The 288358-nt window shown below is 40.3% G+C and overlaps 3 protein-coding genes, 3 non-coding genes and 1 pseudogene across 9 annotated transcripts; 3 read left to right on the forward strand and 4 right to left on the reverse strand.

The window, feature by feature from the left end:
• Window positions 1-4292: 4292 nt before the first annotated feature.
• On the forward strand, window positions 4293-50744 carry GCFC2 (GC-rich sequence DNA-binding factor 2). 2 transcript variants are annotated; one of them, XM_003810309.6, is made up of 17 exons: window positions 4293-4703; window positions 8608-8736; window positions 12849-13073; window positions 13984-14081; window positions 18944-19059; window positions 20832-21018; window positions 23146-23269; window positions 24547-24628; window positions 25184-25296; window positions 26049-26248; window positions 27298-27448; window positions 34967-35088; window positions 41771-41847; window positions 43148-43214; window positions 44877-45023; window positions 49105-49229; window positions 50378-50744. In XM_003810309.6, the coding sequence occupies exons 1-17, from the start codon at window positions 4439-4441 to the stop codon at window positions 50493-50495; spliced, it is 2346 nt and encodes a 781-aa protein (XP_003810357.3). In that variant the 5' UTR covers window positions 4293-4438; the 3' UTR covers window positions 50496-50744. The 2 variants fall into 2 exon arrangements, with proteins under 2 accessions (XP_003810357.3, XP_054963728.1); XM_055107753.2 differs by having other exon boundaries at window positions 4378-4837.
• Window positions 50745-59435: 8691 nt separating this feature from the next.
• MRPL19 (mitochondrial ribosomal protein L19) lies at window positions 59436-72048 on the reverse strand. Its single transcript, XM_003810311.6, has 6 exons — window positions 68235-72048; window positions 67926-68043; window positions 62911-63029; window positions 62510-62644; window positions 60252-60433; window positions 59436-60104 (listed from the first exon to the last, which is right to left on the reverse strand). The coding sequence occupies exons 1-6, from the start codon at window positions 68335-68337 to the stop codon at window positions 59883-59885; spliced, it is 879 nt and encodes a 292-aa protein (XP_003810359.2). The 5' UTR covers window positions 68338-72048; the 3' UTR covers window positions 59436-59882.
• LOC117979187 (transcription elongation factor SPT4-A-like) lies at window positions 63538-64270 on the forward strand (annotated as a pseudogene).
• EVA1A (eva-1 homolog A, regulator of programmed cell death) lies at window positions 67955-222505 on the forward strand. 3 transcript variants are annotated; one of them, XM_008962662.4, is made up of 5 exons: window positions 67955-68167; window positions 83570-83714; window positions 192278-192400; window positions 196588-196740; window positions 221211-222505. In XM_008962662.4, the coding sequence occupies exons 2-5, from the start codon at window positions 83660-83662 to the stop codon at window positions 221582-221584; spliced, it is 705 nt and encodes a 234-aa protein (XP_008960910.1). In that variant the 5' UTR covers window positions 67955-68167; window positions 83570-83659; the 3' UTR covers window positions 221585-222505. The 3 variants fall into 3 exon arrangements, with proteins under 3 accessions (XP_008960910.1, XP_063450658.1, XP_034809326.1); XM_063594588.1 differs by lacking the exons at window positions 67955-68167; window positions 83570-83714 and adding exons at window positions 152743-153536; window positions 153882-154121; XM_034953435.3 differs by lacking the exons at window positions 67955-68167; window positions 83570-83714; window positions 192278-192400 and adding an exon at window positions 152743-154121.
• Window positions 79908-80011, reverse strand: LOC112439006 (small nucleolar RNA U13). The gene has a single exon (XR_003027314.1). It is a non-coding gene; the product is annotated as a small nucleolar RNA U13 (small nucleolar RNA).
• LOC112439030 (small nucleolar RNA U3) lies at window positions 86982-87197 on the reverse strand. Its single transcript, XR_003027327.2, has one exon. It is a non-coding gene; the product is annotated as a small nucleolar RNA U3 (small nucleolar RNA).
• Window positions 222506-225111: 2606 nt separating the features above from the next.
• LOC112439019 (small nucleolar RNA U109) lies at window positions 225112-225246 on the reverse strand. The gene has a single exon (XR_003027322.1). It is a non-coding gene; the product is annotated as a small nucleolar RNA U109 (small nucleolar RNA).
• Window positions 225247-288358: the final 63112 nt, after the last annotated feature.

The following is a 288358-nucleotide window of genomic DNA, read 5'->3' on the forward strand; positions in this document are numbered from 1 at the left end:
ATCTTTATTTCATCCTCTCCCACCAAGGCAACACCCAGAGAAAATAATTTTTTCTCACTTCTTTCCCTTAGAACAAATATTTGATTTCTGTTTTAAATAGCAGAGTTTTTTCTATCTCCATCATATATCACCTATCTCTTAACATGTTTGCATTTAACAAGTTAGAGTGACTTGTTTTCCAGTTTTATTTTCGTGTGTGAACACAGATGTTTCAGAATTGCCTCATCCAACCATTTAGTTCATTGTGTTCATGTCAGTTGTGCACTAAACACTATACTAGGTATAGGATATCAAAATGAGTAAAAGAAGGGCTCTGTCTGGGGAGGCAGTGTCTTTTAAAATGGGAAAGTAAACAATGAGTCCACATTAGCAGATGGCTCTGAACTCAGCTGAGAACAGTAAACTCTGCCTAGCGTTTTCACATTTTGGTTTAACATCGTTTGTGAGTTAGTGACTTTTGAAGGGAAAGAACAGCCTTCTAGAACACCAACGTCACACTTAGATTGTCCTTAAATAAACTGCTCCCTTTTAAGCAACACTGGGAGTGAATTCTGTCCTGCTGACCCCCTTTCCAATTGCAACAAACACCTAAAATGACTTTGGAAGCTGGCAGAGAACCCTTTTTGAGGAGGTGCAGACAGATATCCCCTTATGGTGAACAACTTCTACACTTAAATAACCTTACTCACTTTGAATAGATTCTTATTAGTTTTCCTTTTGGGGGGCTATTTAGGTTTCTAAATTTTGAGGTACCTAATATTTACATGCTGTTACAATCTGATATGAAGTTCATCAATGATTAAGTTATTTGGACGATTTTTTAAGACTTCTTTTTCTTTTTTTTTTTTTTTTTAGGAGATGGAGTCTCACTCTGTCACCAGGCTGGAGTGCAGTGGTGCAGTCTCGGCTCACTGCAACCTCCGCCTCCTGGGTTCAAGTGATTCTTCTGCTTCAGCCTCCCAAGTAGCTGGGATTACAGGCATGCGCCACCATGCCCGGCTAATTTTTGTATTTTTAGTAGAGATGGGGTTTCACCATGTTGGTCATGCTGGTCTTGAACTCCTGACCTCGTGATCCGCCCACCTCGGCCTCCCAAAATGCTGGGATTACTGGCATGAGCCACTGCGCCCAGCCTTCTTAAGGGTGATTAATACTTAGTATCTGCTCTAGGACCTTGCTATTTAGAGTGATCCTCAGACAAGTATCCTTGCCTTCACCTGGGAGCTTGCTAGAAATGAAGACTCTTGGTTCCTACACAGAGCAGCTCAATCAGTATCTATATGTCCACACTATTTCCATGTGCTTTGAAGAACATTAGATTTGATGAGCATTAGTCTAGCGCTTAGCATGGTGCCTGTGCTAGTAGGTGTATAATAAACACTGACTGAATTGTACGATATATTAATATGTTTCCTTAAGAGTGCATAACGGAACACTGAATTTCTCTCCAATTACAATCACGATCATCTTCCTCATTCTCCTCACTGTTTCAAAATGCTAGTCTTAGCTGGGCATTGGGGTATGCGCGTGTAGTCCCAGATCCTCAGGAGGCTAAGGTGGGAGGATCACTGAGCCCAGTAGGTCAAGGCTGAAGTGAGCTGTATTTGCACCATCGCACTGGGTGGCAGAGCAACACTCTGTCCATAAAATTAACTAAGCTAAAAATTATAGTCTCCTGTTTGGTTTAGCACTAACTACTTTATAGTGTAATTTGGAAAGATGTCCTCCTCTGCTAAGGGAGTATAGAGCAGTATCCACGGCAGAACTTGGGAATTCTGCATGGAAAGATGGCATCTGAAAAGCACTGGACCGAACGCAACCCACGTCTCCATCTCCAGTCTTTAAAGTTTATTCTAACCACAAGGAGCACTTGGTCCATGATAGAAAGCTGTTCTTTCAGATGCCACAAGTATCTTTATTCTCCAGAAATATCCTTTTCACACCATTTGCCAATTTTCCAAAAAAAAAAAAGTAGTTCTCTAATTTTACCTGGATTTAAAAAGAGAAGCCTCTCTTTATAATAAGACATTAATAACTTGTGAATAACTGATAATACTGTATCATATAATTTCCCAAATTTACATCAAGGAGTTTCAGTTTATTGAGAAAAGCCAAGAAAAAAAGACAAAGCCAAGAAAAAAGAATTCTGGGGCTAGATCAATCAGAGAAACTTTGCCTCTTCTCGATTCCTTTGGTGACATATAGTCAGTGATACAATGGTAAATGTTTAATGACTGGATATCTGGGAGAAACACCTGGACTTCTAAGGTCTTCCAATTTATATGGTATAAGTAGTCCCTTTATGGCTGATTTCAAGGTGCCAATATTGTGTCCGGAATTGGTGGGTTCTTGGTCTCACTGACTTCACGAATGAAGCTGCGGACCCTCGCGGTGAGTGTTACAGCTCTTAAGGTGGCGCGTCTGGAGTCTGTCCCTTCTGATGTTCAGATGTGTTTGGAGTTTTTTCCTTCTGGTGGGTTCATGGTCTCGCTGGGCTCAGGAGTGAAGCTGCAGATCTTCGCGGTGAGCGTTACAGCTCATAAAAGCCGCGTGGACCCAAAGAGTCAGCAGTAGCAAGATTTATTGCAAAGAGCAAAAGAACAAAGCTTCCACAGTGTGGAAGAGGACCCCAGCGGGTTGCCACTGCTGGCTGAGGCAGCCTGCTTTTATTCTCTTATCTGGCCCCACCCACATCCTGCTGATTGGTAGAGCCCAGCGGCCTGTTTTGACAGGGCCGTGATTGGTGCGTTTACAATCCCTGAGCTAGATACAAAAGTTCTCCACCTCCCCATCAGATTAGTTAGATACAGAGTTTCCACACACAGGTTCTCCACGGCCTCCCCAGAGCAGCTAGATACAGAGTGTCTATTGGTGCACTCACAAACCTTGAGCTAAACACAGGGTGCTGATTGGTGTGTTTACAAACCTTGAGCTAGATACAGAGTGCCGATTGGTGTTTTTACAATCCCTGAGCTAGACATAAAGGTTCTGCAAGGCCCCACCAGAGCAGCTAGATACAGAGTGTCGATTGGTGCACTCACAAACCTTGAGCTAGATACAGAGTGCTGATTGGTGTTTTTACAATCCCTGAGCTAGACATAAAGGTTCTCCAAGGCCCCACCAGAGCAGCTAGATACAGAGTGTCGATTGGTGCACTCACAAACCTTGAGCTAAACACAGGGTGCTGATTGGTGTATTTACAATCCCTGAGCTAGACATAAAGACTCTCTATGTCCCCATCAGACTCAAGACCCCAGCTGGCTTCACCTAGTGGATCCTGCACCGGGGCTGCAGGTGGAGCTGCCTGGCAGTCCGTGCCGTGCGCTCGCACTCCTCAGCCGTTGGGTGGTTGATGGGACTGGGCGCCGTGGAGCAGGGGGTGGTGCTCGTCGGGGATGCTCGGGCGGCACAGGAGCCCATGGAGTGGATGGGAGGCTCAGGCATGGCGGGCTGCAGGTCCCGAGCCCTGCCCCGCGGGAAGGCAGCTAAGGCCCGGCGAGAAATCGAGCACAGCACCGGTGGGCCGGCACTGCTAGGGGACCCAGTACACCCTCTGTAGCCACTGGCCCGGGTGCCAAGTCCCTCACTGCCCGGGGCTGGCAGGGCCGGCCGGCTGCTCCGAGTGCAGGCCCGCCAAGCCCATGCCCACCCGGAACTCCAGCTGGCCCACTGTCACCTCTCAATATGACGCCACTAAATATGGAGTTGATAACATGTGTGCAGTAGCTCAACATTATATAGTATTTCTACCATACAGATACAGTAGTAGACAGAGCTTGATGAATATAGAACAAATTTGCCTCAGACAACAGCTTTTTGTTTTTAGATAGTTTCTTTAAGGGTGAAAACATTTAACCAGGCTCTCTTGAAGCCCTGCTGCCTGGGGGAAGTCATTTGATTTTTGCTAGTCTGTATGCATTGTTTATGTACAGACTTTATGGTTTTGTTCTCAAAGGCATCTCCTCCTACCCCGAGCCTCACACTACTGGGGTTTCGTTTGTTTTAAATCTTGGTTTGAGGGGGCACTCTCTCCAGAAAGTAAAAGACAACGGATCTGGCTCCAGTCCAGGACGGAAAGCATAACGCTTGATTTCTGGATGGGGTTTGCACAAGGACAGCACGTGAGTTCTGCTCTCCGTGGGACTCAGACCGGATAGGCCGTGAAAATCTCTAAGGTGTCAGTCCACGCAACCTAACCTGGCAAAGGGAATGCTTTGCAAACTCTCCAGACTCAGGCCCCAGAACAGAACTCGGCCTACCAGATCCAGGGAGGCAAAGCACGCAGGCGCAGACAGAGTAGCGGGCAGCAGAAGGCAGGCGGGACCGGCGCGCGCACTCGGCGGCCAGGCGAGGCGGGAGCGCGCCCTGGGGGGCGGGCACTGAAGCTGCTGCTTGCGGTTCAGCGGGTCCTAGGGCGCCGGGCGCTCGGGCCTCGGCCATGGCTCACAGGCCGAAAAGGACTTTTCGGCAGCGCGCGGCCGATTCCAGCGACAGCGATGGCGCCGAGGAGTCGCCTGCTGAGCCTGGGGCGCCGAGGGAACTTCCGGTCCCGGGTTCTGCGGAGGAAGGGCCGCCCTCTGGAGGAGGCCGCGCGCAGGTGGCGGGACGGCCCCACCGGGTTCGGGGCCCTAGTGGCCGGGGCCGGGTCTGGGCGAGCTCCCGGCGCGCCACGAAAGCGGCTCCCCGCGCGGACGAAGGCTCAGGTGTCCAGGGAGACGCGGGGAAGCGGGGAGGTGACGGCACAGGGCGGGAAGGGGCCGCGGGGTCTCTGGATCCTTCTCTGGGGGTTCTATAACTTGCTGCCGACCACAAGCCATGCTGAGTCTAAGTCCAGAAGGTAGTGAGCGAGAAAACAGCTCGAGCACTTGCCCGCTATCTGCATCTACCTTTTGGACTCCTTGGGGGAGATAAAACAATCGTGTACAGTTGGGAGGCTCTTCGTTTTCACCATCAGATGACTCCACCAGTTATAACTAACACAGTTATCAAAGTTTATGAAGAACCTAAGCTGTCACAACAGAGTTCAATAATTTATAATACTATTAAGGAGGAAGAAGTTATATGTACCTTTTAGACACTTGACCAACTTATCTTTCTTGAAAACAGCCAGAATAGTACAAGAGTCTAGGTTTTGGGACATTCCCCTTTGCTTATTTTCTTTTTTCACCAGTTATTTGCAAAAACTAATAGTAATATATACAACACAAAGAAGCATGATAGAGATTCATGACACTGTAGATTGTACCAGTAATGGTGTTAGATATAGTGTCGTCATTTTGAAGTACCTTTGAGTTCTTAAATACAGGTGTAAGGCAGCATAAAATCGTTTAAATAAAATGTGCTGCTCTGAGTTGGAATTGTAGCTTAATGAGGAATACGGTTTTTGGTTAGTCTTGAGATCTAAAATCTTCCTATTATTTTTTATTCTCATTAAAGTGATTTTTATTAATTTATTGAGAAGTAAAAATTGTATATACTTACGGTGTACAACGTGATGTTTGAAATGTGTCTACGGTGACTAAATGGAGCTAATTAACATTTGCTTTACCTTAGGTACTTACTTTTTTTTGTGGTGAGAACACTTACTATCTACTCTTACTAATTTTCAAGTATGCAATGCATTGTTATTAATTTTAGTCACCGTGTTGTAGAATAGAATTCCTCTTGTTTAATTAAAATGTGTGCCCTTTGACCAGTATCTCCCCAACTACCCTCAACCTCAGTCCCTTCTAACCACTACTCGACTCTGCTTCTGTGATTTCTGATTTCCACTTTTTTAGATTACACATGTGAGATCATGTGGTGTTTGTCTCTCTGTGCCTGTCTTATTTCATGTAACATAATGTCCTCCAGGTTTATGATCTTCGTGATTTCTTGGTCTTTCTTGTGACCTTCTATTTGTCTAAAGTTTTCATGACCTTTTATATTTGTTTTCTGGTTAAACTTTGTAGATGAAAGTTGAAGTCAGGAGTTCCTTTTCTCTTGCCTTCTAGAATACTGGTTCTCAAACTCTTTGGGATTTGGACCTCTTTTAGACTCTTAGAAATGATTAAGGATTCCAAAGAGCTTTTGTTTCAGTAGGTTATACCTATCAATATTTATCACACTAAAAATAAAATTTATTAATTCACTTAAAATCTATTACATGTAAGGATAAGTAAGATTTTTGTGAAAAGTATTACCCCAAAAAAGGAAGAATAGCATTGTTTTCAATTTACAGATCTCTTTAATGTCTGGCAAAATATTAATAGAAGACAGATGAATTGTCATAGGTGTTTCTGCTTTTAATCTGTTGTGCTATTTTGTTTTGGTTGAAGTACTTGAAGAAAATACAGCCTCTGACAGATACATGGTTAAGACGAGTACTTAATAGCCTTTTTAGATCATTGAGGGTGTTGTGCTTTAATATAACACAGCTCAACAAGTAATAAACTAATCCTTCTTAAAAGTTAGTTGCGGGCCGGGCGCAGTGGCTCACACCTGTAATCCCAGCACTTTGGGAGGCCGAGGCAGGCGTATCAAGAGATCAGGAGTTCGAGCCCAGCCTGGCCAACGTGGTGAAACCCCATCTCTACTAAAAATACAAAAATTAGCCAGGCATGGTGGTGGGTGCCTGTAATCCCAGCTACTCAGGAGGCTGAGGCAGAGAATCACTTGAACCTGGGAGGCAGAGGTTGCAGTGAGCTGAGATTGTGCCACTACACTCTAGCCTGGGTGACAGAGTGAGACTCTTATCTCAAAAAAAAAAAAAAAAAAAAGTTGCCAAATGGAATCTTAAACCATATGATTAAATTTGGGGTGCTCTTACCTTAAAACTCTGTTCTGTTTTGTACTTTGGATCTTTTACTCATGAACGATTGGTAACATCTTGCATTATTTGGAAGGTATTCATTAGCTGAGTTTGCAGATCTTGCAAATGTTGGAGCATTTTATTGTACAATACCAAAAAAATCATAGTATTACCACTGATTAATCAGTCTGTAAGTACTGGAAAGCTGTTAGGTTCACAGTAGAGAATATAAGTTTTCCAAAATCTCAATTTTCACTTGAAATCTCTCATTTTATTGATAGGCACAACTGGGCTCATGTTTTGAGAAAATGTTTGTCAGATAGCCATGTCTGAATAATCAGTTTGTTAGTCATTCTTTCAAGTAAAATGGTGATGCTTCTTAAAAACAATGTCTAGTTCAGCTTGCAACTCAGTCACACAAATGCTTTTCCTTAAGGCAGCCATTGCATTTCAAGATGCAGCAAAAGTGCCTTATGAATACTTTGATTTTGTCACAAAGAATATTAAACATGTGTACTCAACGGTCAAAATTTAATAAAATAACAATTTTTTAATTACTTCATGAAGAGCAACTGGCTTTTTTCTGCCATGTGAGGTAAGGTAAAATACCATAACTGCTACTACAAATTGATTCATTCATGCCAAGAGCCTAGCAGTTTTACCCATCACTGCCTTTACTTCATTATATAAATGTCAACATGGTAAAAAGAACAAATAACATGTTATTATTGTGATGAAAGTAGTTTTAATTTCACAGACTCTCTGAAAGAGTCTCAAGGACGTCCAGGGATTGATAAACCATGCTTTAAGACCATGCTTTGGTGTTAATCCACTTTGGAAACAGGTATGGGTTGTCATAAATGACAATATCTAAGAAAGATGTGAGCTGCAGCTATATTTTTTTTTAGTGTTTTAAATTTTGATTTTACTCCAGCCTTTTTTGAACTGTATGTAGGTCTTCTAACTAAGGTAGAAAATTAAAATTAATGAGTACTATGTAATCTTATGTTTTAAGGTTACTCATAAAGATTGCAAATTTATTGTGGATTAAGAAATCCTTTCTTGTCAGTAATGTCAAGAATTCCTTTATTTTGTTCATTCAATTTTCACAACACCCCTGTGGGTTTTATCTTGGTGTTATCTTTGTTTAACAGATTAATTGAATTTAACAGACTATTTACCTTCCCAAATCATGCATTGAAAAGATGGACCCATGGTTTAATATTGACCAAAGTGCTCGTTACAATATTTCTTGCCACCAGCCGTTGAAATATGGCATACTATAAAGACAGCCTAAATTCTGAAGTTGGCTGGGATTAGGTTGACAGCCCTACTTCTCCACTGCCCGAGTTGGTGTTCTTTATCCTCTCAATCCTTAGTGAACTCATCAGAAATAGCATTTACTTTATAGAATTACAGGTATTAAATAAGTCATGTAAAACAGGTTTCAGTGTGCCTAGTACATAGTATACATTAAATATTTTTCTTTTCTACTTATTCACAATCATTATTTTTCTAAATATTACTTCAATTTTTGTCGCTTTTTTTTTCTCTAATGCCTCCTTCCCTTTTCTCATTGCATACTTTTGGAAATATATTATTAGATGCCTAGATAATACAAATAGGGTCTTTGTACACTTAGTAGATCATTCAGTTGCTTAAGAAAGAAAGTTGGAGGAAGATCAATATGTCTACTTTAATATATGGACTAGGATTAAAACACCGTATTATACATATGCCATGTGTTGTTCAGAATTTCAATTATTAATTCCATTATTTTGACTCTTTTTCGTTGTATTTTTAAAATGTCCTGTTAGAATCCAGAACCCTTGATGTGTCCACAGATGAAGAGGATGAAATACATCACTCCTCAGAAAGTAAGGATGATCAGGGTTTGTCTTCTGACAGCTCTAGCTCTCTTGGAGAAAAAGAACTTTCATCAACAGGTTAGTAATTTGTATGATTTTGGTTAAGAATTTTATTTTTAATATAGTGTTTTTGATATAGTTATTAATGACATAACAAACTCTAGTGACATATGGGGCAAGTAGGTCATTAATGATGATTGGCAGAGTGCCAAAATTGCTCATTTTTATTACATTTTAACATGCACAGGTCAGACAGCTTATAAGTAGTAGGGCTAGGATTCAAACCCAGTTTGTTCTGGAGCCTGTATTCTTCTTAATCACTGTGCTATACTGGGTGATTGACATTGATACTTGAAGGATGGTAAGAATTTGTCAGGGAGGATGTTTCAGGTATAGGATGTAGCATATCTGAAACTCTAGGGAAGGTATGTAATATGTGCAGGAAGCTAAAAATAGCTCTGGCTGAAAGTATTTGGTTGCGAGTTTAAGGAAAAGAAAACAGGAAGGACAAGTTGGAGTCAGATTATACAGGGCTTAGGGAACCACTGAAAATTTTATACAGATGACATGAATGTTTTTGTGTCTTAGAAAGATCAGTCTAGTTCAGGGGTTGGCAAATCTGGCCCACCACCTGTTTTTGTAAACAAAGTTTTATTAAAAGACAATCACAGTCTTTCAGTTACTTAATATTTGTGGGTGCTTTTGCACTGCAGCAGCATAGTTGAGAAGTTGCCACAAAGACCCTATGGCCCACAAAGTCAAAAATATTTATCTGGCATCTTACAGAGGTTTATAACTTGTTTTGTGCCGTGGACTCCTTTTTCAGTCTAGTGAAGCCTAAGATCCCTTCTGAGAAAATAAAGTAAAATACATAGCTTTGTAAAGGAAACAAATTATATTGAAATAAAATTATTAAAATATATTTTATGACGCTTGTAATACAGTAATAAGTGCTTCTGTGCTTCTTTTTTTTTTTTTTTTTTTTTTTTGAGATGGAGTCTCACTCTGTTGCCCAGGCTGGAGTGTAGTGACGCGATCTGGGTTCACTGCAAGCTCCACCTCCCAGATTCACGTCATTCTCCTGCCTTAGCCTCTTGAGTAGCTAGGACTACAAGCCACCACACCTGGCTAATTTTTTGTATTTTTAGTAGAGATGGGGTTTCACCGTGTTAGCCAGGATGGTCTCGATCTCCTGACCTCTTGATCTGCCCACCTTGGACTCTCAAAGTGCTGGGATTACAGACATGAGCCACCACACCCGGCCATAAGTGCTTCTTTATTAACCTATTAAATAACAACAACCAGTAGCTCTGTAACCTTGTAATTTTGTTTCTTCTCCATGTCCACAAGGTACAGAAATACTAAGCGATTAAGCTAATATTAAGAACTGAAATCTAGTAAACAGTTGAAGCCTTGTCTAGATTCTAGATACAGTGCTATTCAGTAAAATTTTCTGTGGTTTGGAAAAATTTTCTATCTTCACCGTCCATATGGTAGCCACTAGTCACAAGTGGCTGTTGAGCTCTTGAAATGTGGCTATAGTGAGACCGAGAAATTGAATTTTTAGTTATATTTGAATACTCACATAGGGCTAGTGGCTACTGTACCAAACAATGCTACTATAAAAGATGGTGGATTAGACCAGGTGCCATGGCTCATGCCTGCAGTTTGGGAGGCCGAGGTGGATGGATCACCTGAGGTCTGGAGTTTGAGACCAACCTGGCCAAAATGGTGAAACCCTGGCTTTACTAAAAATGTAAAAATCAGCCAGGCATGGTGGCATGCGCCTGTAATTCAGGGGGCTGAGGCAAAAGAATTGCTTGAACCTGGGAGGCAGAGGTTGCAGTGAGCAGAGATCATGCCAGTGCACTCCAGCCTGGGCAACAGAGCAAGACTCCATCTCAAAACCAAACAAACAAAAAAAGATGGTGGATTAAACAGGATAAGGCAGTGGTTGTAAAGTGTTGGCAGCACTGCCCCCATCTAAGGAGAGAGGGCAGCGTTTGAAAATGTATGGGATTATTTAAATGATTATAGTAGTTGAGTTGTTGCTGGCACATAGTGCCCTAGAGGCAAGGGATGATAAGTGTCTTAACAGGAGTGCAGAACAGTTCAGCACAGTGAATTGCCCCTCCCCCATGCTCATTGAGAAACGCTGATTAAAAATTGAAAACTTGTCCTGTGAGGAACACCTGAAAGTTCAAAGGACTTATTGGCTGGAGAAGAAAAGATGGAGGAATGTGTTAATTTTAAGGGCTGGCATGTGGAAGAAGAGCATTTATTTGTGTTCTGATGAATAACTGCCTCAAAATAGTCCCTCTAGCAGAGATTACTTATTACTAATAGAAGATGATAATTTACCTCTCAACCCTAGATGATTGCATATCACATAGGATGATATATGTGAAGAATTATTCATAAGTTATAAATTTGTAAAAACATGATGTATTTATTATTGAACAATATGCTGACATTATTGATTCCTCCCATGTCTGCCCAGCATCTGCTGTGTGAGAACCCTTGAACGAGGTATTGAATATGCAGAAACAGGACAGATGCAATACTCTTCTCTTCCTTGATCTTTTACTTCTTTATTTTCACTTGAGCAGTTACCTTTATGTAGCACTAATATCTTACTAGTGTGTCCCATTGCTTGTGACTTACTAATTAAACCCTACCAAGTCACCTGCAAGAAAATCACTTCCAAAATAAGTATTTCTGTGTCCACATTCATACACTTGAGTATTTGAACCTAAATGTCTTATCTTAATCCTGCCTGCACATTAAAATCCTCTAGGGAGCTATAAAAACATACTTCTGCTCAGCTCTGCCTCAGATCAACATCTGAATCACCGGTATAGAGGCCTGGGTATGTCAAGCTTCTCAGGTGACTCTGATGTGTAGCCAGGGTCAAGAATTGCTACTATAACCTGCTGTGATGGTTTTGAATCTTAAATGCTTTGGGAGGAGGAAGAGACACTTGACCTTCATCATGTCCCTGACAGTAGTCTATAAATAATTACTAATCTATAAAAAAGCAAATCACTTCATTTTATATTACTTGTTCTTGATGAATATTTATTGACTTCTAGTGATTTCTTTATTGCTTCATGATTCACTCAAGGACTTTTAATTTTCCCTAGGGCCGATGTCAAGCATATTGGTCTGTGATTTCTAAAATCTTTCTCTTTTTTTGTTTGTTTCAAACATGGGAGCTTTTGTGCATCTCCAAGTACATGGCATTTTTCTGTTTATTTCTCAAAGAATTTGGGTCAACTTGTGGGAAAGTTTAGAAAATTTCACTTCAGCCTCAGTAGCTTGACATCTTTTTAGTAGTTTGAAATGCCTAAAATGGTGAAAATTTCTCTCGCTGTTTCTTTAATGTAGTATTTTTCTTAAAAAACCGTTTTTTCCAGAATGAAGATAAATTTCACCTTAGATCATGCATGAAGAAACTCGTTTTAAATTGGAAGAGTTTATGCTAATGATGTTTATGCTGTACAAAATAAAGAAAAAAATAAGACTCTCTTAAGAGTTGTTGTCATTTAAAATTTTTCACCTGGTAAATGAGCCTGATTATTTTCTTTACACTTCTTAATGTCTCATGTTTATTCACGTGGGGCTCACTACAGAACCGCAGAGGCTAATTTGGCTTTGCTCTGTTACTGTTTGTAGTATGTTTCTGATTTCTTGTAAGTGTGGGTAGGAGGGAAGGAGGGAAGGAGCGAAGGAGGACATCATAGTGTAGTATCTCTCTTAGTTGGTAAGTCAGGCTGGTCTGTCATTGATCCTTCTAACTTCTGTAGCTCTCACTGATTGGGGAACACCACACTCAGCCCTCTCCACATCCCTACGCTGACGATCTCAGAGCTTCCAGAAATGAGAAATAGCGACCCCTCAACAAAGTGAGCAGTACCTGATGAGTAAGAGAGTTAAAAGATAAAGTGAAGCAGTTTCAGTATATTTTCTGATACTTCTAGATTTGGTTGATTTTTCTAAGTTGTATTTAATCTCTATTAAGTTTTCTTCCTTTGCTGATACAGATTTTGAGCCATTTATTAAAGTCTCATTCATATATCAAAATAGCAAATAATTTAGGAAAATGGTGCTTTTTTCTTTTTCTTAAATGTGAGGAATATTTACTTACATTGGTCTTTGGTTTTTAGTGTCCTCGTCTTTGTTTCCTTCAGTTAAGATCCCAGATGCAGCTTTTATTCAGGCAGCCCGCAGAAAACGTGAATTGGCCAGGGCCCAAGATGACTATATTTCTTTGGATGTACAACATACCTCCTCCATCTCTGGTATGAAGAGAGAGAGCGAAGATGACCCTGAGAGTGAGCCTGATGACCATGAAAAGAGAATACCATTTACTCTAAGACCTCAAACACTTAGACAAAGGATGGCTGAGGAATCAAGTATGTATTTACCAATATATGAAGATTAGGATATTTTTTATTAGAATATAATATGAGAGAATCTCCATAAAAAATGTAATATGCTGTCTCACATTTTATAGTGTTGATAATGGTTTTTAACATCGATTTGGTCCATGATATTGTGACCTCTAAAAGATGTATCTGTATCAAAATGTTATTATCAAGGAGTATGTGTAATAATGTTTATTAATGCCTGACCTCCCACCTTGATGTTTTTGGACAGGTTAAAAAAAATGTGCAGTATCTTACTTTCAAAGCATTGAAAACGATCGTTTTTACCTGTATAAATATATTTTTTTTAACATGGAAGCATCTATAGAGATTTTAGATGTCATGTATTAAAATCTTCCCTGCTGTAATAAAAAATTTCCTCTACCAATAATACTAAGCCTTAAAGGACTGTTTTCATATTTCTCATTTATGATATATGCATTTGACCAAGGTTTTTGTAACTTTAAATAATTTTTTTTCAGGAAAGGACTTAGTTCCTTACAATTTATTTTTAAGTGTTTGGATTCTCAGATAGTAATTGAGAGATCTTTGATAAGAAAAACCAAACATTTCATTCTTTCTCAGTTTTTTACAATATAGGGCTATAGTGTTTTGAGTGGGACAGTTTAGTGATAGGAGTGCAGGTTATGGAGTCAGATCCCAGGATCCAGCTTCCAGCTTCAACATAGTTCTAAGACAGTTACTTAACCTCCCAATATTTGCATTTCCTCATTTGTGAAATGAGGGCAGTAATAGTGCCTTCTTCCCAGAGTTATTGTGAAGAATAAATAACACGTCAAGTGGTGCTAAGCCTTTGTATAATCTCAAAAAATGTTGGCTTGCTGCAATTAAAATGGAAAAATACTAAACGTTTACATGTGAGCTTTTTTTCCGCTAGTAAGCAGAAATGAAGAAACAAGTGAAGAAAGTCAGGAAGATGAAAAGCAAGATACTTGGGAACAACAGCAAATGAGGAAAGCAGTTAAAATCATAGAGGTAATCATTTTTTATACCATGTGTATTAGATTCCTGTGGCTGCTATAACAAATTACCACAAACTTGGTGACTCAAAAGAACACACATTTATTCTCTCACAGCGTGGAGGCCAAAATCTGAAGTCAAGGTATTGGCAGCACCTTGCTTCTTCCAAAGGCCCTCGGGGGTTGTGGGGAGCGGTAATTCTTCCTTGCCTTTTGCAACTTCTGGTCATTCCAGGTGTTTCTTGGCTTGTGACTACGTAACTCCTCTCTCTGCCTCTGTCTTCACGTGGCTTTTTCCATGTCTCTACTGTGTGTTTTTCTCGTAAGGATGCTTGTCACTGGGTTTAGGGCCTACTCAGATAATCCAAGATCCTTCACTTAATTACACCCACTAAGACTCTTTTTCCAAATAAGGTCATGTTTGCACTTTCCAGGGATTATGTCATGGATGTATCTTTTGGGAGGCCTCCATTCAACCCACTACACTGTGCATATTATCTTATTTTCCACGAGATTATAAATACCTTCCACTTGAGGGTACTATTTTTTTAATCTTTAATTTTATAGTAATTGACAGTTTGTATTGTACAGGTGCTTAAAAGTAAAGTTTAGCCCTCAAGCTTTACTTTTAAACGCCTGTTCTGTATAATACAAATATATCCAATTTTCTCTTTGGAGACTGTTTTTTTCACTTCACAATACAACAGAGACATCTCACCGCAATGGTATATCTACTTTGACTACACCTTAATGATTTCATAGCAACCTAGTGAATAGAGGTATTATCATTTATATATTAAATCTCATATGTGATTTCTCATATAATTTTTTATTGTAGTGAACCCTGTGGTAAATATTATACACAAATATGTTATACCTATATTATGATATGTAACTGTTACATTTCTGCATACACAAATAATAGTTTTGTGTTTTATTTAATTTTTTAAAAGATGTAAACAAAGTAAATATCCAACAATAGGGGTCTTGGTACAATACAGTAGGGTGGGATGAAGCGCTAAAAATGGTATCAGAAACCAAAGCTCGGGAGGCTGAGTCAGGTGGATCACTTGAGTCCAAAGAAGACTAGCCTGGGCAACATAGCCAAACCCTGCCGCTACAAAAAATACAAAAATTAGCCAGTCATGGTGGCACACACCTGTAGTCCTAGCTGCTTGGGGGGCTGAAGTGGGAGGATTGCTTGAGCCCAGGAGGTCAAGGCTGCAGTGAGCCAAGATCACGCCACTGCACTTCAGCGTGGGTGACAGAGTGAGACCCTGTCTCATTTAAGAAAAAAAAAAACAACAACGTTAAAGCCCAGATTTGGCCAGGCATAGTGGCTCACACCTGTTACTCCAGCACTTCGGAAGGCCAAGGTGGAAGGATCACTTCAGCCCAGTAGTTTGAGACCAACCTAAACAACACAGTGAGACCTGAGCTCTACTAAAAACAAATAAAACTAGCCAGGCATGGTGGCGCATGCCTATAGTCCCAGCCACTTGGGAGGCTGAGCTGGGAGGATCACTTGAGCCCAGGAGTTCTGGGTGCAGTGAGCTATGATCACACCACTGCACTCCAGTCTGGGCAACAGAGTGAGACCCTGTCACTAAAAATGAATGAATGAATGAATGAATGAATGAATGTAAAGTTTAAACAAGTAGTGAGCTTTGAAACATAACAAATGTACTGTACTTGGGGTTAAAAGTCCTAGATTTGGGCTGTGGGTCTGCTGCTAGAATATAAGTTCTATGAGGTCAAGAATTGCAATCATAGTATACATCAGAGGTTCCCAAACTTTCTCATTCATGGAGCCGTTAGTGTCTTGGTAATTTTATCATGATACTTGTAAGCCAAAAGAAGTACCAAACAGTTCTATTTATTAAATAGTCCAAAGAATTTTATACAATTTATGTCCTAAGAACTAACCATTTGGAAAAAATAATACAGATAAATTGAAGGCAAAACATTTTTATCTTTTTTTAAACAACCAAAATTCCTTACTAATGAGATGTGTGTTCCTGTTAGGCATTGCATGGCTTTTCAAACCTTGGAATCAGATTGGACACTGTCACTCTCATTTCCATACTGATGTTCACACAATACTTGTTTTTATCATAGCATCCTCCCAAAACCCAGCTCCACAAATATGACTTCATCAAAAGGAATGGAACACATTCTTTTTTTTTTTTTTGAGATAGAGTTTCTCTTTGTCGCCTAGGCTGGAGTACAGTGGCATGATCTCGGCTCACTGCAACCTCCACTTCCCAGGTTCAAGCAATTCTCGTGCCTCAGCTTCCTGAGTAGCTGGGACTACACGTACATACCACCACGCCTGACTGATTTTTTGTATTTTAGTAGAGATGGGGTTTCATCATGTTGCCTAGGCTGGTCTCAAACTCCTGAGCTCAGGCAGTCTGCCCACCTCAACCTCCCAAAGTGCTAGGATTACAAGCATGAGCCACTGTGTCTGGCCATATGGAACACATTCTAATGTAACTGTGAACTAAGAGCTAGTAGTCCAACAGATGTTGAGTATTACGGTTTTTCCCTAAAAAATTTAAAATGTCTCACTACACCCCTTTAAATTTGCTAGGATGCCTTTGCACACAGTTTAGGAACCACAATATGCATGCAATTTTGAATTCTGATTTCCTTGCTTGACATATTATAAATTATCTTCTCTTGTTTTTATATCGTTATAACAACTGATTTTAATAGCTACATAATATTCACTGGAGTCACTGAATCATAATCTTAACCATTCTTCATTTTGGACATTTTAGGTTATTTGCGATCTGATTTTTTTAAATTAAGAAATAGTGAATATTTAATTATTTTCCTCCTCTCCTTTCTTTTGTTCAGTTGTGTGTTTGTGAACTATTCCTTTGTAATAATTGCCAAGAGCTGTATTACTAATCGAGATGAACATTTTTATGGCTCTTAGTATATTTTTCTCTATTGCCATTTAAAGAAAACTTAGCTCAATCTGTAATGTCGCCAATATCATGGGAATATTTTACCATAATCTTGCCCTCTTCAGGTCCAAGTATAGTTGGTGAAAATGGAATCTCACACTTATTTGATTTTCATTTTTATTGCTAATGTGAGTACATTTACTGATTCCTTTATTGAAAATCTACCATTTCACTGTGTTAGTTTCCTGTGGCTCCTGTAACAAATTACCGCAGACTTGGTGGCTTAAAACAATAGAAGTTTATTCGCTCTGAGGTCTGGAGGCCAGAAGTCCAAAATCATAATGTCAGTAGAGCAACCCCCCTTTCCAGAAACTCTATAGGAGAATCCATTCCTTGACTCTTCTAGTTTCTGGTGGCTGTTGGCATGCCTTGGCTTGCGGCCACATCTCTCTTTGTTGCATCTTCACATCTGCTTCTTCTCTTGTGTCCCCAAATTCCCTATCTCTTAGGATGGTACATGTAATTGTATTCAGACCCCATCGGGATAATCCAGGATATGCACCACATCTCAAAGTCTTAATTACATCTTTTGCCATATAATGAACATGAACATGAATGTGAACATGTTTTCGTGGGGTCACCATTAGCCTGCTATGGCCACTTACAACGATGTACAACCTTTGCAGGAAGGGAGACAACTAAACAAAACAATTATAGTGAAATCCTACAGGTTCTGTGACAGAACTCTGTGCAGGGTCCTGAGGTGGCACAAAGGAGCAAGTGGGTGATCAGTTTTATAGGAGGGAAGGTAAGTGAGGAAGTTTGAGAAAGCATTTACGGAAGTGGTGATATTTGAATGGGTCATTGACTGCAAAATATCAAGAGTGTTTGGAGATTTTGTAGATATGCGTAGAGCTGGATGGGAGGCTTGGTGAGAACTGAAATGACTAAAGATGATGCTTCATGGAAAATATAAAAAGAATAGCTAAGCCAGTGAAATTGGCTAAATATCTGGTCAGTTTTCTTCATGTGTCTTTGTGTAAAATAGAGGTTCTTCAGGATCTTTTGAACATTCCAAGCACGGAGGAGCTGTGATTAGACAGAGGACACTAATGTGAAACATACCATGTTATAAGATATATGTTAGGAGTGCATTTCTTTACAAGGAACAGAAAACCCAAATAAGAATGTCTTGGCTGGGCGCGGTGGCTCATGCCTGTAATCCCAATACTTTGGGAGGCCACGGCAGGCAGATGACGAGGTCAGGAGATTGAGACCATCCTGGCTAACACAGTGAAACCCCATGTCTACTAAAAACACAAAAAAATTTACCAGGCATGGTGGCAGGCGCCTGTAGTCCCAGCTACTCGGGAGGCTGAGGCAGGAGAATGGCCTGAACCCAGGAGGCGGAGCTTGCAGTGAGCCGAGATTGTGCCACTGGACTCTAGCCTGGGCGACAGAACGAGACTCCATCTCAAAAAAAAAAAAAAAAGAATGTCTTAAAGAAAAGTAAAAACTTTACCTACAAACCCTCCAGCACACTTCCATTTACTTTTCATTGACTAGAATGGAGTTGCAGTTAAATAGGTACTTCTATCATGGAAATAGGTGTTAGGTCAGCCAGACAGGTCTGTCTACTCCACAAATTAATATTCATGAAGGATTGTTGTTTCTTAAAAAACTGGGTGACTTTCTGAGAGTACATTAGACCATAACCAAAATTAGCTTCAAAACTAAACTTTTTTAAAAATGTAATTTTTAGAATTTGCTTCTTAAATATGAATTTAAACTTCTAAATTTTAAAACTGAATTTAAAAACATTTTGTTGGGACCATGAAAAATTACAAAGACATGGAATTTTTTAGCTTGAAGAGACCTTGGATCATCCAGTCCCTTTACATGCTATTGATGTTTCAAAGGTAAATGAAATGGTTTTGTAAAAATCTATTTTTACTTTTTTTAGGAAAGAGACATAGATCTTTCCTGTGGCAGTGGATCTTCAAAAGTGAAGAAATTTGATACTTCCATTTCATTTCCACCAGTAAATTTAGAAATTATAAAGAAGCAATTAAATACTAGGTGAGCAGTACTCATTTTGAAATTTACATTTGTCCTAGATATTTAATACTAAAGATATAACACTATATTCTTTTAGATTATTAAGTACTGATATTAAACAGACTTATGGGGGGAAAAGGATCTCCTGTGTTATCATACTAACACAATTTATTTCATTTTTTATACAGTAGTGCCCCCCATATCTGCATTTTTGCCTTCTATGGTTTCAGTTATCGGTGGTGAAACCATGGTCCAAAAATATTGAATGGAAAATTCCAGAAATAAACAATTCATGTGTTTTAAATTGCATGCTGTTCTAAGTAGTGTGATGACATCTCGAGCTGCCCTGCTTCATCCTGCCCAGGATGAGAATCATCCTTTTGTCCAGCATCTCTTTGCTCTGTAAGCCAGCAGCCTGTTAGTCACATAGTAACCATCTCAGTTATCAGATCAACTATTGCAGTATCACAGTGCTTGTGTTCAGGTAACCCTTATTTTACGTAATAATTGCCCCAGAGTGCAGGTGTACTGTATGTAATATATAAATTAAACTTTATCATAGTTACCTATGTATAGGGAAAAAACAGCACATATAGGCTTTGGTATTATTTGCATTCACTGGGGGTCTTGGAACCTATCCCCATGATTAAGGGGTGACTACGATATGTCTTTTTAGTCTTTATAACATATTTTACGTGGTTAAAATCAGTAAATACAAAATTCTACTTTTCTATTTAATATGATTATAAGCATTTTTCTATATTACCAAAAAGCCTTTAATTTTTTTAAAAAAACTATCATGTTTGTCCATATAGTTGTTATATCATAATTTACTTAAATACTTCTCTGTTGGACATTTTGATCTAGAACAGGAGTCAGCAAGTCGTCTTTTTGTGTAAAAGGCTGGATAGTAAATATTTTAGGCTTTAAGGGCTAGATAATTGCTGTTGTAACTGCTCAACTCTATGTTACAGCATGAAAACAGCCATAGACAATATGTAAACATATAAGCATGTATGTGTTCCAATATAACTTTATTTATAAAAACAAAGGATGGACTGGTAGTTTGCCAGCCCCCTAGAATACAAAGATAACCTTGCATGAGGGATAAAAAAGAGGCAGCAGATCATTGATTTATCGTAGCATTTTATTTTATCTGGATAACTTTATTATATTTTATTTTTTATTAACTAGGTTTTTTATTTTAAAAAGACCATACACTCTCATTGTTAAAAAATAAAATAACCAGTGGAAAGGATATACAGAACAAAGTAAATTACCACCCTCCCTAGAGGAAACCATTGCTACCAGTTTCTTATGTTTTCTTCCAGAAGTGGTCTATATGTATATCTTTATAAGCACATGTATACTTATATATTCCCATTTTTATACAAAAAAGGACATTATATACCCTGCTCTGTACCTAGTTTTTTCCACATAATATTTACTTACAAGTTCACTGCTATAGTCAAAAATATTCTACTTAACTAAAACATTTTATTAATAATGCCTACTATACATTATTATCTTGATTAATTTCTTAATTCTCACTCTCCTTTATATAAAGCAAAGAAAGATTCTGAAAGACAAATGCAAGAAAACTTGAAGAGAATATTTGGCCTAAGCAAGTGCTAAAGGGTTTCCTTTTATTGTGGTGTTCTTTGCTTATCTAATCTATAAACCCAGATTTATATGATTGTCAGTTTCCTTGGTGGTCTTTGAAAATATTTACATTAGATTGCTACTTTTAAAAGAGTATGAAAAATAAACTAATTTTTATTTTATTTATTTAGATTAATATTACTACAGGAAACTCACCGCTCACACCTGAGGGAGTATGAAAAATATGTACAAGATGTCAAAAGCTCCAAGAGTACCATCCAGAACCTAGAGAGTTCATCAAATCAAGCTCTAAATTGTAAATTCTATAAAAGCATGAAAATTTATGTGGAAAATTTAATTGACTGCCTTAATGAAAAGGTATATATCAATATTTATTTATATCATTTCCTTTTTTGGAGAAAACCCCTTGTGCAATTAAGAAAAGTCTAAATCTCACAATTAGATACTTTTCTCTAGTATTTTTCCTACACATTTTTAAAATAAGATGATAGTAAGCATTCTCTTAATGTTGGATATTCAAGTTTTTTGCAACTATTTTATTATAAGTAACATTGTATAAAATTTTGTATATAAATTTTTGTTACAATTTCATCTGTTTAAGGAAAATTCCTTGAAAATGAAGTCAAATAAAATGAATTATTAAGTCTAAATATTTTTAAGGCTTATGAAACATTACAAAATTGACCTCCAGAAAGATTGTGCCAGTTTTATTAGTTTACTAGATTAGGAATAAATGGATTTTGTTTTTACATATCATATTTTGATCTCAAGCAAACTCTTTGGTTTTCTTCTTGTGAATTATTTGTTTCTTGTCTTTGCCCTTTTATCTTTGTGGTTCTTAGTGGAAATTTTTTTCTTTTTCTTTTCTAGTTTTGTTAGAGTATGAACAATTCTTTATAGCTTAAAATTTTTTAATGCTTTATCCTACTTAATATGAACTTACCAGTTTTGTCTTTTGAATTTGTTTGTAATGGTTTTTCTTTCAACATTCAGATGTTTTGAAATTTTTGTTTTTAGTTTTTGTTTTATGCATACTAAGTTTTTACATTGGGGCAGGCCTTCAGTTGTCTGTTTTTAAAAACAGATTAACCATTTCAATAAATTATTCTCTACTTTCCACATTTTTGTTATTTTTATTTTATTTCTTTTTTTGGTGAGGGGGACAGAGTCTCGCTCTGTCACCCAGGCTGGACTGTAGTAGCACGATCTCAGCTCAATGCAACCTCCGCCTCCTAGGTTCAAGCGATTCTCGTGCCTCAGCCTCTCAAGTAGCTGGGACTACAGGCGTGCACCACCACACTCAGCTAATGTTTTGTATTTTTAGTAGAGACGGGGTTTCGCCATGTTGCCCAAGCTGGTCTGGAACTCCCGAGCTCAGGCAATCCACCTGTCTCAGCCTCCCAAAGTGCTAGGGTTATAGGCCTGAGCCACTGCACTCAGCCCACATTATTTTTTGTTTATAATTAAAACAATGGGATGCTTTGTCCCAATTGTTGTTTTAAGTTGGCTATCTTCTACTATCACTTGGTAGTTACTTTCTGAAGTATTTATTACAATGTAATTTTCTTTTTTCATTTGCCCTTGAAAAATTACACTGTTAAAATTTTGTCAGCCTGTGCATTAATGTATTCATAGCAGCAGCTGTGGAGTATCAATGGAGTAGGAGGAATTGTTGCTCCCCAAAATATGAGTTTCAATTTCAACTAGTCTCATTTCTGTATCACATCACAACTTACTTACCTGACTCTGGTTAGTTTTTCTCCATTCCCCGATTTTTCAAATTTCACCAGCTTTGAGTACCCCCACCTACTTTCCACACCCTCAGCCTGGAAAACATCTGTACCCTTCATTTTTTCCTATTCTTCTGTCTCAAAAAAAAATCTTCTATCTCAAACTTTAATGCATGTTCCTGACTCCATCCCATTTGGTTTCTTTTTTTTTTTTCTTTTGAGACAGAGCCTCACTCTGTTGCCCAGGCTGGAGTGCAGTGGCGTGATCTCAGCTCACTGTAACCTCCACCTCCAGAGTTCAAGCGATTCTCCTGCCTCAGTCTCCTGAGTAGCTGGGATTGAAGGCAGGTGCCACTGCGCCTGGCTAATTTTTGTACTGTTAGTAGAGAAGGGGTTTCGCTATGTTGGCCAGGCTGGCCTTGAACTCCTGACCTCAGGTGATCTGCCCACCTCCCAAAGTGCTGGGATAACAGGCATGAGCTACCACATCTGGCCCCCATTTAGTTTATCTATCTCTGATAATTGTAACAGTTCCAGTAGACTAAGTCAATTTTCTGATTTTTTAATATTAAAAGTTTTGGCAGCTAGGTCTGTTGCACACAATGTTTTATACTTGAGATGTGATAGTATTGGGAATGTTTCTTTGAGAATTAAGCATATAAATATGCTTATGTATCTTCTAAATATTACTTTTGTATATATATATATTTCATTATTGATGACCTGCAAAATGTTACTTATATGTGTATTTCAGATTATCAGCATCCAAGAAATAGAATCATCCATGCATGCACTCCTTTTAAAACAAGCTATGACCTTTATGAAACGCAGGCAAGATGAATTAAAACATGAATCAACGTATTTACAACAGTTATCACGTTAGTGTTTTTCGTGTTCCATACAATTTATTATTCATTAAGCTAAATTATGTGAAGAATAAAAATATTTTTATTATTATAAACATGTTTTTCATGTATTTTCCCACAAACCCTTTACCCACCAACTTCCAAAAATTCAAAACATTTAGAAATAGGACTTAAGAATGTTTTAAATTAAGTTCAAGACTCAAAAATAAACATGACTTCCAATTATTTACTATTTCAGACAGAATATGTACATAGCCATTTAGAGAATGTTTTGAGACAAGTTCACATAATTCTGTAGACTCTGTCAGAAGTCTAACTTCATAGTTTCAGAGCCCTTTTACAGATTGGTTCTGGTGAGTTTCAATACAGATTTTAAGATCTCATTATATAAAATACAGATGCCTCCTTTTTTTTTTTTTCGCATTGATTTTGTACTTTCAGAGATATCTTCCTTTGATTAAGGTGCTATCAGGAGATAGTGAAAGACCATAACCAAGTAGCTAGTAAACGCAAAGGCAAAGTGACTTTCAGTGAAACACACAACCCTTAGTGGATCATAAATAATGGTATTACATATTAAAATAAGAAATAATATAAATAGAATACAGTAATCCCTCTAATCTGCAGTTTTGCTTTCCACAGTTTCAGTAACAATGGTCCAAAAATGAATAAGTACAGTACAATAAGATATTTTGAGAGAGAGATACCCAGCATTCGTATAACTTACAATATATTATTTTCATTGTTCTACTTTATTGCTATTGTTAGTCTCTTACAGTGCCTAATTTATAAATTAAACTTTATCATAGGTGTGTATATAGAGGAAAAAACAAATAGGGTTTGGTGCTATATGCAGTTTCAGGCATCGACTGGGGTTCTTAGAATGTATCCCCTGCAGATTAGGGGGGATTCCTGTATTGGCAAAGCCAGTATTTCTTGCATTTGGCTATGGAAAAAAACTGGTAGAAACTACTAGAAAAGAATATGAGAAAACGAAACTTTGTGGTAGAACTTTGTTGCTGTTCTCAACAACAGCCAAAGTACATTTTTAGGCTAACATTTTCACCAGCCAGAATACATTTTTAGGCTAATGAACCTCATGCCTGTTAATATTGCAATAAAGAGTTAACATTGAAATGTCATTGCATAATTAATTGCAAAATTTAAGCATATTTATGTATTTACATATGCATATGTTTATACATCCATGATATTACCTTTATTTTCAAAGCATTTTACTTTTTTCTTTTGAGAATTTGTAGTATGAAGTCAATTTTATTTATTAACAGGCAAAGATGAGACATCCACAAGTGGAAACTTCGCAGTAGATGAAAAAACTCAGTGGATTTTAGAAGAGATTGAATCTCGAAGGTACCTATATAAAGTGAAGATTTAAAGAAAGCATCATTGAGCAAGTACTTTTCACTACTGAAATATAATTAACCACATGATGTCATTAACTATACCTGCTATACATTATTAATTTGTGAGAATAATAGAAAAGCAAAATTTAGTAAAACCATCCTTGACTGCTTTAAAGACACATTGGTGTATTTCGATCAGTTAAAAGGAATGGGTAAATGACATTTATCAGGCTGGGAATTCCTTGTAACTAGAAACCGGTCCTAATTATAATTACCCCCTCTTTGGAATCTGGTTAGCCCATGGGAATGTCCTAAATGGGAATGTCTTATAAGAGAAAACAAAACAAAACAAAAAATGCAGAACCACCAACTCAAACTAATGAAACTAAAAATGTCAAAAATATTAATAAAACTGTGCGCTGATAGGATAGTATATTTCTGGCCATTTAAAATAAATGATAAAATTACTTATTTTCAGCAAGAGGTTAAAAAAAATTTAGGCATTTATTTTCAGCAAGAACTATTTACTTTTTGTTTATTTTTGGTTTGTTGCAAAATATAGGACAAAAAGAAGACAAGCAAGGGTGCTTTCTGGGAATTGTAACCATCAGGAAGGAACATCTAGTGATGATGAACTGCCTTCAGCAGAGATGATTGACTTCCAAAAAAGCCAAGGTCAGTTACCAAGTTTCTAATATATCATGGTTTGAGTTTTGAAATGGTGAGAAACACTTTGCTGGGATTGCCCTTAATAAGTACATAAGCTATATAAAACAGTTGGGTGAATTCAGGAAAAATGAAACACATTTTTCCTCTGTAAGACTCTTTTCTCTGAAAAAATGGAGTAAAATGAAGGAAGGAACATTGTGAGTATTCTTACATCTTCATAGTTTTTTCTCTTAGACGTTCTCCAATTAATAATGAACATCTTCATTTCATTTATTTACCACACATACTTTCTATATTGTCATTTTTAACTTAAAACATTTGAATTTGGTGAAACTTTTTAGCATGATGAGAAGATAAGATGCATATAGTTGAAAAATTCTAGGCTCTGGATTTAAATAAATTTGGGTTCTAAGGGAGATTTTTTTCTGTGTAATCTTAGACAAATTTTTTGACCTCCCTAAATTTGATGTTGTTTTATCTGTAAATAAGTAGACTATACCTACCTATATGGTATGGAAGATAGCTACGATGGTAAAATGAGATTAATGTATTTCTGCGTATAGCAGGGGTATATATGGTAACTTTTATTAGTGTTGATATTATTACTTTGTTGATAAAGTGATTTAATAAAAATTTATATTAATATAAAAGGACAAATTTTAGTTCAATTGATTACAGTCCGTCATGACTGTGTTTTTAAGGAAACATACTTAAAGTTCACAACTTAAAATGCATAAAGAGACTTATTTTGTTTACAGGTGACATTTTACAGAAACAGAAGAAAGTTTTTGAAGATGTGCAAGATGATTTTTGTAACATCCAGAATATTTTGTTGAAATTTCAGCAATGGCGAGAAAAGTTTCCTGACTCCTATTATGAAGCTTTCATTAGTTTATGCATACCAAAGCTTTTAAATCCCCTAATACGAGTTCAGTTGATTGATTGGAATCCTCTTAAGGTATTTATGCTTAACATATGAAAAATTATCCTGATTACATTAGTTGCTTAAATTCCCTTACTATTATGTTAGCCATTAAATACCTTACCCTTAGAGTCGGAGCTGAAATTTAGAGCTTTGGAACAATAGTCAGAAAATGTGTGCTTTCAGCTACATTCTTCTTTTCTTGGCTCTCACTTGATTTTTAGGCTGAGCATCATTAACATCAGTAAAGCAAACACATTTTTTTTTTAGCTTCTTGTACATTAAATTTAAAATCCTCCCAGAAAGTATAAGGTACTGTTGGGTTTGGAGAAAGTAGATATAAAAGCCTTGTTTCAAGAATTCTTAAGTTGGAGATGACATACTGGGAAGAGTTGCTTAGGGTTGCGTTGAGAAGGTGGAATGCAAGCCTTTGAAGAGTTTATGGGATAAACAGGATGAATCAGAAAGGGAATGGTGTTTCATAAAGGTGTAAAGGGAGAAATATTAGTTCAGGAGCTAGAAATTGCACAGATATTTAGATCCTAAGTTAAGGAATATAAACTCTGTTCACTGAATTTGACTGACTAAAAGAAAAAAAAAGAAGTATGAACTCAGCAACTGCCTACTGTGTAATAGGACCTTTAACTAAATCACATACAAATTACATATTTATGCTTAGTGAATTGAAGGGGCCAGAAATAAACTTTGCTTGAAGTGGATGAATTTTTTTAATAAACAAATTCCATGGCTGTTTCAAGTGCCTAACAAATGTGTATTTTGCTCCTAGCAGAGTACTTGCCATGTGGTAGGGTCTAAAGGCTCCGGCACACACTAGGTAGTTGTTGAGTGTTTGTTGTGTGATTGAATGCATGAAATGCAGCTTCTTGTTATGTTACTTAGACACCATGTCTCAGTCATGCTGTCCTGCAATCCTGCCTAGCCTTGGTGGTCTAGTGTTAAAATAGGGAATTAATCTCTTCTGATCCTTAGAAAAGCTCTGGTGATTATTGAAAAAAATAATAACTATTTAAAAATACACTAATGTTGAAAGATTTCTTTATAACTTTTGTAATTTTCTTTGTAAGTTGGAATCCACAGGTTTAAAAGAGATGCCATGGTTCAAATCTGTAGAAGAATTTATGGATAACAGTGTAGAAGATTCAAAGAAGGAAAGTAGTTCAGATAAAAAAGTCTTGTCTGCGATCATCAACAAAACAATTATTCCCCGACTTACAGGTACTGCTTCGTAACCTTGGTAAAATTAAATTATTTTCTGACAGAGTATATAAGGTTGTTAATTTCTGTTATATTCACAAAGTTTTTTCATAAGTTTTTAATCTCAAGGAAATGTTATATGTAGTAAAAATCAACAGCTGTCAAATGTAAGGTGGTTAAAAACTTTGTGTTTGTACAGGTGGTTGGCTACCAAACTGCTAATACTCAGATTGATCACTAATCCTCATCTGACGTATCATCAGCAGTTCCAACAGTTGACCCTTCTTTCTTCCTAGAAACACTGTCTTTACTTGGCTACCAAAATACCACACTCTTAGTTTCCTGCCCACCTCTCTGGTCTTTGCTGTCTGCTTGTCACCTCTTTGACTTCCAAGTGCTACAGTATCTCTGGATTCAGGTCACTTACTTTCTCTGTTCTATTTACTTCAGTCACTTAGTATTTAAAGTCAGTTTAGTGTTTGTGGCATTCCCGCTGCTTTTATGGCACTTCAGTCATTTTTTAGCACACTTCCATCCATACTACATGTGTCCTTTTTTCCCCTTAACTTCTCTAATTGTGTTTCTTATCCTTTTCTTTAAAACCATTGCTTCATCTGGGTGTGGTGGTTCATGCCTGTAATCCTGGCACTTTAGGAGGCCAAGGCAGGTAGATCACCTGAGGTCAGGAGTTCAAGACCAGCCTGGCCAACATGGCGAAACCTCGTCTCTACTAAAAATACGAAAAACTAGCTGGGTGTGGTAGCAGGCACCTGTAATCCCAGCTACTCAGGAGGCTGAGGCAGGAGAATTGCTTAAACCCGGGAGGCGAAGGTTGCGGTGAGCCGAGATCGTGCCATTGTACTCCAGCCTGGGTGACAAGAGTGAAACTCCGTCTCAAAAAAAAAAAAAAAAATTGCTTCATTTCACTCACATTTGCCACTAGCAGCTATGAGCACTTAACATTAATGCTTGTGCTTCAGACCTTAGCATGAAGTCTTTTGTCTTACCTGTGTACTTGATAAGGATCCATTTCACTATGTCACTGAGAAAGAAATTTGACAGCAAAGACTGCAAAACTCTTATTTAATTTTTGTGTGTGTTTGTTTTTGAGACAGGGTCTTCCTCTGTCACCCAGACTGGAGTACAGTGGTGTGAACATTGCTCAAGTCAGTCTTGAATTCCTGGGGTCAAGTGATCCTCCTGCCTCAGCCTCCCAATTAGCTAGGACTCCAGGCGCGTGCCACCATACCCAGCTAATTTTTAAAAGATTTTTTTAGAGACAGGGTCTTGCTCTGTTGCCCAGGCTAGTCTCAAACTCCTGGCCTCAAGAGACCCTTCCCCTAAGCTTCCCAAAGCACTGGGATTATAGGCATGAGTCACCATGACCAGCCTAGAAGTTGGAAGCCATTAGCCTTATAATTGCTTCTTAGGCAACTTGATTATAAGATTTTGGCTGGGTGCAGTTGCTCATGCCTGTAATCCCAGCACTTTGCAAGGCCGAGGCGGGAGGATCGCTTGAGCACAGGAGTTCCAGACCAGCCTTGGCAACGTGGTGAAACCCCATCTCTATTTATAAATTTAAAATTAAAAAAAAATAAAAAATAAAAACTTTCAAGATTTTATTTCAATGAAACTTATGGTGCATTTGTGGGGTGTGTTAGGAAGTTACTATTTTTAACTAGCTCTACTAATGATAGAATGCATGTGCCTAGTTTAAGCACTCTGCTGAAAAAATCTAAATACTAATGATGAAACAGTCCCACAAATAAGTAGCTTTGTGAGAAATTAACACTGACTGAGTCCAAATAGTGATTGAATTCTACATATATTTCAAAGATAGCACTAACAGAATGTGCTAATGGATTGGTTGTGCAGCAAGAGAGAAAGAGAGGAATCAAGAATGGGTCCATTGAGGAATTGGCCTGAGCAACTGTAAGGACAGAGGTGCCATTTCCTGAAATGAAAAAGTCTGACAGGAGTAAGCTTAATGTGGGGAGCTGTATTAGCATAGCAGCTCAGTTTGGGACATGTTGAGTTTGAGTACCTGTAATCTAAGTGGAAATGTCAAGTCAGTTGTTGAATACGTGAGTCTTAAAGGGGGAGGTCCAGTCAGAAGGTATAAGTTTGGAATTTATCCACATGACATTTATTGATGGCATTTAATGTATAAAATTGACTTTGAATACCAAGCGAGTGAATATAAACAGAAAAGACAAGGTAAGTGACCTGAATCCTGAGATACTATAGCACTGGGAAGTCAAAGACATGACAAGCAGAAAGCAAAGACCAGAGAGGTGGGCAGGAAACTAAGAGTGTGGTATTTTGGAAGCCAAGTAAAGACAGTGTTTCTAGGAAGAAAGAAGGGTCAACTGTTGGAATTGTTGATGATAAGTCAGATGAGGATTAGAATCAATCATTGGAGTTTGCTATGTGAATGTCATCTGTGATTTGCTAAGAGCGCATTAGGTAGGCTGATAAGAGATAAGGCCTAATTAAAGGGAAATCAAGAACAAGTGAGAAGAGAGAAACTGGAGATAGAAGTTTAGATAGTACTTTGAGGAATTTTGTTGTAAAAGATAGGAGGGAAATGGAACAATACTAGAGGAGGAAGTAGGGCTAAGGGGGATTTTTTGTTTGTTTGTTTATTATTATACTTTAAGTTCTGGGGTACATGTACAGAACGTGCAGGTTTGTTACATAGGTGTACACGTGCCATAGTGTTTGCTGCACTCATCAACTTGTCATCTACATTAGGTATTTCTCCTAATGCTATCCCACCCCAGTCCCCTGACCCCCAAAAGGCCCCGGTGTGTGATGTTCCCCTCCCTGTCCATGTGTTCTCATTGTTCAGCTCCCACTTATGAGTGAGAACATGCAGTGTTTGGTTTTGTGTTCTTGTGTTAGTTTGCTGAGAATGATGGTTTCCAGCTTCATCCATGTCCGTGTCCCTGCAAAGGACATAAACTCATCCTGTTTTATGGCTGCATAGTATTCCGTGGTATATATGTGCCACATTTTCTTAATCCAGTCTATCATTGATGGGCATTTGGGTTGGTTCCAAGTCTTTACTATTGTGAATAGTGCTGCAATAAACATACATGTGCATGTGTCTTTATAGCAGCATGATTTATAATCCTTTGGGTATATACCCAGTAATGGCATGGCTGGGTTAAATGGTATTTCTAGTTCTAGATCCTTGAGCAATCGCCACACTGTCTTCCACAATGGTTGAACTAGTTTACAGTCCCACCAACAGTGTAAAAGTGTTCCTATTTCTCCACATCCTCTCTTTTAATTGTGATGTTAGGATGTCGATTTTAGATCTTTCCTGCTTTCTGTTGTGGGCATTTAGTGCTATAAATTTCCCTCTACACATTGCTTTAAATGTGTCCCAGGGATTCTGGTACGTTGTGTGTTTGTTCTCATGGTTTCAAAGAACATCTTTACTTCTGCCTCCATTTCTTTATTTACCCAATAGTCATTCAGGAGCAGGCTGTTAAGTTTCCATATAGTTGTGCGGTTTTGAGTGAGTTTCTTAATCTTGAGTTCTAATTTGATTGTACTGTGGTCTAAGAGACTGTTTGTTATGATTTCCGTTCTTTTGCATTTGCTGAGGAGTGTTTTACTTCCAATTATGTGGTCAGTTTTAGAATAAGTGTGATGTGGTGCTAAGAAAAATGTATATTCTGTCTATTTGGGGTGGAGAGTTCTATAGATGTCTATTAGGTCTGCTTGGTCCAGAGCTGAGTTCAATTCCTGGATATCTTTGTTAATTTTCTGTTTCATTGATCTGTCTGTTATTGACAGTGGGATGTTAAAGGCTCCCACTATTATTGTGTGGGAGTCTAAGTCTCTTTGTAGGTCTCTAAGAACTTGCTTTATGAATCTGATCTGAGTGCTGCTGTATTGGGTGCGTATTTATTTAGGATGGTTAGCTCTTACTGTTGCACTGATCCCTTCACCATTATATAATACCCTTCTTTGTCTCTTTTGATCTTTGTTGGTTTAAAGTCTGTTTTATCAGAGACTAGGACTGCAACTCCTTTTTTTTCTTTTTTCTTTTTTCTTTTTTTTTTTTTTTGCTTTCCATTTACTTGTTAAATATTCCTCCATCCCTTTATTTTGAGCCAGTGTGTGTCTCTTTACATGAGATGGGTCTCCTGAATACAGTACACTGATGGGTCTTGACACTTTATTCAATTTGCCAGTCTGTGTCTTTTAATTGGGGCTTTTAGCCCATTTACTTTTAAAGTTAATATTGTTATGTGTGAATTTGATCCTGTCATTATGATGCTAGCTGGTCATTTTGCTCATTAGTTGTCGCAGTTTCTTCATAGCATTGATGGTCTTTACAATTCGGTATGTTTTTGCAGCGTCTGGTACCAGTTGTACCTTTCCATGTTTAGCGCTTCCTTCAGGAGCTCTTGTAAGGCAGGCCTGGTGGTGACAAAATCTCTCAGCATTTGCTTGTCTGTAAAGGATTTTATTTTTCCTTTGCTTATGAAGCTTAGTTTGGCTGGATATGAAATTCTGGATTGAAAATTCATTTCTTTAAGAATGTTGAATATTGGCCACCAGTCTCTTGCAGCTTGTAGGGTTTTTGCAGAGAGATCTGCTGTTAGTCTGATGGGCTTCCATTTGTGGGAAACCCGACCTTTCTTTCTGGCTGCCCTTAAATTTTTTTTCCTTCATTTCAACCTTGGTGAATCTGACAATTATGTGTCTTGGGGTTGCTCTTCTCGAGGAGTATCTTTGTGGTGTTCTCTGTATTTCCTGAATTTGAATGTTGGCCTGCCTTGCTACGTTGGGGAAGTTCTTCCGGATAATGTCCTGAAGAGTGTTTTCCAACTTGGTTCCATTCTCCCCATCACTTTCAGGTACACCAATCAAACATAGATTTGGTCTTTTCACATAGTCCCATATTTCTTGGAGGCTTTGTTTGTTTCTTTTCACTTTTCTCTCTAAACTTGTCTTCTCGCTTTATTTCATTGAGGTGATCTTCAATCTCTGATATCCTTTCTTCCACTTGATCGATTCAGCTATTGATACCTGTGTATGCTTCACGACATTCTCATGCAGTGTTTTTCAGCTTCATCAGGTCATTTGTATTCTTCTCTAAACTGGTTATTTTAGTTAGCAATACCTCTAACCTTTTTTCAAGGTTCTTAGCTTCCTTCCATTGGGTTAGAACATGCTCCTTTAGCTCAGAGGAGTTTGTTATTACCCACCTTCTGAAGCCTACTTCTGTCACTTCGTCAAACTCATTCTCCATCCGGTTTTGTTCCCTTGCTGGTGATGAGTTGTGATTCTTTGAAGAAGAACGGGCATTCTGGTTTTTGGAATTTTCAGCCTTTTTGCACTGGTTTCTCCCCATCTTTATGGATTTATCTACCTTTGGTCTTTGATGTTGGTGACCTTCGGATGGGGTCTCTTAGTGTACATCCTTTTTGTTGATGCTGATACTATTCCTTTCTGTTTGTTAGTTTTGCTTTTAACAGTCAGGCCCCTCAGCTGTAGGTCTGCTGGAGTTTGCTGGAGGTCCACTCCAGACCCTGTTTGCCTGGGTATCACCAGCGGAGGCTGCAGAACAGCAAAGATTGCTGCTTTTCCTTCCTCTGGAAGCTTCATCTCAGAGGGTCATCCGCCAGATGCCAGCCAGAGCTCTCCTCTGTGAGGTGTCTGTCAGCCCCTACTGGGAGGTGTCTCCCAGACAGGATACACAGGGGTCAGGGACCCACTTGAGGAGGCAGTCTGTCCCTTAGCAGAGCTCGAACACTGTGCTGAGAGAACCACTGCTGTCTTCAGAACTGTCAGGCAAGGACATTTAAGTCTGCTGAAGCTGCGCCCACAGCCACCCCTTTCCCCAGGTGCTCTGTCCATGGAAGATGGGGGTTTTATCTCTAAGTCCCTGACTGGGGCTGCTGGCTTTTTTCAGAGATGCTCTGCCCAGAGAAGAGGAGTCTAGAGAGGCAGTCTGGCCGCAGCGGCCTTGCTGAGCTGCGGTGGGCTCTGCCCAGGTCGAACTTCCCGGTGGCTTTGTTTACACTGTGAGGCATAAACCGGCTACTGAAGCCTCAGCAGTGGCGGACACCCCTCCGCCTACCAAGCTGGAGCATCTCAGGTTGGGCTCAGACTGCTGTGCTGGCAGCGAGAATTTCAAGTCAGTGGATCTTAGCTTGCTGGGCTCCGTGGGGGTGGGACCCACCAAGCCAGACTACTTGGCTCCCTGTCTTCAGCCCCTTTTCCAGGGTGGTGAATGGTTCTGTTTCTCTGGCGTTCCAGGTGCCGCTGGGGTATGAAAAAATAAAAATTTTTAAAAAAGCCTGCAGCTAGTTTGGTGTCTGCCCAAACAGCCACCCAGTTTTGTGCATGAAACCCACAGCCCTGGTGGGGTAGGCATTGGAGGGAATCTCCTGGTCTGCAGGTTGTGGAGACCGTGGGAAAAACACAGTATCTGGGCTGGAGTGCACTGTTCCTCCTGGCACAGTTTCTCATGGCATCCCTTAGGTAAGGGAGAGAATTCCCCAACCCCTTGCGCTTCCCAGGTGAGGCAGCACCCAACCTTGCTTCAGCTCACCCTCTGTGGGCTGCACACACTGTCCAACCAGTCCCAGTGAGATGAACTGGGTACCTCAGTTGGAAATGTAGAAATCACCTACCTTCTACGTCCATCTCGCTGGGAGCTGTAGACTGGAGCTGTTCCTATTCGGCCATCTTGGCAGCCTCCTTACACTGAGGGGGATTATTTTTAATACAAGATAAATAGTTGTTTGTAGGGTGATGGAAAAAATCTAGTACAAGTGATGTCAATACCAAAGTGGAAGGACAGTGTTCTGGGAACAGGATCTTAGACTAAGCCAAAAGGCTTGGGATCTCATCCACAAAATAAACAGTTTGCCTGAAGTGGTAGGAGTGTGGGTGCCTCATCCACAGGAATAGGAGACAAGTTAGAGCATATGGGCACAGATGTAGGTAGGTGTGTAGATGCTGTGGTAGGAGCTTCGTAGTGCTGCTTTTCTGATTGCTTCTATTTTCTTAGCAAATTAGGAAGTAATTAGCTGAAAGAGAATGCAAGGGAGTAGAAAAAATAAAGTAGGAAATAATCATCTAGAAGGAAAAAGTCCATCAACTGAGAGAGAGATAACGGAGAGGGGAGAAGGTACGAAGTAATCATCTAGGTGAGAGGGAGAGTGAATGGACCTGAGAGACAGAGAGAGAGAGAGGCTCACTCAAGTTGTATAGTGATCAAGTTAATGTGTTTGTTTTTCCAGCCACTTTTTATCTGCATGGTTGCAGGCAGAGACTCAGTGACAAGGTGAACTTAACTATAGAGCTGTAGTTTAGCCAGAGGAGTTTAACAAAGCCCAAGAAGAACAAGGAAATTGAGGATGTATGCAAATATTTAATGGTAATAATTGGCCATGGAACTTCAACTGAATAAGGAGGGAAGTAGTGTTTGTTAAAGGTCTTGATTATTTGTATATGAAAAGCAAAACAATCTAGTAAATACATTGTGCACCACTGAAATATTTGTTTCAGACTTTGTAGAATTCCTTTGGGATCCTTTGTCAACCTCACAGACAACAAGTTTAATAACACATTGCAGAGTGATTCTTGAAGAACATTCCACTTGTGAAAATGAAGTTAGTAAAAGCAAACAGGTAATAATTTCTAGAGTTGCGAACTCCATGATCTATCTCTAAATCATTATAATTTTCTTACAGATCTTGGTTTATAAAAGATGCAGAAGTGATTATCAGAAAACTGGGGGAAAACATATTTACTTTTGATTTATAGAAACGACTTTTTCTCAGACTGCACTGAGATGAAAAAAAAATTTTAAAAACTGGACTTGGCTATTTTTTATCTTTATAATAATCAGATGAAAGAATATACCTTGATACTTCTGAACACTGTGATAGGAGTGGTAATCATTTTAAATTATAGACATACATGTAAGGACCCAGATTATGACTTTCATTCCTATTAGCTTACTTTTCTCTGTTCAGTGATCTGATTTGTGTTCTCATGGCCCAGGCAGCCATCTTTCAGGATTATGAATATACACTGGCCCTGCAGAGATGAACCAGTATAAATTCATTAGTGAAAATTCATTTCTTCTAAAGGAAGACAACAATACTCATTACCTTTGTTCTTTTGGCAAAAATCCAGTGGCATTGTGGCTTTGCTTGAACAATGGTTTCAAAATTAGACTGACACTTATTGTATTAACTAGTTATTTGTAGTCTGCCAAATAATAGTAGTCTCTTTAAGGATTCAAAGTTCAGTAAAACAGATCTTGATCTTACAATGATCTAGAATTGAATTCAGTGAACATAAGACATATTGAGGAACTTTTTAGAGTGATGTTGCTGAGAATCTTCTCACTCTTTCATTGTAGCATTTTTTTTTATTGTTTGTTGATGAGATTGTAGATTCATGCAGTTTTATGAGTAAACCAATTTTAGGCTGAGCTTTAGGAAATTAAGGAGAAATTGACAGACTGGAGAATGCCCGGAGTAGAATGAGGTGGTTGAAAAGCAAGGAGGCATATCATGTTCATATTATGAGCACCATTAAGTTTTAGCCCTTGGAACTGTGATTACAGAGGAGGATAGCTGTAAGAAATGAGAGGGAGAAAAGGGATACCAGCCTAATTCTGCCTTCAAGAAGCATGTAATCTCAGAGAAAATAAGATGCACATAAACTGTAACTTAAAACTGGAAGTGAAAAGGAGAAGTAGGGAAGATAATAAACACTTATTTAATTCCAATTGTGTACTAGGCACTCTGTAAGGTCTTGTACCTGTCATCTTAATCCCAGCAGCCCTATTTAAAAAATGGGTGATCGCCAGGTATGGCAGATCACGCCGGTATATCTGAGTGCTTTGGGAGGCTGAGACAGGAGGATCTCTTCAGGCCAAGAGTTCAAGACCAGCCTGGGCATCATAGCAAGATCCATCTCTACCAAAAAAATAAAAATTAGCTGGGCTCCCCCTTGAGCCCAGGAGTTGAAGCTGCATTGAGCCTTGATTGTGCCACCACACTGCAGCCTGGGCAACAGCAAAACCCTGTCTCTTAAAAGGATGATAGCCTCATTTTATAGATGAAGAAAATGAATCTTTAAAACTAGTTGTCACAGTGCTACTATGAATGAGCACTAGGATTTGAACTTGGATAGTCTGCCTCTAAAGCCCAAGTTTGCCTCACTGACCATGTTGCCTCCCCTTGAGCAGCATAGATAAAGTACTATGTCTTCAGGAGAGAGACAAGAGAGAGAGGTTACCTTCAGCAGTGGGGATAAGGAAATAATTTATCTTAGGGGTGGCATTTGAACTGTGGCTTCAGGGAAAGAATAGGATTTCAACATGTGGCAACAGAGAGAGAGGCATTTTCTGCTTACCTCCAATAGGATAAAAACTCAAGTAAAATAGATGGAAACTGTTGCAGGAATTAGAGATATTTAATTTGAAAGAAGATGTACAGAGAGATGCTGTTTGTATTCAAAGAAGGTATAGATTTATTCTGTGCTGTTATGCAGCATAGAACCAAGATTAGTAGTTAAAAGCTACAAAGAAGCAGATATATAATCCTGCATTTGCTTTCCATATAGTATTGTTTAGTTATAACCTAAATGTAAATCATTATGCTTTACCATTTGTTAAATACTTTCACATTGTCTCATTTGATCCTCATAACCCTGTGAAATGTATTTATTTTAATTGCATTTTTACAGATGAAGCTGGGGCCCAGAAGGGTTAAGTCATTTTTGAAATACTTGAATACTAAGTGGTAGACCTGGCTCTTTGTGATCACTGAAGCCCTTCAGCAGTATTATGGATTCACTCATGAAGTCTTTTTTTTTTTTTTGAGGCGGAGTCTTGCTCTGTCACCCAGGCTGGAGTGCAGTGGTGTGATCTTGGCTCACTGCAACCTCCGCCTCCCAGGTTCAAGCAATTCTCCTGCCTCAGCCTCCCGAGTAGCTGGGACTACAGGCACCTGCCACCATGCCTGGCTAATTTTGTGTGTTTTTAGTAGAGACGGGGTTTCACTGTATTAGCCAGGATGGTATTGATCTCCTGACCTTGTGATCCACCCACCTCGGCCTCCCAAAGTGCTGGGATTACAGGCACACTCAAGCAGTTTTTATAATGGATGTTTTTATTCTGAAACCGCTCTGCTGTGAATGTAGAAAATGGGTTGTTTTCATAAGCAGGAGAATAGATTACATCAGGGTTTTCAGTCTCAGCACTACATTGGCATTTGGAACAGATAATTTTTTGTTGTGAGGGTTTGTCCTTGCACTATACTATGCTTAGCAGCATCCCTGGCTTGTGCCCACTAGGTGGCAGTAGCACTCCCCGGTCTTCACAACCAAAAATGTCTTTACACATTGTCAGGTATTCCCTAGGGATGGCAAAATGGCACTTGGTAGAGAATCACTTACACTATATAATGTTCCATGTTGCTAAGACAGTTCACCAGTGGGATCACTCCATTTCTTCAGTGATGAAAGAGAATGAGGTTCAAGAATGAAAATTGAGTCAGACAACATAGTTTCTGTTTTCAAAGTTAGAAGGAAATGCTGTAAGCTAATGCCTGGTAATAATAGTTTTGATTCTGACTAAAAATCTAAAGTAAATTATTATAGAGGAAGATTATGAATACTTAAAGAGCAGTAATTACTATAATCTGTCATTGATAGGATTCCCAAATACAAATGATACTTAACATTGTTTATTGAAGCAAATTGTTATTATGATTGTTCTTAGGGATTAAATGGGGAAATATAAGCGTAAGTAAACCTAAAAAATAATGGCCAGTAGGGCATTGGCTACCTATGGAGAGTCTGTTAGTATTAGATATCTTCTCAGCTTTGCCCTGTTCAATATTTTTATTGAACTGGATAAGGAGTTAAAATACATACTAATGAAATTTGTCAGTGACAAAAAGCTAGGAATTCTGTAAGACTTGTGGATGGTAGAATTAGAATCCAAGAAGATTTCAAAAGATTGTAGAAAATGGACTGATTCAAGAAATTGTGAAAAAATAAATGCATGTCCCACCCATGCGTTTAAAAATTCAACTATATAAGTAAAAGATGGGAGAGACACAGTTTTGAAGCAGCATCAGTAAGACAGATTATAATCAATAAACCCAGCGTGAGTCAGCAGTGTCACTTGAGTAACAGAAAACAGGTACATGGGAGTTTCTCCTAGTATGTGTGTGCTATTTTGAGTAAGAATGGCATATTTGGTGATAATACCCACAGATTAGACCTTCCTGGGAATATTGCATTTAATTTTCGGTGTAAGCATATTAAGTGGAGAGTGTCTTAAGATAGTATGGGAAAGAGAAGATGTAAAAAAAAAAAAAAAGTATGATATTCATCTTAAAATCTAGAAAATTGTCATGTGGAAGTGGGGCTAGTTCTATTCTATATGATCCCAAGAAGTAAACCAAGACCAAGGAGTGGAAGCTGTGGGAGGGAAAAGTTTGTTAACTCTCATTGTTAACTGAAATCTAATAGTCCAAAGTTATGGGCAGCCTCAGGAGATAATGATCCCCTATCAGCAAATGGTTTTAGACATGGCTGGTGGACCATTTAGTAGAAATGTGAAAATAAGTCTAAACATCACTTGGGAGTTCAGATAGATTTTCAGACTCATTTTTTGTTTTTTCTTTTTTATCAACAGAATCTATTTCAAATAAATCTTACGCAATCCGATACGCAAACACACATACAGAAGTAAAACTGCTCCTACTGTTGTGAGCACCTGCCTTTATTCTTCCCCGACCACCCCCAACATTTGTCCAGGCCATCCTGGGATTACCTCCATGGATATAGAGAACAGCATAAAAACCATTGGCATCACACAAGTGCCTCTTTAAAGCTGTTTCAAAGTGTATATATATATATATATATATATATATATATATATACACACAAAGGGTTGTATGTGAGTCTGAAAGTGTGATTCAGAATGCTTGTTAAAACTGTTTGGAGAACCTTATTTTCCACCAAACAAATGATGTTATTTAATACTTAGAAAAGTTAATATCTCACGGTCTTAAAATATGTGAATTTATGGGAGGTTTCTTTTCTTTTTTTTTTTTTTTTTTTTTTTTTTTTGACAGAACCTTACTCTGTCACCCAGGCTGGAGTGCAGTGGTGCAATCTCAGCTCACTGCAACCTCCACCTCCTGTGTTCAAGCGATTCTTGTGCCTCAGCCTGCCAAGCAGCTGGGATTACAAGCATGTGCCACCATGTGTGGCTAATTTTTTCTATTTTTAGTAGAGACAGGGTTTCACCATGTTGGCCAGGCTGGTCTCAAACTCCTGGCCTCAAGTGACCCACCCACCTCAGCCTCCCAAAGTGCTAGGATTACAGGCATGAGCCACCGCAACCGGCCAGTGAATTTATGTTTTGTTTTAAACAATTTATTTGGAAATATTAATACTTTGAAAGAAAACTTTCATGAATAAGAGTAGTATTTCCATATTCCCTTTACCAAGATTTACTTGTCATTAATATTTTGCCCCATTGGCTTTATCATTAGCCCTTCCATTTTAAATATATACATACAATATTTTTTCTCCTGAGTACTGAGAACAGGGTGCATATTTGTTAAGACAAGGATATTATGTTATATAACCAGAGTAGTTAGCAATTTCAGTAAATTTATCAACACTTAATCTACCATCCATATTCCACTTTTGCCAGTTGATTCAATAATGTCCTTTATAACATTTTCAATAGAACTATTTTAAGAAACAAAATTTAAACAATGTGGGAACATTTGTCAAGGCCAGCATCCAAAATCATTAAAATTAAATGAAAAAAGTCAAAGCAGCTTTTTTTGTATCATGAACACCTAACTCAGTAAGTTACATAAACTCAGATGCTATTTTTTGGAGATATTGTCTAGAAAATGCTTTTTTTTCTTTGAACAGAATTCAGAATGTTTAAAGAATGGAGTAAAATACAACTGAGTTTTAATTTTTAACATTAAATAAATGTTGATATATGGCCACTTGAGGAATATGTTATAGATAATTAAGTGGAAAGAGAAACGACTTCAGGTCATGCTTTTTATGAAAAATATATTTGAATTCTACATTTATGGATAATTCAGTTAGTATATAGTATGTGACAGTTGAATTTGTGCTGTATACATTGTCATTGACTTAAAAAATAACTTTTACTCTAATGTGTAGTATGCCATTTTTATTTTTCAAATATGAATAAGAATATCATTATATAAATATTGCCAATATATGAAAAAAATAAACACTCATTGTCTTTCATCCTAGTACAAGGACTAATACCATCGTAGGATATTTTCATCCTGGCTTTTTTTTCAAAGTTATAATCCTAATAGGCATGTAAGTTAGTATACTACTTCTGCTTAATGTTATCTCATTGCATATTTATAGTTGTCTGTTACTGTAGTCATCATAAACTTCAGCTAAAGTTTATGATAGATTCACTGGAGCGATGTAACATCTCCTTAAAATTCCCTGTGATTGAATAGTTTGGTCATTTCCAATTTTTTTATATACAAACAAAATGGATTTCCCTAAGTGGATTTTCCAACAAAGGACCCACAGCTGGAGTATATAAAAGACTTGTACAAATCAGTAATAAAAAGACAGAACCTAATACAAAAAAATAGCAATGTTGGCAAGCAGCTTAATTAGGTACTTTGCAAAACGGCTTGCCAAGTGGCAAATAGGAATATGAAAAGATGCCCAACAGCACATTACTCAATGATAATTAAATGAGAATTAAAACAACAAAATGAAATATGACTGCATACCCACTATAATTGCAAACATTAAAAAACAAGAAAATGCCAATTATCGTAAGTATGTAGTGAAACAGGATTTATTTTATACTGCAGGAATGATGTAAATGGGATGCCACTATTCTAGAAACCGTTTGGTTTTTTGTACGTAGTTGAACGTATGGACATGAACTATACTCCAGCCATTCCATTTCTGTTTATATACCCATTAGAAATGTATGACCATGCATACTAAATGACATGTACAAGAATTTTTATGGCAGCATTATTTATAATAGCCACCAAACCAGAAATCACCTAAGTGTTCCATCAATAGTATTCATGCAACAAAATACTATATAGCAATGAAATTGATCCAACTACACCCATATATAGCAACATGGATAAATAAGGTTTTTTTTGTACCCAATTGATAGTTATTTTAACAGCTGGTTATGTGAGTGTGGATAAATTTGTACTGCAGTTAAAATTACTTTTTTTTGGTAAATACATTTCTATCTTCTATCACTGATGCTTTTCAAATTTGTAATAATAGGATTTACTTAAATCCATTGTTTCAAGAATGAAAAAGGCAGTAGAAGATGATGTTTTTATTCCTCTGTATCCAAAGAGGTAAGCGCTGTTAATTTCTAGATTGTTTGAAATAGCTGATCATAGAATACAGATTTGTTTAAGAATGCAATGCAAAAGAAACTATAGTGTTTTATTTTTTGTTCTGTTTTGTTTTTTGTTTTTTGTGTTTCTTTTTTTTTTTCTTTTGAGACTGAGTCTCACTCTGTCGCCCAGGCTGGAGTGCAGTGGCACGATCTCGGCTCACTGCAAGCTCCGCCTCCCAGGTTCACGCCATTCTCCTGCCTCAGCCTCCCATGGCTGGGATTACAGGCGCCCGCCACCATGCCCGGCTAATTTTTTGTATATTTAGTAGAGATGGGGTTTCACCATGTTAGCCAGGATGGTCTCGATCTCCTGACCTTGTGATTCGCCCGCCTTGGCCTCCCAAAGTGCTGGGATTACAGGCGTGAGCCACCGCGCCCGGCCAACTATAGTGTTTTCAAAACGTGTACACATATTCTATGAGGATGCAAATTGAGATTTCAACAAATATTTCTCAGTGACTTACATAAAGCCGTGCTTTATCTTGGCGCTTAGATGAATTTTGTTTGGTTGGTTTTGGTTTTGGTTTTACATATATCCTAGGAACATAGCAGGTGATATAGAGTGGTAAAGAGCACACGTCCACTGTTAGTAGGTATTTTTATGCACTTGTTTTCTCATCTATAAAATAAGGATAAAATTAGTGCCTACCTCAGAGGATATTAGGGAGATGGAGAGAATGCTCAGAACACAACAGGGCCTAGCACAGAGGAAGCACAATGCTGAGGAACGAGAAACTGCACCTGTAAATTCTGCAGTCACTTTAAATTATAAAACAAGGAGTATTTGATGTATGATCATAACTTTGCTAAGAAGGCATCAGTTATAATTATGCATGAACTGTAGCAATCCAGTGAGTAGTGACAGGATGGAGGAGCTTTATGGAGGGGGAAGAAAGGAACCTCAAAGCTTTCTGATTCATTTTGAATCATGAGATGTCTACATGTAAAAATTCTGCCCTGGTAAACTTTGTTTATAATGTTTTAGATAATGCATTCACATGGTTCAGATGTATGAATGTGATATATTAGTTATTTGTTTATAAATATATATTTTATAAACATATTTATAAATATATAAATATATATTTTATAAATAAATATATATTTTATTTATAAAATAAAATAAACAATCTCTATTTATATTCCATTAAGGCTTAGTTTGGTTGGCTTAAAAGAAAGTCTGATCTTAAACTCTGGTTCTGAAAGACTAATAGTTCTTTGCATTTTCTCTTTCTCTTTCTTTTGTTTCTAATTAGTGCTGTAGAAAACAAAACATCACCTCATTCAAAGTTCCAAGAAAGACAGTTCTGGTCAGGCCTAAAGGTGAGCAAAAACTGCAAAAATGAAAAGGCAATTTTTGTAAAAATCCTGTTTACTATAGAACAAAGAACAACAAACTTCTTTTATAAGAATTAGATAGTATTTTAGGCTTTGTGGTCACATGGTCTCTGTCGAATTACTCAACTCTGCCGCTGTAGCACAAAAACAGTCATAGTACATAAACAAATGAACATGGCTGTTGGAATAAAACTTATGAACACTGAAATTTGAATGTCATATAATTTCCTCATGGTACAAAATATTTTGTTTAAAGACAGTTTTAAAACGTCCTTGAAAAGTGTTAAAACCATTCTTAGCTCACGGACCCTATAAAAACAGGCAACAGGATGGATTTAACCCACAAGCTATATAGTTGGCTAACCCCTGGCCTTAAAATTATTGCTAAGTCAGTGGCAGTAGGGATGGGAAGGAGAAGAAGGTTCAAACAATGTTTGGGAGGAAGCATTAAAAGGAGTCGATAACTGATCGAGGGAAGATAAGATCTATTTTGTACATAATGAAGATATATGTGGGACAAATAGAGATACAGAGGTCTAGGAGGTGGTTGGATACATAAGTCTGAATTTCAGGAGACAGATCTGAGCTGGAGATTTGGGAGTCCACTACCTGTAGGTAATATTTGGAGCCATGGTCATGAATGGCAAGCTGCGTAAGGAGACTGGATGAAGCATGAGAAGTAGGCCAAGGACAGAACCTCGGGAAATACTAACAGAAGAGGAGAACATGGAGGCTTCAGGAAATCTGTAGAATCTATTATGAGCCTTAGGATGATCACAAGAGAATGGCCTCAAGGAAGCTAAATGAAAGATTTTCAACAATGAAGAAAAGAGTGTTAAATGCCACCAAAGAGTATTAAGAGAAAGACTGAAACACTGTTTATTGGATTTGACAATTAGAAGGATATAGGTGACCTCACCAAGAGTAGTTTTAATAGTGTGAATTAATATTTGTCATGTGGTTGAATCAGGGAAAAGGCTTTCTGGGAAGAGGGAACAACATCAACAATGAGATAAAATGTGAAAAAGCATTACATTTTAGTAAAACAGCATGTAGTTCAGCACTCAGAGTAATGAATATAGTACTGCAAAAAAAGAAACACCTTAAAATTCACAGAAAGATCTGAATTTAGAGGGAAAGAACAACCAATATTTTATTAGAATTTATTATGGTTACTTAATCCAAGTTATCTTCAAACTCACAGGTGATTATAAATCTTTATGTATCAGAGGAATGAAGCTCTCAGCGTTGATTGCCTTCTCAAGGTCACATGTTGGTAATGGCGGCCCTAGTTTTGACAGTAGTTCTTTATGAATCACGTGGTCCTGTGGTCTTATACTTGATGGCCCCCGGCTTTGAGAGAAAATGGATTGGGAAGGAAGATTATTGATCTGGAAAGGCTCTAGTGAAGTTATTTGAGATAGATTTGGGGATGGTTATCCTAGAAAATGAAAATAAGATGAGCAAATACATGGAGTTTGGAAAGAATCAAGTATTTATTCAGAGATATTGTATTCTAAAATTGACAGTTCCAACAGGGCTAATTGTAGTGAGAATTTTAGTTTGACCAACTCTTCATGTTTGTTAGAGACTATTACAGTTTCTCTTTGGAGAAAAGGTTCATATTTACTTGATATTTTATTTTAGCTCTTCCGCAATATTCTTCTTTGGAATGGACTCCTTACAGATGACACCTTGCAAGAACTAGGACTAGGGAAGCTGCTAAATCGTTACCTTATTATAGCACTTCTCAATGCCACACCTGGGCCAGATGTGGTTAAGAAGTGCAACCAGGTAAGTTGTGAAGGAAGACTGATTCTAATTTTATCATTTCTAAAAAATTTAGCTATTAAAATCTATTATTTAGCAAAATAATTAAATGTGTGGTACTCATATAAATATAGACAAATGGGCCAGGCACAGTGGTTCATGCCTGTAATCCCAGCACTTTGGGAGGCTGAGGCAGGTGGATTGCGTGAGGTCAGGAGTTTGAGACCAGCCTCACCAACATGGTGAAACTCCGTCTCTACTAAAAATACAAAAATTAGCCAGGTGCGGTGGCTAACACCTGTAATCCCAGCTACCTGGGTGGCTGAGGCAGAAGAATCACCTGAACCCAGGAGGCAGAGGTTGCAGTGAGCCGCCATTGCACTCCAGCCTGGGTGACAAGAGCAAAACTCCATCTCAAAAAAAAAAAATTGACAAATGAATTTAACAAAGCTAAAATGCAGAGCAGCTCTTCTGTATTTAAGAAAGAGTATACTGGTTTGAAATATCCCCAGTAGGGAAAGGAAAAATTACTTAATAAATGATGCTAGATGGCTGGCTGTTTACAAAAAGAATGTTAAGTCCTCACCTCTCACTATACACCAAAAAAATTTCAGGTAAAATTTTAAAAAATGTAAAAATGAAACTATAAAATATACTAAGATGGTAAATGACTATATTTGAGAGTGAGGGATTTCCTTCTAAACTTAAAGGCAAAAGAAGAAATTATGAGAAACAGTAATAGATTTGAAAAAATATAAAACTTTAGTGGATCAAAAAGGTATTGGGATTAATTGATTATTATTAAAACCGGGGAATGTGTTCATTGGGCTCATTATACTATTCTTTCTACTGCTGTTTGTGTTTGAAATTTTGTATAATAGAAAGTTAGAAAAGTTAAGAATCTAGGAAATAAAAAGTTGTTAACATGTAACAAGTGTTAATATTCACATTAAATAAAAAAGCTCTTTACAATTTAGTAAATAATTCAAATGTTCTGACTAAAAATGGCCAAAACACGTGCAACAGTAAAGTCACCTAAAAGGATATGTAAAACTAACCTTAAAATATGTGAAAATAATTAATAGTACTAATAATCAGAGAAATGGAAATTATTTATAGGAAGGATATTTACTTGACCAGTTGTGTTGGCAAACATTTTTTGGCGTTGTTGTTTTACTTACGATTTCCAGTGTTATAAACACAGGAAAACAACAGTTCCATCATTGCAGGGGCACCATTCACTGTATGCAGTGCAGTGGTTCTGGAAAACAGTCTCCCGCACTGGGGGAAGGAGGGATACAGCTCTTTTGGAGAATATTTTGGCATGATGGATACAAAACTTTTAAAGCTTATATTCTTTGACTTAGCCAAAGTAAGTTAAGTCAAAAATTAGAGATGCACATATAGATTTTAAGTACAAAGAATATTGTTATAGCATTATTTATAATAGAAAATAGTTGGAAACACCTACATATCCCTAAAAACATGATGGTCTTCTCATAAGATAAAAATGTGAAAGGAAAATAAATCTCAGAACCTGTGTCAGATACTTTTGGGTTCACAAAAGTTATGTTTTTGAAGAATTTTTAAGAATATGGGAAAATAATTATTTTATAATTAAAAACACATACACACTAAACTGTTCCCAGATAGAATAGGGTCCATCTGCTTGTTCTTGCAGCCCAATAACAAGATGCAGACAGACTGGGAAAGAAAGGAGCTTATTTTTGCAACCAGTTACAGGGAAAAGGTTGTAGTAACTCACCAGACCAACTGAAAGTTACAATTTGGTTTTTTGTTTTGTTTTGTTTTGTTTTGTTTTCTTTAGCACTTATATGCATTCTAAGCTCCATGCTACATGGGAGAGTGCATCTACAAGTGAGAGTGTTTCATTCAGTCTGTACAATCTAGCGTCTGGGGTCTGGAAAGCTTTCTCTAAAGTCTTGGAAAGTTTTTTAATCTTAAGTGGGCCCTGGTACAAAGAGTATGTGTAAGAATGCTTTCATTATTTGATCAGACTTTAGGGTCTGGGAAAACTCAGGCAGGGTCTTAATGGGTTTGTTTTCGCATTCCAGTTCTTGTACTCAGGCACCAGTTTCTCTAGTTCTTTAATGTTTAACTTACACATTCATCAAAATTATAGAAAAGGGTTAGTGGAAATTGATTCATCTGGTTGCTAATGGAAACCTAGTCTGCCATAAAACTATATATCAATTACTAGCCAACCATGATTGTTCTGGCTGTAGTTTTTATATCATACAGTTTTAAGCATTATATATTAAAAATTTAAATCATCATCCATGTAATGTTGTTCAGGTTTAGTTTAGTCCCCTTTGACCATAGGGTCTATTATGAAGTGGAGAAGAGGAAATATATTTACACAGCATTCTTTCCACAGCATATGGTTAGAAAACCAGGCCAAGAAAATCGACTTTTAGTGCTGGGATCATTAACGCAAAAGCTACATGGTTAAATGAGAATTTTACTGAGACTTGTAATACAAAACAAGGGGAAAACAAGTGCAAATGACATTCAATAGTAAAGGGTGGTTTTAAAACTTTTAAAAAGAGTTTACATAACAAAACTTGTAGGATCTTCTGCCTTAGGCAGTCAGTGTTTCGGTATTTTTCCTGAATAGTTGAAACAGGTGATTAAGGAGTAGAATTCTTTTTCCTCAACCATGTTTTAAATGCTGACCAATCTTAGAAAGAGCGCATTCCAGAACCTTTATTTAATATACTGTATAATATATAGGGTGCATTTTAATTTTTTCCCCAACTCTCTGCTTTCTATATTGATCTTGATGTTACCAAATGTAGCATAATCTGTATGATTATCTAGGAATTTCCTTGAATAGTGTGATATTGTGACAGGCCAGGTTTCCATTAGCAAACAGAACGATCAGTTTCCAAGAACCCGTTACTATAACGTCAATGAAAGTGTAAGCTAAACATTAAAAAACTGGAGAAACTGGTGCCTGAGTACAAAACTGGAATGCAAAAACCAACCCATTAAGAACCTGCCTGGGTTTTCTCAGCCCCTAAAATCTGATGGAATAATAAAAGCATTCTTACACATACACCTCATTCTGTCTTAAGATTAAGAAACTTTCCAAGACTCTCGAGAAAGCTTTCCAGACCCTAGTCCCTAGCTAAAGATGAGATAGAGATTGAATGCAACACTCCCACTTGCAGTTACAATCCCACACGTAGCACGGAGCTTTAAATATATACAAGCACTAGAAAAAAGCTTAGAACTTTGAGTTGGTCTGGTGAGTTACTCTGACCTCCCTTCTTTCCCAATTGTCTGCATCTCGTTTTCGGACCTCAAGAACAGGCAGCCATACTTTGTTCTCTCCGGGAACAATATCAAGTTTTTTTCCTTTCTCCCCTTTTCCTTCCCTTCTTTACCCTTGTTTCTGCTATGAGGAAGTTTTTTTTTTTTACTTTTTAAATTTTTTCTAACATTTTTCTGTTTTTACCAAAACTTTTCTCAAAATCTTGTATTACTCTTAGGATGACAATGATAAAATGTAATTTCCATTTCCAAAAGAAAAATTGAATGCACCTACATTGATTCATTCTGCTGCTTTACAATTAAGGCAATGTATTACATTGATAGAAGATTAAAAACATAATTAATTTATCTTTCATTCTTTGTATCTTAGAATCACCCATCTGTTTCCTTAACTCCATATAGATCATATGCTAGGCCACCCAATTTCTTTATAAAATAATAGTGAATGTATGTATTTTAGAGTTGTATTGACCAAATATTTTGTGTCTAGACATTTTTGGTTTTTAGTTGTAAATTATGTTTTGTACAGATTTAATGACTCACAAATACAAGAATATAGAAAGAATTACTAGTACTACCAGGGAGTGTTCATAGATAGTAGTGTATTTTAAGTTCTTAGCATTAAAGAATGAATTTCCAAAATATATGTAGCCTTGGACACAAAGGGAAATTTTTAGAAATTTTTATTTAACCATAAACTATAAAATGGGGAGAATGATACTCAGCTTACAGTATCACTATGAGATTATATTAGCAAGATTTCTTAGATAACTGTCATTGTAAACCAGCCATGTGTTTTGATTAACAGGTAGCAGCATGTCTACCAGAAAAATGGTTTGAAAATTCTGCCATGAGGACATCTATTCCACAGCTAGAAAACTTCATTCAGTTTTTATTGCAGTCTGCACATAAATTATCTAGAAGTGAATTCAGGTAATGCATATTTTATTTTCACTTCTATAAACAGAGTTCATGGATTCTGTATGCTCTCAACAATTTTTAGAAAGATTTGTATTTTTACTGTACTTTTAAAAATTTGTTAAAACTTTGTAGAGTTAGTAGATATTTTTATGGTTACCTTTGGGATGGCTTATGCATATTCATATTTTAAAATGTAAATCTTCCCCAAATTAAGCAAATTCAAAAAACTATAGCACAGGGGAATATAGAATTAAAACTATAAATCAAAAACATTTTATTAAGCACTTTTTAAATGTGTTTTTAATTTTCCTGTCCATTTTTAGAGACTCAACAGTTGTTAAGTACAGGTTTCCAGCTTGGTATTTATCCAGCAGTAGCTAGCTCTCTGTTCTGAATGTTTCGTTCACAGCACCAGCTGTTTGGGGGCTTAAATACAGTGGTATTCCTGTTAACTCCTCCCTCTCCAAAAAAAATATTTAAGCCCAGATTTGGCCGGGCATGGTGGCTCACGCCTGTAATGTTAGCACTTTGGGAGGCTGAGGCAGCAGGATCACTTGAGCCCAGGAGTTTGAGAACAGCCTGGGAAACATAGCAAGACCCTGTCTCTAGAACAAAAAATTTAAAAACTAGCTAGGCATGGTGGCATGCGCCTGAGTCCCAGCTACTGAGGATGCAGAGGTGGGAAGATTGCTTGAGCCTGAGAGGTTGAGGCTGCAGTGAGCTATGATTGTGCCACTGTACTCCAGTCTGGCCAGCAGAGCAAGACCAAGTCCCTTTAAAAAAAAAAAAAAATCAGATTTGTATTATTTGCTAATGTCATGATGTGTGAATATACTCCCACCATTGCTTCCACCACAATGTCTCATACAAGCTAATAGCAACGCAGCACTACTGAAATTTCTGATAGACTTACTATATGCTTTTCTACCTTTTACAGTAATTCACATTGAAACTTGCCAGAATACATCCACTAATGATCTGTATTTGAACTTTATAATTAAGTGGAGATGGCAGCATCTCTCTGTGTTTTATGCTACTTTAGATATTGGCTTAAGGTAAAGCTTTTGTTTTAGATTAACAACTGATGATCAGGTTCTGAATTGACCGCTGTTCCCTCATACGTTGCATTTTTAAAGGGAGAAATTTGTTTTGTTTTTCAGGGATGAAGTCGAAGAAATAATTCTTATTTTGGTGAAAATAAAAGCTTTGAATCAAGCAGAATCCTTCATAGGAGAGCATCACCTAGACCATCTTAAATCACTAATTAAAGAAGATTGAATAAACTTTATTGGAAAATGCTAAAATTTTAATATAGTTACACTCAGTTCCTTTGTTTGAGAAGAAGCTGGTGCCTCTCTCTTCTTTATTCCCTGTAATAGAAGGTAGGATTTGAAAAAAAGCAAGACTCCACCTCTGTATTCCCCCCGTGCTTTACCTTCTGGCATCATGAAAAGCTGCCATGATTCTGTGGTATTCTAAGGAATTAAATGCACTGGAGCTTTAAGAGCTCAACGTGTTTCCCTTTGATTCTTTTGGCTGGTCTTTCAATTTTCTTAAGAGGGGAACTGGAGAAACCTTGCTAAAGGTTTTAGCTTAAGTGAGCATGCTAATAAGTCTTCTGTCCTGAACCACAATAATATCTTTTAGTTCTCTTTAACTACCTTTATTTAAAAATAAGTCAATATGAAAATCTCAGTTGGAGTGAATTATTTGCTAAGTATTAAATGATTAAGGCATGTGCCGATTGTCAAATTATCCTTTAGAAATCTGTACCAATTTAATGTACCAACATAAGCATAAGTGAGTGCCAATGAATCCCTACCAGCAGTAGTTATTATCCTTTTTAAAAATGCATTGAAAATTTGAAAGGTAAAAATCTTATTTTAATAGCTTATTTTGTGTTGGCTATTAGAGAGTAAACATATTGGTTTTGGCCATTTGTAATTATTTCTGAAATATCCATCTTTTTCTTATGGACTTTAAGACCTTTATATTTTTAAAGATATTGATTTTTTGCCCATGCTTGTGGCAGAAGTTTTCCTTATTTGCCATTTTTCTTTTATTTTTTTTTTTAATTGTATTTTTTGAGACAGGGTCTGGCTCTGTCACCCAGGCTGGAGAGTAGTGGCACAATCTCGGCTCACTGCAACCTCTGCCTTCTGGGCTCAAGCAATCCTCCCACTTCAACCTCCCAAGTAGCTGGGACTATAGGCATGCACCACCATGCCCAGCTGATTTTTGTATTTTTTTGTAGAGATGGGGTTTCGTGACATTGCCCAGGCTGGTCTCGAACTCTTGAGCTCAAGCAGTCTACCCACCTTGACCTCCCAAAGTGCTGGGATTACAGGCTTGACCAACCATGTTTGGCCTTTCTTTTAAATTTGTTGATGTTTTTTGAAGCATTAAGTCATTACTTATTAGCAAGTTACTATTTTGTTTTTTTGTCATTGGTGGTAGGACTAAGAAGGAAACAGATATTTTAAATACTCACAACATGTGATTCATTTTCTGATAAAATATTTGTCTAATAAGACAGAGGCAAGATAATTTAATCAAAAGAAATTAAGAAAATTTTCCAAAAATGTTAGTTTACTAGTAATTTTTCTAAGTCTACTTATTAAATAACTTAAGGGAAACTGTAAATATATTTTGCAAATTGTTGTCCAAAAGATAATTGGAAAAAATTGAATATATTGTAGGATTTGAATATACAGCCTACTTTTATGTCACCTCTACCTTCAAAACTACATATAATTTATTTTAGGAGTTGGATTTGTTATGTCTGTTGCAGTGAGGACTTGTGATTCACTGGTATGAAGAATTTTTTGATGTTTATATTAGTAACAAAATTATACAAGAATAGAATCTCATCTAGAAAATGCAAACCATTGTTGAAAAGCAGTTAGCATTTCCACACAACCGCTGTCCCCAGAGGTAACTGCTGTTTTCATTTTAATGTTATCCTTTTAGACCTTTTCTCTATTTACAAAAATGTTATGTGTTTCTATGTGTACATAGTTTTGGGTTTTTTTTTTTTTTACATAAGTGGCAGACACTTTATTGCACATGAAATTTGTAATTTTTTTCTATTTAAGTACACATTTGGAAATTATCCTCTGACTTTTGGATTTTTAACTAAATATGTTGGACGTGTTCCTTTATATTTTTAAGTTCAGCACAGAAACTTTCCTACCTTTTTGTGGAAGTTAAAATATTAAAACTGCTTTCAAAACTACAAATTGACTTAAACTGCTATAGTAATTTTCAATTAAATTTCATTATACCTGGAGTTTGAACGTTAAGGTTTTTATCATATACTGTAATTCAAAAATTTACCTAAATCTCAATGTAAAATTCTTTTTTTTCTTATTACTATGAAATGGATGGAAGAAGGAGGGGGAACACAACTAGCAAGAACAAAACATTGGGTTGGCAATTGATATCACATCTTAATTCTTTCCCTGAATTTCTTTCAGCTTTTTGTTCACATAAAGAATGTGAAATTTTTACAGGATCAGACAGATGACTTTAAAGAAATTTTTTTCATGACAGAAAAATCACCTCAATTGATTTTTCCATTTCTTAGGTCCTTGAATAAATGATACTTAGGTATACCTGAGAAATGCCATATATGATACAAATCCTGCAAAAGACATCATGAGAAAATACCAGCAGTATCTATCATGAATGTAGAAATAAAAGTCCTTAAAATAATTAGCAAATCAAATCCAGCAATGTATAAAAAAGATAATAGGGTTTATTCCTGGAAAGTAAGGTTGTTTTAACATTAGTCAACCAGTGTAATCACTCACGAACAGAATAAAGGAGAAAATCCACATCTCGATGACTGCAGAACCAATCATCTCAATTATTACCGAAAAAGTGTTTGTTTGACAAAATTCAGCACCCCCTCATACTACAAAAACCTTTCAGCAAAGTAGGAATATAAATTCCTCAATCTGATAAAAGGCATCTGTGAGAAAAATCTATACCTAACATCATATATAATGGTGAAATATTAAAGCAAGGATGTCTGCTCTCACCATTTCTGTTCAACATTGTTCTAGAAGACATAGTCATACAATCAGTCAAGATAAAAGAAGGCATAAACATTGAAACACAAGAGTTAAGATAGTCATTAGTTGGCCAGACATCCCAACACTTTGTGAGACTGAGCTGGGAGGATCGTTTGAGGCCAGGAGTTCAAGATCAGCCTTGGCAACAAGCTTGTTGTAAACATTAAGAGAAATGAAATGTCTTGTACAGCATCGGCACATAGGAGCCTTCTAATGAGGAGCCTATCCCTGAAAAAGTGAAAGATATATCATTTTTCTAATCCTTCGAATAGGATAAACTAAGTTTTTGATCTCTCTGAGTTATTCAAAAGGCTCAGGGATTTATTTCCCATCACAACACTACAAGGTAGTTTAGAAAATATACATACTTGAGCAACATGGTGGAGTAGGCACATTGAAAAACAAGCAGGGGCTGGGTGTGGTGGTTCACGCGTGTAATTGCAGCACTTTGGGAAGCTGAAATGAGAGGATGGCTTGAGGCCAGAAGTTCAAGACCAGCCTGGTCAGTATAGTGAGACCCCAATCTCTAAAAAATATATATATATTTTTTAAAGCAGGAACAGGCATAGCCAATTTTATCAGAACTCTGAAAAACAGTAAAAAGTTTATAGCAATGAAGCAAATGCTGAGTCAAGAACAGGCAACTTTAAAATGGCAAGAAAGCTTTGTGACATTTCTGCTTGCCCTTCCCCCACAAGCTCCCTGGTTTTGCAGCAGTCTTGAAATCAGCAACTGCATTCTGTGTTGGACCCTGATCCCCATTTCTAGAGGAAGCTGAGCAGAACTTACAAATTCTTGTTTAAGTCTCTGGTAGCCTGTCTGGGGCTACTTAAAGGATTGACAGAGCACTCATCGTAAGCAGTAGGCAATGTTTGAAAAAAGTGTAAGGTGAACTAACAACCTGCAAACACCTGGGTCGAAAGACTATGGTCAAGATATCCAAAAAATCATCTATGTTCTGTGAGAAAAAGCTGCAAAGGAGTTTCTTTGGGAAATTAGAATATTCAACAGCACATACAGGGAGATTTAGAAAACTACGTGCATACACAGCAAGAAGCATGCTCAGACAAGATCTGCAAAGACCCTACGCTTTTGGGCCTGATTGCTAGGCTCAGTACAAGCCTGGCTAAGTATTAATGGAAAAGCCCAGCACAGAACCAATCTGCAAAGACTGGAAAGACTGGGAGAGAGATTTTTCTGCTAGTTTTAACTCCTTTCAAGGAAATCTATGTCAAACTATTAAACACAAACTAAGGAACAGAGACTTCAGTGATGACACACAGAAGGAATACAGTCTTTGCAAAAATAGTTTGGAAATGACTGCACATGTAGCAGTAGACTGCTACAATCTTCAATAATAAAAATAAAACTAACTCTCAGGAAGGGGGGAATATCTGATTTTCAGGGCCACCACATTATAATGTTCAAACATACAGTTTTCAACAACAAAAAGACAGCATACAAAGACACAGGAAAGTATGGCTCATTGAAAACAAAATAATCAAAACCATCCCTGAAGAAACACAGACAGTGGACTTACTATGCAAAGACTTTAAACAATTGTCTTAAATAAGCCCAAAGAGCTAAAGGAAAACATGGACAAAGAACTAAAGGAAGAAAGAGACATATGAACAAAATGAGAATATCAATAAAGACACAGACGTTATAAAAAGGAACCAAAGATAAATCTTGGAGCTGAAAAGTACAGTAACTGAAATAAATTCACTAGAGGAGTTCAACAGTTGATCTGAACAGGGAGAAGAATCAGCAAACTTGAAAAAAATAAAAAGAAGGGCAACTGCAATAATCAAGTCTGAGGAACAAAAGAGAACACAGCCTAAGAAACTGGTGAGACAGCATCAAACAGACCAACATATACATTAAGAATATTTCAGAAGGAAAAGAAAGAAGCAGTGAAAAAAATTGAAGAAATAATAGCCAAATATGTCCAAAATTTGATAAAAGACATAAATCCATGACTCCAAGAAACTCAACAAACTCTAAGTGGGATAAACTCAGAGACCCACACTGAGCTGCGTTATAATCAAACTGTCAAAAGACAAAAGCTGAGCAAATCTGAAAAGCAATAAGACAGAACTGACTCATCAAGAATGAGGAATCCTCAAATTTTATAACATCTAATATCTCATGAGAAACCATGAAGTCAGAAGGTAGTGGGATGACATATTTAAAGTGCTGAAAGAAAAATACTGTTACCACAAATTCATGTATCTGGCAAAATTATCCATCAAAAATAAGGGAGAAATCAAGACATTCTCAGATAAAACAAAAGCTGAGGGAGTTTATTACAATTAGACTTGCCCTGCAAGAAATGCGTAAGGGAATCCTTTGGGCTGAAATGGAAGGGCACTAGACAGTAACTCAAATCTATATAATGAAATAAGGATCCAAAATAAGATAAATATATTGACAAATATAAAAGTCAGTATTACTATCATACTGTTTTCTAACTCCACTTTTTATTTCCTAAATGATTTAAAAGACAAACTCATACAAATAACTATAAATTATTTATTAGGCAATTTGTGCCATCAATAACATAAGGGGGGCAGGGGCAGAGCTTTACAGGAGTAGAGATTTTGTATGCTATTGAAGGTAAATTGGTATCAGTTTAAATTAGATTGTTTTAAGTGTAGGATGTTAACTATAATCCCCATAGCAACCACAAATAAAACATCTAACAAATATACACAAAGGGGAGTGGAAAGAGAATCAGACTAGTTCACTACAAAAAAACAGAAAAGAAGGCCATAAAGAGGAAATGAGGGGCCAAAAAATATATGACATATAGAAGAAGTGTTAAATGGTAGAAGAAAGTCCTTCCTTAATTACTTTAAACGCAAATGGATTAAATTTTCCAATCAAAAGGCAGAAATTGGCAGAATGGACAGAAAAAACAAAACAAAACAAAACAAGATAGTGATATGCTGTCTACAAGAGACTATAGCTCCAAAGACACAAATACATGGAACACATAGAAAAAGATACTCTGTGCAAAAATTTTTTTAAAAAAAGAGAACCTTAACACATTATAAACCACCTTGACCTAAGAGACATATAGAAAACTACAGTCAACAACAGCATGATAAACATTTTGCTCAAGTGTATGAGGAACATTCTCCATGACAGACCATCTATCAGGCCACACACCATTTCTCAAAAACATTAAAATCATACTAAGTATCTTCTCTAATCACAATGGAATGAACTTGGAAATCAATAACAAAAAAACAGTGGGAAATTCATAAACATGTAGAAATTAACACACTCAACCAGGGGATCGAAGAAGAAATCACAAGAGAAATAAAACATGACATTATCTAGCAATTCTACTCAAGATGTATACCCAAAAGAACTTAGAAACAGGCAATCAAATATATACTTGTTATGTCAATGTTTACTGCAGCATTATTCACAATAGCCAAAAGGTAGACATATCCCAGTGTTCATCAGAAGATGGATGAACAAAATGTATATACATACAATGGAATATTATTTAGTCATAAAAACAAATGAAATTCTGACACATGCCACAACATGGATGAATCTTAAGGACTGCTTGAGGCCAGAAACTCAAGACCAGCATGGGAAACATAGCAAGACCACATCTCTACAAAAAACAAAATCAGCCAGGCGCAGTTAATGTGTGCCTATAGTCTTAGCTACTCAAGGAGGATTGCTTGAGCCCAGGATTTTGAGGCTGCAATGAGCTATGATCACACCACTGCACTCCTACCTGAGTGATAGAATGAGACCTTGTCTCAAAGATAAAAAGAAAGATTTGAGGTTACCTGGGGTTGGGAGAGATACAGGAATGAGGTTATTGCTCAACAGTTACAGAGTTTCAGTTTGGGGTGATGAGAAAATTTTGGAAATAGTAGTAATAATTTCACAACATTGTGATGTAATTAATGCCTCTGACTTGTAAATTTAAAATGTTTACAATGGCAAATTATGTTTTATATATATATATCCTACCACAATAAAAAAAAAAGCTTTAGATTATGCACATTTAATTTTATTTCTGGGGGAAGATTTGCTTTACTTCTGGGGAAAAATTCACAAGAATTTTAAAGATATTCCTACAGAGTAAAAAGCATGATTGTTTACATGTTTTTGAGCACCTGTACTTACCAGCTGATCATACATTTGCAGAGCTTTAGGTCCTAAAATACACCCATCTACCATTCTACCAAGATTGAAGTGTGTTTATCAAGACAGAAAAAGAACAGGTTTTAATAGCTATCTTCTAACAAGATAAAGAGAAGAAAAATATAAGATATAGGCTCTTGTTAACCTTTTATTTTGAGAGGTTCTTTTGAGAGGTTATCTCAGCAAATAATCTAAACAAGTGAAGGATAGGATATCTATTACTTGTTGACAGTAGTTAGATGACTATATAATCATTAGTGAAAAAGATCAAGGAAGTAGCTGAAAGCTGCTGTCTGACAGACCCCTAGACAATCTCCTTCCTGGACAGACCCCTCCAGGAAGGAGATTGGAAGCCTCTATTCTAGGGAATCTGACAAAACCAAAATATTCATGTGGAGGAGGGGACTCCCAAAAAAGCCCATTCAGATAATCCTAAAGACAGCCCCTTCCCACAACCCAAAGTCTTTCCAAGCTTTTTAGTCCCTCTTTCAACCATAAGAAGACAGCCAAAGATTATCAGATATCCTGGAAAAGTCTGAAATATAGACAACAAAAAATAAATACAGAAAGAAATTTGGAGGAAATAGATGCGCAAACAATTTTAAATGAAAAAAAATACACTATATTGAATACCCCTTATCTGTGAACAAATCCATAGATAAAGGCTTTTTGGTTGTAAGAAAAGGAACTTCTACAAATCAAGAAGGGGTCTTAAGATTTTAAAATACAATAGCAAAGAGTTGGAAGATTGAGCTAAAGAGCTAAAAAACAGAGACTGGGGTCAAGGGAGGGAGGTAAGAAAATAGATACCCAGTGCTGGATATCCAACATCCAAATAATAGTTGGGAGAACAAAGCAGCAGAGAATAAATCATCAACCAATGCTAAGTGTTTCCCAGAACTGACAGAAATGAGTTACTATCTGGAAGGGTTCACCTAAAACCCAATACAATGGATAAATATAGACCCACACCAAGACACATCATCATGAAATTTATGATGGGGAAATCAAAATGGCATTGGATTTCTCAATACAACAATAGAAACAAAGAAAATGGAGCAACAATATTTTTAAAGTCCTGAAGGAAAATTACCTCCTACCTAAACGTATAAAGTATCAATCAAACATGAGACATGCAAGGTCTCAAAAATTTTACCTCCCCACAAACTTCCTCTAGAAGCTACCAAAGGATGTGCTGCAGCAAAACAAGTTAGTACTCAATAAAATGGAAAACATGGAATCCAGAAAACAGCTGAGCACAGGAAAGAAGTTAGTCCCGAGACAGCTAGGAACCAGAGGGCAGATCTGAAGGTAACTCAATGGATAGGCTGAGAGTTGCCTTCAAGATTTAGGATAGTACTGTATTTTTTAACCTGAGGAACAGTATATCCAGGTGAGTATGGACCAAATTACATGTTTTTCTTTAGCATGTGTGATTATACCCCAGCTTTCCAATCCATGCTGCATGGATCAGCAACAACACTCATATCATACCAAAGGTATTGTTTTAACCTAATCCTAAGATACAGAGTTTGATTCATCATGCTGTGAGCATCAAAAAACAGTTTACTTCCTCTAACCACATTTCTGCAACATCCAGCTACCCAGTATAATCCTGCCAGATACCTTGTGGTGAGCCTTCTGTTTAGCAGAACTCACTGATAACCTTAGCCATGAATTTGCTCAAAATTGGCCTCTGTAAACTCTCAGAGGAAGCTGAAGCCAGACTATGACCCAAAGACTGTAACGTTTCCCTTGAAGCCTTCATGCAATAATAGTAATACTGCCCCTTTATACTTGCTAACAGGTTTTTTTTTTTCAGGTTTTTCAAAATTAAATATATTGTTGAAGAATATATGTGTTGGCAGTAAACTAAAAGAAATGCAAGGGAATGATTAACAAGTCAAGATGATATTTACATTTAAAAAGGAGAGAGATACAATTGCAGATTTACTGGAGTCTTCTGAGATCTTATTAAATGTTTTATTTCTTAACATTCTTAGATATTAATAAATGTTCTATTTCTTAACCTGATAGTGGGTACATGAATGTTTATTATTCTGTAAATCATATTGTGCTTATGAATTGTTTCACAATTAAAAAAAAAAATTCATCCCACCTATTCCCTTTGCTCAGGTTCCATGCTCATTAAAGACCATTCTGGTGATGCTCTGACTTCTATTGTAGCTTTGCCTCCAATAAGCAAATGCACATTGGTCCATTTGGCATGTGTAATTCTCTTTTTAGAGTAATAAACTGGTGTACAAGTTTTATTTCAGAAAAAAAGTATTAATAAAACAATGAATGCTTAGTTCACTTAATTACTATGTTCTTATAAATGAAATTAAATTGGTCTCAAAATATATCCTCTTAGAGCCAGTGTATCTTCTGCAACTAACCAAATTCATTCTCAGAATCAAGACCTTTTCGACGCTTCAATTTCCTTCCATATTGCAGCTTCAATTTTTGAAGTATCATATTCCCTCATCATATCAAATTCAAGCCATGGCTGATTCCACTTCTGAGCTTCTTTCATTTGCTGTTCAGTTAAACAAAGATCAAATCTGATTCCTTTAATATTAAAATTTGGACGTTCCCAGCGTTTAGACCAGGGCTTAGGCTTCATTTTTACTTTCAGCTAAGGAAGATTTAAAAAAAAAAAAAAAAAAAAGGCAATAATTAGGCTGATAGGCATGAGCAAAAATTCTTCTGAAGTTTTCATTAAGATGATTCTTTCTTTCTTATTTTATACTTGAACTTCTAGTTTCAAATGTATAACCCATACCTCATTAACAGGAACTTTTTGGTTAGGCTCTTGTACTACTGGCTTCATATTCACATCAAAAGTGCTATATTCAGGAAGGGCATCTCGTAAGTATAGCAAGCTATCATCCAGCCGTTTCTCTAATTTGACCACCTGAATCTCCTGGACCCGAGGATTATAAAGTTCAAAGCAAATCTCGACACCTAAATAGAACAGAAAACATATTCTTACAATCTAAGTCCACATTCCTATACATGTTTCATACTGCAGTAAAAGCATTTCATAAAGGAATTAACACAAAGTTTTGCATGTAGAAAATGTGCCGTTAATTTGAAATTTTTAAGATTACTGAAAGAAATAGAAATAAGCTAAAATCCATTTAAATATAAAGTGAGAAAGTCTGAATTGGAATGATAGTCTAAAAAAGAAAAAAATGGCTTCTAGAAATATGTTGAGTCACATATCTCTTCAATTCTCATAGTAGTAACTGCAGAGAAAGTCTGAATTCTTCCCTATGTCACGTTTTTTATCTCCCAATTACTTGAAGAAAAATCAATCTTCCATGTTAAGAGTAATAAGATTAATGGTACAAAAGAAGTAAAATATTAAGTTCCAACTTTGGTTAGAAGCTCCTTTGATTAAGGATTAGTGGATTAAAGGGATGGAGAGAACTAGTTTTGCCTTTTGCCCTTCCACCTTTCACCATGTGAGGGCACAGTGCTTGGCCCTTCCAGAGCACACAGCAACAAGGCACCATCTTGGATGCAGGGAAGGAGGCCTCACCAAATACAAAACCTGCCAGCACCTTGAACTTAGATTTCCCAGCTTCCCGAACTGTGAGAAATAAATTTCTGTTCTTTCTAAATTACCCAGCCTGTAGCATTTTGTTACAACAGCACGAACAGAATAAGCCACCAGAAATGTAAACCAGAGAGACTGCACAAATGCAAGCAGATGATGGAGACATGGATGAGGGTGATAGCAATGTAGAGGGAAGAACAGACAAAATTGTGATATATTTTTTGGAGACTGTGCCAAGAAAACTTGATTGACTGCATGTGTGAAAGTAAGTGGGTAGGCAGAGTGGTATCATTTATGGAAATAGAAAAGACTGTGAATGGAACACCTTGCAAGGGGAAATAAAGAGTTCTGCTTTCAACTTATGCTGGTAAGACATCCAAATAGAGTGTTGATCAGATAGTTGCAGATAGTTGCAAATCTGGAACTTAAAAAGGGTCAGTCCTGGAGTTATAAATTTGGAAGTTATCATTATACAGATGGTATACAAAGCCACCGAACAAGAAGGAAACACTAATGCAGGAAGCAGTGATGGGGAAGGTTGAGGCAGGTTACAACAGTCAGACATACTACAGAGAATGGCAAGAGGGAGCTAATCCTTTTTGAGTATTCTGTGTCCAGTACTTCAAATACAGTATCTCACAGTTGATTGGCTAGAACCATGTAGAGTAGAAACTATTACTATCTTAATGCTTAAAGAAAATCAAATGACTCACTCCTATGCTCATTTACTTCTATTACAAGGCCTCTCCAAGTATTTGACCAGATTGAAGGCACAAATCAATTAAGTCCTGCTGAATTCCTGCACGCACAGCCCACTGTCATTACAGAATAAGCAAGACAGCAACTGCTTTCACATTTTCAATTTCTTTGAAAATAAGAATACTTTGTTGTCGGAACTTCATGAAGCATACAACTTGATAAACGTAATTGTTCCTGCCATTTTAATTAATAATCTTGCTAGAGTTTTACTCCTTGTTCCTCTGCCTATTAGGCATAGTATATAAACACAATTTTGCCTTTTTAAAATTCCTCCCAAGTCATATAAGACAGTGATAATTTTGTTTTGTGTCATAACATAAAGTAAAATGTGGGTATTCATTTTAGGAGCAAGTAATTCATGAAGACATTAAAGGTTTGTCTTAAAGTTTTACTCATGGGTTATTTGCTCCTAAAACAGATATCCCCATACTGCTTTATAGTAATTTATTCCCCCCTTTGATGTTGCCATGGTTTGCAAAGTCTGCTTCTAATGACTGTTGTTCCAATAACATAAGAAGCCTTCAAGAGAAAGAAGTCCATCAACCATATTTAATCATTAACTTCAAATCTCAATCCATTCTAAAGCCACAGGCTCCACATCTTCCCTCAGAGTCTCCTTTTACTTTCAAATTTCAGATTTCTTATCCCAGGATGCAGAAACAAAAAGGAATCCTGAGATAACATTTTCTAGACAATGAAAATGATGAAATAAAACTTACCTTGTCCTTCGATAACATTCCTAAGGATGAAAGTAGCTCCAAGTCCTCTTCCTGATCTCTGAATGCAAATCCCCAGAAACTGGCTGATTTTTCCACTGGCATATGGGTCAGCTGTAGTAACACGAAGAATACTTCCTACAAATTCAAAAGAGAAGTGAACTTTTTTTTCAGCACACCCAGCTGAGAAGTAAACTTTATATAAGATGCAGAAACAAACAAATAGCATTTCTAGATAACTTAACTTCCTAAATGTCTTAATGTAGGAATAAATACTTCATATGAGCATAACCCAGATATGTAAAAAACAATCTTCTTTTGCTTTTTAAGAAAACTAACCATCCAATCACAAAGAAACTAGCCATCCTAATTACTAATAATAAAAACATACAGCTCTTACTGACCAACATAGAACTCTGGAATGTGGAGTACTTTTCTCCTTTCTAACATATCTTTTCTTTCTATTTGAAATTTCAGAGGATCTGTTCTTCCCCTTCGAGGAATGAATTCAGGACTCAAGAACCTGTAAAAAATACAAATAAATAATTAAACTCAAAAGGCTGCTAGAAGAAAAATTGTTGCCTTTCAAAGAAATTAAATATGTTATTGATGTATTTTATTCTTCATTGTCTAAATAAAAGTCAATCTTATTTCTAAAATTGTTAATGCTCATGAAAATAGCTAACAATTCCTGAGTACTCACCTGGTATTTTGTTAAAAGCTTTATGAAACATCTATAGCATAAATTAATCCTTCTAGCAACCATGTGGGTTTGGTGTCATCTCCTTTTTACAGAGCAAGAAACTGAAGCTTGAAAAAGGTAAATAACTAATCCATTGCTACATTAGCTATAAATCTGTCAAATCAAGATTTAAATGTAGGTATGTTGGTCAGTCTCCAAAGCCTATAACCATTACTACAGGCCTCACACTGAGCTATACATGCTATAATAAATTATGTCAGAAAAGACATCAACATATAAATCACTAATTATAAATTGACTTTTAAAATGATCTTCCTGATCAGAGAAGATGGCCCTGGAGATGGTGCTGAAGGACCTGGGGCATCTGCAGGCTTGTTGGCTGTGTTTGCTGGTCAAGACTATAGACCAGTTTGAATATGAAGGTTCTGACAACTGTAACACCTATCTACAGACGAAGAGTAACCGAGATGGTATATGACTGCACTAGCTCTTCCTTTGATGGAATCATTGCAATGATGAGTCCAGAGGACAGCTAGGTCTCCAAGTGGCAGCGAGTCAGTAACTTTAAGCCAGGTACATATGCGGTGTCATTCACTGGTCACCTGCCCCAAGGAATCGTGTAGGAGCTGAAAAGTCGAGGAGAGACCTACAAATCCAGAGACACAGCTGCAGCACATCATGTCCCTGAACCATTTTCTCTTCCTTGGATGACAGGTGCGGGTGGGAGGGATTTGGGTTGGTGGATTAACAGATCGAACTGAAGAGAAAGTAGGATGCTGATTTTCCTATCCATGGCCCAGGGCTGCACCTTGCCCATGGCAAGGACTCTAGGTCAAATGCCAATAAATATGAACCTCTAGAAAGTTCTTAAGGCCATGATACATTCCTTGCCTCCCTCTCCCTTTCTCTTAGGCACAGTAAGAGCTTATTTATGCTGTAAGAATCTTCCTAGAACAGCAGAGGCCCTTCTACTCCCTACTGACTGTCTCTGAGCCTTCTGTACTGCAGCCTTTCTAGTGTGCTTCCTTGCTTCCAATCGGAGGGTGCTGTCCAGAGGCTAGGTAATCCCATCAACTTGGTAGTCCTGGGGTCTCGTGGTTGTATCTTTCTGCCCTCTAGACCTGGCACAGCAGTATCCCTTGAAGAAATCCTGAGGTTTCATAGTGCTCTTTGCTCCTTGACCATGTTTAATAATTCTTGCTTCTCCCCCTCCTCGTCTCTTTTCTTCTGTTTACCGCTCTTCCTATACCTTAGGCCAGTCTCACATCCTTGCATTTCACATTCTCCTAACTGGAGACCCTTGGGCCTTAGGCGACTGCTGGGTCCTAGTCTGCCTTGTTTGTGCCTCTGTAGGAGGTAAGTCCTTCCTTTTCTCTTCTGGCCTAGTAGGGGACCTTGGGTAATGTCCCATTTTGGCCAAGGTGAGGTATTCGTTTTAGAATAAAAAATTCACCATAAATTCTCATTTACTTAAATTTCCACAGAAATCCTGTTAGTGTCCCCATTTTGATTTCCCTAAGTTGCTGGTTCTCCCTCTGTAAAAAGAGAATGATTAGACCCTGCCTGTTTACCTCAGGATTGTTGTGATTGTAGAAATGAAGTTATGTGAAAATTGTGTAAGTCTTACAAAGGTGAAATCCTTTTGCTTAAAAAATAATAATCTTCCTTTTTTCTTCTGTAACTGATTTTAAGCTCATTATGAAATATTTAATCTACATAAAAAGTATAAATGACAGTACAATGAATATTCATGTCTCTACCACCCACCTCAAGAAATAAATTATCAATATTGTGGAAGCCCCTGTGTATTTAGGACAGTTCATTACTATCCTAAATTTGGTGATTATTCCCATGAATTTCTTTCTCTTCCTCAATTTTCTACTTTGAAAATTTTAAAGCCTACCAAAAAATAGTAATACAATGAACACCTGTAGATCTTTCATCCACTTTTACCAACTGCTAAAATTTTGCTATATTTGCTTTATATATACATATCATTTTTTTCTGAACCATTTGAAAATGTCAGCCAGGTGTGGTAGCTTATGTCTGTTATCCCAACACTTGGGAGGCCGAGGAGGGTAGATCGTTTGAGCCCAGAAGTTCCAGACCAGCCTAGGCAACATAGTGAGACCTCATTCTATAACAAAAAAATTTTAAAAATAGCCAGGCATGGTGGCGGGCACCTGTAGTCCCAGCCACTTGGGAGACTGAGTAGGGAGGGGCCCAGGAGTAGGAGTTGCAGAGCCAAGATCATGCCACTGCACTCCAGCCTGGATGACAAAGCAAGGCTCTGTCTCAAAAAAATGGAACAGCAAGGCATTTCATTCCTCAATAATTTAGAAGGCTTATGCTAAGAATAAGGACTTGCTCCTATATTATCACGATACCCTTCTGACACCTATAAAAGTCAGCATTAATTTGATAACATAATCTAATACAGAGGTATCCAATCATCTGGCTTCCCTGGGACACACTGGAGGAATTATCTTGAGACACACATAAAAGACACCAACAATAGCTGGTAAGCTTAAAAAAAAAAGGCACAAAAAAAATCTCATAATGTTTTAAGAAAGTTTACAAATTTGTGTTGGGCCACATTTAAAGCTGTCCTGGGCTGTGGGTTGGACAAGCTTCGTCTAATATAGAGTTCATACTCAAATGTATGTCATTATCCTGGGAAGGTATTTTACATCTATTCGTTGCCCAATTCAAAATACAATCAAGCTTCACACATATTTGGTCATTAGTCTCTCAGACTAGGACTTTTCTCCAAATTTGTATTTTTATAACATCAACTTTTTTGAACAGTCAAGGCCTACTATCTCATCTCTGGATTCTGGATTGTTTCCACATGCCTAGACTAAGGTTAAATAATTTTAGTAAGAATATTACAGGGAGATGATGTGAACAACTTATTCTGTCACATCAGGAGACACATAATATCAACTGGTACCAATACTGGTAAAGTTAGGTTTGACTGTTTGGCAAAGTTTCAGAAGGCCCCCCCTTACATTTCTTTTTACTTTTCATATGCATGTATGTCTGGGCAACATATATTGTTTCGTATAATTTTGTTTTTGTTTTTTTCTGAGACGGAGTCTTGCTCTATCGCCCAGGCTGGAGTGCAGTGGCACGATCTCGGCTCACTGCAACCTCGGCATCCTGGGTTCAAGCAATTCTTCTGCCTCAGCCTCTCAAGTAGCTGGGATTATAGGCACATACCACCACACCTGGCTAATTTTTTTTTTTTTTGTACTTTTAGTAGAAATGGGGGTTTTGCCATGTTGGCCAGGCTGGTCTCGAACTCCTGACTTCGTGATCTGCCCTCCTCGGCCTCCCAAAGTGCTGGGATAACAGGCGCACCCGGCCTATAGTTTTAAAACTTCATAAAAATAGCATCCTACTACATTAATGATTCTACACAGATTTGTGAAAATCTTCCATGTTTAAAAGTGAGCTCTAATTCACTCATTTTTCACTGCTATACAATATTCTGTCATATGAATGCATTTGCCTGTTCACCTACTGATGGATATCTAGGCTGCCTCTAAATTTTGTTACAAAAAATACTGTTACATTCATTCTCGTGCTTGTCTCCTTGTACATACATGTTAGGAGTTTAAGTTGTGTGCTTTCTGAGTGAGAAGGTATACACAACTTAAACTTAGTAAATTCTGTCAAATTGTTCTCTAGAGCATATAATTTACATTCCTATTTAAGTGAATTCTATTAAATGCCACCGTTTAAAAGAGATATTCCATTTCTACCTTCAAAAGCAAGTTTTATAAAGAAATATTTTCTGAATCTCTTAGTTCTCTAACTCCAAGTTTACTTCTATTTAAATCCGTGGAATATTTTAAATGTTAAAAAAAAAAAAAAAGAAAAAAAAAAAAGCCAGGCGTGGTACCAGTAGTTCCAGCTACTCTGGAGCCTGAGGCGGGAGGATCACCTGAGCCCAGAAATTTGAGGCTGCAGTGAGCTAAAATCACCACTGCACTCCAGCCTGGGAGACTGAGAGAGACTCTGTCTAAAAAAAATTTTAAAAATAAAAAAATTAAAAATCCCAGAAGTAATCCAGTCAACAATCTACAGCCCTTTCAAAAAGCCTATAATCATATCAGGTTTTTCCTCTGAAAACTGGCTTTTTAAAAAGGTTGCTACATAGCTCTCTTTTCAGACCTTAAGTCCTTTAAATTTACATGTACCTCCAAGATTACCACCATTCATATAAGTTTTTATTCACACTGTTTTGATGAGTAAGTTTCAGACACAATTTAGTGGCCAGTTTTACTGTGCTTTGTCTGCCAAAACTTCCAACCTAAACCATAGCAAATTTTTTAAGTTGGCCAATCGATTCCTATCCAGGGTTAAGGGTCTTTTGAGAGAAAAGAAGAGCTCTTGGACGTAAACAGGTATAAACAGGACATACCTCAGAGAAAAACTCTGGTACAGGACAAATACCACAGAGAGAAGAGTTTAAAATATGGGGAATCCCTACTTGAAGTTCTGACTCAATAAAACTGCAAAGAAGTTCAATGCTGTCTTGGGGAGAAGTGAGAAAGAAAGAACAGTGTGGTGCGCTGGCTCTTGAATCCTACACACCTGCTCGTGCAGGGGGAGGTGCAGCCCCCACCTTAGAGCCGGGACCTCGAACGCGAACGCGCTCACGCGCGCACCGACCCCAGTTGCCGGCCTAGCGCCAGGGCAGTGCCTCACCTGCGTTCCGGTTCCACGGGGCGGTGCTTGTCCACGATGACCGGTTTCGGCGGCGGTTGGAACGCACCGGGCTCGGAAGGCCCAGTGCTCTGCTGCCGGACACGCCCCGCGTGGACCCCTGCGGGAGCGGACGACGGAGGTCAGGACTCTCGTGCCAACCCTGAGATCCCGCAGAGCCCCGCAATCTCCCCCAACCCGGCGTCCCACGGGGGACCAACGCTGGGGTTGCCTCTGATCTCCAGGTTCGCCTCCCCCATCCTGACCCTGGGCCCCTAACGCGCCCCAGCTCGCAAGTCCCGCTCCACTTACTGCAGGCGATAGAGGCCGGCGGGGGGAGCAGAGTCCTGGCGGCTTGGAAACTCCGGCCTAGGCCCATTGCAGCCCAGTGCCCCGCTGCAATGCAGGCCGCCATGCCAGCTAGCTCACGTCAAGACTACAGCTCCCAGTAATCAGTGCGACGAGGTTGTTGCTGTCTGCCACCATATGGCGGCTGCTATGGGACAAAATGGATAAGTCTCTCCTCGCTCCTTTCCTGATGTCTTAGGAAAAGTGCACGTTTCTCTAGTTCCCCGTAATGCGCCAAGTTACACCCCTCCACAGGGGTGTTCTCCCGGCCTAGAAAGCTTTTTCCTCCCCCTATGAATCCACTCTTATCTTCTCAGACAAGCTTTCGCTATGCGAAAATCCCATTTTAGGCCGTCTTTCCCACTAGGTGCCTTCGATTGGCAGCTCTGATCTCATTTGCAATTCTTTCTTGTGTAATTATTAGAGTAGTATTTAAATCTACCGTTATACTATAATGAGGCAAGGGAAGGGATAAAGTCTTCTTTTTGCTCACCATTTTATCCCAGCACCTAGCACCTACCTGGGCCCTCACTAACTTCTTTTGTTTTGTTGAGACAAGGTCTTCCTCTGTTACCCAGGCTGGAGTGCAGTGGCGCGATCATGGCTCTGCAGCCTCCAACTCCTGATCTCAGGAGATCCTCTCACCTCAGCCTCCCGAGTAGCCAAGACTACAGTCTCGCACCATCACGCCCAGCTAATTTTTCTAATTCTTTGTTGAATGCACAGAAAAGAGAATAGAATAGTTCCGGACAGAACTGCTGGCCCATAGTCCTTGAGACTACAGAAAGCATTAACCCTTTGAGGAACCCAAATGAATTTGGGCTGGGCAACTGTGGGTATGGATAGGTGGGAGAAGTAAAGCTGGAAAGGGTAAATTGTAAGTCTTGTTAAGAAATTTGGAAAATGACTGGGCGTGGCCAGGCATGCCTGTAATCCCAGCACTGTGGGAGGCCGAGACAGGAGGGTCCCTTGAGCTCATGAGTTGGAAACCAGCCTGGGCAATATAGTGAGACCGTATCTCTAAGAAACAAACACACAGCCGGGCGCAGTGGCTCACGCCTTTAACCCCAGCATTTTGGGAGGCCGAGGCGGGCGGATCGCCTGAGGTCAGGAGTTTGAGACTAGCCTGGCCAACATGGTGAAACCCCGTTTCTACCAAAACTAAAAAAAATTATCCGGGTGTGGTGGCAGGCTCCTGTAATCCCAGCTACTTGGGAGGCTAAGGCAGGAGAATCGCTTAAATCTGGGAGACAGAGGTTGCAGTGAGCCGAGATCGCGCCATTGCAACAAGAGCGAAACTCCGTCTCAAAAAAAAACAGAAAAAGAAACACACACAAAAAAAGAAATTTGGAATTTGTTATTTCAGCAGTGGTTATATAATATAAGGATTGAACACTTAGAGTAATGTGATAATTTAACTATATAATAGTCATTCCAGTTGCATTAATGTCCCAAAGCTACCTCAAATTCAGCCTATCCATACTGAGTTCATCTTTTTCAGCTCCAGACTTCCTTCCCAGTATTGGCTATCTCAAGGAATGGCTTCAGCATCCACTCTCTTGCCTAAGCCAAAAATCTCAGTGCCATTCTTGATTCCTCCCTGTCTCCCCCTGGATGAAGTTCCAAAAACTATGCCTGACACCGTCAAATATCTCAGGAATCCATATACTTTCTCATCCTCCCATCCATATTTCCAATCTAGGTCAACATTTTTTCTCTCTTCAGGATCCCTGGAGATCCCTGCAACAGCCTTCTCATTAGTCTTCTTGCCTCTGGTTACCTCCAGTCCTTCATGAAGCAACCAAAAAAAGATGGCTCAGAAATGCATACCCTGTTCTTTCCTTTCCCCAGTTTAAAGCCTTACTGTTTACTTTTGACAGAAGTCAAATGCTCAAAAAAGCAACCAACCTCTGCAGCTTGGCCCCTATACTCTGACTTGCCATCCTGAAGAACATGAGCTGTTACATCAGCCTGAGGAACAGGGCCATGTTTTGAGCACAGAATTCAAGATGCTGTGAAGAAAGACAGGGCCTTCTATTTTAACTCTAGCTTCTTTGATTAGAACAAGAATTTATTCTATAAATGACAAGGAATCTCACAACCAAAATTTCAGATGAGCAATATTTTGGCTCTTCTACCTACCCAAAAAAGTAGACTTCAAGCCCTTAAGAGTAAAAGGGAAGAGAGGCAAAGATAATCATGACTGGCAGTGGTGAAGATTTTTCTGTATTAACCATGCCCAGAACACGTGGCCTTCACTCTTGCTGGGATTGGTCCTACAGGTAGGGGCAGAGAAATAAAAGACAGACCTTCACAGGAGGACAGCAGGATTTACTAGACATTGCCAAGCCACTCCTGCTGCCCTCTCCTCTTCTACAGATGAAGGAATAGTTGTGTAGAGTTTTACAAAATTGGAAGAATGAACCTAAAGAATCTTATCTAATTTTCTCCCATATTCTTGCTCATCCAACATCTGTCAGGCCATTTTGACCTTATCTTAATTTGGAGAACAAGCTGGAGTTTAAATTATTCCAACTTAAGTTGTTATTAAACAACTTCATAGAGCAAAATCAAACAGCACAGAGCTGGCTCAACTATTTTATGAGCTGATTACAGGAATAGAACTTTAATTATTTACTTCTGTGTTTTACACCCTTGGAAAGGAGATCATGAACATCATTACATAATGTTCAGCCAAGGGAAGAAAGTATTCCAGGCAAACTGGCTGCTTCAGGTTATTGTGACATCAGGATCCTTGTCGGTTTTGCTTGTTATTATATCCTCTATATTTAGTAGAGTATCTGGCACCCAATAAATATTTCTAAGTAAAATTAGATAGATCACTCTGATTGTACTTTAGAAAATGGCTGGGAAGCAGGAAATTATTGAAATATTCCAAAAGAGAGATGGTGCTAACCTGGAACAGAAAAAAAAAATAGTTCTTAAAGTGTGAGCCCTTGACTAGCAACATCAGCACAACCAGGGAACATGTTAAAATTACAAATTCTCAGGTCCCACCCCCAGACTTACTGAATTTAAAACTTTGGGCACAGAACCCAGTGATCTGTGCTTTAGCAAATCCTCCAGGTGATTCTGATAGTTGTTCCAATTTGGGAACAATTGAGGTAGAGGCAATAGAGATAGAAAGTGGTATTTTTTTTTCTGTCTCTCCATCTATTTGTGAGGTAGAGTCAGTAAAAAAAATTTCTGAAATGTACTAACTGGAGTCTTTGAGAGAGGTTCCCATCTCTGCCTTTTCTTCTTCATGGGTAATAGGATAGAGGTATGCCTACCTCATTAGGTTGGTATAAGGATTAAATTGTGATAATGCATAAAGTTTGCAGATAAATGTATAGATCATAATAAAATTCTTTTTTTCCAACTTTACTGAGACATGATTGAAAGATAAAAATTTGTATATATTTAAGGTGTACAACATGATGATTTGATATATGTATGCAATGTGAAATGATTACCACAGTTGAGCTAATTAACATATCCTTCACCTAATTAAAAAAAAAAAAGCTTTTTGTAAAACTTATTTTAAAGATGCCAGCAAGAGGAAACTATAATCTGATTCATGTATTAACACATCCAAAAAAAGAATCTCCTATTCCTAGAAAACCATAAAGATGCTACCAAAAGACGCCTAGACGTGATAAACAACTTCAGTAAAGTTTCAGGATACATTTTAATATGCAAAAATCAGTAGTATGTCTATTCACCAACAGTGTTCAAGCTGAGAACCAAGTCAAGAATGCAGTCCCATTTACAATAGCCACCAAAAACATAAAATACCTAGGAATACACCTAATCAAGGAGATGAAATCTCTACAACAAGAACTACAAAACACTGCTGAAATAAATTATAGATGACACAAACAAATGGAAAAACCTCCCATGCTCATGGATTGGAAGAATCAATGTCACTAAAATGTCCATATTGCTCAAAGCAATTTACATATTCAACGACATTCCTATTAAATTACTATCATTTTTCACAGAACTAGAAAAACAATTCTAAAATTCATGTGGAACCAAGAAAGAGTCCAAATAGCCAAAGCAATCCTAAGCAAAAAGAGTAAAGCAGGAGGAATGACATGATCTGACTTCACACTATACTACAAGGCTACAGTATCCAAAACAGCATGGTACTGGTACAAAAAGAAACAAACAGACCAATGGAACACAATAGAGAACCTACAAATAAAGCCGCATACCTACAACCAACTAATCTTCAACAGTCTACAAAAATTAGCAGTGGGGAGATGACATCCTATTCGATAAACAATGCTGGGAAAACTGGCTGACCATATGCCAAAGAATGAAACTAGACCACTACCTCTCACCATATACAAAAATTAACTCCAAATGAGTTAAAGACTTACATGTACGACCTCAAACTACAAAAATCCTAGAATAAAGCCTAGGGCATACTCTTTGGACATTCACCTAGACATAGAATTTATGATTAAGTCTCACAAAGCATAGATGGAGTGGTGAGATTAAGCGTGTTTCCTGCTTTTGCAATTTTTCTAGCTACATTTTCTGTAATAGGTACATTTTGGTTTTACAATGAAAATCAATACACTATTTTAAAAACACAGCCAAGCGTGGTGGCTCACACCTGTAATCCCAGCACTTTGGGAGGCCGAGGCAGGCAGATCACAAGGTCAGGAGTTTGAGACCAGCCTGACCAACATGGTGAAACCCCGTCTCTACTAAAAATACAAAAATTAGCAGGGCGTGGTGGCGTACCTGTAATCCCAGCTACTTAGGAGGCTGAGGCAGGAGAATCACTTGAACCTAGGAGGCGGAGGTGGCAATGAGCCGAGATCGCGCCACTAGCATGCCAGCCTGGGTGACAGAGCAAGACTCCATCTCGAAAAAATAAATAAATAAAATAAATTTAAAAAAATAAAATAAAAACACAAATGCACTGACTATGATAGTTCTTACTTCCTTTGCTTCACTCCGAGGGAAGCCAGGTACCTGTTATGAGCTGCCCTATGGAAAGGTCCATATGGCAAGGAACCAATGTCCCCAGCCAACAGCCAGCAAGGCTGCTTCTTGCCACAGGAATGAGCTGGCAAGCAGACCTTCCCTTAGTTGAGCCTTGAGTTGACTATAGCCCCAGCCAACCTCTTGATTGCAGCATTGTGAAAGACCTGGAGTCAAAATCACTCAGCTAAGCCACTTCTGGATTTCTGACCCACAGAACCATACAATAATAAATGTTTGTTGTTTTAAGCTGCTTAATTTAGGAGCAATTTATTAAATAGTAATAGATAGTGAATAAAGGAGTGTATGTGTGGTGGGGGTGAGCTTATGAGGCAACATGAAGTTCCTTCATCCAGGCAAAATATATACTTCAAGGCCTCACAGATAATATTGACTTTGGAGAATTTGTCATGGCCCTGGGTCTGACTTTTGATTTTGGAAGCCCAGAACCTGATTTTCAGCACAGCGTTAAATAGATACGTCATTTAGGGCAGACTTACATGAACCAAATTTTTGAAATTGATATGACAAAACTAAATGCTAGTTTATTAACTTATAAGTGAACAAAAAATAATATGCTGACCAGAATACCAGAACATTTATGTCTTTGTGACCACAAATTTCTCTCTCGGAAGGCAAAATTTAATGTCAAATATGGAAGGGGTTGCTTGATGAACATGGAACAAAGGGAGTTTAATATAGGTTTCAAGTGTTTATTGGCAACAAGCTAAGTCTCCTATTAGGGAGGATTTCATCAATGGAATCAGAGAACTTGACAACTGTTGTCTACAACTTCCTTCATTTATGTCTGCACCAGAATGGACTCATCAGTGGGCCTGGAAATTCCCCAAATTACTTTCCTTTTCTGGCTGGGCACTGACCAACTTCCTTTGCATTTTTCTCTACAAAATGACTAAAAAGATGCATTGATTTCATATTAAGCAGATACCTACAATGACAGAAAATGGTGAGACTAACTCACAGGAAACAGTTATAACAATCAACTTATAATGGGTAGGAGATAATGTAATATATTTGACGATGATTTTCCTCCACGTGGCTGGAAGAAAAAAAATTGTTTCTCAGCTGTGTGGAAAACATTGCACCCTCAGGGCTCTGGAAGGCAGAGTTCCACAGCATGTGTGGTTAGGCTGTCCTCTGGTGGCCACAGCACCACACAGCAACGCTGGACGGTCTAGGTCCCCTCTAGCTTTTCTCTTTCTTCCCTTATTAAAAAGTCTCTCTCTTTCCTTTCTTTTAAAAATTGGGACATCATAGTATATATTTTGGGGATACATGTGATATTTTGATACACTTATACAACATGTAATGATCAGATCAGGGTGATTGGGATGTCCGTCAACTCAAACATTTACCTTTATGTGGGGAACATTACAATTCTCTTCTAGCCATTTTGAAATATACAGTAAATTATTGTTAACTGTAGTTTCTCCACTATGCTATTGAATACTAGAACTTATCCCTTCTATATAACTGTATTTTTATACCCCTCAACCAACTTATCTGTGTCTCCCTGCTCCCTCAACACACATACACCCCCCCCAGCTTCTGATAACCACCAGTCTATGCACTACCTCGATGAGACCCACCTTTTTAGCTCCCACATATGGTGATAATATGTGATATTTGTATTTCTCTGCCTGGATTATTTTACTTAATATAATAACCTTCAGTTCCATTCATGTTGCTGCAAATGAGATGATTTTATTCTTTTTCATGACTGAATAGAGTTCCATTGTGTATGTATATCACATTTTCTTTATTCATACATCCATTGATGGACACTTAAGCTTATTCTATATCTTGATTATTGTGAATAGTGGTGCAATAAACATGGGAGTGCAGATATCTCTTTGATATATTAATCTTTTTTCTTTTGGTTATACACCCAGCAGAAGGATTATGGGATTTTATGATAGTTCTGTTTTTAGTTTGTTGAGGAACCTGCATACTGTTCTCCACAGTGCTGTACCACCCACCAACAGCACTGGGATTCCCTTTTTCTCTGCATCCTCACCAGCATCCATTATTTTTTGTCTTTTTGATAATAAGCATTCTAACTGAGGTGAGATGATATCTCATTGTGGTTTTGATTTACATTTTTCTGATGAATAGTGATTTTGAGCATTTTTTCATATATTTGTTGGCCATTTGTATATATTCTTTGAGAAATGTCTATGCATGTCTTTTGCCCATTTTAAAATTGGATTATTTGTGGGGTGGTTTTTTTTTGCTATTGACTTGAGTTCCGATTTTCTCCAATTCTGTAGGTTGTCTGTTCACTTTGTTAATTGTATCCTTTGCTATGCAGAAGCATTTTAGTTTGACGTAATCCCATTTGCCTATGTTTGTTTTTATTGCCTGTGCTTTTGAGGTCTTACCCAAAAGATCTTTGCCCAGACCAATGTCCAGTAGTGTTTCCCCCAATGCTTTCTTCTAGTAGTTTCATAGTTTCAGATCTTACCTATAAGTTGTCAATCCATTTTGAGTTGATTTTTATACATGGTAAAAGATGGGGATCCACTGTAGCTTTTCTACAGAGTCCCTTTAGAGTGTTTCTTTCTACAATTGAATGCCTGGCACCGCCCACCTAAGATGATAAGCTGGAGAAGAAATATTGGAGCATAAATAGAAAGATTTGATATGCCATCATATTTTGCTTAGTAACCCAATTCTTACTAAGACTACATCAATACTCAGTTAAGCCTTACCACCACGTTGTAGGCTGTGTTATTCTGGAATGACGAGAAAACTGAGGATTACAGAAGAGCAATGACTTGGCAAAGGTCACACAGTACATGTGCTGGGTGTTCCACATAGTCAGCAGATAAATAACGTGTACCTACTATAAGCTAGTCACAGAGGTGGACAAAGAGAAATAATTTTCTCTGAAGACAACATTATAATACAAAATGATAATTGCTGGGAGGATGTTTGTTCTGTGGACTGCCATAGCACATGGGAATGCATTTTGCCCAGGCAAGGTCAGTTGGGAAAGTTTCTCAGAAGAAAGGAGACTTGAACTGAGTCTTGAGGATATAATACTGTATATATATAACCAGGGAAGCCTGAAGAGGTTAAGACTAATCAGAATAAATTAGAGAATGTTTTCCTCCCCTCTCGCCCCATGCATGAGACTCCAGTTAGAAGACAGATGTAGAATACTGTGTTATCCTGGAGTCTTCATTATGTTGGACAACAAGTTTTGTAGAAAGCTGAAGGTTACTGCTTTGAACAATATACATATATTTTTAAACCAGCAGCAAATACATTAAAAAAGCATTACAGATATCCTTATTACCAAAAGCAGATCCTTATAATTTTCCCTAGATTGTTCCTCCTCCTGGTTCTCAATCTCAAGAAATAGCAAATCGAACTCCCTGACCACCCTTCCAAATGGAGTCTCCTGTTATTCCTGTTTTCTATTTTCACAGTAGTTAGCATACATGATAGATATATTTTCAGTGGTTTGTTTGCTGCTTTTTCATTTTCCTCTCCTGCTCAACTGTAAGTCTTAAAAATCAGGAATCCAGCCTGCTTTATTTGTTTGCATATTACCTGAGCAGAAAATGAGGGTGGGAGGTGGGCTGGGTTTAGGGAATGAGGGAATTTGGAAGTCATAATAATGAGTGTAAGCTTCTTCAGGAGGGCACTGAGGAGTGTTCAGATAATTTTTTAAAAAAGAATGACAAGGCCAGGCTTGCATCTCAGAAAGTTTCCTGTCACTGCAGAGTGGAGAATGGGCTGGAGCTGCAGCTTAGGGAGCTAATTTAAGAGGTAGAGGCAGTGATCCCTGCAAGATGTGACAGTGCTCTCGACTCAGATGCCTGGGGCTGAATGAGAAGTGGTGGTAGAAGTGGGCATTGAGGACAGGGAATTAACAAGCCCTGGTGATTGACAGGTTATGGGGGAAGCCCCTGGACTCCTTCCTGGGAATTTGGTGGATGGTGGCATTTCTGTGAGATAGAGGATGGGAGAAGGAGCAGATTTGTGGGAACAGGCTGCATGTGTGCTGGAAACATTGAGCTTAGGGTGCATGTCTGTCACACGCAAGGAAAGAAGTCCACTGGAGGGCTGGAAGTGAGCCTGAAGTTGAGGAGACAGACCTGGGCAAGAGGGACAGCAAGTGGAGCCATCTGGATGAGGCCACACAGGAGGGGCTGTGTGTGAGACAGGAAGGGGTCAGGACAGAGCCCTGGAGAACAGCAACTTCTAAGGGATATGTGGTTGAAATGAGCAGCAGGGATGCAGAGAAGGAGCTGTCTGAAAGAGAGTCAAAGGGAGTCGGGAAGGCAGTAAGCTGATGAGAGTGAGGTGGTAGGAGAGGGCTGGCTGACAGCCAAAGATGTCCTGAGATGCCCAGGCAGAGGAAGCTGAAAACTGGCCTTTGGATATATAATTGTTCCCTTCCACATCACTCTTTGAACTGTATGGGTCCACTTATATGCAAATTTTCTTCTCCCTCTGCCACCCCTGTGACAGCAATACTAACCCCTCCGCTTCCTCCATCTCCTCAGCCTACTCCACATGAAGATGATGAAGATGAAGACTTTTATAATGATCCATTTCCACTTAATGAATTGTAAATATGTTTTCTCTTCCTTATGATTTTCTTAATCACATTGTCTTTTCCCTAGCTTACTTTATTGTAAGAATGCCATATATAATACCTATAACATGAAATATGTGTTAATTAACTGTTTATGTTATCAGTAAGGCTATTAGTAAAGTTTTTGGGGAGTCAAAAGTTATACACAGATTTTCTTTTTTTCTTTTTCTTTTTTTTTTTTGAGATGGAGTTTCACTTTTGTTGCCCAGGTTGGAGTGCAATGGCACACGATCTCGGCTCACCGCAACCTCCACCTCCCGGGTTCAAGCGATTCTTCTGCCTCAGCCTCCTGAGTAGCTGGGATTACAGGCATGTGTCACCAAACCCAGCTAATTTTGTGTTTTTTGTAGAGACGGGGTTTCTCCATGTTGGTCAGGCTGGTCTCAAACTGCTGACCTCAGGTGATCTGCCTGCCTCAGCCTCTCAAAGTGCTGGGATTACAGGTGTGAGCCACCGCACCTGTCCTATACACAGACTTTCAACTGTGTGGGAGGGGGTCGGTGTCCCAATCCCCATATTGTTCAAGATCAACTGTAGTGCCAGAGACTTGAATGATATCATTAGTGTGAGGACTGTTTAGTTTTTAGTGTTGGTACTATTTAGTTTCCATTTATTGCCAGTTTTTATGTATTTATTTATTACCTTTACCTTTTAGGGAGGGCACAGGAGTTGAGGAATAAAACATTGAGTATGGATGTTACAGAGTAATTTGCTGAGATAGAGGTTCATTGGTTTTAGCATTCCCCAAGCTGATCCCTAGGCAGGTCTCCTTCAAGTTCCTAAAAATATGAGTTGGTGGGTTCCTCCTTCCTACCCACCTTCTAACCCAAGTCCAGAGCTTATGAGTTTTAGGACTCTGAGAAGATGATGCTTCTCCCTAAGAAGAAACTATAGAGATCAATGTTTAGAGAAGGCAAGGTTGAAGCCCCTGGACCTAGGAAAATTAGCAGCTTTAGCTGCCATTGAATAATGAGGGATGGGGATGAGGAATGCACAGTGTGTGGACAGAGACCTGTGCCCACTATCAGGCATATGTGAGGCTAGATGGGGAGCTCACTGCAGATGCCAACCATGGAAAGAGATAGCTGCAGGGCCCACCCTCAGTCTAAGCAGGAGAATTATTTTTACTAGAAAACTGAATTTTGCTGAGAGCTGAGGAATACGAGCTTGAGAAATACAGTATTTTTTAAAATCTGAAATGAAGTATTAAATATAATGACTTAGAATCCCATTTTTTGTCTTTTGTTTAGAGAAACATATCAGTGCTTTTTAATCATGGCTACCAAGAGAATCTTGGAAGGAAATAACAATTTGTTAGAAAAGAATATTTTGTAATTTTGTAATCATAGCAACTGATTTGCTATTATAAAAGTAACACAAAATTGAAGGAGCTGGGACTTGATTTTACCCTACTTAAAAGTAAATAAGTTAGCATCTTGTTTCATGAACACTGGTAGAAGACATAGACTCTTGGGCTGGAGACAAAGCACTTTATTATTCATGACATAGCGTGAGCATCAGCATGTTTGCAAAGGTTCCCCTTGTCCTCAATTCCCAGGTGGGTGGACACCACAGGCCCAGATGAATGGTGCACACATAGTAAGTTCACTTCACAGTGAAGGAGCTCTGAGCTTAAGGAATACGCTGCTTTTACGGGAAGCAATAAATGCACCTATTCTTTGTTTCAAGTGACACAACCTCATCTCTTATGGTTGGCCACAGCAAACCCACACCTGAGAAATGTCCTGGGTAAAGAGGGCTGAGGGCCTTGCATTCTTGGTATACCCAGCAAGACGTGTGGGAGCTCAAAAAACAAAAACAAAAAATATTTACTATAGGAAGTGTGCATAATAATAATAACAATAACAAAACCCACTTCCTACTTACATTGCCCAGAAACTACAAATGGTTAATTTAGTCCTACAAGCTAGATCCAGAGTTGAGAGAAGTTTATGGCAGCTGCTGGAGTCACACTTGAAGTTCGGGTGATAAGATTATTTTTTTCATGTCAAATGAGTAAGATGTCAATGTTGTAATAAGGTTAGAGGGAGGCACATCTCACACAAGAGTGTGAAAACTCAGTCATCATGCTTATGAATCATAACAGGATCCAGGTGATAATATTTCTGAAGCAAATATTCCTGTTAGGACAGCTGAAGTTCATCAAATACCTTTGAGCTCACTACTTGGGGTTGGGATTAGTCTTTCAGGCTGAAGTCACTAAGGAACCATGGTCCATTTCCTCAAATTTCAAGGACTGTCTTTCAGATGTCTCAGAGATAGCACTGTCTGTGAATACAGTGAGGGCTTCCTTGCATAGTCGGTCTAAGATTTTCTGTTTCTAAGCCCTTGCCTCTTCCCAAGCATGTAGTGAAATCTGAGCTAGTTACAACAAAACAGGTTAGAATAAGGCTTGATCACCACAGCAGGCAGGCTATCCACCTTTTTTTTGACAGAGTCTTGTTCTGTCCCCCAGGCTGGAGTGTAGTGGAGTAATCACGGCTCACTACAACCTCTGCCTCCCGGGCTCCAGGGGTTCTCCCATCTCAGCCTGCCGGGTAGCTGGGACTATAGGCGCCTGCCACCACGCCCGACTAATTTTTGTATTTTGATAGAGACAGGATTTTGCCATTTTGGCAAGGCTGGTCTCAAACTCCTGCCCTCAAGTGAACCACCCGCCTCGGCCTCCCAAAGTGCTGGGATTACAGGCATGAGCCACCACACCTGGCCTCTACCTTCAATTCTGAGCTCAGAAAACTCCCTGTTCCTCAAGCTTTGAGGCCTATTTACTTTGCTTCATCATGTATTCATTATTAACCCTTCCTTCATCCTGTTTAGTAAATATATATTGAGTTACTACTAGGCTGGGAGCTCCGCGAGGCAATGAGGGCACATTCTTCCTGCCCTCGGGACACCAAAGCCGAGGAAATCTCATGCAAACATTTTTTTGGATGAACTCTAGAATGTTGTATGGAAACAAACCAAGTGTTTGCTATGCTGTTAGTCAACTATGATATGTAATTTGTGTGTGTGTGTGTGTGTGTGTTTTTAAAAAAATAGCCAAATAAAACCCTATATTACCATTCAAAATTAAATTTGCAGGAAAAATAATTGCTTGATCTGTATAAAATGCTTGAATATGTTTATATCCCTTGAAATTATTAGCAAAGATGCACTTGTGATTTTAAAAATGTAACAAAAAATGCATTAAATTATACAAGAAATCATCAACAGATCTCTTGATAGTCTTTTTAAAAAGGATGAAAAGATTGAACAACTAAAACTTAGATCTTAGAAATTAGTGACTTAGGTTGTATTTTCTGCCTTTCACTTGCCCAAAGGAAAAAGAGAACAGTACTTAGGTGTCAGCCCAGGCTTGCCATGTGCATGCTCTCAGCATTAATGCTGAGGTATGAGTATTAACGCTGTTGGTATGAGTGAGCTGCAGGTCCAGAAATAACTCTCCAGTAACACACTTTAGAAATAATCCCTCACAGGGTAGCCATGTCACTTGTATTAGTTGTAAAACACACCACTCACTTTTTGATAGTGATAAAGTGATTTCTTCATTGACGTTTTGGAAAAATTGCAGCAACATACTGTCTTAGCAAATGCTTTGAAGCAAGTTTTTTTTATTTTTAGAGAAAAGTGTTTTGGACACTATTGATTAGCATTTATTTAGGAAAGTTTTATGGGCATGGTGGCTCATGCCTGTAATCCCAGCACTTTGGGAGGTCAAGGCAAGACGATTGCTTGAACCCAGGAGTTCAAGACCAGCCTGGGCAACATAGAAAGACCCCCATCTCTACAAATCATTTTAAAAAAATTAGCTGTGTGTGGTGGCATGTGCCTGTGATCCCAACTACTCAGGAGGCTGAGGCAGGAGCATTGCCTGAGGCTGGGAGTTTGAGGCTGCAGTGAGCCATGATTGTGCCGCTGCACTCAAGCCTGGGTGACAGAGAGAGACCCTATCTCCAAAAAAAAAAAGAAAAAAAACAGCCAATTACTAGCCACTAGATTTTAGCCAATAGCACCAACATTCCTTAGGCCAACTTATCAGAAAAGATGTGAAATGCTGGCAATTGTAGGGACAGAATTTTATAGTAAATAAACTTTTGACGTGGCAGAAATCTAACTAAACAGTATTTGATTGAGGCTATGCCCCACCCTTTTCTCTACTGAGGAGACAAAAGCTGAGGGCTCCAGTCTGATGGGCCTTGGTACCCAGCCAACCAAGGGAATGCGTTCAGGTCAAGGGCATGCTGGAGAGAACTCTCTGTGTTAGCTATTATTAATGGTTCCAAATTTATAGGAAGAACATTAGTTTGATAACTTGTCCAAGGTCACTTTGCTCAGCTAAATGAGTGATGAGTGTTTGATTCAAACCAGGCCTATCAAATCCCTAAATCTGTGCTTTTCAGGGCCAGGAAGAGAGAACGTTTGCTAAGGTGGAAATCGGAGGGTGGAGCACCAATCCTTACCTCTTCCCTCCCCAGCCAGAGCAGCTCTGGCTGAGATCACATTTGAAGAAATCCTTTTGCTGTTAAGAAGAAAAGAAAAGAAAGAAAATAAGAAAAAAAAAAAGGAAAGAAAAGAAAAGAAAAATTCCAGCCTTGCGCTAGTCTGAGAGATTTTGAGGCTGAATTAAATAAAACCAGATGTTAATTTATTATCAGAATTCTCAGCCTATTACAGTTCTCAAATCTTGTGTACTTAGGAATCTGCTTGAGTGCTTGTTTAACCTGGAGAGTCTTAAGCTCCACCCTCAAGAGATTGGATTGAATAGGTCTGTTCTGGGGTGAAGCACAGGAATTTGCAATTTTCACAGCAGTCACAGGACAATTGGACACAGGTGGTAAGAGAACTGCATTTTGAAAAACTGAACAAAGATGTTTTGAAGAAAAAGAAAAATGAAAGCCGAGAGCGCCAGAAGTGGTTTGATCTCACCCATTTGGCATAAGTGCTACTCCCTTTGGAAAGCCCTCTGTGAATGACTCAGCAAGGCCTGTCTTAAATCGTGGGTCTCTTCCCTGGTTTGACATTGGAGAGAGAGTAGTTACCATCACGGAAAGGAGAAAGCGAATCTTAGGACTCAATCCTTCGCCTGTAAGGGAGACTACTGAACAGGAGAAAAGAAGGAAAAGCTCAAGAGTGCTCCAAAGCCAGCAGAAGAATATGTGAGCAGAAACAAAAGAAATGAACAGAGCAATTTTCCTCCTGAACGATACTGAGTAGAATTTCTTAGGAAGGCAGAGGCAGGGGGCACATTGCTACCCACTAAATCATGGCCTGACAGCCAGTCACAGGCCAGTCCCTTTCAGCCAAGAGGAATGTTCTGAGAACCCTTCCTGCTTGGACTCAATATCACATCCCTGGCAAGGCTTCAGGACAAGAATATGGGCTCCAGGAAGCATCAGTGATGGGGTTGGTGGCAGCCCAGATTTTTGTTGCCAAAGGAGCTAGATGCAGTAGTCTGTAGGTAGGGAGAAGATGAAGGTGAATTTGCTGAGGATTTCGTATAACACTGAAAAAATCATAATCCATATCAAGTTCATGTCCTTGATGACATTAAGTGAGATCCCATAGTTGTGGCCACCCATGCACATGTGATAGAACTTGATGATAAGTTGGTTTCACTGTCTTTCCTAATCTCTGCTGTTTTCCCCAGGAGAGACATGGGTTATGAAGGCTCCACTGTTACTGAATTTGTACTCGGCTTGCCAAGGTTTGGTTCAGCTTCACATCAGGGAGGGCCCACATGGAGAGTCAAGATCAGCCCGGACTCTCCACATGCTGGATTCTCAAGGTCCCAGGTAAGCTGCCTTGGGGAACCATGGCTGGCTTAGGAACCAGGGGTCTGTGTGTGTTGCTGGAGCATTTCCCTCAGATGCTACTAATCCATGTGAACATGTAGGCCATGAGTGGTTTCTAAGCCTGCCTGTTCCCTGTCTCTCATGTGTGAATTTTTTCCATACCTGTTTCTTACATGTGCAGAAACTCTTGGTTTGCTGGGCATCCCCATACAATCTCCCCACAGCGACCTCAAATTCACAATGTTCTAAACTAAATTAACATTTCCTACCTATGTAGACCTGCTTCTGTATTTCTATCTTGAATGAAACAGCCACCCAGCTGCTCATACCGCATCCTTGGGAATCTTCATTGACTCCTCTCCCTTGCTTACCCTGATCATCCAACTGAGACCAAGTCCTGTGGAGACTACCCCATAAATCATCCTTCAACCCATTCTCTCCCCTGGAGGCTTTGGCACTGCTCTGGTTCAGTCTTCATTTTCCCAGTAGATTTGCAATTGCTTCCTTACCAATCTCTCTTCTAGGGTTTCTCAAAGAACGTGTTTTTGGCATTTTCAGAAGGACAATTATGCATTTGTGCAAAATGTTTCCAACATTGTATTTTTTTTTTTTCAGACAGAGTCTTCCTCTGTGGAGGCTGGAGTGCAGTGTGCAATAGCACGATCTGTCACCCAGCCTGGACTGCAGTGGCACCATCTCAGCTCACTGCAACCTCTGCCCCCCGGGTTCAAGCAGTTCTCGTGCCCTAGCCTCCCAAGTAGCTGGGACTACGGGCATGCGCCATCACACCCAACCAATTTTTGTATTTTTAGTAGTGACAGGGTTTCACCACGTTGGGCAGGCTGGTTTTGAACTCCTGACCTCAAGCAATCCACCCACCATGGCCTCCCAAAGTGCTGGGGTTACAGGCATGAGCTACTGTGTCCCAGCCCCGTATGATTTTTTTGCATCTGTGGCCTGAATGCTGTAAATGTGGATAGTGCCTTTCAATTGTAAGAACCAACCTCTCCTTCCGCAAGTGGTGCTAGAAAGGAGTTAAGTTCTGGTCAGGGACTCAGGGATGTGAAAGGACAAATTAGAGCCACCGGAGCCATTGGGGTGATCTGAGCAAAATCTGAAGGCAGGAGCCTGTGCTTTGGGTGTGGCTTCTATACCCTCCTGGGGTAGGAATGCAGCTCCCACAGGGAGCTTTGATGCAGCACACATTGTATCTTTACCCCATGTCCTGTCCTCCTTCAATTGTGTCTTCTATCACCTTTATTTTCTTCTAATTCTACACAGTACCTCTAGGAGACTGATTTCACTTGTTATATCCTCCAAATATCATGTAAATGCCAATTTCTCCCAAACTTGCATATCTACTTCAAGGTATCTCTTCTCAGGGCTAGGCACAGTGGCTCATGCCTGTAATTCCAGCACTTTGGAAGGCCAAGGCAGGAGGATCGTTTGAGGCCAGGAGTTTGAGACCAGCCTGGGAAATATAGTGAGACCCTGCCTCTACAAAAAAGAAAAAAAATAGGCAATTGTAGTGGTGCATGCCTTTAGTCCTTACTTATCAGGAGCCTGAGGTGGGAGAATCACTTGAACCCAAGAGTTTGAGGCTGCAGTGAGCTATGATCGCGCCACTGCACTCCAGCCTGGGTAACAGAGTGAGAACATGTCTCTAAAAAAATAAAAATTTAAGTTGGGCATGGTGGCTCATGCCTGTAATCTCAGCACTTTGGGAGGCTGAGGCGGGTGGATCACTTGAGGTCAGGAGTTCAAGACCAGCCTGGCCAACATGGTGAAACCCCGTCTCTACTAAAAATACAAAAATTAGCCAGGTGTGGTGGCACATGCCTGTAATCCCAGCTACTCAGGAGGCTGAGACATGAGAATCGTTTGAACCTGGGAGGCGGAGGTTGCAGTGAGCCAAGATCACACCACTGCACTCCAGCCTGGGTGACAGAGTGAGACTCTGTCTCGAAAAAAAAAATTTTAATAAAAATAAAAATTAAAAAATAAAAAATTAGATATTTGTTCTCAGCTCAAGACCTTTGAGTATATTAAAATTTAGAATGTGAAAAAAGTGCCTATTCAAATCAGTTCAGAAAGGTAAACTAGTCAACAAACACTGTTTATACACTCAGGAAAAGGTTAAGATAGATCCTTGAACCATTTATAGAAACATATACTTGATTGTTAAATAAATATAAACATAAAGTCATAGAAAAAATATAAAAGGTACGTAAAGTCTTCTTAAAACACAAATTTAAAGAAACATGAAAGAAGAGATTGATAAACCTGATTCTATCAGTATTGATAACTTCTGAATATCATATCATAAACAAAATTAAAGATGAGACTGGTCCAACCAAGAATTAATATTCAGAATATACAAAGACCTGCATGCAAAAAAGAAAAGCATGCACAATTCAGTATTGAACTGTATACATATATTAATAGACATTTGCAGAAGAAAATAATATGAATGACCATGAAATATAATCATTTCAATCTAGTTAGTAAAAAGGGGAATTAAATTAGAGCGGTAATAAGGTGTTATTTCATCTGTCCAGGTTGAAAGAGAGAAAGAGTGAGATTAAGAGAAAGAGGCAGAGAGAAAGAACGGAAGTGGGGACCAGATATGTACTCCACACACTGTTTACGGGGGGTATAAAATCTCAGTGCTGAATTGAAAGACATTTTGGTAGTAGCTTAGAACTTAAAGTATAGATACTCTTTGACCCAGCAATTCCACATCTTATTTACTATTAAGGAAAACTCATGGATGTGCAGAAAACATACAACGATGTTCATTGCAAGCACTGCTTGTTCTAGCAAAGAATTGAAAGCACCGAGAGAAAGCCAATGGTTAAATATACTATGGCACATCACTGGCTAAATAAATATACCATAATTTATTCATATCTTAAGATACTATACAGAAGATAAAAACTAATTAGATACATATGTACTGATGTGGATGTTTAGTGAGAAGACATGTTTAAAATTAAAATAGTATCATATATTGTTATATAAAAATAAGCAAAGAACTAACTGCTTTACTTGAAAAAGGAAGTTTTTGGTAAAGGGTGAGCAAGCCAAGAAAGAGATACACCTTCAATTTATCTTTTTGAGAGTTTTGTTGTCAAATGCATCCTTAGTATGGCCATAAGAAAACTGAAATAAAGAAGATACTAGATGTTACCCGTTTCCTTTATGGAAAAGTGAAAGGAACAATCCCTGAGAGTGAAGAACAAAATACAAGCAATCACATCAGAAAGGAACCCGCAGCTTGTGTTCTCTCTCTCTCTTATCCTTGTCCAAGGAGCAAAGAACGGTCATCGACAGCAAGCAGTGGCTACCACCAGGTGGCACCACCTGCCAGCTTCATGCTCAGGAGAGCTACCGCAGCTTTTCATTGAGATTTCTCCCCCTACTCTGTTCAGAAACATTTCTCTAGTAACCTACTATAGAATTGATCCCTGAAAGTATAAAGATCTGCCCTCTACCTTAGTTGGCACTAGGAATTTTATTCCTATTTTGTTGATTGAGAGATTTCTCCCACCTCCATCCCTACAACCAATACATATATTTTTAAAATGCATAATTACATATATAATAAATATATTATGTATATATAATATATAATTACATAGATTATGTAACATATTATATACATATATACATATATACACATATGTGTGTGTGTATATATTATATATATTATCTATATTATGTGTTATATGCATATATGATTACATTCCACAAATTTAACATATATAGTATATAATATGTAATATATTTAATTATATTTTATATATGTATATATGTATGTAATTATATGTGTATATATAATTTATATTTTATATCCATATATGTACATATATTTTATATATATATATATATATAAAATTCCATTCCACAAATTTAACAAATACCTTGGACTCTTCAGTATCATTTCTTGGCTGGGCATGGTGGCTCACACCTGCAATCCCAGCACTTTGGGAGGCTGAGATGGGAGGATTTCTTGAGGCCAGGTGTTTGAGGCCAGTCTGGGCAACATAGCAAGAACCTGCCTCTACAAATGTTTCTTTGATTTAAAAAAAAATTTTTTTAAGTTTAAGTCACAAAGTTCCCAATTAGCATAGCACCCTCCAACTGACAATCAGAAGCCATCACTATCCACCTGACAGCACTCTCCTAATGCTTTCAGGACGTTACTCTCCGCACACAGTACCTAGGTCCCCAGTTGGTGTAGGGCTCTTCTCTGTGGTGAGGAGATACTAGAAAGATGATGTTTTCTCCACAGAAACAAACCATATATGTCTTGCTCAAGTGTAGATTTGAGTTATTTCTAATTCTCCTTTGTGTCAGGAGTTCTATGCCACTGAAAATTTTTAATGCTCAAAAGGGCAAAAATCACATCCTATCATTTTCCCTTGGATAACCAAGTGGACATGGTGAGTTGGCAGTTGATATAAGAGTCTGTTTGGGGTACAACAGAGTGATCTGGAGATACAAGTAAACACAGCTATTAGACTATTTTGAGATACTAATTGATGTTTTCTTCCCTTGCATATTTCATTTAAAAAATTCTGAACTTTCCCCCTTACCACCTCCATTCAAGAAGGTAGACCTGTTTAAATCAACTGCCTTAGGGGAGGAGCACAACAGCAAAAGACAATCTGCTGACCTCTGGCTAAAGCCCACACTCAGATGCCTCTGAGGCTGAACATCATAGCAGAGGGAATGCGTTTGAGTCAAAAATCAGAGTTCTCTTCAGTGGTGCAGGGCTGGGAGGAAGTCTGGTGTTGGAGTCTGAAAGGTCAGGAAGATCCCAGAAAGGAATGGCCATAGCCTCCTAGTGATTTCCAAGCCCCAGAGGTGCAAAGCAGTGGGTAGGTCCTGAGGAGACAGGCCATGCATGGTGCTTGGGGGAGTGGGGAAGAGCAAAGGATGATAGGACTCCAGAGGGTCTTAGGGGGCCTGAGGCCAGTGAGCAGGCAGCAAGGGGAAATAGATGTTTTTTGTTTCTTTTTTTTTTTGAGATAGGGTCTCTTTCGGTTGCCCAGACTGGAGTCTAGTGGCACAATCTTAGCTGGGACTACAGATGCACGCCACCACGCCTGGCTAATGTTTTAATTTTGTGTAGAGACGGGCGTCTCACCATGTTACCCACGCTGGTCTCGAACTCCTGGGGTGAAGTGATCAGCCCACCTCCACTTCCCAAAGTGCTGAAATTGCAGGCGTGAGCCATGCCACCCAGCAAGATAAAGTTGATTCTCAAGAAAGGCACAGAGGAAGTAGAGAGCTGCTGCCTCACTTGAAAGGACTGAGGTGACCTCTGTATGGCTGGGGTCAGGGTAAACCTGAAGATATTGGGATTCTTCCCATGGAAAAGAGGCAAGAGTGGGGCTCCACATAGAAATTAAGTTAAATCTAAATGAAGATATATTCCTTTTACATAAACCTGAGGACTGAGAGTCCTCCTTAAAACAGAGACAGATCTTGTTTCCTTATCAGTGCTGCACAATAATGATAATTTATAGGGAACCTCCCAGAACATTTATGCTTTTTCCATCATGAGGTGGCCAGATGGCTCCCTGGTTTGCTGAATGAAGTCTGGAAAAAAAATTACGATGTGTAAAGAGACAAAACAGTCTAAAACTATAAGCAACAGGAGGTACTGGGCATTGGAGGTTAGCTGCAAGTAAAGAATAAACATAGAACGCTTCAATTAAATGATCATATATTCACTCATCCTTTATGCTTTGGCATCTTTTAGAAAATCTTCCAGTGCTTTCACCCAAGCCTTCTTATCTTCTCAGCAACACATTTTGCTTAGTTGGTATCCTATTCCTATCTTTGGCTTCAACTAACACCTCTTTGCTGGTGGCTTCTTGATCTACTTCTTCCCAAACACCTAAGCCAAGCTTTGGGTACAGACCTGAAACTGCCTGCTGGCCTCATTCCAGGACACATCCTGTGGGCAATACAATTTAGCATGTCCAAATCATAACTCATGTGGTTTAATTTTTCTGGCCAAATAATAAGACAAAAACCACAAGAGCATTGAAAAAAATAAAACGTTTATTAAAGTGCCTGGCAAGGAGTACACATCAGTGAATACATCCACTGAGAACTTTGCAGAGGGGAAAAGTTAGGAGGGTTTGAGTGCTAGGAAAGGGAGAGTTCAGGCTAGGATGCTAATTAAGGATTGAATGAGTCCATGTGTCTCTTCCATTGTTCACTGGTCAGCAAAGATCTTCCAGTAGTTTTGTTAGGTCTGTCTTCTTAAGGTCACTCGATTTCATGGTTCTTTCTCAATCAGTTGGGATGAAATATCTAATTTTATGTTGTCATCTTCAGGGGCAAGTGTAAGTGGAAAATTTCCCTTTGACAATTTTACCTCCTTTTGCCATTAAAATCATTGTTTGTTTTGCATCTAAACACTGCTTGTTTTCTATCTGTAGAATAGATCCTCAAAATGAGATTTCTAGTCTGATAGGTATGTGGATTTGTGATTTTATTAGAAATTGTCCAAGTAACAACTGGAGGCGGTGGCTCCCACCTGTAATCCCAACACTTTCGGAGGCCAAGGCAGGTGGATCACCTGAGGTCAGGAGTTTGAGATCAGCCTGGCCAACATGGTGAAACCCTGTCTCTACTAAAAATAATAATAATAAAAAATTAGCTGGGCATAGTGGCGCGCACCAGTAGTTCCAGATACTCGGGAGGCTGAGGCAGGAGAATCACTTGAACCTGGGAGGCAGAGGTTGCAGTGAGCCAAAATCACGCCACTGCACTCCAGTCTGGGCAACAGAGTGACACTCATCTCAAAATAAATAAATAAATAAATGTCCAAGTATCTTTCAAAAGTGTAGGGATTCACTCACCACCAACAATCATAGGCGTTTTTATTTCCTTCCTCTGTCAGTTCTGCATGTTAGCTCTTTTAAATTTTTGTTACAAATATGCAACTAGAAGAAATGAGACCTGTGTTCAATAGATCAATAGGGTGACCATATATGGTTAATATTAATCTATTGTACATTTCAAAATAGCTAAAAGAGAACAATTCAAATGTTCCTAGCATGAAAAAAAGATAAATGTTTGACGTGATAGATATCCCAGTTACACTGCTGATTGTATGAACATATCAAATTATCACAAGCACCCTGAAAACATGCACATCTATTATGTATCAATTTAAACCAATAAAAATAGAAATCTTTTTTATTAAAATTGTTTAAATATTTGCCAATCTTAGATGTGAAAACTATTTCATTTTTGTGTTAATTTACATCTCCCTACTAGTGAGATTTAGTTTCCTATTGTAGGTTTGTTAGTTATCTGCATTTCTTCATTTTATCAATGGCCTGTTCAACTCCTTTGCCCATTTTTCTTTTAGTCTGTTTTAAAATAAATTTGTAGGCATTCTTTGTATATTAGGTATACTAACCTGTGTATCACATGTATTAAAAGTATTTTGTCTGCGCTATCATTTGCATTTTCTTTCTGGTAACTTTTATCATAAACATTAAAAAATGATAGTATAATATACCAATCTAATCATTTATAACTTCTGGATTTTATGTCTTCTTAAGGAGTCCTCATTCTCAAAATTTTACACCAATTCTTCCAATATATAAATAAAGTACCCTCATCATATATGATTTTCTTTTTTTTTTTTTTTTGTAGTGTTCTTCTTGTCTGTCTTGGTAGGTCACCCAAAGAGATGAGTTGATTCCTTCCTGCAGCCTGGTAGCCACTCGGATTCTTGGAGATGCTTCAGTTGACTGGAGCTTCCTATCTGATTACAGCAGTCCATGTGGGGATGTCAGATGCCAGTGCAGAGCCAGCCTTTGGTGAATGGAGATGTGAATGGGAAAGCAGAGAAGGGAGGCACGGATATGTGGATGTAGCTAGATACTGCATGGAACTCACCCTCCCACAGTGGAAGTGAAGTGGAATAAAGTGGGTGCTGAGGACCCACTTCGGGAAGGCCTCAGGTGCCTGCTGCATGTGGGGTCAGAGTGACTGATGCTTCGTGTCTCCGAATGATAAACCTCATGGAAGGTAGTGAAAGATCAGAGAGTTCTCCCTCCCGATCTGAGAGAATGACTCCTTTCCTTGCTAGTGCCCATAGTGTGGGTGTTTAGATTTTTTCTGCCTTACAAGTGCATGTGATAGAAGAGGCTGCATTTCCTTGTTTCTCTTCCCTCCCAGATATCAGCAACACCTCTGGCCACTCTCCAAGGTGTTGAAGTTGCACCCTGCCCTCTGGCCATGTCCACAGTGCTGAGATACTCTTTAGACACTTACTTCTAGATAAAGACCTTGATACATATTGGGCCATTAGGCAGCTTGTGGATTGCTTTTTGCTTCACCCTAGCTGGCCATATGTGAGATAGGGCACTACTGACGAGCAGCTCTCATTTGGGGGATATAAGACGGGAGGAACACACAGGCTGCTGTGGTTGGTCACCTACTCCCAGTGTTTTTCCTAGATCTTTGCCTTTCCGACCTAGAAACTCCCACCATCACCTCAATTATCTAGATTCAAACCTTCTGCTGAGCTGTGGAGTAATATAATTCTGCCAAAGACTGTTTGGCTGTATCCTTTGTCTCATTCCTGAAATCCTACACATGAATCTAGCATAGAATGTTTTTGCAGCAGACCTCAGGAGAGCTGCCTTCATCACATAGCAGATGACTAGCCTTGCCTCCCTCACTCTGTCTCTTCTTGCTCAATTCAAGTCCCCATTTTGGAAACACTTCTCTTGCTATGCCTTGGAACCCTCTCCAGAACATGATGCTTCTCTATTTTTCCTTTGGCTCCATTTGCATGGCAAAGTTTGGGCAAGGGTTGCTCATGTAAGTACCTCCTTAGAATCAACTAACCATGCCTACTTCCTGACTAGTTCAGGGAAGGAGTCTATCACAGAGAAGGGGGAACTTTGGAAGGAGACTAAGGAAATACAGGTAGAGGCAGTGGAGAAAAACCAGGAGAGAGCAGTGGCATAGAAGCCAATGGAAAAAAGAATTCCAGGAAGGAAGAAGTTTTCTATCTTTGAAAAGTGAAATCTCCCTGGCAGAGCGGATGAGAACAATGGACATTTCAAGGTGCCTGCATGTTTTGTGTTCCTAACTGGAGCAGTGCCTACCAAAGTGGAGCACAGTGGGCAAGGGTACCAGTGGGAGTGGGTCCTACTGGGCAAGGGTAACAGTGGGAGTGGTTCCAGTGGGGAGGAGTATTTTATTGCTGAGATTGTTAGAATTGCTGGTACATGGTGATAATAGAAAGCAGATGAATATTCAGTTGAGTTTATTATTGCTTTTAAATTATTTACACCCAGGCGCTCCCTTATTGCACCCAGGGCAGACCACTCCCATCCTCCATCACCCCCTTAGTACACTGCTGAAATGGAGAAACCCATTACGAACAATTTATTTTGTCCAGAATGGATGAGTTTGGTACAGGCAGAGAGGCCCAGAACTACAAGGAAGGCGAACTCTGCTATTTTCTGCTTAATAAAGCAAGCTATTGATTTTTAAGGCATACCGGAAGAGAGTGACATGCCTGACCTAGAAAACAGAGAAGCAGATAATATTTAGGACGAAAAGAACAGCTAGACTTATGGTGACATACATCTCCACTATCCCAAATTCTGGGGAAAAGCCTTGTGGATTGGCTTGGGTTGGGGTGAATGACGAATCCTGGAAATGGGGTAAAGAAAAGAGACAACCCATTACAGGAAACAAACACAAGTGATATCACGAGTTCATGAAAAGCTAGGACTCAGAGCCAAAGGGACCATGAAGAATCTCGGGAGTCTTGGAGGGGCACTGGACTTCACATGGCATCATGTAGAAGCAGAACCTTTGGAATGTGAGTGTAAAGAGGCAGAAATCCATTTGTTTCTTCCTGGCTTCTCTGTAGTAAGAGGGACAGGCGAGTGGGCCCGGGTGCATTCAGAAAAAGGAAGTGTAGAGCAGGCAGCCCTGGCCTGGCCTCTCGAGGTCTTAAGCTCACATACAGAAGATCCTTGAGGCTGATAGACCAAACAAAGAGATTCACAGTGGAAGCCTACCAGCAACACAGTGTGGGTTTGAATGCTGGGTCCCTTCTGATGAATTTCTTAAAAATCAAACATGGCAGCCAGAGCAGTAGAAACAAATTTGGGATCTTGGTTTCAAACATTAACCACAGTATACCTTCAACAAAAGTCAGTTGCATTAATTAAAATGACCCAATAGGAGTGAAAAGTAGTGGGAAAAAATAGGATATAAGAACTCAAATTTACGTATTTAGAGGTGGGTAGAGTTGGGCTCAAATAGGTCCTGGAGCAATTACTCAGTGGACACATAACAAACAATTACTGAGCAACTACTTTGTGTGAAACATTACACTAGGGACTAGAAATAAAAAATTTCTTAAGACCTTGTTCTTAACCTGTGGAGTTTCTGTTACAGAGCATGTCATTCTGACATGGGGCGAGTTGTGCCCTCCCCCCATTTTTTCTTCTCTACCAGGATTTCCTGACCATCTTTCAAGATCTTTCTTGATGAAACTACCCAACAATGCCATGAAAAAAAAATGGCTGTATCCCTCTTTGCTTCTAAAGACTTCTTTTAAACTCATATCATCTAAACTTTATTGCTGTTTCTGTACTCGTCTTCCTTGGTAGACAGTGTAGAAGAGAAACATTTTGTGTTGTTTAGATTTGAATCTGTTAGATTCATGATGTTTATTAACATGTGTGCATTGACCCGTAAGTGGGGTGTGAAATTGGTAGATTTTTGACTGGTACTTTAAAAAACTGGAGTAGAAGAGAACGGAAACTGTCAAAGTGATTCACACATTAAGAATGAGTAATGCTTCATGAAATTTGTTTCTATTATTTATGTGAGTGTCTTGAGTCACAATGTAAAATATTTTTACTAAGGATCATTTAAAAAATCAATAAAACACTGGAGGCTCAGTAATTTGGGATAGACTATAGGAAGAAACCTAGACCTAGAGATTCTGAAGTTTTCAGATTATAAACAGATCTATACTATACATAGAAAGCAATGGGTTACACAAGTTTATAGCTTAAATAAACCAATAAAATAGCAAACATGTCTATACATTAAGGCACGAGTCAGCAAACTATTTCTGTAAAGATAGTAAATATTTTAGGTTTTATAGACTATAAGTTTCCTGTCACGACTCTGCAACTCTACCATCATAGCACAAACGCAGCCACAGATGATGTGTAATGGAATGACAATGGCTGGGTTCCAATAAAATTTGAATTTTACATAATTTTCATGTGTCAGGAAACAGTCTTTTGATTTGTTTCAAGCATGTATGAATGTAAAAGCCATTCTTAGCTCATGATGTTTTAAAAGATAGTGTATTAATAGAAAATTTGAGCTCCAGGAAGGCCAACAGATTGAGAGATGATTGCCTTCAAAAACAGTTTGTCGACCAGGCGCAGTGGCTCATCCCAGTAATCCCAGCCCTATGGGAGGCCAAGATGGGTGGATCATTTGGGGTCAGGAGTTTCAGAGCAGCCTGGCCAACATGGTGAAACCCTGTTTCTACTAAAAATACAAAAGTAGCTGGGTGTGGTGGTGCACACCTGTAGTCCCAGTTACTCAGGAGGCTGAACTAAGAGAATCACTTGAACCTGGGAGATGGAGGTTGCAGTGAGCCAAGATCGCACCACTGCACTCTGGCCTGGGCAACAGAGTGAGACTCTGTCTCAAAACAAACAAACAAAAAAGAAGAAAGAAAACGTAGTTTGTGACTTGTTACTCGCAGCTCCCAAGAGAAGGAGGCATGTCACACCTTGGGGGCCCACACAGGGCCTGTGTGTTGGAAGCATTGGGGCTGGTCAGGAGGCAAAGGGGGAGGGAAAGATTGCTAGAGCCTTTATTGTGATTTTTGTGGAAAGGAATGGGGTAAGCTAGATACGCAGGTTTAAGCTTGGCTGGTTTGAATAATTACAGTGGGCTCTGGGGATAAAAACTATGCCTGGTTGTCTGATACCTGGTCCTGGGGTAATTAGGGCAGGTGGATAAATGCCTGGAGTGTGAAAGCTCAATAAAGGAGGTGATTGGGGTTGTGGGCTCTGGATTTGGTTGGTTTGTATTTGAAAATCACACTCATGGGTGAGTTCATCTTTAGGAATTAGCTAATCCTAGGAGAGGCAATCTCCGGTGTCACCAAGGCTCCAGATGTCAAAGCCTCAGAATATAGAAAAGATGAGGTTAATACACATGGGCTGTGTACAAATAGGTGATGGGCTGGGTATGGCTCATGGGCTATAGATTGCCAACCAATGGGCTAAGAGAAGAAAGATAATGTCAAATACCAAACATGCAGTTGTAAAAAATAAATTAAGAGTAAATTAGGAATATCTCATGAAGCTTCCTATCTTTGCTAGTAAACACTGAAGAAATTGTTATTTATCATAAACACTGAGCATCTCTAATCTGAAAATCCAAAAGCCTAAATTCTTTGAGCACTGACATGACACCACAAGTGGAAAATTTCACAGCTCATCTCATGTGGTGGGTCCCAGTCAAAACACAGTCAACACTTTGTTTCATGCACAAAATTACCTAAAATATTGTATCAAATTAACTTCAGCCTAGGTGTACAAGATGTATATGAAACATAAGTGAATTTTGCATTTAGACTTGGGTCTTATCCCCCAAGATATCTCATTCTGTAAATATAAATACTTCAAAATCTGAAAAACCTCAAATCTGAAACATTTCTGTCCCAGAAATTTCAGATAAAAAATACTCAACCTATAATAAGAAACAGCCTGTATCCACTTAAACTTAAGAAGACTTTTCCCTGATTTGGCCAATTATTCTGTTCATTCTGCTCCTGTAGCCCCCAAAACATAAATATTTCCTAACCTGCTCTTTTCTTATCTTCACTGAGAAGGGAAATAGCCAGAACAGACACGGAATTCTCCGAGTGTTTAGTGTCACCCTGAATATATCTTCCCAAGCCCTGTTTTAAAATAGTAGTATGATCTCTTTTTTGTGTTCTCATCATTTTACCCAAGGCTAAATTAACATTTTTGGAGCTTCTAATCTAATTATACCATTGTGAATTCCTTGAGGGCAAGGATGATTTTTTTTTCATATTACTTCCTTCTCAAATTCTCTCACTGTCTTCTCATTGCAGTTGGGGGGCAATCCCATGTCTGTTCATGGCCCTACACCCTCCCCAATCTAGTGCCTTTCCCTCCCTGTTGTTTCAGATGCATCTGTTGACAAGTTCTCCCATTTTCAGTAGCCATGTTGTTGGTCTTCTGATGGAGAAATGTGTTGGGCCTTTTTATTGGCTGTTCTTTCCATCTGCAATAACTTCCACCCTGTCCCCATCTCATTCCTAATTCTTGAGGTCTTACCCTTCTCATCAAATTGTTTCCCTGCAAGTCTTTCCCTCAGCTGCCTGTGATCTTCCTTCATAGAACATTTTACAGTTTGTATCTGTACAATTATAAATGTCATCACATTCTGATGCTGGTCTCTTCCATTAGGCCTCAGGTCCTTGAGGGCTGAGGGCCTGGTACACAGTAGCGACTCAATAAACATTCATGGAATGAATGAATGAGCAAAAGCAAATGCAGGGCCCCTTGAGGAACAGTGAGGAGTCTGGAGTGCAGGGTGAAGAATGATCACTGTGCTGTGTATATTGGTTCTCAGATATTTCTATTAGTTTTGCAATCCTCATTCATATTTGACAGCATTTTGAAGCAATAGCAGCCTAGCAGAAAATGCTTCATGCAAACTCGGTGAAAGAATTCTCAGCCTGTATTGGAAGATAAGGAATCAGACAGAACTTTAGGGCATTTTAATGATGATCATCGGTGTGCATGTGGGGGTAGGGCAAGACCCCTCAGTGATGATCTCGCCACTCAGAGAGCAGGAGAAGGTGAGGCTCATAATCCTTATTTAGTGTAGTTTGGCAAAACTCTTAATAAACACTGTTATGGTTAGAATGTGTTCCTCAAATTTTATGTGTTGGAAACTCAACCCCCAAATTTATGTCTTAATGGCATTTGCAGGTGAGGCCTCTGAGAAGTAGTTAGGATTAGATAAGGTCATCAGGGTGGGGCCCCCATCATGGGACTGGTGGCTTTATAGGAAGAGGAAGAGAGCCCTGAGTGGATACGCTCTTGCTCTTTCACTATACAATGCCCTTCACCATGTTTTGATGTAGTGAAAAGGCCATTGCCAGAGGCCAGTGCCATGCTCTTGGACTTCCCAGCCTCCAGAACTGTAAGAAATAAATTTCTCTTCTTTATAAATTACCCAGTCTGTGTTATTGTTATAACAACAAAAAATGGACTAAAACAGATGCTTTAGACATTTTCCCCAATAGTATTCTTGCCATATTTACTTCAACATCATCAAGACATCAACTGATGGCTTTACTGATCAGCATAATTGCTCCATTATTATCTTACTGGATGTTGTGAGTAAATGAGAACTTTTACACTGGTTGGTGGACCCAGGGTTCTCCCTGTTTTTCATTATGTTCATATATACATATACATATATACATATATACATAGGTGTATATATACACATACATATATACATAGGTGTATATATACACCTATGTATATATGCTCATTACAAAATGGAAACTTCATTTCTAAGAAATGAATGCACTACCCACACCCAGATCTTCACTCCGTCATGTACTTTTCTTTGCATAATGCTGATTGGACAGCTGAAGTGTAGTGTGAGCATGTAGGCTCCAGAGCTATGGTGCTAGGGTTTATATGTTGTGATTTGTGGCCTTGAGCACCTCATTTAACTTCTCTGGACCTGTGTCCTCATTGGGAAAACAGGAGTAACAATAGCACCTATTTTCTATAAATGTTATGAAGACTTAATAAGCCAATGTAATACAATATTCAGAATGGTGTCTGAAACGTACCAAGGCCAAAGTAAATATTAGCTAACATTACGATTTGTATATGAAGTTAATACCTAAAAAGATAAAACATAGTGAGCCTAACTTGACACACAATGGTTAGAAAACTCATTTACAATGTTGTGTAAATTTACACAGTTTAGAAAGCTTTCCATTCAAAATAATTAAAACAGTTTTATTGCTCAAAACAGCACCCTGCAGTATTTGGGAAAACCCAGTTCTCCAAACCATGTGGGGACTCAGAAAGACCAAGGTTTGACCCTTCAGGCTGCCTCCAGTGGGGATCTCTCAGGAGAGCTGGTGGCTTAAGGATAACTAATTTTTTTTTTTTAGACAGGGTCTCCCTCTGTCAGCTAGGCTGGATAGCTCACTACAGCCTCAAGCTCCCTGGCTCAAGTGATCCTCCCACCTCAGCATCCTGAGTAGCTGGGACTACCAGCATGTGCCACCACAGTGGACAGTTTATTTTTAGTTTTCATGGAGACAAGTTCTCACAATGTTGCCCAGGTTGGTCTTTAACTCCTGGGCTCAAGCCTCCCAAAGTGCTGGGATTGCAGACATGAGCCACTGCGCCCAGCTGATAATCTTATTTAACACAAGATAAAAACACATACACACAAGTCCTCTTTACTGCTTGTACAAAGTCATTTTTAAAGTGAACTTTCTGTCTTATTAGCAAATAGCCCAGAGCAGGGGCAGGAAGAAGAAACCTGTGGTGTGGACTCCAGGCTTGATGTTCACATCTGCCCTTCCTGTGAGGACCACTGTGTCTCTACAGTGTTCTTTGCTGCACAAAACATTTGTTTAATCCTTACAGCTACTCCTGGAATGGGTGCATTTATGCCCTTTTTAATGATGAGGCCAGTGAGATTTATAGAGGGGTGATGATGTGTCCAATGCCACATATCAAAGTGTTGGGTCATTCATTTATTCAATGTGTCAAGTAGACCTGGGGACAAGGAGCTGAATAACTCCCTCAAAAGGGCTCATACCGTGCTATGAGGAAACCATCACAATACCCTATAGTGGTTGCTGGAGTGTAGGGGTTGTCAGTGGGCTGGGGGAATGCTCGCAAATAACATTTTACTTGGGCAAGAAAGGTCCCCAGAAATGGAGCAATTGTGCTAAGTCTTGAAATAGAAGAGGCACTTTGAAAGGTGATGAAAGTGAGGAATTTAGGCCTCCAGACTCAAATTGTAATATATGTAAAGGTGACCCATGACTCACTAACTAAAATATATATATTTAATCTTAAATTACTACTTTTTCACATATAATTTGCTTATTATTAAAAATTTTGAAGAGTACAGAATAAAGAAAAACAAACATTTTGGTGTGCGTATTTCAGCCCTTTTTTTCTGTACAGAAAGTCATGTGTGGCCGCGTACGGTGGTTCATACGTGTAATCCCAGCACTTTAGGAGGCTGAGGCAAGAGGATCTCTGGAGCTCAGGAGTTTGAGACCAGCCTGGGCAACATGGTGAAACCCTGTCTCTACAAAAAAAAAAAAAAAAATTACCCAGGTGTGATGGCATGCACACCTGTCCCAGCTACTCAAGAGGCTGAGGTGGGAGGATCGCTTAAGTCCAGGAAGTTGAGGCTGCAGTGAGCCATCATGGTACCACTGAACTCCATTCTGAGTAACAGAGGGAGATCTTGTCTCAAATAAATAAAAAGTCATGTGTATGTAACTTAAGAGGCTATCATGAACATTCTCCTATGTCAGTAACCATGCACCTTCGACACCATTGTTAATATTTGCCCAGTGTTAAATCATGTGGTTGCACCACACTTCATTTGGCTGAGGCCCTATTGCTGGACATTTAGGCCAGAGAATGAACAACTCTGAAGCTATGCCAAGCTGCACTGGAGAATGTGGCGAGTAGAGGCAGCTGGGGACAAATCAGGTATAATTATTTGTGACCCACTTCTGCCTTTCTTATAAGCCATTTGCTTTAGATTTAGCTGCAATTTTGAAAGCTAATCTGGGTGTTTTGCAAGAAGAAAAGATAAGCAGAAGTACCTTCTGGAGCCTGGCAAGGTAGGAATTGGTTGTGTGCAGTGAAATCTCAGAGCTTGCTGAAGTGGCCTCTAGGAGCAGGCGGAGATAGGAAAATGCCAGGGAAACATCAACTCCCTGAGGGCGAGTTCGTCATGCTATGTGGGTAGATTGTGAAATGCAATATAACCTTGAAGGAAACCATAGAATATTTACATCAAAGATGAAATTTATATTCACAAAAGTGTGGTGTGTTTACATCTTAATACAACTTCGAAAAGTTCTCTGCGTTCCAACATAAACATGAATATTTTCAAAAATTGCAGTGGTATGACCTTGAAATCAACATACCTTGGCTGCTTCTTGCCTGTCTTCCTCCTTTCTCCACCCTCTTCCAATTTCCTGAGTGCCACTTTGTGCCATGTGCTTTGCAGGCATGAAGGATACATAGGGTAAACATGCAGGCATTCCCTCAAGGACCTTATTTATAGGTCCTTGGAAGCAGTCGGCTGTAGAAACAAATCCATAAATACATGTGTAAGTGCAATGTACAAAGGTCTTAGAGGATCATAACTTCACTTAGGGACATCAGAAAAGTTCACAGAGTAGTTGACATTTGAGCTGAGCTTTACCAGGGAACAAGTGAGAAATGCTTGTGCAAAGGCACCGACAAGAAATAGTGAGCACTGTGTCCACAGACAGAAGTATAGGGCACCTAGAGTCTCAGGGGTAGACTGGAGGTGGAGCTGAGGCTGGAGACAGCAGGGCCTTCTACTACCTGGAGAGGGTCTTAGATTTTCTCCTATACACAATGAGGAGCCACCAAAGGATTCCTTGTGGAGAAGTCGTGATCTTTCTCTGTCCCTTGTCTTCAAGCATCCTCTACCCTAAAATGCCTTCCCAAACCCACTCTCATTTTCATCTGGTTAACTGATTCATCCTTTGCATTTCAGCTCAGATGTCACCCCCTCCGAGAATCTTTATTTATCTGCCCCCCCTGCAGGCCCTTCCCAGCACCACATAGATCCCTAATCCCTTACCACACTGCACTGGAACTATTGGTATAGCTTATGGGTGTCTTTGGGCTGTGATTGTCCAGTTTGATTTTTTCCGCCCCAGTTCCCAGCACAGAGCATGTCCTGGAAAGACCATGTTTGCTTTCAGATCCGCGCAGCGTCTCTGCTCTGCGTTACAGAGGCTCACCCTTGTAAGCTACATTTCCCAGGATCATTTACAGGTTGGCTTCCTGCTGGGTTTGGCCAATGGGAGGTGCTGGTGGGAGGAAGGGAAAGGTCAGAGTATTTCTCTCCCCTTTGCTCTGCTTCGAGAGGCACCACTGACAATGACGGCATCTCCTCTAAGGCTCCAGCTCCTACTGGACAACCCCTGTCTCCAAGGCTCAAGCTCCTGCCAAGTGGCCACTGCTTCCAGCTCTGACAACACCATCTTCCTCCTTTTGTCCCTTTAGCACTGGGGATGTTAATGTCCTTCTGCTGTTGCCAATTCTGGCCTCATTGTCTCCTGCTTGGCTTTTCAGCTCTCCCTACACCATTGTAACTAGTTCTTTGTATTCAGTTTCCTCTGTTGAACTCCCTGGCATGGCCCCTGCATCTCGACTAGACATTGATACACGTAGTGCCCAACAGATAGGATTGCTCAGTCAATGCATATTGAGTGAATGCTTAGGAAGGACACTCCTTGGAATGGGGAGCCAGATGGGTGAGGGGAGCAGATTTGATGTAGGGAGAACATTTGGGAGCTACTGTATTTGTTAAAGTGGTGAGGTCTGAGCTGAGGCAGAAGCAGCAGAAACTAAGAGGAAGGGAGGGAATCCAAGGATGCTGATGATGTGAGGGGTAAGAGACAGAGGCAGCAGCTATGACAGCTCTCAGGGTCTGGCTTGGGCCCTTGGGTGTAAGAGTGTGACCATTCACTAGGACATGGAACACAGGAGCAGAAGAGCCTTTGTAGGTCTGGAGGAGCTTCAGAAAGGCACTTCATTCTCTCCCCTTCTCCGCGGCCTCATCTCTAAACTGCAAGTCATGCCTCAGCTGTGCAGGGTAGGACCCCGTCCCACTGTGCTGAGTTAGAAATGTGAGGGCTACGGTTGATAACTGAAGAAATGTGAACAGTTGAGAAGTAGAACAATTGATAGAGAAGATTTAATAATGGAATGTGTTCTGTTAAGTGAATATACCCCAAGCCAGAGACACCCTTTGTAGTTCTGACACCACTAATCGGCATTCATAAGTCATTGCCCACCCTGGGTAGAAGATCCAGTCTCCCTCACCTGTAACATGAAGATAATGGCAGAGTCCCAACTCTATGCAGGGACAGGATGAGAGGTGGGAGGGAAGATGGACTTCAGATGATGGTGATTACTGATTGATCTGTCCCAGCAGCAGTAGGGAGGATAAAGGAGCTAAGTCAGAGAGGAATGGATGCTAGAGAGGCTACAGAGGCAGGGCGGGCTGTGAGCAGAGGGGAGACATGAGGCACTGGAGAGGGGCTGGTACCACGAAGATGGTTGGATGATGGTGGTGGGAGATGGTTGGAGGATGGTGGTGGGAGATGGTTGGAGGATGGTGATGGGAGATGGTTGGAGGGTGATGGTGGGACATGATGGAGGATGGTGGTTGGAGATTATTGGAGGGTGGTAGTGGGAGATGGTTGGAGGATGGTGGTGGGAGATGGTTGGAGGATGGTGATGGGAGATGGCTGGAGGGTGATGGTGGGAGATGGTTGGAGGATGGTGATGGGAGATGGTTGGAGGGTGATGGTGGGAGATGGTTGGAGGGTGATGGTGGGAGATGATGGAGGATGGTGGTGGGAGATGGTTGGAGGATGGTGGTGGGAGATGGTTGGAGGGTGATGGTGGGAGATGGTTGGAGGGTGATGGTGGGAGATGATGGAGGATGGTGGTGGGAGATGGTTGGAGGATGGTGGTGGGGGATGGTTGGAGGATGGTGGTGGGAGATGACTGGAGGATGGTGGTGGGAGATGGTTGGAGGATGGTGGTGGGAGATGGTTGGAGGACGGTGGTGGTAAAGTAGGGGATCTATCTTCTCCTTCTCCTCTTCTGTCCTTCAGAGCCTCAGCACAGACAAAATTCCAGATAAAGATTTGTTGTACATACCACAACCTGAATGTTGAACAAACGCAAGTGTGTCCTAATCAAAACCCATCTTTAGTTTTGGCCTCCTACTGTCCTTTCAAAATGTATTTGCCCTGGACTCTTGGCTTTTCTGCTCACAATCAGGTAGTAACAATATTGCAGTTGCAAATAGTCTATAAAAGGCTAGTTTGTGTAATAGTAAGAACTCAGAACCTGGCTGAACCTGTAATTCCAGCACTCTGGGAGGTCAACGTGGGAGGATTTCTTGAGTCCAGGAGTTTGAGACCAGCCTGGGCACGATGATGAAACCCCTTTCTGCAAAGTAATAATAATTTAGTCAGGCGCAGTGGCATGCACTTGTAGTGCTAGCTACTGGAGAGGCTGACGTGGAAGAATCCTTTGAGCCCAAGAGTTCAAGGCTGCAGTGAGCTATGATTACACCACTCGGTGACAGAACAGGACCCTGTCTCTTAATTGGGAACCTAAATTACCATTCAATCTTGTCCCCTCCTTCCAGCTGGAGAGAAGGCATGGAAAACCCTGCTTTCTGAGAAGACACAATGGTCAGCTTATCTCGTTCTCAGCTCATGTTCCCCAAACTTGCTAAAGAAGGTTGGCAATGAGGCTGGAGGCAAGGTCATTAGGGAACAAGGGCAGGGTCTCTTGCAGTGGGGACCTGTGTCTGATGGAGCCTGCTTGCAAGGCTGATATCTGAAGCTGACTTCTTCTCCAGTGGTGCATTCCTGGGCTCTTTAGAGGCTCCCTGCCGGTGCCTCTGACCACAGCTCTGTGATGTGGGCAGTGCGTTCAGCCTTCTGGATGTCTTCTTCCTCTACTCCTAAACCCCTGATTCAATGATGGCCCATTCAGCACTGAATCTCACTGTTGGGGGCCCCTCAACTCCCCAGGCTGTGCTCTTAGGCGGGTCTTGCAACTGCACCATCTGGCTTTCCCACCTCTTCGTGGTCTGGGAAACACACACCCCTGTTCTGAAGAATTCTGGGAGTGCAGCCCAGTTCCAGAGAAGTATTGTCTATCCCGTTGCACAGACTCTCTCAGTCATCTCAATGTGAGTCAGACACGCATTTTCTGTGTCCCCAGCCTGTGGGAACACAGTGCAAGGCCGCTTACTGCTCCCAAGGAAGCCCCCTCTCTAGACTTGAGTGAAGGAGGCATTCCCTCCACACTCCTCCAAAGGGAAGTGGGGACTTGGCAACAGTGCACTCCAAAGAACCTCTCACAGCTCCCCTCCCTTCCCTCCTCTGTGGATGCTTATACAGATCCTTCTATGTTCTTAAGTAGGGGACAGTGTTCAAGTATTGTTTAAGCTGTTCCTGGAAATTTTTTTGTGAATTGTACATATTTTGAGCCGTCTCACACTCGAACATACCTGTGCCTTGGTGGAGGCAGGGAAAGTCCTGTCTAACAGATCTGCAGTGGGAATGAAAACCCTAACAGGGTTCCCGATGGCAATTCAGAAAGTCTCAATTCACTCACTCCTTTCCTCGTTCACTCATTTGCTCACACGACACTTGTTCTTTGAATCAGGAGCCTGGAAACATCCCAAGGCTTGGACATCCCTAATGTTCAAGCAGTCTTTATTTCATTCTATTTGAATTGTCTTTAAGTCATCAATTTTTAGCGTGGGGCTACTACTGCCTGGGACTAAATTCAGCTGCTCCACACACTTGGAGTGAAAATGTGAGCAAACCTCTCTCATTTTTCCAAATTGCATAGCAAGTAGTGATCAGAAAACCAGCATCTCCTCGAGACTCACCTGTCTTAGAAGGTCCAGGTGTGTGTGAGAACCGGGATGGGCTGTCTGCCGCTGCCCGGCGCTGCCACACGGTGGCGTCGTTGGACGGTCCCACAGCCTTCCACAAAGCGGCTTTTGTCCGTATCCACGCACAGCCGCCGAGGTTCTCTAGGGAGGATGACCCCATTCCCTCAGTGGTAACCTCAGCCAGGGGTGACCCCCAACTTGAGCTCACGAGGTTGCAGCTCAGCTGAGTTCCGCCGCCAGTTTTCTTTCACAGCCGCCTTCCAGGTGCCAGCTCGTCCCAGGAGCCCCAGGGCAGCGCAGGCTCCCATGAATCCCAGGGATCCTTTGTTTTCAACTCAAAACACAAAGGGTCCTGTTACCCCCTCCCCTTCCTGGACAACAGAGCTACTTGCTATCCATCTAGACGTCTGAGAAAAATACCGTCAGTGACCTCTTAGGGGATCCCAGGGCGCTCGACCTCCTCCCCGCCCCTTCTCCTCTCCCCCAGGTTAGCACCCCTCATGGAAGCCAGGCTGGTTTTCCCTCTGGTCTACAAGCCAAAGAAGCTGGCGCTATTCTTACCAGGAAAGTGGACTACAGATTTAATTTTTAAATCTTTTGCAAGCACCCCTCTTGTAAGTCATTTGCCTTAGAGAGAGTAACAATGTGTCTAACATGCTTTGAAATCTAGAACAGTCGGTAGCCCTGACCTTCAGAGTAGACCTCTGGGAGCACATTTGAAAGCCATGTAGGAGGCTGACCTTTCTGACTGTTAAGGAAGTGACTTTGGATTCCAAGAGCTTGTTCATGCATGACAATTAGTTTTTAAAGCTTCTAAGAGCAAAGGGTAAACTCCATGGAGATGCAGAGTGGAGAACCCAGTGTTTTTGCGTCAGAGATGGAAGTCACAGAGAGTCCCAGCTGTCATGACAGGCACTAAGCCACATCCCTCCTTCGCTGAGTAGGAGCCAGTCACTGAAGGGAGCAGAGGGTTCTTAGGGTGAGACAATCCAGCTCACAATCAGATAACATGATCTGCCGTCCTTGGACATAAGCTATATGCAAAGCATTTTGAGGAGCACTTTATATCTGTTATTTCTAATCCTCATGACCACACCATTTGGAAAATATTATTATACCTATTTTACACACGAGGAAAACGTGGCTCAGAGAGGTTAAGTAACTAGTCCAATGTCACACAACTAGTTATTAGCCGAGCTGGGATTCAAGATCTTGAGACTCTAAAACTCATTCTCTTCTCACAATTAAATGTTGCCTCTGAGAATGGTGTCCATGTTGGAAGAGGAAGGCAAAGAGAAGGTAGTTGGGAATGGATCTCACCAGATAGTAGATTTCCTTGTGAGATTTCAAGTTTCGACAAATGATAACTTTGAATATGTCGGTCATGAAAATGGATCTGACGTGCAGCCCCTGGGGAAAGAGAATCAGTGGGTAGGAGCAAAGGGCACAGAGTAAACCTGACCATATGTTTTCCTTGGCTGTGGGTGGGTTTCTTGTTCATCTGGCTGTCCTCGTCACATTTCCGTGCCTTCATCCTCTCACGCTGATCCCCCTGCAGAAAGTCTGACAAGCCACCTTTTCTGGACAAGGCTTTCTTCCCCTGATGCCTCCCAGCAAACACACACATGGGGTTAGGCACTCTCTCCTCAGCATTCCCATTGTTCTTGCCCATGCATCAGTACAGCAGGTATTATTCTAGGTACAGTCATTGTTTGTGTAGGCCTGGGGCTGCCACACCTGGAGGGGAATCTTTTACCCAAGACGAGAGCAGATGCCAGGAATCATCAGAGCTCCACTCATTCAAGAACAAGGAGATCTGAAGGGAATCTGCAGAACCCCACAACCAAAGAGGGCTATGGTCATGGGTGAAGCAGGGACCATGAATAGGAACTTGGACTGGTCGATGGGAGCAATACTAACAAGTTAGGCCTGAAAGGGCAGCATCTAGCATGGCGCCAGCACATAGATGGTCCTCAGGAAGTGAGTGATAAATCGGGGAGGAATGGATGGTACATGATGAACAGTCTTTATTAAGCTGAATCTCAGGCTGTATTTGTTACAGGCAGTTACCGCAGTCTGGGTTGAAGTCATAATTCTCTCAAGAACTTTGCATGCTCCTGGAATTTCCCATTATATTTCTCAACTGATTTCCCCATGAGTTTGACTAAGGATGTGGACCACTCGAGTTGGTAAACCACACTGACCATCCCCGCCACACTACAAGCAGCAGCAGCTCCCTATCCAGGCTCCGTTTGCAGAGCTGGAAATGGCCGAGCTCTGCATGGTGGTTCAGCATGACTCAACCTCCTTGTTTGGGGGCCAGCCCCCACTTCTGGCCATGAATCTAACTGAGCCTAAAACCCCTTGTCTTTCTAAGTGGGTGTTGGGAATTTCCTTGGTTAAGCCTCCAGGTCTTCCCTCCTTCCGGATTTAATGAGCTCATTTATTTTAGTTTTTCACTTAGCAGGTTTTAGGGCCAGTTAATGAGTGGTGGGGTTCTCTTTAAGAGCCAAGTTGGGCCGGGGCTCAGGGCACTTTTCTTGCCATTTCCCACTCTCAAGTCCCCTGTGTCTCTAGAAGTCTCTCCACAATGCTGGCAACTGCTCTTCCCACTGCAATCCCCATATATCGAACTTTCTGGAACACAAGGACAGGGAGACCTCCAAATATTTTTGTGGTTGTTGTTTTGTTGTTTGTTCTGCTTTGTTTTGTTTTTTCCCTCCACACATTTTTCTGGGATGGCTGTTTCAATATGAGCTTGTGCTTTCTAAAAAGAAGGAGGTGTGGATGCCTCAGGAAAAGAGATCCATTTTTAAATGCAGGGCCTCCACTCTGAGTTCTGTCTGAAGTATTTGGTAGATTTTTGGGGTGGAGCAAGCTGGTTGTGAATTCCAGGGAGACTTGCCAGATGCCGTTTAAACCTCCTTTGTGTGAAGTTGGCTGTAAAGAGCCGCCAGGAGGGCACACTAGTGGAAAGGAACTTGGAAGCCAACCTTCAGCCCAGAAAGAATGAGAAAGAATCCAGGGTCCACATGGCAAGAATGCATGCCTGCAGCAACTCAATGACTGACTCAGTTCCTAGAAGCTCCTCTTGGTAACGCCCTCTCTGCTGCTAGGTTGAATCATATACTGGAGAAAGCTTAGTCCAAAGAGTCTCCTGTACCTTTGTCCATCTATCCACCCATCCAGTAAATAAAGATTGAGCATTTACTGTGGGTCAGACACTGAGCTAGGCACTAGGGCATCAGGAGGAACAACTGGCCACAGTCCTAATGAATGCCCACAGGTCAGAAGAGTCAGGATTCCTGTGTGGTGGGAATGACAGACAGTGGGGGAGGCACTAGAGGATAAGTCATAGAAACCTCAGCATGTCACGCTTGGATAGCTTGCAGAGCAGTTGCTAACTGCTTATTTACTGCTGAAGCACCAAAGCTTGGATACGATGCTCCCAACTGGCAAGGCAGAGCCCACGGCTTGCTTCTGCCTGGGGACCAGGCTGTGGGTGGCAATGGGAGCCTGAGTTTCTCTGCTAAACCTTCATACCAGGCAAGAGTCTGGGGCCGGTATTATTAACCAAAAACACATTTTGAAGCTTGTTTTGATCTGACTCCCTACCTGACCCCAGCAAAAAACAGAGAGAAGGGCTCAGGTGGGGGAAGGCAGCCCACCTTCATCTGCATTGGGTTGCTGTGTATATTGGCTCCCTAGAGCTGCTGCAACAAAGTACTACAGACTGTGTGGCTTAAACAACAGAAATTTATTTTCTCACAGTTCTGGAGGCTAGAAGTCCAAGATCAAGGTAGCAGTAGGGTTGGTTCCTTTTCAGTGCTATGCAAGAGAAGCTGTTCCCTGCCTCTCCCTTAGCTTCTGGTGGTTTGTTGGCAATCTTTGGCATTCTTTGGCTTTTAGAAGTGTCACCCTAATCTCTGCCTGCATCTTCATATGGTGTTCCCCCTGTGTGGATGTCTCCATGTTCAAATTTCACCTTTATATAAGAATACCAGTCATATTGGTTAACCACACCTCACCACGACTTTATCTTAACTAATTCAATCTGAAATGACTCTATCTCCAAATAAGATCATATTCTGCAGCACTGGGAGTTAGATTTCAATGTGTGAATTTTAGGGGTATACAATTCAACCCATAGCACCATGATTCTGACGTTATCCTTCTCCTCCAGCCATCAGCAGTACCTATGAGGAGGAGGTCAGGGCTGAGTCCATCTCAAGGAGGATCAGGAGTGGTGTCCTAGGGAGAACCAAAGGGTAGTCTACAAGCAGGGAAACAACTACTAGAAGGAGAGTTTGGGCTAGAGAGGAGTCTGGCACATGGATATCTCATAAGCAGCTGCAGAAACGTAGAAGAGCAGTTATCAGGGTGCACAGATTTGGTCCTCTACCCCATTGTGCTTGGAGATAGCAGGAGCCTAAAGGAGAAGAAAGCCCCAAGCGGGCAGCTATTTTTAGCCTGGGACAAAGTTGTCAGAGGATGGCAGGGGGCAGAAAGGCCCCTGGGATCTGGGTGAGAAGACCCTGGGACTTTGAAGAAAGGGGAGAATAGCTATCAAGGTCCAGAGCTCCGGAGGACTTTTGAGTCGTTTAGTGTGCAGGAACGAGAATGTGAGACTGTGAGCGAGGGCACCTGGGGTGACTCTGCTTGCATGAATGACTGGGTGTTCATTCATAGCCATCCAGGGTTAGCTAAGACTCTTAGCCACTTCCTCTTTGAAACACAAGATTAATTTAATTAAAAAGCATAATTGTGGTGGGATATTGTCATATAGCCTTGTAGACTTTGGCAGATAATTCTGAAAAAGAAAATAGGGTACATTTGCCTTACCAAATATTGACATTTAAGATAAAGTGATTTCATCAAAATAATATGTTTTGGCACATGAACAAGTGGTCCACTGGAACAGGCTAGAATCCAGGAATGGGTACCGTATGTTTGCAAAATTAGTATTTGATAAAGACAACATTTCAATTCAGCAGGAAAGTTAGGATTGATTCAAGAAATAGTGCTGACCTAATTGGTTCTTCATCTGGGGAAAAAAAGTGAGATGGGTTTTGGTTAAAGATGTAAATGTAAATAAGTAAACACAAAGGATTTGAAGAAAATCTAGTGGAAAGTTTCTATAACTTTGGCATAGAGGGCATAAATTTAATGGTAGCAAGAATTCCAAAATCCAACAAGGAGAAAACAAATGACATATTTTCTCACTTTTTTTTCAAATTACAAGAACAAAACATTATAAGCAAAGTCAAAAGACAAGCTATAGTCTCAGATAAACATTTGCAGCATATATGAAAGGATATGATCCTTAACTTACCCAAAGCTCATAAAAATTGGTAATGAAATGGCCAAAAGCAACAGGAAAAAATATGAACAAGAAATTCACAAAAGAGGAAATAAAGATTTAGATGGGATAGAGAAGTTAGAGAAAATAAAATTTAGTTCTTTATTCCGCATATTGAGCAAAAATTAAAAAGACCAGAAACATCCTATGAATGAGCACTTTTATATCTTGCCAGTGGGAATGGGAAGTACTCAAGTCTCCAGGGAAAAATAATCTAGCAATGCCTGTTAAAGCTCAAAATGCACACCCATTAAATCAGGAACCCTATTGCGGGCAGTCATTCCAGTAGATATAAAGTCATCAGTACCCAAGAATATGTTGACAAGGATGTTTACAGTAGCATTGTTCACTGTGGCAAGATATTGGGCAATGCACAATTATTCACCAATAATAAAATGGCCAAATAAGCATGGTAATTCCATGCTGTGGGCTATCCTGTAGTTATCACAAAGAAAAATGAATGAGTTAGATCTATGAGCATATTCACATGAGCCAGCTGCAGTGGTGGGTGCTTGTGATCCCACTCACTTGGGTAGCTGAAGTGGTAGGATTGCTTGAGTCCAAGAATTTAAGATCAACCTGGGAAAAATTGCAAGATCCTATTTAAAAAATGTACACACACACACACACACACACACACATACATATTCTCAACATGTGAATCTATATGTTATATATTAAATATATATGTTTATGCATGGAGAGACGTGCTAGTCTTATATTAAATGAAAAAAGCAAGTTATGAGAAAATGTGTATACTATGACTCAATAGTTATAAAAATGTTGAACAAGCAAAACAAAACTCAACACACATGTCTGTTCTGTGTTTGCATGTATTTATACCAATTTGGATAAGCACAGTTTAATGGTGTAAGTTGCCTCAGGACATAGAAATAAGAAGTGATTTTAAACTTCCTGTTTCTCTATGTTTGGCTGTTTTGCCTATTACAAGCATTTTTTTTTTTTTAATTAAAAGCTATTGGATACAGGCAATTTAAAAGGGAAAAAAAGGACAAAGTACTTAAAACACTCCTATGACTCACTGGGCCCTCAGGATAAAGTCTGCTCTCTTTAGCTGACTTACAAGGCCCTTGGGATCTGGTCCGTGTGGCACCAGCCGTTCCCTTGTTCTGCCGTTTCCCTCTGTTCTCCAGCTGTACAGGACCAGGAGCATTCTTGACACAAGGCTGCCCTCTCATACACCTTGACCTCATCCACCTTGGGAATCTCTGAGGCTCAGCAAGGTACTCCCTACCTATTCCTATAGCAGCTTGTACCTATCTCCTTGGTGGTATTGTTGGCTTCCTTGTGATCACCTGTTTACTTTAGTCTTATTCCAAATTAGACTGTATGTTCCAGGAGGGCAGGCGTAGTGTTCCTCATGGTGTTCCCAAAGACATGTTTAGGTAATTGTAGGTGCTAAATGCAACAAATATTTGTTGAATGAATAAATGAAAGAAGAAAGAAATGAATGCCAAACATTAGAGATACAAAAAAAGAAACCCCACAGTCTATTCCCTTAAAATTGTGTAGGGCAGCAGCAAGCATGTAAACAGCCTAGTTACAGTATAAGAAGATAATTACTGTCATAGAACAGAGGGAATATAACCTACCCAAAATAGCCTGGGGAAAGTCTGGAAGCAGTCACCACTGAGAAAGCACTTAATCAAAGCACTGAAGGATGAATAGATATTTACCAGGAAAATAAGAGGATAGAGTGATGTTTCTGGCATAACGACCAGCTCCTGCAAGAGCAAAGAGAACGTATTCTGAAAATCTCAAGAAATTTAGTCTTGCTTGAGCATAAAGTTCAAGGTTGAGGAAAGGGGTATATGAAGGATAATAAATGGAAGCAATCATACTGAAACCAAATCATTCAAGTAGGGTCCTGCAGGTAATGCCCATGGGTTTAGAATTTATATTGAAGGTAGACACAGGGAACTATTGAAAAAAGACTTAAGCAAGGGTGTGACAAGAAGGGCTTTGGATCACACTGACAAAATAAAGATGGGTTAGGGTGGGGATAGGAGATGATGTCAGATAAAGGGAAATTGGCCAGGGGCACAAAAGAAAGGAGTTTTCTACAATCTCCTGATGAAGTTATCAGTCTGAACCAGGGCAGAGACAGAAGTGAGCTCAATCAGGGAAAGATTAGCGAAGTACAAAGGAGATCAAGTTGACATGACTGGGTGCTTGATGGGCTGTGGTGGGGATGGAGAATAAAAATGACCCTTACATTTCTGATTTGGCAACTCGTTTCGTTTATTATAAGAAACACTGGAAAAGAAGGCACTTTGAGAAAAATAAAAATGAACTCAGCTTAGGCCACTCATTTCATAGGGCTGACATAACAAGGTTCCACAAACTGTGTGGCTTAAACAAAATAAATCTTCTCTTTTCTCACAGTTCTGGAGGCTGGAAGTTCAAAATATACGTGCCAGCAGGGCCGTAATCCCTCTGAAACCTGACGGGGAGAAGCCTTCCTTCCTGGCCTCCTCCCTGGCTTCTGGCAGTGGCTGACAGTCCTTGGTGTTCTTGGCTTGCAGCTGCATCACCCCAGCTTCTGCCTCTGTCATCACACAGCCTCTCTGCGCATCTCTGTGCATTTTTGCAAAATGTCATATGACATTTTCTTCTTCTTATAAGGATACCAGGCATGTATTGGATTAGGAACCACCCTAATGACTTCTTGATTACATCTGCAAAGACCCTATTTTCAAATGAGGTCACATTTACGGGTACAGGTTAGGCTCCAACACATCTTTTGGGGAGGGGGAACCAATTCAACACCTAATAACAGTTTAAAGTTCGAGTTTGAAGGGACATGGGACCTTTAGGGGAAGATGTCCAGGAGGCCTTGGATAGATGGGGGAGAGGGCTCAAGGGACAGGTCTGGGCTGCATAGCTTTAGGATCTACAAGCAAGGAGACACAGCATGGGGTACTCACAGCAAGTAGGTGAGTGACCTGAGAAGAGAAGCCTTGAGGAAGGTTGTGGTTAAGAATCCCACACAGGGAGTGACTGAAGGAAGGACCAGAGCATGTGTGTCTGCCAAGAACCTTGTGTGCATGGCTGTCACTGAGCCGGTCTGTGTCCCTCCTTTCCTGAGAGCTGACCTTTGCCCCTTAGAACCCCAGATGCTGTGTTTTCTGGTTCTTCCACATGTGAATTCCTCCCTTAATATTTGACACTGCTTCTCTTACTTGTTCAGCAAGCACTGGTGAGACCTGCAGCCACCTCTCAGAGTCAGCAGGGCTATTACAAGATGTTGGGGCCAGCCTCCTCCTTAAACTCAGCACTACAGTATAGCATTGATAAAGCAAACAAGGCAAGCTTGTTTGTACCTCGTATGTCTTCAGAAATGAGCTGGCAGTTTTGTAATAACACTGAGGAATTACACTTTAGTGCATCACTGAACTATTCCTGCATGTCCATACAAGTGTTGTCCACAGAGTACACATCTTCCCCGTCTTATCCCATACCCCCAACCCCAAGACAGTCTGTCAAGCCAGCTTTCAAGTATCAGAGAAAGTTGCAGATTCTATCTAGAAGGTGAAATGGGAAGTCAGAGCAGACCAGAATGAGTCAGCCAAACGCCTCTGTACCCATGCCTCTGAAAGGGGTGCCTTTCAAGTAGGGTAGAGCAATGGAACATGTTCTCCGTGAGGGCAGGACGCTTGGCTGGCTAGCTCGCTACTGTAGCCTCAGCACATTCAGCATCTGGTGGGCTCATGGTAGACACTCGACAAATCTGTCCAGGCTCTGGGTGGCCTAGGATATGAGATGTTTGTCCACACTGGGATCAGAAAATGACTGACCAGTGATGCCTGGCTAATGTGGGATTCCCACTGTGATGCTTGGAGAGCAGGAGTGAGATGCTAACTCTGTCATCTTTTCTTTTCTCTGGGGATGTGGAGGGGGCAGTGGTCAGTGGCCAGGCCTACTGCAGTACGGCAGTTCTGAGCCTCCTACTGCTTGCTCCCACAAGGTCCACTCTCTCTGCCTCTGGGAAGTGAAGAGCAAACAATGGTCAGGATGAATGTTGCATTAAGATTTAGTAGAAACAATGGCTAATATTTATCAAGTGCCTGTTAGGGAGTAGGCTCTATGTGTCTTATATGCATATCTCAGGTAACCCTTGGTACAACTCTATGAGGTAAATTCTATGTCTATCGCCATTTTTTATTTTATTTATTTGTTTAATTTTATTTTTTTGAGACAGAGTCTTGCTCTGTTGCCCAGGCTGGAGTGCAGTGGCACAATCTCAGCTCACTACAGCATCCGTCTCTCAGGTTCAAGCAATTCTCCTGCCTCAGCCTCCCAAGTAGCTGGGACTATAAGCACGTGCCACCGCACCTGGCTAATTTTTGTATTTTTAGTAGAGATGGGGTTTCATCATGTTAGCCAGACTGGTCTTGAACTCGTGACCTCAGGTGATCCGCTCGCCTCAGCCTCCCAAAGTGCTGGGATTACAGGCCTAAGCCAACACACCCAGCTGTTTTTATTCTTGAGAAGGAGTCTTGCTCTGTCGCCCAGGCTTGAGTGCAGTGGCGCCATCTTGGCTCACTGCAGCCTCCGCCTCCCAGGTTCAAGCACTTCTGCCTCAGCCTCCTGAGTAGCTGGGATTACAGGCGCACACAACCACACCCAGCTAATTTTTGTATTTTTAGTAGAAACGGGGTTTCACCACGCTGGCTAGGATCTCGAACTCCTGACCTCAAGTGATCTGCCTACCTGGGCCTCCCATAGTTCTGGGATTACAAGCATGAGTCCCTGTGCCCAGCCTTCTATTACCATTTTAAAAATGGAAAAAATGAAATTTAAAAAGGTGAAGTCACTCTACACCAGGTTTCACAGCTAGGATGTGATGGTGCAGGTGTTTGGACCCAGATTGTCTGGATCTAGAGCCCACTCATTGAACCCTTTCATTCCACTTGCGAGCTGTGTTGATCTCTTTTTGAAATCTCCTCCACTGGTTACACGTTTTGCTTATGAGTTATTGCCCATGAGAAAGGGCAAGAATGATGTGGAAGGTTAGGAAACCCTCCGGGCCAGTGTTGTCAGGTTCCAGGAATTAGAAGACGACTTCGGCTTCGTGAAGAAAAGCAGCAGTGAGTTTGTAGGGAAATGCAGAGGAGCCTGGGTGTGTAGCGTCGTTGCTGCCCGGGAGCTCTGTGTGTCTGGCTGGCTGAGATCAGCTGTCACCATGTACAAGCCTACAAAGGATGTGGACTCACAGACTGTGCTTGTCAGTCAGCAAATTATACATCAGAACTAGTGATTCACAGCCTTTGAAGATTGGTGGGGACCTCAAAGATAATCCAATCTGACTCTGATTTCACAGGTGAGAAGCCTGAGGCCCACAGGTCAGAGCAGGGATTATGGTGGATTAAAAATGACAGCGAATTGGCCCAGGTACACAGGGCTGCCCTACATGGTGGGCGTCCTGTAGGCGTCTCAGTTGGCTTGGAGGACCTGGGGCTTATAATTGGGCACCAGGGTTGGGGGTGGCTGCTTCTGCGGGGCGCCGCAGCCTTGGAGAGGTGGCTGGTAGTTGGAGGGCAGCAAGTAGGCATTCTGGTAGGCTTTGTGGAAGGAGGGCGGGGGTCATGGAGTGCAGGGCGTTTCTGAAGTCGGCCTGGACGGCTTGCTCTGCCAGGGAGAGGGGCCCCCCACAACGAGGCCATCTCCTTGGCCCATAATCCTACTTGTACTTCATGCGCCGGTTCTGGAACCAAATCTTGATGTGGTGCTGGCTGTGGTACAGCAGGTTGGCCATCTGTAGGCGCGAGGCCCACGCAGGCGGCATGGAAGTGGAACTCGCTGTCCAGCTCCACCCACTGCGCGCTCCTAGGACTTCCTGGGATTCGTGTCTTCCTCACCGCCGCTGCCGCCCCCTGCTGGATGCAAAGGGCAGGGGTGGGAAGGGAAAAGTAAAATATAATAACTGGGGGGAGGGGCGGGGAGGCGGGGAAAGGTGACTGGAAAACAAACAAGGTGACCGAAAAATGCCTTGACATTTCTCCCATTTAGTGGTGGGAACTACATCCCTCCCACACCACTTCGCCCCACCCCACCCCGATTCTGGACAGGTTCTGTAATTGCTTGGCCTGCCTAAGTGACACTGTGCCAGTTTATGGCCTCAGGCCTTACGGGACCAGCGGCTTCCACTTCCTGCTCTGGGAACCTGGACTCTCGGAACCCAAATGCCATACTGCGAGGAAGCTTCAGCAGCCCCAGAGACACATGTGGGAAGGAGTTAGGTTCCCTGGTCAGCAGCCTCTGCCGACAGTCAGCATTTTGGAGCCAACTAGGAAGTGGATCCTCCAGCTCCATTCAAGACTTCCTTGTTGGAAATACATGGAACAAGAACAGCCGTCTGCTCAGAGTTCTCCCCAAAATGCAGATTAATGAGCAAACTAGATGTTTGTTGCTATGTGAAGCCACTGAGTTTTGGGATGGTTTTTTTGTTTGGTTTGGTTTGGTTTGGTTTGGTTTTTTGAGACGGAGTCTCACTGTCGCCCAGGCTGGAGTGCAGTGGCGCAACCTTGGCTCACTGCAACCTCCGCCTCCCGGGTTCACGCCATTCTCCTGCCTCAGCCTCCCGAGTAGCTGGGACTACAGGCACTCACCACCACGCCCGGCTAATTTTTTGTATTTTTAGTAGAGACGGGGTTTCACCGTGTTAGCCAGCATGGTCTCGATCTCCTGACCTCGTGATCCGCCCGCCTCGGCCTCCTAAAGTGCTGGAATTACAGGCGTGAGCCACCGCGCCCGGCCGGGATGGTTTTCTACACAACACTAGGTAACCAGAACAAGGACCGAGTTGTGGGCATTCTGACTCTCAGCCAGTGTTTCTTTCACTCTATTTTGCTGGAGCTCAGTGGTTCCCTGTGAGTCTCCTGGTCACTCAGTAGTCTCAGCGCTCTGTGAGGTTGGACATGCTGGTAAATCACCCTGCATAAGGACGGCTGGATGACTCAATGTCTTCAGCAGAAGTCACCAAACCTAATGATCATGAGAATCCCTGGGGTGTGAAGTAAGAGGTGTCCTCTACTCAAGGAATTCTCTGACTCATCTATTAATTCAATTTTGACACTAACTGCCTGGAGTGAGTGTCAGGCAACACAGGGTTAAGGTCTCAGTCCCACAAGACTGCTCTCACTTCAGGTGCCAGTCACAAGTATCAAGCCCCCAAAGTTACCAAATTGGCCACAAACTTGGGGGTTCTCATAGCTTCTCCTGGCCCAAGTTTTGATAATTTGTTAGAACAATTCACAGAACTCAGAAAAATGCTATATTTACTATTGAAGTTGATTATAAAGGATACAATTGAACAGCGAGATGAAAAGGTACATAGCACAAGGTTTGGGAGGGTCCCAAGTGCAAGAGCCTTTGGGGATGTGTTTGCCAATTTGGAAGCTCTCTGAGCCCCATCTTTTAGGGTTGTTTTTTTTTAATGGAGATTCTGTTACAAGGGCATAATTGATTAAATTATTGGCCATTTGTAATTTGACTCAATTTCCAGCTCCACTCCCCTCCCAAGAGGTTCAAGAGTGGAACTGTGTAGCTCAAAGTTTCAACCCTCCACTCACATGGCTGATCCCCCTGGAACCCATGAGAAGCTATCTCAGGCCCACCCTGAGTCACCTCATTAGTATAGACTCAGATATGTTTGAAAAGAGCTTGTTATGAATAACGAGACATCCCTAACACTTCTAACAGTCAGAAAATTCCAAGTGTATTAGAAGCTCAGTGCCAGAAATGGGGGACAAGGACCAAATAAGCCTTTTTATTTTACTACAGAGGATTAAGTATGTAGATTCTTGGGACCTATTCCAACTGTATATTGAATTAAAATTCTTAGGAATAAGACTCAGACATCTCTTTTTTTCTTTCTTTTTTTTTTTTTTTTTCTGCTGGTTTGTTGATCTTGGACATTTCTAGTTTCTAAAGCATCCCCAGTGATTCTGATGACCAGCTAGCTTTGAAAACTACTGATCATGAATCATTTGTGAGGAATTTGGAGAAACATCCCAGCATCACCTACATGCACAGATTATTCTAAACTAGACATTACTGGATTTTTCCACTTATGTTAAGATTCTTGGGCAGGATGAGATTTTTCTACTTCTTGGTTAAGCCAACCTGAGGCCTCCAGGTTCTCTCCAGACCTGTGCTTCAACTTGGTGTTGGCCTGGGATCCTCAATATAGATGTCTCTGATGCCCCTGGGCCAGGCTAATGTGAGTTATTAATGTTGTTTGCCAACTATTTATAGCTCTTCTCTCTTCTGGGCACATGGCAGAATTGCACTTTCTTGCATCCTTTGATTAAGTAGGCCCATATACCTAGCTCTGGCCAATGATCAGAAGTGATGTGTGTCACTCCTGGGCCAGAACATTTTATTACCAGTGCAAGATCCTCCAGAATTCTCTGTCTTTCTATCTGCATGGTGGGAGTGGCAACTTTCTGAATGGCAGTTGCTCTGTTAGTATGAGTTCCTGAGTGACTGTGATGTACAGGACCTCCTTGCTGACTTACAATGGACATGTAGTATTAGCAATAAAGAGATTTTTATTGTTTGAAGCCACTGAGATTTGGGGGATGTTTGTTATGGTAGCATAGTCTAGTCTAGCCTGATTGATCTAGGCAGAGATTGTAGGCTTATCCCTCTGAAGCTTTCTCATTCTTTTGTGGCTTTGGGATTAGGATCATGCCTCTTAACCAATTTGGGTTTTTTTTTTTCTACTTCAAAGACTTATTAATGACAAAAGTCTGTCCTTATTAATGCAGGAATTAGCACTCTTTCCCCCAGTAAACTTGTCAGGGGCCTGTCAGTATTCTCAGAACAACCAGTAACTGTTGAGAAAATGATGCTATCAGTTGAATGGTAGTGGCTTTTGTTTGCTTATCATGTGCAACGCATAATTATGAATGCCGGGACATAAACTAACAAAGAAAATTCTAGTTAACAGTGTTTAAAATACTTCATGGAGTATTGTCTTTTTAAAGGGCTGTCTTACAGACATGCTTCACAATTTTTCTGAAAAGCCAGTGGTGTGAGATAATCTGTCTGTCAGTGAAATTAGTGTCGTTTTCCTACCCTCAGCAAAGGTGATATCTATTAAAACTGTTTTTTAGAGATTATTTTTCTCTCTTACTTTAGTACAGAAGTCAAAACCCCTGGTAATCAAAGAGAGGAAGCACTGCGTTACCTCCTGAGTCAGCACATAGATGGGGCTGCGTCTATGCAGCTGTGACTTGTCATTGATTGCCATTCTTTTCCTTGGGGGAAGAACATAAACTTTTTTATGGCTGCTTTCTTTCATCTTTTATGCAAAAATAGCCACCAATGCTTCTTGTGTTGGTATCCTGGGTGATGAGTTTTCTTTATTCAGTTTATAGGTAATTATCTCCCTATTAGATCAATCATTTAATTTTATTTCTACATATAGAAGTTTTTACCTTTTGTACAAGCAATATGTGTATACATTCTGTTTATAAATAATTCAAGTACTGCAAATAATGCTGAAATCCCTGTTTGCCACTTCTCATTTTCCTCTCCAGGGTGAATTATATGTGTGTATCCCTTCGAATTTTTACATATGTATTTACATGCACATGTGTACTTGTGAAATTATAATATTTTTATGTTTTAATTTTTCACACAAATGGAATTTATTGTATGTACTGTTCTAAAATGGCTTTATTCACTTAACATATCTTAGAGAGTTTTCCATATTGGTATAAATGGAGAAAACTCATTCTGTCTGTTTATTTTCTATAATATGCATGTGCCATATTATTTAATAATTACCCTACTCACAGACACTAAGGTTATTTCTAAGATTTTATTATTACAATAATATGGCCACAAATGTTTTTATACACATGACTCTGTACAGATGTGAATGTTTCTCTAGAATTGATACAGACCAATGAAATGGCTTTGTCAAAGAATCTAAAACATTAATTTTAGCAGATATTTCCCAATCTCCCTCCAAATTGTCTGAATCATTATGTAACAACTATTTCCCCTTATTTTTGCCATCATTTTATGTTAAGAAACATTTAACTCAAAGGTAAAAATATTTCATTTCAATTTTCATTTCTTCAATTAGTAGAGAGGTTAAACTGTTTCTATATTTTTATTTCTATTAATTATTTCTTTAGAAAATTTGTCTATTTTCCTATTGCATTGTTTGTCTCCTCCTCATTCTCCTCCTCTGTCTCCTTCTTCTTAACTTAAATAACAGACTTTTATTTCTCACTGTTCTGGAGGCTGGGATGTTTTAGATTAGAGTGCCAGCATGGCTGGGTTCTGATGAGGGCTGTCTTTCTGACTTGCAGATGGCTGTCTTCTAACTGTATTCTAACATGGTGGGGACAGCTTTTTCCTTTTGACTTATTGGAATTCTTTTTATATCCTGCATACTATTCCTTTCATATTCATTGCAAATATTTTCTCTGAATATGTCTCCTTTAACTTTGTCTTGTGGTTGTTTTCTCTGCTCGGCTTATTACCTCTGTTTTCCATTAGTCAGATTCATCTATTCATTGAGTTTGAGAGTGCCTCTTTTTAATGGTGCTAGCTTTTCTCAAATGTTTAATGATTTGTGATTGCAAGTGATTCTTTGTATTTGTTTTTTCCTGTTAATTGCTATTCATTCATTATGTACTCACAAGTGTACATAGGATAGGGTGAGAGGCAGGAGAGAGAGGCATTCCGTGATGCTGCACTTATACTTCATGTGTGTAGTGAGCCTAGAGAAGGGCCAATGACTGCCAGCTATGTTACTTTGATAGTTAGACTGCTTCTCTGTCCAAATGCACATACTCATTGCTCATTTCTAAGGGCAAACAGCTCTGTTGCCTAATTGCCTTGGGCAACTGACAACCCTGCAAGTATGAGAAGGAAGGGTGGGAAGGTGGGAAGTTGGAAGGAGAGGAAGATTCCATATACCTGGTGGCTCTTTCTGCGGGACCTTAAATAATAAGCCTGTTAGTGATTCCAGTATACCGTTGTCCTGTGAGTAACTGCTCCTTCCTGGTAGGGTATGCCCGGTAGAGTTATCTCACCTTTTTTATTTGCCCTCTCCTGTGTGCATGTTGCTTGTGGTTTTCTTATTCAGTCTAATTCCATACATGTTCTATGTTTTAGTGATTTTTTTTTCCGATTTTTGGTCCACTGAGGGTACATCTTATTTTCCAGAGTAAGTTATCCTTTCTAAGAATTTGGGGTGAAGAAAGAGGTTGCCACATGTGATCTGTCAGCCGTCTTGAACCAGAAGCTCAGAAGTCATCCTACCTGATTTATATTGCACTATTCAGTCAGATACTTCTGAAATATTAAACACTCCTCTTGGACAAGAAAGAACAGAAGGAGACTGGAGGGTTTGCCTCATTAATGTAAATATTCTCATCCAGGCCTAGTTCTCATCAGTCCATCTAGGCTGGACTGATTATTTACTTAAGCTAAAAAGGGTAAATAAAAGGAGGAAAACCAGACAAAGTAAAAAAAACAATCCATCTTCAAATTTATCTCTGACCGTATTTTCTACTGGAATTTCCCTAAAGCCCCCATCTTGGCTTGCTTATAAGCTGCATTTATCTATTTTGTGTCTGAATACAATTTGCATATTCATGTCTGAGTCAATTTTCAAGTTGCAACATTTCCACGGCCTTCATTCACTGATGATTCGTCTGGGAACAAAACTGTCCTTTAACAAACCTGGCTGTTAAGTGGAAACAAACAAGTCATAAATCACACGGAGCAGGTTTGGCTTGTGGCTTATGGCTCAGGGGCAGTATTTTTGTAAGTTGCTCATGCCCATGACAAATATGTGCCCTTGCAACTTCTCCTTGACCAGACCTTGCTGCATGGGGGTAGGGTAAATCCTGCTCATGGCTATGGGCCTTGGCGAGCAGTCCTTAATTTCTCCTTTGTCTTTTACTTACTATGAGGGTGTCCAAGGTCTCTATTTTCTGATCCTGCCTATGAGAATGGGAAAGGATCAAAAATATTTACTGTATATCTCAGTCAATGTGTTATTTGATCCTGGGGTAATTTCTAGTGGGCTCCCCTTCTCCCTGATAATATATACAATACCTTGGAAAAACTTACTTTACATGCCACAGGTGAGCCACACCAATTAAAAGAACTGGCATCTACATTTATATCAACAAAGAATATGAGCGACCCCAACTTCCATTGATCTTCTATTCACGAATTTTCTCCTGTGAATGTTTATATCTGTTTTCTCACATGGTTAGATAAGGTAAGCAAGACTGAATTTTTTTCAGGACTATACTTTCATCAGTGCTAGCTTAAGGAATACTTCAATAACTTGAAGCAGAAAATTGAAGTTTATTTTATTTAATGTAGTCAGAGGAGGTTTACTTAACTTTGTTCTCAGATCAATGATTTTGGAAAATGAATATGCCCTGAGAGACCTCATCCATCAGGCTCCCAATGACTCAAAGAATTGTATATCTTTAATGATGTGAAAAAACATCTGAACACATTAACCTTGAAATTATGAGGGAAAAGTAAAGAAGATCTGTAATTTTTTTTTCAGCACCAAGATGGAATAGAAAGACCTCTAATTTATTGAAGGAAGTTGAGTATTTAGATTCAAACTGGGCATATTTTTCTTTATCAAACTGCCCTGAGTTCATTGGAAATACAGATTTATGGAAATTGTAGATATTTCCTGGAAATGAAGTCATTGTAAAAGAGCATCCCAGAATTTTTAAAAAGATGTATATGAATCATTCTTTAATTTTGTGTAGCTGCTTTTGGAATGGAAACCTCAGGATATTCAGAACTGCTAAACATTGGCTTGAGCAGTGTGGATGTTTGCATTATAAGTACTTCGTATGCACTCTACTATAAAGACACATGCACACATACATTTATTGCAGCACTGTTCACAATAGCAAAGAGTTGGAACCAACCCATATGCCCATCAATGGTAGACTGGATAAAGAAAATGTGGCACACATACACCATGGAATACTATGCAGCCATAAAAAGGATGAGTTCATGTCCTTTGCAGGTACATGGATGAAGTTGGAAACCTTCATTCTCAGCAAACTAACACAGGAACAGAAAACCAAACACTCCATGTTCTCACTCACAAGTGGGAGTTGAACAATGAGAACACATGGACACAGGGAGGGGAACATCACGGGCCTGTCAGGGTGTGGGGAGCTAGGGGAGGGATAGCATTAGAAGAAATGCCTAATGTAGATGATGGGTTGATGGGTGCAGCAAACCACCATGGCACATGTATACCTATGTCACAAACCTGCACATTCTGCACATGTATCCCAGAACTTAAAGTATGTATAGATATATACCTATGGATATCTATATCTATATATATATGTGTGTATATATATAGAAGTACTTTGTATGCACCAAGAGCATATGTGTATGTATATATATATATATATATATATGTATATATATATATATATGTACTTTGTAGGCACCAAGAGCTTCACATACCTGAAGTTTTGGGACAAGGATATACATACTAGACTAAATTGCGAATATATTCCATAGTTTTGATAATGACTCAGCTTGTTGATACCAGTTCTATAATTAACAACACCAAAGGTGAATTGAGACTGGTACCAGGCCTATGAATGTTTTGTAGAAACAACATTTATTTTAAAAATGTGCTTTGATCTGCTTTGGTATTGGAGCTAACAAATTTATGTTTCTAGCTAGCACACAGACCCTCAGTAAAACTTATGAACAGTACACACACACATATGACATATGATCCATCACTGGAAAAATGAAATGCCCAACTGGATAGGGTGTCTTTGAAAAGTTTATGACTCATGGCTAATCTCTGCAGCCATATTACGATTTCTAAATACCCAGGACCATTATGGAAGATGGGCACAGGTCCTGGTATCATTTAGCCATACCACCTTTTCCCTATCTAAATAAGATAATGCTCTTTCATCTGTGCATGAGGTTCTGTTTTCATCAGCGTTCTCTAAGGAACCCTCATGGGGAGGGAATGACTAGCTCATTCAAGTAAAGTCTCTTCTGGATACAGTTGCAATCCTTGCATACTTTGTGTTCTGTTTTGCCTGTGACATTACAGCTCTCTGACTTGAATTTTCTCTGCTCTGTCTTTGACCATTACATGAAGCGTTTTTGCTAATGAGACGTAAATCTTTATGCTGGATAAATGCCATCTGCCACTATATACTTTTCAGGTTGGATTACTGCCACACTTCTTTTAGAATATTTGCCTGCACTAAGATATAATTTTGGTTTATTGTCCAAAGTCTGGAACAGATTCTAATCCTTCTCCCTCTGGTTTGTTTTCCATCTTTGTGTATAGTACACTTATCTCTCATTGAGATATCTTTGGCATGCTCCTCTGTCTTGCCTCTTAAGTCATTGTGACTGCTTAGAAGCACCAAGAGTTTCTTTCCAGGACTAATAGATTTAGCTATATCCTATGTTCTTAAAAAAAAATCCTTCCAAGTTATTTTGTGTTGTGCAATCTTATGGCTTTCATTCTCAGCCTTTTAACATCGTATAGTTAGTCAAAGTCTGGGGGAGAGAGGATAGATTTTGACTTCTAACTATTTACACGATGAAACTAGCTCAAATCCTTTTATGGATTTTTTTTTTGGATTATCAAGGTAATATATGCTTGTTAGAGAAAACTATAAAATAGAGAAAAAGAAAAAAGAGAAACAAAACAAAATCCAGAGAAAATACATATTGTTTTTGAGTATCTTTTTTTTTTTTTTTTTTTTTTTTTTTGAGGCAGAATCTCGCTCTATGGCCAGGCTGGAGTGCAGTGGCGCGATCTCAGCTCACGCAACCTCCGCCTGCTGGGTTCCAGAGATTGTCCTGCCTCAGCCTCCCGAATAGCTGAGACTACAGGCGTGTGCCACTAATTTTTGTATTTTTAGTAGAGATGGGGTTTCACCATGTTGGCCAGGACAGTCTTGATCTCTTGACCTCGTGATTTAAGTAGTACAGCAATTTGGGCTACATTCATATTTGTATTCTGCTTTTAAATTTCATATTATATCATAAGCATTTCCTCATGTTAATACCAACTTCATAAACATCTGTAATGGCTTTAAGACATTTAATCATAGAAATGTACCATGATATAAGTACTCATATATTGTTGAACATTTTGCTTCCAAATTTTTACTAGTGTACAACATCTTTGTATGTATGGCTTTTTAAAATGTTTTAAAAATTAGTTTCCTAAGTTGGTGATTTGTTGACTAGAACTTGACTAGAAACTTCAGAAGTATCATCAACATAAAGTTAAAATATTTAAAAGAGAAAAACCGAAAAATCTGAATAAATATATTACATAATCATGGCACATTTATCAAAACTAAGAAACTGACATTGGTACCATACACTGACTACAGTATAGATTTTTTTCAGATTTCCACAGTTTTTCCCTCATATCATTTTCTTCTTTCCTAGGATGCAATCCAGGATACCATATTGCATTTAAGATTCAACTTTTAGAGCCTGGTGACAAATAGTTTATTCAGAAAAGCTGCTGAAGTGTACATTTTCTGGGTTTTTGCATAGCTAACAATGTGTTTCTCATACCTTGTAAATGGCAGCCATTTTGTGGGTGGATTCTTGAGTCACAATTTTCCCTCTGTGTTACGTTTTTAAATATTTTAACATCATGATCATGTTCCTTAAACATTTCTTTTTATTCGGTCTAATCATTCTGAGTCCCTTGGATTTTTTCTTTATGATTCAGTTCCTCATATAATCTGGCTCCTCCTGTGATATTTGAAACCTTCACAAATCTGCTTGTGCCTGGCGGAACCTCACTGGTTGTTTGTTGCTAAGACCTGGACTCAACACTCCAGAAGTCTCACTAATACAGAGTATGTGAGAATTCCCGCTGCCTATTCAATACTTGGCTTCTGTCATCAACACTTGGATTTATGACACAACTCATGACTATAGTACCTCCTTAGCAGCTGTATTTCTCTATTGACTCACACTGATTAGTGAAGAAACCTTAGAATTTACAATGGTTTGTGGCTCTCCGAAGCTCAGTCTTACTCAACCAAATCTTATTCCTTGGTATTTAATTTCTCTCAGGGAGAGAGTAAATTAAATTAAAATGTTCTCTTTAGGGGAGGTGATAATGAAAGTTATACAGTTACAGTCTTCCACAGAATACAGGTTATCTTAATCTGACAGTATAATTTTAATTCTACGGAGGCTTAAATGTTTATGTATCTTTATTATGAATTGATCTAAACCATCAATAAAAAATAAACATGTTAAACGAAGCAGCACCTTGGTTTTAAACACCTTGGCCACCCTTAAGACTGACATAGTGGTAATAGCTTTGTATGATTATTCACAGACTGAAAGATTCCTCCTCATAAACAACAATATCATTCTTAGTATAAAAATGTGATATAATGAGAGATCGGCTAAGGCCTGCCTAATTTGAAAATTCACACACTTAACCACTTGAATAGTATCTCTCATTCATATTTCTATTCCTACATTCACTAATATGTTCTAGGCTCCATCTAATTGGCATATAATTACTGGGATTCACTTTTTCCTATTTGAAAATTTGGTTATTTTATCAATCTCTACTTTTTCTCGGGAATTACTGCCTACTTCCTTAATCACATTCTGCAAGTTCCTTCAGCAAACTGGCATGGTATAGATTTGGGCCTGGGAATTAACTTCACTTAATTGATATCAGCTTACCACTGCCAGCACAATTATAGTTAGAACTTAGTATAGAAAGAGTTTGGGAACCATCCAGATTAGGCAATTAAATCCCTTGGGAGACTGAGCATTTACTGGAGAAATAAACCCCTCCTTACTAATCCTGACTCCCAGGGAATTCAGCCAGGTGGATGCATGCTCTAGTTTAGGAATTAGTATGGCTGCAAATTTTATGCACCACTGAACTATTTCCTGTATGCATCCCTGGCCGGATTTTCCTAAATTTTGCCCATGGGTTGACCTGAACATGGTTAGCACATGAGTTAGGAGGAATCTAAAGGAAAGAAGACTCCTTTAAGGCAGCTGATGAAGGCAGGTTGGCGGCATTTGACATTACTCTTCCAGAGTGGGGGTCTTCTAACCAACTCAAGGCCACTGATTCCATCATGGTTGTTTTCTGAAACTCTGGGGCTTCTAGATGAGCTCAGACTCAGTGTTTGGTGCTATTCTCTTTGACGCTTAGCACATCTCAAACATAAGAAAACATTAAAACATTTTTATGGTTTCACATGTTTTGATAGAAAGGGAAATATCCCTTTGATTTCTTTCTTTTTTTTCTTTTTCTTTTTAATTTCTATGGGTATATACAAGGTGTACATATTTAGGGGTACATGAGATGTTTTAATACAGGTATACAATACATAATAATCACATCAGGATAAATGAGGTATCCATTACCTCAAGCATCTATTTCTTTGTGTTACAAACAATCCAATTATACTCTTTTAGTTATTTTTAAATATACAATGCATTATTGTTGACTATAATCGCCCTGTTGAGCTATCAAATACTAGATCTTATCAATTCTAACTATATTTTTGCACAGACTAACTATCCATACTTCCTCCCCAACCCCCACTACCTTTCCCAGCCTCTGATAACCATCATTATCCTCTCTATCTCCAGGAGTTCAATTGTTTTAGTTTTTAGCTACCACAAAGGAGTGAGAACACGTGAAGTTCGTCTTTCTGTTCCCGGCTTATTTCACTTAATGTCCTCCCGTTCCACCCATGCTGTTGCAAATGACAAGATCTGATATTTATTATGGCTAAATAGCACACCATTGTATATGCATACCACATTTTCTTTATCCATTCGTCTGTTGATGGAGGTTTAGCTTGATTCCAAATCTTGGCTATTGTGAATAGTATTGCAATAACCATGGTAGTGCAGATATCTCTTTGATATAATAACTTTCTTTCTTTTGAGTATATACCTAGCAGTGGGATTGCTGAACCATATGGTAGTTCTATTTTTGAGTAAGCTCCCTAATGTTCTCCATAGTGGCTGTACCAATTACCTTCCCACCAGCAGTCTATGAGTGTTCCTTTATCTACATTCTCAACAGCATTTGTTATTGCCAGTCTTTGCCATTAGCTTTTTGGATAAAAACCACTTTGACTGGGATGAAATGATATTTCATTGTAGTTTTGATTTGCATTCCTCTGATGATCAATGATGTTGAGCACATTTTCATATATCTGTTTGCCATTTGTATGTCTTCTTTTGAGAAATGTCTATTCAGATCTTTTGCCCATTTTTAATTGGATTATTAGGCATTTTTCTATAGAGTTATTTAACTCCTTATATATTTTGGTTATTAAACCCTTGTCAGACGGATGGTTTGCAAATATTTTCTCCCATGCTGTGGGTTATTTCTTCAATTTGTTGCTTTCTTTGCTGTGCGGAAGTGTTTAGACTTATGTGATCCCACTCGTTCATTTTTGATTTGCTTGCCTGTGCTTATGGGTGTTACTCAAGAAACCATTGCCCTGACCAATGTCCTGGAGCATTGCATCAATGTTTTCTTTTAGCAGTTTTATTGTTTGAGCTCTTATATTTAAGTCTTTAATTCATTTTGATTTAATTTTTATATATGACAAAATAGGGGTCTAGTTTTATTCTTCTGCATGGGATATCCAGTTTTCTAGCACCATTTATTGAAGAGATTATCTTTTTCCCAATATATGTTCTTGAAACCTTTGTCAAAAATGAATTCAATGCAGATGTATGGATTTATTTCTGGGTTTTCTGTCCTGTTCCATTGGTCTATATGTGTCTGTTTTTATGCCAGCATTATGCTGTTTCTGTTAGCTCTATAGCATAATTTGAAGTCCAGTAATGCGATTCCTTCAGTTTGTTCTTTTTGCTCAGGATGGCTTTGGCTATTCTGGGTCTTTAATGGTTCCATATAAAAATTTTAGGATTACTTTTCCTATTTCTATGAATAATGTCTTTGGTATTTTGACAGGGATTGCATTGAATCTGTAGATTGCTGTGGGTAGTATGGATATTTAAACAATATTGATTCTTCCAATCAATGGATATTAATATATTTCCATTTTTTGTGTCCTCTTCAACTTCTTGCATCACTGTTTCATAGTTTTCATTGTAGAAATATTTTATTTCTTTGGCTAAGTTTATTTCTAGGTATCTTATTTTATTTGCAACTATTTTAAATGGGATTACTTTCTTGACTTCTTTTTCAGGTTGTTTGCTGTTGGCGTATAGAAATGCTACTGATTTTTCTATGTTGATTTTGTATCCTGCAACTTTAGTGAATTTTGTTCATCAGTTCTAACAGTTTTTTGGTGGAGTCTTTAAGTTTTTCCAAATATAACATTATATCACCTGCAAATAAGGATAATTTGGTTTCTTTCTTTTCAATTTGAATGCCCTTTATTTCTTTCTCTTGTCTGATTGCTCTAGCTAGGACTTCCAGTATTATGTTGAATAACAGTGGTGAAAGTGGGCATCCTTGTCTTGTTCCAGGTCTTAGAGGAAAGGCTTTCAGTTTTTTCCCATTCAGTATGATACTAGCTATGTGTCTGTCATACACATCTTGCCTTGTGTTGAGGTGTGTTCCTTCTCTACCTATTTTTTGAGGGTTGAGTTTTTATCATTAAGGAATGTCAAATTTTATCAAATACCTTTTCAGCATCAATTGAAATGATCATATGATTTTTGTCCTTCATTCTGTTGATATGATGACACTGATTGATTCACCTATGTTGAACCTTCCTTGCATCCCAGTGACAAATCCAACTTGGTCATGATGAATGATCTTTTTAATGTGTTATTGAATTCAGTTTGCTAGTATTTTGTTAAGGATTTTTGCATTTATGTTTATTAGGGATATTGGCCTGTATTTTTTTTTATGTGTCTTTGTCTGTTTTGATATCAGGGTAATACTGGCCCCATAGAATGAGTTTGGAAGTATTCCCTCTTCCTCTATTCCTCAGAATAGTTTGAGTCAAGTTGATTAATTCTTCTTTAAATGTTTGGTAAAATTGAGCAGTGAAGTAATTGAATCCTAGGCTTTTCTTTGCTGGGAAACTTTTTATTATGGCTTTGATTTCATTACTTGCTATCAGTCTATTCAGGTTTTTGACTTCTTCATGGTTCAAGCTTTGTAGGTTGTATGTATCCAGGAATTTATCCATTTCTTCTAGTCTTTCCAATGTATTGGCATATAGTTGCTCATAATAGCCTTTAATGATCCTTTTAATTTCTGTGGTATCAGTTGTAATGTCTCCTTTTTCATCTCTGATTTTATTTATTTGGGTCTTCTTAGTCTGGTTAAAGGTTTGTTGATTTTGTTTACATTTTGAAGAAACCAACTTTTTGTCTTGTTGCTCTTTTGTATTTTTTTATTTCAATTTCACTTACGTATGCTCTGATCTTTCTTATTTCTTTTTATCTACTAATTTGGAGTTTGGTTTGCTCTTGCATTTCTACTTCTTTAGGATGCATCCATTATGTTGTTTATTTGAAGTTTTTCTACTTTTTTTGATGTAGGTGCTTATTGCTATAAACTTTCTTCTTAGTACTGCTTTCATTGTATCATGTAGGTTTTGGCATGTTGTGCTTCCATTTTCATTTGTTTCAATAAATTTTTAAATTTCCTTCTTAATTTCTTCATTGACCCCCAGGTTATTCAGTAGCACATTGTGTAATTTCCATGTATAGTTTCCAAACTTTGAGAAGTTTCCAAAGTTCTTCTTGTTATTGATTTCGAATTTTATTTCATTATGGTCATATATGACTTCAATTTTTTGAATGTTTTAAGACTTGTTTTGTGGTCTAACATATGGACTGTCCTTCAGAGTGATTCATGTGCTGAGGAGAAGAATGTGTGTTCTGTAGCCACTGGATGACATGTTCTGTAAATATCTGTTAAGTTCATTTGGTCTATACTGCAGATAAAATCTGACGTTTGTTGATTTTCTGTCTGGATGATCTGTCCAGTGCTGAAACTAGGGTGTTGAAGTGTCCAACTGTTAGTGTATTGGGGTGTGTGTCTCTCTTTAGCTCTAATAATATTTGCTTCATACATCTGTGTGGTCCAATGTTGAATGCATATATATTTACAATTGTTATATTCTTTTGCTAAATTGACCCCTTTATTATTATATAATGACCTTATTTGTCTCTTTTTATAGCTTTTTTCTTGAAATCTATTTTGTATAATGTACATATACCTATTCCTGCTTTTTTTGGTTTCTATTTGCATAGAATGCCTTTTTCTATTCCTTTATTTTCAGTCTATGTGTGTCTTTATTAGTAAAGTGTGTTTGCTGTAGGCAACACATTGTTGGGTATTATTTTTATATCCTTTCAGCCACTCTATGATTTTTGATTGAAGAGTTTAGTCCATTTACATTCAATATTATTATTGATAAGTGGGGACTTACTCATGCCAGTTTGTTATTTGTTTTTTGGTTGTTTTGTTGTCTTTTCTTTCCATCCATATTTCTTCCTTCCTGTCTTCCTTTTTGTGAAGGCGATTTTCTCTAGTGGTATGTTCTAATTTCTGCCTTTTTCTTTTTTTGTGTGTATCTATTGTAGGTTTTTTTATTTCAGGTTATCATGGGGCTTGAAAATCACATTTTATAGCCCACTATTTTAAACTGATGACAATTTAACAAAGATTGAAATACAAACTAAAAAGCAAAGAGAAAACTAATAAAAAAAACTCTACACATTAACTTCATCCCCCCACTTTTAAACCTTTTGTTTCTATTTATATATTATTATACTGTCTATGACTTGAAAAGTTGTTGTAGCTATTATTTTTGAAGTTAATCTTTTAGTCTTTCTACTCAAGATATGAGTAGTTTACACACCACAATTACAATGTTATAATATTTGGTGTTTGTCTGTGTACTTACTATTACCAGTGAGTGTTATACGTTCAGATGATTTCTTATTGCTCATTAATGTCCTTTTCCTTCTGATTGAAGAACTCCCTTTAGCACTTCTTGTAGGACAGATCTGGTGCTTATGAAATCCCTTAGCTTTTGTTTGTCTGGGGAAGTCTTTATTTCACCTTCACATTTGAAAAATATTTTCTCTGGATATACTATTTTAGGATAAAAGTTTTTTTTCCCCTTCAGCACTTTATATATGTCATAATTCTCTCTCCCGGCCTGTAAAGTTTCCACTGAAAAGTCTACTGCCAGACTTATTGGAGCTCCACTGTATGTTGTTTGTTTCTTTTCGCTTGCTGATTTTAGAATCCTTTATTTATCCTCAACATTTGGGAGTTTGTTTATTAAATGTTTTGAGGTAGTCTTATTTGGATTAAGTCTGTTAGGTGTTCTGTAACCTTCTTGTATTTGAATGCTGATATTTTTCTCTAGGTTTGGAAAGTTGTCTGTTATCATCCCTTTGAATAACTTTCTACCCCAATCTCTCTCTTTACCTCCTCTTTAAGACCAATAAGTCTTAGATTTGCCCCTTAGAGGCTATTTTCTAGATATTGTAAGCATGCTTTATTCTTTTTTATTCTTTTTCTTTTGTTTTCTCTGACTGGGTATTTTCATTTAGGCTGTCTTCAAGCTCACTAATTCTTTCCTCAACTTGATCAATTTTGTTGTTGAGACTGATGCATTCTTTTTTTTTTTTTTTTTTTTGAGACAGGGTCTCACTCTGTTGACAGACTGGAGTGCAGCGGTGCAATCTCAGCTCACTGCAACCTCTGCCTTCTGGGTTCAAGCGATTCTCCTGCCTCAGCCTCCCAAGTAGCTGGGACTACAGGCACGTGCCACCACGCCCTGCTAATTTTTTGTATTTTTAGTAGAGACAGGGTTTCACCACATTAGCCAGGAAGGTCTCGATCTCCTGACCTCGTGATCCGCCCGCCTCGGCCTCCCAAAATGCTGGGATTACAGGCGTGAGCCACTGCGCCCAGCCGTGAGGCATTCTTTAGTATGTCAATTGAATTTTTCAGCTCTAGAATTTCTGCTTAACTTTTTTTAAAAAATATTTGTTTATTTGTTAAATTCATCTGATAGGATTATGCATTTCTTCTGTCTGTTATCTTGAATTTCATCGAGCTTCCTTGAAACAACCATTTTGAATTATCTGTCTGAAAGGTGACATAGTCACATATCTCTGTCATTCTGGGATTGGTTACTGTTGCCTCACTGAATTTGCTTGGTGAGGTCATGTCTTTCTGGATGGTCTTGATGTCTGTGGATGTCATCAATGTCTGGGCATTCAAGGTTAAGTATTTATTGTAGTTTTTAGTCTGGGCTTGTTTGTACCCTTCCTCTTTGTGAAGGCTTTCCAAGTATTCAAAGTGTTGTGATCTAAATCTTTGGTCACTGAAGCTATATCTGCATCGGGGAGCACCCCAAGTCCAGTAATGCTTTGACTCTTACAGATTCATAGAGGTACCACTTTGGTGGTCTTGGGTAAGATCTGTGAGAACTCCCTGGATTACCAGACAGAGACTCTTATTTACTTCTCTTACTTTCTCCCAAACAGTCTCTGCCCAAGCTGCCAGGAGCTTGGGGAGGGGTGACACAAGCACTCCTATAGCCACCACCACTGGGAGTGTGCTAGGTCCTATCTGAAGCCATTACAACACTGGGTCTTGCCCAAGGCCTGTGGTGACAACTGCCTAGCTATCACTGATGTTCTCTTGAGGCCCAAGGGCTCTTCAGTCATGAGGTGGTAAACCCAGCCAGGCTTATGTCCTCCTCTTCAAGGCAGTGAGATCCCCCCTGTCCCAGGGCAGGTCCAGAAATCCAGAAACCAGGCCTAGAGTTGGGAACTGTAGTAACCTACTGAGTTCTCTATTCTGCTGTGGCTGAGCTGATACCCAAGCCACAAGACAAAGTCCTTCCTCCTCTTCCATATCATTTTCCTATGTAGGAGGCATCTTTCGCCGTGGCCACTGGTGTTCCAGGCCCACCATGAGTACTGCCAGACTACTGCCAACGTTCACTCAAGGCCCAAGGGCTCTTCAGTCAGCTTGTGGTAAATGCTGCCAGCCTGGGTCTCTCCCCTCAGAGCAGGAGGCTCCTCTGTGGCTCAGGGTGGGTCCAGAAATGGTATCCAGGAGCCAAGGTCTGAAACTGGGGACTCCAGGAGTATGCATGGTGCTCTACACCACTTTGGCTCTACTGGTGCCCAAGCTGCAAGACAAAGTTCCCTTTACTCTTCCCTCTTCTTTCCTTAAGCAGAAGGAGCCTCTCCCCTTAGCCACCACAGCTGGGAATGTTATGGGTCACTGCTGAAGCCAGCACATCTCTGAATCTTACCTATGGCCTGCAGTGAGTACTACCTAGGTGCCACTGATGTTTACTGAAGGCCCAAGGGCTCTTTAGTCAGGAGTTGATGAACCCTGTCAGGACTGGGTCCTTCTCTTCAAGGCAGCAGATTCCTTTGTGGCCAAGGGTATGTCCAGAAATGTCCAGGAGCTTGGACTTGAATGAGGAACCTCAGGACTCTGCCTGATATCCTATTCTACTGTGGCTGAGCTGGAATCCAAGTTGCAAGACAAAGTCCTCTTTACTATCCCCTCTCCTCTCCTCTAGTGGAAAGGAGGAGTCTCTCCTGGAGCTGTGAGCTGTGCTTCTAGGGGTTGGGGGAGAGGTGACACAAGCACTCCCTTGGCTACTCAGGCTAGTGTCTGACTAGGTTACATGCATCTCACATCCACTGGCTCTGGGCCCAGCACAGGCCAGCAATTACAGTCCCTGTGGCCTAGACTCCCTTTCAGGTTTATTTAGAACCCCAGAGTGCTTTAACCTGTGGTGTAGGACTCAGGCTCCAACTGCTGGAATGGACAACTTCCCTCTGGCTAGGCTTGGTCTAAATGCTGCCTCCATGGATTCTAGCTGAATTCTGGCCTGTGTTGTTTTCTGCTATGACAAGTCAGCACTGAGTTCCAATGCAAAGTCCCACAATCACTGCACTTTCTCTCCCCCAAGCACATAGATACTCTCTCTGCACCATGCAGCCGCTGCTGGGGAATGGGGTTGGCAATTCAAGATTGTCTTTCCTGCCCTCTTCAGTGCTGCTCAGCTTACTTGATTTTAAAACTAAGTACTGTGATTGCTAGCCTGATTTCTGTTTTTTACCAAGGTACTCTCTTGTGTGGATAGCTATTCCATTTGGTGTTCCTGTGGAGGGTATGATCACTGGAGGGTTCTCTTTGGTCATCTTGTTCTCCTCCCTCCCTTATTTTATTTGTAAAATAATTACAAATAATAAAAATCAATATACTCAACTATCCTAGTTTGGGTTGCTATAACAAAATACCATACACTGGGTGGCTTATAAAGAACAGAAATCTATTTCTCACTGTTCTGGAGGCTGGGAAGGCCAAGATTATGGTGCCAGTAGATTCAGGCCTGGTGAAGGCCCATTTTCTAGTTTTCACTGTGTCCTCACATGACAGAAGGACCAAGGGAGCTGTCTTTGGTCTCTTTTTTCTTTTATTATTATTTTTAATTAACATATTAATTGTGCATATTTATGAGATATGGTATGATATTTTAATACACAACATGTATTGATAAATCAGGGTAATTAACAAATCTATCACTTCAAATATTTATTTCTTTGTATTGGGAAAATTCAAAATCCTCTCTTCTAACTCTCTGAATAGGAGGTACAATTGTGGATTTTAATCACCCTATAGTGCTATAGAACACTAAAACTTATTCTTTGTATCTAGCTGTACTTTTGTTTCCATTAACTAACCTTTGGCTATCCTAGAGTTTCTCTTATAAGGATACTAATCCCACTCATGAAAGTTCTGCCCTCATGACCTAATTACCTTCCAAGGTCCCTATCTCCAAATACTCTCACATTAGGGATTAGGTTTCAACATATGAATTCTGTGAAAACACAAACATTCAGGCTATAACATCAACTCCAAAAATAAATAAATGCCAGCATTTTATCTTATTTGCTTATTTTTAAATAAATAAAACATTACAATAAATTTGAATTCTCTTTTGCTCCCATCTCCAACTTCATTCACCTTCTACCTTCCCCGTAGCAGCAGTATCATGCATTTGTTATATAAAAGTATAAAACCATATAGTAGCCATGAAGAATATAAAATTATTTTTTGTAAAATATACGTAAATGGTATCATATAGTACACAGTGTTAGGCAACTTTTTCTACACAATGTACTTTGTTGGAATTTATTTTCATTGCTATATGCAAATTATAGTTCAGTCATCTTAATTGTATTATGATATTCTGTCATAGGTAATACACCAATATCTATCTGCTTACTTATCTGGTTTCCTTCTGATGGACATTTGGGATGTTTCAAATATTTTGTGACTCTAAAAGAGCTGAAATAAATACTACTCTGTCTTCTAGAGTACAGGTACAGGACTTTGTCTGATGTATTAACCTATAACTGAAATTACTGGATTGCCAAATTCTGGGTTCCAGTTATTATGAAACAGGTATCCAAGGTGACTGAACCAAATCATACTTCTATTTGCAGTGTTTGACAATTCTTGTTTGTTTGGTTTTTTATCCTGGCCAACAGGAATATGTCAGGCTTTCAGCTTTTGTCCTATTGAGAAATGTTAAATGGAAGCTCAGTGTTGTTTTACATTTCATTTTCCTGTTACTTATATTTTCATATGCTAATCATCCATTTATGTTCTTCTTTGAACATAAGGAACACTTGCTCCTCTTTTTTATTGCATTGTTTGTCTTTTTCTTATTTTGTAGTAGCAAGTCTTTCTGAATAAACAGTAGAGTTTACTTAATTTATTACTCCACTTTAGTAATTAAATATGTTGAAATTGTCCTCTATTGTGTCAATTTCTCTTTTTAAAAACACAAACTTTTAAAAAAGTGGTCTTTATTGTACTGAAGTTTTAGTGTTAATATAGCCAGATTAATTAAACCTTTACAATTTCTGCTTTTTTGTATCTTGTTTATAAGTTCTTTTTTCGAAGGTCATATAGGTACAATTATTCTTGTAATGGTATAAAGTGAAGATCTAATGGTATTTTCCAGCTATGGAAATTTCCATATGGAAATAAATTTCTCCCAGTTCCACTTATTGAACACTCTGTCTTTCCCCCAGTGATTTACACTGCCTCATCTACTTTATGCCAAAGACTTTTTTATACTTGGAGTTGTTTCTGGGTTTTTAATTTTGTTCCATTGAGCCATGTGTCTGTTGCTGGTCTGTTGCTGTCTTACTTGCTTACTGTCTTATTACTGTACTTCATAGTAAGCCTGTATTGCTTGTAGGTAAAGTTCTTTGTTTCTGCTCTTCTTTTTCAGAATTATCTTGGCTAGATCTTGGCCCTATAAACAATTTAGAATCAATTTGCTCATTTCAATGAAAATGCCTATTGATGTTTTTGTCAGAATTGCGTAGAATATATAAATTAATTTGAAAATGATATTGTGTCAAATAGCTTCTATGTCCTCCTTCAGATTCACACTTCTCTATCTTAATCTTTTTTCTAGAAGACTGACTTTTACTCAATTATTTTTCTGTACAGTTTCCTGATCTATAATGTGTGGATAATAAAAGTACTATTATATAATTGATACCAGGAATTAATATGCCTAGCACATAGTAAACGCTACAAAATAGGCTATTAAATTAATGAATACAATATCTCAAAAGTTAAAGGACAGAATAATAGCTATTAAAAAGTACAAGGAATTGTGAAACAAAAACAATTTAGATGTGAATCCTGGACATGAAAAATCCCGGCATAGAAAAAAAAAACAGAATCATCAATCTTGGAAATGTCAATATATCGTCCGAAATTTAAAATATAAATCAATACATGGGATAAACTCTAGATTGGAAACTCTTTAGAGATAATTGGTCAGCTGGGATATAGTTTGTTAGGAATCACACAGAACTCTAAATCACACAAAGAATTACACAGAGAGCTAAAAAGTTGTTTAAAAAAAGAATAAGGTGACATGTAAGGCAAGTAACAGTTTTCAACACAAATTAAATAGGGAATTAAAAAGTACAAAATAAAAGAAATGACACATGGCAGAAAATTGATACTATAAGAAATCATAACAACATGTTAGAATTAAAGTAAAACATGAGCTTTATGAGTATAAGAACACACAGGGTGCTGGGCAGAATGAAATAAACTCACAATCAGAAATATTAATTAATATTAATAGAGTAAGAAGGATAAAGAGAAATTCTTAAAAGTTAATAGAGAAAAAGGAAAGAACAATTAGACTAACAAAAGACACTTCATTAGTAACAACAGATGCCAGGAGATATAGAACAACATCTTCAAAGTTAAGAAGGAATATCACTGTCAACCTAGAATCTTATACCCAAATTATTTTACAAGAGGGGAAAAAATAAAGATATTTTCAGAAACATAAAAATTATTAGCATTTACCTTTTATAAACCCTTGAAGGAGTTACGAAAAGATGTACTTTAGCAAGAGGAGAAGTAAATTCACAGGGAAGAAATGGGATGTAAAAAACAAGGAGCAAAAATGTCAGTAAAATATGTTGATAATTCTAATAAAATAATTTGGGGAGAGGGTCAAAAAGATGAAGCTAATATAAGGAAGTGGTAGATGTCAGTGAGGAAGTGATACACATAAGGCCTTTCTCTTTTTCAGACTAGGGATGAGTGACAATCACTTGGAATAAGGCCATAAGTATGCAATTTGAACAAGCCATAGCCTTAGCCGGTGGCCTCATCTTTTAGTAACCTTCTTTTCAGGACGGACCTCCACTCTGATCATTTCTCAGGCACAGGGTGCTTTTAAATCCCATCACCCTTCAGGACTTGACCCACTTAAAGGGGTAGAATTCTAAGCATATCTTCCAATTTTTGAATCTATAGCTTCATAGCTTCATCTCCTGTTCATTACTGTCTTGTTCATGGAAATGCTTTTTTCCATTTTCATATATACATTTATATATTTACAGTTTATTACTATTTTGGAGCAGAGGGAGAATTTCAAGCCAAAATGCGTAGCACATACATGCTTCATTGGCTGGAAACTCCCCCAAGTCTGTGCGAGATTACCTGTGCTCAGCTTAGCATCACCACCACCTACTTCCATAGACTCCCTGCATCACCAGTAAGAGGCCAGGAATGACATTTCCTGGAATCTTCTGCTTCTTGTGATCTTAAATTGATATCAGTCAATGGGAGGTATTTGCCTGAGAGGGAAAGGCAGAGAAGTGAGAAAGGCCACACTCTCTGGAAGTACTTGTAGGCAGAGGCAGAAGGCAGATATAAGGTTCTTAGCAGCTGATTCAGGATACTTCCTTGTGAATGACCTTCTTTGGTGCTGTGGGAACCTGAGATAGCCCAGCGGTGCCCTCTAGAGAATCTCTCACTTCAGAGCTGCTGGCTGAGATAGATGGTAGGAGTTTCCTAAAATGTTCTGATATCTGAAACAGCTTTCAAATGATTGCTTCAGAATTTCTTAAGTTGGTAATGCAGGCTGGGGTCATCCCAAATGACTTCTTTAACCTTTGTTCCTTAGCCCTACAGACACCTATAAAAACCTCAAATGTCCTGCTTTAAAGCTTCAAAGCCAAAGTACTTAGAATAGATAGAGAAGTATGGTTGCCAGTCTCTAAGATGGCCCCTAATGATTGCTTTCTCCTTGTATTCATGATTTTGTGGAGTCCCCTCCCACATTGAATCAGAGATGACCCTAGGTAATCCATAGAATAAGGTGGAAGGGTTGATGTGTGACTTCTGAGGTTACATTCTAAAAGGCACTGTGGCTTCTGCCTTTTGGAAAACTTGCTCTGGGGGAAGCCAGCTGGCAAGCCATGAAGACACTCAAATAACCCTCTGGAGAGGCCCACCTGATGAAGAACTGGGGCCTCCCACCAACAACAGGCACCAACTTGCCAGATGAAGGCGTGAGCTGCCTTGGAGTGGACCAGTTCCAGGCAAGTCATCAGATGACTTAAACCCCAGCCAACAACTGACTACAACTTCCTGAGAGACCCCAAGCTAAGAACTTCATAGTTGAGCCACTCCTAAATTCCTGATCCATCAAAACCATGAGACATAATGAGTGATCATTGTTTTTATAAGCTACTCTTTTTGTTTTTGTGGGGGTGATTATACAGAAATAGGTAACTAATACAAGTGACTTCTATTTTCCTCAATAAACTCATCATTTTTATTCATCCCAAATTGTCTTATATACCTATATAGTCACTGAACAATGAGAGTTAAACCTATTGCCATTGTTTTGCATGGAATTATTTGACAAGCCCAGGCAGCTTGTGGTTTTTCAAACTGGTTGACAATTTGCAGCTGGAGAGTTGTTTGTATCTGTCAAGATTATGAGTACACCCATTGCTTATTCACCTTGTAGAAACAAGATGGCAGATTTGAGAGTGTTCAGAATATAACTGGCTTGAATTCCATCTCTACTATTTTCTGGCTGTAAAATCTTGAGCAAATTTCTAAACCTTTCTAAATTTTAGTTTACTTGACTATTAAGTATGAATAATAGTACCTACTTACCTGGTTTATAAGCAGGTTAAATTTTAAAAGTTATAAAAACTTACCTCATAGTGTCTGGCATTTAGTAATCATTTGCTAATAGTTTCTATGATGATGGTGATGAATTTAGACTATGGTGTTTGATGTTCAATGCCTCCCACGAATCCCTTCCTGTGTCAGTTATCTAGTGTTGTATAATATACCACTGCCAAATTTGTGTCTAACAGCAGGTGACATTTTATTATCTCTCAAAATTCTGTGGGTTTACTGGGATCAGTTGGGTGGTTCTTCTTCTCCAAATGGGACTTCAGTCATCTGGGGGCTTGATTGGGTTGGAATATACAACATGGATCACTCACGTGATTGTTCTTATTACTGTCTGTTGGCTGGGAGCTCAGCTGGGCTTTTGATTGAAGAGTCACACATGGCTTTTCCATTTGGCTTGGGTTTTTCACAGCATGGTGGCTAGATTCTAAGAGGCAGTGTCTACAGAGCAGAAGTAGCCAGAAGCAGGAAGCAAAAGCTACTGATTCTCTCCAAGGCTAGGTCTGAAACTGGCACAGCATCATTCCTGCCAGGTACTATTTTTTAAGCAGCCACTGAATCTGCCCAGAATCAAGAAGAGACATAGACTCTATCTGTCAATGGGCAGAGTGATGGAGAATTTTTCATCATCTTTAACTCACCAAACTTCCCAATTTCCTTTCCAGATATCTCCCCAAAATCCCTTAAGGTGTACCTACTTAAGTCAAATAAGTGTATTGCCTTTTCCTAGCTGTTCCTTGCTGCTCTGTCCAGAGCAAGCCCAGCCCTCTCCACAAAGCTTTACTTAGCTATCTCAATTCTCTGGGGGATTCCTAAGACAGACTGTCAGGACTGGCCATTGATCAGGGTCCCATGTGCAGTTTTATGACGTCACATTTGCCTGTTATTTGGCACTTTTCAGGCTTGAATCTTCATTTCGAATGTCATTTCTTATTGAGTGGGTTTCATACTTGGCTTCCTGCATAAGCCTGCTATAAGTCAGTCTTTCCATGAATCAGTGCTTAGTAAGTGTTTTCTGATTTGAATGATGCTATGGGGTGGCAGTGGTGGAAGGGAATTGATATTTGAACACTCAGAGTCAAGCATGATCCTAAATGTTTACATCCATCATCTCATATATTCTTCATGACCATCCTGTAAGAGAAGTATTATTATTCCCATGTGACAGAAGAGGACGCTGAGTACTTAACTTGTCATGCTTAGTACAACTAGTAAGTGGGAAGTGGGAGAACCAAGACTGAATGCAAGTCTATCTGATGGCACGGCTTTCATCTTTCATTGGCATTGCCCTGCCTGCAACTCCCTTGGAATAAAACTATCTGGGAAAAGAAGGGGAAACTATGTGAGTAACTAAGGACTGTGGTTTCTAGAGCACTTGAGCCATAAACTCCCCGTGGTGAGGGCATGCTCTTGTCAGCCTCACTGTGTGCAGGCATTTATTTTGCTTGGGACCAAAGCTAAACATTAACCCACTTGAGCTTTGCCTTTCCTTTCCCATTTTCAAACTCCCATGGCTCCCAGTGGCTTTAGTCATGTATACCCTATCTATTATTATTCCCTTTTTAACTGCTTCTGGGCATGATGACTGCATGTTTGCAAACACCGTGGCATATTTGTGGTAATTAAACTTCACACTGACGTCTGGATCCAGGGCTTCCACAGGCCTCATGGCTCCAGCATTGCCTGGGAGCCCCTCTGTATGCCTTCATTTGAGGAATCTCAAGTGAGTGCTTGTGGCTCCTTCTCCCCAGCCTCAGAGGGGAGAAAAATTGCTGGCCAGGCATTTCCAGAGGGCTTCAAGGGGATCAAAGAGAGAAAAGCAAACACTGAGGGAAAATGTGCTATTTATTCTTGGAACAAAGTTACATTGGCAGCTTTCTCCTCTCCAGTAATACTTGTTTTCCTGAAAGGATTACACTTGCATTTGCTTCCTCCCACAGGATTTAGCTGCCACTCAGCTCATGACCTGTAACTTCTATCTCCCGCCCCCTCCCAACCACGCTTTCAGTTTTCTCACAGGCTGGGCAAAAATTAAAGAGATTAAAATCATCCATGAGAAAAAGTGGGTTAGTGCAGCTGCTGCAAATACCCTGCGTCAGCAGCCCAAGTCAGCAGCTCAAGTCAGCAGCTCAAATAAACTTGGCCATGTGAGTAGTGTTCCTGGGCCACAGACAGGGAATCCCAGGCCTTTTAGGGCTTCCTCCTTAGGGAAGGAACGAGAAGGAGGATTAGGCTGAGTGGCGAGGGCTGCCAGGTAGAGGTGTCTTTCTTTGGGAGAGCAATTCCATTTGTGTTTTTCATGGCCATTTCTGCTTTTAATTAAGTAATTAAAGAAATTCATGGGTGGTTTTATGGCAGAGTAATTTATTGAGATATTTACCTATGTCTTGGTTTCTTCACTGAGGGTACTCTTTGCCTCAAAAAGGTAGCAAGATCCTGTCATGCCCTTGTCTTTGAGAGCTGTTTCGTTGTGGGGCTGAAAACAGGTTTTCCAGTAGGAGACATCCCTATTTCTGTTTTTGTTTCAGCTCCCTATGCACCTTGAGGAGAATCATGCTGCTCTGTGATGGGCAGGAGTGGGAGCTTTGTATTTCTGAAGGTGTGCACCCTGACTGGAGACTGAGGGAGTCTCTGAAAATGAGAGAAAGAACAGAGTTACTGGGGTGCCCTTGAAGTATGATCATCTGGACCTTGCTTTCCAACAGCACCAACAATGAGGGCAGCTGAGGGGCTGAAAGTGGCACTGGGGTAGAAATAACTAAACATTAAGGTCTGTGACCTTGAGAACCTCTGTGAAAAGAATCCCCAGGCCCAAGCCTTAGAAGAACTTGCCTCAGGGCTCCATGCTGTTTTGGAAAACAAGCCTGGATGTGGTGACCAGGTAGACAAAGTCTCTGCATGCTTCGCGTCATGCACCTCTACCTGACCCTGGACTTCCATCTGACTCTGGGGAGGGGACATGCCCCAGTAATAATTGAAATTAAAATTTTCTATGAAATGAATAGAAAGCTCAGGGCAAATTATATTAAATTAGAGAAGTAAAAGAAGCATGCATTTCTTGCACCCTAATCATGTGGTAGGTGGAGTGTGCAAACTTGAGACAGAGAGATGAACAAGAACCGATTGACCTCACAGGACTCGGATCTGTGAGACGTAACAGGGTGCAGAGCTCTACAGTGAAAATGTGTCACAGATGCCCAGGACTCAGGTGGGGTTGCTGCCTCTGTTTGGGGGCAGACAAAGCTTCCCAGAATTGCTCACCTTTGTCCTCAGTCTTAAAAGATGAGCTGGAATTCCTTAGTGGAGGATGGGGGTGGAGTCAAGAACATTCTGTACAAAGGTACAGGAGCGTGAAATAGCATAACCTGTTTGTGAAACTGCAAAAAGGTTGACATGGCTGAAGCAGAAGATGGGTTGGTACTGAATGGTTGGGAGAGATATGTAGCGGCTGACCCTGAAGGACGTTGCAGCCCATGCTATGGAGACCTGATTTTATTTTGTAAGAGGTGGGCAACCCCTGAAGCATTTTAGTGATGCGAACAGATGTGTCTGTTACCAAGCAAAGCCAGTTAAAGAAGGTCACAGAGGAGGAATGATCACAAAAGTAGGAGGGGATCTAGGAAATGGAGAAGCACAGAAATGAAAGGAGGAGGGGGTGTGAAGAAGGATGTGGCTACAGCAGCAAGTACTGCAGGGAGATGAGGAGCATTAGCAGGAGGCAGCCATGGGGAACTTTAATGAGGGCAGTTTCAGTGGCGTGTTGGGGACAAAAACCAGACTACCGTGAGCTGAGGATTGAAGGGGATTAAGAAAGTGAGGCGAGCGAATACCATTGATTTGAGAAGTTTGGTTATGAAAAGAATGAAGTATAAATAAAAGTATCTGGAAATAATTAAAAATTATTAAAATATTTATTAAATTAAAATTAAATAATTAAAAAGTCAAAAAACAATATATGTTGGCATGGATGTGATGAAAGGGGAACAATTTTACACTGCTGATGGGAAAGTAAATATGGAAAACAGTACAGAGATTCTTTAAAGTTCTAAAAGTAGAACTACCATTCAATCCAGCAATCCCACTACTGGGTATCTACCCAAAGGATAAGAAGTCATTATGTGAAAAAGACACATGCAACACATGTTTATAGCAGCAGAATTTGCAATTGCAAAGATATGAAAGCATAGTTCCATATCTTTGCATATTTAAGTGCTCATCAACCAACCAGAGGATAAAGAAAATGTGGTGTATGTACATCATGGAATACTACTCAGCCATAAAGAGGAACAGAATAATGTCTTTTGCAGCAACGTGAATGGAGCTGGAGGCCATTATTCTAAGTGAAGTAGCTCAGGAATGGAAAACCAAATATTGTATGCTCTCACTTATGAATGAGAGCCAAACTATGAGGATGCAAAGGCATAGAACAATATAATAAATTTTGGGGACTTAAGGGGGAAGGTTGGAAGGGAGGTGAGGGAGAAAAGACTACACGTTGGGTACAGTGTATACTGCCCGGGTGACAGGTGCACTAACATCTCAGAAATCACCACTGAAGAATTTATCTATGTAACCAAAAATCACCTGTACTCCCAAAATAATAAAATAAAATAAAAATTAAAGAAAGAACAATATCTAGAAATGGGTCCAGAATCTTGAAGGTTTATTTAATAATTATTTATTTATTATTATCTAATAATTATTACTTAATATTAAATAATATCCTTTAATTATTAAATTTTAATTAATTATTTAATAATAATTATTGATTAGTAACAATGATTTATTACTGATTATCAAATAATAATACATTATTAACATAAACATGGGGGAGCTTCAGGTATGTTCAAGGCAGAGGAAGGAGACAGTGGGAAGATTAAAGAGAAGGAAAGAGGAAATAAGGATGAGGAGGAAAGGCCTGGCAAGCAGGGGCTTTGGCACAGAGAAAAGCCCCCCAGACCAAACTTCCCATGTGCCCAGGGAGTTTGAAGTCATAGGAAGCTCTGTTGCCCGGCACATCTCATTACAAGTAAACCTTATGCTTCTGGGAAGTATAGCAAGCCATTTAAAATAAATCAAGAGTATTGTATTGTTAATACATTAATCAAACCTGCTAATTTAACAGATTCTCAGTGTGGACTAAAAATGAAGCAAGTGAATCAGCCTTTCATCTATTAGCTCTTCTTCTGTTAGGATCAAAATCTTAGATTCTTCATTTACATCTACAGTAGATCCCAAACTCCATCAGATATGTTCAGACACAGGAGACCGACTGGTTGCTGGTCACAGACACTGGTTTAAGCAATGGAAATCACTCCGATTTGGGCACTGGGGACATGAACACATTGCCATCCAGTTGGTTTGATTAGATCTAGCATACCTGTGCATAAGGATACCGTGTTCTAGAATTTGCAACTATGAAATCTATGAATCGAAGAATGGATTAAAAGCCTGAACTATGCGGGTTTCAGAAATTTGGGACCCCTTCAATAATCTGTTCTGGTTAGTGTACACTCTTCAGGGAGATTAAGAGCTCGGTATGATTTGTTGTCTGTCCTGTGTTTTGCCCATTTATCTTTCAAACCAAATCACTCTTAGTTTCTCAGGTTGACAACTTTCACAGAGTTACAGAAAATAAGTCTTTGAGGAATTTGGAAGAGATGCAGGCAGTCTCATAATGGAACCCTAACATAGGGCTCAGTGTCCAGTTCAGGTATGCTATGAGGTTGAGCTATTTTAACTCAAAACTTATACTTTATTCCAAACTCTTATGTATCCTTTTTCTCTAAAAATGTATAGTTTTCTAGACATGCAGGGTAATTTTTCAAACAGGTCATGAGATTAAAATGTAGTGTGATATCTCAATTTTATAATGAGAGTCAATGGTATTTTCAATATAAAAATAGATTTATCTTATTTTAAAAATATTTATCTTATTGACAACTTTTTGCGGCCCATGTATATTGTGACTTGGGATCTAACTTGAATTTTCTTAAAGAACAACTATTAGCATTTTCTCTAGACATCTTTCATAGTTCCGTTGTCTCATTTTTTATCATTGAAATCTCTCAATTTTACAGTGGCTTCCTGCTGGTTAGAAAGAGAGTGTTGTGTATGGATGATTTGTTTAAGTTCTGTTTATGCTTATTTAACCTTGTTAGCCAAGTTGAAAAATGTAGAAGAGGTGTCAGCCTGGGCATGAGAATTCCCCTATAGAAAATAGAAAAAAAAAAATAAAGAAGCAAATTTTATACTAAGCTATGTTTATGGTTTAAATGGTGAATATGTTTTGATTAAAAACCTATCATTAATCAGAAGAAATGTTGTATTGGGAAGCAGCAACTGGCTAGAGAAATATTTTGATTTCTACTCTGTTGCCCCAAGCAAGACAAAGTGTTTGATCCAGGAGTATTTAAATCTCTATTCTTCTGACTAGGGCCTGTGAGGAAATAATTCAACAAGATAAACCCCCACTCCACAATAGAACAGATAAAGAGGATACTTAATTGATGCTTTTTACTCAATATTTCATCCTTTTCGGGCACATTACATTTAAAAAGGTGAGAGAAGTGATGAGAACATGTGGAAACTTAGCTGTGTGGCTTATATTCCCTGGAGGTCTTAGTTCCATGAAAAGTTCTTTTGAACGACTGATGTGTGCTCCTGGCATCCTCTCATATTCCTTTGTACAGGTAAAACTTTGCTTTCTGAAAAAAAAGACAAGGCCTGGAGAACATGGGTTTTTATAATTTGGTTGTCTACATCTGGAATCTAGGACTGCAGAGGGGGTATAACTGTCAACATTGATTTATTTGGCAATTAAATGCATCCATTAGACCTTATAAAAATTTGGCAAAAGGTTGGACTATAAATACGGCATACTGCATTCTTTGACCTTTGGTGTCTAGGCGATGTTAGTAGCTAATACTATCAAATGACTAGTTTCATTTCAGCAGGCTGTCGTGGAATGAATGAATGTAAATGCACTTGGTTAATGACTATCCGTGGACCTTAACAGAAGTCCCATTACTTTGCCAGGAAATGTAATAGCAAAAGTGAGACAACAGGAGAAAGAGAGAGATAGAGAGAGAAAGAGAGAGAGAGAAAAAGAGAACGGTTGTCCTCATTTCTCCAAACTAACATTTTAAACAAGTATACATTTTCTTTTCAAGTTCACTTTTGTTAAGATGAATAGATAGGAAATAACTGTAGGGCAAAGCATAAAAAAAAATTTTCGGCCTCCTGATTTTCCTAAAGTGACATCATTAATGGTGACACATTGGTGTCTCTGTCTGCACATCCATTAGCCTCTCATCAGGCCATGAGGCAATTTCCTTTGTCTTTCATTATTTGCTTTACATGCCTGCCTTGCTCCATCACTCCTGGAGATCATTTACTACTTCTGGAATTAATAAGAGCTGGAAGTTTGAAGGCTTCTTGTAAATAGCAGTGCCATAGTGGAAGCAGGCAAGGATTCTGGTTTCAATCATTTGTACTTTCTTGGGACAAAACCAGATTTCCTACCTTGTGGGGTAGGAAAATCCCCACATCCTACCACATGAGGATGATTTCAGTCACTTACAGCAGAGAAAAGTCCAGGGATTTTTGTCTATTTGACATTGTCTTAATACTCCGCACACAGGAGAGCAGTTTTGATGTTCTCCTTTTCCTGGTGACGTTTGAAGATCATCTATTACTAGACTGAGCTCCTTACTGTTTGGAATTTGTCTCTGCATTTCCTACAAAAGTGGCTTTCAATCCTAACAGCACATTGTAATTACCTGGAAAGGTTTAAAAAAAAGCCCTACTCCTAGAGATTCTGATTCAATTGGTCTGATCTGGAGCCCAGCTTGTGATTTCAGAACATGCCCCAGCTGAGAGCTGAGTGTATCGTGCAGCAAGGTTGCCTATGGTGTCTAGGACAGTTCTCTGTGAAGGGCGAGCAGTCTCCAGGAAATGACAGTTAAGCTGAACTGCATTGATAGACACACGGGTTACATAGTGCCAGATGATTTTGGGTGAGGACATATCGGGACATATTCTCACTGCAAGCATCTTGTGGTGCCTTTGGCAGCTCATCATTTTTGGGTAAACCATAGGAGTCTAAGGGTTTCACCTTCGCTCAGCTGGTGACTCAGTTTGTTTTTGTTTTTGGCTGCCTTTGGGTGTTGTGCCTTAGTTTGTTCATCAGTAAAATGGGGGTAATCAAAGTCTGAGGTTGTATTTCTGTTTGAAGCAAAAACTAGTAAATATTTGCCACAATGAGCTTTGTGTAAAATCATCAAATTACTGCTATGCAAATGCAGATGGAGTTTTGGAAGCAGAAGCAATAGGAATGTGGCTAGAGTCTTGTCGAACAGTAGCTGATCGGTGGTGCTCAGTGGTAACATGGGTGGAACATGATCCTCCTATCAAATCTTGTCATCACGACATTTGCGCCACTGAGGGAATGCCACAGCCTCCACTCACTGAGCATTAAAACTATCACATCTTCTTTGTATTAGCTGAAGGGGCCCTGGCTTCTAGACTTTTCCCATGAACTGGATGTGCTGTTGGCCACAACATCAGTGTGGGGGAATTGTGGTTCCCTGCTCTGACCACCAGCGCCATGGGAGCCCTGTGCACTCTGCTGGCATTACCTGCCCACATCTGCAAGGCTGCTCACACTGAGAGCCCCAGCTATCAGCCTTGGGCCGAGAACCGGGCATGAAGTGGTTACTTGAGATCCTGAGCTGCAGATCCTGGTTTCCTGGGATGAACCCTTTTCTTCCTCTAATTCTTCATCTCTGGTTAGAATTGGAGCTGTACGCTGTGCCTGTGCACATGGACTCCCTACTCCTCTGCCCTTCCTGTATCAGCCTGTGCGTTCCAACCTCTCCTGTGTTCCCTGACCACCTCTACCCTGAAGGTCTATCCAGCAGACCCTATGAGACCAGGATAGGGAGCTTCAAAAGGTAGCCATTGAGAATTTGCCCTAGTCTAGCAGAGGCTTAATGCCCCTTTCTCACATCTGACCTAAGGTCTTAATTGATATTTGGCACTGTTCCATAAATATGTCTCCCTAGAAATGGAAAATAGCTATTTCCCTCTTTTATACTAATTTTGCCATTAATGAAGCAATGGGCCCTCTCATCTTGGAATAAATCACCCCAGTGTTCAGTTTCTCTTAACAGTCTGTGGGTTATCTCTCCTCATCTCCTCTCAGCCTAGAGTGTCAAGCCACACACGGTACCTTCAAAAAAGAGCAATCAAAGACAACTTATTTTGTGGGTAGGAAAATGAGGCACAGAGAGTTTTGGTGACTTGTAACCATAACAAGCGAATGGGACTTGAATTGAAGATTCTTGCCTCCATAGAATGGGGGTAGGCAGAGGTGGTGGACAGGAACAACAATGCAATAGGATGTATACTTAAGAAACGGGCTACAGAGACGAACAGATCTTCATGTTGTTCCAGTTTTCTTATTTATAAAATAACAGAACAAGAATACTTAGCCAATCAAGATGCTGTGTTGATTAAAAGAAATGTATGTGGAAAGGATTGGCATAGAGTTCGGTATCTGTGAGGCGCTCATTAAAAGCATACACACACATGAACACACGTGTGCATGCAAGCATGAAGTTAGTAGCTTTGAGGGGTTCCTTTCCAAGGTGCAGCCATAACCCATAGGTCCTCTGACATAGCTCCTGGTAGAATCTACCTCTGTAGGATCCTTAAGTAGTCATTTATCTCAATGTTGGCCTTCATGCAGGGATGCATGTTCTGGAGAATGACCCGTAGGAACCCCAAGAGGGACTGTCAGGCTAGCAACGGATGCACTTCTGTCCTGCTGCACAACCAGAGGCAGAAGATAATCTAGATGGCAGCTCTAGTCTTTCCATACCTGTGATTCCTGAAATCTATTGAAGTGTAGGGGGTTCAAGAGTATCTGCTTTATTTTAATAAAATGAGGCAATGTTTATAAGTGAGACACAGCCCAGTGACTGGCACGTACTAAGTACCAACACATATTAGCAGTTCTTAGTAGTGGTAGTATTTTTAAATCCAAAGGTAGATTGGGTCAGAGTGCTTCCAGGTGTCCTTTCTCCAGCCTGGGGGCAAATAAGTAGGCTCAAGATTAGGGCCCATCTATAGAAAGTCTGTGCTCACCTACTGGCACCTGTGCCCTATCTATTTGTTTCTTTACTAATTAGTTCATTCAACACACATTTACTGAGCACTGATTGTATGTGTGCTCCTGTACTCGGCACACAAACCTCTGATCTCTGATATTCGTACAGGGCTGTGCCCTTGGCTAACACACGTAGTATTACATCAGGAAACCCCGCTTCTCATCACAGCCTCTCCATATGCCTGCTGGAAAGCTGGAGAGTTAGGGGGAGCTCTGATGATGGCCCTTGCATGCCAGAGTGTGGAATTTGGAGTCAGGCAAGTATGTATTCTTTTTACAGATAAGGAAACAGAGGTCGGAGAGGGGAGTACTTTCTCAAATTCAGAGAGTAATTTAGTGCTGTCTGAGGCTAGAACCTTGTTCCCTGATTAGTTTAGGAAACAAGGGCCCTTTCTACCAGACCAGTTGCCTCTGCATGAGAGTGGGATAACCTCCCGCCATCATCCTAGTCCTTATTGCCCTCCCATCCCTACGTATCCTTTACATAACAGACGAGGTCAACGACCCCTCCTTTACTATTAAATCAATCGGCCATCAATGATATTGAACCTACGAATACACCGACTACGGCGGACTAATCTTCAACTCCTACATACTCCCCCCATTATTCCTTTACGTTTATCTTTACGTTTATCATTACGTCTTTACGTTTTCATCTACAGATAGGTGTTGTTTTCCTTTTGAAGAGCAGCATTTCAAGGTAAAATGAAGTAGCTCTTGAGTAAGTCTGAAACAGTGGCTCTCATCTCTGGCTGTATGAGATCATCTTGAGAGCATCTGAAAAAAAACTGATGTGGGAGCTCCACCCCAGACAATTACAGAAATATTTGTGAGGGTGGAGCTGGGGCCTCCTATTGGTTTTTAAAGCTCCCCAGGTGTTTCTAATAGACACCCAGGGCTCCATAGTCTAATATACAATCAGTCCAATATACAGCATAATATACAGTCAGTGGTCTAGCGGCCAGTGCTTCCAAATTCTAATGCACATTTGAATCATCTAGGGATCTTGTTAAGCTGCAGATACTAATCCAGTGGTTCAAGTGCGGCCCGAGGGTTTTCATTTCCATAAAGCTTCCATGTGGTGTTAGTACTGCCAGTCTCTGGACCACACTTGGAGTAGCAGCTCCAGAAGGCACTCTGGGATTCTAGTCATCCACGTGGTCACTGGCTACTCTAGCCAGAGGCCTGGGAGTCACCTCTCTCCTTCATCCTCTCCTCATCTTCTCCCTTTCAAGCCCTTGGTCATCAGATCTTGTCAGTTCCATCCCACTGCTTCTAGGAGCTCCTCTCCTTTCCTAACGGACTGGCACAATATTTTCCTCCCTGTTCCCCACCATCCACTCACTGCCCTGGCTGTGCTCTTTGCTAGACCGCCTCCTGAAGGCTTTCTTATTCCGTCTTCCCTCTGTCCAAGCTTGTATTTTGATTCTGTAGAAGGCTCTTTCACTCCGTGACCCATCTCTTAAGAGACCACCGCATCCCGGGACCTGTTCTCTCCCTGCACTCTTCCCCTATGACGATTGTATAGGAACAGGGTGTCCCTCTGGTTGTTTCTGCGTTTCCAGCGCCCAGCTGAGCGCCCATCACTCTCCATAAAATACTTGTTGATTTTAACAAACAAAACCCCAACCCTGAAAGAGAAAGGCCAAACAGAGGCCTCAGCTGCATTTCTTCCGATAAAAATGAACATTCCTTCGAGATTATGCATCAGGCTTTAACTTCCCACTCAGAAAAAAAAAAAAAAAAAAGTTGATCAAATTTAACAAAGTAAGTGGTTATTTCCTGTCTGAGTTGAGTAGCTGAATACAGGCTCAAAGCAGGCGACGGGACAGGAATGAGAGGATGGATGCTGGCAGGGGCTTGGAGGTCTGCTTTCAAATCTGGGCTCGTCCCAGCAGGGGGAAAGCCTGGAAGGACCGGGATAGGTTGGGGACTGCCGATGGGGAACCTCTCCGGTCCTGCAGACAGTCGGCAGCGCGGGGAGGCAGGCAGGAGTTGGGAGCGTGAACTAACTTGGCGCGGAGGGAGGTGCCGCACGCCGCACGCCGCAGCCGTTCAGGTTTCGCGTCTTGCGGGCGCCCACATGGGCCGCTGGCTTGCAGAAGGGGGCGGGGGAGAGGGAGGGCAGGTCCGGAGCCAAGCGGGTGGAGGAGGGGGGAGATCGAAGGAAATGAGACAACCTTTTCCTCCCACTGACTCGGGCTCCTGCAGCTTCTGCGGGGCTTGGCGCCGCCGTCCGTGAGCACCCAGGCCGGGACCCCACATCCCCAGGCCAGCCCTGACCCCGGCGGCCCCTCCGCCGGGATTCCTTTCCGAGGTACTGGTGCCGGCCCAAGACCCGGGCAGCGCTTTGTCGTGTCCGCCCCTCAGTGATCAGCTCCGGGTCCCCCTGCTTGGCCCCGCGCGCCCCAAGCGCAGTCCCCGGAAGTGCGCGCCGGGGCCCCAGCAAAGGTAAGAGGCGCCCGAGAGCGCTCCCTGAATTCTGGGGCGCCCGGCATCCCCAGCGGGCTCCGACTTCTCCGAAGCGCCCTCTTTTCGGAAACACCCAGAGCACTTCTGACCTGAAGCAGCTGCTTTGTTCCCAAGTCCCTGCCCAGGTGTTGTAGGCTGGGTCCCACAGGGAACTCTGCTTCCCAGCGCTTTCTTTTTTGCCTCCTCTTCCTCCCACTTTCCTGTTTCTTCTCTCGCCCCCCGCCCCCGCCCCCCGCCCCTGCTTCTTTCTGGATAGAACAACTCTCAACTCCCTGCCTCTGCAGCCCAGCTTCGGAAAGCAGGTCGTTCCCAAATCTAGCGCTTCTCTCCTATGCCTCTGGGAGCTGGGCTGAGCCTGACTGGCTTCGATCCCAAGCCTGCGGGGGGCGGACCTGCCAGAAATGTACGTGCTGCACCGTGGACTATTTACCTGGTTTGTTTCGGAGGTAGCCAACTCGCCGCGCGCATTTGGCGACCCCCAGGACCCCGAAAGCCGAGTGCATCAGGGAGTGAAAGGCTGTTGGCGCCCCCTAAAGTCCCAGTGGGACGCTTTGCTTTTGGAGAGGGGCGCGCAGACAGTCCACGCTGCTCTATCTGGGAGGTCTGCGTGGGGGTCCCCACCCCTCCTATTGAGGGGTAAGGGGAGGTGTTGGCACGCAGTACGGAGCGCGTTGGGGCATGGAGGAAATGAGGATGTCCTGGAAGGAGAGGAGTGCCAACCACATCGTGCTGGCTTGCCATGTTGTTCTTATTAACTGCCTGAGTTCTCATAACAAGCCTGTGTGTAGGGACTCTTACCCCTATTTTACAAACGGGCAAAATGAGATGGGGCCACACAGCTAGCTAGGAAAGGGCCCAGCCAGGATTTGGGTCCTAGCTGGTCTATACCACACACACACTTCAAGTCCAGCCCTACAGAAGATTCTTCTTTTTAGTCTGAGCAAGAACCGTCCCCCCAACTCCCCCGCCCCCCCCACCTCCTTTCTCATAGTACAAGGGACCAGGCTTTTTCCGTTTTGACCTAATACACCTTGATTCTATTCAAACCCAAACTACTTATTATCTACTGTCCTCTGAGTTCAGCGGCAAGCACTGAGGTTTCACCTTTGAATCTTATTAATTCATCCCCTTCTTGTCATCCAGTCTGTCACGAAATGTGTAATACTGTTCAGAAGGCTGGCTTGAATCTCCTTTCCATAAAGGCAGTCAAGCGCAGTGGCTAAGAGCCCAGGCCCTGGAGTGAGACCACCAGCTTGAATCCTGGCTGGGGCCTTCCTGTACCTTTCTGTAGCTGGATTTCCTCATCTGTAAAGCAGGGATGCTAGGCCTTAAAGTAATGGTTTTCAATGGAATTTTGGTTTTACTTCCCAAGTGACATCCAGCAATGTCTGGAGACATATTTGGCTGTCATCATGTAAGTAGAAGAGGATCTTATTCATCTGGTGGGTAGAGGCCAGGGATGCTGCCAAATCCTGTATTGCACAAGACATCTCCCCACTCCCCCACTCCGCTTCCAAGATTTAAGAATTATCTAGCCTAAAATGTTAATAGTGCTGAGGTTGAGAAGCCCAGGTTTAATGTTTCACTTCATGAAGAGTGCCATTATTTCCAGCTCTCATCCTTTTATCTGCTCTAGTTTGGCTGATTATACCAGTCTCTGTCCCAGTCTTTCCCTCCATTCCAGTGCCGGAATTCTGTTGCCAAATCCACAGCAGGTCATGCTGCTATATTGCCTTAGCACCCTTGTTGGTCCCCTATTGCTAGCAGAAGGGATGGGAATTGGGAATCTGCAGGTGTTTTACAAGCACTGAAGGTAATTCTTCTGCATGTTAAAGTTTGAAAATCACTGTCTTTACAGAATAAAATGTAACCCCCGACCTTGTACACATGGCTCTTCACAACTGGCCTCACCTTATGCCACTTCCTCAATGTTCCTGACATTCCCCCAACCCACTATTCTTTTGGTATTCTAGGTCCTGACTTTTTGGAATGCCCTTCTTCCTCCTTGGCTGGCAATCAATCTTTGAGACTAGAAGTTAAGTCTCCTTTTGGGTGAAGCATCATTCTTCAGTTCCTACAGACCATTTTGTTGCTCCCTGCCCTGCCCCAGGTTGGGGGAAAGCCTCAGCCTCAGCCTCAGCCTCAGCCTCAGCCTCCCCTCTCCCCTCCTTTTTTTAAAAAAATAAATATGTATCTCTTACAGTATTTTGTTTATCTCTCCCCTGGTCTTACATACTTAGAATCTAGCTTAGTGCCGTCGATGCTCACAGTGATGGTTTCAGGCTTTGGCGTCAGGCTTCTTGCGTTCAAATCTCAGTTCTGCCGCTTATTAACTCTGTTAAAAGTTAATTACTTGACCTTGGTCAAGTTGAGTCAGTCTCTCAAAGTCTTCTTGGTAAGAAGAAATAGCGTACCTTCTCTGCAGACTAGTATGACTAACTAATGGAATAATAATCATTCATCTTAATACTGAGTGCCTACCTAATTCCAGGACATGGTTCAAGTTTAGCATTTTATACATTTTTACTCATTTAAAACCTATAATGTCCTTTACAGTTACTACTGGTATTGCCCTATTTTCCAGACAAAGAAACAGAGGCACAGAGAGGCTAAGCACTTTGCCCAGAGTCATGGAGCTAATGAGCGGTAGGGCCAAGATTCACGCACACGTCAGGATTTCAAAACACATACTCTTTACACTATGCGGGTAAAGGGCTTAGCCCAGTGCTTGGCATATAATAAGTGCTCAGTTAATGTGAGATAAGGTTTGCTAAGTGCATTAATGAGAGCCTAAGTCCATTGGGTTTTCCACCTGCATCATGCTTGTGATTTAAGACTACGCCATTATTTTTACAACTCTTGCTCCTTTCCTTGCCTCCTGGCCCTGCCCCCAGCCACAGAGGGGCAGGACATTGGGGTTAGTTCCTAGCACCACTGATCTTGATGCTAAATTGAGCCTATGTACATAGTCAGGGCTAGAAGAGGATTAACTTTTTTGGGATGGGGGGATGGAGTCAACACACACCTGCCTGGAGGAGAGAGGTGCAGACTTGGGGTCAAAAACTCTGTGACTCCAGCTTTGTCTTTACTGTGCATGTGCCCTTTGCAGTGTGCACCTAGCATATAAATATTGGTGAAACCAATTGATGAATGAGGGATGGATGAATAAATGCCACCAGCTGAGTCTCCCACATTATACTTGATCAGATGCAAAGTACACCTTCTCTCCATGTATTGTAAGGCTCATTTATCTATTGAAGGTAAAACTGGCTAAGGGAATTTAATGACCCATATGGGGTGTTGGAGAAGCAGATTTGGAGCCACTCACTTACCCTCTGGGTAAGTTGTGTTTGACACTGGATACTTGGTTACAACTGATCACTAAACTAACTTGGAATCTTCTATTGCTTCTAATGCAGCCTTGGCTTTGAAAACCGAGCCCACTTGCTAGTCCCTGGGCCACTTGCTCTGTGGGCTAGACTGCCTTACACAAATACCTGCACATTTGTGTACTCTGGCTTCCTCCACAGCTGTCCTGCACAGCTGTAATCCCCCTGAGTTTGCTTGTTTTGGCAGGTTCTCTCCAAAACTTCAGTGGGATGAGGTCACCTAACCTGGCATGTGTAAAGCCTTGTGGGTTTTTTAGGGGCCAGGGAAACATTCTAGTAAGTGCTGCTTTTGAGGGTGGAGTAGGGTGAGAACTTTCCTATCCATTGACATCCAAGACTCTTCAGATCCCCATGGTGAGGTCCTCAAACCCCTTGGCTGGTCCCTGGCCTGTTAGGAACAGGGCCATCGCCTGAGCTCCGCCTCCTGTCAGATCAGTGGCTACATTAGATTCTCATAGGAGCATGAACCCTATTGCAAACCGCATGTGTGAAGGTTCTAGTTTGTGCACTCCTTATGAGAATCTAATGTTTGGTGATCTGAGGTGGAACAGTTTCATCCTGAAACCATCTCCCCCTATCCGTGGAAAAATTGTCTTCTAGGAAACTGGTCCCTGGAACCAAAAAGGTTGGGAACCGCTGCCCTATAGCACTGCCTTCCCTTTCCCACACCAGACTCATACTGTCTCCTGGCATTATCCCCTCTCCTAGGTCACTAGCTGGCTGACCTGAGAGACAAATTCCTGTAGGATATTAATGACTTGAATAAAAGTTAGACCCAAGATCTTTGGGCATCACTTGTATTTATACTGAGGCTTTTATAGCTTGGCACAGAAGATAAACTAGCCCAGGGTAGAAAGGTCAGGGGGATGTCAGGCTTGGTGCCAGGTCTTGAGGCCTCTGATGTCACACTTCGTTGGCTGCCACTTTGGGTAGCACCTCTTAAGTGACCTGCAGCAGACTTTCTAATGAAGCTGGCCCCTGCTTTGTGTCTCTAGTTCTAGGGAGATACACTTTGCCCCGTTTACGTCTTGAGCTGTATTCTCTGCGAAATGCACTCTGTTGTTTGACTCTGTGTGAAACCCTGTTTAGTGCTGTAAAGGGCATTTGGTTTCAGACTAGAGTGGTGGCAGAACCTTGAGGTATTAGTGTGGACTTGGAATACACGTGCAATACGTAGCTCTGTGCAGGTGCCAGAGACACAAAGATGAAGACCTGGTTTGTACCATTAAGATTGCAGTCCATGACATATGATGGACATGTGAATAGATCATCAGAATGTGTTAAATAGAATAAGAGATCTGAGCAGAGAACTGGGAGCTCAAAGGAACCAGCACCATCTCTGCTAGAAGAGTTAGGAAAGGCATCAGAGAGAAGAGGATGTTTGAGCTCCCGTGTAAGCGGGAGCTTGGCGGGTTTGAAGGGACTGGTGATTAAAGAGCATTACAGATAGGAAACAGCATGTGTAAGAGTCAAGAAAGAGCCTGGAAGACATGTAGGCATATGGTGGGGACTGGAGGGCAGAGATGGGCCTGGGGACGTGACTTTGACATTTTACCAGTGCAGGAGTCTGTCTCTGTACTGTTTTGAGACAATGGAGTGGGCATTTAAAGCTCAGGTGTGCTGAGCTCTTTGAATAGGGGCTCTGCCTCTTATCTCTGCTGGCCTTGTTTCCTCCTGGGGCAGTGGAACCAGAGCCCATGGGTCAGGGAGAGACACTGTCTCTAGTAAGCAAAGAAATCACAATCAAAAACAAAGCTGAGCTGGGAGGTTGTGGGTAGTTGTTTTGTTTTCTTTTCAAAGTCCTAGCTGATGAGCTCTGTGAGTGGCCCCTCCAGAGTCTGGGTTTTACCTTTAGAGCATCCAAAAGTCTGTATGAATTGCTAAGCAATTGCTAAATTTCTCCAGACTTAGAAAGGGATGGAGAAACAGAGGGAAGGAAGGGGAGATGGAGGGGAGAGAGAGAGAGAGAGAGAGATAGAGATAGAGATAGAGATAGAGATTGAGTTTTGATGCTGAAGTCTGTTTCACATAAAATCCAGCCTGTGATCCAGCAGATCAACAGCTATTAGGATTCACACATTTCCTGGGAATTGCATTCCTATTTGCAGTCTTTCTTTGAGCCCAAAGCCATTTGCATGTGCTGATTGCATTGAGCTCCCCACAGAGGATGGGTGCATATGCTTATTGATTAGACAATTGGTGTAGGTCCTTCTATAGGTCATCCCCAGGCTTTACTCATTTATTCACCACTTAGTGACCCCCTGGCACATAGGAGGCACTTAGTAAGTGATAGATGAGTGAATGAATGCTCTAGCATGGAAGTCCCATTCCTGGACCTCAAGATGCTCATGGTCTGAAGGAAGAGATAGAAAAGAAAACAGACAACACAGTGTGGTGGATTAGTGCCATGACAGAGAAGATATGAGTAGAGAAGAAGACTCAATCCAGCCAGGGATCAGGGACTGGAGACAGGGAGAAGAATCCTCTCTTCTGGGGACCATCCTTCCTCCAGGGAAGTGGTCCCAGGAGTGGTTCCTAGAGATCAATTATAACCTGGGCTGGGTGCCAGGCACTGTGCTAGGGGCTTTAGCTGACTTAATTGCATGGATCCTGACAAACACCCTCTGAGGTCTGTATTAGAGGAGGAATCAGGGTCACACCCACAACTAAAAGGCAGAGCCAGGATCAGGTCCAGGGCACCAAACTCTAAGCCCTTTATCCCGCTCCAGATAGTCTCCAGAGAGCTGTTATCATCAAAGATACTTTTAGAAAATCTGCTTTCGAAAAAGAAGGTGAAAGAGTGGGCCGCTGTGGTTGGGATAGGAATGGCCATTTCCTCCCCGCTTTTCCCCCTTTCCTTCTCCCCAGCCTGGCATCTGAGGCTGTGCCTGGGGGCAGTGAGACGCTCTTTGTTCTGGGGTTCAAAAACTCTCTTCCTCCTCTTGCCCCCTCTTTGATCACCAAGGCAGCCTGCACTTTGCCCTCCATGATGAGAGGAGGGGGAAGTGCTGCTTAGTAGAGAAGCAACAATAAACTTGCAAGGAAAAGAAGACTTTACAAAACACCTGCTGTAATTTAAGCCTCTCCCCTTTTGCCTTGCCCCCTCCTGCCCTTGTCATTCAGATGGGGCTGGTGGTAGCTGCAGGGAGCAGACTTCAGGGGATCTTGTTTCTGCAAGGGGACTTTGATCAAAAGGGCTGCCTAAAGCTGTCTTTCTCTGGGCACCTCCACAAACACACTCATCTTGTCAAGACAAGACAGGCCATAGCAGCCTATGGGAGGAGACGGGTAGGGCCTGTTACTGGAAGAAGCATTTCTTTCCTGAGTTCCCCCATCCTGAGTGCCACTTGGCCAAGCAACCTCTGACAGTGGCATCCTTCTTTGCTGCACTGAGATGTCGCTATGAACCTGATGGTGGGCGGAATGAACACTGGAGGAGAGTCAGCAATGCCATTTACTTGCTATGAGACCTCGGTCCTTTAATCTCCTAGTGGGTCAGTCACACAGGGCAGGAATGGTTGGCCTGGACATTCTCCAGTGTTAGACCCTGCTGCATGTCAAAAGCAGGGTGCACTGTAGGATCTCGTGGAACTTCAGAAGACAATGACTGGACATTTAGTCTGAAAAAGACACACATGAAAGTAAAAGTGTTCCTGTGGGTGTGCTAATGTGCTCACAGAGACAGCTGGGTGGCCTTGGTGTGTCTGCTCAGCTCAAGCTGCCAACACTTACTGACACCTTCATGTGCCAGGCACAGTTCCAGGCTCTGGAAACAGGGATGAACAAGATACTCTTTGTACCCAAGGAGCTCAGCAATCCAGTGTGGAGACAGATGAGGAAATCAGAGATAGTAATGCAATGTTTTGCTGTCCATCTCTCATTACAGTAAGTTGTCTGAAATCAGGACATATGTCTTGTTGATTCCCAAATCACCAGAGCCTACTGTAAACTGGCCTATGGCAGATGCTCAATCAGTGAATGTTGTACTACCCTAAAGTACCACACTAGAGGCAATCACAGGGTGCTATGTGCACCCACAGGAGGGACACCTAAACTCAGCTTGGAGAGCAGGTGAGTCCAAGACAACATGCATCAAAGAGGCTGAGATGGAGCATCCAGGCTGATGAGAGGAGAAGTGGAGCCTAGGCAGATGGGCCGGTGAGAAGTCCAGCATGTCCAGGTGAGCAAGCCAGGGCTGCTTCAAGAAGGGAAGGCAGATAGGCATGGCTGGGGACAAAGGAAGTCAGCCTGTGAAGGGGCTAGGTAATCACATCTGGATTTGTTAGAGAACTGGAATTTTACTTTGAAGATAGTGGGGAGCTACTGCAGGATTTCACACAGAGGAGAGACTGGGTCAAAGTTTTGTTCTAATACTGTTCTGGCAATAGAGTAAATATTGGAGAAGAATAAGATAGGTGGCAAAAAGACCAGTTAGCATGTTATTGCAGTTTAGGGGATGAAAAAGCCTGGGATTTGGAGTCAGATACATCTCAGCCTCCTTCCCAGCCACATTCCCTGTAACTTGGGCTGTTTAGCAAATGTCTCTGAGCCTCCGTCTTATCTGAAAACAGTGGACTCTACTTCCTCCCTTATGGATGGTATGCATGGTAGACAGGGTTACATACAATGAAGTATGTGAAATGTCTACTACAGTGGTTTATTTGTAATTGGCAAGTCATACTAGTGGCCAGTATTATTTTTAATATTGTTGTGACTTACTATCATCTAGGTGAGAAATAATGAGGTTCTAATAAGACACTGGTAATTAGGGTGGAGAATTGGGCAGACTCAAGAAAGCCTTTGGCAATAAAGTTGGCATGATTTGGTGACTGATTGAACAGGGGAGTAAGGGAGGGGCAGGAGTCTAGGACGATTCTGACATTTTGGCCTGGCAACCAGTGGGAAGGATAGTGGGGCTATTCATTAGGAGAGAGAAGGGACAGGGAGGAGGGAGCAGCATTTATAGGAAGGATGATGAACTCAGTTTCACATATATTGAGTTTGAAATATTAAGATAGTCAGGGAGAGATGGCTAGTGGGCAGATGTTTTCTAGGTTTGACATTCCCGAGAAAAGTCTTCAAGATTTACAAGAAAGCTAACATTTTTTTTTTTTTTTAAGAGATAGAGTCTCACTTTGTGACCAGGCTGGCATGCAGCAGCACAATCATAGCTCACTGCAGTCTTGAACTTGAACCCCTGGGCTCAGGTGATCCTCCTGATTCAGCTTCCTGAGTAGCTGGGACTACAGTTATATGCCACTATGTCCAGCTAATTTGTAAAACTTTTTGTAGAGCAGGGTCTCACTATATTGACCAGGCTGGTTTTGAACTTCTGGCCTCAAGTGATCCTCCTGCCTCAGTCCCCCAAAGTGCCAGAATTACAGGCATGAGCTACGGTGCCCGGCCCACAAACAAACTTTAACCAAAGGTAGTGAAGTCATGGCATGGATCAGTTGGTTACGGAGGGTTATGGAGTATGGGAAGAGGAATTATAATAGCTAATGTTTATTGAGTGTGTACTGTATGTTCTAAACACTTTACGTGTATTAATCCTCTCAACAACCATTGTTAGGAAGGACTACTATTGTTTTATCTATTTTACAGCTGAGTAAACCTAGGCACAGAGATGGTAAGTAATTTGCCCAAGGTCACACAGCTATAAGTCATGGACCTAGGATTTTGAGTCAGCTATCAGGATGCCAGGCATGTGCCAGATTGCTTCCGAGAGTGGCGGTACTAGGGCACAACACTGACCTCAGGGAAGGAAGGAGAGAACCCAGTGAAGTCAACAGGGAAGGGGATGTGCAGAAAGGCAGGAGGAAATGGGAGACTGGGATGCGGAAGAGGAGAGTTTCCAGGAGAGGGGGATCAACAGCTTCAAATGATATGGAAGAATGAGAGATCTGAAATGTTCATGGATTTGGAAATTCCAAAGCTATTGACGACTTGGTGAGAGGAGTCTAACAGATGAGAGGAGCTAATGAACAAATGTGAGGTGAGGAAGTGGACATACCAAACTTTAGCAATTGTTTTTAGAGGCTTGTCTATGAAAGTAACATGCAAGAAAAGACAGCAGCTAGAGGTATTAGGTAGAGACAGTGTTTTAAAGATGGAAAAGACCAGCACATTTTTTTTGTTTTTTTTGTTTTGTTTTTTGTTTTGTTTTGTTTTTGAGACAGAGTCTTGCTCTGTCGCCCAGGCTGGAATGCGTGGTGCGATCTTGGCTCACTGCAACCTCTGCCTCCTGGGTTCAAGTGACTCTCCTGCCTCAGCATCCCAAGTAGCTGGGATTACAGACACACACTACTATGCCCGGCTAATTTTTTGTATTTTTAGTAAAGACAGCATTTCACCATGCTGGCCAGGCTGGTCTCGAACTCCTGACTTCGTGGTCTGCCCTCCTTGGCCTCCCAAAGTGCTGGGATTACAGGCATGAGCCACCGTGCCTGCCTGACCAGCACATATTATAGAGTGGTCACAAATGGACTATGCACGCTGGGAGAGGTGTCTCCATGTTTGCTTCCCTTTTCCACACAGATTTCTAATATTTCTCTTCATATTCTGGATGGCTTCCATGTTGATAGTTGGATATCATTAAAGAAATTCTGGACAGGTGTTTCAGGTCTTCAGCTTTTATTAGATGGAGCAGAGAAAATGTCTTTCACAATGCCCAGTGGTGACTTATCACTTGTTGTTAAGTCCAGACCATGTCAAATTCAGGTGCGTTCAGTATATCACCCACTCAATTTGCCTTCAAAGTATTCTTCAATAGAGCATGATGTGCTGAAGCTCCACTTCAGGCATGGGGAATTGGCATCTGCTGTGTAGATACTTGGAGGTAAGGATGGCAGCAGCACCAAGGTTTCAGGAGGAAGGAAGAGGACCTAGACCATAGTGGGGTTATGGGGAGGAGACACCAGCTTTGGACTGGAGAAGAGACACCTGCTTCTCTGAGCAAAGGGAAAGGTAGTTGGGGATGAAGGCAAATATATGAGAGGAGACAGAGAGTTGTTTAGACCTTGTAGGAAATGAAAGGTCCATTATAAGATTTGCCGGAGTGACAACCCTCTGCTTGGAATGACCCTAGAGGATTTGACCACTGCCATTTAAAGTTCTTAATAATGGAAAAATAGGGGCATTTCCTGTGAATTCTTTGTTACCAGGTTTAGAGGCTGCATCCCAGAGCCTCCCAGAAGCCATCCCAGAAGATGTTTTTATCTAGGGGCAAAGACAATCTCTGTTTTCATACTTAAGATTCTTTTGTTCAGACCAGAGGCAGATACCATAGAGGGTTAAAAGCTTGACTTAAACAAGAAATTCAGCTTTGCCTTGGTTCATGTTCATGATGCTGACATCCCTGAGGCTCAGGGCTGGAATTAGAGTTTGGCTGCCAACTTCAAATATTTGCTTTGGTTGAAATGGCATCTTTGCTCTTCTTGGAAACATCTCAGTGAAATGCACACACCTTCACAGAGGGCCTTTATGGAAAGGGCTCTCCCAAAGAGCACCATCCTGAATCCAAAAGGCCACACGGGAAATGGCCTTGGGGTATTTTTCTTTCCCCACACAAAGCAGCAGCTCAGCTGAATTATTTGTTTGATCTTGAGCCTTCAGGTATCAGGAAAAGTAAACAGTGCATCATTCAAGAGTCACATTTCCAGCTTGAAGGTTCCCTGGAGGACAGCTTGAAGGTACTGGAGGACACTGTAGGAGGCAAGGAAGGATCATCCCTGCCGGACCCCTCCCCACTCTCCTCCCAGCCAGGTCTCTCACCTGGATGTGGGCATGTGCAGAGTCCCTTTGGCTGGGTGTGGGTGTGATGGACAGACAGGGCACTCTCCTTAGGGACTCTTTCTTCCATCAGAGGGAAGAAGCTGCAGGTGTTTTGCCCCACTTTTCCTCAGTAGACAAAGAGTGGTGGAAGTTCTTCCCCAGGAAGGTGTGGCTGGGATGCTGTGTGGCTCCCCACAAATGTGGTTCGGTGAAGTTACATAATCCCATACTTGGCTTTATTCCTATTCCATGGGGTCTGAATTTTCTGTCATGAAAAAGGCCTATGTACATGTTCCACACTGATTCCCACAAATGAGTGCACAGGGCTGTATACATGTGTCAGATATCCACATCTAAGCTATCACTGGTGCTTCTGCCCATCCAACCTTCTGGATTGTGGCAGGGTGCAAAAGGGTTTGGGAGGCAGTACACTGTGTGCCCATAAAGCAACAGCTGTGATACCTTAGATTCTCTTTCATTTGTATTTGATTTATCAGTAAAAAAAAAAAAATATATATATATATATATATAGTTTTCATTTAGCCAGTCATCAGTTCATTTAATAATTTGAACAACTATGTGGCTGGCTCAAGGCTAGGTGATGGTAAAGTGATGGTAATTCTGACAGTCTTAGTTCCTGCCTTCTGGGGGCTTACAGTTATTACGGGATGGGCATTCAAGAAGTAAATACACAGATAAAATACATGATGATTATAAACTGGTAACTGCTATCCCGGACAAGAACAGGGTGCTCTAGGAGAGAATGAGAGAGGTTTAGGTTGGGGGTGTCCAGTAAAGGAGAAAGATCTGTAGGCGCATATTCATTCTTTACAACATGCTGTCTATTGAAGGGATGTCACAGGGTGCTAAGGGAGCTCTAAGGAAGGAGTGCCTGACCCTTGAATAGGGCTGAAAAGCTTCGGAGGGAAGGGACATTTAAACATAATCTTAAAGAATATGTGAAATTTTTTCATGTGGAAAGGGAGTAGAGATGTTACAGGTGGAGGCAACACGTGGTGTTTGGGGAGACTCTTAATCAGCAAGAGTGGGACATAGGGGAGTGGCAAGAAATGAGCAAGGAGGCCAGGCAGGGTGGCTCACGCCTATAATCTCAGCACTGTGGGAGGTCAAGGCAGGCAGATTGCTTGAGCCCAGGAGTTCAACACCAGCCAGGCCAACATGGCAAAACCTCATCTCTACCAAAAATACAAAAAAATTAGCCAGGCATGGTGGTGTGAGCCTGTAATTCTAGCTGTTTGGGAGGCTGAAGTGGGAGAATCCCTTGAGCACAGGAGGTGGAGCTGGCGGTGAGCCAAGATCACGCTTCTGCATTATAGCCTGAGTGACAGAATGAGACCCTGTCTCAAAAATAAATAAATAAAAGAGAAATGAGCCAGGAAAGACAGGCAAGGGCCAACTACTCAATGTAGGTTTTTGTATGAGAGGCAAGTCACTGAAGGGAATGGCAACTTACCAAGGGCCTGGCAGACTTTTTCTGTAAAGGATCAGATAGTGAGTATTCTAAACTTTGTGGACCTATAGTCTGTCATAGCTATTCAGCTCTGCCACTATGGTGCAAAAGCAGCCACAGACAATATGCAAATGAGTGAGTGTGGCTATGTGATAATAAAACTTTATAAACAAAAACAGGCAGTGGGCTGGATTTACCCATGAGCAGTAGTTTACCAGCCCCTGCTCTAGAGTGATAATGCTGGTGGGTGACTCTGTGAATGCTGAATTGGAGGATGGGGAGAGAATGGAGGTAGGGAGCCAGTTAGGAGCTATTGCTTTAATTCAGGGAACTTAAGGAAGGGACGATGGGGAGAAATGGTTTGTGGTGTGCTCCAAAGTGAAAATGACAGGACTGCAGACCAATTTGATGAGAACATGTCTAGTTGTTTCTTTAATGCTCAGTGGACTGATTCTTCCAGAGAAGGAAAAAAAAGTCTTGGGTATTCTGGGTGTGTGACTCAGAATCATGCACACATCTGGGAGGTCACCTGCTGGTCACTAGACATCGTGCTTGGTGCATTACATAGATTATCTCCTTGTTAAGCATAATTCTTAAGAATTCTTTAGAATGTTAAGTTGTATTTCCTATTTCAAATTGAAGTTTGAAAATTGCAAGTCATTTGCCTAAAGCTATATAGCTGGTAAATGGAGCTAAGATTTAACCCAGGTCTGGTGTCAAAGCCTGTACCATTCCTGAGATGCAGAATGTTTTCTCCTCACCCGGTGGGTGGCATGAAGCTCCATCCATGAACCTGTGCAGCTCCATTCTTTCCGCTCTGTTCCTTCTAAGACCCATCCAGCAAGGAGGACAAGGGAATGCACGTAGGGAAGACAAATACCAAAGTCGGCTGCAAGTGTTAATCTGTTTTAACTGCCAGCCTGTGTGCATTTCCTAGGGTTCCTATAATAAAATATCACAAATTGGGTGGCTTAGAATAATAGAAATGTATCGGCTCATGGTTCTGGAGGCCAGAAGGCCAAAATCAGGATGTCAGCAGGGCCATGCCCTCTCTGAAGACTCTAGGGAAAGATCTGTCCCAGGGTTCTCCCATGGCTTCTGGTAGCCTTAGGTGTTTTTTGTTTTTTTTTTTTTTTGGCCTATTGATGGCTGTCTTCTGTGTCTTTTCACATCATCTTCGCTGTGTGTGTGTCTGTGTCCAAATTTCCTTTTTATAAGAACACCAATTATATTGGGTTGAGGCCCGCCCTAATGCCTTTGTCTTAATTTGATTAAATCTGTAAAGACCCTATTTCCAAATAAGGACATATTTTGAGGTGTTGGAAGTTAGGAGTTCCCCATATTTTTAGGGGAAAAGACACAATTCAACCCCTAACATGACCCTTTCCCAAGAAGAATTCAGGAGCTTCCTCTGACCAAGATCCCTGAGTGGATCTCAATTCAGTTCCTTCTCCAAGGTGTCTTCATCTGTGGTCAGTTTTTCCATTCACGTCCTATATACACTGCTTGGGACATGAAGATTTTGTCTATATTTACATATACTTTTATTACTACAGTTCAGATGGATTTCTGTTCTAACTCCTTAGCCTTTGCATTTGACAGTGTTCTCTCATCTTCATTCGCTGCATTTTCCCCCCAGCCTCTTCTTTCCCTACTTGGCACTTTGCTCATTCATTCATTAGTTCATATAACAATAAGTGCTAAGTTCCTGTTGCATTCTGGGGACTATGCTAAGCTCCAAGGATATAAAGGTGAAAAGATGAAAAAAATAGTTCCTGCTCTTGGCGAATGTTTATGGGAGGCCACACAAGCAAATAGAGTGGAGAAATTGAATAGGGAAGTGTGAGTGCAGCTTCCCAGCTTAGCATCCTCAGTGGCTCCCTACTGTTGCTAGGAGAGAGTCTGAGCTCCCTTGCAGAACACACCAGGCCTCCCGTGACCTGGCCCCAGCCCCCTCAACAGTTTCCTCTCTCACTTTCCCTTCCTTTCACTTTGTGCCTCACTCATTTTCATCCACTTGCTCTTCCCCAGCTATACAATTCTCTCTCTCAAATCGTGTCTTTCTCCAGGAATGCTCTTTGAGTTGAGAGGTGCTCATCCTCCCCCATTCTCAGCTATTATCTGCTTGATTAACTCCTACTTCTTTGAGACTGACCTCTGGGGGTACCTCTTCCAGGAAGCTATGACCCCTTCCTCTGCCATCCTTGTAGCTCCTTGGGCTTCCCCTTGGTGACAACCTCTCCTCCCCCTAGGATACACTGACTGAGGCTTATTTATCTTCGTAACTGCAGTGCCCAATCAAATGCCTGTATTAATAGGAGCTTCATCAATTAATGAGTGAATGAATGATTTCTGTGTCCTGTGCTTTGCTTCTGCCCTCCAGGCTGCACTTTCCCTTTAGCCTCCTTCCCCGGAATCACATGTCTGGTCACCACTTTTTCTCTACTGCTCAAGGCCTCCTTTCTGTTGTGCTGACACCTCAGTTACGCTGGCCCTAATGATCAGTGGCTACACTTGGCTACCCACTGACCATCATCTCTTTGGTCTGCCCTGCTTACCACAGAGAAGCCTTCTTATTTGCCTATGGGAAGATGGTTCTCATCGGGAAAGCAAAACTTCCTCTATGGCCTTCTCTGTTTCTCCAGTCCCAAAGTTTCCCCTCTCCCAATTCCAGGAGCAAGGGACACACTATTTCTGCTTCATTGATTAATTCAAAAGCATTTTTTTATTCTCAAGCTTGTATCTGGAGTTGTGGTTGAATTACTCTCACCCTTTTCTACTTCTGCCTTTCTAACTAAAAAGATCTGTTTATTACATCTTTTTCTGCTTCATATTTTGGGTTTTTCCTATATATTAAATGTTACAGTGATTTTTGGAAACTTCTCAGCATTAAAACTCTTCAATGAAATCTTATGTGGAATATTAATGACTATAACAGAGCAAACCAACATTTTGTTATATATATTAGCTTGATAAATTTAGTTTTTAACATACAGTTAGTGAAAACAATGAGAATGTTATGAAAATTTGAAATTGAGGGTTTGGGATGAACATTGTAGCCTCATGGCATTCTCACTATCAAGTGTACCCCTGTATTTTATATTGACTGTACAACATGCAACAGCTAGATTTTGGAAATTATAGCACTTTTAAACAAGATACCTTACAGATTCAGGCTATTCTGATTTCAATGATCTAGAAACACGAAAGATAAATATAGGAAGAATTGGTTTTAATGTTGACTCACTAACACTATGTAACAATTGTTTAATTATAAGAGGTCTAATGGAAAGGAACAGATTCTTTCACTTAGATTCACCAATTTATATCTTTGGCAGAAAATTCTTCCCAAAATTATGTTGTATCATCATGAGAGGTTAATTATGTTATTAATTTTTTTTTCAGAAACTCCAGTGTTTGTTTCTCTGTAGTAATCACTTAAAGCCTTTAACACAGCAAAACATGTTTAATCTGGCATTTTGAGCTCAAACTTCAGTTGTCAGTTTCATCATGGACACTATCGGCCACAAGAGAAGCAGTAATAGAATGGCCCTGCGTTGCTGTTGGTCTTGATCAGTCTAAGATCAAAATAAGCATGCTACTGGTAATGCTAATAATACTAATAATAATGCTACTGGTAATACTTACCATGGTACAGCATGTTATGTGGTCACATATTACCGTATAGTTTAGTATTATGTCTTTATAAGAGCATATATTCCAGGGAAGTCCCTGAGCCCTTCCTGGCCTTTAATTGAGCATGGCGCTAGGGGGCCAGGGTGATGGTAGTGTACTTGCTCATACAGTTTTACAGCATAAGAATACTTGCATGGATCTGAACTGTTGAAAGATCTTTTTTGGAACTACAGCTTTCCCAATTAATGACACATCTACATGTGTTCAAACATTTTCATGGTTTTGGCAGGAGAACCTTTATTCTGAAGCGGGCATGAGTATATTATAACCTGTGGCTCATGTAAACCACTGGGGTCTATGATTGTTCACATTTGGTATCACACACTTGTCTGTGTTTACCATTTTAAAAATATTTTTAAATGTAATTTGAATCAAACATTTCTAGAACCCTTGAAATGAATAAGTTGACCTCCATTGTGTTAGAATAAGGTGTAAGAAAATTGTGGTCTCAGGTGGGATCTTTAGCAGGGCTGGCTTGGGAAGACCTCCCTGTTTTGATCAGGTAAACATCTGCCCAGGTCAGGGCTTTCACCTCCGGGGAGCTCAGCAGTTTGTCTGTGCTGAATTCAATTGAATTGACACAGGGCAGGTCCTATGTGGTTGTAGGACTAGTTCCCCCTGGTGAGGAATGATTAGGAAGGTCTCAGGTAGAAGCCGCCCACCTCCCCAAGAAGCCACACAGGTCCCACCCAGGGAGGCTGGCACAATCCCCACCCAGAACTTCTCTCCCCCCAGCTCCTTGCGGGGTGGGGTGGGGGTGCTGCTCTGGGCTTCTAGACTTCCAGGTCAAGGTTTTTTTTTGTTTTTTTTTTACCCACTCACCTCCTGCTGACTTCCTCAGGGTCCCTGTGCTTGTTCTCTGGTTTTAATAATTGTAATGACCTTAGAAGTCACTTTTGGGACTGGGAAGCCAACACAGAAACAAATCAGATGACCAGGAATACTCCTTGTTCCCGTTCGTGTGTTCCTTGGTCACGCATTACTTCTGCGAGTTCTACATATTTGTAGATGTCTCCGGTGTACTGGGTTTGGGAGGCCCCACTGATTAGGAATAGAATGTGGGCAAGTGATTGCCTTTTTAAAATGTCCTGAATTAAGGATCCACAAGTCTGTCAGCATGGTCTTCCCTATTTGCAATTCTAGAGAAAAAAAAAAGCCATACAGGATTCGGTCAGAATTATTCAAGCGCGTGTATCGTGGCTGACCAACAGGGCTGAAATTCTTTTTATGCCCAGTGTGGTATGGATGTTGTGACTGACTTCCATTCTATACAGCCATTTCCTGCCAGTCTCCATGATTTTTTATTTTCCAGTGGACACTTGCAGGCTAATGTTCCCTGTGGTTCCAGGGATGGGCACTTTCCCTTCACATTTGATATTTTTTCTCAGGATTGCCTCATCTAGCTTCATACGTCTGCAGATGACTCCCAAGCACTTTTAACTATTACCCTGGAGTCGCAATATGATTCCAACCTACCTTTCCAAAATTATTCCCCCAAACTTTGTTACATTTCCTACAAACCAGCCAAACTCCAAGTTCTTGGGTCTCCCTACATCTTCTCCATGAAGGGTGAATCTGTAAGGGCCTTATTTTCAAAGACCTTATCACCCAATGGAAACATATGAAAAGCACATACTTTTACTCAGTGCGAAAGAGTGGCACACAGGGTTGCAGGAGTCCAAAAGAGGGAGTGATTATGCACGCAGGAGAGGATCAGAGAATGTTCTTGCAGGAGGTGATGTGACATGAACTTTGAAGGATGGGTAAGACTCGGAAATGCAGTGATGCAGGAAAACACATGCCAAACAGAGCAAAACCCAGAAGTAGAACCAAGTGGGAAATGAACGGAGAAGACAGTGGTTCTGTTTGCCTGATGTTGGGCTGTGATGGAAAGGTAGGTTGGGAAGAACTCATGAAGTGCTTTGATTTACAGGCTCACATTTGAATTTCACTCTAGGCAGTGTGGATCCTTTGGCAATTTTGGAACAGATGAGTGGCATTGTTAGAACACTGTTTCCAAATGCTCAGCCTGGCACCATGTATTAGTCCGTTTTCACACTGTTGATAAAGACATACTAGAGACTGGGCAATTTACGAAAGAAAGAGTTTCATTGGACTTACAGTTCCACGTGGCTGGGGAGGCCTCACAATCATGGCAGAAGGCAAGGAGGAGCAAGTCACATCTTACGTGGATGGCAGCAGGCAAAGAGAGGGCTTGTGCAGAGAAACTCCCATTTTTAAAACCATCAGATCTCGTGAGACCCATTCACTATCAGGAGAACAGCATGGGAAAGACCCACCCTTATGATTCAATCATCTCCCACCAGGTCCCTCCCATAACACATGGGGATTATGGGAACTACAAGATGAGCTTTGGTTGGGGACACAGAGCCAAATCATATCACACCACTGTATGAGATTGGGGTGCACGGGGGAAGAAAGGAGAGAAATTTCTGAATTAGAGGAGTGACAGTGGGATGGAGGGTTAGAAAGGATAGGAGGTAGGATTTTTCCGGGCAACGGAGAGGAAGGGTCCAGGGTGATCCTCAGGTTTGAGCCTGTGTGACTGGAATCCTCAGGATACTATGAACACTGTAGAGAAAAGAGGAGGCAGGTAAGCTGGGGGAATGAACTTAGAACATGATGAGCTGGAGGGATGTCTGGGAAGTGCAAGTGGAGACTCCTCCCCCAATAACCTCAGTGTTCTGGACTCCAGGTCAGCACAGTCTAGCTTCCTCCTCCAATCCTCCTAGTTAGGACCAGCCCACCTTGATGCCCAGACTTATCTGACTTGAGGCAGTAAATAACTCAGCAGGTCTCCCTGACCCCATGAGGGCATAGAGATTAGGGCATCAATTCTGATGGACTGATCATGAGAACCTTCCTGCCTATGTCCATCTCCTGTGTCTTACCTCACAGGACTAGCTTTTGATTGTCTCTGAAAATTAGTGGTCCCTTTCTGAGGTTCCGACTCGTATAGTCCCTCTTGGGACAGAAACCTCTGCCTCCAGGCTGGTGCTAGGGCCCTAATACTTATGGACAGAACCTAGAGTCTGAAAACTGGTTTTTAAAGATAACTTCTGAGTTTTCTATCTGTTCCATCAGCCAAGGGGACATCTTGTGGTTGCCGATTGTTGACAGTTTTAAAGCTCTGCAGGTTGGCTCAGCTCTATTGTATGCAAGGCCCAGTCCATCCCCATGCCTGTGTTGTCCTCAGGGAGGGGCCCTGGCCCTCTCTGCACTTCCAGATCCTACTTCACATTCAATATCACACCATGCGAGTGACTCCCAGGAAGTATGAGATGTCCAGCAGGTATACAACACACTCTGCATCTTGTACTCACTTGGGACCTTTGATGAAAGCATCTTGCATGCTGCTTCCCAGGTTTTTGACAATCCTGTGGATTCTCACACTTCTGTCCCTACCTTGGTTGTAGGGAACCATGAATAGACACCTGCCTTTATGTTATACTGGAGGTCTCTGGACTGCTGGTGTTGGTGTCTTCTGTTTTTATTGCTAGCTGCATCTTGATTCGTACAGCGCCATCATCCGATTCCATGGGAGCTTCCTTTGTGTTTGTAGTTTGGGGACTGCAGAAATAAACCAAAGTTGGAGAGAGTCTTGGAGCATCTACAGCCTCCATGACTGACTTAAACATCTTCAATCACTTTCTTCTCATTCTGAAGACTTCACATAATTAAAACCATGCCCAGCCAAACGCAAAATAAATTTTGCACATGCTGCTTGAATTACTGTGCAAGCTTACCCCAGTGTGGCTTTTTCCGAGATTAATATTTCAGGAAAACTATTCCTCTGGGTAGGCTGAAGCCAGCAGCTGTGGAAACTCAACATTTGCTTTATACAATGAAACTTTAGGACAGGGCTGCTTTTCACATTTCTCAGATGTGCTGCTCATTTGGAAAAAATAAGTACTCTTGGCAAAGTCTGCATGGAATGAGCCCCAGCTTGTGCTTCCGTCTATTCAGATAGGAAATGATGAGAAAATGTGGCTCTAAATGTCATCATGCAACATTGGCACTGAAAAATAATAATCGCCATTTCTTGAGCACCTATTACTCTGTGCCAGGTATCTTACAAGCCCTGCATCCTCACAAACACCCTGTGAGTGTGCCACACCTAGGTGTGTCTATCTTCTGATTCCTGCTTTGCCCTTGATAGCAGGGGCTGACCTGGAAGGCTGCCTTCCCCAGGCTCCATACCTATGGTTTCTTTCTAGAGGAAGGTTGCTGCACCTGTGGAAGGTTGCAAGGTAGTGAAAAGAGGAAACCAGAGTATTTCTTCCCTCTCTCCCTTCTTAAATCATCCCTGCCAGCAATGTCTGCATCTCCTCCATGGCTCCAGCTCCCACTATTTGTGTCCTCCATGGTTCCTGGTTCTTCCTGGTGACTCTGGCTCCTGGGCTTTGGCAACATTGCCTCCTACCTTTATGCCTTCAATTACCCACTGCCTACTATTGCTAATATCTGATTACTTCATGACCCCATCCCAAGACCTTACTCCAACTAATTTTATCTTTTTAAAGTCATACAAACTTAATTTTTTTATTTTTCATTTTTTAAAATTATTTAATTTTTTAGTTTTCCCATTTTGCCTGATCCTTAGTAAGTATGCAAGGTTATATGAACTTAAGAAGATCTTTGTACTCTTGACTTCATTATCTATTGCAATAATCTTCAAATCTCAGCTTTTCTATCACCTGTAACCTATATTTCTATCTTCACCACTGCCACCAATTCCCTGCGTTAAATTCCTTCTGCTGCAAATACTGAAGCAGTGTCTATTTCTTTACTTAGATGCTGATTGATGGATTGAGGTAGGAATCATTAGCCTCGTTTTAAAGATGAGGAAATGGGAAGTCAGGGAGGTTAACTAACTTGTCTAGTCTTAAAGATAGGGCATGGTGGAGCTTAGGTTTAAACCTATGCTTGGTTAATCCTGAAGCTTGTGCACTTTCTTGTATATCAGCCCGTGTTCTGTTTACTGGCATCATAGCAAGTTTAATTTCTTGTGTATAATCACTTCATATTCTGGAAAAAGAAAACTCTCATAGTTTTCTTCAGGATTTCCCAAGATAAAACATTTTCTATCCCTTCAGCTGTTCCTCATAAGAAAGAGGATATTTCCCCTAATATCCTGGTCGAACTTTTAGATCAATATTTCTCAAGATTTAATGTGCAGATTATGGTTCAGGAAGACTCTAAAGATTATGCATTAAAATGTATTTTTAATTAGACTTTTTTTGGAGATAATTTTAAATGTATATGCAGTTGCAAGAAATAATGCAGAGCTCCCATGTTCCATTTAACTAGTTTCCCCAGTGATGACATCGTGCAAAACTGTGCTACAATATCACAACCGGGATGTTGACATTGATACAGTCAAGATACAGAACATTTGCATCATCACAAGGATTTCTCATGTTGCCGTTTTTTAGCTACAATAACTTTCTGTCTCACCCCAATCCTTCCTTAACCTCTGAAAACTACTAATTTATTCCCTATTTCTATAATTTTGTCATTTCAAGAATGTTGTATAAATGAAATCATACAATATGCAGCCTTTTGGGATTGCGTTTTTAAATTCAGAATAATCCTCTGGAATTCATCCAGGTTGCCTTGTGTATCAACAGTTTGTTCTTTTTTTGTTGCTGAGTAGTATTACATGGTATAGATGTACTACAGTTTGTTTAAACATTTACTCTTCGAAGGACGTATGAATTATTTCCAGTTTTGGGCTATTGCAAATACAGCTGCTATAAATATTCATGTACCCAGTCCCAAAAAGTTGCATATTGTGATCTCATTTATACAACATGCTGTCATTGACCAAAACTTCATTAATGTGGTGCAGGACTGTATTTCATTCTTTAGGCAGCAGTAAATGGTGTTGTATTTTTTAACTTTAGTGTTCACTCTTAGTATATGGAAATACAGTTGATTTTTGTAAGTTTATGTTGCCTGCAACCTTGCTGAACTCACTAGTTTTATTTTATTTTATTTTTTGTTGATGGGAATGGAGTCTCGCTCTGTCACCCAGGCTGGAGTGCAGTGGTGCAATCTCAGCTCCCAGTGGTGCAACCTCCACCTCCTGGATTCAAGCAATTCTCCTGTCTCAGCCTCCCGAGAAGCTGGGACTACAGGCACATGCCACCATGCCCAGCTAACTTTCATATTTTTAGTAGAGACAGGGTTTCACCATATTGGTCAGGCTGGTCTCGAACTCCTGACCTTAGGTGATCCACCTGCCTCAGTCTCCCGAAGTGCTGGGATTACAGGTGTGAGCCACCACACCTGGCTAAACTCACTAGTTTTAAGAGGTGTATTAGTCTGGTTTGCAGAAGGAACATCTGAGGCTGGGTAATATAAAGAAAAGATGTTTATTTGGCTCATCATTCTGCAGACTGTACAAGGATAGCATCAGCATCTGCTTGGCTTCTGGTGAGGCCTCAGGAAGCTTTTACTCATAGCGGAAGACTAAGGGACAGCAGGCATGTTATATGGTAAGAAGGAGCAAGAGAGATGCTAGGCTCTTTTAAACAGTCAGCTCTCGCATAAAGTAATAGAATGAGAACCCACTCATTACCACAAGGGCAACACCAAGCCATTCATGAGGGATCCATCTCCATGACCCAAACACCTCCCACCAGGTCCCACCTGCAACATTGGAGAACACATTTTAACATGAGATTTGGAAGGACAATGTCCATGGCATACCTGGAGGTTTTTTGGGTAGATTCCTTGGGATCTCTATTGACAGCCATATCACCTGCAAATAGGGACGGTTTTATTTCTTCCTTTCCCATCTGTGTGTCTTTTAGTACCTTTTCTTGCCTCAAGGTAATGGTTAGAACTTACAGTGTTATGTTGATTTAAGAGTGGGGAGGGTGGGCATCTTTACCTAGTTTCTGATCTTAAAGAGTAAACATTGAGTATTTCATGATGAAGTATAATGTTAGCTATAGGTCTTTTGCAGATGCTCTTTATCAAGTTGAGGCAATTCCCCTCTATTCATATTTTTCTGAGAATTTTTTAAAATCATGCATGGGTGTTGAATTTTTGAAAAAATTTTTCTGCTCAATTAACATAACTTTTTTTCTTTAGCCTATTATTAATGGCAGTTTACATCAATTGATTTTTGAATAAGCCTTGCATTCTTGAAATAAGCCCCATGTAGTCATGTCATAAAAAGTCATTACGAAAAAAATCCTTTTTATACGTTCCTGAATTCTACTTGCTAATATTGTGCTAAGGATTTTTTTTATTTTATCTATGTTCCTGATGGCTTTGAGTTTTCTTTTTTTGCACTATCTTTGTCTGGGGTTGGTATCCGTGTAATGCTAGCTTCATGAAATGAATTGGGAAGTATCCCCTCTTCTCTGATTTTCTGGAAGAGGTGGTGTAGAAGTGGTGCTAATTCTTCTTTAAACATTTGATAGAATTTTCTAGTGAAACCATCTAGGCCTGAAGTTGTTTTTTTTTTGGAGGGGGATGGGGTTAAAATTACGAATTCAATTCTTTAATAGCTATAGGGCTATTCAAATTATCTCTGTCATATTGGATGAGTTGTGGTACTTTGTGTTTTTCAAGGAACTCGTTCATTTTGTCTGAATTGTCAAACTTATGTGTGTAGGAGTTGTTCCTAGTATTTCCTTACTATTTTTTGTCATCTGCAGGGTCTGTTAGTGATGTCTACTGTTTTGTTTCTGATATTGGTAATTTGTAACTTCTTTCTTTTTTGGTCAGTCTTGCTATAGGTTTGCCAATTTTATAGATTTTTTTTCAAAGGCCCTCTGGTAATTTTCTTTGCTCTAAAGTCTACTTTATAGACTTAATAGATATCAATGTAGACTTGTTTTCTATTGGTTAATGGTTGCATAATATAAAAATTTTATCCTTTTTCTTTAAACCTGACAATATTGTTTTTGTACTTTGTTTTATTTGGGGGGGAGGTGTTTTTGCTTTGTTTTGTTTTTAAGACAGGGTCTTGCTCTGTCACCAGGCTGGAGTGCAGTGGCGTGCTCTCAGCTCATTGCAACTTCTGCCACCTGGGCTCAAGCCATCCTCCCCCTTCAGCCTCTTGAGTAGCTGGGATTACAGATGTGCACCATGCCTGGCTAATTTTTGTATTTTTTGTAGAGACGGGGTTTTGCCATGTTGCCCAGGCTGGTCTCTAACTCCTGGGCTCAAGCAATCTGCCCGCCTTGGCTATAAAAAACCATGTACCAACTATACACTATAAGAAACTAACTTCATATATAACAATACTGGCAGTGGCTGGGTGCGGTGGCCCACGCCTGAGAAAATAATCCAAGAAAGGATTTTTATAGTTTCTTATAGTGTATAGTTGGGACATGGTTTTTTTAAAAAACATTTTATTTCAATAGCTTTAGAGGTGCAAGTATCTTTTGGTTACATGGATGAATCGTACAGTGGTAAAGTCTAGGACTTTAGTGTACCCATCACCTGAATAGTGTGTGTTGTACCCAATGGGTAGGTTTTCATCTCTCACTCCCTCTACCCTTCCCCATTCTGAGTCTCCAATGTCTATTATATCACTGTATGCCTTTGTGTACCCATAGCTTAGCTCCTACTTGTAAGAGAACACATGGTATTTGGTTTTCCATTCTTGAGTTATTTCGCTTAGGATAATGGCCTCCAGTTCTATCCAAGTTGCTGCAAAAGACATTATGTTATTCTTTTTATGGCATTCAACTGATGAATGAATTACATACACATCACATTTTCTTTATTCATTGGCCGAGGTTACTTAAGTTGATTCCATATCTTGCAATTGTGAATTGTGCTGCAGTAAACATATGTGTGCAAGTGTCTTTTTATATAATCATCTCTTTTCCTTTGGGTAGATACCCAGTAGTGGGATTGCTTCATCAAATGGTAGATCTACTTTTAGTTATTTGAGAAATCTCTATATGGTTTTCCATAGAGGTTGTTCTAATTTACCTTCCCATCAGCAGTGTATAAACAAGAGTTCCTTTTTTTTTTTTTTTTTTTTTTTGCCATATCTATGCCATCTATTGCTTTTTGACTTTTTAATAATGGCCATTCCAGTGAGGATAAGTGATATCTCATTGTGAGTTTAATTTGCATTTCCCTGATGATAAGTGATGTTGAGCATTTTTTCATATACTTGTTGGCCATTTGTATATTCTCTTTTGAGAAACTTCTATTTATATAATTTGCCCACTTTTTAATGGGATTTTTTTTTCTTGCTGATTTGTTTGACTTCCTTGGAGATTCTGGACTGATCTTTGACAAGGCACACAAAAACATAAACTAGGGAAAGGATACCCTATTTAGTGGATGGTGCTGGGAAAATTGGATAGTCACATGTAGAAGAATTAAACTGGATCCCTGTCTCTCACCATGAACAAAAATTAAGTCAAGATGGATTAAAGACTTAAATATAATATCTGAAACCATAAGAATTCTAGAAGAAAACCTAGGAAAACTATTTTAGACATTGACCGAGGCAAAGAATTTGTGACTAAAACCCCAAAAGCAACAGAAACAAAAGAAATAAATGGAATCCAATTAAACTAAAAGGCTTCTGCAGAGCAAAAGAAATATTAACAGAGTAACAAACAACCTACAGAATGAGAGAAAATATTTGCAAACTATGCATCCAACAAAGGGTCATTTTTAAAATCCACTTTGCCAATAGCTATCTTTAATTGGTGTATTTAGATTATTTACACTTAATGTCATTACTGAGATGTTAGGGCTGATGTTTGCCATTTGGTCTTTTGTCTTCTGCTTTTTGTTTGTTTGTTCCTCTGTTTTCTTTTTTTTTTTTTAGTTACTCGAACATTGTTTTAGAATTCCATTTTGATTTGTTCGTAGTGTTTTTAAGTGTGTTTCTTCATATAGTTTTTCTAGTGGTTGCTCCAGGTGTTACTACATATATATATTTACCATCTGCTGGTGCCATTTCACCAGTTTGAGTGAAATATAAAAACCTTACCATGCTTTGCTTCCCTTTGCCCTACTCCAAAGTGGGTCTTAAATATTTCCTTTACATACATTAATTTTTCATTTTAACTTAATTTTATTTTATTTTTGAGACAAAGTCTCTCTCTGTTGCCCAAGCTGGAGTACCGTGGCACAATCATAGCTCACTGCAGGCTTGAATTCCTGGACTTAAGCAATCTTACTGTCTCAACATCCTGAGTAGCTGAAACTATAGGCATTTGCCACCATGCCCTGCTAAGTGCTTTTTTAAATTATTGGGAGGCTGAGGCGGGAGGATCACGAAGTCAGGAGATCGAGACTATCCTGGCTAACACGGTGAAACCCCGTCTCTACTAAAAATACAAAAAAATTAGCCAGGCATGGTGGCGGGCGCCTGTAGTCCCAGCTACTCGGGAGGCTGAGGCAGGAGAATGGCGTGAACCTGGGAGGCGGAGCTTGCAGTGAGCCAAGATCGTGCCACTGCACTCCAGCCTGGGCAACAGAGCAAGACTCCGGTCTCAAAAATAAATAAATAAATAAATAAAATAAAATAAAATTATTATTATTATTTTTTAGAGATTGGGGTCTCACCATGTTGCCCAGGCTGGTCAAAACTCCTGGTCTCAAGTGACCCTCCTGCCTCCACCTCCCAAATCGCTGGGATTACAGGTGTGAGCAACTGCACCTGGCTTCCTTTATATACATTCAGAACCACATCAGAAAGTGTTAACATTTTTGCTTCAACTGTTAAATACGAAAACTCATGAGGAAAAGGAAAGCCTATTGTATTTACCTATATTCGTGCTTTCTTCTTTCTTGATATCTCATGATATCTTTTTAAAATTCTTTTCTTTCTTTTTAGAGGACTTTAGTAATTCTTCTTGGGTAGGTCTGCTGGTGACAATTTCTCTTAGTTTTCCTTCATTGGAGAATGTCTGGTTTCCCCTACATCTTGAAGGGCAGTTTTGCTGGGTATGGATTCTGGATTCACAGTTCATTTCTTTCAGCTGCTGAAACATACATTGTGCTACTTACTGCCTTTTGACTTCCATGGTTTCCAATGAAACATCCTCTGTGTTCTGAATTGTTTTTTCCCTATAGCTAAGATGCCGTTTTTCTCAGGCAGCTTTCAATGTTTTTGTCTTTGGTTTTTTTTTCTTTCTTTTTTCTTCTTTCTTTTTTCTTTTTTTTTTTTTTTTAAAGACAGGGTCTCACTCTGTCACTCAGGCTGGAGTGCAGTGCAGTGGGGCAATCTTGGTTCACTGCAGTCTCGATCTCCTAGGCTCAAGTGATCCTCTCACCTCAGCCTCCTGAGTAGCTGGGACCCACAGGTGCATGCCACCATACCCAGCTAATTTTTGTATTTTTAGTAAAGATGGGGTTTTGCCATATTACCTAGGCTGGTCTCAAACACCTGAGCTCAAGTAACCTGCCCACCTCGGCTTCCCAAAGTGCTGGGATTACAGGCTTGAGCCACCACACTCAGCCTATTTAGTCTTTAGTTTTCAAAAGTTTAATTACAGTGTGTCTTCACATGGATTTCTTTGGATTTATTCCATTTGAGATTTGCTCAGCTTCTTGAATCTGTAAGTTTACGTTTCTTGACAAATTTGGATTTTTTAAAGCCATTATTTCTTTGATTACTTTCTCAGTTCCTCTTCTTCCTCTTTCATTCTGGAGCTCCAGTGACACAAATGTTAGGTCTTTTGTAATAATCTCACAGATCCCTAAGATTCTGTTCATTTTTTTTCCAGTCTATTTTTTCTCTGTAGTTCAACTAAGTAATTTCTATCATTCTGTCTTTCAGATCACTCATTGTTCCCTCTGCCTCCTCCATTTACCATCAAGCCCATCTATTTATTTTGAGCTTTTTATTTTGGTTATTGTATTTTTTTACTGTGTGGAATGTACTTAATAAATGTTGGCTTTTATTATTGTTGTTAATAAAAATAAACATAACCTTTTCTTTTAATTACCAGACCTACAATACCAAGTTTCACTCACATAAACACTGGCTGTGTTACAAGTATTTCCTTATTCAATTCCTTTATTCCTTTAGTTCTTTTCATATGCCACGTGTCCTGTCCTTTCTTTATTTTAAAATTTTTTTTATTTCAATAGTTTTTGGGGAACAGTTGCTATTTAATTACATGGATAAGCTTTTTTTTTTTTTTTTTTTTATTTGAGACAGAGTCTCACTCTCTCACCCAGGCTGGAGTGCAATGGCCTGATCTCGGCTCACTGCAAGCTCTGCCTCCTGGGTTCATGCCATTCTCCTGCCTCAGCCTCCCGAGTAGGTGGGACTACAGGCACCCGCCACCACGCCCAGCTAATTTTTTTGTATTTTTAGTAGAGACGGGGTTTCACCGTGTTAGCCAGGATGGTCGCGATCTTGTGACCTCGTGATCTGTCCGCCTTGGCCTCCCAAAGTGCTGGGATTACAGGCGTGAGCCACTGCGCTCAGCCATTACGTGGATAAGTTCTTTAATGGTGATTTCTGAGATTTTGGTGCAAGTATCACCCAAGCAGTGTATACTGTACCCAATGTATAGTCTTTTACCCCTTACCCTCCTCCCAGCCTTCCCCGAAGTCCCCAAACTGCACTGTATTATTCTTATGCCTTTGCGTCCTCATAGCTTAGCTCCCACTTAAAGGTGAGAACATGCAATGTATGGTTTTCTATTCCTGAGTTACTTCACTTAGAATAATGGTCTCCAACTCCATCCAGGTTGCTAAGAATGCCATTATTTCTTTCCTTTCTATGGCTGAGTAGTATTCCATCATATATAGAATATTATATATATATATATATATATATCTACATATTCTTTATCCACTCATTGATTGATGGGCATTTGAGCTGGTCCCATATTTTTGCAGTTATGAATTGTGCTGCTACAAACATTCATGTGCAAGTGTCTTTTCCATTTAATGACATTTTCCTCTGGGTAGATGCTCAGTAGTGAGGTTGCTGGATCAAATGGCAGATCTGCTTTTCGTTCTTTAAGGAATCTCTGTACTGTCGTATAGTGGTCGTACTGGTTTACATTCCCACCAGCAGTGTAAAAATGTTCTCTTTTCACCACATCCATGCCAACATCTATTAGTTTTTTATTTTTAAATTATGGCTATTCTTGCAGGAGTAAGGTGAGTACTCCTTGGTTATGTATATTCCTAAATACTTTATTTTTGTTTTTGCAGCTATTGTAAAGGTGACTGAGTTCTTGATTTGATTCTCAGCTTAGTCACTGTTGGTGTATAGCAGGGCTATTGATTTGTATACATTGATTTTGTATCCTGAAACCTTACTGAATTCATTTATCAGTTCTAGGAGCTTTTTGATGAGTCTTGAGGGTTTTCCAGGTATATGATAACATCATCATCAAACAGTGACCATTTGACTTCCTCTTTACCAATTTGAATGACCTTTATTTCTTTCTGTTTCTGATTGCTCTGGCTAGGACTTCCAGTACTATGTTTAATTGAAGTGGTGAAAGTGGGCATTTTTGTCTTGTTTCAGTTCTCAGGGGGAATGCTTTCAACTTTTCCACATTCAGTATAATGTTGGCTGTGAGTTTGTCATAGATGGCTTTTATTACCTTAAGGTATGTCCCTACCATGCTGATTTTGCTGAGGGTTTTAATCGTAAAGAGATGCTAGATTTTGTCAAATTTTTTTTCTGCATCTATTGAGATGATCATATAATTTCTGTTTTTAATTCTGTTTATGTGGTGTATCACATTTATTGACTTGTGTATGTTAAACCATCCCTGTATCCCTGGTATAAAACCCACTTGATCATGGTGGACTATTTTTTTTGATATACTGTTGGATTCAGTTAGCTAGTATTTTGTTGAGGGTTTTTGCATCTATGTTCATCAGGCATATTGGTCTGTAGTTTTCTATTTTGTTACGCCTTTTCCTGGTTTTGGTATTAGGCTGATACTGGCTTCATAGAATGATTTCAAAAGGATTCTCTCTTTCTCTATCTTTTGGAATAGTTTTAGCAATATTGGTACCAATTCTTCTTCGAATGCCTGATAGAATTCAGCTGCCAATCCATCTGGTCCTGGATTTTTTTTTTTATTGGCAACTTTTTTGTTATTGTTTCAATCTTGCTACTTGTTATTGATCTATTCAGAGTTACTGTTTCTTCCTGGTTTAATCCAGAGAGGGCTGTGTATTTCCAGGAATTTATTCATCCCCTCTAGATTTTCTAGTCTGTGCTCATAAAGGTGTTCATAGTAGCCTTGAATGATCCTTTGTATTTCTATTGTATCGGTTGTAATATCTCCTGTTTCTTTTCCAACTGAATTTATTTGGATCGTCTCTCTCTTCTTTTCTTGGTTAATCTCATGAATGGTCTAACAATTTTGTTTATCTTTTCAAATAATCAGCTTTTTGTTTCAATTATCTTTTGTATTGTTTTTTGTTTATTTCAATTTCATTTAGTTCTGTTGTGATCCTTGTTACTTCTTTTCATCTCCTATGTTTTGGGTTTGGTTTGTTCTTGTTTCTCTAGTTCCTTAAGGTGTGACCTTAGATTGTCTATTTGAGCTCTTTCAGATTTTTTGATTTAGGCATTTAATGCTGTGAAATTTCCTCTTAGCACCACTTTTGCTGTATCCCAGGGGTTGTGATAGATTGTTTCATTATTATTCAGTTCAGACAATTTTTAAATTTCCATCTTTATTTCATCGTTGACCCAAAGATCATTCAGGAGCTGATTACTTAATTTCCATATATTTGCATGGTTTTGAGGGTTCCTTTTGGAGTTGATTTACAGTTTTATTCCACTGTGGTCTGAGAGAGTAGTCAATATAATTTTGATTTTCTTAAATTAATTGAGACTTGTTTTGTGGTCTATCATATGGTCTATCTTGAATAATGTTCTGTGTGCTGATGAATAGAATGTATATTCTGTTGTTGTTGGGCAGAATATTCTGTAAATATCTGTTAAGTTCCTTTGTTCTAGGGTATAGTTTAAGCACATTGTTTCTTTGTTGACATTCTGTCTTGATGACCTGTCTAGTGCTGTCAGTGGGGTATTAAAGTTCCCCACTATTATTGTGTTGCTGTCTATCTCATTTCTTAGGTCAGGTGGTAATTGTCTTATAAATTTGGGATCTCCAGTGTTGGGTACATATATATTTAAGGTTAGTGTTAGGGTTAGGGTTTGCTGAACTACCGTGCTCCAGGCTGGTACTGGGGAGTGTCTGCAAATAGTCCTTTGATGCGATCTATCTTCAGGTCTCTCAGCCATGGATACCAGCACCTGTTCTGGTAGAGGCAGCAGTAGAGTGAAGTGGATTCTGTGAGAGTCCTTGGTTGTAGTTTTGTTTAGTGCATTGGTTTTCTTAAATGCTGGTTATGCTTATAGTGAAGTTGTCACACAGACAGATTCAGGACCTCTGCTTAGCCAGGATGTTACAGATAGTGAAATTAGCTGTTGTTTTCTCCTTTCTTGGAGCAGGGTTGTTCTGTCATGAGTTACTGTAATGGCTTGAGTTGGTTGCCCTCCAGCCAGGAGCTTTCAAGAGAGCATCAGCTGTGGTTATATTGGGGGATGCAAGCTTGCCCTAAGGTCACCTGGATAACTTCGGGTTTCTCAGGCAATGGGGGGTGCTATAGAGCTCCTGCAAGTTTATGTCTTTTGTCTTCAGCTACCAAGGTGGGTAGAAAAAGACCATCAGGTGGGAGTAGGGCTAGGTGTGTCTGAGCTCAGATTCTTCTTGGGTGGTGCCTGCAGAGACCACTTGGGGGGACGGGGCAGTGGTTCTCAGGCCAATGGAGTTATGTTCCAAAGGGGATTATGGCTGCTTCTGATGTTTCATACAGATTGCCAGGGAAGTCGGGGAAAGCCGGCAGTGACAGACCTCACCCAGCTCCCACACAGCCAGCAAGGCCAGTCTCACTCCTGCCAACAGCCAACAGAGCTGAATTTATTTACAGGCCTCTGGTGCACAGGGCTGAGATCTTGCCCCAGGCTACAAGCCTCCCTGCTGAGAAAGCAAGCAAGGCTTTCAGGCCTCACCCCTCCCTGACTGCCACAGCTTCTGTGCTCATCTGCACCTCCTATTCGCCCCCACCCCTCAGATTCTGCCTAGGAATCTGAGGAAAATTCATACTTGATCAAAATTATTACAAAGTTCAGCTGCAAGTCTCTTTCTCCCCGTGGCCCTTCCCCAATTCCACTGGCTGCCATCCCCTAGGAACCCTGTGAGATAAAGTGAGAAATGGCTTCGCTGGGCTTCCCTGGGGATCAGGAGTGCCTACAGGGCACTTCCCACTGCTTCTTCTACTTTTATATTTTGCTCAGCTCTCTAAATTCATTTCAGCTCTAGGTAAAGTTAAATCCTTTTTCCATGATCTAGATTTCCAGGTTCCCCAGTGAGGGTGTATGTTCAGAGGCAGACTTTCCTCCCCTCACTTCAGGCACTGACTGTGTTTTTGGCTGTTTCTTGGAGTTTGCAGTGGCAAGCCACTGCTTTCAAAGGGTTCGTGAATTCTTTCAGTTGCCCTGGTATGTTCCTGTGGTGGTTCTTGGAGCAAAAGTTCACAATGTGAGTCTCCAAACGCTCCTCATTATTGTATTTTTTTAATCATAAAATTCTGTTTTTTCCTTATATCTTCTCTTTATTTGCAGAGACTTTTTATTTCTTTGCTGAGGCTTTTAATTTCTTTATTTGTTTTAAGCATGTGCATAATTGCTTGTTGAAGTATTTTTAAAATCATGGTGTTTAAAAATCTTTGCCAGATAACTCTATTATCCCTATCATCTTAGGGTTCACATCAATTGATTGACTCCTCTTTACTGCTGGATGGGGATGGGAGTTCTGGATCCCATGTGGTCTCCACTGATGTGGGGCTTATAACCACTGGTAGTGATGAGAGTCCTGACTAGGCTGCCTCTGATACCCCAGTGGAGAGGGGCAGGGGGAGGAGTATCTAGTTATTTCTAGGAGGGGGCGGATGTCCAGGCTTCCCATGTAGTCCTTACTGATATTGCCAGGGAAGGTAGCTCATTACTAGCAATCTCAGGTGAAAGTCTCATCTCTCCCCTTGGGCCTTCTCTGACATCACTCTGGCAAGGGTGTTGGAGTTTCTTGCTATGGTCTCTTAAGGGTGAAAGTCTAGGCTATCTACCCAGGCTTTGCTGGTGTGGGTGTGGGTGTGGATGAGGCCATGGGTTTTTTGTTTTTTAAAATGATGTTTGGCTGAAGTAGAGTGGCTATTGTCTAAGAGTTTTCTGTCTTGCTAGAACACTCCTTTCCTGGTCCTCTGGCTAGAGAGAGCAGGCATTTGTTGGGAGTCTGTTTGTCTGCACCAGTTGTGTTGGGTTTCTGGATTGCTGGCTTCTTCAGCTACCTCATCTCCTTGGTTCTTAGTGTGCATTATCCTTTACCTGGACTACTGAGTTGAACCCCCAACAAGTCTTTCAGACCATCTCTGGCTTCTCCAACACATCCTGCACACTTCTGCCAGTGTTTTCTTCCTACAAGGCAGAACTGACCATGTCACTCTCCTGTTAATATTATTTACTATCCATAAAATAAAGCTCAACCTCTGTAAGGCACTGCAGATCCACCAAAATGCAATTCCAACTTTGCCTTTGCAGCTTTGACTTCTGTTCAATTTCTCTGCCTATCCCTTTGCTGCTGTGCTAAAGATGTGTCGTGTACTTTAGCTCCTGCTCTTCCTTCTGTCTCCAGTGCTTTGCTTTACTCTAGCAAAGTATAGTTTCAAAGTTAAGAGCACTGGAGTTGGACTGACTAAGTTTAAATTCCAACTTTATCATTTTCTAGCTAGGTGATCTTAGGCAACTTTACCTCTCCATAGCTCAGTTTTCCCATCTGAAAAACAAGGATAATAGCATCTACCTCATGGGACTGTTATGAAACTTAAATTAAGTAGCACTTAGCAAATTATCCGGTTGAAGAGAAAGGTCTCAATAAATGTGGACTATTAGTATAATTCATTATTAAATTAATACTCAGTAGTTAAATTAATATGCAGTTGCTCAACATTCAATTTGAATGTTACCTCTCTATGAAGTCTTTATGGGTCCTCTGCATTGCTACCTTATTATTGAAATTAATTATTCTTTTCCCAACTGTCCACTTAATTTACATCGCATTTACACTTGATTCTGTTTGCAGTGCAGGTAGGTAGATCGCTGACCATATTTGCTCATTTCTGGATTTATTCATTCAAAGGAAGCACTATGAGTCAATCATTGGGCACAGAGGTAAGATGTGGATCTTCCTTCAGAGAATTCTCAGTTCCTTAGTAGCTGCAGATTGCTTGCTAAATAAACGGTTCTGGTGGGGCTTAATAAATATTTATTGATTTAAGACAAGCAAGCTCTGCCTTGGGATAGGAAGGTAGGCAGCCTCCAGGCTAAACAGCATCACAGTGTGTTAAAGTTAGAAACTTTTTGTGAACCACCCTTGGTACTGACCTCTGCATAGTGCTAAGTGAAGGCTTCAGGCTCTGTGTTAGAGCCCTGCTGTAACAGCATTGGTATTCCTGTGGTCTGTGGCCACCACCACGTGAGTCTTGTCTAGGACCATATCATTTCTTAACCCTGGTCCTTTTATGTTCAAATCAAGACAAAGATTTTTCTTGAGGTCTCAGGAGTTATATCAGTGTCATTGAGGACATTGTTCATTCTGTTTTAAGGCCCATGTCTGACAATCTTAGCCTCACACACCTTGACTCCCATCATTGAGACAGAATTTGTTTTAAAGCACTTATGTGCCAGGAACTGTGTTATCTACCACAAATGCAGAAGGATGGGACACAAGAGCCCCCTCAACAGCCAGGAGCTCATAGTCTCCATGCTGGAGCAATCGTTAGAAGCACAAAGCTGATTGTTTCACTATGGCCACCTTACCAACAATGCTTTGGTAGACAGGCTGGATATGAAGCCAGATATTTTAGGCCAAGGAGGGACTGATGGAAGAAATGGAAAGAGGAAATATAAGTTCCTATGAAGATGTATGGCTGTGAAGGGAAGTAGAATGGGTGATAAGAAACTACAGCGGAGGTTGAGCAAAGGGAAGATTGCTTAAAGGTGGGGGAAATTAGGTAAGTTTATAGTAGATAAAAGGAGATAAGGGCAGTAGATCAAAAGAGAGATTGAGATAGTGATTTGGAAAGAATAAGCAAATATTTGAGAAAGAACAATAGATATTCATGTACACATACATATATACATGCATGCATACATACATATATACATTGTATATTTATATATGTATGTATATAAGTATAGAATGTATATATGTATGTGTGTTTATATATATGCATTTATATGTGGGGCAAGAAGGTGAGGAGAAAGTGAAAAACTAAAATTTTGAGAAAAAGAATTATGCATATATATGTAATCACTCTATGTACATATTACCTATTTATCTACCTACCTATCTATCAATCCATCTATCTGCCTACCTATTTATATAGAGAGATGGAGATCAGCCAGAAAAGGGAAAGTCAAAGAAGAATCATTCATTAATGGAACCATGTCCTGTAGGAAGAAGGAGGAAATAATTTGAAAGCACAGGTGAAAATTCCTTAGAGACAGAAGGAAGGAAGGTCAGAATGAGATGGAAGGGAGGAAAGTTAGAGTTCATGTAGGGTGCCCTCTATCTCTGGAAAGCTGAGAAGATTGAATGAGAAGATTGAAGAATGAGAAAGTGAGAAAGTAAGATGTCAGGGACATACATGTAGGCTTTCCTAGCAGCACTGGGGGCCTCAATTGATGTTGTAAACTCAGCATTTGCAATGCTGCAAATATGAATGATTATATTTTTTCAGAAGCACTAGCCTGTAGGGAGGAGAGCAGGCAGGTGAGGGTTGGAGTGCTTTGGGAGTTAGGCCTGAGGTTGAGGAGAGGGCAGCAGAAGGGTCCTGGTGAGAGCAGCATGTAGTGTAGTTGTAGTAGCCAGGCTGTGTAGAGAAAAGATGAATCTAGGATGACAGTGATAAACTGAGTGAGCAGGGAGGGGATGAGAAGATAGAAGCCTCAGAGAGCTTGGGGAGCACGTTTACTTTGATTCAGGTATGGAGAGTACATAGCAGTATTCTCACGCTGCTAATAAAGATATACCCGTGACTGGGTAATTTATAAAGGAAAGAGGTTTAATTGACTCACAGTTCTGTATGGCTGGGGAGGCCTTAGGATCATGGTGGAAGGGGAAGCAAACACGCCCTTCTTCACATGGCAGCATCAAGAAGTACTGAGCAAAAGGGGGAAATGCCCCTTATAAAACCATCAGATCTCATGAGAATTCACTATTAGGAGAACAGAAGCATGGGGGTAACTTCCCCATGATTCAATTACCCCCTAGCTGGGTCCCTCCTACAACAGTTGGGGATTATAGGAACTATATTACAAGATGAGATTTCAGTGGGGACACAGCCAAACCATATCAGAGAGGTAAGATAGAGGTTCTGATTGGAGAGTGAGATTTCTCAGTGTGAGTCATTCATCCAGCAAACAGTCCCTGAGCATTAGCTCTATGCACTTATTGTGGGAAACTCTGAGAACAAAGAAAAGAATTAAGGCATGGTCCCTGCCCTTAAGGAGTTCACAACCCAGTATTCAGAGGTAAAACCTTTCCAGGTGATGACATGGTCCAGGATACATCTCTGGAAATGATTCACTGTGATGGTTGGGAGGGGAAGGTTGATGGGGCAGTGGAAGCCAAGTGGCTGGCAGGCTGGCATGTTAGATGTATCATCCCCAGGTGCTTATCAGCACTACAAAGAAAATCGGGGTTTCTCTCGGCTCAGTTATTTCTCTGGGGCCATGTGTATCCTCTCCCCAGTCGGTGATATAAGGACTGTTTTTCCATTTGAGCTTTTGCTCTTCAGACTCCATGTGACTGTCCTAGGGTCAGTGCCTGATAGTTTTCACCAGTGTAGAGTGGAAGGTCAATGGGCCTCAAAGACCTACTTCTGCACTTTGGTATATGAGTCTGTAGACAGTTACCCATCCCATGCTTCCAGTTTCCTTTTCTTTCTTGCCCTTATTTTCTTGACCTATAAAATTAACATAGGATGGTGCCACCAATCCATTTTGGGGAAGAAGCAGCTGAGATGTGTCTCTATAAAGTAATCAATAAGCAGAAGTTGGAAGCCACAGTAGTTGGAAGGGTGTGATGATGACGAATGAATGAGTGTGCACACGTGAAGTGGGGACAGCTCAATGCTCAGAGCTCCGTGACTGATTTCATTCTTCCTGCAAGCCTCTAAATGAAGCTAGACACAGAGAGGAGATTTCCCACCTGGGCTGAGCAGAGGCCTTGACACTTCAGCAAGGAAGGCACAGGGTGTTGGAATCTACATATCAGCATTTCCAGGATTCTAGTTCCTACAGAGCTGTGTGAGACTTCATTTCATGGCCCATCTGGGCATTGCTAGAAGGAAACAGAATTCCCTCCCTTCCTGTTCCAGAGAGGCTGGCCTGCAAACTTCACTGATGAGGGGCCAGATTGGGACATCCCACACTAGCTGTTTTGTGGATTTTGGCTGACAGGAGCAGAGAGGAAGCATGTTTCTTTGATCTTTTACCTCTTGCATCCTTTCTGGTATGACCTTGGGAGACTGGTTTATCTGGCTGTCTAGTTCAAATTCCAGATTACGCTCTGTCAAAGGGCTTTCTCCTCTCTGGGGATGCTATTCATCCTTCCAAGGATCCAGACACTAGCCACCAAAGCTTCTCTGCTGGGTTCACACACATACAAGGTCTAAGGTATGATGTGATCTCCTGGGTATGTGATGGTTTTTGTGCTGCTGCTTGTTTCTTTCAGAGTCTGAGAAGCCAACTGGGGCCAAGCAAGTTTTAGAACCTCTACTGGCTGATGCCAACATCATCAGAGATGAACTGTTCTTACCAGAAACTTCTCTGCTCCTGACACCACACCTCTCCCCAGGTAGCTAAAGGGATAATGAGATTATTACCCCCTGAACACTATGTATGGGGGTGACATACCAGCGGACACTCAGTTCCAATTGCAATATCATAGACACAATATTAGAAGAATATTTGGACACTTTGATAGCCAAAGAAAGGCATTTGGAAGATTCATAGGGGGCTTCACTGCAATAGGTCTTTCCTTTGCTTAAATCATGAATTTTTAATTAAATTTTACACAAATACATTTTTTCATCTATTCATACTATCTTTTTCCTGTTAATCTATAAATATGATAGAGTACACTTATTTACAATCCAATTTTTAAAAATAAGTGCAATAACATCTCTTACTTAAAATTAAGCCATATCATAATGTGATATGAATTAGAATTTTATTGACTTCAAATTTAATACCGCTAAAAGATAACTCTTTTAATCATTCTTATTAAAAGTTAATCATTCTTATTAACTTAAAACCAAAATTTGATTGCAAGATTCTTTAAATAAAGTAACCTTCAAAATTCACTGTTTTACCTCACCAACACAATTTTTAAATTGTGGTAAAATACATATAACAAAATTCATCATCTTAAATTACTTTTAAGTGTATAGTTCAGTGGCATTAAGTATATTTACATTATTGTGCAACCATCACCATCATCCTTCCCCAGAACTCTTTTCATCTTGCAAAACAGAAACTTTGTACCCTGTACCCTGTTCAATAATTATCTTTTCCCTGCTCCTGCTCCTGACAACCGCTACTCTACTTTCTGTCTCTATGAATATGACCACTGTTGGTGCTTCATACATGTGGAATCATATAAAACCTGTCCTTTTTGACTGGCTTATTTCACTTAGCCTAATGTCCTCAAGTTTAATCCATGCTTATGCCTTCCTTTTTAAGGCTGTGCGTAATATTGCATTGTATGTGTAGACAACATTTTATTTATTCATCCATCTGTGGATGGACATTTGGGTTACTTCCACCTTTTGGCTATTGTGAATAATGCAGCTCTGAACACTGGTGTACAAATTCTGTTCAAGTCTCTGCTTTAAAATCCTTTGAGTATATACCCAGAGGTGGAATTGCTGGGTCATACGATAATTCTATTTAAACATTTTTTAAGGAATAGTCATCCTATTTTCCACAGTGGCTGCACAATTTTACCTTCCCATCAACAGTGCACAAGGGTTCCAATACTTATTTTCTGATTTTTGATAGTAGTCATCCTAACGGGTATGAGATGATATTTCATTGTGGTTTTGATTTTTATTTCATTAATGCTTGGTTATGTGGAGCATCTTTTCATGTGCCTGTTGACTACTTGTGTATCTTTGGAGAAATATTGCTTCAAGTCTGTTGCCCATTTTTAAATTGAGCTCTTTGTTTTTAGTTGTTGAGTTGTAGGAGTTCTGATATTAGGAATTAGGATAGGTAGCAGTCTGGATATTAACCCTTTATCAGATATATTATTTGCAAATATTTTCTCCCATTTTGTGGGTTGCCTTTTTACTCTGTTGTACCCTGTGATGCACAGAAGTTTTTAATTTTCATAGAGTCCTTTTTTTTTTTTTTTACTTTTATTGCATGTGCTTTTGGTGTCATATCCAAGAAATCATTGTCAAATCCAATGTCATGAATCTTTACCCCTGTTTTCTTCTAACAGTCTTCTAAAATTTTTAGCTGTTACATTTAGGTCTTTGACACATTTTGAGTTAATTTTTTATATAATATAAGGTAAGGGTCCAACTTCATCCTTTTGCACATGGACATCCAGTTTTTCCAACACTGTTTGCTGAAAAGGCAGTCTTTTCCCATTGAATGGTCTTGGCACCCTTGCAAAAATAATTTGAACATATATATATGTAAGGGTTTATTTTTGGATGTTCTATTCTATTACATTAAGCTACATGTCTGTTTTTATATGCTAGGCCTACACTGTTTTGATTACTATAGATTTATAATAAGTTTTGAAATCAGGAAGAGTGAGATGTCTAACTTTGTTAATTTTCAGGATTGTTTTGACTGTTTGGGGTCCCCTGAGATTCCATATGAATTTCAGTATGGATTTTTTTATTTCTGCAAAAAACATCATTGAGATTTTGGGACTGCCATAAAACTTCTGAATTCTTTCTTATAGGAAACATTTGCCAGACAGATGAAGAGAAGGGGGGGGGCATTTAGGCAAAAGGAAGAGTGTGACCAAAAGCATGAAGAGGTGAAAGAGCTTGCTTTACTTGGGGGAACTAAAAGTAATCTAGTATTGTTGAAGCTCTAAGCATTCTTATTATCTGTGTGTATATGTGTGTGACTGTCAGCTTGGATAGGAGATACATTAGGAGGTAAGGCAGAGGTCAGATACTGTGAAAGTGGATGTGTATTGTGTTAAGAGGTCAATGGAAATTCATTAGAGTTGGGTTGTGGAGTGATTTGATCATATTTGTACTATAGAAAAATGACCCTGTTAATAAGAATGGGTGCTATATTGAGAAGGAAGGAGGTATCAGCAGAAAGACCAGGTAGGAGATTGTTGCAAAACTCCCAGAAATAAAATGATAAGACTTGCAATCTGGTAACATTAGTGGAGACAGGAAGGAGGGAATGGTTTTGAAATAGACATGGCTCACTACACACTCAGACATATTCCAGTAGCTTCACTCTTTTCCTGGGTCTTGAAGTCCTCAGATCTGTAGAACAGCCTCTGAACTCAGTTTGATGGCTCTAACCATTCACCTGTATCATCCAGTTGCCACCTTTTAGGAACACAAATGACTGTTGAAAGAGGCGCTGTGTTCTGGCTCAGCGGCTCAAGGGTCCCTTAACAGCAGCCAGTCTCTTTTCAAAGTCCCTGGAGCTCCCACTCCTTCTCCTGTCACTCTCAGAGCCTCTGGCCGCTCCAAGGACTTTATGGTTGTTTCTTTGTGCCTGTGAGTTGGTTGGTGTTTTCTTGTTTTGGTCTTTCCTGAAGCCTGCTGAAATCTACCAGCCAGAGAGTGTTCTGTTGTAGCCCATTCTATTTACCTCACGGAACTGCCGCTCTCCAGGCCTTCTAATTGTGGCCCATGTTACTCATATCTGTGACCCACTGAGATCACAGGTTCATTCTCCAAGCCTTGACACCCCTCTACACTCTGTGACTCAATTGCCTGCCTTCAGTTCATAGCAGCATCAAATGAGCTGTTCATGAGCCGTTCATAGCAGCATCGAATTGGGTCTTTGCCACCTCTCTCCCACTTCGTGCTCAGGAGCTCTCTGTAAAGCCTTTGCTGAGTAACTGGGTAATGCTAATGCCAGGCTTGAGCTGCAGCAGCTGGGGAGAGGATGTGCTCCTCCAGCCAGAGGCTGGAGCACTGAGATCCCAAGTCCCTGTTCTGATCCCTGGAGGGATGGTTCTATGGATGGGCAGTCTGGGCCATGTGTGTGTTCTACTGGCCCATCACAGTCACAGGTGGAGTCATGGAGCTAGAGGCAGGGAGCAGCTCGAGCTCTCAAATTCCTGTAGATATTTTAGAATGAGAACTGCTTTGGCAGTTCTGGGATAGCCAGCTCTGAACCACTGCCAAAGGCACACATTTAGTGACCTGAGGGATGAGGCAAACTGATCAAGGTACACAAGTGTCATCAGTGCAGGCTCCCGGGAAAGCACAGCAGGAGAGGAGAGGGCTGTGGCTTGTAGTTAAAATGCAGTGATGAATGTGACGATGATTTGAACCCGATGGGCTGTGCCTCAAAGGTGAACCAGGGAGAATCAAATAAAGAGTTCCAGAAGAGGTAAGGGGGAATTATTTAGTGGGAATTAGGAAGATACAGGGAAGAGAAAGGAGAAAGGTCAGGAAAATCAGGGATGTAAGGAGTTTCTACTTCCTTGAAAGCCAGGAAGCTCACTTGAACAAAGAGCACAAGACCCCAAATCTTTGTGGCCCCCCTGGCTGGGAGAGCTCGCTGGTCTTTCTTTAGGAGCCTGGCTAGTTTTTGCAAGCATAGTTTTCACAAGCAATTGAAGGATAATTTCCTTAGCTCTATAGTGAAGCTATCCCTCCAAAAAAGTGGGGCTGGCCAGAGAGGGTCTGTAGTTTCCAAAGCCCCAAAGGACACCTGCAAATCAGCTGTTGCAAAAATATGTCTTTAGGAGTCCAGGCTACCTGGAACATGGCCTCAGGACAGCAGAATGTTTCTTATCACTCACTTTATGTTCTCAAACAGAAGAGAAGAAGGAGAGTGGCCACGTTGATTCAGCCAAGCACCTCCAGGAGGTCTCCTCTGGATGTCCCATGAGGCTGCCCCTCAGCCACAGCCCAGAGCACGTGGAGATGGCTTTGCTCAGCAACATCCTAGCGGCCTATTCCTTTGTCTCAGGTAGGTGCCTGGTTTCCACTGGGCCAGGACTGAGGTCTGGGGCTGGGTCCAAGGTTGTCTCCTGGGTGGCCATCTCTGGCCTTATTCTCAGTAAAGACACGCTACGTAATCATAGCTACTGCTCTGCTTTGCTGAGCTTTGAGATGAAAGGTCTCCAGGTTGGGAGTTAAGCTTGTCATTCTCTAATTTGAAAAATGAAGGGTTCTAAGAGCTTTGTCTTGCAGAAAATGTTTAGCTGCTCAAGTGAGTGATTGAAGTGGCCCGGGGCTACTGTTGGCTTCTGTCACTATGCATTAACTCTGACCAAGGAGGGGGCTGATGGAGTACCTCAGCCTGGTTATTCTATGCAGTTAACCTCACACAGGCTGCCTGTGTGTGAGACTGTGTGTGTGGGAGAGAGAGTATATGTTTATATGTTCTGTGTTTGGGGCCTTTCTGAGGTATTTGACGAAGCTGTAGATGAGATGAAGACAGAAGGCATGCGGAGTATGGAAGAGTCTGATATTTGTCCCTTCGTTGGTTCAAAGTTGCACTCTTTAGTAAGATGGCTGATTTTCTCCTCAAGATCATTTCTTGAAAACAGATGTTGTTCATATAAAAGGAGTCATTTAAAAATACATGAAAATGCTCACTGGTTTGAATGACTAAACTGTTCCTCTGTTGCTTGAATGAGTTTTTAATTTCTTGATACTTTGCTTTTGTTTTTGTTTTGTTTTGTTTTGCCTGATGTCTCTGGATATATTGTATAAAAAGGAAGGGACTAGGGTTTCAATTGGATTTCCTTTGGGCGAGGACTGGTTTTACTTTCTAATTCTCTAGGCAGGGTTGACACATGGTGGTCCAAGAGTTGAAATGCAAACCTGACATTATGATTTACAGTGGCAATTCTGAGCCAAGTGGAGGGTTCCATGAGCCAAGGAAGTTCATGGCTTCTCTTTGTAAGAGGATCTTGGATGACGCGCAACCTGATTTCAGAAAAAAAAGGACTGCTCAGGGTCTTGTTCTGGGCAAGCTGCAGCATGTAGTCTGCTTGTGCCTCAGGTCCAGGGCTCTGCCTTCTTAGATCAGTGAAGGCCTAGGTCACCAGTCAGCTCCTCTTTCCCCTTAAGGAAGTCCAGGGCCTCCTTCTCCAGGCACTCACCCATTAGGGGAATCTCATCTTTGCTCTTGCTTCAAGGCAACATTGGAGAGAAAGGACACAAGAGCTGGAAGAGAGGTTTGAAATTCAGACATCGTTTTCACAAGCAATTGAAGCATAATTTCCTTAGCTCTGTAGTGAAGCTATCCCCCAAATGAAGTGGGGCTGGCAGAGAGGGTCTGTAGTTTCCAAAGACCCAAAGGATACCTGTGAATCAGCTGTCGCAAAAATATGTCTCGCATGAGAGCAAACAGCACTGCACTTTGGATCTCTGATCAGCACAGGAGGTACCTGGCAATTTTCCATTTCAGTCAACATGACCCTGAATTGTGACCACTGAAAGTGGTAACTCATTGAATAGTCCTGTGTTTACCATGTGTCTTGTGATCTTGTCAAGGCTGAAAAGTACATGGCCCTGTTTTTCTCTCCCCTCCAAACTTCCTCCTTCCTGCCCCATACTCATGAATTAAATACTACTTGGGATGCAGGAAGACAATGCTTCTTTAAGTAAGTACGGGCTGAGATAAAAAGAAAACACAAGGAAATGGAAAAGCAGTGTGGCTAAAATAAAATTTGGATGCAGTGTGTAGACTCAGTGACTGAAAATCTATTCTGAAATGGGGAACACTCCCTGATTATAAGTGAAATTAATAAAGAAAATTTCAAATATGTATTTAAATATTCAAGATACAAATAACCATTGTTTTTAGTGAAGAAAATCAAATAAATGGATTGGAAGCAATGATGAAAAGTATGATGGAAGAAAATTGTGGAAAATGTCCTAATCTTGTAGCTGTCTCATGTCCTCATTCTGCTCTATCAGATCTTCAACCCCACAGGGCCCCTGGCCCCTCGTATTTTCTCTCAGTGCATCTGTTGCCTCCTCTCCTATCCACGTGGTCCCTTATTTCAGCAACACATTTGCTAATACACATAACTGCCTTATTCTTTTGTGTAGCTTCTGAGTAAACCAGTAGGTGAAACCCCAACTCTGAGTAAATCCTGCTCACTTTCTTGTGTGTGTGTGTGTTCTTTGTTAGGGGGGTGTCTAAGGTGCTTGGTAACCTTGTGGGAGAGATGGAGACAGAAGAAGGCATGTGAGTTGGGAGAGTCTATATTCGCCCTTTTTTTACTTCAAAGTTGTACTCTTTAGGAAGACGGCTGACTTTCTTCTCAAGATCATTTATTGGAAACAGATACGGTTTATATAAAAGGAGCCATTTAAAATTACAGGAAAATGCTCAATGGTTTGAATGACCAAACTGCTCCTCTGCTGGTTGAGTTTTAAAATATTTGATATTTTGTTTTTGTTTTGCCTGATGGTCTCTGGATTTTATGTAAAAAGAAGGGGACTGAGGTTCTGATTGGATTTCTCTTTGGGCAAGGACTGGTTTTACTTTCCAGTTCTAATCTAGCCAGGGTTCATATTAGATGACTTAAGAAAAGTGACCCTTTCTTACTCTGTACAAGTTATCAAACACCAGTATAATTTGCCATTTGAAGCCACTAGAAATTCATAGTCTCCAATCTCAGCTGAGCTTTTCACATCATACCTTAATCTCCCTGTTTACTTCTGGACACATCTTGTGCCCATTCTTCACAACAAACATTTCAAACCTTGACCATTCCAATAATTGTAAATATCTGCTTACCACAATGGGCCCTACAAGTAAATGACAAGTGTCAAACTAGGGGAAAATGAAACATTAATGAAGAAGAGTTAAAGTTTATAACAAATAAAGAGCTCTTATAAATCAATAAAAGTGTCCCAAAAGGAAAGTGGACAAAAAACAAGAATCAACAGTTTGCAAAGAAGAAATACAAATTATCAATAAAACATAAACAGCTCAAATTCTGGCAGAAAAATGCAAAATGGAAACTGCAATGCGATTAACATTTTTATTTTATACATTTCTCAAAGACTTGACTGATTAAGTATGTAATTTTGGTCTTGGAGAAAGTCTGGGGAGATGAGTACTTACACATCGTGCTGATGGAATTGTGAATTGCTACAACCTCTCTAAAAAATAATTTGACAATATCCATCAAAGCCCTTAAAAACACATACGCCAGCCAGAAATCCCACTTCTGGAAATGTCTCCTAAGGAAAGAATTAGGGATATAGGCAGAAATTTTACTGTGAGGATGATTGATCTCAGAATTATTTATAATACATGTAGTAAAATATTAGGGAAAATTTGTATTAGTTGAAATAGATGTTTATGACATGCTACTAGGTAAATAAAGCCTGTTGCCACACACCATATACATTATAATCCCATTTATATATGTATATTCATATGTATAGGTAACCACATTTTTGTAGGTGAAGGTATATGTATTTTTAATTTTGCTTAACTGTATTTTTAATAACAATTCATTGATATTACTTCATAAGAAATGTTATTTTATTAAAATATTATATTTTGAATTATACCATACATATATTAGACAATTATCACACCTCTGTCTTTCCTAACTTCCTGAGCTTCTTATCTAAGTGTCCTGAAAATAACTATTTGGTTGTGCTATAAGCATTTCAAATTCACTCCAGCCTAGAATAGAATATTGTCCTTCTCTTTAAATATGCTCTTTCTTTTATATACCCATCTAGGGCATCACCTAATCCAGAAATAGGATTTTTAACCTTTGATGCATCTTCTTCACTGCCCATATCCAACTGGTTTGGGTCGATTCATTTTGCCTCTTAAAATGTATGGCGTCCATTTTAGTCCCACCATCATTGATTGACTGGCTCCAAGCCCCATCATGTTTTTGCCTGCCTTATCATAATGGTATTTGCTGTGGTCTTGCCTCCATGATCTTCTTTCACAGTCTATATTTTGTAGCAAAATGATGTTTCCAAAATTCGGATGTGATGATGCAATTCTTATTATTTTTTAGCATCCCTTAGTGGATTCTCATTATCTCTGGGATAAAATCCAAACAATTTTGTGTGGTTTAAGAGTCAGGATTGTTTTCAACTGCAAAAAATGAAAACCTCAACTTGGTGGCCTAAACACATAGACATTATCTTACCCACATAATAAGAAGTCTGGAGGTAGGTGGTTGCTAACATTGGCTCATTAGCACAAACATGTAGAGGCCTGTCTTTTTCTTTCTCTGTCTGGCTTATTTTACTCAGTGTAATATATTCCAGCTTTATCCATGTTGTCACAAGTGGCAGTATCTCCTCTTTGTTAAGGCCGAATAATATTTCATTTTGTAAATATACCACAGTTTTTAAAATCTATTCATCCATTGATGGACACTTTGGTTGTCTGCATGTCTTGACTATGATGAATAGGGCTACAATGAGTATGGAGTGCAGATATCTCTAAAGATACTGATTTCACTTCCTATGGGTATATACCCAGTCAGAGACAGAAATAAAAATACTGTATGATCTCACTTACACATAAAACCTAAAAAAAAAGTTGAATACATAGAAACAGACAGTAGAATAGTAGTTATCGGGCAAGGAGGAAGATATGAGAAGTATGTCCAAAGATACAAACTTGCAGTTTTGTGGGATGAATAAGTCTAGAGTTCTAATGTATAGCATGAGGATGACAGTTAAAAATATTTTATTGTATACTGAAAATTTGCTAAGACAGTAGATTTTAGGTGCTTTTACCACACAAAAAATAAAAAGAAGGTGATGAACATGTTTATGCACTTGACTGGAGTAATCATTTAACAAAGCATATGTGTAGAAAAACATCAGGTTGTACACCTTAAATATATACAATAAAAAATGTAGGGGCCAATATCTCTGTGATTCTCAAAGCCCTTTTTCTATGTTTGTCATCTCATGGCTGCCAAATGGCTGCTGTTGTTCAGGCTGATTCAAGATCAAAAAAGGCAGAAAATGGAAGGAGGTTCCAGTAGATCTCCTCTCAGATTTCATTGGCCAGGACTGTGTCACATGGTCATTTCTAGCTGCAAGGGAGGCTGGAAAAATGAGAATTTTAGCTTTTTCAATCTTTAGATCAGTGGTTCATATCAGGTGTGATTTTGCTCTGCAAGGGGACTTCTGGCAATGTCTGGAGGTATTTTGGGGTGTCACAGCTTAGAAGTGCAGGCTGCTACTGGCATCTAATGGGTGGAGAAACATCCTACAATGCACAGGACAATCTCCTGCAACAAAGAATTATTGGGGCCAAGACATCAATAGTTCTGAGGTTGAGAAAGCATGCCCTAGAGCAGAGGCAGGCAAGGAAGAAAGGACTTGATGATGGTTTGAGGCATCCCACTCTGAAGGTCCTTCTGTGGCTTACCAGAGCTTTTAATGTCTGACCTTTACTACTCCATGCTTTTATTTAGTCACTACCCTCTCTGACCAAGACTTCTGCTCCAGTTATTCTAAACCACTTGCCAGGTTTTTTCTTACCTCATTGCTTTTGCACACTCTTTTCCTTTTCCAAGAATTCTCCCTTTTAGTCCTCGACTGGCTGACTCCCTCCCAGTCTGCAGAACTCTCTTAGGGTCATCTCTCCTCAATCTACCCCACCTCAAATCAATGGGCTTAGGCACCCACCCACACTCTCCCACATATGTTTTATTTCCCTCTATATTAGCACTTGGATTGGAGGACTTAAGATTTCTTTTTTAATTGTTTGTAAGGAACTCACTGGGACCAGAATATGATAGTTTATAATGAAGATAATCTCATTAATAATACTGACCTCATTAATAACTCCTAACAAGGTTGTTAGAAAGAGTAAACGGAATGATTACTCATTTTAATTTAATGATTTGAATATTTAGTATATTTGCCTGGCTCACTCTTCTATTTCCTTTAAGTTTTTTTTTCTCAAAAGTCACCTTTGGGTACCCCATAAATATGTATAGCTTCTATGTACCCATAAAATTTTAAAATAAACAAATAAATCTCCTTCTCCATAAATTTTGCTCATCACTATCCACTTCTCCCCAAAACACACATTCAGCACTTCATATCCTTCTTCCTATTTTTCCCATTCTTTCCTCCTTATCACCTTACCATCATCCACCATACTATATATTTTATTTATTTGTTTAGTATCATCTCCCCTGCTGGAACTCCTAGGAGAAGAGAGATTTTTGTTTCTTTTGTTGACTGCTATATCCTGCGCATGTAGAATAGTGCCTGGCACCCATCAGATGCTCAGTTAATCAGTGAATGAATATGGCTCAATAACCAAATAATTATAAAAAGACATGTAGCAAGGAGTCTTACCCAAGAGCTGCTTCCTCCATCCAGTTCCCAAACTTGACCCATCATCAGGCTCTTATGCATCCTTCCAGAGTTCTTTATGCAGATATTAAGAAAATACCAGGGTATAGTTTTCTCCTCCTCCATTTCATGCACAGGTAGCACACCATGCATACTGTTTTGCCCTTCACGTTTTTCACTGAGTAATATATTATGGAGATATTTTAGATCAGCATGTGGAGACCTTTCTCATTCTTTTAGACAACTATGTATTATTCCATTATATAGATAGACATCCATAGTTTAACCAGTTCTTTACTTATGTCCAGTGAAAATGGTTTAAATCTTTCCAAACTGAGCAACAAACAGAGCTGCAATAAATAACTATGACATGTATGTTCAAGTGCTGTTGTAGAGTAAGTGCCCCAAAGAAGAACTGTGGGAACAAAGTATGTGTAAATTATCAACTGAGGAAAATATTAATAAATTATCTTTTAAATAATTTTACCAATTTACTCCTAAAATATATATGAGAAGCCTCTGCAGCAGTGTTTTCAAACTTTTGAACTTTGACAATCTGATAGATGAAGAACGATATCTAAGTGCTATTTAATTTCTGCTTCTCTAGATCAGAGGTCAGGAAGCTTTTTCTTTAAAGGGTGAGACAGTAAATATTTTCAGGTTTGTGAGCCAGTCTCTGCTGTAACAACTCAACTTTGCATTGTAGCATGACAGCAGACATAGACAATGCACAAATGAATGGGCAAAATTGTGTTCCATAAAATTTTATTTACAAAAACGTATGGCTGGGCAGACTTGGCTTGTGAGCCATAGTGTGCCAGTCCCCATTTTTCATATGCTGAAGAGCCATTTGTATTTCTTTTTCTGTGAACTGTCCATATCTCTTGTTCATTTTTTATTGATCTTTTTCTTAATACTCTTTCTAGGCACTTTTCCTATATTAGTCCTTTGTGTCTGTTACATATTACAGATATTTTTCTTAATTTATCACTTGTCTTTTGACTTTGCTTATAGTAATATTTTTCAGAGCAAGAGTTTTGGGTGATTATTTTTCCCTGTTTAACCAATATTCATTGAATGTGTAACTGCAAGTACAGTTATGCTGTTTAGTATTTAACCAGAATTCGAATCATGTTTCCCATGACATTGGTATGAGGGAGGCAGTCTCTCACCAGTGAGGGAGCCTCACCCCCCAAAACTTAATTGATGATAGTCACAAATTTGGGCATTTGAGAAGGTATTGTAGTTCTGGGTTTTCTCATTCCCCTTTATACTGTGAATCCTGTGAGGGCCAAGGGCCTTTGTGTCCTTAGCCTTTAAGCTATGCCCAAGGCATTGGAGACTTGCAGTAAATGTTTATAGAATGAATATAAGTAACCATGTATTAATATATATAATTTGTAAATTTTTTAATATTTAACTTTTTATTGATGTATAACATGCATACAGAAACATATGCACAAAACATTTATGGAAAGCTTGATGAATTATTACAAAATAAATACACTTGTATAACCAAGAAATAGAATCACACTTGCTCATGCCCCTGATAATCACATTCTCCTTCTCCTTCCAAAGGAAACCAAGATCTTAAGAACTAAGTATAGATCAACTCTGTCATTTCATAGAAGTGTTTTATTACAGAACATTAAAAACATTTACAAAATACCAAAAAGTATAATAGACCTGTCACCCAGCTTTAACATCTACTAGTCATATGCTGTTTTTGTTTAATCTATATTTCAAACCATTTCCCACCCCCCACTTCATTAGGTTTTTGATTATTTTTTAGATAAAATGCATACACATTGAAAGGTACAATCTTAATTGTACCTTTTTGACAAATCAGTATACGTAAACTTCCCCTCTTTTAAGAATTGAATTACCCCCCTTAACAATCATTAATGTGCATAGAGATTACCTCAAAGTATTATTTAAAATCCAGATTTTTGTAAAATAGGTGTGAGTTTTGACTGAGAATTTGTATTTCTAACAAAGTACAGATCCACAGAGCACATGGTAACTACAGTGTTTCTTTTATCTACAGTAAATACAATTTGATGAATAAAATTAAGGACATTTGACCTAGGGTGAAAGAACGGATCAAAACATCTGTACAATATGCTATCTATAGGAGCATTTGGTTAACAATAACATAAACTAACCAAACAATTTTATTATTTTAATAACCAAAATTAGCAACAATCTTACTATTGTTTTCATAGGAGTGCTCCCTCAAAATAAAAAATTTTAGTAACATGAGAGGGTATTGGTTAACTGGTTAACTGGTTAACAGCAAATATTTGAAAGTAAATGTCTGATAAAATTAAGTAGCGGGTATCTTTTCAAGCCCATCAATAATCTTACATAGTTACCCAAAATTCAGTCATTTACACAGCAAGTGCAGATAATTTTCATAGCTTCCTATTAAAATTATATTTTAATGCCCTTATACATTTTAACTCAGTTTTCTTACAAAATTCACCAACTTAAATTTTTTTGTGACATATGATAAGTTCCCCTTAAATTCAAGGTAAATTTACTGAATTTTATTAGGCAGTGTCTGTGTGTCCATCACCCAGTATTATTTGGGTTCCTCCATTTGCACAGGCATCACAGCTAGGGAAACAGGAATTCACAAGACACGACACAGGCTCTCCTCTGCATCTCTTTCCTCCTCAGGGCATCAGTTCATCAATCAATCAAGTCATGTGAGAGTAGAGGTTATATATTTTGTGGCACAGAGGGTATCATTCCTCCCCTCAGAGGAGGAAAAGACCAGAAGGTCTATCGGGGAACCCGCCCCGATAGTCACGTAGGTTCTTTTCTGTTTTCCCTAAGCGTCCGCCAGCTTGAGAAATAAAGGGACAGAGTACAAAAGAGAGAAATTTTAAAGCTGGGCATCCGGGGGAGACATCACATGTCGGTAGGTTCTGTGATGCCCCCCAAGCCACAAAACCAGCAAGTTTTTATTAGGGATTTTTAAAAGGAGAGGGAGTGTGCGAATAGGTGTGGGTCACAGACATCAAGTACTTTACAAGGTAATAGAATATCACAAGGCAAGTGGAGGCAGGGCGAGATCACAGGACCACAGGACTGGGGTGAAATTAAAATTGCTAATGAAGTTTCGGGCACCATTGTCATTGATAACATCTTATCGGGAGACAGGGTTTTGAGAGCAACCGGTCTGACCAAAAATGTATTAGCCGGGAATTTTCCTCTTCCTAATAAGCCTGGGAGTGCTATAGGAGACTGGGGTCTATTTCACCCCTATAGGCCGTTTATAGACCTATACCCCCAGGCGTGTATTCTCTTTCCCAGGGATGTTCCTTGCTGAGAAAAAGAATTCAGCGATATTTCTCCCATTTGCTTTTGAAAGAAGAGAAATATGGCTCTGTTCTGCCCGGCTCACTGGCAGTCAGAGTTTCAGGTTATCTCTCTTATTCCCTGAACAATTGCTGTTATCCTGTTCTTTTTTCAAGGTGCCCAGATTTCATATTGCTCAAACACACATGCTGTACAATTTGTGCAGTTAATGCAATTATTACAGGGTCCTGAGGTGACATACATCCTCCTCAGCTGACAGGATTGAGATAAAAGTAAAGACAGGCATAGGAAATCACAAGGGTATTGATTGGGGAAGTGATAAGTGTCCATGAAATCTTCACAATTTATGTTTAGAGACTGCAGTAAAGACAGGCATAAGAAATTATAAAAGTATTAATTTGGGGAACTAATAAATGTCCATGAAATCTTCACAATTCACGTTCTTCTGCCATGGCTTCAGCTGGTCCTTCCGTTTGGGGTCCCTGACCTCCCGCAACAAAGGTCCTCTTAGGGAACACTTACTGGGAGGGCTGAGCCCCCTGAGGTGTGAGGCTCTGATCAGCAGGTATAGACTTTTCAGGAGGGAGGGATGAGGCAGCCATTCTGAACCTGCAGCTCTACTGTCTCCTGTCCCATCTCAAGACAATTCTGAAGGGCCATTTTGGGCTGTCTGGATGGTGGAGGTTGAGGAACAGTTTGGGCTTTGATGTGGCTCAGATGAGGTGTGTCATAGAGGGCCCCTATACTCAGTATCTGGGCTGGTGCCTTTGAGGTCAGTAGGTTGCCTCTTTGTATCCAAGTCCATTTTCACTAGGGAGGAGGCTGGAGAGTCTAAATGGCTTCCAGAGGCCCCCTCTGATTATCTCTGGAAGATGGGCACTGAAAGGGGCAAAGTCATTATCTTTGGAAATTCTAGAAATTCTACTTGGAAACCTGGGAAGACCTCTTGCCTGGGGCCTGAATACTCAATTTGCAGTCCTAGCCACATAGATGGTTGGTAGGCATAGAGCTGGGTTTGCATTTATATCAGCACAACCTTGCATCAGGTTTGAAGAAGTGGCCAGGACTAGTGTCTTGGTTACAGGCTGGAGAACATCATGAAAGCAAACTTCAGGCCTGTTGACTTTCATCTTGGCAATGATTGTTGGGTCCTAGGCAAAGTGCTGGAATGCAGCATGAGTCTAATCCATAGATCCACCTCCACACGTCAGCTATCCATAAGGTAAGAGGGAGCCCAGTTTATGTCTTGATGGGAGGCTCTGCCAGGTAGAAGAATCACATCTCAGGTTTCTTGACAGCTGGCTGACTTGTTGAACACAGATCCAGGACAGATCTACTTTTGGATGTGTGGACAGGCATTAGCCTTTCAGTTTTGCTGATGCTTCAACTTGAAGTCTCCTAGGAAACTTCTGTGGTAGGTTCTTCCTCTGCAGTTCTTGCCTTGCCTTTGCCTTTGTTCTTCCTGTGAGTCTTGGTAAACGGCTATGGAGTCTGGAGTTGCTGGGGCTTCCTCAGTCCCAGGTTCTACTTTTCCTTCTTATTTGGCCCAAGGGTTGTGGGGCAGGGCCCCACCCCAGCACTTCACTGGGCACCTTCTGGTCCTGGCCATGTGTCCTAAGACTTGATAGTTCTTACACATTCTCTTGGAAATGAATTAAATTTGTTTCTTCCAAATCTCACAGTAAAATTGCTGCTCCAGAAAGATGTATCATGGATATTCTGCTTTTGTGCATCCTCCCTGCATAGAATTGAGGCTGTGCCTACTCTGGTTTCAGAAGCATGCAGTAGAGTACATAAAGTTAATCTACAAAAGGTTTCAGACACTCATCAGGGAGCTTCCTGCATGGGCTGAGAAATGCCAAGACCCCACGCCTCCAGTACCACCCCTAAGGAGGGGCTCACAATTTGTAACATTTTTAAACAGTTGGAATATCCTCCACTAGAGAGGGTTGGTGAAAGTAGTACTTTTGTACACAGATGATAGCAAGATAAATTAGTGTAACACTTTTCAAAACCCACTTGGCAATGGGTATCAAGAGCTATAATAGTATGTATCCTGTTTGACACAGAGATTCCTTTCCTGAGAATCCATTGCAAGGCAATAAACAACAAGCAAAAAAGGAAGTAGCATTAAGCACAAAAATATTTCTTGTATTACTATTTTTCAAAAATATTTCCTCATAACAACCTAAATATCCAAAGGCAGGAAGCAGTTTTTGTAAACTGTGGCACTTTCACTGGGAAGAATACTATGTAGCCATTATTAGGCATGATGGAGGGAGACCATGGAGCAATATTGAACAGTGTTATATGCTGTGTACATGTGAAGTGTACATGTACAGTATATGCAGAGGAAAAGATATGAATTATATATACATGTCTATATATACTCTGACTATAAGCAGGTAAATGTGAATAAGTATGTGCATGTTTATATGATAGAGAAAGAACAAAGGAATATTCACTGTACTACACACCGTATAGTTATATTCAGGTTGTGAAATTATGGTGATTTTATAATTTAAAAAATTCCCTACCCTTTTTTTTTTTCTGAGACAGAGTCTCTGTCTTCCAGGCTGGAGTGCATTGGCACGATCTCGGCTCACTGCAACCTCTGCCTTCCAGGTTCAAGTGATTCTTCCGCCTCAGCCTCCCGAGTAGCTGGGATTACAGACGTGCACCACCATGCCCAGCTAATTTTTTTTGTATTTTTAGTAGAGACAGGGTTTCACCATATTGGCCAGGCTGGTATTGAACTCCTGACCTTGTGATTCACCTGCCTCGGCCTCCCAAAATTTCCCTACTCTTTTAATGTTATACTGGCACATATTTATACGCATACCCACATACGTACACATACATATGTATTTACATATAACAAATTTATTAGCTGAACTTTTGGAAATGGTGTCTTCATAATTTAGTTCAATGAATATTGTGAGATATGCACCATGAGGCAACACACTGTGCTGAATGCCCAGAGAATCGAAAGTGAATCAATCATGTGGATTCTGCCTTCAGATTCGTCACTGTCACGTGGGAAAGATAATGGTTATATAACTAATTATAGCGCAACCACATAAAGTGCTGCCCAGACTGGAGGGGCTAATTAATCACACCCTTCTTCCAAACTCAAGGACCCAGAAAAGCATTCGAATTTTGAAGTTGACCTCATCAGTGTCAATTTCAGCAGTGGTAGTGCTGGATGGAATAATGTGTCAGGGCCTTCTGCCTAGTCCGTTGAGTTCTAGGGCAGCTATGGGATTGTAGGTCTTTCCCTTGCAGGGGAAGAAAAGTGAGCCAGTGGATTGGGAGGAGGGGCAGGGCAATGGATGCTTCCTTGTGGGTTGCCTATTGCCTGTGGAAGAGGATGAAATGAGTGAATTCTTTCTTTTTTTATTTTACTCTAAGTTCTGGGATACGTGTGCAGAGCATGCAGGTTTGTTACATAGGTATACATGTGCCATGGTGGTTTGCTGCACCTAGCAACCTGTTATCTAGGTTTCAAGCCCCACATGCATTAGGTATTTGTTCTAATGCTCTTCCTCCCCTTGCCCCCCACCCCCCGACAAGCCCTGTTTGCCCCTCCCTGTGTCCATGTGTTCTCATTGTTCCACTCCCACTTATGAGCGAGAACACGTGGTGTTTGGTTTTCTGTTCCTGTGTTAGTTTGCTGAGAATGATGGCTTCCAGCTTCATCTATGTCCCTGCGAAGGACATGAACTGAAATGAGTGAATTTAAAGGAGCACACATCAGAGCCAGCCAGGTAGGAACAGAGATTTCTCAATACTCCTTCCTGGAGAAGAACAAGTCAGAGATGGAAGGAAAAGGAAGGAAGCTTCCTCCAGCATTTTAGAGAGGGCAGTAATGTTAGTGGAGGTCTTCCCTTTCCAATGGGGTGGGGCAGAATGCCATAAAGATATTTTGTTTGTTTGTTTGTTTGTTTGTTTGTTTGTTTGTTTGTTTGAGGCAGAGTCTTACCCTGTTGCCCAGGCTGGAGTGCAATGGTGCGATCTCATCTCACTGCAACCTCTGCCTCCTGGGTTCAAACAATTCTCCTGCCCCAGCCTCCCTAGTAGCTGGGATTACAGGCACCCACCACCACGCCCAGCTAATTTTTATATTTTTAGTAGAGACAGGGTTTCACCGTGTTGGCCAAGCTGGTCTCAAACTCCTGACCTCATGATCTGCCCACCTCGACCTCCCAAAGTGCTTGGATTTACAGGCATGAGCCACCGTGCCTGGCAAGAGATGTTCTTACAGTGCCTAAAGAGTTTGGAGAAGAGATTTTGCTGAGCACTGCCTGACAACACACAAACCCCGTGATTCTCTTTAATGCCCACTTTTTTTTATTTTATTATTTTGGGGGGTTAAGATAGTTTTTTATTAATGAAAATTTATGGGGCACACGTGAAATTTTGTTACATGTATATAATGTGTAGTGATCAAGTCAGGGCATTTAGGGTGTCTGTTGCCCAAGCACAATACATTTTTATTAACTATAGTCACCCTGCTCTGTTATCAAACATTGAATTTATTTCTTCTATCTAACTGTATATTTGTACCGTGTAACCCGCTTCTCTTCATCCTCCCTCCTACCCTCCACTCAGCTTTCCCAGCCTGTTATCTGTCTTTCCACTTTCTATCTGCATATGATCAAACTTTTTAGCTCTCACATTTAAGTGAAAACATGCAATATTTGTCAAAACCAATTTTAAAAGCCTTTTACTTTTCACTTAAGGAATTGGAAGCTCCAGAGCCAAGAAGAAAGCCCAGGCAGAGAGAAGGTTGCACTTGCATGGAGACCAGCTGGCCTGGTCTGGGCTGGCTGCTGCTACCCTATCCTGCAAGGAGTCTGTTGGGCATGATCTGACCTCTGAGGGTGCAAATGAAATTAGCTTCATGACCTCTACATAGGGCCTCTTCCTGCCCGTGAAAACAATGACCCTGCAGGAAACAAGATACAGCAATACATTTATTTTTATTTATTAAGGGAAAACAACTGACAATAGCCCTCCCCACTCTGCTTCCTGGGTAATTAACAGCTGTCTGGATCTGGTCAAGAACAGGGTGGATCATTGGCCAAGAGGAAGTGACCTGGAGCAGAAAGTATTAGAGGAGAGAAAAAACAATCACCTTGGAGCTCCAGTTTTGAATTTTGTGGGAAAAGGATGAAGAGGCATGACATAAATTGTATCAGCTGTGAAAATCAGGCCTGAGTCACCAGCTTGGGATCCAGTGAATTCCGTTACCCAGTCTGGTTGCTCTTACTGGGCTTGTCCAGGAATCCACATCCGGATGCTAGAGACAAAAGGGGATGTTTTCTGATCTGGGAGGCAGGACAAGGTGGACTCATTAAGCTACAGAGGCAGAACAGTGGTTTCCAAGATGGAGTTCAGAAACTATCTTTGAAGTTAGGCCTATGTAATAGGTGGGGTGAGGGCAGTATATGAAAGCTAGAATGACTTGTTTTTCTGCCTTTAATATCGTTTTCTATTTTGGTCAAAGCATGAACTTTTGAGTATCAGGCAGAATTACATTTGACACCCTCATCTTGGCTTCCACTTTTAAACAAGAGTAACACTACTTACCCTGCTGAACAGTGGTAATGGCTGAAGGTATTACAGATGATCAGCATAAAGGAATTATTCCAGATCTTGGCAAAGAGAAGCATTCAGTGAATGATAGCTCTTTCACTCACTCTACGTATGTATGTATCTATCATCTATCTAATGTCTTCCTCCCTCTTTCCCTCTTTTCCTTCTTGCCTTCCTTCCTGTTCTCATCCCTCCCTTTGTTCCCCATGAGTGCATATCTATGTCTCTTTGTGCATGCGTGTATGCAATATGTATATCTGTATATACCCTAATATTTTTAAGCATTCTTAGATTGCAGAATAGGTAAAAGGGTGCATGTAGAGATGCCACTTGTCAAGGGCCTGGGAAGTAGAAGGAGTATAGCTCAAGCTCTGCTATGTCTGTTCAGCATTTGTAGGTTTTGACTTTTATTTCACTGGATTATGTGGCCATTGTTATTATGTTAGAAACCTTCATGGTCTGAAAACCCTTGTAGGGAATATAGGAGTCTCTAAGAAATGGAGATAGATTTATGGAGCTCCAGATTCATACTCCAGGGAGGACAGGGTTATGTTTGCTGCCTTAGTGGATACATAAGCTATCTAGAGGCTTTAAAAGACAGACTATCCCAAATTTATTTCTAACCTACCAACATGGATTGGTTAAATTAAGTTCTTTTAATGCTACACACTTCTACTAACACAAGAGAGGTTGAGTTATTGCATGAGTTGGGCAATAAAGCAAGTGTAACTGATGTACTATTTCTCTGTCATGTCATCTTTCTCTCACTCTGGGATCCAGGCAGATTTTCTCTTGGTTGGGGAATTGTCTTCCTTGGGTTGAGGGGACTGAGGGAAGATGCAGTATTGGTATCTCCTTCTGAATCATGGCTCCTTCTGAACCTAGGCAGGTTCTCTTCAAGGCTTCATGGTGTAGGAGACAGAGGACAAGACTTTGGTCTGAAGGATCATCCACAGAAAATGGATGTACAGTGCCAATCACGGGAGCTCACCTGCTGATTCCCACTTACTCTGCCTACAGGGTCCTTTCCTCTACCCATGAGAGCAGAGCCAGCTTCCCATTATGCGGCTCCTTCAAGGGCATTATAGCAGAAGTGGGCCAGTCCCTCTCTTTGGCTCATTTCATTCTAGCTCAGAAAAGCTGTGGCATAACTATAATTGGCTCAATTTCTTTTGCTTGATTAAGGAGGCAAAGCCAAAGTAAGGCCAGAAATCAAAACCTTTTTTGTTGCCAGGGCATACTAAGCAGTACAAACTCATTTCTAATTTATATACTCAAAGCCATACCTCCTAAACCAAAGTGTGTGAAGGATTACTTTAAATTCTTCTTTTCCTAAGGGGAGAATTTTCACAATATGTAGAATTTTTATTTCATACTCATAATAAAGTGATCTTTAATAGAACTCTAAGAAAATTCCTTTAGAATGTTTCATACTAACAAAAGAAGGAATTAAACATTTGCGAAGTTCAAGGCATGTCACTTGAGCACTACATCAATGTAAGAAAGACTCAGTTTTATTGAAGGTTAATTATCTATTGGAAAAAATTCACTAAGGGGCCCACATTCTGGCATTCCAGCAGAGGAGTCAGGGATGAACATGAAGAGGAGGGTGTGTTTGTGGGTCAAGAGTGGACAATGAAGTCTTTGGCTTGTCTGGACTAAAGGCTCCTGTGGAAAAGTTTGGGGGGATATGATTGAAAGGGAGATTGGAACCAGATTTCTGACAGCCTTGAGTGCCCTCTTTTTTTTTTTTTTTTTTGTAAAAGTAATAAGGTAAATAATAGGAGTCAGATTTTAAAATGTTGCTTTGACAGCCATGTGCAAAATTAATTGAAGGTGGAAGGAAGTGGAATCCAGAGTTAGAAAGCTGCAGGTGCGGGGAAATGGCAGTGAGTGGGAAAGAGATGGAAGGGACATGAGAATGGCTGAGATTAATTAATTTACGGCAAGAAGCCAAGGACTGAGTCAAAAAATGACTCTGGGCATTGGGCATAATGACTGAAGGGAGCCTCAGGCAGAAAGGGGAGGGTTGAAAAGGGGAGGGAGGGAGGGAGGAAGGGAGAGAGGGAAAGAAAGGGATAGAGAGAGAGGTAAGAGAGAGAACTTGCTGTTTGAGATAAAAGAGGATGAGATCGATGTGAGGTACATTCTGTATGAAGTTGGAAGGTACATGGGAGTTTTTAAACATAAAAATTAAAATTTACAGGAAATGTATCTCTTAAAGAGATGGATGAATTTCCTCCTTTCCCCTCAATTTGTTTATGTATTTAGGTACTCATGAATAAATATCACTTATTGCCAGAAGGAGGCATGATTCAGTGACAGTTCTATTTCTGATTTTTATTTGTATAGCTATGGGTGTTGGGAAACTTTGTTCACATAAACATGTAGACAAAAACAAAAGAAGTTTTGTTATAATTAAGTCACTCCAGTCTTTGAATTAAGTTTTCATCGTATGCCAAAAATCAGAGTGATCCGTCATCAAAAGTTATTTTGATTTATCAGCTGACAACATGATTAGGCCTTCCTTCAGTTTTGTTGAAAACCAAGAATTGGAAACTGACTTGGAAAAGAATGTGTTACCAGTTATTAGGGGCTTTTGCCTCCTGTCATTGACATCAATATTTCAATATTTGGAACTGTTATTTTGCTTGGTGGCCATTTTTGCACTCTGGGCAGTGCACCATAGTAAAATGGGATGTGGGGTGGGGGAAGGGTTTGACTTTAGCGAAATGGGGGAAGCAATGGGTGGTGTAGAACAGGTAAGACTGTGCCTTCCACCACAGGCACCTTCTCAGGCGGATCCAATATAGGAAAGAACAAAGAAAATGGCTGTGTAAGGTCTAGAAATAGATTTCCTTAAAACCAGCTATGCCTGTTCACCTCTTAGGCACATGTTCCCACTGTGAAGACTGCTTATCTCGAGTACGGCCGAGCAGTGAGATGAAACTCAGGCCCTTTTAGACCAACAGGGACTTAGGCATAGTCAGTGGCCTGATGAGTTTGTGGGCAGAGGCAGCAACCTCGGCTCCCTGACCAGCCGTCACCCTGAGTAGAATGACCTTATTCCTTCCTGATGCAACTAGTGGCAGAAAATCAATTCTGTTAGCAATTGGGAGCAGATTTCTTAGGCAGAGTCAAGTCTCTTTCAGAGGAAAAGGGCTCCTAGGGAACTCTGGACAAAGTAGACAGGTCCAAGACCTGACCCTTGGGAGATATTTTATCTTGATAAACAGCAGAACCCATTTCTCCAGCAAATGGGCTTCATTTTGCTTTATCCCAGTGATTTTGACTTTGTTATTATCACTAGAACTAGGTTTTGTGAAGACCATTCTGGACTGACCCTTTATGGCTTTTTGGTTTTCCATTTCCTGTGCCCACTGACTTTTCTCCAATTCTGCACTCTCTGAGATTGCCCCAATGGTGCCTCATGCCCACTTCCATTATTTCACTCGGTTGTGCTCAATTCCAATTATGTTTATTGCATGTCCTTTTCTCCTATCAGTCTTGAAGGTCCAGTGAGGTTGTGATTGGCTCAAGGTCATTTAACTAATAAATGAGAGTGCCTTCCTCCCACTTTACAAAAGAAAGGCAATTATTGGATTTAACCCAATCCAGGGAGGCCAGGTCCAGGGCTTTTATTTGCCCCAAGACATGTTCTCTCTATCTGAGGGCTTAAGAATTTTCTAAGTTGATCTAGAATCTAGATAAGACTCAGGCCCATTCCAGCCTGTCATCAGATAGCATGTTTTTATACACATTTTGCATGTTAATTATAATCAGGCAGACATGAGCAAATCACAAATAAATGCAGATTGGTGTGGAGTTCATGGGCTGTTTTGGTCATTATTTCCTCTGGGAAAATATAAATCTAAAGATAAAGGTGGGGCCTTTGATGTGATCCCATAGCATCTGGCATAGGAATATGCTATTTGTAAGCAAATGAGTCTGAGAAGACCATCTTTTAAAAAAAAAAAAAGGTGTGTGTGGTGCAAATTTAAATGTATTAAGTCACTCAGTAGTGCTACAACTAGAGATGTACAGATACACTGACAACATGTAGTTCACTTTTAAAAGTAAACAGCATCTCAATCTAATGGTGAGACATTAAGCTAATTGTTAAGTAATATCTAAAACAGATCTTTTCCTGAAACAGTGTTGCTAGATTGAAAAAAATTAATACACATTATATACAGCTGTTTTGAATCAACATAAAAATTGAAGAGGTAGTGCAGAAGGTTCTCATATCCCTCCCTTATTAGTTTTTTTTTGTTTCTGTTTTTTGGGGTTTTTTTTTTACTTTTATTTTAGTTTTGGGGGTACCGGTGCAGTTCTGTTACATGGGTAAATTGCATGTCACTGAGGTTTGGTGTACGAATGATCCCATCACTTAGGTGGTGAGCGTAGTACCAGATAGGTAGTTTTCCAACCCATTCCCCCACCCCACCCTCCCCCTCTAATAGTCCCTAATGTCTATTGTTCCCTTCTTTATGTCCACATTTACCCAGCTTTTAGCTCCCACTTATAAGTGACAACATGCAGTATTTGATTTTCTATTCCTGTGTGAATTTGCTTAAGATAATGGCCTTCAGCTGCATCCATGTTGCTGCAAAAGACATGATTTTATTCCTTTTATGACTGCTTAGTATTCCATGGTGCATATGTACCACATTTCCTTTATCCAATCCTCTGTTGATGGGCACCTAGGTTGATTCCATGTTTTTGCTATTGTGAATAGTGCTAGTGCTACCGTAAACATACAAGTACAGGTATCTTTTTTGTAGAAAGATTTATTTTCCTTTAGATATACACCCAGTAGTGGGATTGCTGGGTCAAATCATAGTTCTTTTTTAAGTTCTTTGAGAAATCTCCATGCTGCTTTCCACAGGGGCTGAACTAATTTATATTCCACTTTTTTTTTTTTTTTTTTTTTTTTTTTTTGAGACAGGATCTCACTTTGTCACCCAGACTGGAGTACAGTGGTACAATCTCGGTTCACTGTAGCCTCTACTTCCCTGGCTCAAGCGATCCTCCTGCCTCAGCCCCAGAAGTAGCTGGGACTACAGGTGTGCACCAGCATGCCTGGCTAATTTTTGTGTTTTTTTAATGATGGGTTTTCTACCATGTTGCTCAGGCTTGTCTCAAGCTTCCTGAACTCAAGTGATCTGCCTGCCTCAGCCTCCCAAAGTGTTGAGATTATAAGTGTGAGCTACCATGCCCAGCCTGGTGTTCCCTTTTATGCACAACTTTGTCAACATGGTATTTTTTTACTTTTAATAATGGCCATTCTGACTGGTGCGAGATGGTATCTCATTGTGGTTTTGATTTTGATCATGATTTCTCTGACGATTAGTGATGCTGAGCATTTTTTCACATATTTGTTGGCTGAATGTATGTCTTCTTTGCAAAGTGTCTTTTCATGTCCTGTGCTCATTTGTAATAGAGTTATTTTTTGCTTACTCAATTTTTTAAAAATAGATTCTAGATATTAGGACTTTGTCAGATGCATAATTTAGGAATATTTTCTCCCATTCTCTAGGTTGTCTGTTTACTCTGTTGATAGTTTATTTTGCTGTGAAAAGGCTCTTTAGTTTAATTAGATCCTACTTGTCCATTTTTCTTTTTGTCACAATTGCATTTGGAGACTTGGTCATAAATTCTTTGCCAAAGCCAGTGTCCAGAATGGTATTTCCTAGGTTTTCTTCTAGGGATTTTATAGTTTTAGGTCTTACACTTAAGTCTTTAATCCCTCTTGAGTTAATTTTTGTATAAGGTAAAAAGAAGGAGTCCAGGTTCAATCTTCTGCATATAGCTAGCCAGTTATCCTAGAATCATTTATCAAATAGAGAATCTTTTCCCCTTTGCTGTTATTGTTGACTTTGTCAAAGATCAGATGGCTATAGGTGTGCAGCTTTATTTCTGGGTTCTTTATCCTGTTCCATTGGTCTATGTGTTGGTTTTTGTACCACTACCATACTGTTTGCTTACTGTAGCCTTATGATATAACTTGAAGTTGGGTAATGTGATGCCTCTGGCTTTTCTTTTTTTCCCCCCTTAGGATTGCTTTGGCTATTTGAATGCTCTTTTGGTTCCATATGAATTTTAGAATCATTTTTTTTCTAATTCTGTGAAAAATGATGTTGGTACTTTGATAGGAATAGCATTGAATCTGTAAATTGCTTTGGGCAGTATGGCCATTTTAACAATGTTGATTCTTCCAATCCATGAGCATGGAGTATTTTTCTATTTGTTTGTGACCTTTCTAATTTCTTTCAGCAGTGTTTTGTAATTCTTGTTGTAGAGATCCTTCACCTCCTTGGGTAGCTATTTTTTAGGTATTTTATTATTTTTGTGGCAATTGTAAATGAAATTACCTTTTGATTTGGCTCTCAGCTTGGACATTGTTGGTGCATAGAAATCCTACTGATTTTTGTATTGATTTTGCATCCTGAAACTTTACTGAAGTCAATTATCCGTTTGAGGAGCCTTTTGGCAGAGTTTTTAGGGTTTTCTGGGTATAGAATCATATTGTCTGCGAAGAGTGATAGTTTGACTTCCTCTCTTGCTATGTGGATGCCTTTTATTTTTTTTCTCTTGCCTAATTGCTCTAGCTAGATCTTACAAGACCACCTTTTGTTTACCCAGAAAGGGACGTTTACCAAGCACTTTCACATGCATTATCTACACTGATCCTCCCAACAGCCTTGTGTAATATATGACACCTCAGCATTGACACTGATGCTGTAGAAGCACCAGGAAATGATGAGAAGGGAATAGGCTTTGAAACTGGATAGACTTGGGTTTGTTTGCTTGGGCCTTTCTACCTTGTCATGTGGCCTAGGGATGTAACAGTACCTCTTTTTGCTTCTGCCTTTTATTTCATAAAAGACAACCAACAAAGGAGGAAAGGAGGAGAAGAAAAAGAAATAAGTGGGCTATTTTGAAGATTGAGGCTGATGATGTAATGGATTTCATGAAATCTTAGGAACATATTTGGACAATATTTTTTAATTTTCTTTTTATTTCAATAGTTTTGGGGGTACAGGTGGTTTGTGGTTACATGGATAAGTTCTTCAGTGGTGATTTCTGAGATTTTAGTGTACCTATCACCAGAGCAGTGTACACTCTACCCAATGTATAGTCAGAGAGATTAATTTGGATGACAACATCAAGATTATAAAAAATTTTAACAATCTGAAACCAGGGTGAAACAAAATGAAGTTTTTGTATTTGAATTGAAAAGAATCCTAATAAGCAGCACACACAAATAGAAAACACAACTTAATGCCATTACCTTTGTGAGCATGACCTGGAACAAGCCACTAGACCAGCATGTAGGTTAGTGTTGACTTGCCATATAAGGGAGAACACAGTGGTCTTCAGTAGGCTTGAATTTACCTAATCATCCTAGCATTTGGTCGAAGTGTCTCCATCTCATCCTCATGCTCACAAAATGCCCCATGACTCCCTCTCTCCTAGGGCTGGTTGCCCCCACAATGTGCTTCCATCATTAACAGCCCATTGTTTTATTTTCTGTCCATTGCTTTCGTCTGTCTCCCCAGTAGACTAGGTGCATTCTGAGAACAAGAACTGAATCTTATTTAAGTCTTTGAATTTCCAGAACCTACAAAAATTGTCCAAATATACACAAAGGCATAAGAATGATATAATAGACTGTGGGGACTCAGGGGAAATTGGTGGGAGGGGGGTGAGGGATAAAAGACCTTACATTGGGTACAGTGTACTCAAGGCCAGGCCTGTTCCTTTGTCCTCGTAGGTACCTAGAATGAAAACTGTTCACTCAAAGACTCCCATTCTGTTAAGCACATCTTACAGGGGTCACAACTAGGCCCACTAAGCATACTGATCATTAACAGAATGACTGTTATCTTCTCTCACCAAGGAAAGAGCTCAAATTTCTCCTCCCCTTTCAGTTAACCTGCTGAGGCCACTCCTAAATACCTATACTGGCTTTCAATGTGTGACTGATTGCAACTATTGCTTTTTACAAAACTACCCCAAAACTTAGTGGCTGAAAACACACATTTATTATCTCCCAGTTTCTACAGGTCAGAAATCTGGGTGTGGCTTAGCTGGGTTCCTTGGTTCAAGGTTTCTCACAGGCCACTGCAAGGCCAGGACTGTGGTCCCCTCAAGACTAGATGGAGGGATAATTCACAACCAAGCTCATTCACATGGCTGTTGGCACCATTCCTCAAAGGGTGTTGGCCAGAGGCCACCCTTAGTTCCTTGCCACTTGGACTTCCCCATAAGGCAGCTCACACATGGCAGCTGGCTTCATCAGAACCAGCAAGTAAGAAGAGCCCCAGAGAGGGAGAGAGTAAGAGTAAGAGAACAAGACAAAATCAGTCTTATGTAACCTAATCTTAGAATCACCCATTGCCTTTGCCATATCCTACAGTCGTCCCTCGGTATACGCAGGGCATTGGTTCCAGCATCCCTGTGTTTACCCCAATCCGTGCATGCATACTTAAGTTCTGCAGTTGACCCTGCAGAAGCCACATATTTGAAAAGCTGACACTCCTTATATGTGGATTTCTCATCTCGCAAATAACGTATTTTCGATCTACATGTTTGTTTGAACAAAATCCATGTATAGGTGTCCTGTGCTGTTCAAACCCATGTTGTCCAAGGGTAAACTGTATTTCTTAGAAGTAAGTCACTAGGTCCACCACTTGAGGGGAGAGGATTGCACAAGGGTGTGAATACTAGGAGATGGGGTTCATCTCAGAAGCTGTCTACCACTGTGATGAAAGGGTAATTCAGTGGGGGTGTATGAGCAAATTCACAAGTCAAGCTGTTTTGGCCTAGGTGAAAAGAGGCCTTAGATAGATACATCTCTTAAACAAATGACACCTAAGCACGGCTGCTTGCGTACAGTAGGTGCTAAATAATTACTGTTTTTCTTTCTTTTACCTTTTCATTTGGGAATAATCTCTAAGTTAAAGTTGCAAGAAGAGTGAAAGAATTTCATATACCTTTTACAGATTCACCGTTTGTCAATAATTATATTTTGAATACATTATAAAATATGTCACATTGGAGGACAATATTTGTAACCATCAAAACTTTGGGGCCTGGTGAGAAGTGTAGGCTGGAGTCATATTGGATCTCTGCATATGGAGTTGTCATCTCTCAAATGCTTGCTTCTTCCTCTTCTTCCTCCAGAAAATCCGGAGCGAGCAGCTCTGTACTTTGTTTCTGGCGTGTGCATCGGGCTGGTGCTGACCCTGGCTGCTTTGGTGATAAGGATCTCTTGCCACACAGACTGCAGGCGGCGTCCCGGGAAGAAGTTCCTGCAGGACAGAGAGAGCAGCAGCGACAGCAGCGACAGTGAGGATGGCAGTGAGGACACCGTGTCCGATCTCTCCGTGCGGAGACACCGCCGCTTCGAGAGGACTTTGAACAAGAATGTGTTCACCTCTGCGGAGGAGCTGGAGCGCGCCCAGCGGCTGGAGGAGCGCGAGCGCATCATCAGGGAGATCTGGATGAATGGCCAGCCTGAGGTCCCCGGGACCAGGAGCCTGAATCGCTACTATTAGGGAGCAGCAGGACCCCGGAAACCACTGGAGGCCGCCTGGAAAGGAGAGCGTCTGCAGGGACAGTGGGCACAAGGAACTGAACCCAGCTCTGCTAATATTGTGATTTCAGAGAAAAAGCAGGACATGCCCCTTTTCTAGCCAGGAGGATTGCTCCTTTTTGGCCAAATGTATGGAGAAGTAGAAAAATCAAAGCAGTTCATCAACCTTTCCAGGTCTCGGAATGGTGCTGAAAAATCCTCTCCAACACTATGGATGGAGATCGGAGAAACGCGACTGTGGTTTCTCTTGATTTCTGAGGATCTCAGAAGTTTCAGCAGACGTCCTTGCTCTGTGTTATTCCTTTGCAAAAGGAAAGATCATTATAGCATGAGGGCTGGGAATAGCAGGGTGAACTTAACCCAATAAATGCAATTTCCTAAATGACTTCATGCTATGGAGGTGATTCTGATTCAAATAGCATGATCCATGCTTATTATTTAAGGCTGATTTTTAAAATCTTGTGTTGCAAGGGCAACTTCGTCCATTTTAACTGGCACCTCAGGGATTAAAATCCTACTTTTTAGTGTAGTTCCCACCTCATTCATGAAAATGAATAGAACTATTGTATTATGGGAGATGTGTCAGTGAACTAGAAAATGTCAATAACCTCAAAGGATGAAGGGTTTTTATTTTAAATAGTTTATAAAATATATATTGACATGCATATTTGAAAATGCTGCATAAAAATAAAAGTGGTGTGTTTTCCCCCTCTTTGGAGACAAGAAAATTTTATTATGACTCTAGATAATTGTGATTTTAAACACTTTGTTTTGTTTTTTTCTTTTTTAAATTGGATTTCAAAGAAAAGAATGGAAATGAGAGGTAAGGATTGAAGCCAAAGTTAGGATGGGAATTAAAAAAATAAACATTACATAAAATCTTTTTGGTTGCATGTCCGTCTCTGTGGTTACCCTTACCTTAAATGACAACCCTTTTATATACGTGGGTATGGGCTTTTGCCAGGCCCCTCAAGGATTAGAGTGGGGAGATGGTTCCTGTGTGATAATGGGCTTTTCACTTTCTGTAGGTTATATGTATGATTGCTGTAGTTGAGTTGTTAAGCAGATAGAGGAATAGAAGACTTCCCTAAAGCTAGAAATAAGATGGTAGCCCTTATATGAAAAGAAGTTGGTAGGGAAGGAGGAGAAGCCAGGCTCTGCCAATTTAGAAATAGGTTACAGAGGACAAAACATCCCCTAAGCTGGTAAACAGGAAGAGTGAGACCTGTCTCTCTGTTGACTCCCTTCTCTTGTCATGGAGTAGATTCCTAGTCAGTCTATCTGGGTGCTCCAGGGCCTTCCTGCTGGGAGGATCTCCCCTGTTCATTGACTTTGTCACCATGCTTAAGAGGATGGTCAGGAGACTTCCTCTGGTGAGGTCTCCACTGCTTTAGCAACCCACTTTTTGTTGTAAGGACTCTTGGAGGGCTCTCTTAAGAACTGAACAATCATAATCATAATCTTTGCTTGCCAAGGGGGCAATAAAGTTCACTTGCAACACTCAGTCGCTGGCCTGATTATATAATTTTGGGTGGCTAGCAACATTGGCTGGCTAGTTACCAGTGCCAAAATCTTGCTGAGTCAGCATCTCTGAATCTAGCTCCTTGCCCTTGTGGTTTCAGTCCCTTAGCAACAATTGCAGGAATCATCTGATTCCCCCGGGCTTTAGATTAACGTCATCTATCCTTGTCTCCACCTCTTAGAAAAATGGAACAATTGGGAGCTGATTTCCATCACCAGGGAGCATCAAAGCTGCTTATGGGGTGGGATTATGAGCCTTACTGGGCAGGGACTGCAGTAGCAGAGGTGTTTGGGAGGGCTCCGGGGCAGATGCCTGTCTCAGTTCTCACTCCCATATCCTTTTGACCAAGTCCATAATGTTCTTGTAATTATGGTGGTGGGGACATTGCCTGAGGCATAAAATACACTAGGTAGCAGCTGCTTCACTTTCATATAACAAGGAATACAGATTTTCAACCTTCCTTATCTTGATTCAACCAATTCCACATTTTAGGTTTATCACTTCACACCTGGTTTTAGTTTCTGTATTGGAACATTTGCATTTGCAACAGAAAGATATTCCACTTAAGAGCATTTATTGATTCACACAACTGGAAGGTCACGGCTGGATCTGAGGCTTCAGAGATGACTGGATCCAGGATCTTAAATGCTACCAAAAAGTTGGTCTTTCTCAGCTCTCCACTTTGCTTCCTTCTGCTGCTGGTTTCATTGTCTTCTACTGCAGATGAAACTGTAACACACTTGTACAATATAGTGTATTGGGATGCTTGCTTCTGATCAAGCCCCCACACAGCTCACGGACTATGTATGTGCATATTTGGCACAGGTTCATGGCTTGTTTAGCTCAGAAGTCAGAAGCAAGACACAATGTGGAAGGGATGCTTTTGGTGCCGGTTTCCTGGTCTTTGGAAGTTTCACAGAGAAGCACTAGCTGACAAAATTCTGAGATAACTTTATGAAGTAAAGATGACTTAGGAGTCCAAGAAATCCTCTTCAGGCATTAGTGCTCCCACCAACTTCCCTTAAGAGCCTCTTCCTGAGCTGCAAGGGACAGGTGGTCATTTTCAACTCATGGCATCTCTAAATGCACTCAGCTGAACCTTTGCCTTGTGGCAGGGAGCACACCAAAGGGACTTTGGAAATAACATAGTTTCAATAAGGACAGAAGAGAAAAGAAACACCTTGCTCTGTGGCTTAAAATATGAAATCACAGGAAGGACTCTATGGTCTGGCTTGTGTAGGTCCATGGATGAAATCACCGGTCATTGTGGGCAAGAGACTGAGCTTCTTTAAGAAGAAAGTGGAGATAAGATGCTAGGCAGGCACTCGCAGTAGCCACTGCACCACTCTTTTCTGTCTTTCTTGGTTTTCCTACTCTCTCTCTCTTGGTTTTCTATTTTCGTTTTCTTAATGCTTTATCTTCTTTTCCTCAACCCCTTCAATATGGGTCCATCCTTCTAACCTTGAAGAGCTGATCTTCTCACCCTACATCCTGGGATATCTCATATATTGCAGTGACTCTAAAGATCACCTACGCACTGATGACTTGAAAAATCTCTTTCCAGTCCTGATGAAGTTTCAGACACATACAGCCCACTGACCTCAACCACAGGAGACAGTTGTCCCACAGGATAAATTTGGCAGTGTCAGGGAGACATTTTGGTTGTTACTGCTGGGTGGGTGGGATGCTATTTGTGTCTAGTAGCTAGAGGCTAGGAATGCTGCTAGACATTTGATAGTGACAAAGCCAGCCTTTCAGTCCTTTCCACCAATGCCCCAGCAGTGAGTGAAGAAATCTCCAAGTTATTCCAGCCCCCAGGCATATGACTCTTTCCAACCAAAGCCTTAGACATTGACGAATAGAGATAAATCACCTCTGTTGAGCCCTGTCCAACTTCTTAGTTCACAGAATCCATGAACACAGTAAATTGATGGCATTTTTATGCCTCTAAGTTTATTTTCCCACTTTTATGAAGGAGAAATATATTACCATACAACCTCTACCATAAGATTGGCCACCCTGGGGAGTCCTTTTTACATGTAGCATGTTATGAATGTATTCCTGTTCCCAAAGGATAGAGGAGCAAACATTTCTACACACAGTATGCCCCTAAGTTTACAATAGATAGCTGGACAACTTCCCAAAACTGCACTCACCTTCCCCCCAGACCTATGTCTCTACCTATATTTTCTGTCAGTTAATGATATGGTTTGGATCTGTGTCCCTGCCCAAATATCATGTCGAATTGTAATCTCTAATGTTGGAGGACGGGCCTGGTGGGAGGTGATTGTATCATGGAAGCGGGTTTCCCTCTTTCTGTTCTTATGATAGTGAGTGAGTTCTCATGAGATCTTGCTGTTTAAAAGTCTGTAGCACCCACCTCTTCTCTCTCTTCCTCCTGCTCCCGCCATGTAGGATGTGCCTGCTTCTCCTTTGCCTTCTGCTATCATTGTATGTTTCCAGAGGCCTCCCAACCATGTTTCCTATATAGCCTGTTGGATGTTGAGCCGATTATTCCTCTTTTCTTTATAAATTACCCAGTCTCAGGTAGTTCTTATAGCAATGTGAGAGTGGACTAATACAGTTAATAACAAGGCAAGTTACAAGGTTACCCAAATCAGAAGCCTGGGACCATTCCAGTTTCCTTCTTTTCCTTGAAGCTTCACATATAACAATTAACAATCTTCCCAATTTTAAGTCATTAATATTTCTTGCATTGACTCTTCCTTTACAGCTTAGTTTAAGCCCTTATCAACTCCTGCCTAAACAATTGGAAAAGCCTCCAAATTGTTATCTAAGTCTTGCCACCATCAAAGCCATACGGAATACAGCTACCAAGGTGACCTCTATTAAATGCATGGCTACTCATATACCAATCTCTCTTTTAAATCTCCCATTTTTTCCCCATTGCCTATTTAAAATGTCCAAATACCTCTAGATAACATACTGGGCTCTCCATAGAAGGCTGCTGCAGCTCCATCACCTGCCCCTCCTTGCTCATTCCTTTACATTCTGATAATATCAAATTGCTTATAGTTCTCTTCTACACTTTTTATCCCAATTGTTGCTTCTGTCTAAAATACATTTCCTTCTTTCTCCCACTTTTCTACCTATCCTCAAGGCTCAGCACAAGTGTTTCCTCTACCAGGAAGCCTTCCAAGACTTCTCCAGGCTGGGCTAAGTATTGTCCTCTAAGTTTCCACATATCCTGTGCTTGTTATGCCCCTTGTTCCTACTATACTGTTGTGAAATTGTTCACTTGTGCCTCAAAGGCAGGGAGTCTGCCTTGTTATTGGGTCCCAGCTGGATGCACACATCACATGCTTTCAGCAACTATTTGTTGAACTGTGGTAAAGACTACATTGTATTCACCAAACCCTGTTCTCTCTGCCTTCTGGACACGTAGATGGACTATATTTCCAAGACACTATTTTGGGTAGATGTGGCTGTGTGACAGAGTTTTGCCAGTGGAAGATGGCAGGCCTACCTAATTGACATTTGCCATTTCAATGTTGGTTGGCTCATATGATCTTCTATCCTCTCTGCTGGCTGGATGCAGAAGATTCAGAAAAGAATTCTGAGGCTCTAGATGATGGTGGAGCCACAAAATGGAAGAAGCCTGGGTTTCTGAATGACCACATAGTGGGCCACTCACTGTCCAGGAACATCCACATGTATTTTGTGTTAGGAGAGAGAGGCTGATGAAATACAACCCTGAAATGAGGGCTGGAAGGGCTCTTGAAGTCTCTGCTTCCAACTCTGTCTTCAGACAGGCTTATTCCTAACTCATTCTTCATGAGTAAAATTGATCCTAAAACTTCAAAGGGAATTCTATAGAGCAGAGTAACCCTCTTTAGGTAACCATTTCCCTTTACTACTTTTAACTTCTTATGCTTCAATTGGAGTTACCTTATGTTCAGAAAGGATATTCATTCATCTCCCCTTATAATAATACACAATAATGAATATTCAAAGTTAACAGGTTTCTTGCCTTTTTGCTCCCTGTGCTGAATAGTTTCTAATTTATTTATATGCTTTTCATGGTACTTCCCCCTTTTTATTCTAATATTTTATTTACATATATACATATATTCTACTTTGTTGAAGTAAAGTGAGTCAGGCAATACCTTCCACCTATTATCATAACTGTCACAAAAGCTTCAATATCATGCTTATCAGAGTGACAGTTCTGATAAAGGCAGCTAAACTCATTATTCTAATCAGCTTTGAGCAGAGCAAAATTAGCCTTGTTTCCCATGTCTTTCCTTATCTTCTCGACCAATGTTGAGATTGCACAAATTGCAAAATGAACTCCTCTGAAAAATTGTGATCAGATATGCGGTGTCAATCTTTTAATTGTTTGCCAACCTGTATTATTCTGTTTTCACACTCCTAAAAAGAAATACCCGAGATTGGATAATTTATAAAGGAAAGAGGTTTAAGTGACTCATAGTTCCACGTGGCTGGGGAAGCTTCAGAAAACTTACAATCATGGCAGAAGGGGAAGCAGGCACATCTTACATGACAGCAGGTGACAGAGTGAATGTGACTTTTGCTGCAGTTTGCAATAAATTCCTCATCTCCATGTGAGCCCATCTCAGCCTGGATTTCATTATCCACATGACTATCAGCATTTCGGCCAAAACCATTCAACAAATCTTTAGGAAGGGCCAAACTTTCCTACATCTTCCTGTATTCTTCTGAGCTCTCCAAACTCTTCCAACCTCTGCCCATTACCCAGTTCCAAAGTCACTTCCACATTTTCGAGTATCTTTATAGCAATGCCCCACTCCCAGTACCAATTTACTGTATTAGTCCATTTTCACACTGCTATAAAGAGACACCCAAGACTGGGTAATTTATGAAGGAAAGAGGCTTAATTGACTCATAGTTCTGTATGGCTGGGGAGGTCCCAGGAAACTTACAATCATGGCAGAAGGGGAAGCAGGCACATCTTACACGGCGGCAGATGAGAGACAGCATGTGTCAGCACAGGAAAAGCTACCATTTATAAAGCCATCAGATCTCGTGAGAATTAGCTCACTATCTTGAGAACAGCATGTGGGGAACTGCCCCCGTAATCCAATCACTTCTCTCCCTCAACACATGGGGATTACAGGTCCTTCCCTTGACAGGTAGGGATTACAATTCAAGATGAGATTTGGGTGGGGACACAGAGCCATACCATATCACAGCCCAAATCAGTATATATCAGGATACATTCCTTGTCATAAATATTAAATTTAACATTAAAAATAGCACCAAAAGTATCAACCTTCAAAGTGATAGTCTTCCCATGTCAACAGCAAATTTGAAAATTCATGGCTTTTTTGTAAATTTTAAAGATATGAATTTCTTTTTCACCCTGGAATAAGAATATCCTTCTTTCTTTTTCCAGATAGAGTCAATTCTTCCTTTGTGTCCCCACTGCTCCTTGCACACTTACACTGTATGTGATTTTTCTGTACCTGTCTTTGTCCCCTAATCTCTGAGCCCCTGACAGCTATACTGTATCTTACTCACCTCTGATTTCTCAGTGTGCATGCAGGACCTGTTTCATAGTAGTGTCTCCTCATATGTTTTTTGAGTTAATAAAGTAATGCATAAAGTCTCAGAGAATTTGAAATACAGCCCATTGAAGCATGCTGTTCCACAGATCCCCAAGGCATTGATTGTTTGTGATGAAGATAATTTTCTTAAGTGTGTGAAGGTCTCTTTTATCTGATTTCATTTATTCTTTCCTCTACCATTAATCATTTCCTTGTCTCTTTCAATTTTAGAGTCTTTCCCATCTCTCCTACATTAACTTAGATGTGGCTGTGTGATAGAGCTTGCAGTGCATTTTTTCAAGTTCGATTTAGCACTCACAATGTTACAAAATTCTTACAGGTTTTGAAGGCATGGGCGTTTCTTCTTGAACTGCAATGGCTGTTCTTAACTTCACAAAATACAGGTTCTCAGTCCCTCAAGGGTTGAACAAATAAAGGTAAACTTCTAAAACTTAAACACGGGAAGTATGCCTCTTGTGTCTGCAAAATAGTCACATCATATATTCCATTATTTCTGCTTTCAAGACCATCTCAGTCTCACTCATATGACACTTGACCCTCAGACACAATTTATCTCCTGTCTATAGGAAAAACCATCATTTAGTTACTGAGATAGGGGACTAATATACAAAATGTCTTGGCTAAGGTGGCTCGTGCTTGTAACTCAGCACTTAGGGAGACTCACTTGCAGCCAGGAGATGAGCCTGGGAAACATAGCAAGACCCTGTCTCTACTAAAAAAAGTATAAAATTAGCCAGGTGTTGTGACTTATGCTTGTAGTCCTAGCGACTCAGGAGGCTGAGGTGGGAAGATTACTTGAGCCCAGGAGTTTGAGGCTGCAGTAAGTTATGATCACACCACTGTACTCCAGCGTATGCAACAGAGCAAGACGCTGTCTCAAAAAGAAAAAAAAATTTAATTTAATTTAAAAAATAAAATAAAAGAAGAAAAAAAGGAAGGTCTGTTTTCCTAATCATTTATTACCTTTTCATTTTCTTTCTTTCAGTGGTAGGTAGAGATGAGCCTACTGGTGGTGACGGTGAAATTAAAAATAACCTTCACTTCCAGCTGTCATTTGAAGAACACAAGGAACCTCTGAGGCTCTCAGAAGAGAGGTTTATCTGGGCCTGAGGCCAGGGCCCATATTAGGGACTCCATTCAGAGCCAGAATCATGCAACTAGCTCCACATCATCAAAAAGGATGAGATGATTAACTGAAAATTTTCCGCTATAGTCCTGAAAATTTGTTTTTAGCCAGTCTCTAGTCCTTTTGTAGAAAATTTCTGATGCCTTATACCCTGTTACAACACTAAATCTGGCAGATACTTTGGCATAGAAAAATCTGTGGCCATTTAGGGCAATATCTGGGTATTTCCAAGTGAATTTCTCAAATGAGAAAAGTGCATTTCTGAATCAGGAACTTTTTATAGAAAGGCGATACATAAACAAAAATACATTTTCTCTTTATGATGTTACTATTACTCTGTAGGGTTAGACTTTTGCATATCTGGAACTCAAGAGACTGTTTCTACCTTCTTGGATATGTCTTCCAGTGGGTAATTCATCCTCAATGTGTATTGAAGGGTGACCAGGATATAGATAAGTGACAAAGGCAAGATAAAACATAAGAGATTTAACTGAATGGCATGAGCTTCTAAGGAAGTAGTTTACAAAAGATTGCAGAGCAGAATTCGGCAAACTATAGCCATGGGCCAAATCCCACCACCACACGTTTGTGTACCACTTGCAAGCCAAGAATGGTTTTTCCATTTTTAAATAGTTACATTTTAAACAGTTATGTAAGCACCTATATTATACCCTAGATTTTGTCTCTTGGACCACAAAGTCTAAAATTATTTACCATATGACCCTTTATGGAAAAAGTTTGCTGATGCCTATTGTAGAGAAATGATCTGGAGATATCAATAGGGAAAAAGACCAACACAGAACCTAATCTCCCCCTCCCCAACTGTGATAGAGTTTGCTGAATAATCCCCCGACATCTGTCCACATCCTAACCTCTGGAGCTTGTGAATGTGTTACCTTATATGGCAAAAGGGACTTTACAAATATAATTGAGTTAAGTATCTTGAGATGCGAAGATGATCCTGAGTTATCTGGTTAGACCTGATGTAATCACAAGAGTCCTTATAGGGGGGGAGGGTCAGGGTCACAGTCAGAGAAGGAGGTGTGACGGCAGAAGCGGAGGTTGGAGTAATGCAGCCATGAGCCAAGGAATACAAGCAGCGTCTGAAAAAGGCAAGAAATAGGATTCTCCCATAGTGTTTCCAGACATAACACAGCCCTGAGGACATCTTTCTTTAAGTCCCATAAGATTCATTTCAAACCCCAGCCTCCAGAACTGTAAGATAACACATTGATGTTGTTTTGGGCCACTAGATTTATGGTAATTTATTGCAGCAGCAATAGATAACAAACAACTTTTTCAGCCCTACACGCCCAGGGTTATAGAAGAATCACAGGGTTCCCCACAGAGTCTCATGATGTATAATGAATTCCCATAGGCCAGCTGGGTAAGAGGAGAGGTACAGTTGTAAGAGGAAGTTCAGAGTGTAGAACATACAGATAATCATAGAATTCTAGTTTTAGAGAGCACTTTGAAAAGGAAGAGCCCAGTTGTAAGGTCAGTTGTAAAGAGAAGAACTGCAAAGTAGAATATGGCTAAAAGTCAAGGGGACAAAGATGATTGCAAGATGTGGGAGATCAGATATGGTTGCGTTAGCTAGCTTCAGGTTCTGTGTGGCCTCTGCCCAGGTGTCTAGATGAAACGAAATGATATCCACATTGGCAGAAGAGCAGAAAGAAGAGAGCCCTAAAAATTATCAGGGTGTGTTTTTATGTCAGCCATATAAACCATGTGACTTTCTGTCCAATTAGAATCTTTAGCTCCACTTACCTGTTAAATTCAGATGAATTTTCCTCCCCCGAACCTAGAATCCATCTGCTTATTATAATTTCTGTAATTTGCACACAGTGGCATTCTTGGCAGCCAGTTATTTGTGGCAGATACAACATTTAGAGTTCAAAATTATGTCCTTTTTCCAGAAACTGTTCATTAAACAAACCAGTATGTCTTAAGACATTTCTCAAATTATATTCACCAGTGACCACCCCTTGGAACTGAGGAGCTATAGAGCAAACTTCAGGAAGTGCCTCCTTAAAGCATTTAAATTGAGTGCAGAGCACATATTAAAATTCAAATTTGGAGTGAGTTTCTGCTTGTGTTCCTAGCCTTAAAAGAGACACCAGTACATAGAATTCCTGAGGCTTTCTCAGAAATTTGAGTCCATAATGGTACAGGGCTCACAGTTAAAAATTATTTGTGAACAATATGAACATAAAAATGTGAAAATCCAAAGCTAGCTTTGGAAGTTCTCTCCAAATCCCTGAGTAGTTTCTGAACTTTCTGAACCAACTTACATGTATGTGCAATGATCCACAATGTTCCTTTACCCAGGATGTCTTCAACCACAATCACCAGCTCCCTTTAGGTGATGGGGACCACAGACAAGACTTCTTTAGGGACCAGCAAGGCAGCAGGTGTTGCTAAAGACCTCCTTGAGATGCAGAATGCCCACATCTGCTCCTTTGCCTAATGCTGAAAGGATTCAAGAATGCTGGTGTTTCCTGGGTGGAAATAAAACAGAACCCTGGGAATCAACCTGAATCAATCTTGATAGCCTGCAAATGAAAGAGGCAGGCAGTTTATTAATTGAATTTCTCTGCTGTTAATGCACCCAGTACTTAAAGGATATTTAGTCAGGTAATTTCTTATTTGTCATCACAACTAGATTCTAAGTTTTATGAGGTCAATAAATTTTGTCTTGATATTCCTAGCACAATGCCATACCTTAGCATGTGCTCAGTAAACATGTGCTACATGAACGAAGGAATGTTAAGTTTTCACATCCAAAAGCTTTTTTTTGAAATGCAGAGGAAATTTTGGTGTTGTTGCAATTGCTGTACAAGGTGGTAATACTAATTGTATTATTTTGAGTTCTTTTCTGCAAAGCTAATTGAAGTTGCCAAAAGAGAATAAAATGCCTTCTTTTGGCGAAAAATGAACAAATAAATACAATTAACTCTTGGTTATGTCTGAAAATTTCTATTATTTAATATGAAAAAAATCTGTGAAAGGGTAGAATGTTTGTAAAGCACACTTTTTTTTTTTAACCCACCAAGATCCCTTGACATAGATTCTGGAGTTCCTACTCGCACTTCAACAAGTGTTTACTGAATAATTACTATGTTCAGAACATCAAAAGGATTATGTCCCCTGCCTCAGTCAGCCAGAGAAGATAAAAAAGTGCTTAATGGCTATTTAGCAAAGCATAAATTGGTATGAAGGAGACTGAAAGATACGAAGTGTTAGGATTTCCGAGAATAAAGACAAAACTGGCAGCTGGAGAACACAGCCATGGAGCTGCCTCCATTTCCCTGAAGTATTCAGTTTTAGTGAGAATGAAGACTCAGCACACAAAGAAAGCCAAATAAATACACATTAAAAGTAAACATGTATCCGTTAGCCGTGTTTCTTCAAAGCTGAACACTTACACTTCCTGTGTCAGTTGGCAAACAGCAGATGGCAAACAGCAGGTACTCACCATATTTGCCTTCTTTTCTCAGAAAGGCGGCCTTATCAGTACATTCGAGTTACCAGCACACTAGATTATTTATTGTTTACCAAAGCCCTTTGTGGGTAAATAACATATTCTCATATATAAAAGAATCTTCCAAGACCAGAATCTACCATCCTAGATTAACAGAAAATGTCTGTTTGATCCAGGATTTTGGTCCATTTGAAATAATCTTAAATTACTATGTCACCATACCTTTCTGAAATATCCACAGGGATCCTAAAAGCGGGTCCAAAATGTGATGAAAATGCTGACAGAAAAGTGGGGAGTGATGCATTTCATCTCTAGGAAACAGCCAGAGAAAGTTTCAGAGATGGAGTAATTTACAGACAGTGAGTAGTTCCTGTTGGCTACAGGCAGAGGGCATGTTAAGTGGAATGGTGGAGAGTACATCTGGCAAGCTAAGTTGGATCTAGTTCCTGGACTTTGAGAACTAACTGGCTGATATGATTGGCTATTTGTCCTTAGGCAATGGAGAGTATGGAAGGTTTATGAGCCAAAATATGATCAGCACTGTGCTTCAAAAAAAGTTAATCTGGATTGGAAAGGGTAGAGTCTGGTCATAAGGGATTTACCAATACTGAAATAGTTTGGTTGCAGAATCAAGAAGCTCTGACAACTGATTAAATGTTGATGAGAGAGGAGGGTGCAGCCAAAGATGGCTCCAAGAGTTCAAGCCTGCATTATTTAAACTTTCAATATTATTAAAATTATACCAGTAGAGGCCAGGCATGGTGGCTCACGCCTGTAATCCCAGAACTTTGGGAGGCCAAGGTAGGTGGGTCACCTGAGGTCAGGAGTTCAAGACCAGCCTGGCCAACATGGTGAAACCCTGTCTCTACTAAAAATACAAAAAATTAGCTGGGCGTGGTGGTGGGCGCCTGTAATCCCAGCCACTCAGGAGGCTGAGGCAGGAGAAATGCTTGAACCTGGGAGGCAGAGGTTGCAGTGAGCCAAGATTGCACCATTGCACTCCAGCCTGGGCAATAAGAGTGAAAAAAACAATTATACCAGTAGAATTAATAACATAGGAGGAGTACTGTTACATTTACATAATGTTTTACATGCATTATCTTGTTTAATAGAAATAATGGAGTTGATGAGGGTTTTTTGGGGGCAGTGGGTTATAGCTGACATCTGTTGCTTTTGCCTACTTAGCATACTTTTCCCTTTTACTCATTTTTTTCTATAGATAACTAAGCCTTCCTGCTCTGAGTTTATGTGATTGAAGCTTATCAATAACTCCCCAAATCTTATACTTTAATAGAGCATATTTCCACATTTGAGTCATGCCATTGGTTACAGGTTGGCCAGTGTACTGGGTTAGCCCAGTGAAATTCAATTGTAGGATTTTTGATGAAACTATCGGGAAAGACAAGTTCTCCCTTTCTGTAGGTTTACTAAGCCAGTGAAGGAAAGCCTGGGGCTTATGGGAGCTATAACATGGAGACCCTGACCTAGAAAGTCAGTGAGCACATACACACACACACACACACACACACACACACACACACACACACGTGAGAGAGAGAGAGAGGATGGTGGGAGGGAGTGAGAGAAGAGGTGAGGAGAGCAGACTCAATTTCTGATAATACTGTTTGAGTTCCTGGATGTAGCTCAGGAGTCTTTTGGCTGCACAGGAAAATTTATTCCTCCTTTTCCCCATATAAGCCAGTTTAAGTTGCATTTCCATCATTTGCAATCAGAAGGACGCTAGTAAATACAGTGATCATGTGTTTGACTTGAACATATAGAATTTCAGGTCCCAGAATTATATTCCAGTGGACTATAACTCAGAAGAGAAATTGTAAGCAGGAATACATATTTGAGACTCAGCTGCATGAAAGTAATATTAAATATCTGAGAGTGACTAAGATCCACAAGAGAAAGAATGCAGAGAAAGATGGAAGAGAACGAAGAGCAAGATAATACATAACAACAGGAACTGAGAAAGGCAACTGGAGTAAAGCAGGAAATGGTCCTCAGGGCTAAGTAGAAATCAAGTAGAATAAAGATTCCCACTGGACTGGCAACTGTAGGTCATTGGTGATCACTGAGGTTGTGATTTGTAGAGTCATGTATCTTAAAAATAATTATAAGAGGATAAGATATGAGTTTCCCCTGTATTTAATATTTTATTTTATTCTCCATTAGCATTTATACAAGACTCAGTAAGACACTATGTCTTATTCATCTTTAATACTCTGTGTCTGACACCCAACAGGTACTCAATAAATGAAAGGATAAAAAGAAAATTGGGAGATGTATGTGTAGAGTGTTTTTATTTATGAAAATGGATTTTGTTAAGGAAAACATGCTACTTACAACATGCTTCAGGCATGTATATAGTCTTATATATTCATATAAGAATATGCCTATGGCATGACAGCATCCACAATTTAAAGCTGGTAGTTAGGATTAATAAAGCTAGGTAGCTGCACAGCCCCATGACTGTGAGAGGGCCATAAACCACTAAAGAGGGGAGTTATATACTCAGACATACAAAGTAATCATCACAAAAGGACAAAAACATCTTCCTTTTGACAAGAGAAGAGGAGATGATATGGTTTGGCTGTCTCCCCACCCAAATCTCATCTGGAATTCTAGCTCCCATAATTCCCACATGTTGTGGAAGGGACCCAGTGGGAGATAATTGAATCATGGGGGCAGTTTCCCCCCATACTGTTCTCATGGTAGTGAATAAGTGTCACGAGGTCTGATAATTTTATAAGGGCTTTCCCCTTTCACTTGGCTCTCATTCTCTCTTGCTGCCACCATGTAAGAAGTGCCTTTCACCTTTCACCATGATTAAAAGGCCTCCCCAGCCACATGGAAGTGTGAGTCCATGAAACCTCTTTTTCTTTATAAATTACCCAGTCTTGGGTATGTCTTTATCAGCAGTGTGAAAACAGACTTATACAGGAGACAATCCTACATCATTAAGCTCTTAAATAATGATGGGTAAAATCTTGTCCCTAGATCCATTCTCTATTTTAAATTTTCCTCCTTATTTTAGAAAAGAAATGCATTTTTGGAATAGAATGGAAAATAGGCCCAGTCATGCATGTCAATACCAACCAAATGGCAGTGATGGCCTGGAGTACTGAGTGGAGAATTGTATGGCTCCATGAAAAAGAAATGATGGCTCTGGTTGATTACTCATGTCTGCCATGGTCAATGGAAGTGGAAAGGATCTCTCATTTCATTCAGGTCTCTGCCCAAATAATACCTCTTCAAAGGGGCCTTTCCTGGTCATTTTACCCAAAATTATCTTATTTTTATTCATAACACTTAATCCAATATTACATCACTTACGTATGCTTTGATGTCTGTCTTCTCTTCACTGGAATACAAGCTCCACCAAAAGTTCACTGCTGTATCCCCAGCTCCTAAAACAGAGCCTATATTAGTCTGTTTTCATGCTGCTGATAAAGACATACCTGAGACTGGGTAATTTATACAGGAAAAGGGGTTTAAAGGGCTTACAGTTCCATGTGGCTGGGGAGGTCTCACAATCATGGTGGAAGGCAAGGAGGAGCAAGTCACGTCTTACATGAGGGGCAGCAGGCAAAGAGAGAGCTTGTGCAAGGAAACTCCCTGTTTTAAATCTATCACATCTCTTGAGACTTACTTACTATCACCAGAACAGCAAGAGAAAGACTCACCCCCATGATTCAATTAGCTCCCACTGGGTGGGAATTCAAGATGAGATTTGGGTGGGGATGCAGCCAAAGCATGTCACAGCCTACCCAACATTTGTTGAATGAATGAATGATATTCATCCTCTGTATTAGCCAAATTGGGCAAAGCTAAAGTTCATCTTTAAGACTGTGTGTATTAGCCCATTTTCACACTGCTATAAAGACTGGGTAATTTATAAAGGAAAGAGGTTTAATTGACTCACAGTTCTGTATGGCTGGGGAAGCCTCAGGAAACTTACAATCATAATGAAATGCGAAGGGGCAGCAAGCATCTTCTAACTCTTAGAGAGAGAGAGAGAGAGAGAGAGATTGAGAGAGGGAGAGAGAGAAAGAGAGAAGGAGGAACAGTCAAACCCATATAAAACCATCAGATCTTGTGATAACTCACTCACTGTCACAAGAACAGCATGGAGGAAACAGCCCCCATAACACAATCACCTCCCACAGGTCCCTCCCTTGACATGCAGGGATTATGAGGATTACAATTCAAAGTGAGATTTGGGTGGGGACACAGAGCCAAACCGGTAGAACTTAGATAGTGTGGAACACAAACAGCTATACCCCCCTCAAAAATTTTAAACTATCTTTTACCAGTACTGACTTCCGTTGAAAATTAAGTTTCAAGAGCAGACAAACAAGCATGCTTTCCCCTTCTCAGAGGCTATATTTGGAACTAAATTGCCGGACCACCCACAGAGCCGGGGATTGGGGAAGATATATGTGTGTGTTCTGTGTTGGCTCTTTCACCTTAATGGAAGAGCTGTTTAAAAGAAACAACCACAACCTCGAGAAAGAGTGAGAGCAATGAATCATAACATTGCTGTGACGCTAATTTAAGATTCAAAGGGTTTAGGAGGCACAACTGTCAAACAGCAGGATGAGCAATGCTGGGCTGATAAGCCTTCATTATGAATGAGTGAGCACACATTTACCAAGCAGCAGGACAGAAATGCACAAAAGAAGACCTTGGTTAAGTTTATTTCATTGCTCAGGATTTGGGGGCAGGGTGTAAGAATCTCTGAACTAAGTCCCATTTTGGTCGCTCATAACTGAATGCTCAATTTCCCTAGGGGAATCTGTTGTGGAAAGAAAGTTGACACTAATTCTTCTCTAGGGGAATGGGTGTTATGTTAGCCAACATCTGGGAGACAGGGGATGCATCAGAATTAGGGAAGAACAATGAACACTAAATGTTAGGGTCAGGACAGAGGTGGGAGCCACAAGCAAGGCCAGTAGGTGGAAATCAAGGAGAAAAATGAAGAGAATGGGGAGGTCTGGCAGGTGTGTCTGTGCCTGTAGTGAATAGTAACAAAAGATTATTATGGAGATTGGGGAAAGACCATAAGAAGAGGTGACTCCACGGCAATATGACTGCAGTCAGGGAGGGGTAAAGGATTGGTGGGTGGGAGAAAATGGACACATGTGTTTCATTTCATCATAATTTATATCTGCATAAACTTCCAAAAAAGTTAAGACAGCATTCAAGAATAGAAATAAATTGTAGTGCAGCTGTTAAAATAGAAAAAAAAATTAAAACAGGAAGGAACAGGAAACAAATTGACTCAATGCCTAGGAAAATCTGGTTATTTTAACTAGGCATTGACTTTAGCTCTGACTTTCCTAGTAGCAGAGGGAAAAAAGAAGACAATTTTAATAGCTGGCAGTCCAAGAAAAGAAAGCAGCCGGATGAAATGAAACTTTAAAAGGAATTCAAAATAAAAAGAACTGAATCTGCCTGTAGGAAGAGATAGAGTACCAAGTTGTAAGGGAAGGTCTGACTATGTGGAAGGCAGTGGGGAAAATTGAGTGTGGACGTGCCTAGGGCCACATCACATCTGCTGCTTGGGTCTTTTTTTCCTCCTGAAGCTGGCTCCCCATGCACCCTTATTTCTCACTATAGAACTTTCACTCACTGTCTGTCCTTTCCACCAGGCTAGCTGCTGTCTGCAGCATGGTTTGCAGATCTCCCTACACCCCCTTTTCTGCTAGGCTGTATACAAGCCCACCCTCATTTTTACTTTCTGGCTTTTACTGCTTGTTACTCTGGGTGAGGTCACAGATATTGGGAAAGTTTGGTATCTCCCACTGACATTGAAACATAAATCATTCCAGACTTTTGTCCTTAACTCCCCACGCCACGGATGGTATAGAGCCCCTCTATATACTGTTTCATCCCTCCTTGTATCCCATGAGTAAAGCTCAGTCTGTCTCTCATCTTCGCCTTTCTCTGGAAGGCTGTATGGGCTCCCACATGTATATACTAGGACCCAGGGGGTGCCATCTGCAGCTGAACCATAAAGGTGGGGGTGTCACACTTTTCCCTCTCTTTAGTGGCCTCCTGAGTCACATTAACAAATTCTGATATTATTCTTGCCACAGTTTATTGTAATGCTCTTCATGCTTTATTATGATTGCTTGTTTAGTCTCCCAACCTTTCTACTATTCCCCTTCCCCTCCCCAAATACCAGAAGCCCTAAACTGAGAAGGCTGGCCTGTGCCTATGTGGTTTGCTGTGGCATCCCCAGCACTTAGCCTGGGCTTACATTCTCAGGGGCTTTGGTAAGTAAATGACTAAAGGTCATGGAGGAAATAAAGAGAAATTAATTAAGAAGCAACGAGAGGGGGCAGGACATTCCAACAGAGGTTCCCAAAGTAGAATGTGCCTGAGAGTGTGCTGGGGAACTTGATAAACACGTAGCACCTGGGCAGGGCCTCTCTCCTGTGGGTGGTCCTCAGACCACACTTGGAGAAATGCTGCACTCAAACCTGCCTGGGCTCCTGGTCAAGGAAGCTTGAGAGAATATTGATGAATTGGGTCAGGTTTTACATTCAGGTAAAATAAAAAGGTGACCTGTGGAACAGAAAAAAAAAAATCAATCTATGGAACAGATAAAAAAAGAAAAGAAAAGAAAAGAATAGCAGGTAAGGCTGTCATTTATCACAAGCAAAAATACCCTGGCAGCTTTCTGTTTAAACAGCCACCAGAACTCCTGTGCTGAGGCCAAAACTTGAACCACACCACCCACCCTGCTGATATAAATTCCTGGGTATCAGACCAGGCTCAGGGAGGACCAAGAAAAAGTCCTGTGCCATACTTTATTGAGAGACCAGGGCGTGCTTACCAGTTTCTGGCTCAAATCTTCAGCTTTCTACTGTCACATGTATGACAGTGGGGAGAGGGCAAATCTCTTTTCCTGCTGTTCACATTCTTTGGAACTTGAGGCATGTGATGGGTGGCCTAAAGGCACCATTTTCCCCAGGCTTTTTCTACCCCACACAACTTCTGTGCTTCCTCCTCACCCACCTTGCAACTTGTGGAAAGAACACACATTGAAAATAAGGGGAGAGAAACTCATTTGGCCCTAGTCAGTCCCCGCCCACCTCAGCCTCTGAAGATCACACACCAACACCCCCGAACCTCAGCCTAACTAGCCAGGGAGTGCCTGTGCTCGAGTCCTGTGGGATCTGTAGGGTGAGCACCCGACACTCCATGCCTCGAACGCTGATAATGCAAGCCTTCTTGGTGCCCGTTCCCCTCCTGGCCACCCTATCCCATATACTTTTTGCTTTTCGTATACTTTTTGCCTCCCATATACTTTTTGCTTTCTTTCCTTTCTCACTTCCAAGGTGCTGTGGTTTAAATGTGTCTTCTCCAAAATTCAGGTGTTGCCAATGTGATAGTATCAAGTGGCGGGGCCTTTAAGAGGTGATTAGACCGTGAGGGCTCCTTCCTCATTAATGACATTAAGGCTTTTATAAAAGAGGCTTCACCTGGTATTTTACTGTCTGCCTGGCCCTTTCTCTTTCCACCAAGTTGAGGACAGAGCACCCCTCATCTCTGGAGGATTTGGCCCTCCCCAGACAACCAAACTTTCCGGTGCCTTGATCTTGGATTTCTTAGTCTCCAGAACTATGAGAAAACAAGTTCTGTTCTTTAAAAATTACCTAGTCTGGGTTCGGCATGGTGGCTCACACCTGTAACCGCAGCACTCTGGGATGCAGAGGCAGGTGGATCACCTGAGGTCAGGAGTTCAAAACCAGCCTGGCCAATATGGCGAAACCCCGTCTCTACTAAAAATACAAAAAATTAGCCAGGCACAGTGATGGGTGCCTGTAATCCCAGCTACTCAGGAGGCTGAGGCAAGAAAATCGCTTGAACCCAGGAGGCGGAGTTTGCAGTGAGCCTAGATCACGCCATTGCACTCCAGCTTGGGCAACAGAGCAAGACTCTGTCTCAAAAAAGAAAAAAAATTACCTAGTCTAGGGTAGTTATTATAGCAGCATGAATGGACTAAGACACAAGGCTTTCTGTTAAGCTCTATGTACGCCGCACTGTAAGGTAAGAAACAGTTACTCACTTCTTCCCTGGGGGTTTATTCAACATCTTGTTGTAATGGAAATCTGACTAGGGTGGAGCTTCTCCTTGCAACCCTGTGGGTTGGAGGCTGCCCATTCCCCACGTTACACAAAGCACAGGACCTGGTGATGTCTGCATTCTACAAGCCCCTCATTGCTGCTTTAAAACCACTCTCTATCCTAGTATAAAAGCCCCATTTTTGTTGAGATGTACACCATCTGGCTATGTACTGGTCTGGAGAAGCCTAGTTGCTTATCTTCTTTGTCTCAATATGTATAGGTCACTGATGAAAAACAAAGATCACCCAAATGTGCAGATTGGTGCTCCTACAAATCCCTGCTCTCCAATGCTGCTGCCCCACAAGATTTTTAACCATTACTGGCTAGGTCTCTCACCCTCCCCATCTCACCCTTCACTCATCCCCTTCATTCTCATTATTTCAAGTGTGTACCAGATTGGTCAACCTCTCTCCCTTCACTCTGAGTGGATGAATTCATGCTCTACTGCTAAGGCTGACACAGGGCCCTGGGGTCTAGCAAGAGCCTGATGAGCTCAGAAGTCAGGAGCTGCCTGAGTCTGAACTTGGGTCTGAAATTCTTGGCTGTGCCACTGTGGGGATTTTTTCCCCTTCTCTGTGTTTCAGCTTCCTTCTGTAAAGTGGGGGTGATAACATTTTAAAAACAGTCTAACATGTAATACAAACTCAAGAAATATTGTTTATCTCTATCAGTACTTCCAAGACTCCTTTTCTCCCAGGAGTGTGGCCTTCCAAACAAAGAACCCTCAAGGTGGAGGACAGAGATGGGCCATATTTGAAACAAGGAAGCTTTATTAATTTCTGCACTTATCACAGGATCAGGCCATATGATATCTCAAGTCTAGCTCAAAGGAAATTTACATAAAAGTTTAGGTAGTTTACAACTTTCCACCCCATTGCCTAATCTTCTCCCAGTTCAGTCTTTTTCTATCATTCTAACAACTCAGATCTGTTGAGTGGAAGGGGTATTTTTAGGAAAAGAGAAATGAGTCTACAAATGCATCCTTTTCCATGTTTCATAATTATTTGCTCTGCAGGGTTTAATTTTGACATTTTGTGGCATAAAAAACATGTTTGTGAGCACTGGGAAATCCACCAGGTGGATCTAGGGGATTCGAACTTCTCCATACCAAGAAGATTTCTTTCCCAATGCCCAGAAGATACCAATATGAGACAAATACATCCAATTCACAAGAGATGATGTAAATAAGCAAATAAGACCTCATAAAGGCTTTATTCTAAAGGGCAGAGGGCCATACTCCAAGGCAAGTGTGAGCTGTCTACTGCATGAGCTTCACCTCTAGATTTGGGTACCTTGTCTAGCTCACCTTCATCCCAAGTACATTTGCATTGTAAATGAATCTACCTACCATTGGTACACTCAAAAATCAGGCATCCTCTTCTATACACCCAAATGTCCTTTACACTGAAGTGCAGTAAGTTCCACACAGTCCAGCCTTGCTTCAGGGAAGACCAAGTGACTCAGACTAAGGTGCCCAGGGATGGCAACAGTGCTGACTCTACCACATAAACAAGCTGATGTTCCCACTAGCTGCCTGCACAGTACATTTTAGGATGTAACACCTGGAAAAAGACAAAAGCTGGCTCTCCCAAGAGGAGGAACATCCAGAGGGGAGGCAAAGCATCTGATACTGTGAAGGGTGTCACTAATCTCTTCATAATAAGGAATAAGAAAAAAATAGAATAAGAAAAATTGACTAATAGGAGAGTGTTGTTTTTGAAATCCCTCCTTATCACCTTTCTTTTCATGTGAGCTCAAAGGTTTTGCCATTGCTCTCTGGTTGCAAGCAGTGTAGAGCCACTTTCTCTTTTCCAACTTCTTAGGGCACGTTTGTTGCATCTTCTATTATCTTGCTCACATCCTTTTGTTAGGTTATAGTTAACAGTATTAGAAGGTTCCAGGTAACAATTCTCTTTTCCATCAACAGTAGTTATGAATCCCATCAGTGTGAGAGATTGGCAAGGTCTATTAACTGAGTGCAGAGCCCAGAGATTTATCCCCATTAGGGTGCAGTAAGACAGAGCCAGGAAGCAACGGTCCTAATGGGAGTCTCACCTCCTTTGTGGGTGATTAACTCATCCTGATTTGGGCAGGATTTTTCTAGCTTTGGAAGTGAAACCCCTCAGTTTCAGGCATACTGAATGTTTAGTCATCCTATGCCTGGGAACTTTTTATCAGTGGTTTGCAATAGCAAACCACTGATGTCCAGACCCCCTCTCCAGGCATTAGCTTTTAATTATGCTGGGTGTGGGTGGAACATTAATGTTCCCCTGGGGGAACTTTTAGACATCATCTGATATTCAATGAAGGTTGAAAATTACACATGTAGGAGATCATCAATCAGCTTGATCAGGCCAGTGACAAAGGATTCTCTTAGGACATGATAAGATAAATTTCTGATAGATTTCTAGCCTGACCTCAATTCTCAGAGGCCTTTGGGAGATGAAGGTGTTTATGGTTTAACACTCTCCCTATCCCCAAAACCTTCTCTCCCAAAAGAGAGTTAAACAAGGGAATGAGAAAATCCAGTTAGATGAAATATCTAAAAATTATTACCAAGATATGTCTAACTTTATACTTAGACTATTTCCCAGACAATTCGATGAGAACAATTTCTAGGAGCTCATGTATGTTACACAATATTACCCGGGTCCTCAAGAATCCAGTGCCAATGAATTAAAAATTCAAACTGGGCCGGGCATGGTGGCTCACGCCTATAATCCCAGCACTTTGGGAGGCTGAGGCGGGTGGATCACGAGGTCAGGAGATTGACACCATCCTGGATAACAGGGTGAAACCCCATCTCTACTAAAAATACAAAAAAATTAGCTGGGCATGGTGCCACGCACCTGTAGTCCCAGCTACTCAGGAGGCTGAGGCAGGAGAATCGCTTGAACCCGGGAGGCGGAGGTTGCAGTGAGCTGAGATCATGCCACTGCACTCCAGCCTGGGCAACAGAGTGAGACTCCGTCTCAAAAAAAAAAAAAAAAAATTCAAGCTGGCAAGGCCATTACCTAAGCTTAGCTAGCGCTCAGTGGTGTATACCCTTTATTGTTGGCTGCGACACACCCAGCCAGTCACATTCTCATTGTATACAGATATCTTCCAGTATTTCAGTATATTAAAAAGTAAATCCAGCAACCCTTGGCCAAATCCAAAGATGCTTTTCTAGGAGAAAAAAAATGAAACTAAATAAAGAACAACTAAAACCAAACCAAACAAAAAAATTAAGAGCAGGAAATGCAAAACATTATTCTTTAGCATTTCTCAGTAAGTTTTACTACAGCTTGAGACAATTTTCTTTCTCTAATTTTCAGCCCACCCTCTTAGACAAAAACCCAGCGGGAACCAGCATGAGGCTTCAGAAAAGGAAGTTCATTTTGGCATGCCTCCTCCAGAAAGCAGGAGCCCACTGGCATCTGTTTTATCCACTAACTAACCAAGACTAGAGTTTCTCATGAGGGTGTGGGATCAGCACAATAACTGAACACTCCTTGGTCTGGCATTGTCTTCTATGTCCTTATGGCTGCTAGAAGGGACCATGACAAGCCTGTTCCGATTCTGGGTCCCAGCCTTCTCTTGATCTTAGTCACAGACACCCATCCACTTTCACCCAGCCAAGAGAAAGATTAACTGCAAGCTGTGAATAATGAGGTTAGAAAATTATTAAGGCGAGAGATGAAGACAGGTTATGTCAGATATATAAGGATTTAAATTTAATGTAAAAAAGATTTTAGTTCCCCGTAAGCTATTTAAAATAGCACAACTGCGAGAGCTCTGGTATTTATTACAAAATTCCATGGGTCTGTGCACCAGAGTAACTTGTAGAGTTTAAAAAAATGTATGGATTCTGTGGCCACAACTCTACAGATTTCAAATCAATAATCTGGTGTTAAGACCCAAGAATCTCTGTCTTTCAAGGCTCCCCAGGTGATTTTTGTCCACAGCCAGGTCTGTGATCTTAACTCTGTAATTCTTTTTACTCCATCAGGTGTGTCTTTGAGAAGATGAGAAGATCGCAGACCTGTGTTCTAAACTGGCATGGTTCTAAAGACAAGGTGAGACCCCTGAGGTCTTCAGTTTTCAGATAAAAGATCAGTTGAAGACTGGCTACTATCCATATTCTTTTTAACCTCTCCTCAGTGTAGCTCTTTATTCATCTAATGAGGTCTCTAATGAGCTTGTCTCCTACCAGACAAGCCCTTGAATCCAACACTCATAGCCTGCCTCATCAGCCACAGTGATTTATCATTCAGGAGACCATATCATTGATCTTCCAAAGTGAGGCACTTTTGAAAGGGAAAGGAACAACTATTAATAATCACACCAGGCAACATACATGAACCAGGACTGTCTGGGGCAAATTAGGATGTGTTGATCTCATTGTAAGTGTCAGTCACCTCAGGGCAGCCCCTTATTTCTTGAATCTATTGGTTGGTGACAAAATCTGTCTGAAACTTTCTCCACCCCAGTTCACTACTAAAGCTTAGGACATTCTGGTATTTGATTAAAAATTTGTGACCTTATATCTAACTCTATTCTTTTTTTAAACCCTCCTTATTACAACAGTTTACTCATACTAAAAAGTACACAGAATTACATTACAAAGAAAACTCAACCCTATTAGGTGTCTAACAGACATAGACAGGACACCTTGTATCCCCTCCTTCTTTCCTATCTCTTCTTCTCTTATCAGAGAACCAATCGTCATCCTGAATTATTGCTGAATTTATCATTCTTTTGCATGTTTTTACTTTACCACATATGCACACATCCATAAACAACGTCTGGCATTATTATTCCCGTTTTAAAACCGCATGTGTCATTCTGCAATTTGCCTTTTCTCAGTAACATTATGTTTTTAGATGTTTATCTGTACTAACACATGTCACTCTGATTCACTCAGTTTAAAAAGTCCTTTCTAATAGACCACAATTTATTCATTCTCCCTTTCATGCACGTTTATGTTTAACTATTTTTTTCTGTTACAAACAGTGCTGCTATGAAAAATACTTCTATATATCTTCTTTTGGAACATGTATGAGAATTTATCTAGGGTATATTTCCAGAAGTTGAATTTGAGGCTGTAGGTTTGTGCCTCTTCAACTTTAACAAGTATTGCTAAATTTCTGTCTGAAATTGTTATACCAGCTTACACTCTCAGCATCTGCATAGGAGGGTTCCCTTATCTCCCAATCTTCGACAACACATGATATTATCAGCTATTTTAATCTAGTCACAATCTGGTATATGACTTGGTATCTAGTTATTTGAAATCACATTTCCCTGATATTAATGATATTAAACATCTTTCCCTGTATTTATTGGCTTTTTAGCTGTAAGTTCCTCTTCTATGAGTTACCCATTCCTATTGTTTTCCTTTTCCCCCTACTGGGTATTTTTGTTAGTTTCTAGTGATTTGTGGTAATTCTTTACAAATTCTAGCTACAATCTTTTATTGGTTATATACTTTGTAAATCTCCTGCTTCACGGCTTGAATTTTAATTACGTTTGTGATGCTTCTTGTTTAACATAAATATGTTTTTATTTTAGAGGAGTCAGATTTATCAGTCCTTCCCCTTACAATTCATGCTTTCTGTGTCTTATTTAAGAATCTTACCTTATTCTGAAACCAAAAAGATGTTTTCTTCTGAAAGTTTAATAATTGTATTCTTCATACTTTATTTATCCTATAATTCATTTTTATTGATGAAGTGAATTAGGGATCTATGTTCATTTCTTATTTAGAGGTAACCAGTTTCCCCAGTATCATGGATTGAGTAGTCCATCATCTTTTACATGATTATTTTATTCCATTGACCTATTTGTCTATCCCTGCACCATTACTACAATCTTAATTAACATAGCTTTATCATGAGTTTTGAGATCTGGTAGATAAATCTCCTTTTTTCTTCTTCAGAATTGTCTCAGTCATTCTTGGTCCTGGCCTTTTTTCTTATGCAGTACACTGACAGGAAACAGGAGTGAAGGTGCCTCTACCAGTTCCTCCACATTGTAGAATTTCCTCATGTATTGTTTGTGATCAATGACCACTGACACACAGACCCAGTGAAGGAGCCAGTGTCAACTTATGTGAGAAGTATTTATAAAACTTCATTTTCTTCTTGCTTTTTATTGACAAATAGTTATATAGAAAGCAGTTCTACTATTTTCTTCCCATACTTTAGTGGCTATATCTATACTTCCCCAGAGTGCAAACCACATTTTGAAGACCTCTTGCCTAAATCAATGAGCTGCTTTAAAAATAATAGATTCCTCACCTAACCACATGACTGAATCAGAATTTCTGGCAGTGGAGCCTAAAAATTTGTATTTCTAACAAGCACCCTGGATAATTCTGTTGTATTTCCATGGTTGGGAACCACAGAAATGATTTGACTTTCCAAAATGGTTATCCTGGGAGTAACATTAGATTTTCTGGCCTGTAGGTGGCGCTCAGGCTTCTTCCTCCCCATCTGTCACCTCCTCCTTCCTGATTTCCATGAAGGACAAAGGTAGGCGCACCATGGCCCCAGAGCCAAATCATGCCTGCCTGTCTTTGTACAGCCCATGAGCTGAGAATAGTTTTGTAACAGATCAAAATTTTTGTAACATATCAAAAATCAAATTAAATGGTTGAAACAAATCAAAAGAAGAATAATATTTTCTAATACATGAAAATTATATGAAACTCAAACTTCAATGTTCATAAATAAAGTTTTCTTGGAACATAGTCATGCCTATTCATTTATGTATTAGCTGTACATGCTTTAGCACTACAATGACAGAGTTGAGTGATTGCCATAGAGCCGGAATGGTCTGCAAAGCTTGCTGGACCTTTGCAGAAATAGTTTGCCAACCCTTGGTCTAGGGTGGTCAGCAAGAATGTTATTGGCCTATGGAGCAAGAGATGGTGCTTGCACGGAGGCCCTGAGTCTGAGCAGTGAGTTCACTCCTGTGGCTCTCCAGGACCTTCTTCTCAGGTTCTCCAACAAAGTTCTTGCAGCTCTGAGGACCTGGCTTCAGAGCTACTTTAAAACTTTCACAGGACCTAGCCTCTCCTACTTTACTACATCAAACCTTACTAAATGTACTACATTGCTAATAAATGTAATTTATATGTAACTGTAAGAGTCGAGTTGGAGGACAGTTTTCTCGTTGAGACAATGCTACATTTTGTAGACATTTAAATGAAAGATGCACTTATTTAGAGAAATGTCACAATTCTGGATCTCTCCTGGCTTAGCCATCCAGAATCAAGGACTCAGGAAGCAGACACTTGTGTTCCAATCTTGACCCTATCATTTACTAGCAAAATAACTAACTATTTTGTGACTCAGTTTCTTCAACTGTAACATGAAGATGGAAATAACAGTACCACAGGGATGCTGAAGAGCAAATGAGTCAGTATGAGAGAAGCTCTCAGAATAGAGCCTAGGGCATAGCAAGTACCATATAGGCATTTGGCAATATTACTACTTTTATTTGTAGTTTTCATTTCATGTGTTAGACCCTATCCAATTTTTGGTTTAGTTCTGAAACACTTTCTTTAAATAAGACTATGAAAAGTTCATTTGTGCTGCTGTGAGGTGGCACCTAGTGGCTTGGACAAGCTCTGCCCCATGTTTAGGGAGCAGTGATTTCCCTGCTATTTTGAAGGTGTGTTTTCCATGGGCTTACTGTTTGTTTGGCTCACCTTTATTTGTCATCAGAGAAGCATGGCACCTAATGGTTGAATTAGAGTTTTATCTTTTGGGGGAAAGAACTAGGAAAGCCACTGCCTTGTTTTGTTCTAAACTTTGGTTTGGAACTCCCTGAAGTCAGCCTAATTATCAGGAGACCATGTTAAAGAAGTCACATGACTGGAGCAGAAAAGAGCCTGTGTTTGCTTGGCCTGTTCTTCATATTGAATGTGGGGTTCTGTAGGTTGTGTAGGTTCAGAATCCTGGGTTCTAGTTGAGATGTTATCAGTCAAAATCTTTATTCACTGGATCACTTGTTATCACTCAAAATGTTTATTCACAGGATGTATTCTATAGCAAAATAATGTGATCAACCACCTCCATCTTTGAAGGTAGACATCTTCTATATCTCACTAGCTTAACTGCTCAGGATGGAGACCCTGAGTTTTTCACTAGACTTTCCATGCTCAGACTGGGCCATGTATTAACATCTTTCTATAAGTCAGGCAGTCTGGACCAAAGAGAACTTCGTAATAATCTCCAAGAGTATTACTATGATCTATTTTCCTTTTCTGTTTGTTATCTTAGTCAGATTTCAAGTCACCAATAACCCTCCTTGGGGTGGGTCAACTTCTCTTCTGTTCCTGCCAGCTGTTTCAATCACTTACAGATCTACCTCTTCCCTGTAGGCTTTTAAGATTATAACCCTTTATGTCAGGATAAAGTCTAGACTCAGCATACAATCTATTCAATGTGTACCCAGCTCACCTCTCCACTAGTTTCTTCTGCATCCCATTATCATGCCAATAATCCTTGGCATGATTTTATTTCAAACCTTTTTCAAGTTTTCGAAATCTTTTTTTTTTTCCTGCACATTTGAGCACGACTATGTATTGAATGCTATTTTTGTAACCAGGTGAGAGACCTCCCTCTACTGGGCAGATACACAACTGCTGCCCATACTTAGAACGAAGAAAACTAGTTTTTACATTCTATATTGAAAAAAAGGTAATTTACATCTTCAATATTTTAAAGTGACTTTGTAATACATCTTATCTTGCCCTAGGACGAGTTGTCACCAAGTATCTGCCTCTTCTCTGTTTTCCTGTAACTTTTGACAAAGCAGTCGGTTGGATAAGTGTTGCCATGACACATCATGTTGATGACCCACACAACACCAGACCGTTGTCAGCTTTTTCATTGCAGTGATGTGAAAAACTGATGCAAATCCAGCAGGCAAGGTTATAGTGCCCTTAACTTGGTTACCTAATGGAGAAGTTTATTCTAAAGCAAATTCAATGGTAGATTCAGGCTATGCATGGGTTCCGCACAGATAGGTGCTAATTTCTGTGGCTTCCTAATGCGGGGTTGCCATTCTAATGCCTTGTCTGAGGAGAAAGTTTGTAGCCTTTCTACCTTTCTATAGCTTGCTCTCCTTTTCCGTGTTTTTAAATCCATAAATCAGGTGTTGGCCATGCAGGGGAAATGAATGTTCATGGGTTGGAAGACAGGAAAAAGCAGGGTATATTATGACCATTTTCTATTCAGAGTAACTAGAATAACGGGATGCAGTAGAAACTATGCTGGAGAGGTGAGCTGGATACACACTGACTAAGTTTTATGCTAGGTCTAGACTTTATTCTGACATAAAGGGTCAAAATCTTCAAAGTCTCCAGGGAACAGGTAGATCTGTAAGTGAGAAGCTGGTGGGAACAGAAGAGAAGTTGACCCATTCAAAGGAGGCAACCACAATTTTAATTAAAATATTTGAATTGGAAGAAGGTTGAAGCAGAGAAATCAATGAGGAGCTTGTTGCAGGATTCCAGGAGAGAGTTGACAATGGCTGGAAATAGGAGAGTGGCAGTGTGGCTAAATAGAACTACATAGATGTGAAGGGTTCTTAACAAATAAGAATCCACATTCCCCCTTGCTTACACACACCCCTCAGGAATTGATCAGATGCTGCAGTGACAATGGTGGGTGAAGAGGAAATCAGGGATGAAGCTTACATGTGGGTGATATTGGGCCCCTAGAGATAAGAAATGCATAAGGGGATGCAGGTTGGGTGGGGAGATCCAATATGCAGTCTATCTTAAATTAGAAGAGCAATCTGTCCTAGAGATACAGGTTTTGGAGACATCAGTATTTTGACGATAATTGATGCTATATGAGTGGATGGACAAAGTAGTTGAGCAGATATTCTCTCATCTGTAGATTACCTGTCAAGGTGGACAGGTAATGCAAATGTTGGCTAAGGTGAATGACATAAAGTGCACACCTTTGTGTAAAATAATAAAACATTTTGTTAAAATAGAAACATATTCACATGAAAATCTTTAATATAAAAATATGGGTTTTACAACTTAGGTCCTATGACTGGAGTTCTACATGGTCTTTATTGCTTAGGTCATACTTAGAATACATTATCTGTGATTTCCAGTTCTCATTTCTATAAAGTAGAACGAGAACCAAAAGTTGTTTGCAAAAAAAAAAAAAATCTGAATATATATTCCATCTAGATGTTTACTTTTCCTTTTGGTCATTTATAGCTGTCTCACTCAACCTAATTCATTTTTTAAAAGTAATTTGTCTTTATTAAGTCTTTCTAAAGCATTCGACTCTTTTTGCAATCACATTGTTCAGATTGTGGAATATTTAAGTACAGTGCATATAAAATAACAGTAGAGTTGAATGAGGAACAAATATTCTCGGTAATTAAGTACACAGCTCAACGGGGGTGGTGGGGGGGAGGTGCCAAGGGCCAGGGTGTTCTATAGAGCAAACAAACAGCTGCAGCATGGGTCAGGATTCTTACAGAGAGGATCAGAATATTGGCTTATCTGCTGATTAGCTGAGGCCGATTAAGAGAACTTCTACTACAAAGTAAATTTTATGTATATACATGTAATGATATTTCCTTTTAAATCCTAAATTCTGCTTTGTAAAATCAAGCTTTAAAATAAAACAAACTTAACCTCTCAGTTTATTAGAATTTCTGTTCTTGTCTTTTTGCTTATTCCAGGGGCAGTAAGGCATGTATAAGCCTACTTTTCTCATTTTTCAAATAAAAAATAGAATTCTATTAAAACAGGACTCTTAATGTTACACCAAGCCTTTGTGACTGAGAGCAAATCTCATAGTTAAAGGGACCTTTGCCTTTCTCACTGTTTCTGAAATGTTTTTGCACTTATCCCAAACTGAACCTCACACACAGATGGTAATTAGATTGCTAAGTTTTTTAGTCATCCCTTGGAGCACGGCACCATCGGCCTTTCAGCAGTTTTCCTTCAGCCTGTGGGCCACTCATCAGCAGTGGCTTCCCCTCTATCTCACTTTGGCTGCCTCCAAGTATTTCAGATGAGAAAAACTCATTTCCCAGTCTTCTGAAAATCCTCCAGAATTCCTTCATTTCTTCTACATAAACCAGAAGAGAAGAAAAAAAAAAAAAGATATGCAGGACATTGCTATGCTGACAAAACAAAATTTTTATTCCAGTGACAGGCCTCCTCGCTGATCTGTTTTGCTTTCTTGATAGAGGAAACAACTCCCCTCTTGATTCAATATTTCTCATCCCCACCTCACTCCTTGCTCCTCCGTTTTCGTTCTTGTTCTTTGACCCCATCGCTTCACCATGCACTTGTGATCCCAAACCATAAATATGAGCTGCATCCTGATCTCTTCTTTCAATCCCATGCCCAGTTAGTTACCATGTATTATCATTTTTCCCTTCTAAATTTATCTTCTCAACTTTGCCCTCATTGCTATTCAATTCTCTCACTCCATCCTGTTGTTCATCCCCTTCAGGACAAAGTCTTAACTTGTTGCCTTGCTCCTGGTTACCTCTTCGGCCCCCTCTGCACAGTATGAGACTCTTTGAGTTCTCCCAAATCCACTGTACGGTCTAATGCCCTTGCATTGTGTGTGTCCCTCACTCTAGACAGCTCTTCCTTGCTTAGAAGCATGCCAAACAACTTCCCACCCCTTGAAACCCACGTGCCACCTTCTCCAAGCAGTGCCCTGTCCCACTGCTGCCCTTCACTCTTTCCCCAGTGCCATTTCTGAATATGTATCTGCCTCCAGTGTAGAGATATTTATTGGAAAGTCTGCTTCCCTTATGTGACTGTATCTCCTTGACCACTATTCTGTTTCACTCACCTTGCTTTCCTGGCACTGAAGGAAATAAAACCGTATTAATAGTTGTTGTATAAATTAATAAACGTGAAGATATTCAAACGTGAATGAATTAATAAATATATGAGAGTATAGCTCTCTCTTTTTCTTGTATTAATGGGGGAAGTGAAGTCCTGAATAAATGAGATATTTATGACATTTAGCCCTAGTGGAATCAGGGATTAGATAAATGTAATAAATTTCCATGAGGAATAAAATAAGCTTATTGGATATCCCAGATATTTGTCATTTCTGGGGAAAAATGCTTAGCATTACTGATCATTGAGGAAATTCAAATTAAAACCACAACGAGTTATCACTTCATGCCTGTTATAATAGCTATTATCAAAAAGATGAAAGATAAGTGTTGGTGAGGATAGAGAGAAAAGAGAACTCTTATACATTATTGATGGGAATGTAAACTAATACAACTATTATGAAAAAGGTATTCAAGTTTCCTCTAAAAACTAAAAATAGAACTACCATATGAACCCACAATCCCACTTCTTTGTATATATCTAAGGGAACTCAAATCAATATATTAAAGGGATATCTGCACTCTCATATTCATTGCAGCACTATTCGCAATAGCTTAGAGAAGGAAACAATCTAAGTGTCCATCAGTAGATGAATGGATTAAGAAAATGTGGTGTCTATACACAGTGGAATACTATTCAGCCCTAAAAAAGGAAGGGACATCCTGTCATTTGTAACAACATGGATGAATTTGGAGGACACTATGCTAAGTGTAATATAAGTCAGGTACAGAAGGACAAATACCACATGATCTCACTTAAATGTGGAACCTGAAAGAGTTGAAGTCGTAGAAATTGAGAGTAGAACAGTGGTTATCAGAGGCTGTGGGATGGGTGCTGGTGAATACGGAAGGAAGGGGAGTTGTTGATCAAAGGGTGCACCGTTTCAGATAGACAGGAGGAATAGGTTTTGAGACCAATTGCACAGCAGAGTGACTATAATCCATAATAATGTATATTTCAAAGTAACTAAGACTAAATTTGAAATATCTCACCATAAAAATGATAGATAAGCAAGGTGATGGATATGTTAATAAGCTTGATTTAATCATTCCACATTGTATACATATATCAAAACACTGTATTATACCCCATAAATGCATATTGGTCAATCAAAAATAATAATAATTTTAAAAAACAAAAAAGGAAGAAACACTGGTTTCTAGCTATGCTATACCTCCTTTATCCCCACCCCTACCATGGAAGGAAACTTCACTAGCAGACTAGTAACATGGGAGTTCTCCTGGCATGCTTTGTGTAAACTATCCCATAAGGTCAGCTAAACTGTGTATAACAATAAATATCACTTAAAATTCCTTTGATTTAATGACCACTCTGTGTTATGTGGCAACCATAGGGAGAGAGACTGCTTGGCAAGTGTTAAACCTTAGTGGGTCCGGAGTTTGGAATGTATGTTTTAGTATCCATGTGGTAAATCTATAAATGCTGAGGTGGCATTATCTGTAAAGTCCACTCACTGTTATGCTTGTAAAGAGGAAAGCTACCCTCCAGCTCTAGAATAACTAATGCAAAATTGAACTGTAGCAGGACAAGCCTCAGACAAAACTCCTCAGACACCGAGTTAAAGAAGGAAATGGTTTATTCGGCCGGGGGCATCGGCAAGACTCCTGTCTCAAGAGCCAAGCTCCCCGAGTGAGCAATTCCTGTCCCTTTTAAGGGCTCACAGCTCTAAGGGGGTGTGCGTGAGAGGGTTGTGATCGATTGAGCAAGCAGAGTGTACGTAACTGGGGGCTGCATGCACCGGTAATTAGATGGGAACAGAACAGGACAGGGATTTTCACAGTGCTTTTCTATACAATGTCTGTAATCTATAGATAACATAACCGATTAGGTCAGGGGTTGATCTTTAACTACCAGGCCCAGGGTGTGGTGCCGGGCTGTCTGCTTGTGGATTTCATTTCTGCCTTTCAGTTTTCACTTTTTCTTTATTTGGAGGCAGAAATTGGGCATAAGACAATATGAGGGGTGGTCTCCTCCCTTAGAACCAGTGATTACTTACTACATTCGTTAGGATTCTGGATTGCTAATGAACCAGCCTGGCTAAACTAGCTTTAAGCACAAAAGGAAAGTTATTACAAGAGTGTAAGATTGTGTCATGGAACCCAAGAATGAAACTATAGCTGCCCTGGAACAGCTGGATCCAGCAGACTTGGGGCCATCTTTCATATTTTCTTGCTTCTCAACAGTTTTAATCTTCTCTATCTTCTATCTTCTGTAAATCAGCCATCTGTGCTTTCTCTTTAGAGGTATGTTTTAAAATATAATTTTAAACCATTTTTAAAATTATTATACAATAAAATTGACTTTTTTCTTTGAAAAAAAAGTTTGCGAATTTTAATACACGTATAGATTTATGTAACTACCACTATGATAAGGATACTGAGCAGTTTCAGAGCTACTAAAACTGCCTCCTGCTATCCCATGATAGTGACACTGTTACCCCACTCATAACCTCTAGCACCCATTAATATTCCTTCTGTCACTAAAGTTTTTCTTTTTGAGAATGTAAGCAAGCTATGCACTGTAACCTTTTGATAGTGGCTTCTCTCCTTTAGCATAGTGTCTTTGAAATTAATGTAATTTGATATATGTATCAATAGTGTCTTCCTTTTTACAGCTGTGTGGTTTTCCATTGTGTGGACGTATCAGGGTTTGTTAATCCATTCACCTACTGAAAGAGGGGGTAGAATCTTAATGTTTACCTTTCTCATTGCCAGAAAAAGATTAAATGATGTTCTTAGTTTCAAATCCAGAAACCTTGGTGAGGCACTCAGAGGCTCAACATGTATTAGATCACCACCCCTGGAGAAGTAATTCCCTGGATGTGGCGATGAGGTGTTAGAATTGGTCCACCATGAGTCTATGCCCAACCCAGGTGCACCATCTGACCAGGAGTGCATATGAGAATAGGGCAGCTGCTAACTGAAACCCTAAGAATGAAGAGGGAGAAGAGTTTGAGATGGAAAAATAATGTGTTTTTTACCTACTCTCCCATGAACCTGCTCCTCATCACACCTCTTCCCAGACCAACTAGTCTAACAGGTATGGTTTCCCCACCTGAATTCATAAACTCTTAAAGCTGTGCTGCAAACTGGATTTTGTAGGAGCAATTACACCCCTTGATTGTCTGAGTGGTGACAGGCAAGGGGAAGTGATTGCCTGTGGGAAAGGTGGCCAGTCCATTTGCCTTTGCTGAACTGGCCCTGCTCCCTCAGACTTGCTTAGGTATCCTTAGCAATGACTTGGATTCAAACAGAAAATGAAAGAGGTAGTTCAAGCCTAACCTGGGGCAGACATTTTGCTTGTAAGTCATGTTCTCATCTTTCATTTGTCTTTTCTTTCCTTGAAAGAGAAAAGGCTTCTTTTTCTTGCTTTCCACCTTTTTGTTTGTTTTTCCATCTAAGGTATCTTTGTAATCAGTGCTATATTGCCTTCACTGTGCGTTCCTTCTAGCCAGTGCACAATAATGGCTGTGATTGACTAAGGATAGAAGCCAGGCTTCCGCTCAGCTTTATCTGTCACCCACATATTACATGCATCAAACAGAGCTGCCTCTGCTGAAATCCATAAAGCTAACAGAAGAGAAAAGAAAAAACAAAACAATTGTTGATCTCACCCTTGGAGGTGCCTTGGCCTTTGTTCCTGGGGAAATGGGAAGATGAGGGAAGAGCACAGCCTCAGGCATGAGTGGAGCAGGTGGGACTCAGAGCCTCCTAGCTCTTTCCCAGACAGTGCTCCAGCGATGTCTACCACATACAGGGCATCCACTGAGATTTTATTTGAAGAAAGAATTCCAATGCTGAAAAAAAAATCCTACACCACTGCCCTAGTTAAACATAAAAAGGAAAATCCTACCCCCTAATACATGCCAGTGGCTAGTCTTACTCCTGTTTCATCTGCTTTGTTTTTATTTTGAGAACTTGTCTTATTTGAAAGCTATTTATCCAGGATATGCCTTATACATAATCAAGTTATCTCTTTTTAGTTTGTTCAGGAAGATTTTTTTTTAATTTTTAAGTTTTTAAAAATTTAAGTAATTTATATTCCTTGTAGAAAAATTATAAAATGCATAAAAAAGAGGTAACTAAAAATCAACCTACAATTTCACCAGCAGAGACAAATATTTTTAATGCAACACTGTATCCTATTATTGTCCCTACAATATATATATAGAACATTTATCCACTCTATTCTGTTCCCAATTCTCCTACCTTAGTACAAGTCTCTAAACTGGTCTCCCTTTTCCACTCTTGTTCCCTGGCAGCCTATTTGCCTTCCAGTAACTAGGTTAATCTGTGAAAAATAGAAGTTCACTTAATCACTCACCTGGTTAGAACCTCTCAATGGCTCCAATAGACAAGTAAAACACCCTTTCTATCAGTCACAGGGGCTGCGTGCTCTGGCCCTGGGAACTTCTTTTGCCGTATCTTTATGGTCTAGTTTCTCTCTGAGGCTGTTTCAGCCCCCAGTGATTCTTTCTGCACAACGCATCTGAGAAATTTCCTCCAGGCGTCTGACATGTGTTGGTACTCATCTCCGGGTTCCAGTGTTAATACAGATAATTTCCTCTTTGGTTATTTCAGTAAGAATGTGAGAAACTAGAGATTAGATACAGAGAAGCATGTTGCCCTTTTTCCTCTTTAAGAAAAAGCTCCTTCCCACTCGACAGTCAGCTGTGCTTTCGGTGCAGTGCCAGCTGCATCTCTAAGACATGGTGGTGAAGGTTTAGAATAAACAGATTTGGTCACATCAAGTGCCTGCTAGCCAGGAAGAACTGCCTTTAACAGTTGCAGAGCAATATCATCACTTTCATTGGATGCCATTTACTTCAACCACACTGATCACCAACTGTGGTTCTTGTATGAGTCCTCCATAGCAAGTTAAATGGCACTGTCAGAGCTGAGACTGGAAACCTGTGATCAGTGGGAGGTACATCTCCATCTTACAGCACACAAGGCGGGTAATGCTGGGGCTGAATATGTTATAGAGTCCACTGGTGTCTTCACTACCTTATAAGAGGCTGGGACTCACTTGTAGGATAGACCCCAAGGTATCATCATCTCTACCACTTCTGTGGTTGCTGCCATGTTTGTGGTGGCAGTGAGTCATAAGATATATGACCACTCCTTCAAGATTGGCAGCGGTGCCTCCTGCGCCAGCAAACTCATGGCCACCCTGGCCAAGGTCACCGTAGCATTGATGTTGTGGAGAGATTAGTGACCACAGTCCATGTTATTACTGCCATACAAAAACTTTAGATAGCTCCAGTGGAAAATTGGCATGATGGCTAGGGTTCCACCCAGAGCATCATCCCTACATTCACTGGCACTGTCAAGGCTGTGGGAGGGTCATCCCTGAGATGAACAGAAAGTTCACTGACATGACCTTCCAAGTACCCACCCAAAATGTGAGATCTGACTTGACCACTGGAGAAAGATGAAAAATAAAACAGCATCGGTGGGGCGTGGTGGCTCACACCTGTAATCCCAGCACTTTGGGAGGCCAAGGCGGGCAGATCACGAGGTCAGGAGATTGAGACCATCCTGGCCAACACAGTGAAACCCCGTCTCTACTAAGAATACAAAAACAAAATTAGCCAGGCGTGGTGGCGGGTGCCTGTAGTCCCAGCTACTCGGGAGGCTGAGGCAAGAGAATGGCATGAACCGAGGAGGCGGAGCTTGCAGTGAGCCAAGATCACGCCACTGCACTCCAGCCTGGGCGACAGAGTGAGACTCCATCTCAAAAAAAAAAAAGAAAGAAAAAAGAAAAATATAACAACATCAAAAAAGTGATGAGAAGGCATCAGAGAGACCTCACAGGGGTATCCCAGGCTGCACTGAAGTTTTATAGTGATATCTGTCCCTCCACCTTTGATGCAGGGTCTTTCATTGTCCTTACAACTACTTGGTCAGACGTATTTTTGGGTCTAATGATAAACTTGGCTATAGCATATGTGAGGTGAACTTCATAGGCCATGTGGCCTTAAGGAGTAAGCACCCTGGACCATCAGCCCCAGCCATAGCACATGAAGAGAAAGGTTCTTGGTATCTGGGGATTCACTGGTGGCTATGGACTGAAATGTGTCTCCCTCCCACCCCAATTTAGATGAAGTCCTAGCTCCCAATATAATGGTATTTGGATATGCGGCCTTTAGGAAGTAATTAGGGTTAAGATGAGGTGATGAGGATGGGGCCTTCATTATGGGATCAGTGCCGTTATATGAAGAGACGTCAGAGATCTTGCTCTTTCTCCCCACCGTGTAAGAACGAAGTGAGAAGGCGGCCTTCTACAAGTCAAAAGGTGGGCCCTCACCAGACCCTGAATCTGCCAGCACCTTAATTTTGGACATCCCAGCCTCCAAAACTGTAAGAAATATATTTCTGGTGTTTAAGCCATCAATGTATGGTATTTTGTTATGTCAGGCTGAGATGACTAAGATAATGGCCCAGCTTTAATTCTTAAAACACTGAGATTCTCTTATCCTTGACACAATTTCCACGTCAGGTCACTTAAAGAAGCAGAGGAGCTTAGAGACACCTATGTTGTCATGGATCATCAGTCACATCAGAAAAGCCTATAGTGTACCTCTCCATACACTCAAACAAAAAACTTGAAGTGAACTAAAACAACAATGAAAAACAAAACCAAAACAACAAAAAAGAAACTCCCTAAACAGAGTACCCTCAAACAGTTCAAACCGGAAAACAAAGCACAACAACACCAATAAAAAAGAAAGGAAAGGAGAGAAGGAAGCAAGGGAGGAGGGGAGGAAAGAGGATAAAGGAGGGAAGGAGATGAAAAGGGAGGGAAAGGGAGGAGAGGGGAGCAGGAGGTAGGTTGTGCATAAATTCCTTGACTTAAATCTCTCATTTGGGGGCAAATGAGATTTTCTGAACAAAATGGATGTCCTTGGGTTGGGGCCTGGTGGGAGACTTTATGATAGAGAATTAAGGAACCAAAAGTCAGACCTTAAGCTTATTCCTTCCTAAGTAACCTGTCTTGGGGTCAATCTCCGCTCATACTTCATATGCATAATTTTTGCATGACTATGTAGCAGTCAGAACATTTGTGTAGCAACATATAGCTACAACTAATTTTTACATACATTATCCCATCTAATTCCAATGTTTCTACTCAAATGCAAATTAGCACCATCTCAGGAATCTTGTCTTGGGGTTCCAACCCCAACATTTTCAACACTTTGCATTGAAATGCTGGAGTGAGTCATCTTTGAGTTTTACTTTCCCTTCTATGCTGCAAGACCCCATTCTCATCGTGTCCTGTGATCTTTATCTGACAAGCTGCTCACTCAATGTGGGCACAGTGGGTGCTAAATAAGTATTTGTTGAATGAATGAGTGAATGAATACATCTACATTTAAATCAACAGCTTAATGCATTTTTCCTGTTTGTCTGTGGCCTCTTTGTGAATTCTCCCATAGTTTCATTCTCTTTGTCCATATGTTCACACATTCCACTTGTTTATGTTCAAACTGCAGCAGGCAATGAATTGCCCACCGAACATGCAAAACATTTTCCCTCTTTTGCATTTGCATTTACACTCTTCTCTCTGCCTGGAAAGCCTTTTTTCCTCACACCATTGTCTAACAAATGAACTCCACTCATCTATCATTGCCCAGTCTAAATACTATGTCTACCCTATAAATTTCCCAGAACTTCAGATTCATTGAATCAGAATCTCTGGGATAGAGCCTGGGGATCTTTATTTTCATTTAACAAGGACCTTGGTTCAATCCTCTGCATTTCTTTGGGTGGCTTTGGGAAATTGTTGCTTAGACTACATTGGTTCTTAAATCAAGGAATGCATTTTACTCAGCATTGCAGCCTAAGCCTAGCACAGTGTTTGTCTATAAAAGTCATTCAATACATGCTTATTGACCCAAACTGGATTGATTGTAACTTCCTGCCTACAGCTATCAAATTCTTGAATTTAACAGAGGAAAAGGCAGTATATAAAAGAGAAAAAATGCTAATAGTGGAATTTTTACCATCAGTTCAAGAGATATTTGAGGGCTGAGCATATTTCTTAATGATTGTGTATAAAGTCCTAAATAAGGCTCTTACCTAAAGGAAGAAGTCTCTCTCTCCTAAATTTACTGGAGGCTTACACCCTGACTTTGATTGCAGGTTATATGAACTGGCTAGGAGACTAATATCAATTAGGTCTGTGCACTTAAGTTCCTCCCATCCATTTGTGTTGGTTACCAGGATATTGAGTTCTACTAAATGTTAAATTGATCACTGGAGGGAGCAATAGCTATTGCTGCTGATCAGGTCATAAAAAGCATCACAATCTGAAGGCAAGTTATATCTTGTCACACTTCAGAGAACTTAAACTAAGAGCTTTCAGTAGTTCTTTATTTTTTTTCTCTTCCAGAGCAACTAAGTTTCATAATCAATAGAAAGAATTTATTGCTCTAATAAAATGAAACAATACAAGAGAAAGCGTGAGAGTATTGGCAACTTCTAAGACCTCCTTATCAGAATAGCTCAAAAGTGCTTTGAGAATATTAGCTATTAAGATCATAAATATCTGTCAAATCTTTCTATCATGTTAAGTTACTATTCAATTGCTTATCTTGGGCAAGATTGACTTGCTGTTGCATCACATGTTGTCAATATGGTAAAGTTCTTAAAGACAGAATATATGTCTCATTTTCATTTACATCCATCTTATTGCTTTGCCCAGTGCGGATGACTGACAAGCACTATACTTGTTAATATAATATCATTTGCTTTTATTTTTATTTTGATGTTTTAATTATAAATGTAATACAAACTTTTTAAAAACCCTCAAATATATATGAATATATCAAGTAAAAAGTTAAGGTACATAAAGAAAAAGGGAAAGCTAGAATGACCCCTGGGGTGGTGGTTTAAAATGGAAGGTATTGAATTCATAAAGTAGGAACTCATGGCTTTTAAATACATATCCAGAGAGATAGACATAGAAACTAACATAGATGTGTGTACATATGGGTGTATACATACATATATACATGTATGTTATATATATCTATATTATGCATATATATAATATACGTACATATATTTCCTAGTTCTGACCTCTGAGAGGGCCTAGAAACTATGATATCCTAGTAGCAATGAACACACCAAACACATAAGTCTTGATTTCTAAACATTCTCTAATAAAAGGATCAAGGGCTCCTTGGAGAAACAGTTGATTGCAAGGCTGGGGAAGGAGAAAACACAAAATTCCTTTGGAGTACCTTGTGGGCCATAAAATAAAGAAGTGCTTAGTAAAGAATGAAGGCACATCAAAAGGGCAGAAACCAGCCTGAAAAAGCTCCCAATGACCATAGTTGAAAAAAAAGAGCCATAAATAAATAATAAGAGTAATGCTGGCTTATTAAACTCACAGAATAAGAAACTATTCATGAATCTTCACTGATATAAATAGTTTAGTAAATTAATAAGTGGGTGAAAAAGGAACAGCTCTTTCTTAATTCCAATTAATAAATGTAGAAGAAGCAATGGGGGAAATATAAAAACTACCACTAAAACACCACAGTAATAATTGTTACAGGCAACATACACAGATCAATGTCAAAATCATTGCATGAAAGTATGAAAAACAAGATAATTGCCCAGTCTTAAAGTACATATTTATTATAAAAAAAAAATAGTGATTTTGTGAGATTGAAACCCTGCAGACCCTACCTTAATCAAGTAAGCAGGCTAGCATCACCAGTAATAAGACTTATTAACATCATATTTCCCCTGATATGGTGCAAGGGGAAGAGCATATCACCTCTGTGGTACTCTTGCCAAATGTTGCATTTCTGGGATTAGATCATGGGGGCAGATTTCCCCCATACCGTTCTCGTGATAGTGAGTGAGTTCTCACGAGATCTGATGGTTTAAAAGTGTGTGACACTTCCTGCCTCACTTGCTCTCTCTCTCCTTCCACCAAGTAAGATATACCTTGCCTCTCTTTCACCTTCTGCCATGATTGTAAGTTTCCTGAGGTATCCCCAGCCATGCTTAACTGTGAGCCAATTAAATAGCTTTTCTTTATAAATTACTGAGTCTCAGATAGTTCTTTATAGCAGTGTGAAAACGGACTAATACAATCATGGTGAATGATTCTTTTTTTATATATTTTTAAATTCAATTTGCCTAAAAGTCTGCTTTAAAATTTTCACCTACATTCTTGAGGAAATATCCCTAAAGGCAAGCTACTTGCCTTTAGATATAAATAGCATTTCCTACTATCAGTCTTTCAGAAATAAAGTATTTTGCCTACCTTATGTAATTTTTTTGGTCTTAATTAGTTCAGAACTTTTACGGGAACTAAGAGTTGTTTCTTGAGGGGTCTCCCCAATATTTCAACCTCTATCAAATTCAGAATTATCAAGAATGGTACACTCTGGGTGTGGTCATCTGAAGGGAATTTTGATTCTCTTTGAGAATATCCCTCAAGACTATAGGTGAAAAATTCACTTTTCTTCTAGTACATTTTTCTGGTTTTGTATCAGGGTAATGCTGGCCTCATACAATAAGTAGCAAAATATTTCCTAATCTTCAACTTCCTAGAAAAAAATTGTATAGAATTGGTACCATCTCTTCCATAAATGTTTGGTAAGATATCCCAGTGAAGCTAGCCAGGTCATATTTTTTTTTTTTAGAGAAGAGTTTTTTCTTTTATTTTTAATTGATACATAATAACTGTACATACTTATGAGGCAGAGTGATATCTTAGTACATGCATACAATGTATAATATATAACAAGCCTTTTAATTTAACAGAAAAATAGTTTCTTACATTTGTTCACATACTTGACATTTCTGGTGGATATTTACCAATTCTGAGGTTCTTGACTATATCCAAATGATCTGAGTTTCTTTTTTCTATAATTTTCCTTCAACCTGAAGAATTTTCTTGGTTGTTCAGTATAGCTGGCAATAAATTCTTTCAGTTTTTTTTATCTTGACTCATATTTATTTTGCCCTCATTGTTGAAGGACATTTTTCTGAATATAGATTTTTGGGTTGACAGTTGTTGTTATTATTTTTAAATTTTATTTTAGCACTTTCAAGTTGTTCCAGTATCATCTGTCTTCCATAGTTTCTGGTGGAAAGTTAGTGGTTTCAAATTATTACTCCCTTGGATGTAATGTGTCACTTGTCTCTGGCTGCTTTCAAATTTTTCTGGTTTTGATTTTTATTAGTTTGACTATAATGTAGCTAGCGAGATATGTTAGTTTTTTTGGCATTTATTCTGCTTGTATTTTACTGAGTTTTTGAGTCTGTCAATTTATATCCTTCCCCAAATTGGGGGAAATTTTAACCACTATTTATTCAAATACTTTTTTCTCTCCAAATTTCTCTCTTCTCTTGTGAGAATTCAACTACACATGAGTTGAACCATTTTATATTACTCATGTAAAAAATATTTTTCTTCTTTGCTTTCCAAATTAGATCATTTGACTTATTTATTTTCAAGTTCACTGACTCCTTCCTTTGTCATTACCTTTTGGTTATAAAGCCTACCAGGTGAATTTTTAAGTTTTAGATATAACATTTTTTAGTTCTAGAATTTTCATTTGGTTCTTCCTGTTTTGTTTTTGTTTTTGTTTTTGTTTTTTGAGATGGAGTCTCGCTCTTTCGCCCAGGTCAGACTGCAGTGGCCCTATCTCAGCTAACTGCAAGCTCCGCCTTCCGGGTTCACGCCATTCTCCTGCCTTAGCCTCCTGAGTAGCTGGAACTACAGGTGCCTGCCACCGCGCCCAGCTAATTTTTTGTATTTTTAATAGAGACGGGGTTTCACCGTGTTAGCCAGGATGGTCTGGATCTCCTGACTTCGTGATCCACCTGCCTCGGCCTCCCAAAGTGCTGGGATTACAGGCGTGAGCCACCACGCCCAGCCGGTTCTTACTTTTATCATTCTTGTTTTGTTTTGTTTTCGAGGGTCTTGCTCTGTCACCCAGACTGAAGCACAATGGCGTCATCTTGGCTCACAGCAACCTCTGCCTCCCAGGTTCAAGCAATTCTCGTACCTCAGCCTCCCGAGTACCTGGGATTACAGGTGCATGCCACCATACCTGGCTAATTTTTTTTATTTTTGGTAAACACAGGGTTTTGCCATGTTGTCCAGGCTGGTCTCAAACTCCTGACCTCAAGTGATCTGCCTGCTTCAGCCTCCCAAAGTGCTGGGATTACAGGTGTGAGCCATGACACCTGGCCTTGTTTTATCATTTTTATTGATGCAGTCTTCCTTTGATTGTCTTTTATCTTTAGAAGAAGTCACTTTTTTTTTGACTCTTCATATGTTAAAGAAGTATGGATTATATAATGAGTATTGTAACTATTGTGTTCTTGATTCTATTTCATGTCTCCAAAAATGCTAATTTTCTCTTGTTTTATCAGGTGGTTAACTTGTTTGAATTCATACTGCAAACTCGGTCTCTTGGTAATAGCTCAAATATAAGTCCAGTTCTTTCATTTTTAGCTATTATTCTTATACTCTGTCTCATGCTTATATGGTTCAGGGTTTATTCAGAGATTTGGGCAGATTTTAGATGTAGATTGTGTCCTTCCTACTTTAGCTCTCTCCTTTCTGAGATTTCTGCCTTCCTCTCATTTTCTACAGACTGTGCTTCTTCAAACTAGAAGGATTGCAGTTTTCTATCAAACTGTTAGCCTTTCCTTGTGGCCACCTTCAGACTAAAAAGCTGTAAAGATAGAAAACACAAAAATTATTTTGAAGATAAGTCAAATTATCTAATTTGTCCTTCTTCCAAATTTTGATTCTCTTCAAGAATATTCCTACTTTTATTCACTCTTCAATGCCTTCAGTAGTTGTTATTTATATTTAGTTGACATCTGAGGAAATATTGGCCTGGTAGAGGCTTTGTTTTATATACCATAAGCAGAATCTTATATTTCTTACTTTTAAACATCTGTTATTAGGAGCATATGACTTTTTTTTTTTTTTTTTAAGGCGGGATTTCGCTCTCGTTGTCCAGGCTGGCGTGCAATGGTGCGATCTCGGCTCACCACAACTTCCGCCTCCCAGGTTCAAGCAATTCTCCTGCCTCAGCCTCCTGAGTAGCTGAGATTACAGGCAGGCACCACTACACTTGGCTAATTTTGTATTTTTAGTAGAGACAGGGTTTCTCCATGTTGAGGCTGGTCTCGAACTCCTGACCTCAGGTGATCTGCCCGCCTCAGCCTCCCAAAGTGCTGGGATTACGGTGTGAGCCACCGCACCCAGCCAGGAGTATATGACTTTTTAATTACACCTGGTATTTCTTACCATATGATAGATCCCTATTAGCATAAAATTCCTGGCTTCTCTTTGCTCATTTTTCATCTTATAGAAGGTGTGGTGATTTTACCGGTAAATGAGTTTGTATGGAAAACTGAGAAGGCATAACTTTGTCCACATATTTCCTCTTTTTCCTCTTGCAAGTGAGCCTGTCTACTGAAAGCACACTATCTACTCTATTTCTTTATTCCATATTATGGAGGCAGGCCATAAAGGAGGCTTATCATGGTTCAGGGCTACCTAGGACTCTGGGGATGGGTCTTTCAATGCTGAAATTCAATATCAGGTAAGCTACTTGCCTTTAGATATAAATAGCATTTCCCAGTATCAGTCTTTCAGAAATAAAGTATTTTGCATACCCTTATTTGTTTTTTTGGTCTTAATTAGTTCAGAACTTTCATGGGGACTAAGAGCTTTATTTCTTGGGGGGGGTCATATCTCCCCAATATTTCAACATCTATGAAATTCAGAATTATCAAGAATGGTACACTGTAGGTTTGGTCATCTGCAGATAATGCCATAAAAACAGCAAGAGTTTAGAATAGAACTTAAGAAAAATATAGACATAGAAGATGGTAAATACTATAGTCTAAATCTGAATCTGAAATCAGTAAATCAAAAATACATCTTATATTCTTATTTGACTGTAGCATATGCCACAGCAGAACGACGTTGGGCTGTGAGACTCACATTCATCCCCATATTTAGCTTACATGACAGAAAATGAACAATCCCACAGAAACTGATGCTAGCCAGCTCCCAGTGATCCCTACTTCCCGGTATTCACTCCCTTCTTTCCTACAACATATCGTAATTGCTGCATGTGAATAATATAAATATAGAGGAAGTATATGATTTCCTTGTATATGGTTTCTGAGATTATTGAGGATTCTGCCTTGTTTTCTCTCTCCAGGTTTAATTGTTTGCGAGGGAATCCGTCTGCCATGTAATGAGGACGCTGAAGCAGCCCTATGAAGAGGTCAATGAGGTGAGGAACTGTGGCCTCCAGCTCACAGTTGGCAAAGAACCATTGGTGTGTGACCTTGAGAGCAAGTCCTCCAGCTCCAATCAGGTCTTCAGATGATTCCAACTTTATGAGAAGTTGGGCGTGGTGGTTCACACCTGTAATCCCAGTACTTTAGGAGGCTGAGGCAGGTGGATCATCTGAGGTCAGGAGTTCAAGACCAACTTTATGAGAGACACTGGGTCAGACCACCCAGCCAGACTGCTCCCACAATCCTCACCTAAAGAAACTGTCTTAAGCTACTAAATTCTGGGGGCAATTTGTTACACAATAGAAAACTAATACATAAAGAGGCTATGTATTATCCTACTTACCTCATTGCTATGTATCATTTCACAGAGAAGGGAGGAGGCAGAAGGATGGGGGGTTTAAACTGAATTAGTTATTCACTCAACTCTGCTTTACCATGCACCAAATACATGGAGCTAACCTGTTGCTTGGATTCTGCTTGCCAGCATCATCAGGTTTGTGCATCAATAAGCATGCATGGGCTGAGGAATATGCCAGATCTCTCACCCCCTCAACCCTCCACATCTCTGTAGCATAAAGTCTTGCTTTGCACATGCCCATTTTACAGATACAGCTGAGAAATGAAGCACTAAAAATTGTGCTCTCTATACTAACATACTCATCATAAAAATGGGATCACTCTCATTTTTTTTCTGGGTGTTGTGACCACATGTTGCTTATAGATTTTGTTTAGGTAAGTCAAAGAAAATTGATTAAGTACCAGTGGAAAGATATTTTGATTTCTTGGTTGTTGGCCAGTGACTTGCACAATCATCTCTGAAAAGGAAGCAAAATGTCTTGAGTTGTTAGTATATTTTAAAGAGCCAATGGAAAAGAATTTCTGTAGACATGAAACTTTTCCACTGATTAGCACACCATTCATAAAAATTAGCTAACAGTACCTATACACACACACACACACACACACACACACACACACAGACACACAAACACACACACACACCCCTTAACTTAGAACAAGCGATACAGACTTTTCCTGCCATGGTTCTCTGCCTTCTTCTTCTTTCAGAAATAGGCCTTTCATTTTCTCGCTCTCTATTATCCAAAAATCTGAGTTTTGGGAAAAAGGTAGATGTCATTTCCAATACTTATTAGTGAATTTGAACATTATATGGTCAAAGGAGCAATAGGAATTTAGGAACTGGAATGAAACTGAAGTCAATGCAAGACTTGGAGGATAAAGGGAAAGGCTGGGCACAGCACATTGGATCTGGCATGAGAATGGAGACAAGGATGACAGGGTGGAGGAGTGAAACTTGAGTTGCTAGGTTTCCATAGTTGCATCTCTTAAATAAGGCATTCTGGGTCTCCCTCTCCCCACACATATACGCACAAATCTTTTAATGCTTCTACCAAAGTTATTTACAAGAATGATCTGAGTTTATATGTTTTCCTGTTTCTCTGCCTGTCTGTCTTATTCATTTTTGGTCTGTAAGGCCTGGAATACTGCCTAGAATGTAGGAAAAAGAATAAAAGGTTTTTGTTGAATGAGGAACTGAGTAATGGTTGAGATGGATGAAGAGTGTGGAAGTGATTATAATCTAGATACTTGGATGAGATTAGATCACATGTATCCTAACACTCAAAATGTTATTTTATTGGGTAACTATGATCATCAGGGGCTAAAGAGAGTCTAGTTCGGAATCTAGAGGTAATAAAAACCCTCCTGACACCTGGGTTAGGCACAAAAATAAACTTGAATCAAGGACTTAATAGAAATCTGAGGACAATAATTAGATCATTTGCTATCTTGTTTGAATTCTCATTTCACTGCTTCTTAGCTACATGAACTTCAGAAAGTTAGTTCCTGTCTCTGAGCCTCAATTTTCTCATCTGTCAAATAGGGTTATATAGTAACCAACGTCATAGAAACTGTGGTGAAGTGTAAAGAAGGTAAGGCATGTAGTGCTTAGAATAGGGCCTGGTACATATTTAGGACTCAAATTACAGTATTTCTCAACTTTCCTGGTGGATCATCCCTGTGGTCCACCATTCAAGGAACATCCAATTGCCACCAAATTTCTTAGGCTGCCATATCTACCTGCTTCACCCTGCTTCCTTGTATTGCATCTCTTTTGGGAAGACACTGCATAAATCCATCCATGAATCTGGATCCACTTGAATCTGGTCCCTGCAGCCCATCATTCTTTGAGATGGGATTAGTTTCAAGTCCCAGGTCTTATAGTCTTCCCAGTCCTGCTTAGATAACAAGATAGATCAACAACAAGACGCCCTTTCCAATCTATGCCTACCTGTACAAACTATTCTCTCGCTTTGATGCTCTCTCTACTTCTGCAGAATTTGTTCTCTGCCCTTTTCAAAAATGACTCCCCACCCCCAGTTTGTATATGTTTGATGCCTTCTCCAGCTACATATTGAAATTTATCAGAAAGAGCCAGTCCACACATTTTTGTCCTATTTTGTTCAAAGGCCTCTCCTTAAAACAGAATAGTGGTTCTGGAGCCAGATGGAGCTGGACATAGACCTTGACCCTTTGTTTTCTAACTTTGTGACATGGGGCATGTTAGCCTCTTTCTGTGCCTCAGCAACTACATCTATGTAGGGATAATAATACCCACCTCATAGGGTTGTCATGGTGGTTAAATGGGATAATATATTTGTAAAATGTTGTGCCTAGCATTTAGTCAACACTCAATAAATCATAGCAACAACTGCTAGTGATAGCAGCACTGCCTATCATGGCCAATACCACCCAGCTGAGTTGGATGAAGGGCCAGGTCATACTGGGCACTCCATGACATGGACTGAATGCAGGAGGGCAGTTCCAACTGATGGCCAGGTTGAGATGCATTCCCTGCCCCAGCAACTTCCTTCTCAGGTTGTGTTTGGAATAATGGCTTTTTATTCTGACCAGCCCCTTTTTGAGAATCAGGCAGAGCATTTCAACTTCTTTAGCTTTCTGGCTTGTGTTTTCCACATTAAACTCATTCCTTCAGAATATAAGGTAACTGTTGAATGTGCTGTCATTTAATACAAAGTTGTTGATTACGCCACAGCTGATTTCTGACATGGGTGGGATCTTATCCCAATCAGAAGCTATTGTCCCCCACAATCCCCTATTGAAATTGCACCTGTGTGCTTCTCCCAGGCTGTATTTCCAGAATGATAGACTTCAAAGCTGCGGGTCAGTGCATGTTTGGGGCCCAATGCCAGTCAGCTTGGAGGTGTTCACAGCCATGCATCATGTTCTCTACATATGAAAGAAAAGTGACGCTCACAAAACTGGTCTTTGATGTGATCCAGAGCACCATGAATAGCTGAGTGATTGCATTCTGAAGGAGGTCTCAGAGTCAGACAGGGAGGGTGAGAAATATATGAGAAGAAGAAGACAGAAGAGTTCATTTCAAATGGGAGTACAGTGATGCAGAACTTGTGCATACCTGCTGGGAAGGGACGTTAGGCCATCGACTTTTCAACTCTCATGGCTACCTTACCAAGGAATGAAGTGACTGACTCAGCCAAGGTCATGTCATGATGAGGCTGGACCCTGGTTCCCTTGGGCTCCCCCAATACACACAACATTCTTTGCACTGAAAGTGTACCTGGCAAAATTTGGCCTCATTGCCTATGTTGTGGTACTTGAAAAAAATGTTTAGATAGATAAGCAGCCAGTGGCTGAGTGGTAAAAACCAAGTGTTCATCAAGGAGAGGCTGTACAGTGGTTCTCAGACTTAAGCGTGCACAGGAATAACTAAGGGAACATGTTGCAAAGACAGATTCTTCCACCCCATCCCAGACCTGCTGGATCAAAAATGTTTGGGAATGAGGGATGGTGCCTGAAAGTCTGAATTTTAAATATAACCATAAAACTGATTATTGCATAAGCGGTCAACCTCACATAGTCATTCCTATGTGGCAAGCACTGTCCTGAGTGTCCATAGTTATAACTCACCTAATAGTCACATTGGTCTTGTGAGTAGGGTCTATTATTCTCATACTCCCCACTTACAGATGAGGAAACAGAGGTGAGTAACTGACTCAAAATCACATGACCCAGCTAGGCAAGATTGGCTCTAGGGTGAGATTCCTGGGCCACAATAAATTTTTTTTTATTACAATAGCTTAAGGGTTACAAGTGGTTTTTGGTTTCATGGATGAATTGTATAGTGGTAAAGTCTGGGATTTTAGTGTACGCATCACCTGAATAGTGTACATTGTACACAATAGGTAGTTTTTCATCCCTCACCCTCTTCCCACCCTTCCCACTTCTGAATCTCCAATGTCCGTTATATTATTCTGTATGCCTTTGAACACCCATAGCTTAGCTCCCACTTATGAGTGAGAATACGTGGTATTTGATTTTCCACTTCTGAGTTACTTCACTTAGAATAATGGCCTCCTGGCTGGGCGCAGTGGCTAATGCCTGTAATTCCAGCACTTTGGGAGGCCAAGACCAGCGGATCTCCTGAGGTCGGGAGTTTGAAACCAGCCTGACCAGCATAGAGAAAAACCCATCTCTACTAAAAATACAAAATTAGCTGGGCATGGTGGCACATGCCCGTCATCCCAGCTACTTGGGAGGATGAGGCAGGAGAATCACTTGTACCCAAAAGGCAGAGGTTGCAGTGAGTCGAGAACACACCATTGCACTCCAGCCTGGGCAACAAGAATGAAACTCTGTCTCAAAAAAAAAAAAAAAAAAGAGCGAGAGAGAGAATAATGGCCTCCAGTTCCATCCAAACTGCTGGAAAAGACATTATTTCATTCTTTTTATGGCTGAGTAGTATTCCATGGTGTATATATACCACATTTTCTTTATCCTCTCATTGGTTGGTGGGCACTTAGGTCAATTCCATAGCTTTGCAATTGTGAATTGTGCTTCAGTACACATATGTGTGCAGGTGTCTTTTTGATATAATAATTCCTTTTCCTTTGGGTAGATACCCAGTAGTGGGATTGGTGGATCTACTTTCAGTTCTTTGAGAAATCTCCATATTGCTTTTTATAGAGGCTGTACTAATTTACGTTCCCTCCAGCAGTGTATAAGCATTCCCTTTTCACCACATCTGTGCCAACATGTATTGCTTTTTCACGTTTTAATGATGCCTGGGTTGCAATATTGATGATGTCTCGTTCCCAAAGTTATGCAAGTGCTCCTTAGGGAGTAAGAGCCTCTTTAAATTGGCTACCCTAGGGGCCTCCCTTGTCTCACTCGAGTCCTGGCTTTGGAGCTAGGATTTGAACCCAAGGAGTCTTTCTTCAGAATACATTATTTTAACTGTAGTACATGTGAATACCACAGGGAAAGATCTAAGATATGGAGACAATTTCTCCCTTTACCTTCATTTGGCAGCCAAAGATCTCCCTTCTGAAGAATATCCTGCAAGAAGTGTAGGTGATGGACAGGCTCCGAGGCTGCACTTCAGGGTCTTCCCTAGCTTTCATGTCCAGGCTACACCCTCCCAGGGCTGGGGGCTTAATTTTGCTGGACTATTTCTTCCCAACACCAGACGTCCTTAAACAACAAAGTTTGCTCTGGGTTTCCCATCAGCTTAGCCAAGACTATCTCAGAGCTGCACTACAGTCTAAGGCTCTTTTTGTTCAATCTGCCTTCCTATCCTCCCCTCTTTCAGGTGTTAGGCCCACATCACAGTCTGGCGGCTCCTTCTGTCTTCTCCTCTCTCTTTGTCCTTCCTTCACAGTTGTGTCTACAATAAAGCTTCTGCATGTTTAATTCTATCTTGGTGTCTGCTTCTTGGAGAACCTGGACGGACATAACCATCTCTTGCCTTCTAGATCAGTGACTTTGAAACATTTTTGGCTGAGACCCACAGTAAGAAAAAAAAGTTTCATCTTATCACAGTACACATATGTGTTTGTGTGTGTATGCGTGTGTATATATGTGAATATATATCTCATATATTTGAGAAAAGGTTTCAAAAACAATACCTACCTTCGCTATATGCAATGCATGATTCTATTCTATCTCATTTTAAGAAAGTGCATCTAGTTATAATTCACAAAATTGCATTCAAGACCAAATATATACTAGAAATGCGATTTATTTTCATCCATTGGCAGCATTTGCTGATGATCACATGATGGTAGCATTTACATTTGATTGCTCCATCAGCCAGTGCAAGAGCTCCTTGCATTGTATTTGACTTTCCTGGTGGTCTCTTTTTCACGTTGGCTTCTTTTTGGTGCAACATAGCCATGTTTAGATGAGTATATACCGTTATATTAATAAAATAAATGTCAAATCAAAAGATTTATATGGGTAATTTTTAAATTGTTTCAATGTCAGGAGCACCTAGAAGTCAGGATACTCTTTTCAGAATACTTTAGATTTGGTAAATTTAAGGTCATGATTGACAAAAAGTGTGTGTATTTATCTAATGAAAATGCATTCCCTATGCCCCCCAAGAATACTGGTTTTTAAATTGTTCATTTGATATTTTCTAGGTCTCACTGGCAGCAAGCAGAGGCAGTTTCCTATGATTAAGAGATATTTACTGGATGTAAAAAGTAAAATTTAGAAGTTCTATCCATTTAAGTTTTGATTAATTGGAGAAAGGCTGATTTGTTGTTGTCTTTTTAATTTTAGCTCTTTTAATTTTAGCTCAAGGAATGCCATTTGTCTTCAGGGGCTTATTTTGAGAGGCAAATAATGGACACTGTGTTCCTAGCCCCTGGGTTCTACCTGCACATCCCACTCATGCAATTTAAAGACATCTCAGTGCTGTCTGGTTTGTTAATTCTATTATGAGATACGTATTCTAGAGAAATCATCAGAATTACAGAGAATGATTCATGTGCACAGTGGTCATCATTTCATTATTCATAATGATGTAAAATTGGGAACAACCTTAATTTCCAATGCTGGGGGATGGTTCAGTAAGCCATGCTGTGTCCATAAGAATAGAGATGTCCCTGATGTGCTGTTAGAGAATAAAGGCAGGAGGCTGAACTGAGCACAGAATTTACAATCTACATCGTTAAAACATGAAATCTGGCAGTAAATAACCAAGGTGCAAATGGCAATACCTTCTATATTCTAAAACACTGATTCTCAACTGAGATAATTTTTTTTCTGTCGGGGGGACATTTGACAATGACTGAAGACAGTTTTTGGATGCCATGAGTGGAGTGAAATGCTACTGGCATCTACTGGGTGGAGACCAGTGATTTTCCTTATCATCCTGCAATGCACAGGATGGACCCCACAGGATGGCAAAGAATTAACTATCCCAAAATGTCAATACTGCTGAGATTAAGAAACCCTACTCTAGGAGCATGAGCTGTTTTAGTTTTCTTCACCATACTTTTATCAGCATTTTTCAAATGTTTGTTTTTAACAATAAGCATATAGTACTCTTATTATTAGAAAAATACATGAGTAATATGTGATTAAGAAGTCTGTCTAACTAATAAGTTTAAAAGAGCTCATTTAGTAAGGGCAAAGTAAAAATTCTAAGAGATAAATCACTGTGTTTTGATTCAATTGGCAGAGTTTTGTTTTGTTTTCTGCCTTTGTGGTATATAAATATCTTCCAATTGACGGCATCTTAGATGAATGAAATACAGCATTTTCCAGCTGGGGAGAGGTTTTCTCTGGAGAGCTATTCCTACATTCCTAGCACTCCTTCCTTCAGGTTCTGAGTTTCTGTGGTGTTTTTTCCTTTTCTAATTTGTTTCCTTCTTACCTCTCTAATGCTATTTTCCAGACTTTCCTCTCTGGGTTTCAGCAGGTGAAGTAGCAGAGTTCCCAGGGTTTTGTGCTCAGATCTGTAGGTATCTGTTTCTGTGGAGGCTCCTTTGGGACTGTCACCCCTCTCTGGGCTCATTCCTTCATAAAGCTGCAGAGCTGACATGCAACTTCAAGTCTGTGAATTATTCCTTCTGAATATTTTTTGAATGTGTTCCTTCTCTATTGATACTGACCCCATCATGGTTGAGGCTTTTTTCGTCATTCTCCCTTACTATACCAATCGGTTTTCTTAATTTAGTTTTTTTTTAAATTAAAAGTTTCTATTTGAAAGTAATAGTAGACTCACATGTAGTTGTATGAAACAATACTGAAAGATCCCATGTACCCTTTACCCAGTTTCCCTAGTGGTAACATCTTGAAAACTAATGTACAGTATCACAACCAGGATATTGACGTTAGAGTCAAGATACAAACCATTCTCCTTACCACGACGAACCTTCAGGTTGCCCTTTAAGGGCCACATCTCCTCCTTAACCCTGGCAACTACTAATTTGTTACCCACTTCTATAACTTTGTCATTTAAAAAATATTTTATAAATGGACATAGAGTATATGACCATTTGAGATTGGCTGTTTTTCTCCACTCATCGTAATTCTCTGGTGATTCATCCAGGTTGTTAAGTGTATCCATAGTTCCTTTGTTTTCAATTGCTGAGTAGTATTCCGTAGTGTTGATGTACCACAGTTTGTTTAACCATCTATCCATTGAAGAATATCTAGGTTGTTTCTAATTTTTGGCTATTATGAATAAAGCAGCTATAAATATTTGTATACAGGTTTTTTGTGTGAATATATGTCTTCATTTTTCTATAATAAATTTCTGGGAGTACAGTTACTGCGCTATATGGTAGTTGCATGCTTAGTTTTTAAAGAAATTGCAAATTGTTTTCCAGAGGATTTGTACCAATGGCAATATATCGGTGACCCAGATTCTTCACATCCTTGCCAGCATTTGGTGGTGTCATTCTTTTCTTTTTTTTTTTTTTTTTAGGATAGATATATTTTATTTCATGAAGACAATAATTCACTTTAGAGCAATGAAAATGAATAAATTATAGCTGGCATGTAACAAAATTGTTAAATTTCAGAAACAATGCTAAACAGAAGACAGAATCAGAATACATACTGTATGATAGCAGTTCAAAAGCAGGCAAGTCTGATGTAAAGGGAACATGTTAGTAAGTGATAAAATTGTGAAGCAAACCACAGCAGTTACTTTAAAAGCCAAGAGTGGTTACCTTTATTTTTTAATAGAATATTTTTATTTGTGTATTTCTTTAATTTGAAAATTTTCGAAGATGTCTATACTCAAAGAAAATGTCAAAATAGTCTCCAGATTCTTTATCCAAAGCTTTTGGAAGAGTTCAATAATAGGTTGTGTGTTACTTTTCATTTATATTGTAAACATGGAAACAAAAAACAAATTATAAAAAGTAGAAAATTCAAAAGAATATTGAAATGTTGGAAAGAATTAGAAAACTTTTCAGAAATAATTTGAGTTTTGCCTGCCTGAGGCTTCATCTTACTTGATTAACTCAATATTTTCTGTATGTTTGTGTGTATATGACTGAGTTCTTATAGACTTAGAAAAACTTTGAAATTGCATTCACAAAAGTAAAAAAATTTTAGGTTGGGAGACTTTAATTCAGTTTAACAAATATTTTCAGAATCTGCATAATGCACCTGGAAATATATTCCAGGGTTGTATTTTCACTGTAGTCTACTAAAATTTCCTTTTAAATTTTTTAAAAAAATTTTTTACTGTTAAGGATGAGTTCATGTCCTTTGTAGGGACATGGATGAAGCTGGAAACCATCACTCTCAGCAAACTATCACAAGGACAGAAAATCAAAACACCGCATGTTCTCACTCATTGGTGGAAATTGAACAATGAGAACACTTGGACACAGGATGGGGAACATCACACACCGGGGCCTTTTGTGGGGTGGGGGGATGGGGGAGGGATAGCATTAGGAGATATACCTAATGTAAATGATGAGTTAATGGGTGCAGCACACCAACATGGCACATGTATACATATGTAACAAACCTGCACGTTGTGCACATGTACCCTAGAACTTATAATAATAAAAATAAAAATGAAAATAAATGTTTACTGTTTAATTTTACTTTAAGTTCCAGGATACATTCACAGAACATGCAGGCGTGTTTCAGAGGTATACATGCGCCATGGTGGCTTACTGCATCTAGCAACCCATCATCTGGGTTTTAAGCCCCACATGCATTAGGTATTTGTCCTGATGCTCTCCCTTCCCCACCCCCCCACCTCCTGACAAGCCCTAGTGTGTGTTTTTCCCCTCCCTGTGTCCATGTGTTCTCCTTGTTCGGCTTCCACTTATGAGTCAGAACATGTGGTGTTTGGTTTTCTGTTCCTCTGTTAATTTGCTGAGGATGGTAGCTTCCAGCTTCATCCATGTCCCTGCAAAAGACATGATCTGATTCCTTTTTATGGCTGCATAGTATTCCATGGTGTATATGTACCACATTTTCTTTATCCAGTCTATCATTGATGAGCATTTGGATTGGTTTCATGTCTTTGCTATGGTAAGTAGTGCTGCAATAAACATACATGTGCATGTGTTCTTATAGCCAAATGATTTCTATTCCTTTGGGTATATACTTAGTAATGGGATTGCTGGGTCAAATGGTATTTCTGGTTCTAGATCCTTGAGGAATTGCCACACTGTCTTCAACAATGGTTGACCTAATTTACATTCCCACGAACCATGTAAAAGCATTCCTATCTCTTCACAGTCTCACCAGCATCTACTGTTTCTTGACTTTTATTTATTATTGATAGTAATAGCCGTTCTGACTGGTGTAAGATTGTGTCTCAGTATGGTTTTGATTTGTATTTCCCAAATGATCAGTGATGTTGAGCTTTTTTTCATGTTTGTCGGCTGCATAAATGTCTTCTTTTGAGAAGTATCTGTTCATATCCTTTGCCTGCTTTTTGATAGGGTTTTTTGTTTTTTTCTTGCAAATCTGTTTAAGTCCCTTATAGATTCTGGATATTAGACCTTTGTCAGATGGGTAGATCACAAACATTTTCTACCATTCTATAGGTTGCCTGTTCACTCTGATGATAGTTTCTTTTGCTGTGCAGAAGCTCTTTAGCTTAATTAGATCCCATTTGTCAGTTTTAGCTTTTGTTGAAATTGCTTTTGGCGTTTTCATCATGAAATCTTTGCCTGTGCCCATGTCCTGAATGGTATTGCCTAGGTTTTCTCCTAGGGTTTTTATGGTTTTGCATTTTACATTTAAGTCTTTTATCTATCTTGAGTTTTTTTTAATTATATTTTAAGTTCTGGGATACATGTGCAGAACATGCAGGTTTGTTCCATAGGTATACACGTGCCATGGTGGTTTGCTGCATCTAGCAACCCGTCATCTAGGTTTTAAGCCCCGCTTGCATTAGGTATTTGTCCCAATGCTCTCTCTCCCCATGCCCCCAATCCCTGACAGGCCCTAGTGTGTGATGTTCCCCTCCCTGTGTCCATGTGTTTTCATTCTTCAACTCCCACTTATGAGTGAGAACATGTGGTATTTGGTTTTCTGTTCCTGTGTTAGTTTGCTGAGAATGATGGTTTCCAGCTTCATCCATGTCCCTGCAAAGAACACGAATTCATTCTATTTTATGGCTGCATATTATTCCATGGTGTATATGTGACACCTTTTCTTTATCCAGTCTATCATAGATGGGCATTTGGGTTGGTTCCAAGTCTTTGCTATTGTGAATAGTGCTGCAATAATCATATGTGTGCATGTGTCTCTACAGTAGAATAATTTATATTCCTTTTGGTATATATGCAGTAATGGGATTGCTGGGTCAAATGGTATTTCTGGTTCTAGATCCTTGAGGAATTGCCACACTGTCTTCCACAACTCCCACCAACAGTGTAAAAGCATTCCTATTTCTCCACATCATCTCCAGCATCTGTTGTTTTCTGACTTTTTAATGATTGCCACTGTAACTGGCGTGAGATGGTATCTCATTTGGTTTTGATTTGCATTTCTCTAATGACCAGCGATGATAGATTTTTTCATGTTTGTTGGTCATGTAAATGTCTTCTTTTGAGAAGTGTCTGTTCATGTCCTTTGCCCACTTTTTGGTGGGGTTCTTTGTTTTTCTTTCTTGTAAATTTGTTTAAGTTCCTTGTAGATTCTGTATATTAGACCTTTGTCAGATGGACAGATTGCAAAAATTTTCTCCAATCTGGAGGTTGCCTGTTCACTCTGATGATAGTTTCTTTTACTGTGCAGAAGCTCTTTAGTTTAATTAGATCCCATTTGTCAATTTTGGCTTTTGTTGCCATTGCTTTTGGTGTTTTAGTCATGAAGTCTTTGCCCATGTCTATGTCCTGAAGGGTATCGCCTAGGTTTTCTTCTAGCGTTTTTATGATTTTAGGTCTTATGTTTAAGTCATTAATCCATCTTGAGTTATTGTTTGTATAAGGTGTAAGGAAAGGGTTCAGTTTCAGTTTTCTGCATATGGCTAGCCAGTTTTCCCAGCACCATTTATTAAATAGGGATTCCTTTCCTCATTACTTGTTTTTGTCAGGTTTGTCGAAAATCAGATGGTTGTAGATGTGTGATGTTATTTCTGTGGCCTCTGTTCTGTTCCGTTGGTCTATACATCTGTTTTGGTACCAGAACCAGGTTGTTTTGGTTAATGTAGCCTTGTAGTATAGTTGGAAGTCAGGTAGCGTGACGCTTCCAGCTTTTTTCTTTTTGCTTGGGATTGTCTTGGCTGTATGCGCTCTCTTTTGGTTCCATATGAAATTTAAAGTAGTTTTTTTCTAGTTCTCTGAAGAAAGTCAATAGTAGCTTGATGGGAATAGCATTGAATCTATAAATTACTTTGGGCAGTATGGCCGTTTTCACAATATTGATTCTTCCTATCCATGAGCATGAGATGTTTTTTCATTTGTTTGTGTCCTCTCTTATTTCCTTGAGAAGTGGTTTGTAGTTCTCCTTGAAGAGGTCCTTCGCATCCCTTATAAGTTGGATTCCTAGGCATTTTATTTTCTTTGTAGCATTGTGAATGGGAGTTCACTCATCATTTGGCTCTCTGTTTGTCTATTATTGATGTATAAGAATGCTTGTGATTTTTGCACATTGATTTTTTATCCTGAGACTGCTGAATTTGCTTCTCAGCTTAAGGTGTTTTGGGGCTGAGACGATGGGGTTTTCTAAATATACAATCATGTCATCTGCAAACAGAAACAATTTGACTTTCTCTCTTCCTATTTGAATATCCTTTATTTCTTTCTCTTGCCTGATTGCCCTGGCCAGAACTTCCAACACTATGTTGAATAGGAGTGGTGAGAGAGGGCATCCTTCTCTTGTGCCAGTTTTCAAAGGGAACGCTTCCAGCTTTTGCCCATTCAATATAATATTGGCTATGGGTTTGTCATAAATAGCTCTTATTATTTTTAGATATGTTCCCTCAATACCCAGTTTTTTTAACTGTTTTTAGCAAGAAGGGGCATTGAATTTTATCGAAGGCCTTTTCTGCATCTATTGGGGTCTCACCCAGTTGGGTGGCACGGGGAGCAGGACCCATTTAACAAAGCACTTTGGCTGTCCCTTGGTGGAGGGGGTGTGCCATGCTGGGGGGAAACTCACTCGTCTGAGTTGCCCGGATTACTCAGAACTAGCAGGAGGAAAGACTAAGTGTGCTGGTCTGCAGAGAATATAGCCACTCCTCCTCCTAGGAGCTCAGGCCCAGGGACATCAGAGTTCTGTCCCTGAGCCCCTGAATGGAGTTGTTGGAGTTCCTCCAGGGAGGCACCCCAGTGAGGAGGGATGGGTCAGGGTCAGGCCTGAAGATGCACTCTGGCTGCAGTCTGCCACAGCCTGTGTGTTGCCCTGTGAGGAATAACCTCTTAAGACCAAGCCTTCCAGCCTCCCTGGCTCCAGCCAGGGAAAAGTGCAGCCTGGAGCTATAGAGATGGCTGCCACCCTTCCTCTACCCCAAGAGCTTAGTGTATTAGACAGCTAGCAGTCCCATTGTTGGCTGCTGCCCTTCCTCCAAGTCTCTTGGAAGGCTTAGACAGTAGGCGGCTGCCCCTCCCCACCAGGAACTCGGCCTGTTCAAGCAGTTTCTAGCTGAGTGGCTGTTGAGAATCTGCTCAGCTCCGTGGTTTTCTAGGCCCCAGTGGTGTGAGCTCACTAGTGAGATTTTCTAATCTGTGGATTACACAGTTCCATGGGAAAAGCACAGTTTCCCAGGCTGGATAGCACTCTCACTCACCACCTTCCTTGGCTGGGGGGTGGAAGCTCCCCTGTCCTGTGTGGCTCTCAGGTGGGCCACTGCACCATTCTGCTCTTCCTTTCTTTCTGTGGGTCACGCCAGCTGCCTAGGGTCAGTCCTGATGACAGAACCTGCATACCTTGGTTGCCGGTGCTGGATTTGCATGCTGTTTTGGTTCTTTTCAGTGGGAGCGTCTGATCACTGCTGCTTCTAGTTGGTCATCTTGACTGCAGTCATTCTATCTTAGAGCTTCTGATAAATGTGTAGTAGTATCTCACTATGGCTTTAATTTGCATTTTCCTAATGGCTAAAAACATAGAATATCTTTTCATGTGCTTATTTATCTTCTGTATTTGTTTTTTGATGAAATGTCTTTTCATGCCTCCTACCCATTTTCTAATTGGATTGTTAGCTTTTTTGTTATTGAATTTGGAGAATTTAAAATATGTATATATTCTTGACATTAGTCCTTTGTTGGGCATATGGTTTTAAAATATTTTATTCTCCTCTATATTTTGCATTCTTATCCACTGTTACAGTTTTTCTGATTCATTCTAATTCCTAGCCTCTTTCCTTCAATGCTGTCTTCAGAGGTATTTTACTACCAGGAACTCCTAACATGAAAATCCTTGTAGGATTCCAGTAGAGACTGGAAAATTGTTTATAAAACTGGTAAAATTTACATAAATATCTGGATCCTAGCTTCTCCAAAAGAATCAGGTAATCAGGCAACACTGGTTTACATTTATTTTGATAACACTCAGAACTCACTTTAGATAGTTCTCTCTGAGTTTTCACTTTCTTCACTTTTTCCTGTTGGCTAATAACCAGACTGCTTTATTTACTTCTGTTAGAGTTTGTATATGGTTGGTTTGTCCCACCAAATCTTACATTGAAATTTGATCCCAGTGTTGGAGGTGGAACCTACTGGGAGGTATTTGTGTCACTGGGGGTGGATCCCTCATGAATAGATTAATCCTTTCTCTGGGGAGGGGTTGAGATGAATGAGTTCTCATACTATTAGTTCCCATGAGAGCTGGTTATTAAAAAAGAACCTAGAGGTTCCTTCTCTCTCTCACTTCCTCTCTTACCAGGTGATCTCTGTACACATTGGCTCCCCTTTGCCTTCCGCCATGAGTGAAAGCAGCCCAAGGCTTTTGCCAGATGCAGATGCCCAATCCTGAACTTTTCAGCCCTCCAGAATTGTGAGCCAAATAAACCTTTTTTCTTTATAAATTGCCCAGCCTCAAGTATTCTTTTATAGCAAGACAAAATGGACTAAGATGCTTCTTTACCTGCCTGGCCCTGGTAGGCATTAAGATTTTAACCCCTGGGGGACATAGTACAGTTTAAGTTCTCTTGCATGATATGGTAGGCTGAATTATGTTCCCCAAAAACACCTAAGTCCTTGTAAAACAAAAATAAAATTCTAACCCCCCCACCCCCACCCCAACCATCTGACTGGACTTCCTCCTCAGCCAGGACACTCTTAAAATTTAACCTGAAAGATTGGTTGAGGCCATTACAGGAAGTGGGGCTCGGACATGCCTCATTACGCCTCTCTGGCATTAACATCAACACAGACCTTAAGTCTGAGAAGAAGTATTTACAATCTATTCTCTCTGAAGCCTGCTACCTGAAGACTTCCTCTGCACACTAAGAACTTTAGTCTCCACAATCCTTTTTCTTAACCCAGACATTATCTATTTTCTTTCTATTGATCCCAGGTCTTTATATAAACTCAACCAATTGGCAACCAGAAAATTTAAAAATCACCTATAATCTGGAAGCTCCCCCAGCCCCCCACTTCAAATTGTCCTGCCTTTCTGAACTGGACTCATGTATTTCTTAAATGTATTTGATTGAAGTCTCATGTCTCCCTAACATGTATAAAACCAAGCTGCACCCCAACTTACACAGCGTCCATGTGAAGAGACCACCACAGGCTTTGTGTGAGCAACAAGGCTGTTTATTCCACCTGGGTGCAGGCGGGCTGAGTCCGAAAAGAGAGTCAGCGAAGGGAGATAGGGGTGGGGCCGTTTTATAGGATTTGGGTAGGTAGTGGGAAATTACAGTCAAAGGGGGTTGTTCTCTGGCTGGCAGGGGCAGGGGACATAAGATGCTCAGTGGGGGAGCTTTTGAGCCAGGATGAGCCAGGAGAAGGAATTTCACAAGGTAATGTCATCAGTTAAGGCAGGAACAGGCCATTTTCACTTCTTTTGTGATTCTTCAGTTACTTCAGGCCATTTGGATGTATACGTGCAGGTCACAGGGGATATGATGGCTTAGCTTGGGCTCAGAGGCCTGACACAACCCCCTTGGGCACATGTTCTCAGGACTTCCTGAGGGCTGTGTGACAGGCTGTGGTCACTCATATTTGGCACAGAATAAATCTCTTCAAATATTTTACAGAATTTGCCTCTTTTTGTTGACATCCTGATTCCTAGAACCTGCAAATACGTTACCTTATATAGCAAAAGGGACTTTGTTGAGGTTGATTAAGTTAAGGATCTTGAGAGGGGGAATTATCCTGGATTATCTGGATAGGCTTGATGTAATCACAAGGGCTCTTACAAAACAAGAGCAGAAGGGACAGGGTCAGAGACGAGATGTGGACAGAAGCAGAAGCTGAAATTATGCACTTTGTAGACAAAGGTAGAGGCTGCAATTCAAGGAATGTAAATGGCCTCTAGAAACTGGAAAAGGCAAGAGAACAGATCTCCCACTGAATCTCCAGAAGCAGTGCAGCTCTTCTGATACCTTGGTTTTAGCCTGTAAGATCTATTTTGGATTTCTGACCTTCAGAATTGTAAGCTAATACATCTGTGCTGTTTAAGCCACTAAGTGTATGGTAATTTGCTACAACAGCAACAGGAAACTAGCACTCACAGTATTTAAGTTTATTTACTACCTGACTTCAACAAATCCCTTAATGCTGGTTTCTTTCCCCTTTGCTCCATTCTCTGTATACCCTATAGTCTCCACATGAAATTACTCATCATTCCCCAGGACACCATGTTTTTCACATCTCCATGTTTTTGAGTCATGCTTTTTGCCTAAAATTCTATCTCTTTCCATAAGACTTCTAGAAAAGAAAGGGGGAAGCCTACTTTAATATTAGTAACTACTAAAGATATTTCTACCACTTATAGTGCAGACAAGCTGAAGTTGATGAAAGATGCCACAGATCATTCCACAAGTTTCCCACCTGAGAAAGTACACCCTATTATAAGAGTCCCATTAAGATACCCTAATTTGGAAGGATTCAAGCTGGAAAAGAAGGCAGTTCTCTGTGGATCAGGTGGGGAGTTCTTGGCTTGATGTCCTTTTAGCATTGTAGAATAACACTGGGAAGCCAAAGTGATGGGAGGTGCAAAGGCAGGTATGGGCATGGCAAATGGAAAGGTGACAAATGGTGGGACCTCCTAAAGATGCAGCTTCTTTGTGCCTTTCTGTGGATCCCAGTTTTAGTATTTAGCATGTCATGCATTTGTAGTTAAAATCTAAAGCTAACTTAAGAAAAGAGTTGAGACTGTAGTCAGCCAGGTTCAGCTTTGCTTGCAGCACTGGTAGTCCCAGGAAACAGAGCAGCTGTCTCCCAGTGGAACAGAAAGAACTGCTCTAGCTGACAGCAGTCGCATTTGCACCGACTCAACCAAGGCAGTGAGCAGTTCCCACCACATGCCTATGGAGACGGGCTGCTCCCAGGCTGCTGGGCACCACTCAGTCTGATTCCTGGCTGGGCTCACTGCCAGGTCTGCTGAACCACTTTGTTTTCCAAGATCTACAATGCCACCAGTATGACCAATTAATATTGCCAAGGCACCTGCCACAGTTGGCCATGGCTTCTGGGAATGGTAGTGACAACAGATACACAGGCAGGACACAAACCAAGCTTTGTGGGTAGTTCCCAGCATTTTACCAAAACTGCCTCTTTTGCTGCAGGGAGATATTTTCCCTTTCAGATATGGAACTTTCCATTCGAGACGCCCATACTCTACCCCAGCTAGCCTCCTCTTCCACAGGCAGATGCATCATCTTCTCATAATTCCTCTTTATGCAGCCCTTAAGTATGGCCTACACAGCACATACTTAAGCACAGCAGAGCTTTCCTCTTAAGCCTGAGGTCTTTCACGGCACCTCTTCCTCTGGCACTGCACTAGCAGGGCAGTGAGATTTCAGAATCCTGACATTCTGCTGCCACTGCTCACCTGCTTGATTTGCATGCAGGGCAGCACCCTCTCTAAAAGTGACAACTAGAAAGTATTTTAAGATGCCAGCTCCTAGCATTATTAATCCACCTAATATGTCTCTGAGGGACTAGGGGGCAATCTTGTAACTCCATGCTGGTTTTTCAACAGTGTTAGCATGGGCTTTTATCAGAGACTTTAGAATTTTCAATTGCTTCTATGTAGCTACTTCCAGGATTTCTTCACCATAATTAGTTCTTGTCACATGTTTAACCTGTTGTTTTCAGAAATTGATGAAACCTAATGAATTCTTTTAGAACTATATTGTTTAGGGAAAGGTAGAGGTGTGGGATGAAGAGAAACAAAGCATTATAGATGCTCAAAAATCAGCCCCAGCTCTAAAGAGATAATGCAGCTTGGATTTTCTGATACTCTCCTTGAACTTTCCAATCAGGAAACAGGCACTGGGAGAGGGAAACCACATTTTCCTCTCTTTTTCAAAAAAAATGTTGCCCAACAGGTTTGTGCTATTTCTGTTAACAAAGCCCGTGTGGGCTGTGTCATCCAATTATATCCCTGTAAGATCTTTGTGATAGATTGATTTTCACTCCCAGTTGATGAAATTGTTGTCTTTTTTCCCCTTATGTCTTCACAGGCTTTTTAGTGGAAAGTTGAAAAATGCTGCATTTGGTCCCACTAGCCGGATTGCTTGCTAAATCAGACTTCTAGATGTAACTTTCAAAAGTCTGTTTTGTTCTTTTTTTTTTTTGTCTATTCAGAGAAGCCCATTTTATGGATTGTAGAACAGGGCCAAGTGGAGGTGGTTATTATGGAGAATGAGGAGCTGCATTCAGTCTTTAAGAAAACCTTGATTTGAATGGAAAGCTCAGAAACCCTAAGCTTTTACATTTCCATACTTGCTGGAGTCGTGGTGCCGATTTTTATTTCCTTTGAATGACAGACAGGTAATTTGTAGTTTATTGTGCCTTTACAATGCAATGCCTGATGCTTTGTTAACTAACAAAACAACAAATTTCATCATGTGTCAGTTAATGATATCTTCTCTCCCAGTGTATGGCTTTCTTGAATACTCAGAAATTGTCTTAAAATTTGAGGAGTTTTCTTTTGAAATATAGCTGTCACTCTAATTCCCTATCCCCCTTTCAGTCTTCATCTTTGGAAGAAAAATTTGCACTTGTTGCCACATTCTCGCCTGCTCCCCGCCCCCCGGGCCCCCAACAATTTCCCCAACCTCTCCCCAGTCACTCCTTTGCTTACTGGATTCTGGGCCACCATCAGTCCATGGCAACTCATCTTGAAGGCCACCACTGAATTGCTAACAGCCAAATTCAACCTCCAAATTTTTTTTACCTGATTTCACCTCCTGCTTCATTTTTTTAAATAGGAAAAATGAATGTGAACAAGTTTGAATTTTCTCAAATCACCCATTCTTACTCCCTTCCCTGTTGAGTGAGCCTATCTGTTGTTCAAACTCCATTCTTGAGACCCTTTCATTTCCTCTGGACTCTTACTCCATCAATAGCTTCTTTAGTATATTCCGATTTCCTCTTTCTACTGGCCACTTCCAAATTAGCCTATGAATGTGTTTGAGTATGTCTCATCTAATACACACAAACACACACACACACACACACACACACACACACACGCTTTGTCCCTTGATCCTGTGTCCTCCTTGAACTCTTATATTATCTTTCCTTGAAAAGCCAAATTGGTTAGCAAAACAGTTTCCACTTGCTATCTCCAAATTCTAACCTATCATTTTCTCTTGAAAACTTCAAACACCTTTTTGTGGCATCTAATGGGATGATTATACGTTTGTATGGTTTTCTTTTCTTATCTGATCAGTGAATGTCATGAATTATTTTAAAAAAATGTTGATCAATCCTTGGAGCGCCTTTTTTTTTTTTAAATTCAACCTGCTAATGTTTTATTTGGCAGTTTGCATGTCACAAATATTTACCCCTGTTTTCTTCTGAGAGTTTTATAGGTTTAGCTCTTACATTTAGGTTTTTGGTTTTCAATTTATTCTGAAGTTAAACTTAGGATTTATATTTAGAATCTAGACGGTGGTTCTGAAAGTACTGCTCCCACACCAGCAGCATCAATACCTCCATAAACTTGTTAGAAATGCAACTGCTTATAGGAATGCTTTCACACTGTTGGTGGGAATGTAAATTAGTTCAACCATTGTTGAAGACAGTATGATGATTCCTCAAATACCTAGAACCAGAAATAACATTTGACCCAGCAATCCCATTACTGGGTATATACCCAAAGGAATATAAATCATTCTATTATAAAGATACATGCATACATATGTTCATTGCAGCACTATTCACAATAGCAGACAGGGAATCAACCCAAATGCCCAATAAAGATAGACTGGATAAAGAA

The sequence above is a fragment of the Pan paniscus genome, chromosome 12 (genome assembly GCF_029289425.2).
Source record: "Pan paniscus chromosome 12, NHGRI_mPanPan1-v2.0_pri, whole genome shotgun sequence".
NCBI classification, from domain to species: domain Eukaryota; kingdom Metazoa; phylum Chordata; class Mammalia; order Primates; family Hominidae; genus Pan; species Pan paniscus.

Excerpts from the sequence above, each read along its gene's own strand:
- GCFC2 (XM_003810309.6), top strand. The coding sequence starts at position 4,439 with ATGGCTCACAGGCCGAAAAGGACTTTTCGGCAGCGCGCGGCCGATTCC. Across the intron at positions 25,297-26,048 it reads TGACTTCCAAAAAAGCCAAG|GTGACATTTTACAGAAACAG; the intron begins GTCAGTTACCAA and ends TTTTGTTTACAG. Across the intron at positions 45,024-49,104 it reads TGGTTAAGAAGTGCAACCAG|GTAGCAGCATGTCTACCAGA; the intron begins GTAAGTTGTGAA and ends TTTGATTAACAG.
- MRPL19 (XM_003810311.6), bottom strand. The coding sequence starts at position 68,337 with ATGGCGGCCTGCATTGCAGCGGGGCACTGGGCTGCAATGGGCCTAGGC. Across the intron at positions 68,044-68,234 it reads GCCGGCCTCTATCGCCTGCA|GGGTCCACGCGGGGCGTGTC; the intron begins GTAAGTGGAGCG and ends CCGCTCCCGCAG. Across the intron at positions 60,105-60,251 it reads AAAAAGTTCCTGTTAATGAG|CTGAAAGTAAAAATGAAGCC; the intron begins GTATGGGTTATA and ends AATCTTCCTTAG.
- EVA1A (XM_008962662.4), top strand. The coding sequence starts at position 83,660 with ATGGAGAGTCAAGATCAGCCCGGACTCTCCACATGCTGGATTCTCAAG. Across the intron at positions 83,715-192,277 it reads CTGGATTCTCAAGGTCCCAG|AGTCTGAGAAGCCAACTGGG; the intron begins GTAAGCTGCCTT and ends TGTTTCTTTCAG. Across the intron at positions 196,741-221,210 it reads GGCCTATTCCTTTGTCTCAG|AAAATCCGGAGCGAGCAGCT; the intron begins GTAGGTGCCTGG and ends TTCTTCCTCCAG.